This window comes from Vicugna pacos, chromosome 18 (assembly GCF_048564905.1).
Source record: "Vicugna pacos chromosome 18, VicPac4, whole genome shotgun sequence".
Taxonomy (NCBI): domain Eukaryota; kingdom Metazoa; phylum Chordata; class Mammalia; order Artiodactyla; family Camelidae; genus Vicugna; species Vicugna pacos.
Genome location: NC_133004.1, coordinates 40,979,742 through 41,206,366, shown reverse-complemented (window position 1 = coordinate 41,206,366; position 226,625 = coordinate 40,979,742). Strand labels below are relative to the sequence as shown.

The window sequence follows — 226,625 nt, the reverse complement described above, 5'->3', positions numbered from 1 at the left end:
AGTGCTCCAGGAGTAAGAGAGGGAGAGGGCTGGACTCATCTGACAAGGCTTCCTGGACAGTGAGCCTCAAAGGACAGGTAAGGTTTGGAGGAGCAGGGGTGGGAGGGAAAGTTCCCAGATCACAGTATGATTATCTGCGGGGATGGGGTCGGGGCAGCAACTGTGTTTAAATAATGCAGAGGGCAGTGAGTCAACCTTGATGAAGTTGGTTCAGAAAGATGGGCCTCAAAGCAAGATGCTGGTCCTCAGGAAGGAATCCAGGGAGGAGGATAAAAAGAGTGTCTCGGAGAATGGAAGGCAAGGGACAGTTTGCAAGATGCAGCTGAAAGAAAATATCCTCCGGATGGGGATGAAGGAGCCAAATGGGGCATCTGCGAAGCCCAAGTTTGGAGCTCATATGATTGAGGAAATGATCACCTTGACAAAGCCTGGAACTTGGGGTTGAGCAGGACTTTGAGGGAAGACTGTGGAATTTGAAGCAATGGTGAATATTCAGGTTGAAAGATTTGCGGCCAGCTAGACCAGAGATTCAAAAATGGGTGATACCAGAGATGTTTTTAAGAGGTATGAAGAACTTTTTTAAAGCTTTAATAGTTTTGTATTTATTTTCATTCATATTAGAAACATTATAATCAGCACATCAGACTATTTGTAGTTTCACAGCTGTCATTGCACAAGAGAAGGCTAAATTTATTTTTAATGAGTTGATTTAAAGAGAAATAGGAAACAAATAAATAATAGTACAGGTGGTATACAGAATATGAAAAATTATGACGTGGTATGAGAATTTTTGAAATTTAGGAAACAAGTTAGACAGAAAATGTTGATGGTTTGGGAGAGAAGACAAGACTATGTAACTTACAAGTCATCAACACAAAAATGGTACTCAAGGCCAAGACTGAGCCAAGAGAAGGCCAAGAGAAGGTGTGGACAGAGATCACACTTACTGTGGTGATCATTTCACAATATATACATATAGCAAATCATTATGTTGTACACCTACAATGTTATATGTCAGTTATATCTCAGTTACAAAAACTTACACCCCAGTAAGTTTAGTTAACATCCATCATCACAAATAGTTACAGTTTTTTTCTGGTGATGAGGACTTTTAAGATCTACTCTCTTTGCAACTTTCAAACGTACAATACAGTATTGTTAACTGTAGTCACCATGCTGTACATTATGTCCCCAGGACTTAATTATCTCATAACTGGAAGTTTGGACCTTTTCACTACCTTCATCCATTTCCCCCCCCCCCCAACCTCAGACAGCCACCAATCTGTTCTTATCTTGGAGTCTGGTTTTCTTTTTTTTCTTTTTTTTCTGATTCCACATTATTAGTCAGATCATACAGTATTTGTGTTTCTCTGACTTATTTCACTTAGCATCCATGTTGTTGAAAAGTAACAGGATTTCCAGCAGCTTTTTAATGATTAGTTAAAAAATTAATGGAAGGAAATATCTCATTTACAAGAGTGAAAAGTAAAATATCTAGGAGTAACTTTAACAATAAATGTACATGACCTATATTTGATCAGTCAATAAAACTGAAGTCCTCTGAGTGACTCAACCAAAGAAGACTTGAATAAACAGAGTAATAACTAGTTCTTTGATAAGAAGACGATAAAAGATGTAAGTTTTCCCTAAATCCATAAAATTCCATGCAGTCAGTCTCTAAATCCCAAAAGGATAATTTGGGAAACTTGACAAAATAACTCAAAAGTTCACCAAGAATGAAAATGAGAAAAACCAGAACACTCTGAAACAGATGAGTAAACAGGGAGACCTGGCTACCAAATACTGTAGGTTGAAATAAAAGCATAGTGAGCTGGGATTGGCACAGGACTGGCACAGTCCATCAGAACCAAGTCCAGAAATAGTGGCGAACGCATATGGGAATTTAGCACCTATATGATAAAAGTGGCACTTTAGTGGTGGGGAAAACATTATATTGACAATTGTTTCTTGAACAATTAGCCAGTCAAGGGAGAGTATGGGAAGCTGGATTTCTATTTCATTCACTATACCAAAAATTTAAATGTAAAAACAAAACATGAAAAGGGAAAAGTGGGTGAACATTCTTATAGACTTGAGAGGGAGGAGGCCCTTCTAAAATGACATGGATCAATTATTATAGAAAAGAACAATCCATTCAACCAATAAATAAATAAGTAAATAAAATGACATGAAAACCAGAAACAAATAAACCAAAAGACTTTTAAGTTTGATCCCTTTCACAGCTAAAACTTCTATATGGCAAAGTCAAACTACAAACATTGAACTAGGAAAATACTTCTAACACATATGAAAAAGACTGATGTAATAATCAGAAAGATTTGTGTTTATAAGAAAAAAGGAAAAACAACCCAAACAAATGTGAACAAAAGCCGTGAACAGACAAGTCACCCAAGAAACAGAAATTACTGACAAACATGTTCATCCTTAATACGTAATGCAAAACAAAGCAATAATAAAATAGTTTTCATCTATCAGACAAATCTGAAAAAAATTCAAAAATCAATCTGGCAAATATGTACAGAAAACAGGCACTCATTGTGTAAATGTAAATTAATACAGTCTCTCTGGAGGTCAGTTTTAAAATATTTATTAAAATTTTAAATGTGCATAGTTTTGACTCAGAAATTCCATTTCCAGGAATTTATCCTATGGAAACAGTCACACAAGTGTGCAGAGCTAAATGCACAAGGGCGCTAACTGCAGCACTGTTTGAAATAATGAAAAACTGGAAATAACTAATTCATCAGTATGGCACTGACTAAATAATTTATGTTAACAATGGGGAACTGAAGCTGTTAAATAGAATGCAGAAGATATAGATGTTCTAAACACAAGAAATAGTTCACAACAAATTAATAAGTGAATAAAGCAATTGCCAGAAAAGTGCATACAGAGAAAGTACATTTTTAGAAAAATTATTTATTCATAAATTTTTATATAGGTCCGGAAGGAAATGTACCAAATAGTTGATGGTAATTATTTTGAGGTCTGAGAGGGGACTTAATTTGTCTTTTAAAAAATAGGAAGTTTATATTGCTTGAATTTTTATGTGTACATCTTCATTCTGAAATCAGAAGAATAGATATATATTATTATTATTTTTAAAAAGTAGTTAAGTGTTCAAGGAGGAGGGAGACGGGACAGGGATTATGCTCAGTGACAAGAAGCAGAGGTAGGAACCAGGTGTCAGGCATTGAGGAGCCAACATGTGTGGGTTCAAATCCCAGATCCACACTGAGAGCTAAGTTTCTCACCTTCCTTATCTGTAAAATAGGAATGATTAGAGGGTTGTTGAGGAGACTGAGTAAGATAGTGCAGTGCCTCCCATGAGGCTGAAGGGAGATGGGTGGGGATAGAGACAGAGATGGGGGAGATGAGACAGAGAAACCAGACTCCAGCAAGCCTGAAGTGAGAGGTGGGAGTGGACAGAGTCAGGGTTGGAGGGGCTCAGGCAAAGGCAGGCGTTTAAGGCTGCCATGAGCCAGGGCTATGAAGCCCTTCTGCTGGATGTACAAGAATTGGAGGGCTGTGAAGAGTTAGAAGCTGAAAGGACTTAGGGTGTGCTGGCACTATGAACCTCACATGGAGGCTAGAGGGATGAGCATCCCCTGGGAAGTCGGCCTGGACCCAGCCCTGCCTGCCTGACACCCGGTAAAACTCACCTCGGATTCCACATCTCTTCCTGGGGTCACTAAGCCACCTCCAATGCTGACTTTCCACCTTTTGAAACTCCGGCAAAGCAGAGAACTCTAGGGCAGCATAGCCAGAGGTGAGAGGGAGCTGGGAGAGGAGACAAGAGCTGGGTCGGGGAGGCCTTCATGGGGGAGGGAAGGCTTTCAAACCCAAGGGGAGAAGAGAAAAAGACTTCAGAAATAATATCCTGCCTTATCTTTCCTGGCCCATTTTGCCCATGGAGATCATATTTCAGCTCTGAAGAGAGATATCTATCAAAGATCACCAGGATAATGTCAAAAAGACTCAGGAGCAAACTTGAAGAGGCTCCCATAGGCCAAAGGATAGGGTAATTCAAGCACCAAGAAGGGTAAGAACTGCAGTGGATTGAAAGACAAACATGGTTAAATTCATGAGTTCATAATGACTCCCCAAATGCTCACTTTTGGAGGATGCCAGAGAATTGATCCATTATTCTGAAAACTGCTAAGTAAAGGGGAAAATCAAGCCTCTATCTGCCTTTATCAGATAGCCGATGAAGGGAAGTTTTTTTTTTTAATAGAACTCTTCCAGCTAATAACAAAAATAGAAGTTTACAACTGGAGCATCACCCTGAAGTAATGGATCCAGGTACTGTTTCAACAGCAGCTAATATCACATATCACATTATAAGAGACAACCAGACATTATATCCTTTCTGGTGGAAGAACGCACCACCTATGAAGCATTCTTGCCCCCCAAAAATCGAACCTAGGACTATGAGCAAGCCCCTAGATGCCGCTACCAATCACAGGGAATACAGAGGAGAGGGGAATGCGCTGAACACCAGGGGATGCAACAGCAAAATCGAGATTGTGGAGAACACCTCAGGGCAAAAAACCTGGATTCTTCCACACATACATCACCAGGGAAAATAAAGAGATGGAGACAGAACCTGTAGATTAAAAGACACTAAAAAAGACATACCATCATGCATTGCGATTTATGGATCTTATTTGGATCCTGATTCAATCAAATAAACTTTAAAATAAATGGCTTCTTGCATTGATGAGACAATTGGGAATGACTACTGACTAGATATTTGATGATATTAAGGAATTATTAATTTGGGGGCATGGTAATATACTGTGGTTATGTGTTTTTAAGAGTCCTTAAAAAGATAGTACTGAAATATTAATGGGATAAATATGTGAGGTCTGGGATTCACTTCAAAATAAAAAAGAAAGGGAAAAAGTGCATGGGGGAGAGATGAAACAAGAATGGCTGAGAGTTGATCATTGTTGAAGCTGGCTGAATGTTTTGTCTGCACTTGGGTCTGTTTGAAATTTTCCACAATAAAAAGTGTTTTGTTTTTTTTTTAAAGTCAATGTGATAAGTCAAAAATTTTCCTCCTTTGGAAAAAAAATGAGGGTTGGGAGCAAACAATCTAGGAAGCCCCTCCCAGATCATGTTCTCTAATTAAAAATAACCTTTTATTTTTGCATTGTAGAAAGTTAATCAAAAACTGAAAAGATGTGACAATGAATATATGTATGTTCATGTATAAATGAACAATTGTGTTCTACACTGGAATTTGACACAACATTGTAAAATGACTATAACTCAATAAAAAATATGAAAAGAAAAAGTAAAATAGACACCATCTTTCCACCACCCAGAGGTTGCCATTTCACAGCTTACTGTATAACATTACAGGACTTTTCCTATGCAGATATGTTTTTCAACAAAATGAGATTATCCTGCACATGGTGTTTTGAATGCTGTTTTTTTCCCATTAATGGTCTCCACTTCCCTGTGTCAATAAACTTTCATCTTATCTAATATCCAGACTATATATACATTTCCCTAACTGTGCCCCAAAGTGTCCTGGAGACTTGTCAGAGTGGGCTGACCCAACAAAATGCCATAGACTGGGTGGCTTAAAGAAAAGATACTTATTTCTCACAGTTTTGTAGGCTGAGAAGTCCAAGATCAAGGTGCTGGCCAATTCGATCCCTGGTGAGAGGCTTCTTCCTGGCTTGCAGCCAGCCAGCCAGCCACCTTCTTACTGTGTCATTATGTGGTGCAGAGAGAGCCTCTGGTCCTTCTTTCTCTGAAGAGGACACTAATCTGGTTAAGGATTAGGGCCCCACCCTCATGACCTTGTGTATACTTAATCACCTCTCAAAGGTCTCACTCCCAAATGCTATCACATTGGAGGTTAGGGCTTCAACATAGGATTCTGAGACCGGGATTCTATCCAGAACCAGCCATCACATCTGGTGGTTATGTTTATTTGTCTCTTCTAATTCAACATGTTATCTTTGCTTCTTTTGTTCCCATAACTCTAACGTGTAGAATGGCCTGGGCAGGTTTCCTAGGAGAATGTCGCACTCTGTGCACTTGCTTGGCTGCTTCCTCAAGGTACCTCTACAGTTTACAGACACAGAGAGCCCCTTGGCACCTGCTATTCAGACCCAGGTGGCCCTAATAGATGTGACTTTGGAGGGGCACCTGTCCTGAGGGTGTCCACTGCTCCTCTCCTCCCCAAACTTGATGCCCACAGGATGAAGTGAGGAGCATGTTGACTCATCCAGGCCACCCACTGGCCTTTGCCACCAAAAATGGCTGGGAGCCAGAAAACACAGGCTGGAGGCACTAGAGATGGTGTCACCACCATTTTAAAAAATTTCCACTGACCAAATGGTGACCTTATGCTGATTGTGTTTGACATTCCTGCCTTAAAGCCCAGGGGTGGGTGGGTGGGATGGCAAGATATGTACACATTCCAGAAATTTCAGAGTCATGAAGGGAAACTCTAGAAAAATTAGAAACTAGAGGGAAAATTTTAAATATATATATTATTTATTTCACTGCCTATTCAGATCTGAAGTCACTTTGCTCGTTTAGTAAGGTAAAATGCATCCTTGGATTCGGGTCAAAAAACTGTCATGGTTGGTCTACTTAGAGATATGGAAATCTGAAAAATGGAGAACACTTCCCCCTCCATCTAAGGTTGGGGCTGAGTGAGTGGAACGGTCTGTGGGAAAGTTCCCCTCCTCCCCTTTGTTTTTCTTTCTTCCTTTTCCACCCAGCAGGTCCTAAGGCAAGAGAAAGAAGGCAGCCCCTAATAGGAACTTCTTAAAGAGGCAAAGACATACGCTGGGGTGGGAAGGGCCCCTGACTACAGAACAGACCTGAGGAGGGAGAGTCAGCTTCTAGAATATTCTCCTGGGCTGGGCACAGGGGTTTAGATACCTCCTTCCCAAGAAGAGAGTAGGATACTGCCCACCCAAACTTGCCACCCTCAGTTATTGCTTTTAAAGAGGCCTGTCCCCAGCCCACGCTTCCCGTGGTGGACAGAGGATTGCCCTTCCTTTCTGAAGGAGAGAGGGGGCCTCTTTGGGAGAAGAGGCATTGCCCCTGTCCACCAGACCACTACTCTTAACATCTTGGAAGGGGAGACCACTCCTGTTTTACAGTGTGTGCAGTAGGAGAGGGCACAAGAGGACAGTGGAGAGGCCAACCACACCTCTGGAGCTGCAGGTGAAGAAAGAGTATAGATCCTCCAGACCGGGCACAGGGAGAGAAGGGATGGGGTGCAGCAGTAGGCGTCCTGCCAAGGGGCAAGCAGCAGACGTCCCTCCCAGAAGGCTGAGTGGGATGAGCCAGGTGGCCAAGAGTGACCTAGGGACACTCGGCACCCTGGGTGGACCCAGTGGACAAGCGTCCCTGACCCTGGTGGTATTGCAGCCCAAGAGGACTCTACCACCCAGGTGATGTGCTAACTGGTAGCTAGAACATGGTTCCCAACTGGGCAACTTTGCCCCCCTGGGGACATCTGGCAAAATTATGGGTTGTCACAACTGAGGATGGCGTTGCTCCTGGCATCGAGTAGGTAAAGGCCAGAGGTGCTGCTAAATATCCCACAATGCACAGGACAGCCCCTCACCAGCACCTGATCTGAAAGGAGCTTCTGGTCTGAAATGTCAGTAGTATTGAGGTAGAGAAACCTTGCATCTTGAGGTTGAGAAGCCCTGAGTTAGGGGATCTTAATCCTTAGAATATGGCACCTGGTGATTCATGCGGTAAAACCTAACAGCTTTATTCCATCCACCAGTTTTCATGTTTTTGACTGTGCCAGCAAGACTTCTTATTTCTAATTCAGATTGGATGGGGGTGGGGAATTACCCAAACTTTCCTTTGGTTCTAACTTTATCACTTGCTAACCTTTTAACTTTATATTATCCCCTGTTAACAACTGATTGTTGACCTCTGATGCATGCACAATGACAGCTCTGAAATCACATTTCTATTTTTTAGATCATTTTTATCGAGGTATAATTTATATATAATAAAATATACCCATTTTGACCAATTTCCAAAATATACAAACAACTCATACAATTTAATATCATAAAAACAAGAAACTCAATCAAAAAATGGGCAGAACACCTAAATATACATCTCTCCAAAGAAGACAGATGGATGGCCAACAAGCACATGAAAAGATGCTCAACATCACTAACTGTCAGAGAAATGCAAATCAAAACTACAATAAGGTATCACCTCACACCAGCCAGAAAGGCTTAAAAAATCTACAAACGATAAATGCTGGAGAGAGTGTGGAGAATCCTCCTACACTATTGGTGGGAATGTAAATTGGTGCAGCCACTATGGAGGACAGTATGGAGGTTCCTTAAAAAACTAAAAATAGACTTACCATATGATCCAGCAATCCCACTCCTGTGCATATACCTGGAGAAAAATATAATTCAAAAAGACACATGCACCCCAATATTCAAAGCAGCACTATTTGCAAGAGCTAACACATAGAAACAACTCAAATGTCCATCAACAAATGACTGGATAAAGAAGTTGTGGTGTGTGTACACACACACACACACACACACACACACACACACACACACACACAATGGAATACTACTCAGCCATAAAAAAGAATAAAATAATGCCATTTGCAGCAACATGGATGGACATGGAGATCGTCATTCTAAGTGAAGTAAGCTAGAAAGAGAAAGAAAAATGTCATATGATATTGCTTATATGTGGAATCTGAAAAAAAGGACACAAATGAACTAATTATTTATAACTTAGATGATTAATTTCTTGAATATGTGTAAGCACATTTGACTGTCCTTTATGATTGGATTACTGCATTCTGTTGATTCTTATTTTGTGGTTGGCTTTATTTCTCTGATAACTATATAAGTTTAAAAAGCTAGAGCTCTAAACTGTTCTTAGAAACAATGAACAGTACATTTATGTAAATTTTAAAATGGTTTTATCTCTCAATGAGTTGTTCTTCCTAGAATAAACTTTTTTACTGCCCCCCAAAAAATGACCCACAAAGCTTAAAAAATTGGTTTTAAGAATGGTACAGAAACTCTTAATATATTTTAAAACCCCCAAAAATTAAAAATTAAAATAAATAAAATGTACCCATTTCAAGCATACAGTTTGATGAGCTTTGACAATTCTATATGCCTGCATCCACACGTTAAAAAAAAAAAGACTATGTTTAGATTCACGGAGTGAAGATAGAAATGTGGACTCTGAAGTCAATCAGACCTTGGTTCAAATTCCAGCTCTGTCACCTGCTAAGACTGTTTTCTCGTCAGTAAAATTGGATTAATGATATTCACCGAAGGGGTTATACCGAGGATTAAACTGACACATTTGAACTGTTTAGCTCAGAGCCTGCCTGCCTGAAGCACATGGGGAAGTGCTTTATCAGTGGTCGTAACAGTCATGATCATTAGCATTCTCACCATTTCATGACATACTTGGCTAACAGAATCCTTTTTTTCCCCTGTATCTACATGTCTTCCCAGAATGATCACAACTTTTCCGAGGTTACAATAATTGTATACACACACGGTCCCTAAACTCGTATATCCAAACTCTCTCCCAGGCTCCATAAGAACCGGTCAGCATCACGCAGGCCCACCTCAAAGATGATGTGTCCACAGCTGCACCTGTTACCCTTCCCCAACCACTGCCCAGTCAAGGGCATCACATTCAGTCTCCCGAGGCTGAAGTACCTGGTTCCTTTCTCTCTCACACACACCCTTAATTCATTAGGGTATCAATTTAACTGGTTTAACCTAAATGGGAGGTTGTTTCATGCTCATATAAGCATGTAGACATAAGCAGTCCATAGCAGATCTGCATGATCCCAGGGTGTAGCCTTTGTTTCACGAAGTCTAAGCAGCTTACTACCAGGTCCACTTTTCAGGCAGGAGGAGGCTTACAATTCAACAGGCACTGCATTTAATCTGCATACCACGTAAGAGGCAGCAGTTTTATTAGGTTGGACCATATAAAATCAGTCAAATATAGAAGAACATTGGCAATTTCACATAATTCAACCTTATAGTATCTCTACTTTATAGATTAGGACTCTAATGCACAGAGAAGTCAAGTGACTTGCCCAAAGTCACACAGTAAGTGAACGGCAGAGAAGGGATTCAAATCCAGAGCCTTCCTCGCAACTTGGCCCATCGAAAATTCTTCAGTGACTAAGTCCTTGTTCCTCGGCCTCCAGTATGCTTATAACCTAGTTAAAGGGCAACATATGAATGTTGGAAAGCTAAATAACAGTTCGAGAGAGAAACAGCAACAGCTTAATACAGCTATGTTAGAGTGTTCCAAGGCTGTCTATGAATTTTTTCCCCCAAATGAGTGGTAAAACATTCTTTCTCTAGAATTTGAGGAGACAGAGCAATGGCTCCAGGCTGGGGTGGCCTGAAAGAGGGGAGATGTCAACTAAGTCTTGAAAACAGAGTGTCAGTTTCCGGGTGGTAGTGGAGGTGCTATTCAGTGATGATGATCTAATTCTGAGCAATTTAACAAATTTTGAGATGTTATCTATGAAGACTTGTATTTCTGTCCTTAGTTGTGTTTACACATGCGAGGGTGTACACTCAGGTATCATATTTGTCAGTTCCTTTCGTCACATTTCTCATTTGGATATGTGTGTCTGGGTATTTCTTCCTGTGTCTTAGATCTTTGTCTCTTCTCCCCACCCCTTCCTTCCTTTTTAAATTTCTCTATCACACACTCTCATCACCTGTCTCTCCCCATCTTTGCTCTATAATTGGCCCCATATAAATCCTAAGTTTAGCTTTTATTATTTATTGCACATATTAAATAGTTTGATGTGATCTGCCCCTAATTTAAAATGCAAAGGGACAGGATGTTCCATGGCTTCACCTAAATCTCTCTTTCATTTTATTGCTCTCTCACATGGCCTTTTATTTGTTTTTATTTTTTTTCAAGTTAGGACATGTACATCATTTTAAAAGTCAAATACTTGAAGACTAATCCCAAAGAAAAGCAACCCTACCTCATTACACTCTTGACCCGCTTCTCAGGTTCAATCATTTTCAAGTCTTTCAGCTGTTCCTTCTGGTATGTACCTCCCTGTCTCTAAACGGCATCCATGTACAGCTATTTCTCGATTTTGTCCAGTTTTAGTTAGAGAAGGCTTCTTAAAACAGAAAATGAGAATTTAACTCTTATACCTCAGTCCACAGACACAGCCCTTCCCTGTCCCCTATTCTTCCGCCCCAAAAGTTAGATCCTACTTTTTGATCAGAGCAGAATTCAGTGTGTATAACATGATTATTATATAAATGTTATTTACAGCTGAGCCATGTGCTAGACTATGATTAAATTTTCTTTCTTGGAGTTTTCTTTCCTTGGAGTTAAGTGTCAACTTAACAAGTTTTTGTCTAGTTTTCCAGGTACCTGTGATGAAATCAACCCCCGGAGGTGGTCAATCAGCCTAAACTTGGAGACATCTGTCCTAGAACCCCTCAGCCCCCATCACATGCTAGGTGGCTTGCTGTAGACTGTGACACAGCTGTGGTCCTGGGACACTTTTCACCTCTCTCCCCCCATGCCTGTTCCTGAGTTCCATGTTTCCTTTCTTGGATTAGTCCCTCATCTTACTGGATCCTGTCCTCCAACTGCTTCCTGTGAAAGTATGCCAGGGACATCATTTGCTTGTGACTTCACATACCTGAAAATGTCCTTTACCCTAACTGGACTAATAGTTTGGCGAGGTACAGAATTCTAGGTTTGCAATCATCTTTCCTCAGAATTTTTTTTTAATCTAGTAATCAGTCTCTCTTAATAAGAGTTTTTCAACAAAACTGTAGTAAGGCTAATATAATGCTTTTCCACGAAAGGCTTACTTTTTAAAAAATTGTACTGTACCTGACATATAGCATTGTGTTAGCGTTGGGTGTACAAAGTCATGATCTGATAAAAGCATATTTCCTCAGAATTTTGAAGGCACTGCTTTATTGTTGTCTAGTTTCTAATGACATTGTTGAAGAGTCTGAAGTCATTCTGATTTCCTGTTATTTCTTTCCATAAACTTGCAGGATCTTTGCTTTGGCTTCTATATTCTGAAATTTCAGGATTATTTGTCTTCACATGGGTTTATTTTAATTCAATGTATTAAAATACACATGGGGCCTCCTCACCTAGAAATTCAGTTTGTTCAATTCTGGCAATTTTTCTAGAGGTTTGTGTTATTTTGATAATTTCTTCCCGTCTAATTTTTTTGCCTAGTTTTTTTGAAATTGGATCAATTTCCTAAATAGAGCCTTAAATTTTCTTTTTCTTTGTATGTCCTTATCATTTGTTCTACTATCCAGGAGGTTTTTTTTTTTTTTTACATTTACTTTCCAACACTTCTACTGAATTTTTTATTTTCTATGTTATATTTTTATTTTTAACAAGACACTGAAGGTTTTTAAAATTAATTTTTATATACATTAAAAATTTTTTTCTCTTTTGTGGGGGAGGCAATTAGATTTTTTTTTAAATGTATTTATTTTTTAAACAGCAATGGGGATTGAACCCAGGACCACGTGCATGCTAAGCACACACTCTACCATTGAGCTATACCCATCTTCCTCATATTTTTAATTTTTAAGAGCTTTTTTTTTCTCTGAATGTTCCTTTTATAAGGTCTTTTGCATTTGTTTCAACGATGAACTATCAATTTTATCTATCCAACAACTAATAATATTAATTTTTTCCGCTAAAGTTTCTTCTGCTCCTGCTTCTCCCGAGGTCATTTTTTCTCTTTGTTGCTTTAGTTTCTGTCTTTATGTCAAAGGCTGGTGTGGCCTTCAGCTCTCCATTTATATATCAGTATCTGAAGGTCTTTCTCTTGATACAGTCAGTTAATCCAGAGAGGACTCCACCAATCATCAACTGGGCAGGGGGTGGGGGGAAACGGAAGTCATACTCTTGGCTTCCAGCACTTAGAAAGGTGAATGAAGGGAGAGTTGCTGCTGGAGGTCTCGCTTGCCCTGTTAAGCCCCCTGCCCTCAGCTGAGCTAGCCCTCTGGTTCAGAGTTCCTCTTGTTCAACCCTTCTAGAAAGTCAGCGTCACATCTGCAGCCTGGATTGGAGGAGGGACCACCATCTTGTTCAGGATGAGGACAGGGCACTGAGAATCTGTTTCTTTATCAACTTTATCTTAATTGTGGTAAAACATAGTTACCATAAAATGTATCATCTTAATCAGCGTATCATTCAGCAGTGTCAAGTACATTCACACTGTTGTGCAACCAATCTCCAGAACACTTCATCTTACAAAACTAAAACTCCTTCCCCATTAAACTCCCCATTCCCCCTCCCCCAGCCCCCAGCAATCACCATTCCACTTTCCATCTTTATCTGAGAACTTCAGGCACCTCATACAAGTAGAATCATACAGAATTTGTCCTTTTGTGACCAGTGTATTTTACTTAGCATAATGTCCTCAAGATTTGTCCATGTTGTAGCACGTATCGGAATTTCCTTCCTTTTTAAAGCTGAAAATAATCCATTGTATATAAGTACCATATTTTGTTTATCCATTATCTGCCAATGGATATTTGGGTTGCTTCTACCCTTTGGCTATTGTGAATAATATTGCTATAGGTGTTCACATTTTTTTTTATAAACGTTTATCTGATCTCTTTGCTCAACCTCATTTCACTCCCACTTTCAGGGATAACTGGTATCTCTAACATCTGAGTCTTTCTGGGGTTCTGTGACACCAGTCAGCTTTCTACTGAGCTCCCCCATTGCTAAATTGGGTCTCAGATTTCTTTGGTCTCTTGTGAGTCAGTTGCGATGTCTCTCTGCTTTTCAGCTTCAAAAAATTTTGTTATCATTTTCTTCTTTCAGTCTTCTTTATCCATGAGGGTTTGTATCTTAAAAGAAAAATTTTAACTATCATTTCAGTGGGGTTTCAGGAAGGAGATGAGGTAAATGTGGGTGTACCTCCATATTTGCTCAGTCTCTAAACTGTATTAGTTTTAAGTAATATAATTTCTGATTATTTTCCCCTTGCAAGTGGCTTTTAATTTTAAAAAATGTTATTTCCCCAGTGGAAAAATATATGTGATTATGAAAAACAGTTTAGCAGTTCCTCGAAAAGTTAAGCAGAGTTACCATATCACCCAGTGATTCCACTCCCAGGCATATACCCAAAAGAATGATAAACATATGTCCACACAAAAATGTATACATGAGTGTTCATAGCTGCATTATTCATAATAGCCAAAAAGTGAGATCAATTCAAACGTTTATCATCAGAGGAGTGATAAACAAAATGTGGTATATCTATACAATGGAATATTATTCAGCCATGAAAATGAAGTAGTGATACACACAACCTGGATGAACCTTTAAAACATGCTAAGTGAAAGAAGCCAGATACAAAAGATTACATGTTATGTGATTCCATTTATATGAATATACTGGAAACCACTGAACAGTACACTTCAAGATGGTGAATTTTGTGGTTTATGAATTACATCTCAATTTTTTAAATGTATGTGGTTGAGACAAAGAGAAAAAAAGCTAGGACCCAAAAATAAAAGCAACATAAAAGTTTAATAGTACATAAAATTCTCTTTTTGCCATGGACTGTGGAGAGGGGGAATGTAAAGATGAGGATCTGCACTGGAGGTGAAACCATTGTAGCTCACACAATATTTAACCAACATGTGGCTGGGTTTGGTCATGATGCTGAGAAAGGAAGATACTCTGGTGGACAGCAGAGAAGTAAGGCAGCAAGACCACAAATAGAAATGAAAAGCCAGGGTTATAGTCTCAACTCTGACCCTCGTGTCTTTTGTTCTCATCTGTAAAGTGAAAGGTTTGGATTAAATCCTGAGCCCTACCCAGATAAGATTTAGTAGCTCTGGGCTGGAGCCCAGAAATCTGATTTTTTTTTAAGTTCCCACGTGATTCTGATGCTTATCTAGGTTCGGAAATCTCTTTTTAGAAATTGGAGTATTCCGATGGTTAAAAAAAAACTCATGTCAAACGTATGTGTGTGGTCTTGAACTTCAGGAATTCTTTTTATGAAAGGTCAACAGATTAAAAAGGTCAGACACCCCATCCTATGCTAAGTACATTTGAAAATAGGAAACTTGTAAGAATACAGTTATTCTAGAGCAGAACCACCCAGTTCAAGCCCATTCATTTGGAACCCTACTCAAAGGGGGTCAGTTATACATATAGCTCATTCCCATACTCTGTGCTCTTTTTAGCCTCCCTGGCCTTTACCTGTCCTATCCCCTGTGCCTCTCCAATCTTTCTGGACAATTCTTATGCATCGTCCGAGTTCAAGTTTCCTTTCCTTCAGAAAGCCTCTTCGACCTCTCTTATTGAGCTAATCACCCATTCTTTGTTCCCTTAGTGATCTGTGTCCATCTGTTGTATTAATTCATTGTGTAACAAATTGCTTCAAAATGCAGTGACTTAAAACAATTATAATTTATTATCTCCCAGTGTCTGTGGGTCAGGAATTCAGGACATAGTCTGACTCTGGTCTACAATGTCTGGGGCCTCAGCTTGAAGACTAGAAGGCTGGAGGGCTGAAGTCACCTCCAGGCTCGGTTGAGGCTGGAGAATTAGTTTCCCACTGGCTCATGCCCATGGCAGGCAAGGTGGTGCTGGCCATTGGCAGAGGTCTCAGACCCTCCCTGTATGGCTTCTCTGTAGGCTGCTTGGATGGCAGCTGGCTTCCCCAGAATGGGTGATCCAAGAGAGAGCAAGGTGGAAGCGCAGAGTCTTTTATGACCCAGCCTTAGAAGTCACACACCATCTTATCACATTTGCTGGAAGTCAGTCCCTTAGTCTAAGGGGTGGGGAATTAGATTCTACTTTTTGGAAGGAAGAGCATCATAGAATATGTGGGCATGTTTTAGGACTGCCACGACCATTTTGCATTACATAACATTTACTCATATGTTTCTCTGTGTAGCCTCTACTAGTCTGTGAGCACCCTTATAGCAGGCGTCTGACACAGGGCTTGGCACCAAGGAGGCGCTCAAAAGGTATTTAACTATTGCTTGAACATCAGAGAATTTAGTACATCTGACGACAGAGCGGTTGAACCTTCTCTGGCTTCTGAGAATGGGCTCAAGAAACTTGGATGCAGTGGTTCAAGCTGTCTGAACTCTCCTCCAAATGCCTTTGACACTCTCCTAGCAAATCCTTCAGGCTTGGTTAGGACAATTCAAGGTTTAGGGTGGGATATTAGTACAATGCTGCAGAGCTTAAAATATAACACACATGTTCTAGAGACATAGCAAACTCAACATGCCCAAACTGTGTGCCTCTCTTTCCTAAACCTGCTGCTCCCTCGGTGTCATCATTCCAGTGAAGGACATAAGACGCCTGGGCACCATTCTATAGTTCCACCTCTGCTTCCCCCTACCCCAAATCACTCGGACAGTAAGTCCTGTAATGAGGAGCATGAACCCAGGTCAAAACACCCAGTTAGTACAGGGGCATGTTTGGATCCATATGTACACTGATTATTGTCTATGGAATGGATAAGTGATATGTCTCATATATACATATAGAGTTCAAATTTATATAACATGTTAAAATACAAATTCACCTTAAAATATTCCTGAATTCAGAGCAGTCTTTGGTAATATGCATGTTTCCCATCAACAGGTAGCACAAACATCTTCATGGAGATCCATGAAACTTTTTGGTGTTACCCTAAAACTAGTGCCACAGATATACTTGTAGCTGTGAAAAATGTAAATAAACTATGGAAAGCCATACAATGGAATACTAGATAGTCATGAAAAAGAATGAAGCCGTGCTTTAGGAACAGATATGAAATGATCCCCAAGATATACCATTAACTGGAAAAAGCTATTTGCAAAAGCAGCGGGCTACATGTTGTATATATGTCAGCAACAGCACTAGAGACCCTGGTACAGACCACACAGTCCAGAAATTAGGGCTAGGAAGAGACATTTTCCACAGTATACCCTCAGTATCGTTTGTATTTAGAATGGTGTGATTGTACTGCCTATTTTTCAAAACCAAATTGAATTGAAATTTTAAGAAGGGAGAGTCCACCAAATAGGCTGGCACCTGTGTATCTAGATTCTGTCTTCTCATGGGGGATGGTATAGCTCAGTGTTAGAGTGGGTGCTTAGCATGCAGAAGGTCCTGGGTTCAATCCCCAGTACTGCCACTTAAAATAATCAATCAATCAATCAATCTAATTACCTCCCCACTGCCATGCATAAAAAAAATTATCTCCTTGACATCACTCAAATGCATCCAAGCTTCTCTCATAAAATCCTGAAGCAGTTCCTCTCTGCTTTTTGCATCAATTTCAATTCATCAACATGGCATTCACCGCCCTCATGATCTGGCCTTTTTCAGCTGTCTCTACCTTCTGTTCCAAAACCTCTGGTTCAGAACCGTGAGAAATAAATTTCTGTTGTTTGTAAGTCCCCCCCAGTCTACTGGATTCTGTTATAACAGCACAAATGGATCAGGACACCTCCCCACTCAATCCATCTTCTAAACCAACACTCAGATCTAATTGTGTCACTTTCTTTCTCAAAATCTTTCACATAATCTGAGCCCTCTGGCTCAGGGCCACTGACCTCTTTCCAACTCCCAGAGGGGGCCAGGTTTCCCATACCTCCATGCCATCGCTCATGTTTACCCTTCCCAGAGCCCCTTCCTCCCCTAACCTCCCTGGCTCATCTCTACCCACATTCCCAGAAGCAACTCCTCTTCAACTTCCTGCCTGCTCTCCAAGGTGAGTTAGACAACCCTTCTTATCCAGTCAGTCTTCTGTAAAGATATATTGTCACCACTTCTGGCTCAAACCCCTACTACGTGCTGTAGGCAGAAATTAAAAACATAGCCCCTGCTCTTAAGAAAATAGCAGATCAGTGGAAGAGTATCCATTAGGATTAAATCAGTGCCTCCTCACTGAGTTCTCAACCTTTGGACTGGGAAGTCAATTTGAGTGTGGAATTTTCAGTCTTTCCATTGGTTAAACAGTTTCTACCCTCCTCCCCTGTCCTCCTAGGTCACTGCGCACACACCCAGGGTTTTATCACTTTGTAAAACAGAACTCAATTGTCTCATTATCTCCTCTACCAGACTGTGTGCTCCAAGAGTGTGGAGTAAAATGGAAAAAAAAAAAAAAAGGTTACATGAAGGTGGTGGAATTATAATCAGGCCTTGAAGAATGAAGATAATTTCAACCCTTGCTGTAGATGTGGAGGCAGAAGGACATTCCTAGTTGAGGGAACAGGGTGAGCAAAGGAGGGATGTAGCAAGATCAAAGACACGTGGTTCCTTGCAGCTGTAACAAAAGACGTGTGCGCACGTGCCTGGCACACACAGACATGAGCTCATGCGCGGTGAGGGAGGGGAGGTTGTGGGAGAGCCATGGGAGATAAACTGGGTTCAGACTACTTGAAAGATTTGAGAAAGTAATACTGGATTAGATCTGATTAGTTTAGATCTGAGTTTTAGGAGGGAAACTATGGTGGTGGTTTAGAAGAAGGATTGAGTTGGGGGGCAGTGGTGGTGTCTTAGCCTGTTCCTGCTGTTATAACAGAATCCCATAGACTGGGGAGCTTATAAACAACAGAAATTTATTTCTCACACTTCAGGAGACTAGAAGTCCAAGATCAAGGCACCCACAGATTCTGCATCAGGCAAGGGCCTGCTTCCTGGTTCACAGACAGCTGCCTTCCCACTATTTCCTCACATGGGAGAAGGAGCAACGGGGCTCTCTGGGGTCTCTCTTACAAAGGCACTTTCATATTCATGAGGCTCTGCCAAAAGGGCCAACCTCCCAAAGGCCCTGTCTCCAAGTACTATCACACTGTGGGTTAGGATTTCAATCTATGAATTTTGTGGAGTGGGACATAACATTCAATCTACTGCAGGGGGAGAGACAGGCAACAGGAAGCTGTTTAGGAGTCAGTGGGACTTGATAACTGATTGAACAGGGAGAGTGAAAGAGGTTCTTATTGGACTGTTCCCTTTCCTCAGTCCCCATGGGCATCAATTCACCACATGATTTTGGCACGTCTATGGCCACTGCCTGAGTTCAGCCTTCCCCATCTTGGCCTCTTGTCTGGGGTGGGCTGTAAATCTTCACGATAACCTTCCAGTTACTCTGATTTTGACTAATACAGAAGAGCAGCCTTGGTCTTTTTTTTTTTTCTCTTGTGGCAGCTTTATTGAGCTGTAATTCATAGTATACTGTTCACCCACTAAAGGTATATACATTTTAGTGGTTTTTAGTGTATTCACAGAGTTGTGCAACTATCACCACAATCAATTTTAGAACATTTTTATAACCCCCAAAAGAAACCCCATGGCCTTTACCTGTCACTCCTCAGTGCCCCATCCGCTCCCAGTCCTACACAACTACTAACTTACTTTCTGTCTCTATAGACTTTTCTACCCTGACATGCCTCTCTTTCATATCCAGTTTTAGTAATTTGAGTCTTCTCTATTTTTTCTTGCTCAGTCTAACTAAAGGTTTGTCAATTTTGTTGATATTTTCAAATAATTAAATTTTGTTTGTAAACTTTTTGTCTTATCGATTTTTTTTCTATTGTTTTCCTGTTCCCTATTCTATGAATTTTCACTCTGATCTTCATCATTTCCTTCCATCTTCTTGTTCTGGGTTTAGTTTGTTCTTCTTTTACCAGTGTCTTAAGGTGGAAATTTGGTTATTGATTTGAGATTGCTCTTCTCTTTTAGTGTAGTCATTTACTACTATAAATTTCCCTCTGTAAGTACTGCTTTAGCTGCATCTCATAAGCTGTGGTATGTTGTTCATTTTCATTCATTTCAAAGTATTTCCTAACTTCGCTTGTGATTTCTTCTTCAACCCAGGCTTGTTTAGTATTGCGTTGTTTAATTTCCACATATTCATGAATTCTCCAAACTTCTACAATTGATTCCTAATTTCACTTTATTTAAATTGAAGAACATACTTTGTTTAATTTCAATGTATTGAGATTTGTTTTATGGCCTACCATATAGTCTATCCTGAAGAATGTTCCAAGTACACTTGAGAAGAATATATACTCTGCAGTTGGTGGGTAGAGTATTCTATAGACGTTTGTTAGGTCTAGTTTATACTGTTGTTCAAATCTTCTATTTCCTTGTTGATCTGCCTAGTTGTTCTCCCAATTATTTAAAAAGGGGTATTGACGTCTCCTACTATGTTACTGAATTGTCTGCTTCTCTCTTTGATTCTGTCAGTTTTCACTTCAGCTATTTTGGTCTCTGTTATTTGTTGCTTATATGTTTATAACTGTTATATCTTTCTGATGGATTCACCCTTTTATCATTATATAATATCCCTCTTTATCTCTGATGACATTTTTGTTTATTTGTTTTAAAGTCTATTTTGTCTGAACTCAGTATGGTTTCCCCATCTTTCTTACTGCTCTTTTTATGGTAACTTTTTCCACCCTTTTAGTTTCACCCTTGGGCTTTGAGTGATCCTAACTGCACCCAAACCACCGATGATTGGACTTGGGGCTGCCTAACAGACAATCTAAGTCTGAAAATGATTAGCCAAACTAGTGCAATCACCACTGCTTAGGGAGGTGACAATGAGAGAGAGAAGAAGAATGACATGAGACAGGCTTTGTGGGCCATGAGAGAAAGAAGAGATAATAGCCAGGCCCCAGCCCAACCTCAGATTCTGAGTAGATTTCCCATTCTGGCCCACCTGTATCCTTACCATATACCCACACACTTTTTTCCCTAAAAATTTCAGTGTTTGCCCTATTTCTTGTAAACAAAATACCAAACTACCCTAACAAACATAGAAGTTAAAACCAGGAATGGAGTTGCAAGCAATGGAATCTCAGAAGAGGATAGAACTTTCTGTATTAATATAGTGAAGAAAGGGGTAGAATTGATTTTTACACGCCTGAATGGGAAGTTAGAAGACAATAGATTAATAAAACACTTAATGAAGTCTGGGTATTCAGATATTACATCCATTGAAAGTAAAGCTCTGGTGGATTTTACTGCCATTCCTTTAGAGCACATTAGACGACCTAAAGTACTTTAAAAAGCATAGGTGCCTGGGTTGCATCTGCAGGTATTCTGATTTAATTGTTCTGGGTCAGGGCCAGGGCAACAAGATTTTTCAAATCTCCCTAATTGATCCTAAAGTACCTCAAAGTTTGAGAACCACTGCTTGAGATGCATTCTAAAGAAATAAAAAGTATAAAGACTGTAGGGACATTTTTCACAGCATTAGGTAATTTGAATCAAGAAGGAAAAAATTTTAGTCCCAGGGTACCTGGAGAGAATCAGATAACAATATTCAAGGCTACTCTGTGGCACTGAAATAAGAAACCATTTTACTACTAGCCAGTGGTTGGAAACCACTGAAAAATTAAACTTCAGGGAATTTTTATCATACTCTCCCTAAGGTGAATATCGGTCATATTCTATTTTTCAACTTGAGTAGTGTGTTTACTAGTGTTCTTCTATTTTTTTTAGTGTTATTCTATTTTATGCATCAAAAATGGTATGTGTAATATATATTCTTTGTATATTTTAAAATATGTTATCACAAAATTTTCCTGCCAAATATTTTATAGTAAAAAAAATATTGCAAATTGCCAAATTACAGCATTTGCTAAGTTCGCAACTGTGCTGAGTTTCTATGCTTAAAATTAAGGTCTTGATTATCACAGACTGAAATCCTGGCAGTTGGAATACCAATTTCTTGAGGGGTGGAACTCCCCAGTCTCCTGGGCCCCTCCAAATAATTTCTACTGCATTCACCACGATTGCCAAGCAAATGTGATGAGTCACCTCGTAATGAGGAACATCTGGTCATAGGAGCTTGGAAATGCTGTGAAACAAGGATGGTGTGCAAAAATCTGAGCAGGGAAAAGAGGGATTATAGGCAAAATGAATTACAGAAATTTTCTAGGGAGCTGTTGCAGGAGTGACTATGTGGACTTGAATTCCATGGGTTCATAATCAAGGAAAACAGAATAAATAAAGGAGGCTAGACTATCACTTCATTCCCTTCCTCCCTCATTCTTCCCTTTATTTCTCTCTGTCCCTGTCTGTCTCTGTTCCCTCCTCTCCACCATCCCGCCCCCATTTTCCTTCTCTTCCTGCACACAGTTTGGCTGATTGTATTTTGTCGAGCTGACGCTGAAGAGCCTGATGGTTCTTGGCACATCATCCTAGATGAAAAAATACCAAGATTAAAGGAGAAGGGAATGACAGCATGTCATCAATGACCTGCTGACAGCTACCTCTCCCCACCCAAACACTCACACCTCGTTTTCTTCAGAAAAATTCACCACCGATGAAAAACTAATTCGTAAAACCTCTTTGCTGGGCAGGGCGGGGCGCTGGAAGAGCTGTCCCAGCCAGGAACATGGGAGGGTGAAATCAAAATGAATCAAAATCACCAAAATGAGATCACTGATAACACTGGGAAAGAAGGAAACTAGGTGGTTAGACTCAAGGAGGCAGGTGTTAAAAGCAAAGTGAGTGGACCATCCAGTCTCTGTTCTTTGCTGAGTCCAAACTGACCTTCTGCTTGTGGCCATGCTAGTTGTTGAAGAACTGAAATGCTTTCCTATCAGTTGGTATTGCCTCATAGAGTCCCCTGATGCCCCACCCCCATCTACTTGCCTCCAGGCCACCAGACCTCCCTCTCATAGCGCAACTGAAGGGTTAACACTCAGCACAGCTGTCCGCCTCCTGGAATCTGACTTAGTGTTAAAGTCAGTGTCTATTCTAACTGGCTGGTGGCCATGTGGTAACCAGCTGCTAAATATTTTGAATACCATCCCTAGCTGTGGCCACAAAAAAGCAAAAGCCAAGTAGGTGTGGTACTTCGGTGCAAGAAATGGCCTAACACAGAGCTGAGGTTTTGGCTTCTGCTTGAGGTGTTGGCAGGAACAGAACAGACGGGCAGGTCTGGGTTTTGCTTGATTTGCACGGCAAAACAGTTCCTCAGTTTAATGAACAAAGACATAACTCCAGCCAGCACACTACACAGTCACATGCCCTCTGGGTGTAACCATCCCTGAGTCAGTTATTGACCTAGAGCCTGGGAACCTTGGAGGAAAGCTACTCAAGCATCATTCCATTCTCCAGGTTGGCTGGTACCAAAGACTGACAGTACTTGAAAAATAATGGAGAGTTACATCAAGCTTATTAGGTGGGTACTTGATACACGACAGAAGTATTTTTTTTAATTTTCTTATATTTATTGATCTAACGACAAAGTGTTTTTGTTTTTGTTTTCCTGTTCTCTTTACTTATACCACCAGAAGCTATTTGTTTAGCTGGCATGTGCAGCAGCATATCTTCACAGGGACCTAGTCCACTTTACCAAAGATGACCAACTATTGGGTTTACCCAGGACTGTCTGAAAGCTCTGCATCCCAGGCAACCCCTGGGTCCCTGGAAAATAAGGATGCTGGATCACACTAATTTACTCCTCCATGAATGTCACCTTAATCTGCTGCATTGATGCTGTCATGCTGATTTGCCTTGGACATTAGGAAGTAGCAAGTATCTTTGATGTCTTGTTGAGACATGAATGTAATGGAGATGTGTGGTAACATTTGCAGAAATACAAGAACCTGCCACATCACTGGAGTTCCTAGGAGGTCATGGGAATAAAGTATTATGGAATACCTCCCTCAAAATGAAGGGGAGGGGCAGAACATGAAGGACAAGTTGCTACATTTTATGCCCTTTTAACTAACAAGGAGTTCAGCACATATCTCTATTTTAGCAGGGCTTTCTTCACTGCAAGAAACAAAAGTTCACTCAACAAAGCTCAAATAAGAGAAACAGATTGATAAGAGAGACCAAATGTCCTAAATCTGAGGATATAGTAGAGTTAGGCTTCATGTAGACTGAAACCCAACGAAGTCTGGGGTACAGGAAAACTCTGGGAATAGGAATTTGGGGCTTTTCTTCTATCCCTGATTTTTTATGTGACTTAGCCACCATCTACCACTCCTGTTAGTGTTTGTCACCTACCATCTGATGCCACATTTCTCACTTGAGGAGCCCAAGAAAGAGAATCTGATTATGTTTTTTCTAAAAATGTATGAAATGCCTGTTTTGTGTTTAATACTTTGGTGTGTATATAATTTAAAGAGTTAAATACTTCCAAAGGCTTGTTAGGAAAAAAAATAGAAGACCCCTTTCAACACTTCATCTCCAGCTCCTCAAAAGCAAGCATTTTTCAGTTCTTACGGCTGATTATTTTGGTACTTGGTATTTATCTTCATATTATATTTTGAATTCTTGATTTTTCCAGTTTAAGCTGTTATCTATTGACTTAACCACTGTGGACAATGAGACCTCTTTTCTCTCTCTCTCTCTCTCTCACTCACACACACACACACACACACACACACACACACACACACACACACCCCACGTCACCATCTTCCAAATATATGCTCCTGATTTTAATTAGAAAGATATTTAGGGTTATATTTTTATAACTATGTAAATGCTATTCACAACTTAGCCATCTTTTACAATGCTATTACTCTTCCATATGTTTTCCTTGGAGTTAATAATTACCTTGTCTTTCTGTTTGCCTAGTTTTCTAGGTATTTATTCCTAATTGAACCCCTGATATATAAATGCTTCTCATCATGTTCAAACATATGCAGTAGACTGTTGCAGAAGTAAAGGTATGTTGCTGTGCCTGCCAGGTGAAGATAAATTATGAGGTCTTCTGTCAGTTTCATCTTCTTAAAGAAATCCCTCCTAGAACCTTCTGACCATCTCTACTCTGGGTTGGCTGCCATCTAGGTGTGTAGCTCAGCTGTCATCTTGAAATCTCCTTTCACTAACATCCAGAGGAGTCCTTTTATCTCTCTGATGTTGGACACCCTCGTTCATGAGTCCCAAGTCTTCCTCTTTCTTGCTTCATCCCTTATTTTGGTAGTACAGTTGGCCCTCTGTGTCTGTAGGCTGCATCCACAGAACCCAAGGACACAGAGAGACAACTGTACTATGCTGTTTAATATACAGGACTCGAGCACTGTGGGTTTTGGTAAGGGAGGGGGCCCTGAAACCAATCCCCTGCAGATACTGAGGGATGACTGTATACTCCACTGGTAGCTTCTGGGAAAAAATGCTTGGAAAATGTTCAAGACTGTAGCAGAGACTGCTTATTCCACTCATGCCTGTCTTCTATTTTTCCATAGTAATAAAATTTCTAGCTGGGCACAAGACCATCCAAAATCCATTCTTTATTTCTAATTTTCCAGCCTACCTTGCAGCTATGTGTGGCCGTGTGACCAAATTCTGACCAATGAGATGTAAGCAGAAGTGTTATTTGGCAGCTTCTGAGAAATCTCCTGAAGAGATAGCTGGCAAATGCCCCTTGCTCCTTCTTCATTATCCTTTCCTCCATCTGGTGTCTGGTACACACGTGCTGCCATCCTGGACCATGAGGATGAGGCCCACACGCTGGGCATAGCAGAGTGAGGACTGGAATGAACCTGAGTTGCTGAGAGTTTCACGGAACAGAGCCGCTCTGGGGACCTGGATTTTTATATGAGAAAGAAAGAAAACTGTAATTATTGTTTTGGGTTTTCTGTCACTTGCATCTGAACCTTGAATTAACGAAAACGCCTTTATTCTAGGGTAATTCATAATTGTAGGTTAACTGTATATGGAATTGCAGGTTAGAAATTATTTTCCTACAGAATGTTTAATGCCTTGCTCCTTTACCTTCTAGCTTCCAGAGTTGCTATTATAAAGTCTAATTTGGACCATTTGTTTGTATCTTTAGAAATATATATATATTTAATCGCCACTATTCTGAATTTCACAAGGATGTGACTTGGTGAGGTTCTTAGTTTTTCTCAAGTGTGCTGGGACACTTTATAGGTCCTTTATATCTAGAAGCTCATCCCTTCTACTCTGGAAAATGTCTTAAATTTTTTTCAGTTATACTTTTCCCTCTATTTTTTCTTTTCTCATGTTTTTTCATATTTTTACTTTCCAACATTTCTTTCTTGTTCTCTGACTGTTCCTTTTTTTAAAAGCATCCTATTTTTGTTTCATGAAAATAGTATCTTCTCTTATCTTTCTAAGAATATTAATAATGGTGGGGTTTTTATAAAAATCTTCCCTCTGCATTGTATCTGTTTCTTTTAAGTTGCTTATTTTTGATTTTGATTTTCTATTTGTTTTTGTTTCTGTGTCTATGCCTTTCATATAAGAGCTTTTCCTCAGAAATACTGTGATCCTTAGCGGGGCACTACAGTGAGTACTGAAGTTGACTGGCAGCTCTCTGTGCCTGGATGGGACTTTTTGCCTGTGGAGGTCACCGTAGGGTGATGCAGCTGAGCCAATTCCATGGAGAAATGCCAAAGTCAGTGACTTTAAGTCTGTTCTCTTGGGCTAGTCACATTTCAGGAAATATTTCTAAGCTTCTGCCTGGAGGACAGAGGCCCACTACCAGCATTCTGGGAGCTGACATCGGGGGAGGGAGGTTGGGAATCTCAACATTTGGTGCTTTCTTTACATCCTCATATTTTCAATATGGTACCCTCACCCTCAACTGGGCTTGTGTCCCACAGTCCAGAAACCCTCTGTTTTACCTTCTCCGGGAATAAACCTCCAGTGTTCTTTCCAGGTGGAGAAGGGGCAGTCACCACGTGTGGGCCATAAATAGGAAGGGAACCCAGTGGTCTAATGCCTTTTTAAAAATTGAGGTGAAGTTCACATAACATACAACTGACTATTACAAAGTATACAATCCAGTGGTACTTAGTACCTTCAGTGTCTATCTAGTTCCAAAGCATTTTCTTCACCCCCAAAGAAGGCCTCATAGCCCTTAAGCAGTCACTCCTCATTCCTCCCTCCCCCAAACCCAGGTAACCACCAATATGCTTTCTGTATCTATGGATTTACCTATTCTGGATATTTCATATAAATGGAATCAGATAAATGGAATGCCCTTCTGTTTCTGAATTCTTTTACTTAGCATAATGTTTTTGAGACTCCTCTACAGTGTAGCAGGTGTCAGCACTTCATTTTATTTTTTTCTGGCTGAACAATATTGCATTGTATGGATATACCACAATTTCTTTATCTAGTCATCCACTGATGGACATTTAGGTTGTTTCCACCTTTTGGCTATTGTGAATAGTGCTGCTATGAACACTTGAGTAAAAGTATTTGTTTGAGGACCTATTTGCAATCCTTTTGGGTATATATAGGCATCCCTGATTTTCTTGCACTTCATAGATATTGTATATATGTTTTTTTAATTGAAGGTGTTTGGTAACCTTGCATTGAGCAAGTCTGTCTGCACCATTTTCCCAACAGCATTTGCTCACTTCATGTCTTTGTGTCACATTTTAGTAATTCTTGCACTATTTCAAACTCTTTCATTATTATTATATTTGTCATGGTGATCTGTGATGAGTGATCTTTGATGTTACTTTTGCAATTGTTTTAGGGCACCATGAACTATGCCCATATAAGATAAACTTAAGCAATAGATGTTCTGTGTGTTCTGACTTCTCCATTGACTGGCCATTCCCCCATCTTTCTTCCCTCTTTTTGGGCTCCTCTATTCCCTAAGACAACAATATTGAAATTAGGCCAATTAATAACCCTACAATGGCCTCTGAGTGTTCAAGTGAAAGGAAGAGTCGCATGTCTCTCCCTTTAAGTCAAAAGCTAGAAATGATTAAGCTTAGTGAGGAAGGCATGCTGAAAGCCAAGACAAGCCAAAAGCCAGGCCTCTGGCATCAAACAGTTACCCAAGTTATGACTGCAAAGGAAAAGTTCTTGAAGGAAATTAAAAGTGCTAGTTCAGTGAACACATGAATGATAAGGAAGCAAAACAGCCTTATTGTTGATATGGAGAAAGTTTTAATGATCTGCATAAAAGATCAAACCAGTCACAACATTCCTTTAAGCCAAAGCCTAATTCAGAGCAAGGTCCCAACTCTCTTCTAATTCAGTGAAGGCTGAAAGACGTGAGGAAGACGCCAAGGGAAAAATTGAAGCTGGCAGAGGTTGATTCATGAGGCTGAAGGAAAAAAGCCACGTCTGTATAACATAAAAGTGCAAAGTGAAGCAGCAAGTACTGATGTGGAAGCTGCAGCAAGTTCTCCAGAAGATATAGCTAAGACAGTGAACAAAAAGATTTTTCAATGTAGACAAAACAGCCTTCTGTTGGAAGGAGATGCCATGTAGGCTTCCATAGCTAGAGAGAAGTCAATGCCTGGCTTCAAAGTTTCAAAAGACAGCCTGAATCCTTTCTTAGGGGCTAATGCAGCTGGTGACTTTAAGTTGAAGCCAGTGTTCATTTACCATTCCAGAAATCCTAGGGCCCTCGAGAATTGGGCTATATCTATTTTGCCCTTGCTCTTTAAATGGAACAACAAAGCCTGGATGACAGCACATCTGTTTACATGGTTTACTGAATATTTCAAGCCCACGGTTGAGATCTGCTGTTCAGAAATAAAAGATTCCTTTCAAAATATTACTGTTCATTGATAATGTACCCGGTCACCCAAGAGTTCTGATAGAGATGGACAAGATTAATGTCTCCATGCCTGCTACCACAACATCCATCTGCAGCCCATGGATCAAGGAGTTACTTTGACTTTCAAGTCTTATTATTTAAGAAATACATTTTGTAAGGCTATAGCTGCCACACATAGTGATTCCTCTGATGTATCTGGGCAAAATCAACTGAAAACCTTCTGGAAAGGATTCACCATTCTAGATGCCATGAAGAACATTCACGATTCCTGGGAAGAGTCAAAATATCAACATTGACAGGAGTTTGGAATAAGTTTATTCCAACCCTCAATGATGACTTTGAGGGGTTCAAGATGTCAGTGGAAGAAGTGACTGCAGATGTGGTGGAAACAGCAAGAAAATTCTAGTTCTGAATTAGAAGTGGAGCCTGAAGATATGACTGAATTGCTGTAATCCCATGATAAAACTTTCATGGATGAGGAGTTGCTTCTTCTGGATGAGCAAAGAAATTGGCTTCTTGAGATGGAAACTACTCCTGGTGAAGATGCTATGAAGGCTGTTGAAACGACAACAGAGGATTTAGAATATTACATAAACTTAGTTGATAAAGTACCAGCAGGGTTTGAGAGGATTGACTCCAATTCTGAAAGAAGTTCTACTCTGGGTAAAATGATATCAAACAGTGTTGCACGCTACAAAGAAATAATCTGTGAAGGGAAGAGTCCATCGATGTGGCAAACTTCATTGTCATCTTATTTTACAAAATGGCAACAGCCACCCCAACCACCCTGATCAGTCATCAGCCATCAACAGTGAGGCAAGTCTCTCCATCAGCAAAAAGATTGACTCGCTGAAGGCTAAGATGATCCTTGGCATTTTTTAGCAATAAAGTATTTTTAAACTAATGTATATACATTGTTTTTTAGACATAATGGTATTGCACACCTAGAAGACTACAGTATAGTGTAAACATAACTTTTATATGCACTGGGAAACCAAAAAACTTGTGTGACTGACTTTACTGTGATACTTGCATTATTTCAGTAGTCCAGAACACAATGCACAGTATCACCGAGGTATGCCTGTACCTAGGAGTGGAACTGCTGAGTCATGTGGTAATTCTGTATTTATCTTTTTGAGGAACTGTTAAAATGTTTTCTACAGCGGCTGCGGCATTTTACATTCTCATTGGCAATGTACAAGAGTTCCAGTTTCTCTGTATCCTCGCTGACAACTGTCACTTTTATATCTCCTTTTTTTGAAAAATTATAGCCATCCTAGTGGGTGTGAAGTGGTTTTGATTTGTATTTCCTAATAAATAATAATATTGAGCCTCTTTTCATGTGCTTATTGGCCATGTGCATATCTTCTTTGGAGAAATGTCTGTTCAAGTCCTTTGCCCATCTTTTTAATTGGGTGGTTTTTCTTTTTATTGTTGAGTCTATCACCTGTAAACTGACTTTCAATTAAATTGTCTTTATATTAACCCCACTTTCAGAGGTACCTGCTGCCACCAATTCCTGAGGGGTCCTCTTGGAGTTGTCCCATAGCTGACTGGTGTTCTGTTTGCTTGTGGGGTTTTCCCCAGTCTTTTTTCTCCCTGTATTTCATTTTTAGTAGTTTCTATTGGTATGTCTTCAAGCTTATAATCTTTTCATCTGTAGTGTCTAGTCTGTTGTTAACCCCATTCACCATATTTTTCATCTCAGACATTTTATTTTTCATTTCTAGAATTCAGATTTGGGCCTTTTTATATCTCTTTATCTCCCCTTATCATGCTCATGCTTTCATCTACCTTCTTCAACATGATATACATTTTTAATAGCTGTTTCGATGTCCTTGTCTACTAATTCTATCATCTGTGTCACTTCTGGTGCTGATTCTAGCATTTGACTTTCTTGCCTCACCATGGGTTGTTTTCCTACACCTTTGAATCTCTGATTCTTTTTTAATTGGATGCCAAACATTTTGAATTTTCCATTTGGGTGTTACAATTGTACTCCTTTAAATATTTCTGGCCTCTGTTAAGCCATTTGGAAATAGTTTCCGCTTTTTTTTCCCCAAGGCTTGCTTTTAAATTTTGGCAGTGGAGACCAAAGCAGCCTTTAGTCTAGGGCTAATCTGGCTAGAGTACTGTTTAGCAAATACCGTTGCGAGTATTCCCAATGCCTTGTTATTACAAGGTTTCTCCATTCTGGCTGTTAGGAATGTGAACTATTCCTAGATTTGTGAGATCTCCAGAAATTGTTTCACCTGTTCCTTTCTGGTGTTTCATTACCCAGCCTTAAGTAATTTCATCATCCATGTGTGATGATAAGTACTCAGCCAAAGACTCTAGGGGAACCCTCTGAAGATTTCAGGAGTTCTTTCTCTGTCTCTGTGCAGCTCTCCTTCCAATACTTTGCCCTATAAACTTAAGCTCTCTTGGTCTAAGCTCTGCCTCAACTCAGGGAACCCAGTGGGCTGTGTGTGGTTTCCCTTTCCTTATACTGCAGACTGCAGACTATCCAGGCAGCAAGCTGGGGCAGTGATAGGACTGATCTCATTCTTTTCCCTTCTTTCAGGGATCACTGTCCTGTGCTGCCCATTGCCCAATATCTGAAAACAATTTTTATACTTTATCCACTTTTAAGTTATTTAAAGTGGAAGTATGAGTGTAGTCCCTCTTATTCCATCATGGGCAGAGCTGAAGTCTCCTTGCTTGTCTTGTTACACCAGACATGGCCACAGGCGATGGTATGATTTGCCTTAGGATCAAGGGCCCTCCCACCCTCCAATCAGTTGTGACCAGTGACCCTTAGTACAAAACTCTATTGCTACAGAAGGCTGCCCACTCAGTGGGGGCCATGTGAAGACAGGCTGATTTCCTTAGAAGAATCTGTGGGCATAAAAGGGCCCATGGCCAAGTTGCATAGAGTGAGCCTGCTTAGAAGTCATTCTTTGACTCATTTACTGGCTGGCCTGAATATATGTCTGTTTGTATGAGGAAAAGATGAAAAAGGAAGTTTTGAAACTAGTCCAGGCTGCAGAGCAAAATGCCCTGAAAGCCTTGCCAACCCAGCGGTGCTGGAGGTGTCTAGCCCACCGAAACTTCGGCATGCCCAACAGAGCATCACAGTGCATGCCCCTGGGGGCCTGAAGCAAGACCACATTTCAGCAGATAACTACTCTCTTTTAAGGAAACACCTTCTATCTTCCTCCTTAAGTCTGGTGTAAAATATCTGGGATAAAAAATTACCATGAAACCAGAACTGCGTATTTTTCAATCCATCTCACCTGAAAATGGGGCAGCCCAGAGCTTTCTATTACTAAGTAGACTCCAGATTCTGAAGGCCTAAGTAAGTTACTTGAGCACATTGCTTACATCTTTGTCCCCTTCTCCCCTCCCCTGTCATGTATGCTTTCATTTGCCCCATTTCAGAGGGGAGTCCCCCTATGACTAGTTAAGCGAGGGTAAAAAGACTCTAGCCAGATTTACAGATGGTTCCATGTAGTATGTTGGCACCATCCAGAAGTGAACTGTTTCAGCATTATTATATTAAAACCCCATGGAAAGTTCTATTGTGAAGACGGTAGTGTAAAGGCAGCATTTCCTCTCTACCTTCTTGTATCCAAGAGCAATGGTGAGAATAAGAAACAAATATACAAATTTCAATTTCAGTAAAACAACGAACTAACTCAAGCTTCATGCCACAATTCAAATGGAATGGGAGCCCAAAGTAGTGGAGTTCTAGCAGAGGCGCATGTGGAAGGAAGGATCACAAAGTCACTGCTATCACAGATCTCAAAAACTGCCAGGACAAGGTATTTTTCAAGGGTGAGGGGCATACCACGAAACACAAAAGCCGTTCAGGGTCTGTCTCAGGTGTTCGAGACGGGGGAACTGAGTAGGTAGAGGGTCAGACAGGTGCTTCCTGGACCCAATTTAACACAGAGAAACAGAAGAGGTGGAGTGAATGACAATCAGACTGGCAAGTCATGGCATGAGGCCATCTCTCCCCATCTAGGGTAGCAAGGTGAAAGAGGGACTCTACATTATAAAAACTCTACAAGTAAGTAAGGCATTGGATGAGCTCAACAGCATCATTAATAAGGTACATCTGATATTATAAAACACATCTTAGTTTCAGGTCCCAGAGAAAATTCACAAAAATTTGCTATAGATTAGGCTACAAGAAAGGCTTGTTAAGTTTGAAAAAATGGAACTAATACATACATCATTCTTTGATCACTATGTAATATCACTAAACATTAATATTAAAACTAAGAGGAAGAAAAGGTCCCTATCACTTGAATATTTTTTATTATTCTCTTTAAAAAAAAACTCTTAAGTCAATAAAGAAGTATAAATCAAAATGCAGAATATTTAAAAAATAATTTTTCAAAACCCCACAACGCATCAGAATCTATGAGATACAGCTCAACCAGTGCTTACATGAAATGTTTTTGGCCTTAATTAATAAAAAATGAAAACGAAATAAGTAAGCACCCAACTCAGGAAATAAGATCTTTAAGATGTTAATGGGTGTACATGTCACCATGGGGCCATGCCTCTCCACTGCCTGCTGGACTGTGTTCTCCCTCCTCACTCCACAGCCAGCAATAAGCACGCCTTACCTCACACTCTGCCTGTGGCCCACCTCCCAGCGCCCAGCCCTTCCCAAGGTATATCAAAGGACACAGGTAATACTCTGTTAAGACCCTTTTCAACGCTTCAGATACCTTGCCCCGGTCCATGCTCATTAGAACTGCAATTAGCAAAGGAGAGTCCCAAACCACCAGAACCCAGGCAGACAATCACAGCCAGGGAAACCACAGCCTTCCTGTAGAGTTTCTTCTGATCTTTCTCTCCTTATAGAAGGAGAAAAGATATCCGCTACTATGTAACTAGTTCTAGATGTTCAAACAACCAAATTACACAAGAGAAAGTAATTAGAGATTTAAAACTCAAAAGAAGTTAACACTATCATTACTTGAATATAATGTAATCTCTACCTGGAAAATGAAGAAAATAATTGGAAAAGAGTATTATAAACGGTAAGTGAAAATAAGTAGGAGGCTGGAAACAGTCCTGAGGCCCTCACAGAGCACCAGGCTTCTTGGGAAACTGTCAGAAATCTAGTGGCAGGCCAACTCTATCATGTCCCTCTGTTATCAAGGGCGTCTCAATTTAAATATTCTGAAAGAAACACTTATCCTGTATTTGGGTTTTCTTTCCCAGCAGATCATGCCTCTGACTACTTCACCATCCCTGGAATTACTGACTTTGCATAACACAGGTGGTCCAAAATTGTCTCCAACCAAGAAATTCACTTTCCATTGCAAGAAATAGACAGTTGGCAAGCCATGGCCATTATCATATTTCCCCTCCACCGGAAGCAGCTGGCCTCATAGAACAATGAAACTGGTGTTCTGAAAACAGATCTAGCGGTATCCAGGAGACCACACCTGTGAGGCCGGGACACCTTCTTGCAGAAAGTGATACGCGATCTTATACAGTGACTGAAATGTAGTGCCAATTCTCCCTCAGCCAGTATTAGAGGTTCAGAAACCAAGGCTTCGGATGGAGGGGGTGGAAGATGGCAGCTCTTGCGATTACTTTTCTCTTGAAAAATATTTGCTTTCCATCCCCCAAGTTCACTCACGTTCTATGGACTTAACTGTCCAAGAGAACCCAATAAGGGTTCCATCTGGCTATCTGGACTCCTCCTCCTACTAGGGCAATGGCAAAAAAGGATATTCCTGTGCTAGCTGTGCTCCCTCTGATTATAAAGGAGAAATCGGGTTGTTAGTCCCTGATAGGGCCTGGGAGGGGCAGAGGTGGTTGCCTCCTTACACCACCAAACCCAGTGGCACAAATCAACTGAAAAAGATCACGATCCATATTAACATTCTAATCCCCCCCCAACAGCTGTTGTATACATCAGGGTTTGTGGTAGCTAAGTCTACCAATTTGTTTAAGTTTTCAGGATAGTGAGAAATAACCCTTGGCTAATGAGAAATATAGAACGAATAGGCAGCACTTGAAAACTGCGAACTAGAAAGCATGTTTAAAGTGGTCTGAGTAGGTGAGGTACAGCTCAAGTGGTAGAGTACATGCATGCACAAGGTCCTAGGTTCAATTCCCAGTTCCTCCTCTAATAAATGAATAAACAAATAAACCTAATTACCTTCCCCACCTCCCTGCAAAAAAGAACTAATCTTTAAAAAATAATAAATAAATACATAAACAAACAAACAAACAAATAAATAATAAAGTGGTCTGAGATGTCACAGGTGCATGTCTGGATGTGACTTGGTGTTGCCTTTTTTTTTTAGGGACGTTGAAGTGCGTTTGTGGCTGTGATAACTGGAGAGATGAAACAAAGTACACACTGGTGTGCCCAGAGCTTAGTCCTGGGCCTTCTTCTCTGTCTACATTCCATACCTAAGCAACCTCAACCAGTCTCATGGTTTAAATAGCTCTTGTACACTGATGACTCCTAAACCTACATTTCCAGCTCTAGCCTCAACTGCAAATTCAAACTACATATCCACCTGCCTACTTGATCAACTACTTGGAGGCCTCCCAAGGATCTCAGGTCAACACATCCAAAGTAAAACTACTGACTTCTGGCTATTAGCATCCCCTAACCTTCTCCTGCTGGTCTCCATTCTTTTTCAATAAATGGTGCCATAAGCCACCCAGTTGCTCAAAACAAAAATCTACAGTTGCCCAGTTCAATTTGGTAGCCACTAACCACATGTGACTATTTAAATTTTAATTTTAACTAACCAAAATAAAAGTGCAGGTTCTCAGCTTTACTAGCCACATTTCAAGTGCTCAATGGCCACATGTAGCTACCATATTGGACAGTCAGATACAGAATGTTTCCATCATCGCAGAGCGTTCTATTGGACAGTGCTTCTCCAGAGAGGTTGTCATTGATTCCTCTTTCCCTCAACTCCCACATGTAGTCCATTAACAAATCTTACGGATTTTACCTCCAAAACATTCCCTGAATCAATCCATTACTCCCTGGCCCACACCGACAACCCTGCTCTATGCCACCATCACCTTCCACCGGGACTGCTGAACTCACTTCTTAACTGCCCTAGGTCCAAACATCCCCACTATAACCATTTTCCCTATAGCAGACAGAATGATTTTTTTCAAAACTGAAAAGCAGATCACGTCTTGCCCCTGCTGCAATCCTTCCAATGGCTTCTGTGATTTTTATCCTAATACCCTTTCTCCCCTTCTACCACAGTCATAGAACCTCTGACATTTAGGTGAGCACATATAAACCTAAAATAAAGAATACCTTTTTCCACAGTCCCTCCTTGCACTTGGGTGTGGTCACATGACAGTGTTCTAACCAAGGAGACCCAGTGGGGTTGTGTGCAATCTTCAGGCATGTCCTGCTGCTGTTACAGGCATAATAACTGAAGCTGGAATAGATCCTGAGGCAAACTTGGGAGTGGAGGTAATGCACTGTGGAGCAACAAGAGAAAAGGAGTGTGGGTCCCTGACACAGTGGAGCAACCCCCCCCACCGCGCCCTGGAACGCCTACCTAGACTTTGACATGAGAGAGAGAAACTTTATCTTATTTAAGCTCTGAATATTTGAGGTATTCTGTCATAGTGGGACTTAATTCCAACTAACACAGCATCCCATCACACTTAAAAAGAGAATCCAAACTCTTTACCAAAGTCAGGAAGGTTCTACATGATCAGGTCCCACTCCAGTATGATCCCTCCCACTCTCCCCTCACTCACCGCACTCCAGCCACTCGCCCTTCTTTTTTTTTTTTCCACTTTCACACACCAAGCTTCTTCGTGCTTTAGGGCCTTTTCCACTTGCTTTTCCTTCTGCCTGTCTGACACCTTTTTTGTTACTCTGTTCTTAGCTTAAATGTCACTGCTTCAGAGATGGTTCCCTTACCAATCTGAAATACTCAATAAGTCATTCTCTTTTACAATAACTTACTTTGATTCTCTGCATACAACTTTTCACTCGCTGGTAAGTCTTTAATTTGTTTACTGTCTGCATCCCCTGCTAGAATGTAAGCTCCACGAGGAAAGGAATTTTGATTGGTTGGTTCACTGCTGTACTCCTAGTGTCTACACCAATGCCTGAAATCTATTAGACTATTCAAATAAGTGCCTGTCAAATGCATGGTCAAATACTGTTTCACAGATAGTGTGGTGGTTAAAAGCAGGGTCTCTAAACGACACAGATCAGAATCCCGGCTGAGCCACGAATAAGTTGCGTGACCTACTGCAAGCTGTATACCTAAGGCTCTCTGTAAAAAGAGATTCCTACGGCATGAGGGTAGGAGTAAATAAAGTAGCGTTTCCCACTCCCTTCCTCTGAGAGCTTCCTTCTTTCCTCGACTCCCCTTAACCCCTCATATGGCCACTTCCCTTTGGCTTTGCATTCTTCGCGGCACTATATAGCTGAAACTAGGCCTTTGAAATTTAGCGGGAATTACCGTCATCCGTCGGGAGGACCAGAGATGCGCATGCGCGGGACACCCACTCTTTCTCGCGCGCTATCTCGACAGTCTCGACAGCCAATCGGAGTTAGCGTTGGAGCCCAAGTTTCGAGGACTCACCAATCGAGTGTGGGAGGCGGGCCGCCCTGGAGGCAGTGGCGAGAGGGGGCGGGGACAAGGAGAGAGCACGCACAGTTCTCGCGGTCACGGTCTCTGCAGGCCTATCCGAGAGGCCTGAGGTCTGAAGGCAGCGGGGCGTGGCGTTGGCGGCTCCCGCAACTCGAGGCCGAGCAATGTCGGGCCAATCAGAGTAAGGAGGTGGAGAAGACTAACCAATCAGCTTGCAGTGCAGGAGAAGCAGTGGGGTTGAGGAGTCTCGCGCGGATGCCGCCGGCTCCCTAGCTTCTGTCAGGGGAGCCGGGTGTGCGGAGGTGGCTGAGGAGGCGGGAAGGCGGCAGTGGTTGAAGAGGCGATTCCGACTTGCTAGGAGGATATCCGAGGGATTGAGCAGCCATGGTGATGGCGGCGAAGAAGGGCCCAGGGCCGGGTGGCGGGGTCGGAGGAGGAAAGGCGGAGGCGGAGGCAGCCTCCGAAGTGTGGTGTCGCCGGGTGCGGGAGCTGGGAGGCTGCAGCCAGGCCGGGAACCGCCACTGCTTCGAGTGCGCCCAGCGCGGGGTCACCTACGTGGATATCACCGTGGGCAGCTTCGTCTGCACCACCTGCTCCGGCCTCCTGTGAGTGGACCGGCGCGGGGGGAGGACCGGCGGAGAGTGGGAGCTGGGGACAGCGGGACCCGGGGCGAAGGGACAGAGCTGAGGTCGGGGGCGGTGGGGAGGCCTGGGATGCGCCGGATGTGCCGAGAGGGTCGTCTGCTGCAGAAGTGTCATGGGGAAGGGAAAGGATCAGGGGAGACAAGATACGAATCGAGTCGCGTTGCAGGGGAAAAGACGGACATCGAGGGAACTGGAGAAACTCCCCAAATGAGGCGAGGCGATCCAAAAGTGGGGAGAAAGTGGGGAGAAAGTGGGGAGAATTGAAGGAAACTGTGAGGGGTGGGGTAGAGATTTAAAGGGCCAGAGGGTGACAAACACCTTGAAAGGGAATTTCACGTCGTAGGAGGGCAAACATGAAAGAGATAGGACAAACTAGGCTCAAGATGAAGGAGTACCTTTCTTCCATCTGACTTGTGTTCATCCTTGGAGCGTGAGATGGAGAAACCAATTTAAAACAAGGTAAGTTAACCCAGGCTGACAGCACAGAGATAATGGCAGGTTCCGGTGTTCAGGAGCAGATCCTAATCTTGCAGGGCTTTGGAATGCTACCCAGAGGTACCCAGAGGTGGATTTCTTACAAATCTAAGAGATAGGCGCTGCTGGGTTGCCCTGTTAGAGGGCTTAACTTTTCCAGAGGTTTGGTGATCTGGATGAGCCATCCTTAAGTGTAATAATTTACACATTTAAGCTCTTTGTTGCCATGGCTTGCTCCTGGTAGTAGCATCTGGCAACTCTTTCTAGATTTGAGGGGTTTCATTGTATAATCTGCAGTGCTACGCTTGGGTCGTGCCTGAGTTAATTTAGAGCCACAGTTCTAGCCCAGATTTCTGGTTATGTAGTAAGGTTCTTTTTCTCTCTTAGGGAGTTATCTGGTTAGATGCATGACTAACATCTGATACCAAGCCTGTATGTCTATTTTTTGTAAGTTTATCAAGGGATTTATTTTGACTTTTTTTAGTATTAATACATTGGTTTTGGTTGGTTTCATTTTTAACTAGAAGTGTTTTCCTTGTTTCTTCTTACAGCTTCAGGAGCCGAGGAGGGAGCTGCATTGTTCTTCCGTGACAGATGGGAGAACAGAAGCAAGACAGGTTTAGTTAACTTATCCAGTGCCAGATGGGGGGTGCTGTTTTCAGCATTTGTTGTTTGATATTAGTTATGATCATGGCAGACTAGAAATGAGGATCCAGGTCTCCTCATACAATTTAGGGTTATTTCTCTATTCAGTTTTTACCTCCTTTGCCAAACTTCTATGTTCCAATCAACCTCACTTGTGTGTTGTGAGGTTGGACTTGACTTTGGTCCAGGTAAAAGCATTTTGGCTCTTGGGACAATGATTTAGAACACAAGTAGGAGTGTCAAAAGTTGAGACAGAGACTCAAATGAAATAAAAGGATAGAGACTTGAGACTGGGACAAGTACTTTGAGGTGAATAGGAGCAAGTTTAGGGATATTTCTAGCATAAAGTAGAAAGAGGGCAGATTCCTGAAGACCCTGTTTATGAAAAGGCAAGTCCAAATAGAGAGACTGGAGAGAAGTAAAGGGAAGCAGTGGGATCAAACTGATGACAAATCAGAGTCTAGGTCCCAGGAAGAAAATGTCAGGAAACAGCGTTAATTCATTCCCAAGATGAGCTGTGATGGCATGAAAGATAAAACACTGAATAAGTGGCAAGGGCTGATATCATTGTTATTATTTTATAGTTCTTGGTTTAAAGGGTCCCACAGATAACATTTTGCTTCTATAATGAATATTCCTCAATCAGAACACAAGGAGGGCCAAGGGATCTGACTCACATTCAAAACCTGGTTTCTTTTGCTGGAAAAGTTAACTCCTTAAATATCAGTGCACAGTTTGCAGAACTTTATCACTTCCCCCTGTGATCATTACTGTTGACCTCATGAATGAAAAGTCAAACACCAGTGATCTGGAAAGACCTTGGGTAGAGGCAACTGTCGCCTAAGGACCAATTAATTTAATAGAGAAGGACTTCAAGAGGCCTGTCTCTGTCTGGGCTCTGTGTACTTCCAACTAGGGGCTTACCTCCTTAGGAACTTAAATTCCAATAGGGCCAAATGGTGAGAATCTATCAATCCCCATCCCCTATTTTTAAAGTTTCAAAAGATTTTAGAAAGGACATTTTTCCTTAGTATTTTGGTAAAGCATTATGAGAATCACTCAGAGTGACTCTTGATGGTAGACTTTAGGGCACACATTTTGGTAGTTGGGAAGTGAGAAGCTAGGCCAACCCTTTGTTAACAGGAAGTAAGGGTAGAGTGAAGGACCAAAAAGCTGGACCAATAAGTGAAGCTGAACTGAAGACATGTTGAGATTGTAAAGAGAGAAAGATCAGAAGAAACTCTACAGGAAAGCTGCAGTCTCCCTGGCTGTGACTGTCTGCCTAGGTTCTGGTGGTTTGGGACTCTCTTTTGCTAATTGGAGTTCTAATGAGCATGGACCGGGGCAAGGCATCCAAAGCGATGAAGGGGTCTTACCAGAGTATTACCTGTGTCCTTTGATGTACCTTGGGAAGGGCTGGGAGCTGGCATGTGGGCCAAAGGCAGAGTGTGAGGTAAGGCGTGCTTATTGCTGGCTGTGGAGTGAGGAGGGACCGCACTGTCTAGCAGGCAATGGAGAGGGATGGCCCCACAATGTCACGTTCACCACTTAACATCTTAAATCCACGTGGTTGACTGCCCATAGATGAGGATTTTGTGGTGACAGGAAGTGAAAATCATAGTAGGCCAAGAGCCTGCACATCTGTCTAGTCAGTCAACAAATGTTTGTTGAGTATCGAGCCCCAGGCACCGTTTTAGGCACTAGAGATAGGGTAATGAACACAGCTGACAGAGTCCTGTCTTCACGTAGCTTGTGAAGGCATGGACTCTAAATAAATAAATCATTATATATATAATCGCAGGTAGTGATTAGCGATATGATGTAAAATAATGCTCAGCATGGGCTAGAGAGTGATGGGAGCTCATACTGAGATGTGATGATGAAAAGAGACGAGGTGGGGAGGGTATAGCCTAGCATGCACAAGGTCCTGGGTTCAACCCCCAGCACCTCCATTAAATAATAAATAAACGAACAAACAAACCTAATTACCTCCCCCCACCAAAAAAAAGAAAGAAAAGAGTCGAAATATGCTTTCTTAAAAGAGGATGATCCTGAGGGGTGGGGGGAAATTGAAGTATCATACTTAGCACCATAACCAGAGAAAGGAGACAGCGGGACTGGCTTTCTTTTGAAAGCCAGTTGTCTGTTGAGTGTGTTACAAGTCTGTCTACCACTTAGGGGGATGGAGTGTTGTGGGGGCAGCGAGCAGAATTACCAGGTTTTCCCTCCGGCTGGACTGACTGATACAACAAAGTTGACTGTTCCAGCCAAAGTTGAATTTGCCAAGATCTGAAGGAAAATGTAGATTTTAATACTAGTGGGTGGGGATGACTATGCCTTTGTCTCATGCATGTGTGAGCTCATCCTTGCTCTCTTTTTTAATGAGAAATAGTTTCTCAGCTGTAGCAAAAACCCACAGTGCTGGTGTGAGGGCCTGAGAGAGAGGCTGCTAGTTTCTGTCGTTTCTAAATTTACATACACGCTGCCACAATTGTAGGTCCCAAATTTGACCTAGTTTCATTCATTTGGTTTTCTTCCAATACCTAATTTCCTTAACCTGGATATAGATCTTTTTAATTTCCCCAATATGTACATGCGCTTGTTTATCTTTATTTGTGACTCTTCAACAAAAAAGTGAATCTGCTATTTGAAGCGAAGGAGGGATAAAAATTGCCACTTAAAGGGATTTATTTCCAAAGCAGTGCCTCAGTGTTCTTGTTCCAGTTTGCCTGGATGCCTCAATGGATAAACCACTTTTCTTTAAAAAGAAAATAGATGATGAGGCCCGAGATCTCACTGGCATCAGGGACAGGCACTGTCTTTGACACCCAGTTTTTCAGCAAAGTACATGACACACTTCTCTGACCTGTGGGCTTGGGTCCATCCTTTAATCCATCGCCCTTCAGGTCTCAGTAGTGGATACTTGTCTCTTCTGCTTCCACACAGCTCGACTGACAATGGGATTAAGTCAGGATTAAAGTGGACAGAGCTCTGGACTGGGTGTCAAGAGTCGTGCTTGACAGCTCTTCATTTGTGACAAGTTGCTACCTTCCTGGTGCCTTAGTTTCCCCATCTGGCTTGATAGGAGCTGTTCCCAACTGAAGCACTTCTATCTCCATGGAAGGAAAGATGTAGTGGTTGTTCAATAATTCAGTAGTTTTCCATCCGTCTGGGCTGAAGAGGTAGACATACGTCTTGCCCTTATTTTAGTCCTATCCCTCTGCCTCCTCCCACCTCACCTTCATAGTCACTTCTGCTGAGCAGAGGTGGGTAGAGCCTCTAAAATGACGGATTTAGGCACTTTATCACATAGGGCCCTTGGACAACTTGAAAAGCCCCCTAAGAAAATAATAAATGACCTGAAGAAGGAGAAGAAAAAGGGAAAAATGTGAAAGGATTAAGACTTAGCCTGAAGAGGAAGGTAGCTGGTAAAATCAGGCTTCTATGTGGCTCCCTGGGAGAGGGAAGCTGTTCTTATTATCAGTGAAGAAGAAATGGGTTGAAGCAGGGGAATTTAGATTAGGAAGAAATTTCCTAGAATTAGTGAAACTGACCCTGGAGCAAGGCTATAGGGGAGGGACTATAAGGAGCCTCTAACAGGGACTGTTCTTAGTAGTATTTGGGTCCAAGGTAAGACCTAACCTCGTTTAGCTGAACCCTGCTCAGAGGCAGAGGAATGGAATCCCAGGGGCAAAGAAACATAATCTAGGCTGTATGAATTTGAACACAAATACTCAGAGGTAAGGAATTCCCAAGTCCAAACCTGGCACGAACAAAAGAACTCGGGTGCTGGGTGGAACTGTTTTTTTCCACTGTCAACCTGGCAGAACCTTCTTATCTGAGCAGCGAAGCAGGTTTGAGGCTTTTATAAAGCGCAGATAGAAGCAAAATATGGGCCAGTTTGAGGGTGATGACCACAGAGGAACAAAAGGTGTGGTATTTGCAGAAATAGTAGTATGCTGAATAGAATCAAAGGGAGGGGAGTGAGGCTGAGAGAGAGGGAACTGGGCAGACTTGCGGATCTCTGCAAGTCCCTTCGCTTGCCAAGAAATTCAGCGTCCTTCAGAGTGATTCCAAGTACTTACAATGCCATTTGGGCGCCCCGTGAAAAAGAAACTGAAGTATAAAAAGACATCATGACTGGGCTGAAGGGCTGAAGGCTTGAGTCCTAGTAATGTACTTGCTTTCAACTAGAAAAACTTGCCCTATTCTGGACAAATATGTTTATCTCTACTTCCCCAGCTCCTCCTGGTTAGAAATAACGGAATAGATTTGCTGTGATAACCAAAGGGCAGTGCCTCCTTCTAGCTCTCAGTTCTTCTTTTGGGGAGAAGCTGAGAGTTTATGTTGGGGAGACTGGGCACAGCTTGAAGAGCTGGGTCTGTTTAATTCCAGGCCAGTGATTCCCATCTGGCCCAGTGCATGACCCTGGTGTGTACCCAGTAACGCACAACACTCCTAGACCATTTGATTCTGCCTACTGGGAGGTGAGGGGCTCTTGTTTCGAAATTGCTTCTCTCAGCCAGCAATGGCCTCTGTGATTCAGAGACAAATGCTCTGAGTCATAAGCCATGTAACTAGGCCCTCTTCCTGGGCTGCAGAGTGTTATCTTGTAGACTCTCCCTGCCCCCAAACCGTGGCTCTGGTTATACATAATCCAGTCTACAGACATCAAGGTTAGAGCAGTGCTTTTTGTACTGTGCTAAGGAAACATCCTGTTCCATCAGATTCATTTGGCCCAAAGCACCTAAAACACATTTTCTCTGTCTTCCCTTTATCCTGTCTCCCCCCCCCACATACCACCCCCCAAAAAACCTCCTCCAGTCCAAGCTCAGCCATAGGAAGTTCTGTTGTTCTAAGCACCCCCTCTAGATTGATGAGTGGGTTAAGTTCCTGGCCCCCAACCCCACCCAAGGAAGCACACCTCCCTGTTTATGCTCTGCTAACAGTTCCTGGTTGTCCTTTCAGGAAATGTCAACGACCTTTTTGTGATAGGCTTAGAATCTGTTTTTCTAGTGTAAACATAATACATTCTACTTTTCCCATGACCATTTCTCTCTCCTCCCCACAGCATCCTGGTGCCACATTTCTCCCTAATCTGACTATGTGTGCCTAAATGGCACCCTGCTGCGTTGAGACCTATCCTTGCCCAGGCTCTCTGGGTCTTTCTTGTAAGCAAGTGTCTGGTGATGGAGGACTAAGTCCTGTAATTTTTGTATCCCCCCCCCAGTGCCTGCTACAATGCCTTCTATTTTAGCAAGGTAAATATTTGTGAGTGGGAGGTGAAGTGGAGGATCCAGATCATAGGAACAGAGAGGTCTGCTCTGGCTAGACTTCAGAAAGGCCTGGCGTCTCAGGGGGAAGGGCGTAGTGGTTAAGGTGAGAAAGGGCAAAGGAAAGAGTATAAAAGCAGGTCGGCTGGACTTCGGAACAAAACCAAATCAAGCCATTGGTAAGACAGACTTCAGGAGAGAAAGCCGGAATAGCTCTGCAACGCAATCAGAAGAGCGTCTTCGGGTCAAATCAAGTTTAAGAGCTATTGTCTGACGCCTGGTTACACAGCCTTGCTTTTAGTTTTCCCTGCTCTTACGTTTCCTGGGGGAGAGGGACAGGAGTCCTCCTGGATATTGTTTATCCTTTAAAGGGGTCTTTTGAGACCCATTAAAGTCTAGTAGCAGAAGTGCTCAAAACACCCCCAGTTGGAGACCCCAGGGTCCTTCCTGTCCTTTGTTAGAACCCCATCATCAGTAATTTATCACCCTAAAGAGCAGCTGCCCTTCACTGTTTACTTTGTACTCTGTCACTTGTCCCTTCTCCCAACCTGGGCTGCCTTCACTTACACTAACACACGCACTGCCAGTCCTCCAGGCGCCTGTAAGCTTAAATGTGTGCTCTCTCCACCTTTCCCTAAGATTTCCATTTGGTAAGTTTTGTTTGCTTTCCTAAAGGCATCAACCAGGATCTTGCTTTGCCCGTTTTTTCCCTGGGGAGTAAAAGCCCAAAGAGGCCTCATGACTTGAGACCATCTTTCCTACATGTGCCTGTGTGGTCGTTCACTCCTGGTCCCAAGGTCTAGTTTATCTGTTTTGGTTCAGCCAGTTTTGTTTTAATCTAATGAGGGCAGTAGGACAATACTAGAGTAAAACTGAAGGTGAGGAAAGGGGAACCTCTGAAACGCTGCCTGGCTCAGCCCCAAGTTCCTGTTAGAACGCTCCAGAGGGCGGCTGAGTGGGGGCAAGGAAGCCTTCTCTGCTGTAATCACCACAGGGCATCTGTGGGCAGAAGTGGACTCCCAGGGAGTTAACAGAACACACAGAGCTGGCACAAAAGCATCACTTCAGGGTACATGTTCCTGACTGACGCCAGTCTTGTATCTCATGGTTGAACCTGACTTCCTCCTGCTTCGTTGAAAGATCTAGAAGTGAGAAAGTGTGGAATACTTCTCCCAGAGATCGCTTCCTAAAAGAGAGGGCCCCTCTCCCTCACTGCACCCTCCCAGCCTCCTGTGTGGGCAAGAGGAGGGGCAGCCAGCCTAGGGACTCTTCTGTCTCCACGTCCGATCTTTGTTCGGACTATCAGGAATAGTCGTGGGCCTTCATTTTTGGCCTCTCTCATGCTTGAGGAATTTGTGTCTTCGTGGGCTCTGGGACCTTGAGGATGTGCTGTAGGTCTAAAACTGATAAACCAGGAAATGAAAAGTGATCACATGTCTGTGTTCCCAGAAGTCCCCCTCAGCCTGAACACTGAACTGCTGGGGGCTGAGCCAAGGTGGAGGAGGCTTCCGATGAGCAGGCTCTACCCTCCTCTCCAGAATGACTGGGCTTCCAGCATGTTCCTGACTTTCGTCCCTGTCTCTCATTAGAAGCCTCCAAAACATTTACTTCCCTTCTTTCCTTGAATTAGGAAGTAGCTTCCGTCAGTTTAATTTATGTGTTGTTTTATACTTTCTCCCTCCTTCTCCTCCCATAAACCAACCTGCAGTGTTGACTGCATTCTACTCCTCTTTCTGTTTCTCTCCCACAGAAGAGGCCTGAACCCCCCCCATCGAGTCAAGTCCATCTCCATGACAACTTTCACGGAGCCTGAGGTAGTGTTCCTGCAGTCCCGGGGAAACGAGGTGAGCGGCCACAGACGGAGCGCTTGCGTGCTGTGCTTCCTAACGGTCGGTCGGTGGACTGTTGCCTCAGGATTATAGAAAAACCCTACAGTTTTCTGTTCTGTCCCCATTTCTCTGTATTTTTCAGTATGTGAGGTATCTAATCTTATCTGATCTAATATTTATGAAATCTTAGTTATACAAATTGTGGTTTGTCCAGGCCCCTGGTTGGAGGAATCAGGGGAAGGAGCAGGATCTCTGGGGGTGGGGGGTGGCCCTGGGCACTCGAGGAGGGACATGTGCCATGCCGATGAGCACTCAGAACGGACTGGGCCACCCCTATAAGAGCTGGAGCCAGCTCTGCTGACCTGAACCTCAGCAACTGGCTTTAAGCCCATGTCGTTTACTTGACAGTGAGTTAAACCCCTTCTCCAGCTAAAACTTGCTGGTGGGGAGATGCCAGCCTTGGTGTTAGCAGTACCCCTAGCTTACAGGTGACTGACGTACTTGGAGGGTGCAAAGACCTCTACAGGATGCTCTGGAAACCTCAGCTCTAACCATCGTTCCTGCCTCACCCCCATCCAAATTAAGTTCCCCATAATTCTCATGGCTCACTGTTTTCTGTCACGATATGTAATTATAGATTTATTTTTATTTATCTAAGGCATGACCTCCCCACTAGGTGATGACCTCTGTGAGGACAGGGATTATGTCTGTGTTTGTAGGTACACCCAGATCCTCACACTGTGTCTGTGCTCAGTGCACCTTTATTGATGAATGAGCTGGAAATGGTATATTCCCATTTCGTGCTTTCTGCCCCAACTCCGTTGTTACCTGACTCCATTCCTTTAGGTTTGCAGGAAGATTTGGCTGGGTCTTTTTGATGCTCGGACATCTTTAATACCAGATTCCAGGGATCCTCAGAAGGTGAAGGAGTTTCTTCAGGAAAAATATGAGAAGAAGAGATGGTAAGGAGGAGGAAAGAGATGGCTCTGGACACGTGTGTCCCAGACATGCTTCATCTGACAGTCCAGTTTCCAGAGCTGAATTGAGGCTTCTCCCAAAGGCCAGCTGAGGGTGGAATCTATTCCACTCACATGCTAAAGTTAGGGCTAAATTCTGACTTCAAAATAATAAGGGTATAGGAAAGAGCAACTTGCTCTCGATCACTAACCTGGCCGATTTGATGTCCCTTCTTTCGGGGTGATGGCCGACTGAGGGGAGAGCTCAGCCCCCTACCAGGGAGTGTGGCTTAGTTTTATACAGCTCAGCTGATCTCATTTATGGAGCAAGGTGGCTGGGAGGGGAGCACATGTCCTATAGCTTTATACTGTTAACCCAGGATTTATAGGTACCCTGTTTTCCTGCTGAGGAATCAGCATCTCTTGCCTTTTCTCTCCCCAGGTGTCACTTCCCATTGTTTGATTTCTGGGGTGTGTGCATGTTGGGGGGTAACTGTGGGGTGGAGAAGAGAATGCAGGGAGCAAGGAGACTGGTGGGGATAAAACAGCATTTTGGAGTCCCTCTGGGGGTGTCCTCAGGACAAAGAAGGCACGTCCCAAGGAGAGACCACATCCACCGTGGAAGGGGATTCCATCCGGAGTAGCAGGAGCCGGCAGGGTAGACTGTGAGCACTTGGAAGATGAGGCGGCAGGACCTTTTTCTATGGGGCTGAGAAAAAGGAACGTGAAGACTCTCCCAGGAGATGAGAGGGGAAACTTTGGGAGGAAGTTGAAAAATAGGCCCGCCTGTCCATCAGCACCACTGCAGGTGTTATTTCTTGAAGCCCAGATGGTTTGAGTGCCAGAAAGAGGAGGGAGAGAAGAGGGGAAAACAGGCAGAAGCAAAGAGCAAAGTGAACACTGCTGTAGGGAAAGAATGAACATCTGACAATAAAGGGGGAGCTCAGGTGGTGAGGCAGAACTTTGCTAAGTTGCTAAATTCCCTTTAGTTCAAAAAAGAGAATTGGTAGGGAAAATGCGAGAGGACTTTGACTGCTGTAACCTGTGTTTTCTCGAGTACCTAAGCTGAGCAAGGCCCAAGGTTTTACCCTCTCCTTTCAGCCTAACTGTTCTTTCTTAAAGGTATGTCCCCCCAGACCAAGTCAAGGGGCCTGCTTATAGCAAAGGTAGTGCCTCCACCCCTGTCCAGGGCTCCATCCCGGAAGGGAAGCCCCTGCGGACACTTCTGGGGGATCCCGTGTCATCTCTCTCCGCTGCTGCCTCCACCTCCAGCCAGGTAACTCTCAGATCTGAAGGTTAACATTATTTTGGGATTGGGGAGATGATGTCAGGTTCCTAAGTCAGATCCCCGGGACTTAGTTAGCAGCCACCGGTTCAGGAGGTGTGAGTTGGTTCTCAGCCCTGCTGTTACCTGTCTTGTATTTCTCACCTTGGACTTGCATGTTTTGGAAGAAAGAACCCAACAAGAAGTGGTATTTAGGGAAGTCAGAGTATCAACTTCAAATCTGACCCTTCCTCTTAAGGGAAAACGGAGAGGTCAGGACACTGCTTCAAGCACCTGGGAAAGACGAGGAGGTGACAGCCGCAGGGGGACTGTTGGGCAACATCCCTGTATATCTCAGGGCCACCTGGACTAACATGCTCCAAAGCATGTGGTTTCCAGAGCTAGTGGACTGAGAAGACAAGAGTTAGGTATGAGACGGGCAAAGACAGCTTCTGCCCGAGAAACCTCTCGGTTGAGGGCAGTTTCTCCCTCTCTTCTCTCTCCACTTGCCTATCTGGGGGCAGCCCGGGGAGCCATGCAGGGGCCTGGGTCATGTCTGGGATTCCAAATGCTGTATGTACTGCCTTCTCCTCCAAGTCTGTCAGTCAGTCTCAGCCTCGGACGTCACAGCCCCGGAGCGCTCAGCCGCCTCCCCACTCCTCAGTCAAGGCCAGCACTGATCTGCTGGCTGACATCGGCGGGGACCCCTTTGCTGCGCCCCAGGTCGTACCAGCTTTTGCTGCATTCCCAGCCTTTGGGGGTAAGTGGGCCTTGGGAGGAGAACCTTCCTACAGCATAGGCACCCGTAACACAAGGAATTCACTCCCTTGGGGTGACAAAGATTCATGTGGCTGGCTCATCATGGGACTGAACGTGGCGGTAATTCTGAAGCATTGCAGCCGGAAGGGTGGGGGTTAGACGAGGACAGCAGGGAGGATGTTTGGGAGTTTGGCCATGAAGCATTACAGCTGGGGGCTCCTAGCACTTCTGTTTAGAACTCTAGAAATAGCCTTTTTGTTACTTTCCCTCTCTGTTAAGATGGGGGGAGGGGATTGTTACGTGTTCCATTTCCCCTGCCCTCTTCCCAGAGATCAGCACCAGCCAATAGAGGGTTGAACCAAGTGGTTATCTAGTTTCCCGTTTTATTTTTTTAAGCCTTTTCCCACCAACAAAAATTTTTTCACATGATTCTGCCCAGACTAGGTGCTGACAAAAATGTTAATGCCTCATGGAGTAAGGATGAAAGGGAGGAATGAACTTGGAGGCCCCTGAAATGCCCTTTCCCTCGCATGTGTCTGGCTGTCTGCTCTAGGTTTCTGCCACCTCCCTTTGAAAAGGAACCTGTGGGAAGGCAGATGTCCCACTGAGTGGCCTTTGGCCTTCGGAATTAGTCTACGTGATGTAGATTACACATACATTCTATGTAAATATAACCTGTGTATCCTCTCCACCCATAGGCCAGACGCCTTCCCATGGGGGCTTTGCCAACTTCGATGCCTTTGGCAGTAGCCCCAGCTCTTCTGCATTTGGAAGCCTTCCTCCGGCTGGCCAAGCCCCCTTCCAGGCCCCGCCGGCACCCCCAGGTAAACTCTGCCCCTCCGGCTTCTTTCTCTCTCATAACTGCGTCTGGTTGTCCACACCCGTATTCGCCCTTCATTCACATCTGCACCAACCCAAAGAACTGGACAAAGAGAGGAAGCTCCAGGGGGAGGATGAGAGGAGACTGACGAGATGCTTGTCAGAGGAAGGGGCTCTCATTCTGTTTTTTCATGTAAGGAAAATGGCTACAACCGCCGCAGGAACTGTGTAGGTTGTGTGCCGGGAGGCCGCTGACTGAGAAGTGTGGGAGACCTGAGACCTAGAAAACTTGAGGACATGACCTTTCCCCTGGAGTGCTCTGACTGTCTCTGCTGTATGCTGCTCATGGGGCGGGGTCAGCGTCCAAGGTGGTCCCCAGAAGTCCTCACGCATCCTTCTTGGAACAGAACCTGCAAACTGTGTCGTGCCATTCGTGTTATGAGACTGAAGGAGAGTCCAAAGGCCACCTTAAAGCATTCGGTTCCTCCCTAAACTCCAGACATCAGTCTTCAGAGCTTTCAGGCTGCCCCCTTCCTTTGGACATCCTGCACACCAGTGGGCAGCCCGAGCACTGTGTGTGAAGACTTGGGACAGCCAGTGACTTACACACTCTCTCTCTCCCCCTCCCCTCCCCACCTTTTCCCTCCCCCACCCTCACTACCAGCCAGTCGGATGCTAACTGGAAGTTCCAGCTTTGGTAAGTTATTCCACCCGCCCCCCGCCACAGCCTGCCCGAGGTAGAAGCCTCTATCTCAGGTCCTCTGGCCCTGGAGTTTTGAGGTTTGAAAGGAACCCCTCAAATTTAGCCTTTTTACAGAGGAGGCAGCCCAGCAGTTTCCCTAGCTATGCAGCCCACAGAGTGGCAGAGCCCGGCCCAAGCGCAGACTTCCTGACTCTGCTCTGCCCACAGCCCTCCCACCGTGAACTGGTTGGTGGTTTTTGGTTTTAATTTTTTTGAGTGGAACAAGAAAAGACATTTTATATTGATAAAAGTCAAAATTCACAGCAAAGTTCTCACATCATGAACTTAAAGTAACTGCCAGGGTAGCCTTGAAATTTGTAAAGCAAAAACCATTAGACACAGTGAAAATCTCATAAACCAACTGGAATAGATTCTCTCAGAAGATTAACAGATGGAGTAGACAGACAAGGAAGGAAGGAAGTAGACCATTTGAGTAACACTTTAGCAAGTTTGACTTAAGAAATATAAGTAGAACTTTGTAACCAAAAGACAGAATATATATATTTTTCAAACATATAGCTCTTTTAAAATTTGACCATATACTAGGAAACAAAATCTCCAGAAGTTCTGACAAAAAGAAATTACAGAGGTCACATTATTCTATATAGTAAAAGATATCCTAAACAAAGATGTCCTAATAAGTGTTCCAAAACAATGTTTCATGTCCTTAAAGGCATGAAGCAGGTAGGGAGAGGATACACACTTAAAACATGGAAAATAGACAAAAAGCTAATAGACATAATGTGCTTTTTAAAACTGCCATTAATAAGAAAGAATAATGAATAAGGGATGTAAGCAGCTAATAGCCAGAAAAAAAAACCATGAAAATATTTTCAATCTAACTGATCAGGGAAAATGCAAATTAGGGTAGGATAATAATTTTGCACATCATACTCACACAAACTTTAAAGATTAATCATGGCCGGTATTGCATGGGGAAATAGGCCCCTTTATATGCTGTTGGTAAGAATGTAAATTGGTACCTGAATAGTCGATTTAACAAGAGAGAAGTATTCCCTGGAATGAGACCTGGAAGGGAAACAGCCTATTACAAGGTGGTTATAAATTGGTCCACCCAGAAATGCATTCCTAGTGCAACTGATACCTTTAAAGAGAGAGCTTAATGGGCCAAGCCTTAAAGGAGAGAAGGGAGGCATCAGCCCTGGAGACATCCCAGGCTGAACCTGGGAGGGACCCTTTGTCCTGAGTCTAGTCACCTCCAAAGCAGAGAGCCCAGGGCCAGACCCAGCGCCCACCAGCGCTGAGGATGCTCAAGGAGCATCCTCACGGATGAGCCCCACGCGGAAAGAAAGATCTCCGTTTTGCAGTTGAGGAAACTGGCTCAACTTAGCCAGTGACTTGGCCAAAATCAAATGCCTGGCCAGCGGCAGATGCCATTCACTTCCGTGCACACCGTGATCACGAGGGTGTTTCTGTGCACGTGGCACGAAGAGCCACTGGGGAGGAGGTAGGAAGATTTGGGGGAGAGGTGGGTGTCTCTCCTGACAAGCCTGGTAGTATTTTTATATTTCTGAGTGGGAGTGTGGAGAAGGGGAGGTTTCTAAAAGTGCAGTTTCCCTTGAAGCTGTTATCGGGCAAGTCTACAAATCCAGCTGTGTGCAGTGAGGCTCTGGAAGCCGGTAAGAAGCCAACGAGAGCGCAGGTATTCCTAGCGTTGGCCTCCCTTCTGAGAACGCGGGCCCTGGGCGGGGTGCCGACCCCTGCTGAGCGAGGGCCGGCTCTGCCCTCTAGTGTCCGCCAGGAGGCTCACAGCACTGTGGCTGCCAGAGGAGAGCCCCTGCCAGCCTGGGAGGGCTGAGGACCTGGTCCTCGCCAAGGGGAGTGCCCTGACAGGAGAGCCCAGAGCAGGACTGAAGAGTCAGACCCAAAGAAGGCCAGGGAGCCATGTTTGCTTGGAAATTTCCATGTACCTTGAGCCAGTCGCGCAAAGGCAAGGCCTGGGGTCTTGAGAAGCAGAAGACCCACCACCAGCCTGCTGGCTTTCCTTGCTGGCCTGGAGGTTGCAGAGGATTGAAGACCAGCGAGCTCAGTGACACTACAGCTGAGCACAGGGCTGGGGAGGGACAGAGGCCGAGGGGAGCGGTGCCTTCCCCGTGCCGGCACTCCGGAAGCAGCACATCCCTGCAGCCTCGCGGCAGGCAGGCCCTGGGCCCCTGTCTTCCCTGCCAGGTTTCCAACTTCCCCCAGTTAGAGCCGGGTCCCCGCAGTTAGGCTCTGTGCCTGGCACAGGGAAGACACCCTTCCCAGGGGGCTTTGGAGAAACTCACCCTTCGGAAAAGAAGAGCATAGAGATTCAAATTACAGTTCTGAGGCATTCGGAAAAAAGCCCCCAACTTTACAGACAAGACATCGGTGCTGAGGTTTGAGGGGCCAGGGATTTGGGAACCACCCTGGCTCTGCCCTCTCCCTCCTTGCCTGGGGTCCTTACTTTTCCTTTCCCTCCTTGTCTCTAAGAAAGAAAAGGATCTTCCCTGGTCAAGATTACCACCTCCTGTCCCACTCTATACAGGGTTTTGTCCCCTCCACTTTCTTACCCGAACTTCACCTCCACCGTCTCCGCCTCTGCGGGCATGTTCCCCTTCCCCACAAATACGCTTCAGGTTGCCCCACAGCCATTCCTATCGAGTGTTTCCGCTGCCCTGCCCCTGCAGGTCTTGGGCCTCCCCTCCTCTCCAGGGAGGGCGGGAGAACCCTGCAGTGGGCCCTGTCCCATGAGCAGTGTGTCCCAGACCTGATCTGAGGTCATGGTGTTGGGCGGAGGGGGGCTGTCTCCCCATGATGGGAGAGGAGGCGGCTCCGATGGAGGTGGGAACAGTACTGGGGAGACCAGAGATTTCTGCTTGTCCCCTCCAGTGCCACCTCCATGCTCTGTTAGTCTCCGAGCGCCCGAGCCTTTCTACCTGTCACAGCTCCTCTCCCACCCCCTCTACCTGCCCCTTCATATGGTTTATCCATAAATGGAAATGCAGGTTTAGGGAAAGGACCAACTTTTCCATCTCTTAAGGAAAAAGTGGAAAGTGTAAGCCAGAGTAGAGCAGGAAGGATGATGACCCATGAGGAAGAACTGCTTTTCTCTCAGCAGTGGCAGTTTTGAGCGCTTAAGTGAATTGACAGGGGCTGAGTATCACGTTGCCTAGAATTCTCTGTGGGAGGTAAGCCCTCCAGACCTGGACGATTGGGGGACGAACGGGCTGGCTCAAAGGACCCAGTTGGTGCCATCACTCCCCTCCCTCCCCATTGTACTCTCGCCTCCATCTCTCCTGCCCCTTCCATCCAGCCTCACCATCTCACGCCAAGCACCCCGTTTTACTGTTTTCCTGTGCTTGCCCAGGGAGCAGCCAGGTGACTCCATTTGGTGCCTCTCTGGCACCTGCCAGTCAGCCCAACAGCCTTGCAGATGTGGGCAGCCTCCTGGGACCCAGGGCATCAGCTGGAGGCATCCCTGGCAGGTAGGTCCAGCCATTGGTGAGCTCACCTTCAGGCAGGAGAGCCGCCCAAGAAGGCCTGGCCTGGCTTTTCCCAGGCCACTCAGCGCCTTGCGTCCAGCAGGATGGGGTTTGCCATCTCCTGGTCGCCTGCCCAGCTTACCTCCTTGGTGCTGGATAATGGGCATGCCGACTTCTCTCTCCATGTTGCAGCATCTTCGGAATGGCTGGCCAGGTCCCCACGCTCCAATCGGCCACCACTGGTGGAGGCAGCAGCGCAGGGCTTGCCTTTGGAGGTGAGTCTCTTGTGTAGATACCCAGGGAGGGGATCCAAGGCTGAGAGGAAATTAGGGACTCTGGACAGGGAACGAGGTGGAGAAATGCACACCAGGACTGAGAGGAAGGATCAGTTATCACATTAACCAAATGAGAAAAAAATAACTCTCTCTTCCTCCCACCTCCACCCTATTCCACCCCGAGCAGCCTTCAACCCTTTCACCACCCCTGCTGCTCACCCCCAGCTGCCTTCCACCAACCCGTTCCAGCCCAACGGCTTGGCCACAGGTAAGCCTCCCAGACTGTCCCCTGGCCCTGACTTTCTCCAGGACACAAATGCCCCTTCACACCCTTGCCCCCACCATCAGGAGGAGCACCAGGCAGCCTCCTGTTCACCCTTCACCAGCTCAGGCCAGACCCATTTAGTTTTCAGGCCACCTAGTGGCAAAAGGTAGAGGCATCCAAATCACCCAAACAGAATTTCAGAATTAGAAAAAACAGACTGCCATTTACCTGAGCCTGTTCTGAAGGTTCACCTGTGACTGGTGGTGGCAGTGATTCTTTTTCCTTCAGGCCTCCCTCCCTTCAGTGTCCCACCAGAAACCACGGCCCTGTTCCCTGCCCTCCTCAGCCAGAGTCCTGTGGTCTCCTGTCCCTCCCCAGCCTCTGCCTTTCTCTCTCCAAACTCACACTCATGCCCCCCTCCTTTTTGCTTTTTTATTGTTCTCAAAAGCCTTGGGGCCAGGAAGAAAGAATGACATTCCCCACCATGCTGACCCACGTGGCAGGCCCAGTGCTGAGGGCTTTCCGTCCATTATTTAATTTCACAGCAGTCCAAGGAAATAGGCATGGTCCCCATTTTAGAGATGAGAGAACTGAGGCACAGAGAGCGCAAATGCTTTACTTCAGTTGAAGCGGGATAACAGGTAGTAGAAAGCTGGCCCAGTTCCCCTTTGTGCCCATGCTCATGACTGCCCTGCTGTGCAAGCCACAGGCCACGGGCAGGGGAGGGCAGGTAGGGCAGGATGTGTGGATGCTGAGGGCTCCCGGGGCTCATGCAGGGTCCTTCTACTGGGTACCTCTGGGGAGGGACAAACTATATCCCACTTCCCTGTCTTGGAGGGACCTAGGAAGAACTCTTCCCCAGCCTCCCAGGTGGAACCTCAGCTGAGCCTTGTGTCCTTCACTCCACAGGGCCCGGCTTTGGGATGAGCAGTGCTGGGCCTGGCTTCCCGCAGACAGTGCCACCCACCGCGGCCTTTGCCAGCCCCTTCCCACCGCCGCTCTTCCCCCCACAGACCCCAATGACTCAGCAGCAGAATGGTAAGGGATTCAGTGTATGTGTGTGTGTGTGTGTACATAATACAACTATGTATTAGGGAGCCATACATCTAAGCTAGTTCCCTTTTGGACCAGTAGAAGGGACCAGGGAAGCAGCAGACCTGCCTGTGTCCTCTGTGCTCCACTTTTATTCCCGACTGTAGAAAGACCCCCTCTGGCCTCCTGCCTTGGGATGTAGCTGTGCGGCCAGCAGAGAGGCAGGGTGGAGTGGCCGGCACCAGCACAGAAGGGGGTGGTGGGCAGGGCTCGTGTCTGCTGACTTTTTGCTTTTGCCTCCCAGGCTCTTCCTTTGGAGACTTGGGCTCAGCCAAGCTGGGGCAGAGGCCACTGAGCCAGCCAGCCGGGGTCTCCACCAACCCCTTCATGGTGAGTGCCCCAGGGCAGGCCAGGCCCTGGCATGGGGCATGACCTTTCACGGGGGATTGGAGGGGTGCAGGGTTGGTGGGTGGGGTTGGACAGAACCCTTCCAGAAGAAGAGGGCAATGTGGGACAGAGCTCATATCCCCTCCTTGGGAAATTCTGCTGTGTCCCAGCCAGGAACGTGGGGGCCAGTTGAGGGGCCTCAACTCTTCTGGGCTGTCGTCCTCCACACCTCCTGGGCCCTCTGCTTGCCTCCCTCACCTTCCCACTTCCCTCAGCACAGTAATTTTTAAGGAGAAGGGAATCCTGGGCTGCATTTCTTCTGTAGCCTCCAGGCTTTCCTCCCTATTCTAACAATTTGTGGTGGTTCTTGTTTCTTTCCAGACTGGATCCTCATCTAGCCCGTTTGCCTCTAAACCTCCTACCACGAACCCATTCTTGTAGCACTGTGTCCTCGGGGGCCTGTCTCTGGGGCCCCGTTACTCCCTGGAGCTCTGACGACCACTTGCCTGTGGCATTTCTGCGTGTCTGAGACGAGATGGCTCTTGCTTTGCAGGGTGGGGTCTTGGGGCTGGTGGAGGCGCTGATGCTTTGCTTGGGGCTTGCAGTGAAAAGGGCGGCTTCCTAGGTCAGCTGCCCCAAGACTCCCTCCCTGCTCCCTCCAGCCCCCACCCAGGCAGGAGGCCCAGGAGGAGAGACACAGGGCCTGGCCTAGAAGAGCGACGGTGTCGTAATGCTGAAATTATTAATGATTTTGACAGTAACCCTCCTCCTCTCCGACCATCAGCGTCCACAGGACTCCTTGACTCCCAGCCCTGTGGGCGGAGAAAGCCGTGGGCCCAGGCTGAGCAGGCTCCCCTGTGGGAACAGCTCGCCCCCATGCCCGGCTTTCCAAGGCCGCTCTCCTCGTGAACAGCAGCACAGTAAGGAAAGCAGGGAAAAGGTGGAGATGAGGCGAGCCTGGCGTTGACATGGGATGGAGACCAGACAGGCCGAGAAGGCCCCGGGAGGCCAGAGTGCCTCTGCTGCCCTGGTGTGGCCGGCACGCCCTCTCTCCATGTTTTCACTTCGCCAGCTCCCTCCCGTGTCCTGGGCACTCAGGATGCAGAGTTTCACCTACATACTTCTACATGCCCAACACCTGTCAAGCACTTTAGTTAGCCATGGTGTCCTGTTTGGATACCAGTGTTTTATATTTATACATAGAGAATTTTCTAATGTAGCCTATTATATACACACACACACACACACACACACACACACTCACTCACTCACTCACTCACACATAGAGATCCATGCAGCCATTCTCCCTCCCAGACAGCTCTCTACACGGGGAATGGGATGCAGCCCCATCTGTGCCTGGACCAGCAAAGCCGGAGCTCCAGGGGTTGGGGGGGGAGGGAGCCACAAGTCCCGACCACCCCAGAGCCTGGGCTTTTCCGAGGAAGGCTTTGTGCAATTGGCTGTTTTGTTCCTTTCTTTTTTCCACATGCCTCCCCTGCCCCCCAGCCCCCAAACCTCTGCACCAAAGCTGTTGCAAGCAATGTTGGAAAAGAACTGCATTTGAAAGAAAAAAGACTCTCGTGGTCTTGTTCTGGGTCAGCTCGAGGGGCCGCATGTCAGTCCATGTGACTGCCCAGGTTGGTGATGATGCTGCTGGTGGCTCAGGACAGAGCCAGTCCCTGTGTGAACTGGAGTCCAGTTTTAGCAACGGAGGGAGCTGGGGCGAGGGGGACAAAGGAGGAGGAGCCAGCAGGGAGGTGGGCTAGAACCACTCCAGGTCATGTGCATCCTCAGCCCTTCCCCATACCCTTTCCACCTGGGATGTTGTGTCAACAGTCATGTTGTCTGCCTGGGCTGTTTGTGTGGTGACAAGACAGACAGCTTGGGTTAAACATCTCACCTGGTGCAGGAGAGGCCCAGGGCTCAGCCCTGCTGTCAGGAGCGGCTCTCCCCCTTCCACGGTTGCCCAGAAACTCTGGCCTTCAGCTGTTCATTCTTGGGATTTCTCTGGGTCTTTCCACCCAATGACCTTTAGCAGCCTGACAACAAGGAGAGGTGGGGACTATGTTATCATTTATTTACTTTTAAGGATTTTTCTGGAAATCCCTCCAGCTGCTGCTCTTTGCACACCAGGTGTGGCCTCCCCCACCTTCCCAAGGCTCAGTCCCCATCCTGTCTTGTCTATGTTCCCTCTTTCCATCTGCCAGGGGTGCTTCCAGGTTGGACCACCATCTTTTTCCCCCCTGGTTATTTCATGTTCTGTCCCCTTCTCCCAGTATTTTTCTCTGTCACCCTTGCTTATCTCTCTGTTTCCTTCTGTTTCCCTTTCAGAAGCCAGGGAGCTCAGAGCCAGGGAGGGGAGGGAAGCTGAAGTCTGTGTGGTGTAGGAGGAGAAGACTTTTCTCCCCAGCTCCCCCACCTCTCCTTTCCTAGCCAAAAACCCTGAGGTTTGGAGGTGAGATTTAAAGGCCCAGGATCTACAGTGCCTCCTCCTGTGTGTTTCAGTCATGCGCCTGCTGTTTCCCAGGGATCTCATTAACTACTTGGTGCCCGGGCCCAGGACCTCCCTGCGGTCCCCTCTCCACGCCTCCCAGTCACTCTGTCCGACGTAGACTGCAGCCAGTTCACTGGCCAGGGCAGGACAACCAGTCAGAGAATTTATGCTGGGTCAGCCTTTGACTCCTGGGCAGAAAAACCAAGAGTTCCCCGGGCACAGGCCAAGACCAGGACTGCAGCTGCCTGTTGGCGTGGAACAGCCCTGGTGCTGCCTCCACTGGGCCCTCTCTCCAGGCAGGAAGGCAGTAAGGGTGGAAAAACCCCTGACCTGATAGAAAATGTCTAAAGTACTGGGCTGTGTCCCTCCTGCCTCACCCCCAGGGCCTCCCTGCAGTCCCTGCCTGATGGTTAGAAATCTGGACCCACACCAGGAGGCTGGAGGGACTCACCAAGGCTGCCACCAGGCTTCTGACCAAGTCCTCATGTAACCCTGGCCAGTGCTGTGACCGTGCTCTGAAGGCAACAGTCCTCGGGCTTGACCCCAGCCTTCAGCGGGTCACCGGCGCTACCTCTGTGGGTGAGGAAGCAGGAAGCCAGTCCCCAGAACCTCTGTCAAGCCCTCCATTCTCTCCACTGTGGCCTGGGAGCCACAGTGGGGGAGGGATGGAGGAAGGGGATGGCGCTGTCCCTGTATCCCCCACCACAGAGAAGTGAGAACCTGGGATGGAGGAGAGGGGCACACGGGAAGAGCCAGGCCATAGTGCCCCATCTCCTCCCTGTAGGCTGCTCTTTGGTAACAAGAGCTTCCCATAGGCACTTAGAACGTGGAGAGCCGCTCCCACGGCTGCCCTGCACCTGGCAGCCAGATGCACAGGTGGACCCCCTCAGGGTGGAGGAGGTGTTTTCACCCAGCAGAGCTGAGGTTCTACTGCCTCCTGTCCCTGGGGAGCAACTTGAGTTACCAGGGCAACAGGCTAAAATAAATCTTGTCTGGGTAGAGCCAAGGGCAGTGTTGTTGCCAGGGCAACTGATTAGGTCCGTTATTTGGCTCCAGGCTTTTCCTGGTACCCAGCAGGCTAAATCACCTGGCATTGATTACCAACCCACTCGACCACGGTTGCTTGCCTGGAATCCAGGCACTCAGATTCCTGCTGCTTCCTGCTTTATCTTTAGCTAGAGCTAGGGGTTCAATGACACGAGGCAGTCTGGAGCTGGTCCCTGTCACTGCTGCTGTGATTGCACATGGGCCAGGGGCCTGCAAGGTGGCCTGACTGGTGGGGAGCGGGAAGGAGTAGATATGAAGAGACCCTCCTGCGGGTAACTTCAAATCAAACCTGGGGAGTAAGGCTCCAGGCTGGGAGCACAGCAGGTACATGGGCCATGGGGGTGCCCTGCTCCTCGAGGCAGCACCAAGGCTAGGAAGGAGACGGGCCTGCAGATGTCTTTTGTGTCCCTGCCACTTTGCACATGGTGCATATGTCAAGCCCACACTGGAGGCTATGGCTTTGAACACTCTCTTGTTTTGGTGGCCACTTCAGGATCTATCACATACCTGCTTCTCTCTGGCAACACCCATCAGTGCACTACCTGAGCTGCCAGCACCTCTCCCAGGCTTTGGTTGACCCGGAGGCACCTGGAGCAGGCCCTGGGCGCTGCCTGCCTGTTGGCCAGATGCCCAACCTCACGATGCCAGGTGGTGCCCTGCATCACACTGTCACCATGACCCTTAAGGGATGTTCGAGGATCCTAGCCTCCTTGCACATAACACCACTAGCTTCTCCAGTACTTCAGCTTGTAGGTGGGCCCCTTCCTCCCAGGCCTGGGAAGTGGAGAATTGTGGATGGGAAGCCCAGCTCTCCCTCCTCAGGCTTTTCTGGCCCTCCGACTAGTCTGAGAAGAACCAGGTTGCTGAGCTTCAGTACTTGTTACATCTCCTTCCTCACCTGGAGACACCCGGGGCTCCTCCCTAAATACTATCTTCAACAGGGGCCACAGTTGCCCTCTTCTCCCAAACCCTCAGCTCCCCACTTCAGGTACCCTACTTGCCATGACAGTGGTATCTGAAGGTCCTGTAAGGCCCCCACCCATGTGTCAGCTGCCGGTTTGTCTTGCAGAGCGTAGATGGACCAGCTCCATCACCCTCAATGGGAGTGGGTGGTCCTTGGAAGGATCAGAAGTGGGATGTAAACATGTCTGAATCCCAACCCTATCTCAAACCTCTCAAGGTGCACGGGCAAAAGATACCTCCACCAGAAAGTCTGTTACTTCTGTGACCAGAGCCTTCAGCTGGCCTGGGCAGTGGAATTTTTGAATGGTGGTGGTGAGGAGGGGCTGAGGGCAATCGTGCAGCGAGAAGGAAGCGCTCCTGAGAAATAGTCTCTCCCTCCAAAGGATCTCCTTCAGTGGCCATCTGTCTGGGATGCTGGTGGGTAAGGTCTGTGCACAGGGAATGATCCAGAATTAACTTATCCCAAGACACCGCCTATCGCCCCAACCCCGCAAAGAAACTGAGCCTCTAGCTCCTCTGAAATCGGCATAGCCCAGCGCTTGGCCGCCCTGGCTCCTAGGATTACATGGGCAGGAACAGAACCGTTCCTCGGTGGGCAGGGGGTACACTAGAGTGGAGAGTGGCGGGAGCCGGAAGTGGGTGCTGCTGAAAGGTGGCCAGGTTTAGCGACCCCCTAATCTCCAGGACTGCGGACTCCACCGCCCCGCGCGGTCACCACAGACGTAGCTCCATTCACACTTGCCTCACATCGTTGCTTTCTCGGCAGAGACGCCCGCCACCCCTGCGAAAGCCCACTCCGAGGGCGTGGGTAGGGTGAGGTGGAGGCCTTCCTGGACTTTCTAACTCAAACTCCATTTCCACCCCTGGCGTCCAGCTCCGGGGCGCTCTAGGGTTAACCTCGCGGGGGTGGGGACTTCGGCAAGGCCCGCGTTGGGAGGGAGGGCAGAGGAGGCGACAGGAGGCGCGGTCGAGCGAGCCTGGGAGGCCGTCGGAGCCCCGGGTGTCTCAGAATCCCGAGCAGCCACTGGGGCACACGCTGCGTGCAGATTCTCTGCCCCAAACTTCACGTCGGGAGCGGGGAAGAGGCGCTGGGCATCAAGACGGGTGGCGGCGGTCAGGACGCTGCCCTCCTCCCCGGGGACCGCTACTTCTACCCCACCTCCTCTAGCCTCTTCCAGCCGTCTCAGACCCACCCCCCTCGCTTGACTGCGTTTAGCCCGGGATGAAGCCCGAAGGCAGTGGCCCCACGACGACCCCGGAGTCCCGGTTGGCCGAGCTGGCTCTGGATCCGCCGCCATCCTGGACCTGCCCGCCCGATGTGCGGCTCTGCGGCCACCTGCGGAAGCAGAAGTCCCAGCGCCGCCGCTTCTTCGTGCTCCGGACTGACCCGCCGCGCCTCGAGTGTTACGAGACAGAGAAGTTGTTCCACACGGGCCGCCGGCCGCCCAAGCTCAGCGTGAGCCTGGCGGGCGCGTGCACCATCAGCAAGCGCGTGGACGCGCGCCGGCGCCACCTGATCGTCCTGTACACCCGCGACTGCAGTCTGGGCGTGGCGGCGGCCAGCGAGGCGGAGCAACAAGCGTGGTACAGCGCCCTGCTCGAGGCGCGCGCCGCCGCCGGTGAGGCCCGAGCCCTAGACCGCCCAAGATGTGGCTGGGGCGGGAGGGTCGGATGATCGTGGATTTGGTTTATTCGTGGGCTGTCCCTGCCCCAGGTCTCCCAAACCAAGCCCAAACATGAGCCGTTTTCTTGTTTGCAGTCCCCGGGGCACAGTGACTACAACCTCCAGGCCCGGGATCCCCCATGACCTGCCCATTGTCTCTCTAGGTCCCAGCTCCCACGAAGACCCCGAGGCCGGGATCCTCGCTCCGTTTCAGGACATCTGGCCCGTGACGCTGAGGCCCAAGGGGCTGGGGCGGACACGAGGCCTGGGCAGCGGCAGCTACCGCCTGTGTCTGGGTTCCGGGGTACTGAGCCTGATGCGGAAGCCCGCGGGCAGAGGCTCCGAGGCCACCGAGGCATCTCCGCCGCTGGCCCTGTGCCTGTCCCTACTCAGTGTGCGCCGCTGCGGCCACGCAGACTCTTTCTTCTTCCTGGAACTCGGCCGCTCGGCACCCACAGGTTCTGGGGAGCTGTGGCTACAGGCTCCCGATGCCGTGGTGGCCCAAAGCATTCACGAGACAGTCCTGGCTGCCATGAAACGAATTGGGGACAGTGGTGTCGGTGGCAGGGCCGAGCCACTGCCAAGAAAGCCCCTGATGAGCGCCTCCAGACCCTCTTTTCCCCAGTCTTTTGAGACCCCCGCCTCTGCGGCCCAATCAAGTGGCCCGAACCGTTGGGGGTGCCTGGGTGCAAGAAGCCAGCAAGGAACCCTTAAGACCCTGGCGAGGCTGGGGGCAGCAGCCTCATACCCCGAGGGGTTGGAGCAGGGAGGGGGCTACATAACCATGGGAGCAGGGAGTGACTACGAGCCCATGGAGGGTGGCCAAGCCAGCGGCTATATGGTGATGGCGCCCCGGGGCCTTCTTGCCTCTTCCAGAGCCTCTCCCCACTGGCTGCTTCAGGATGTGGGAAGCACGGAATACGTGTCCATGAGCCACTGTGCACCACAGCCCTTTTCCTTAAGCCCCATTCCCCATTCCTACAGGGCCGGGGCACCTGGGCCTGGGCTCCAAGGCCCTTGTCTTGGCATCGAAGACAGCTGGGGACCAGCCGGGGCTCAGCCATGCTTGCGGCCACCGTCACAGTTAGCCGGGGAGTACGTGTGCATTGAGCACTTAGGAATGCGCACTGCCATACCCGACCTCCCTGACGGCAGCCTCAACTACGTTGACCTGGACCTGGTCCCTCCACTGGAGGCGCGAGGCGACGCCCCCGAGACCAGGCAGCACCCGCACAGCTATGCACGCATCAAGTTCCAGAACCTCAGGGAGGCCCGGGTGAGGAGACCCCAGCAACCCTGCCAGGCCTAGCTGAGCGACAGAAGGGATGGAGAGAGAAAAAATAGGGCAAAGTTAACAATGCCTTCCCGCCGCCCCTCAACCCCAGAAACCCTTCCCCAAGACGGAGAGGCTCTAAAACCCAGATGTCCCTTAGGACATGACAGGCAGAGGCATCGAGCTGCCCCTTAGGGCCCTGCCACCTACTCTGCCCCTTCCAGCTGTGGCGCCTGGGAAATCTTCGGGAGAAGATTCACCAGGAAGTTGGATTCTTTTACAGGATAAAATCCTAGAACTCTCCACCTCCCCCAACAAACCAACCTACAAATTTCTTTCTCAGTCAAAGCTCTGATTCTGTTTCCTCACAGAGTTCCTGCAACATCACTCCAGAAGCTCAGGTCAGCCTCGGCCCCCAACCTTGCCTCTAACGATGAAGACATGGATCCACTCCTCCCCACCTCCCCTGCAGTGCCTGCTTGGCATCTCCTCAGAGCCAAAGAACTAAGCCCAGCCCTGTCCCAGGGCTGAACACCTGGGCCCCAGCACAAGAGGGTTGACAGTACCAGGTATCTTATGCTGGTGCCCCCTAAAAGTGATGTGACACCCCTAACTCCCTAGTTCGCCTCTCCCAATGCCAGCTATGTGCTCACACAATCCTCCCTTCTCCCTGAGCTGGCAGAACTGACGAGAGTCCTTGCTTTCTACATGCTGAGTCAAAGGGACTAAGTACGCTCCCGCCCCATTAAAGGTTCCCTGCTCGATCAGCCTAGAAAGGTCTTAGGGCTATGGACTCCCCTGCCCCACTGTACAGAGTAGCCAATGAGTAACAAGAATTTGAGGGGAGACAGCCAAAGCCGTGGTGGAGGAAGAAACCCAATCTCTGCCTTCATGCCTCACTCTGCTGTCACAAGGAGCCGGTTTGCAAACCAACACTTTTATTGTCAACAGAACTGCCTAGGAAAGTAAGGGGGCCCATCCTGCCTCCAGAGAGGCTATGGACAATGGGTGTCTGAGGCCCCTGGGAGAGATGGGTCAGTGCAGTGAGAACAGCTCCAGCCACCACTGGTGCCTGGGTGGTCAAAGATAGGGGCTAGGGGGCCAGCAGGGGGCGTGGGAGCCTTGGATGAGCTGGGTCTCGGCTCTCCCTGGCTCATCTGCAGGAGGCCGGTGAGGGCTATCAGCTCAGGCCCACTGAGCCAGGTGGTGCAGCAGCCAGAGGATGGAGTGGGGAGGACCCAGGGGGACATGATCGGGGGTGGGAGCAGCAGCTTCAGACAGCCCATGATCTGAGGAGAGAGAAGGGGCAAGTGTCTCCTCCCAATGCCTGAGTGACGGCTGGGGTGAGGCCAGGGCAGAAAGAGCGCTCACCTGGTGAGAGGCCTCAGACAGGTACAGGGGAACACGCTGCCCACAAGGCAGCAGTGGGTCTGAAAGAAAGACATCTTCACAGCACATCACTGGGAGCCCTGTGGAGACGTGGGTACGGTGGCAAGCTCTGCACTGGTCCCTCCGCAGAGTTCATGCAGCCTCACTCCTGAGCCTGAGGGGACGGAGGGCAGTACCTGCATCCCTGGGCACCTGCTCTCCACTCTGATGTCCTGCTAGACCAGGCCTGAGGCCCCTGCTTGAAGCTGCCTCATACAGCGGCCAGAATGAAGGATGACACAGGGTCCGGCCTGAGAAGGAGGCTCCAGACGCACAGCTGGGCCCCTATGGAGGGTCAGGAAAGATTCCCGAAGTTTCAGCCCCCTCTCAAGGCATCCCTGCCCCACCAGAGGCAGGAGCCACAGGTACCCCCAACTCACCCACACTAGGTGAGGTCCTGCTTTAGCCTCATAGTTGGGGTCCCATGGTGCCAGCAGGGTCATCCTTGGTGGAGCCAACTCCCAGGTCATTTGTGGGGAGACAGGAACTGGGGGGAAAACTTTAAGTGATTAAAACAGATTCAGGAGTTGGTAATAGGGTCTTGGGGGTAAAGGTGGCAGCACTCTGTACCTACCTGTGGTTCCAGGGGGTTGCTGGGCAGCCAAGCCTGGGGGAGGCCATGACAGCAGCTGTTCTTGCTGGGTCCAGGAAGGCCTTCGGGACCTGAGCTGAGGACTGGGAGGGGGCAGTACTGATGCTCACAGCCTCCCCCAGTCACCTCCCCGCTCTGAGTCTGAATATTTCCAAGGCAGGGCCAAGGGTGCCCAGTACGGGGAGACTGATCGTACCCATTCTTCGGTAGGAACAACAGAGATTTTCTCACACTATGGGCCCCCAGTAGGATTTCCCCCAAGCGCTCCTGGTGGAGCCCCTCACCTGTTCTGTGGGGGTGTTCCCGGCTCCCCCAGGGATTCCTCTCCAGAGTCCCAGGCCTCGCCAGGGTCGCTGCCTGCCGAAAGGCCTTGTTCCTCGGGCGCCTGCTCCTCGCCCTCGCTCCACCGCCGGGGGTACCAGGGCAACATGCCGGGTCTGGGGGCAGGGCGGCACCTCCGCGCCCTGCGTCCGCACCACTCGGGCCTCCCGCGCCTCCCGCCTCGCACTCGCGGCCCGGCCTCCCCTGGCCGACCGCGCTACCCAGCGCGTCTCTGCAAGCCCAGGTCTCGGCCCACCTCGCGGGTCCTCGTGACGCCGGCGCCCAGCGCGTTTCCGGGCCACGTGGCGCGCGCTCCCGCCGGGGTCCCGCGGGCGCCCTCTGGCGGTGGGGGCGGCGGGGCCTGCGCACCAGATGGAACAGCCGCACCGCGTGGTGTATGTGGAGGCGACCGCGTCCCCGCCACTCACCGCTTTCGTTCTCAGACACACACACACCTAAGGGGCAACCTAGAGGGCTTCTGGCTTCTCTTTATTGCACTTGACACAAGATCCAGCGACCCGCTTTCCATCCCAGACCCTGGGCCGCACGCAGAGGCGGCCACGCGCCTTGCTGGGCCAGCCAGCTTCCAAGCTCTCAGGTAGTGAGGTGCCCGAGGAACAGGGCCAGGCCCGAGGCCGCCCTCACCAGTCCTCGCTAGAGAGCAGAGCCCAGGCGCGTCTGTCTTCTCTGTTCCTGGGGTCCCGACTGGGTCGGGGCCCTGCGCCCCGACCTCAACCCCTAAGGCCGTTCCAGCAGCGCATGGACGACAGCAGCGATGTATGGGAGGCCCCTGCCTGGGGCCCCCTCCTCTTCCAGTATGTGGTGGGGCTGGCACAGGGACTCCTGGGGGGAGGGGCCCAGGTTAAGTTCCCCTTGTCACCACCTCCTGTCAGCTGTAGGCTGGGAGACACCCAAAGGGAGTCTGCGCAAAGGGGGTTGATGAGATGTAGGGGGCAACGGTCAGGGGCACCCTGGACATGGCTGGGGGATAATGAGATGCAAGGAAGCTGCCAGCAGATAACAGAAGGGAGACAACACAGGGGGCCCACACTCGGGTAAGAAGAGACCTGTCATTTCCAGAGGAAAATTCTGGAGTAGGCAGGCTGGCACACGGAGTCCAAGGGACACAGCCAGGGCTGGGCCCGGGCACAGTAGGAGCAGGTGCAAACACACACACACACACACACACACAAGTGGCCACAGTCTGTACAATTTATACAAGAGACAGGGCCCCAGCCTGGGCCCCAGCATCTCCTACAAATATAGAGTTCTCTCTACAAAATATAGATAATTTAGCCCCCCATAGCAGCTGGGGGGGTGCAAGGAGGAAGGTTAAGATCCACCCTCTGGGGAAGCAGAGGGCAGGGCAGAGAGAGGGCTTGAAGGCACCATCAGCACTGAGAGGGGAGGGACAGGGGGCGGGGCTACAGGAGGGGACCAGAGGCTGGGGGCCCAGGGTCTGGGAGCACCAGAGTGGGGCCTCTGGGGTCAGTGTTTATGATGGGAGGGCATTCACTAGTGTCTTTGGTAGGGGCTGAAGGCACCACCGGGGGGGATGGGGGTTGCACAGGAGTCTTATAAATAGAAATAGGGCGAAGGGGTGGGGAGGGGGTGACTTCAGGTCCTAGGAACCCAGGAGTCGAGTGTAGACGACACAGAGCAGCAGCATGAAGACCACGTAGAAGAGGATGAAGCCGCCCAGACCAGAAGGGGGCCAGAGGGGTGGGGGGGGCCTGCCCCCCACCCGCTTCACAGCCTCCAGGGTGGTCCAGAGCCCCTGGGTGGTGCCCTGGAGGAGATCCGAGGGCGAGCACAGGTCAGCCTGGGAAGGGAGAGTAGGACAGATGGACAAGGACAAAGGAGAGACGTCAGCAGCAGCAGCAGCAGCAGCAGCAGCAGCAAGACAATCCCTCCCACCCCTTGACCTCAGGTGCCAGGGCCAGAGCCATGCCAGCATGCAGAGTGCAGGGAAGGGAGGCGTGCAGGACGGGCTGGCGGATGTGCTTCCTTCTGGGGAGCAGACACCCCCGTGAATGGAACCCTGCCATCCATGCAGAGTGCTAGGCTGAGCCCAGGACACTGCATCCCAGAGACCAGCCCCAGGCTCCTGAGAACACACCGCATACCTCAGGCACCCCCATTTTTCGACAGGCTTCTAAGAAACTCTCCACATTCTTCCTCGACTTGAGGGCACTGAGTTTTGGCTGGGGGTGGGTAAGAAAGGACAGAGAGTTAAGGGAGAGGCCACAGGAGTTCCCTGTCCCAACCCCTACTTCCTGCCCCGGGCCCCAACTGACCACAGCAGGTGAGGGCACGTGAATGAAGGGCACGGAGCGGGGCCGCAGCTGGTTGGCCAGCTGACAGAGGATGACCCCATTGGCTAGAGCCTCTGCCAGGTCCTCGGGCAGGGGCCGCTGCAGCTGTGACTCAAGGACCTGGGAGGCAGGGGAAGGATGGGGGAAGGCAGGGTCAGCAGGGAACTCCCGCCTGCCCCTTCTATCTTCAGTGGAAACACCGCGGTGGGCAAAGAGGATGCTGAGAGAGGCCAGGAAACTCAAGGCACCCAGACCCCACCTTGCGGATACCACCTCTCATACCTGGCGTAATTGAGCCATCACCTCCTTTTCATCCAAAAGCTGGGGAGATCGCCGAGGTCTCAAGACAGAGTCTGGTGAGGAAGGGCCTGGAGAAAAAGGAGAGCGTGGGGCTGTCTCCACTATCCACCATCGACTTCACAGCCGGGTTGCAGTGTCTGGCACCCACATCTCCTGCCTCTGTGTGAGATTTTCCACACAAAGGGACAATTGACCAGAGAACTCCCAGGCCAGTAGGGGTAACCGTAGCCCAGGGGTTAGTGCTGCATGAGCAGTGGGTTAGTACTGGGGAGGGGGGAAGACCCACCTGAGCCACTCTGAGAAGAAGATCGGAAGAGGAAGCTGTTTGGTCTCTGAATGGAGCCGAGCGGCCGGGGAGCAGGTGCTGTTGCTGGGGGCCAGGGGACAGGTGCAGGTAAGAGAAACATCCCCTCAGTGTCCTACTCCTCCTTCAGGCAACCAGGCACCCATCCTTTTCCCAAAGCCCCTGTCCCACCTGGTCCAGCTATGGGAGGGGGCTCCTGAGAGGCAGAGGCAGCGGTGGGGGTGGGGGCTCCCTGCACCCCTGAAGCTCCCAGCGGGGTGGCATTGGACTTAGGCGTGCTGCTGTGGAGAAACAGAAAGGGAATTTGAGGGGGAGGTCTGGGGAGGGCGTGTAGGGAGAGGACTGAGGGAGGTGGAGTCCAGGACCGCACATACTTGTAGGTGGCCTGCGTGGATGAGGCAGCAGCACCCCCACCAGAAGCCCTGACTCCCACCTTCAGAAAACTAGAAAATGAAGGAGATGTGGGTCAGCAGTGCCACGCAAGGGCCCTGCCAACCCCGAGAGGCAGAGCAGCTCAGTGCCCGGGCCCACCGCCCAGCAGGCGCCCTGTGCCCACACCTGTCCCTCCTGGGTGCCCCCCCAACTCCACTCTGCTGCTGCTGCTGCTGCTGCTGCTGTCGCCGCTCGCGCTCCTGCCACAACTGCAAGGTGTCTGGGCGCCGCCGCTCCTCCCCTGCCGGCTCCTCTCGCCTGAGGGGAAAAGGTGGGACGGGAGGTAGAGCCGGGGGCAGGGGAGAGGAGAGAGGGGCAGGGTGATGGAGTAAAGGGAGGAGTTGCCAGCCCAGGTGGCTCTGGTACCTGCTGCTCAGTGCCCTCTCCCTGTCCCCAGCCACAGGGCTTGGTTCTGGTGGCCGCTGCTCCTGAAGAAATAACAGCAGAGGGGCTGAGCAGGGGACTGCTCCCCAAGCCGGGGCAGGCCCCCTCTCTCCAGCTCTCTCCTGGAGGTTGGATGCAAGGCGGGGGCTGGCCCCTCACCTCGCCAGCACCTTGCTCCTCATCCTCCCCAGGGACATGGCTGTCAATGAAGTCGATCTGCTCAGGGTCACCATCAGCTGGAAAGAGCAGGGCACATCAGCGAGCAGATAGGATGGGGGCACTCAGGCCCTCATCCATTCCCCCCAGCCCCTGGTCTGCCACCCAGCTACTCACCAGAACCATCCTCCCTCCGCTCCCTGGGTCCCCGAGGCTCCCGGGCCAGCTCGGAGATTCGGAAGGACAACTCCGAAAATTCATCTGTTGACTGTAAATGCAGAGATGCAGAGATGGGAGACAGCCTCTCTGGAACTCATGGGGTCCAGAGCCTCAGGCTCTGCTGCTGAGCCAGCCCTTCCCTGAGATACTTGGGCAAGGGAAGGAGAGGACAGCTCTGGCCACCAGCTATCACTCTGAGATTGACAGGCAAAGGGTCCTGGCTCAAAGGCTCTCCCTGGGGCTGAGATCCACAGTGTCCCTTGGAAAGGAGGCCCTTACCTCATTTCCAGACCACCTCTTGCTGCCACTGTCAACGCTGTGGAAGCCTGAGTCCAGCCCACCATCGTACCGACGTCCTGGAAACAAGTCCTCGGCTGGACTGGGGCCAGCCAGGGAGAGCTGGTCAGTCCTATTCCGGGCATCAACCCCTTCACGCTCCCCCTGGAAACCATGGGGTCCCTGGTGCCAGGAAGTGGTTTAAGTATCTGGGGGCCTCCTTCCTTCCCACTTGGAACTTACCAGGGACTGAAACTCGGGGGACGGGATGGGGCCAGGTCCCCCAGTGTAGACCCCCCTCGCCGCCCAGCCTCTGTTGACAAATACTTGAAGATGTGAAGTTTCCCTTTCAGGCAGATCTAGGTGTGGAGGTGCATGGGGGTAATTAGTTAGGGGAAGGGAGGGGGGCTCCCTAGATCCTGCTTGACTACCAAAGGGACCCATGCCCCCAACTCTTGCCTGTCCTCAGCCATGTCCCTGCAGCCCAGCCCAGGACCACCCCTCACCTGGGCAGGTGGGCTTTGCAGGGGGTTGCTGTCCAACAGAATGACCTGCAGGTGCCTGAGGCGGCAGAAGGAGACCGGGATGCGGGAGACACGGTTACAGGAGAAATCCAGGCGGACAAGAGGAAGGTCCCCCAGCTCTGGGGGTGGGTGAGGGAAGAGTCAGGAGCATGCCAGGGGTGGGGCCTTGTACTCACTTCCTCTGCCCTCTGCTCTGACCACCCAGTCACGCCTGGGTCCACCAAGCTGTGGGCACTTCCCAGGAACCACCTCCCTGCTCCTCTTCCTGTTCAAATCGACTTCAACTGCTTCCCTCTTCCTCTCCTCTCTGCCCACTCCACACTGCAACTGCTCCTTCCTTCTCAGGTGACTGTCACAGGGCCCAGACCAAGCTGCGACACTGAGCTGCTCAAAAGCCTTCCAGGATGTGCAGCCGGGGCTGCTGCAGGTGAGCAGCTGTGCCCTGCACAAAGGCACAGGCAGGAGGGGGCTGCGACGCCACTGCACTTCACTAGCCAAGCCCTGGCCCACCCACAGGCCAGGGTGCCCCCCTCCGCTTCTTAAAGAGGCCCCATTGGATTAGTGGTGGCCCAAGACATGGAATAAGAATAAAAATCGCCATTCTCTGTTCAAGCACCACTCCCTGGTTAAGGAGGGCATGATCTGGCTCAGCCCAAGTTTCCCACCTCACCAGCAACCCTCATACCACATCAGACAACCCTCCAGCCCCTGGGCTTCTGGGCCTCTCCACACGCTGTTTGCTCAGCTGGGATAGCGCCATTTTCCTGTCCATTGCATCTTTTAAGGTTCAGCTTAAGTGTCACCTCCTCTATGAAATCTTTCCAGACACTAGGTTGGAATTCATTGCTCCTTCCTCTGTGTCCCCAGGGCTTTTTGCTGGGATCTCTTTTATGGCCTAGAGAGCCCTGATCAAATGCTTATTTGTACCCCCACTGACTTAGAAGGACACAGGGCCAGCTAGGAGTAGGGGGAGCCCAGAGAAACGGACGACCACCTGACTCCCCCTTCTCGTTCTTCAAAACCGAGGTTAGCATGGCCGGTTCTTCCCACCCAGCCCTGGCTTGCCTTTCTAACCACATCTGTGCTGGACCCTCCCACCTCCATGCTTTGCACACAGGGTTCCTTATGCCTGGGTTGCAGAAGGATGGAGAACTCTACTTCAGAGGTCAGCTCCTGCTGCGCTGCTGGGGTAAGGTCTTCCTCAGGGTCCCCAAGCACAGCCGTGTGCCGCCCTCTAGCTCCCGTGGCTCTTTAAGTATCCCATTCTAGCATCTTCCTCTGCTTGTCTCTCCCCATCAAGCCATTAAATCTTAAGGGTTGGCCCCAGATCCGAGTCACATCACTCACATCTATCTGGTCCCCACCTACAATACTGGAAACACACACATCGCTGACTGAAAGGAAGGTGTGCCTGCTTTGCAGCAGAGGCTGTCAAATGTCAGGGAGCATCACAATTAGCTCGTTAACATGGGGCTGCCTGGGCTCCAGCACACAGCCTGACTCAGAATCTCTGGGGAGGCAGCACAGGGCCTCACCTGACTCGGGTTCTGAGAGCTCCTGCTGGAGTGAGTGGTGACACTGGGTGACCTGAAGGCCCCTTCCGACTGCGAGATTCTACAGGGTGCTCTGCCCTCACCCGCTCCACTTCCTGTGCTTTTCCCCATGTTTGTCAAGTACGGCTAGTAGCCCATGCCTTGCTGGCCTCAGAGAGTTGCTGGTCAAGAGCAAGTAAAATAATCTAGAGTGTCTGACACATTGTAAAACCCTGGCAACTGAGGCATTATTTTTCCTTGAAGATTCCTTGTCTGTGACTTCTCCGAGCTAGTCACACACACACACACACACACACACACACACACACACGCCCTCTAGTTCTTCATTTCCTCACCATCAGGCAGCGTGCTAAGCTGGTTCCTCCGAACATTCAGATCCCTCAGGGAAGAGAGGCCGCACAGCTCTGCGGGTAGGGACTGCAACTCATTGCTGCTCACGTCCTGGGATGAGGAGAGAAGCAGGGAAGGAACCACAAGACCAGGAGCATCAGAAGCGGCCTCCTGAACCCAGCCACCTCTTTGGTCTCGGCCTTTCCCTGACTCCCCCACCAAAAGCTCCCTAGCACCTGGCTCATCAGTACCCGCTCCCGCCCTGCTCCTCATCCTCACAAGCTGTCGCAGGCTTCCCAGGGCGCCAATGTCAGGAGGCAGGGCTCCCAGTTTGTTGTTGCTGACAATGAGCACGCGCAGGGGCAGCTGGCAGATGTAGGGGGGCAGCGATGACAGCTGGTTTCGGCTGTGGGAAGGAGGAAGGAGGTGGGCTCACTCCCCGGGCACGGCATCCCAGTGTTGCCCTCCTTTCAGGGTCACCGGGGAGGTCACTCAGGGTACTGTGCGGGGTACTTGGGGCCCAGAAGGACAAGCCCCACCCTCCCCTGGCCCTGCCTCCCTACCTGAGGTTGAGGTAGGTGAGAGCAGTGAGATTCCCCAAGGCTGGGTTCAGGCATCTCAGACAATTGTGGTAGAGGCTCAGGCCCTCCAGGGACACCAGCTGGCACGCTGCCTCTGGCACCTCGGGGAACCGGTTCCTGGACAGGTCTAGGGGAATCAGGTGGCAGCGGAGAGCTTGCATAGGCCCAGCCCTGGACAGGAGGACCTTGAACTTCCCCAGTGCCAGCTGCCCAGCCCTCTACCTCCCCAGCAGACCTATAAACCTGGACTCCCTAGAGCAAGAAGAAAGCCTTCTGTAAACTGGAGCACATTCCAAGTATGACCAGAATGGCAAAGGGAAGGCAAAGGCCTTGGGGTCACTGGACTGGAGAATCCCAGACGTGGGGGGACGAGTCATGAACACCACCTTCAAACACACAAGTGAAGGGCTATTCTGCAAGGGAGGCTAGATTCTACAACTCTTTCTCCTGTTCTTCTGTGATGCCTGGAGAGGTGGGAGGCAAAGGTCATAGGAAAGGGTTGGCACTCCAAAGAAACCAGGAAGGTGATGGGCTGGGAGGCCCAAGGTAAAAATACGGACAACTTCTGGAGGGGACGACCGAGAAAGCCCATCCCTCCTAGGGCCCTGTCTCCCAATCTCAACCTACTTTCAACCCAGGGAGAAACCAAGGGTCATTATAGCCTGACTCTAGAGACCTGACACCGCATAGTGGTTCTTTACCAACTCCAGAGATCAGCAAGCCAGCTCCAGGGGACTGTGTAAGTTACAGATTCCCAAAGACCAGGAGGGAAAGGTAAGCTGACCACGCTGGAGGTGGGAGTGAGAGTCCTCAGGCCCCTCCCACACGGGCACTCTTCTTCAGGGCTGGTCTCCGTCCCACCCTCCTGCAGCGTGCAGCACCACCAGCCCTCCTCTACTTCCTCTCTCACTGACCCAGACTTCAGACCAGCCCCTCGGCCTGGGTCTCAGGCATGGGCGAGGAGTGGAGAGGGAGGGAAGGAGGCCAGAGTCTATCGCCATCCCTTTATCTCAAGTGGTGGCTTGCTATACCCATGCAAGGAGTCGGCCGTAGGGTTCCTGCCAGTCTGGAGGCACTGCTTAGACCTCTCCAAGCCTGGGTTTCTGTTTCCTCTGCTCAGCCTGCATTGGGAGGGGCCTGGGGGCTGCTAGGGGAAGTCCCAGGCCACAGCACTTGGGTGAGTTTCTGAGAGGGCCCCCCCAGGGAGGGGCAAGCAAAAGCTGAGGTGGGAGGACTGGGGTATATACCCCAAGGAAATGAGTCTTGTGACAGGAAATGAAGTAGAAACAATCTGTCAGGTTCTGGCTCTGGTGAGCCCTGTGTGTACCAGGGCAGGTGACTGGAGCCTGACGCCCCAAGAATCCTCCTCTCCCTCTCTGCTCCACCCCTGGTGGGCACCAACAGGAGACCTGTCACAGGAGAAGACAGTTCCGGAGGCCGTGGGAGGATCCGAGGCAGGGGCCGTCCTCCCACCCTCACCCTCCACCTGCCTGCCTTCTCTGCAGCCACAAGTGTGTGCGCACGGGCACGCGCGTGGAGGAAGAGGGTGGAGAGTAAGTTCCGATGGGGCAAGCGGGGGGCAAAAGCTAGGAGCGGAAGGGAGCCCGGGCTGGAGGAGGCAGCGCACAGGAGGCACAGGATGTGGTCTGTGAGAGAAGGAGCTGCACTTCTCTTTTGTGAGAGCAGCCCCTCCCCCCGTCAGGATTCGTCCTACTATCAGGGCCCGAGGAATAAGTCCAAGGGACATCAGGGACCTGCGCCACAGAAACCGTGCAAGGAAGGCGCTCGTTGGGAAAGAGCTGGGAAAGCAGGAGGGGAGGGTTCCAAATGACTGGGGCAGCAGAGCGTTGGAGCTTTGAGTCTGTCCGGGGGAAGGGCAAGGAGGTGTGGGGAGCAGGGTACGGGCCACACTGACTGGGTTCCTGTCACTTCCCCTTTCCACCCCAAGCTGTAAGCACCCTGCTTTGGGAGAGGGGACAGAGGAGAGCGTTCTGGGTCAGATAGACCCACCGGCCTAGAGCCTGGGCCCTGAAAGTACTGAGGACTCCTCGGTGGAGAGCAGGGCAGAGAGGGGTTCTCAGGAAGCTAGGATTGTCCTGCTTCCCCCCACAAGCTTGCTCACGGAGAACCGGCTGCACCCTGAGCCGGAATGCTGAGGGAGGAGGCGGGAGAGGGTAGGAGCTGGGAGGGGCCCTGGAGTTCTCGGTAGTTTTCCCCAGGAGTCCACTCACAGAGAAAGACAGAGCCCTAAGGAGAACAACATTTGGTCTTTGTCAAAAAACAAGCAAGGGGGAGGGGAAAGGGAACAGACGGCGAGTGTCACACAGCTGCTGAGGTCAATCTGGAGCTAGGGGGTTAGGCGGCTGGGGGAAACTAGGAGGGACAGGAGTGGCTCCTGGGGCTCACCGATTCCCTAAACTCACTGGCTATAGTGTGGGCAAGTTAGTTTACCTAGCAACCCAAGACAAGTGGAGCGGTTAACTGGTTCTCCCCAGATTAGTAGAGGAAAGAGAATGTGGCGGTGCCCACAAGGGTGTCTGCGGGTGGGCAGGCTCCTGCTAGGGGAGAAATGCAGTCCCAGGGTAATGTCATCAGGGGGACACACTCTCATCCAGCCCCAAGTCCCACCCTGGGCTTGGCGGGGTGGAGTTTTGGGAATGCAGTCCCCCGTCCCCTCCCAATCCCCACCCCTCCAGCTGCCAACCTAAGATCAGCGGTTGCCTCCTGAGCAGCTGAGGCCTGACTCACCTGTTACAGTGGAGTCCCCTACACCCTACCATCTACAGACACCAGGGTGGATAGCGCACGATTAGAGGGTGGGGGAGTGGAAGGACAGTAGGACCGCCTCTAGCTTCCCAGTGCTCCTAGCTAGGAGATAAGATTTCCTTCCTTTCAGCAACTGCCTCAGGTCCCTCCCCTTAGGGAAAGCCGAAACTGAAATGGGAATTCTAGGGTCTCTATGAGATCATAGTCTCCGAAGTGACCTCACACACGCAAGAAGGAGGAGTCTCAGATAAAGGGGTCAAGGATAATAGGAGGAAGAGCTCACGGAGAAGAGTTGGGGGAGGTGGGAGATCTGCTTCTTTCTCACGGCCTGGCTGGGTGAAGAGTGGAGAGAGCTAGCGACCTTAGGGGGCGGGACTACAAGCAAAGGAAGCAGAAACTTGGGGTTGTCAGGGGCAAATCCATGAGAAGCGGGGGCCCGGGTATCTTGGTGGAACAGGGCAATGAGTCGGAGACGAAGTGGAGAAAGAGAAAGGAGTCATTAGAGGGGTTCTTTGGGGCTGCTTTATGGACCGATCAGAACTGAGATTGAAGAGGTCACGCAAATGAGACAACCAGGTGAGGGGCGGGACCATTCTACAGGTGCGCAGACAGGCAAATTAAGAGAAGCGGCGGGAGGAGGCTTCTCACAACGCTCCGCCAGGGATGCTGGGCGTTCCGTGCAAACGAGAAATGCGCTCATTGTCTAGCAGTTCTTAAAGTGGGGAGGGGGTGGTAGCAGACTTATGCCAGTGTCGAGAACTCCGACGGCCAGGTGAAGCGGCGGGCCAGATTCTCGGGCCCCTAGAGAAACAAGTGAAGGGGCGGTACTATGCAAATAAGGGTCCTGGCCGGGCTTGGGGCCGGGTGCACTCACCAGCCTGGGTGATGTCTGACAGGTCGTAGCTCCGGGCCGCGCCCCGGGGGAAGTACTTCAAACGTCGGTTAGACAGGTTCAGGGTCCCGGTGGCCACGGCCTCTTCTAGGGCTCGCTCTGCACTGCGGCTCCCGGGCAGACCCGGAGAGCCTGGAACGGAAGTCGTGGCCGCCGCCTCCTCACCCCCGGCGGCGAGTGGGGCCGCTACTGCCGCCGCCATCCGCTCCCGGCGGCTCCCGCTGCCTGACTGACGGGGCTGGCCGTCCCTCCCTTCCCCTCCCCCTCCTCGGAGCCGCCGTAGTCGCTTCGAGGGGGAGGAAGCGGGCTCAGGGACTCGGCGGACCAATCGCGGTTTCGAGGCTCGTCGGAACTGACTAATCAGAACCTGCCGAGAGGGTGGAGACTGCGGCGCTGGAGTGAGGCGAGAGAAGGGAGGGGGAATAGACTCGCGCGATCGCCAACTGCAGACGCTCCAGGCCGGCCCGCCCCGCGCAACCGCACCCAATCACAAACCTTGGGGCTGGAGATGGAGCCAATCAGGTCCAATCAGGAGGCGGGGACGCCGGCACGCAACTAGAAGGGATAGAGAAGAAACTCAAGCCCCGGTCCTTTTCCAACGAAGGCCAATCGCAACTCAGATACAGGCGAATGACTGTCAAAAAAGCCAGTTAGATCCTCCAAAGGGAACCTGGCCTGGCCTCTTCTCTGAGGGATGGCTCTACCTACCAGTAGCATGGGCGAGAAGGCGGCCCCTTCGCTAAGAAGGAGGCGGGTGAGCTAGAACTTTGAGACTGAGGTGAAGAATGTGACCGCGGTGCGCTGGGCCGGCTGGAAGCAGTACGGCGACTGCATTAGTGTATGCGAGCTAGACTTGTTACGGAGCGAGCAAGCTTTGAAGGCGCCAGGGAGACCGTGGGGACTGGGGGAGAGGGAGGCAAGGCGACGCCTGAGGCCACTGCACGGGGGGGTCGTTGCAGCGGCAGGAACCCGCCATTCCAGCTGCGGAGGCTGAGGACCCCATGACAGTCTCTGGAGTCCGGGCGGGCGGACAGGCGGCTTCTCAGAGACTGGAGATGCCCAGCTCAACTCCTGGAGGGAGTTTTACGGGAGATGGGGAAAGCCTCGAAAATACCGCCCGAACTGTGATGATCAGACCTGGCGGGGCCGGGCGGGGGTTAGTCTAGAGGGACCACCGCATCTAGAAGAAATCCTCCGTTTTACAAATGAGGAAACTGAGGCAGAGGGAAGTTGATGAGCTGTCAAGATCAAACAGCAAGTTACCGACAGGTCGCAGTAAAAGCCAGGCTCCCCCCTGCATCAGCTTTTGCGATGGGCATTTCTCTGTTCGCCTCCCGAGGTGAAATGGGGTGGATAAGGGGACCCAGATACAAGAGGAAGCTGCCGATACTTGTTCAGTCCGCTGAGAGATCTTAACATCCTGTTAGGTGGCAAAAAGACCTCTAATATAATATAATACACTTAATTGGTTAATAGTTGCCTAGCCACAAATAGCTGAAGGTTCTTTCCCGTAAGTCACATCTCAGATGTTGATATTCCTTAAACATGTATTGAATTATTAAAATTCCGTCATATGTATCCCAAACTAGCTGTTTACTAGTCCCCCTGAGTATGGGAGTTTGATTGGACGGTTGACAGTCTGTTAGCTAGCACAGTAAACCAATGAGTCTGTCATACTGTGGAGCTGAGGGCTGATTATCCAGGCCTGGATTTGTTGGAGTTCCTGGAAGAGCCAGCTGTTCCTTGGATGGATTGGTGAAGATCCTTTGCCCCCTACGTGGACAGACACAGCCCCAACTCCTACTGTTTCTCATCCATGTCACCCCCTGTCCCCATGAGACTACGTTAATAGCTTAGACTCTGGGAGATACCCTAAGCTTTCAGAGTAAATCTATCTCTTTCTTCCACCTTAATAGGTTGCTCTTCCTACATGCAATCATGTTATTGTCCCAAGAGAGTGGTTTGTTTTTGGATGTGTTTCATGAAACTGTAGAGTTTGTGCTCAGTTGTTTTCAGTCTCATCTGGTGCATGCTTTCAGGAGATAGATGGTCTAATTAATGGAGTCACTCTTCCCCCTCACCTGTCAAACTGAGTTTATACTTTTTTTTTTTTTTTTTTGAGTTTATAGCCTCAAGCTACAACCCCCCTGGAAGCTCTGGCCTGCTGAGGTATGAAGAATTCATCTGTTTCTCTACAGAGTTGGTGCTAAAAGGGCATCAAGTGGAAAAACCTACTACTACTCCCTGAAAGTAAAGGCCTCATCTACCAAGTTGTTCACACTTTATTTCTCCTGTCATGCATATCCCACAAGCCACTGGGTGGCTAGAACTGAGGTAGAACCAAGGAGCTGAGAGAGAAAATCCGGGGCAAGGTTGGGGAAAATAGGTCACAGTGGCTGGGCAGTGAGGTCACAGAGGTTTGTCAACCCCAGACTCCATGGGGGAGGGGCCTAGGAGGCAGAGGGGCCCCAGAGGTCCCCCAAGCCCAGGCAGGGAACATGGTGTGGGAAAGGCAGCTGGGACTGGGGCCAGGGAGCTGAGTACGAGGGGCCAAGGGGCCCGGAGAGATGAGGGCTGGAGCAGGGAGGGGGCAGTCAGGATGGTGAGGAGAAGCCGGAGACGGAAGCTGCAGAAATTCACCGGGCTGTGCGGACGGGAGGAGGGGCTCAGGGTGAGGGGTGGGGACGGCAAGGCAAGGGATGGCAGCAAGAGATCAAGGGAGGGATCATTTGAAGGAGTTGGACAAAGAACAAGGCAGACAGGGAGGGGTAACCCATGGACCTAGAGAGAAAGATGGGAGGATGTGACAGCACAGAGCCAGAAGTTAGAGCTATGAGCCCCTGAGACAGTAATTAACAGAAGGGAGAAAGAGGCATGACCCTTATGGAACCCCTATGCGCCCCCTTCTTGGGTAGGTGAAGCGCAGCTGCCCTTCATGTGGCCCAGAGCCTGGGGGTGAAGAGAAGAAGGGGAGAGGAAACCCTATTTCTGTGCAGCTGTTTCCCCCAGAGCTGGTGAGTCCTTGGCAGGAGTTGGTGTTAAGAATAAAGGACTGCGGGCCAGGCCCCCATGACCCCTGCTTTCCCCCTCCTACCCCCGCAGGTGGAGCATATCATCTCATTCCTCCCGGTCAGAGATGTAGTGGCTCTCGGCCAGACCTGCCACTACTTCCACAAAGTGTGCGATGCCGAGGGCGTATGGAGACGCATCTGTCACCGGCTCAGTCCTCGCCTTCGAGAGCAGGGATCTGGGGTCCGGCCCTGGAAGAGAGCTGCCATTCTTAACTGTATACCTTCCCCAGAACCTCTCCTCTTTGCCTCTGTTCTACCTTATTCTGGGAACCATCCTGCTCCCTAAAGTTGCCCGATGACCTCAGTATTCCCAGCCAACCTTCCAGGGCCCCTTTCTCTGCAAGAAATGTGTTAGATTTAAACATACTCCATCAAGGACTTACTCCACGTCTCTAGAACCACTCTCTGATAGACATATCACCCAGAGCCCCCACACGCATCCCTGCCAAGTCTCCCTCCATATTCAAACTCTTCCAAATCTTACCTTGAGACATCCTCCTCTTTCCAAACCTGGAGTTCTCACTTTTCTAAACCAGGATTTTTCAACCTTGTCACTATTGAAACTTTGGGCCAAATAATTCTTTGGAGGGAGGGGCTGTCCTTTGCATTGTAGGATGTTTAGCAACATCCCTGGCCTCTACCCACTAGAGGCCACTAGCACCTTCTCCATTTGTGACATGTTCCCTGAGGGACAAAAATCACCTCCAGGTTGAGAAACATGCTCTAACTCCCTCCCTTCCCAGGAAGCACCTGTCCAATAACTTTACCTCACACATCGGAGATTGAGATCCAGATAGCAGGTCCAGAGCAAGGGGTGAGGAAGGGTTCCTGGCCTTTCCCTTCATTCCTTTTCACTCCTCCTTCTGCTTTTTTGTGAATTCTGATACTTCATTTGATGTCTCTTATGCAAATTTGGACCAGAGAAGTGCCCGCTTAGAAGCATGCGTATGGCCCTGGCCTGAGGTGGGGCAAACAACTAAAGTTCAGGCATGGGGTATAATTTTGGGTATTGTCTAAGCTTCCCAAATGCCCCTTGGAAGGGGTCTGTTCCCCAGGCTTGGGGAAGGAGAGGAGCTAAAGCCCATGGGATCTGAGAACTCCAGTTGGCCCAAGTTCTGATTCATCTCCCTGCACCTTCTCAACTCCTTAAACCTCCCTCTCCTTCCCTTTTCCAGACACAAAGGGCCTGTATTTCCAGGCATTTGGGGGCCGCCGCCGCTGTCTCAGCAAGAGCGTAGCCCCCCTGCTAGCCCATGGCTACCGTCGCTTCCTGCCCACCAAGGACCACGTCTTCATTCTTGACTACGCAGGGACCCTCTTCTTCCTCAAAAATGCCCTGGTCTCCTCCACCCTTGGCCAGATCCAGTGGAAGCGGGCCTGCCGCTATGTTGTGTTGTGTCGCGGAGCCAAGGATGTGAGTATCAGGACCCTGGAAGCTGAGACCCCACCTCTCCTCCGGGAACCCAGGGCCTACACCAGTCCTGAGGTGTCCCCCTCAGGACACTCGCCCTCCCATACCAGGAACCAGAAACCAAGTCCGCATTTCCGAGCCCTGGACCCAAATATATCATCCCCCACCCGACGGTCCAGTTCCCTCAGCCTCATCCCACTACAAGTCCCTAGGTCCCAGACAACTTCATCTTCTCCTACAGTTTGCCTCGGACCCAAGATGTGACACAGTTTACCGGAAATACCTCTATGTGTTGGCCACTCGGGAGCAGCCGGGAGTGACGGGGACAACCGGCAGCCGGTCCTGCGACTGTGTGGAGGTCTACCTGCAGTCCAGTGGGCAGCGGGTCTTCAAGATGACCTTCCACCACTCCATGAACTTCAAGCAGATTGTGCTGGTCGGTCAGGAGACCCAACGGGCTCTGCTGCTTCTCACAGGTAGGGCTTAGAGCGTGGTTTGCAAACTGTTTCCTGCAGATTCTTCAGAACTTGCTGTGGGAGGTGAGGAGGGAAGCCTCTCACCAAGGGTTCTACATGCCACCTTGTCCTGCTCTCAAACCAAACAGCTCTGCTTTTGTCTGTCTCCCAGCCTAGGATTCCACATAATATTTCAAAAGTCCTGCTACAAGAAATCGTTTGGAAACCATTGTTCTAGTGAACACCTGATATTTTAAATTCTAATCTCCCCAACCTTCATGCCAGGCACTTTATACCCCAAACTACCCCCTACTTTCTGTGTTCCCTGTACTCGACGACCACATGCCCAAGCCTGAGACCTTCCAGATTTCTTAATGCTAGGCAGGACCCTAAATCCCTAGACATCACCCTTCCCGGCACTCAAGTTGGATTCCGTCACATCCAACTGCTCGGCTTTCTCTCCACTCATCTCTCACACTGAAGAACCTCCCTGATTTAGTTTTGGTGGTAAGGGATGGAGTCAAGGGAACTTCCCTTTTTCACCTCTACCCTTTTTCTTCCAACCCTACTCTGGGCCAATAAATGTTTTGTCCTGTTATGTCTTAGGGAGTTTCTTGGGAAGTTAATGCAGATATTGGAGGGTCCCCTCACCTGCACAATTGTCTACCTCCCCGCCCCCTCCCCCAGAGGAAGGAAAGATCTACTCTTTGGTAGTGAATGAAACCCAGCTGGATCAGCCACGCTCCTACACAGTTCAGCTGGCCCTGAGGAAGGTGTCCCGTTGCCTCCCTCACCTGCGTGTGGCCTGCATGGCTTCCAACCAGAGCAGTACTCTCTACATCACGGGTAAGAACCACCTCCCTTCTTCTACAGATCCCAACTGTGGACAGACCTTCCAGATACAGACACCCCTCCTATCCTTGGTCCAGCTCTGTGGTGGACCCGTAGAGCATCCTAGTAAAGAGGTGTGTTTAGGTGCCCAGACATCATATCTGGTGCATAGTGGGTGTGAGGCTCCCCAGATCTTGCATCTTTTGTCCCAGGTAGGGCCTTACCCCTAGGAAATGGGTGCCCAAAGCTGCTGAGCTGAGGGTTCCCGACCCCCCAGACCAGGGGGGAGTGTATTTTGAGGTGCATACCCCAGGGGTGTATCGTGATCTCTTTGGGACCCTTCAAGCCTTTGACCCCCTGGACCAGCAGATGCCGCTTGCTCTCTCACTGCCTGCCAAGGTAGGATCCTGGAGGGGCAGGGCAGACCAGAGGGGGTGGGGCCTTTGAGACTGCAAGGTACTGAAACTCTGAAATATGATCAGGAGTCAAATAATTGATCAGGGAGGGTCAGGGGACCCAGGGAGAGGGGTGACCTAGTGGGCAAGACCAAAAGTGATCAGCTGGCGATGGTAGGTTCGCAGTTGGGAGAGTCTGGAGCTCTGAGTTCTTCTGGAGACAACTGGATGCTCACCTCCCTTTTCAACCTTACCTCCTAGATCCTATTCTGTGCTCTTGGCTACAATCACCTTGGCCTGGTGGATGAATTTGGCCGAATCTTTATGCAGGGAAATAACAGATATGGGCAGCTGGGAACAGGGGACAAAATGGACAGAGGGGAACCCACACAGGTGAGACTGCTTCCCAGCCACTCTCATCCTTAGCCCCTTCCTTCCTCTAATTCCCTAACCCCTGGATCTCTCCACTTCTCTAGTTTCCATAGAATCCACTTCCTACTCCCCAGGAAGTTAAGCCAACCAGTACGTAATGCCTGTGCTACTGTGGCATGCCTCACCCAGGGTGGGCCCCACGAGGTGGGAGCTGTAAGTGCAGTAGGAACTGAGTGGAGTAGGGAGGTGGGCAGGGAGCAAAGTAACTAGAAGAGGTGAGATGCGAGCAGGGCCCAGTGGGTTAGATAGGATTCGGGTGGGTACCAGGAAAGGCATCCTGTGTAATGGAGATGGGGAGGAAACTTGCACATCCCTGAGACAGTGGAAAGACCGGCTTGACTAGAGCAGAGTGTGTTTTGGAAACTGGTAAATATGAGGTGATATAGGTGGCTGTGAATCTATAGACGTACAGATTTGGAAAAGAGTCATGGCAAGTTCTGGAGCAGGAGACGGCAACCCCCAGATGACCGAGAATAGATCACCCGGCCAGGGGGCACAGGAGGCCACCAGTGAGAGGCCCAGCGAGGCTGCTGAGTGACTCGAGCACCTGAGACAAGGACCTGTGTCTGGTACAGCAGCAGTGAGGACAAAAAGGAATGGATTCGTGAGGTGTTTTGAAAGAAAATGAACAGGCTCTGGAAACTGATTAGATATGAGGACAGTGACCTAGGACACAGGTGGCTGTGACAATAGATGGTATCACCAGTACACCTGTGAGTTGGAAAGGAATGCTGGTTTGAGAAAATAATGTGAATTTGGACTTTTTTTTTTTTTGCAGTGAGAGTAAAACACTAAAGTAGAAATGTCTAGCTGGATTCCAAGTTGAACGAGGCTGAAACCACAAAAGCAGAGACAGAGGAGCAAACCTGGGTGGCAGCCGCCATTGTAGGCAGAGGGACTGACAGAGTTGTCTCTGAGACAGAGACACGCCCTCAAATGCCACATCCCCAAAGCCATGCGCGCAGAAAGTTTCAAAAAGGAGGGGGTGGTTAATGGTGACAGTGATGATGTAGGAATATACTCACTGACATGGAAAGATGGTCAGGCCATATTTTTAAGTGAAAAAAAAAATCATGACATGGTTTACAGAACACAGTCCATTTTTGTTTAAAAATAGACAACTTCCGTGTGTATGGTTATACAGGCAACAGTGAGGAAGAATATCCAGCCAGACAGTAATAGTGGGTGGTGGGATTTCCAGTGATTTTTTAAATTAATTTTTGCTTGCCAATAGTTTATAACTTTATTTCTATAAAGACCATCAATTACTTATGTATGTCTTCTGAATTAAAGCGCTCACAGTCTCAGGAGAAAGCGTACAGGGGAGGCCCTGGGACTTGGCAGCTGGGAGGTCAAGTGCCTTTGGAGAGAACACATCATAGTGTAGCAGGGAGAGAAGCCAAATCACAGGAGGTTCAGGAGAGGCTGGCTGTGGTGAGAACAAGAACGTGGTCCACCTCAGACTGATCACATAGCCAGTCCTGCTGCCTAAAAGACAGGTAGGAAGCAGCAGGAATCAGATGGTAATGTTTTTCCAAAACAGGGTGGCCATTTGGAAAGATAAGACAAGTTGAAAATACTAGAGAGGGAAGGAATAAGGGGAAGGCAGATCCTTACTGGGCCCTGACCTGGAATTGCACAGCGAGCGAGAGGAAGGCTCTTCCTCCCTCGAGGCTGGAAGGCAGGATGAGAGGATGGACTGGCCCAGGCCTGCGGGGGCCCAGATGAGGGGGCAGATAGCGGGCCCTGGACTCAGGCAAGAAGCCTGTGTTCCAGGGAGCCAGGAGGAGGAACCCACAGACATGCTAGAGCTCTTGTGCTCAGGCTAGGGCTGCCGGGGAACAAAGGAGGGGGAGATAGCTGCCAGTCTGCAGTCAGATCTCTTAGGGGAGGGGTAAGTATTCTGGGTCCATCTCTTCCCTCCCCTAGTTTCCCGAGATGCTGCCCTGAGCCTTTCTGTCACCCATCTCCAACCTGGGCCCCCCAGTCCCTTGGCTTTCCCTGCTCAGGGACCCCGGCCCTGTGTCCTCAGGTACATTATCTGCAACGCCCCATCGCCCTGTGGTGTGGCCTCAACCACTCCCTGGTGCTAAGCCAGGGCTCGGACTTCAGCAAGGAGCTGTTGGGCTGTGGCTGTGGGGCCGGAGGCCGCCTCCCTGGCTGGCCTAAGGGGAGCGCCTCCTTCGTCAAGCTCCATGTCAAGGTCAGAGCAGGGTCTGCTGAGCCAGCAACCAGGGAGGGCCGGGGCCACAGAGCCAGGTGGCCCCTAGGACTGTAGTTGGGACTCCCACAGGGCCTGCTTCCCCAGCACCACCCACCTCCCAGTCCTGCCACATACCATGGCACTTGGCTCTCCCTTAGCTGACCTTGCTGGTCCTCTCAGACCTCGCACAACCTTGGGGCTCAGCCAGCCAGCTCACTTGCTGGCTCAGGGCTGGTCTGAGAGGGAGGAACACAACAGCTGGGGCTTCCTGGGAACCCCTCACTAAGGCCACACTCAGCCACGCTGCGTCTCTCCTCTAAGGTCCCTCTGTGTGCCTGCTCTCTCTGCGCGACCCGAGAGTGCCTCTACATGCTGTCCAGCCACGACATCGAGCACCATCCTGCCTACCGGGACCTCCCAGCCAGCAGGGTGGTGGGGACCCCCGAGCCCAGCCTGGGGGCCGGAGTGCCCGAGGACCCCGGAGGGGAAGCCCGGGCCTGTGAGGAGTACCTCAGCCAGATCCACAGTTGCCCCACGTTGCAGGACCGCATGGAAAAGATGAAAGAGATCGTAGGCTGGATGCCCTTGATGGCTGCGCAGAAAGATTTCTTCTGGGAGGCCCTGGACATGCTGCAGAGGGCTGCTGGAGGGGTTGGCCAAGGCCCTCCAACCCCTGAAAGCTGACCTCCCTCTCCTAGTCTCACCCCTGAAGGGGGAGTCCAGCCCTGGGCCAGGGGCTAAGGAGAGATGAAGTGGTGGCAGTGAACACTGGGGGCGGGGGGGGGCGGGGACCACATGAGGGTGGGGCCTGCTAGACATGCCAGGGTGGGCAGGGAAATGTTTTGTAAAATGTTTGGGGGGCTGCCCAGGAGGGGCCCCTGACCTGACTATCATGGACAAAAGATTTGATGGATAAATACAATAAAAGGCTGAAGCAAGGCCTGGTTTGGAACCCTGGGTCCTGGGAGGAACACAGGGCAGGAGTTGGCGGACCTGATGCCTCGCTTGGTGGACGAGGGAGGGTAGGAGCGTGACCGGGTAGGCAGAGCAGCCGCAGCTCAAGCTGTCACTTGCTGCAGAGTTGACAGCACCTGGATCCTTCAGCCCATTTTCCTCTTCCAACCCCAAGACCAGGCACCCTGCCCTCCGCGATGACTCAGTCCACGTCTACTTGGTTCCCCTGCTCAGATGCTCTGTTCACCAGACGGAGGAAGACGCTTCCTTCTGACTTCAGAAACCTTCTCACCCATTTCCCTTCATCCCTGTGAAGTCAACCCCCCTTTCCCCCCATTTACCTCTCAGGTCTGATCTCACATGTCCTTTTCCCTTTCTTTCTACTCCAGCTTCCTCTTCCTCAATAAGTAAAACACTCCTTTTATCCACATACCTTGCCTCCCTACCCCACACACATACCTCCAAATATTTGGGAGAGAAGATGGGTGAGAAAATTCTTTGTGGCCAAGTCTGGCCCTGGGATGAAGAGAAGACAGTAGAAATTTGAAGTGGAAAATAAGCTGGAGCTGGGGTTGGTCAGGAAGAGGGTAAGTGATTAGGGGTTGGGAGTCCAGGGAATGACTTGTGGGTGCTGAGGAAGCGGGAATGGTGGAGGATCACGGATGGGATGTAAAGTCCTCGGGAAGGACCAGAGGCTGTGTTGGAAGGATGCTCTGGCACTGGACAGAGTAGGGTCCAGATGACATGACTGTATTGCCTGGATTATGGCTGAGAGCCTGATGCTCCCTCTGCCCTTCATTGCTCCAACCCCTACTAGGTCAGTATTTATGTGTCCTGGACCCAGAGAGGCCCCTGGACTCGCTACTGTCCCAGCTCTGCTCTCCCTGTCCCGCCTTCCCTGCCGCCCGCCCCACTGGCCAGTCCCCACGCCCACACACCCGAGGCTGCCTCATCTGGCACTGATTATCTCTGCTGCTGCTGCTGCTGCCGCTGCTGAACTCAGCTGCTGCCTCTGTCTTGAGGACCCCAGCGCCTCTCCCCCCGCCCGGCCATGCTGCCTGCTGCCACAGCCTCCCTCCTGGGGCCCCTCCTCACTGCCTGGGCTCTGCTGCCTTTCGCCCAGGGCCAGACCCCCAACTACACCAGGTAGGTCTCTTGGCACCTTCCAGATAGCTTGAAATCCCTGATTCCTTGGGAAAAGGCGGTGGGGGGGTGTTGTGCCTATGGATTTTGTGGATTCTTTTGCTAACATCTCCCCTCCAGATCGCCCAGAGCCCCTACCCTCCTCTGGCCCCCAAGTCCTCCCTCTCTGCTGCAAGATCACTGTCTCCTGCAGGTCACCACTGCCCCTCACTCCTCCACAGTCCGTCCTCTGCCCTCTAAGTCTCCCCCTCTACTCAGACCCTTGGCCCTGCCTGGAACCTGAGAGCACCAAGACTTTGAACTTGCCTGGTAGCTGGACATCTGGATTCCAGGAGGGAATTAGAGAGATGGGGGGGGGGAGGTGGGAGACTAGGGAGTCAGGCACTCAAGTAGTTAGCTGTAACTGGATCAGGGCAAAAGTTGGGAGCTCAGGGAACCCAGTCTCCAGATTCAATATAAGGGCCCAAGCCGCTGTTTCTCTCTCATCTCCCCGCCCCCACCCCTCCCAACCGCCTCGTGGCTGTGTCCACATCTGGAATTAGTTAGGCGGCTCCTGTCTCTGACTGCCAGGCAGGGCGAGGGGGGAGAATGAGGAAGGGGGGCTGAGGAGGATTCCGGGAATTCCTGTTGGGATGGGGGTGGGGCCTCCAAGGGGCTGGAAGGGCAGCCAAGTTGCTGGCCCCACTTTTTCCTGACCCTCTGCTGGAGTGTTTCCCACCCCAGTCCCGTCCTGGCTGGCTAAGGGTACCCCAGATCCCTCGGGCCTTTCTCCCTCATCCCCCTGGTTTCTCTCCTTGGCCTCCCCATCCTCTTTACCCTATCCCAGTTTCCCCGCTACTCCCCTACTCATGGCTGGCGTCTCTTCTGTTGTCCAGACCTGTGTTCCTGTGCGGAGGGTCTGTGACTGGGGAGTCCGGCTACCTGGCAAGTGAGGGTTTCCCTAACCACTACCCCCCCAATAAGGAGTGCATCTGGACAGTAACGGTGAGAAGGCCCCTCTGGCCACTACCCCCTTGTCAAAGTCTCCAAGGCCTGGGTCCAGGCAGCCAAAGGCATGACTGCTAAGGGAATCACCCCCTGCCCACCCTGAAGCACCACAGCTTCTCCCTGGGGAAGTCCAAGCCCCTCCCCTCTGGTCACTGATGGCATCAGTGCTCACAATAACACGTGGCAGGTGTCCTCACACCTTAACTCAGAGCCTGCTTTTCCTTTCCCAACTTCGTGCCCACCCACTTTAGTCTCTCCACAGACCTCAGGTCTTGTCCCCTGCACAAGTCACAAGCCCTTTGCTCTGCACCCTGACAAAGCCCCTGCCCGCTCAGGCCCAGTTTCTGTAGGAAATGCTTGGGGAAAGGGAGGTGCCCTCCACCTGGTTGTGTTTGGCCTGACTTTGCAGGTCCCCACCCCTGTCCCGCCATCAGGTCCCTGAGAGCCAGACTGTGACTCTCTCCTTCCGAGTCTTTGACCTGGAGCTGCACCCCTCCTGCCGTTACGATGCTCTGGAGGTCTTTGCTGGGACTGGAACCTCGGGCCAGCGGCTTGGACGCTTCTGTGGGACCTTCCGGCCAGCGCCCTTAGTCGCCCCTGGCAACCAGGTGACCCTGAGGATGACATCCGACGAGGGCACGGGAGGACGAGGCTTCCTGCTCTGGTACAGCGGGCGGGCCACCTCAGGCACTGGTGAGACCTCCCTCACCTCCGCCTTCTCCTTCTCCTAGCCCGCCCCTGGCGCAGGCCCCGCCCCAGCCTTAACCTCCACCCCAAGAGCCTGGGGCCCCCATTATCTCCCTTAACCCTTTTTCCTCACTAACTGCCCCTTCAGTCCCTCCTCCCCGTCTTCTCTCCCCACCTCCCGCTCCCACCCACCCCTCTTCCAGGCCCCCCCCCAGGCGCGAGGCGGAAATGGGTCACGGACCCGCGGGTGGAATGGGCGGCCTGGGGTTACTGGGACGGTGAGTAACTGCCCGCCCCCGTCCGCAATCGGGCTCCCTCAGACGGGCGCAAGGGGGCAGCCCCGGACCGGGGGACTAGATTCCCCCGACCCGGAACCTCCTACACCCAGCCCGGGGCTCCCGATTGCGGTCCCATCAACCCCCTCCTGGCGGCAGAAGTCTCCCCTTAAATGTTTAAGGCAGGGACCTCCCCAAAGGAGCCTCCCGGGCTGTGCCCCAATTTGAGGGCACCCTCACAACATGGGGACTCTCCAGCCACGATGGAGACTTCTCTGCCGGACTGGGGAGATGGGATCTCCCAGGGGAAGAGGAGTGATGTGACCTCGGGTCAGGGGGAGGGGCAAGAAGGGAGCGTGTCCAGTCAATTCCTCTTCCCCCTTCCACCGCCCGCCAGGGCGCCGGGTAGTCCAAGATAAACCCTCCGCGGTCCAAGACCTCCCTGAGCCCCGCTCCTCCGAGCCCCTTCTCTGCTAACCTACCCCCCTCCTCCCTCCCCCTCTTCTCGCCCCCTCATCCTGAGACCCAGACATCTGAGCTTTCTGCACGGGCTCCCAGCCTAGAGTTCTCCTCCAGCTGACGGAGGGTCTCCACCGCCCCCCACCCCCACTCCTCTCTCCCCTCCCCAGAGCACCAATTTTGCGGGGGGCGGCTGGAGAAGGCCCAGGGAACCCTGACCACGCCCAACTGGCCCGAGTCCGATTACCCCCCGGGCATCAGCTGTTCCTGGCACATCATCGCGCCCCCGGACCAGGTACTGACCCCCTGCCCGAGCCGCCCTCGGGGACCCAGGCGGTGTCCTCCAGCATGCAGCCAGCAAAGATTTGTTGAACATCTACTATGTCCCAAGCACTGAGCTTGCCTTGGTGGGGAGCAAAAACAGACCCAGACCTGCTTGCATCCAAACAAAAAATGTAAAATTGCAACTGACGAGCCTTACGAAAGCGAGGTACCTGATGTTGATATAAACTGATTTCTGCGTTACGTGTATGTGGTGGTGGTGGAAGTGGACTTGACCTTGCGGACTACGGCGACGGACGCCACTGCAGGGTTCCCATGGGTGTGTTTCTCCGAGCCGTGTTTTGAATGCATTAAGAGAGGGGGTTCGAGGGGATGCGGAAGGTGAGAGAGGGGGCCGCTGCGAGCGTCCCGGAGGCAACGGCGAGGTGAAGGAGGTGAGAGGTGGGGGCTCCGCGCCCTCGGCCGCCCCGGAATCCCGCCGCGCAGCCTCTGCCTGTTCCCTGCCGCTAGGTGATCTCACTGACCTTCGGAAAGTTTGACCTGGAACCTGATTCCTACTGCCGCTATGACTCGGTCAGCGTGTTCAACGGAGCTGTGAGCGACGACGCCAAGCGGCTGGGGAAGTTCTGCGGCGACACCGCCCCGGGGTGAGGGGGCGGGACCCGGGTGGGCGATGGAATCTGGGCGTCTCCACCGCCTCAGGTGCGGGAGTCAGGGACCGCGCTCTGCTGGTGGGAGGGGCGGGGCTTAGCTTAAGACGTGGGCTGCGCCCAGGTGGGTGGGCGGATCAGGTAGACCGCCTGACAGGCAGCTGGGTTTGGGGCCAAGCCTGGAGTCCGCAGATCAAGAGGCGACTGGGGCTGGCGAAATCGGAAAGCTAATGCAGCCACCGAGGGGCAGAGGTTAAAAGGCCACCGGCCCGGGTAGGGGGCAGGATGCGCTGCCCGCCTGACGCCCTCGCACCGCCACACCCCATTGCCCCGCCGCCCGCAGTCCCATCTCCTCTGAAGGGAACGAGCTCCTTGTCCAGTTCGTCTCGGACCTCAGCGTCACGGCCGACGGCTTCTCAGCCTCCTACAGGACCCTGCCGCGGGGCGCCACTGAAGAAGGGCCGGCCCGGAGCCCGGGGGAGGACTCCCGGTCGAGTCCCCCACTCCTCAGCCCAGGCCCCAAGCCTGGAGCCGGGACCAAAGTCAAGCCTGAACCCCTACCTGAGGAAAAACTGAAGGCCTTACCTAAGGCAGAGGCAGCTCCGGTGGGCCCCGGTAAGTCTGGGAAGGGAGAGGAAGTGGACTCAGACTGAAGGGAGCTGTATCAGCGGTCCTTCCTAAGCTCATTCATTTGTTCATACAACACTCACTGGTGTCGCCTCTGTGCTAAGGGCTGGTACTGGGTGCTGGGACCCAAAGCTGGATAGGGCCCTGAACATGGTCAAAGCAATGAGGCTTTGGTGGGGAAAGTGGTCCTTCCTACCTGCTGGGTAGGTTATCCTCCACAAACAGTGCCCCCCTCCCCTACCAGGTGCAGCCAGTGTCCCCTGCCCAAAGCAGTGCCGGCGGAAAGGCACCTTGCAGAGCAACTTCTGTAACAGCAACCTGGGTAAGAAGCTTCATCCCCAGCTCTGCCCTTTCAGTTCCCTAACCTCCCCTCCTGTCCCCAAAGTTCCCCTTCTTTCTAGTTCCAGCCCTGCCCTGGCCTCCTGTCTCCTCACCTCTCACCTCAACTCTCTCACAGTGGTGACCGCAACAGTGAAGTCCATGGTTCGGGGCCCAGGGGAGGGCCTCACCGTGACTGTCAGTCTCATTGGTGTTTACAAAACCGGAGGCCTGGATCTGCCATCTCCACCCACTGACACCTCCTTGAAGTTTTACGTGCCCTGCAAGCACTGCCCCCTCATGAAGAAAGGTAATGGAGATGTGGGGAAATGGAGAGGGGGACTTAGCCTCGTGAACACGATAGAGGTAGAATCTGAGAGACTGGGGTGAGGAGGTACATCTACAAGGTCTCAATAACATGAGCTCTCAATCCCTCCCTCCCCCTCCCCAGGAGCCAGTTACCTGCTGATGAGCCAGGTGGAAGAGAACAGAGGTCTCATCCTTCCTCCAGAGAACTTCGTGGTTCAATACCGGCCCAATCAGGACCAGATCCTCACCAACCTCAGCAAGAGGAGGTGCCCATCCCAGCCTGTTCAGGCTGCTGGGTCCCAGGCCTAAGCCCAGGCCAGCCTCGGACTGTGGCCCTAAGGACCCCTTTCTTATCCAAATAAATGTTTCTTGACTGAGGAAGGGGTCACATCTCCATTTCCATGGTTTTGGTGCTCATCTTGGGGATTTGTTTCCATTCATTCGTTAAACTCAATAGTTACCATACCATAAGAATAGTAAGAAGAATGTAAGTCGAATCTTGCCAACTCCTTGCTCAAAATTCTCCCATATTCTCAACACACACTCAAACACAGGCAATGGTAACTGCGTAGAGGTGACGAATATGTAAATTAGCTTAATTGTGGTGCTCTTTTCACACTGTATACATATATTAAAACATCAAGCTGTACACTTTAAGTATATACAATTGTTATGGGTCAAAAATATCTCAATAAAGCTGTTAAAAAAATAAATTAAAACAACTCTCCCATAGTTTCTCTCAGTCTCCGAATAAAATCCTAAGTCCTGCTGTGGGCTCTGAGGCTTTAGGGGATCTGCGTCCTCTCTCTCACCTCATCTCATCTCTGAGTATTGTCTCCCTTACAACCTCTGTTCCAGTCACACTGGCTCCTTGGCCATTTCTAGTACACATCTACTTCCAGGCTTTGCCTTTGCTGTTCCTTCTATCTGGAATTCTCTTCCACAGGTAAATCCTGGCTCGATTCCTAACTTCAATCAGATCTCAGCTCAAAAGTTCCTCCTACTCATTCCTTGGTTCATTCCAAATGGCAGACACTATTTTAGGTGTGGAAAATACAACAAAACAAAGTCCCTGCTCTTGTGGAAAGAACATTCTACAGGAGCAGAAATAAACTAAAATAAACAGGAGGTCAAGTAGCCCTAAGAGTGTTAGGAAGAAAACAATAGCATGATAAGAGGACAGACAAGGGGAGATTCTACGTTTGATAGGGGTGCTCAGGGAAGGCTTTCAGACAACTTTGTTTTGCTCCACAGCAAACCAAATGTGTGGGACAGGAGTGATATTCTTCACCTTGTCAAGGCTGTTTCCTAGTCTGTAAAGGGAGTTGAAGATTCGGTGGGACGATTTAAGTAGCGAGTTGAATCTTAATTCCGTCTGCAAGTGTGACTGATTTCCGAGTTCCCTGCAGGAAGGAATCAGGAGAAGAGTAGTAGGCCAACAGGGAGCAACCCCCAACTAGTACTATAAAAAGCGGCTTTCGTTGCTACAGAGGCTTCTAGGAGAGCCTGGGATTGAAGTGGAGAAAGAGGGCTCCCTTGCGAGATGTGATTCTAGTCATCTAGACTGTCTTAGAAAGGGAAGGAAGGAACATAGCCCAACATCCAGCCTCGCCAGGGTCCCCCAACTACTTATTCCAGGGTTAGCGTTCTAGCCACTGACGCTCGTAAAGTTTTACGTCACTGGAATCAAGCCAATCACTTCTTTAAGCGCACCAATCGGAGTATACTTACGGCTGAAACGAGGCCGCTCTGGCCAATGACAGAGGCCGTACGGCGAAAGAGCAGAAACGGTCTCCTGGGAAGATGGCAGCCCTGGTCCATCCACAGGTTGATTGGCAGGTGCTGTGACCAGAAGGTGAGCTTCATAGCACAAGAGGCCGTTCGGAGATGGAAGCCCGAAGGACCGTGGGCTCCAGCTCAGGGAGGCACAGATACAGTTCTCGGCGGAAAGGGCAGCTCCGGAAGAGGCCGCTGCGTCAGGCAGTAGAGTCTGGCCCGAGCGAGGGGGCGGGTTTCCCGGGACGCCCGGAAGGGGCGGGGGCCGCTGTGGGGCGGGGCTTATGGAGCTCTGGAACCGGGGCTGAAGACACGGGCCGGGGCTGCGAGCCGCGAGGGGCAGGGTTTACGGGGTGGGCGTGACCATCGAGGTACGGATTGGGGGCGGGGCCTAAAGGGACCTAGGGCAGAGCTGGAGAGAGAAAGGGTTTGGGGGGCTTGTGCCTGGTCTGCAGGGGCCTCATCTAGCGGGATTCCGAGGCGGCGGCGGCGGCATCGGTCCAGGCCCTGCCCTAAGATCTAATCCGGTTCCCTTTCGCCCTTCTCTCCCCTCAGCTCTATACTCCAGGCCCTGTCCCTTGAGCTCTGCCCTCGGATGTTCCACCGCCCAGAGCGTGCATGCGCCGTGGGGCGCCCCAGGACCAGGAGCTGGTGGGTTCGGGGGCTCCTGGGCGGGGGTCCCGGGGCGCCCCTCCTCTCTCCGGACCTGTTGTCCCGGTTCTCGTCTTTCCCCCGGATCTAGTATTCAGGGCGGACCAGCGGAGCGGACCCCGGCAGCTGCTGACCCTCTATAACCCCACGGGAGCAGCGCTTCGCTTCCGAGGTGAAGGGGATGGGCGCCTCGTGCTAGGGATCTGGGGACTGGCGACAGAACTTGGGGAGCTTGTGTGGGCTGCAGCAGTCAGATGAGTATGGTCGGATGTCCAGCCCTGGGGTAGAAGGCAAGGGGGACTTCAGGGGCGGGACTTGTGCAGGGTCTCTGAGGCAATAGTCGGTCTGTGTGTGCCTTTTCCTTTCCAGTCCTGTGCACAGCACCTGCCAAATACACAGTGTTTGACGCGGAAGGATATGTGAAGCCTCAATCCTGCATTGACATGTGAGTTGGAAGGGTGGGGAGGCTGATGGAAGCCAGGGGTCGCTGCCACCTTTCTCTGAATTACTGTGCTGTGGTCTTAAGTCTGAGACCCGGTCCTCTTCAGCCTATTTTCCCCACCCTCTGTCTGCGTCCTTAAGGGAAAATTTCCTGGGAGTGGGACCTGGATCCACTTGGATCACTGCCTCTCACTCACTGCCCCTCAATGGGCCTCTCTCCTTTCTTTGGGACCAGTGTGATTCGCCACGTGGCCCCTAATCCCAGCCATTATGACGTCCAGGACCGCTTCCGCATTGAGCTGTCTGAGGAGGGAACAGAGGGCCGTGTGGTGGGGCGCAAGGACATCACCTCGGTTCTGAGGGCCCCTGCATACCCCCTTAAGCTTCAGGGACAGCCTGACCCAACACCCCATCCAGGGCCTCCTTCCTGGACAGCACCACCCACGGCCCAACACTTCCCAGAAAGTGAGTTTGGGCATGGGAATTCTTGAGTTATGCCTGGAGGGAGGACCTAGCCTAACGGAGGGAGGACCTAGCATGATGCTAGAGATGAGCTCCACTCTAGAGTTGAAGAAATCTGGTTCAGTTCTTTGTGTTTGGACGAAAACATTCCTAGAAGTTGAGATTTTTATATCAGGTTATGGAAAAAAGCAGACTTTGCAGTTTCCTTGGTTTCTGGCTTCCACTTGAGGGAAAATTCCCCCCTTAGCTCTGACTTCATGACTTCCCTGAAGTCAGCTCAGTTCAGCCCAATAAAAAACGTGTATTGAGCCATGATGCTGTACCAAGTTGTGTGTATATATGGAAGACAGAGGTCCCTGCCTGACAGGTGGGTACACAGGAGCCAGTAATCAAGGCAGAGTGAAGAAAAAAGATGCTAAGGGACAAAAGGGAAGAGGGTTTCTTGTGGCTGTGAGGACTGAGGCTCCAAGGAGGAGAGGATACCACCTGTGTCCAATAATAAGTGGGTACACCTTCCATCCTCAGCCTCCTCCCTGGAGGACCTTGGGCTGGACAGGAGTGGGGGCTGGCTTCTAATGGGCCTTTTTTTCCCAGATCCCCACCCTCAACTAGCCACCAGCTCCTTCCTCCTCTTCTTGCTGACGGGCATAGTCTCTGTGGCCTTCCTGCTTCTCCCGCTCCAGGATGAACTCGGCAGCCAGCTGCCCCAAATCCTGCACGTCTCCCTGGGACAAAAGTTGGTGGCAGCCTACGTCTTGGGTAAGCACAGTGGTGGCAGGGGATCCAGCCCCAGAGAGAGAGGGGAGTGGTGGCTGGAAAGAAGGTGCACAGAGCTGCTGGGCTGCACATACAACCTTGCTCTTTCTCCCCATCCAGGCCTCCTGACCATGGTGTTCCTCCGGACCTGAGCTCCAAGCTTAACCTCCAGCCCCCTCCCTGGGCAGGGACATGGACCTGGACGTGAGACAGCCACTGTGATGCTCATAACCTTGCCTCAGCTCCTGCTTCCTTCTTCCTCCTTCCTGCCCTTACCCCACCCCCAAAACCCAGGGATTTGTATTCATTTTCCAAGTTGAATAAAATAAATTTGTAAAATTGAATTGAGAATTGTAGGGAAGATGTCCCTTTCTTCCTACTTCTTTTCTCCAGTTCCTCCTACTCCCAGGGGACCCAGCACCTGGGACAGTGAAGAGGCCCAGGGAGGGTTAAGAAGAACTGGGTCCTGGGCCTGGGGCTGCACTGAAAAAAACATGTGATCTTGAGGAAGTTATTTAAATTCTTCTGAGCTTCAGTTTCTACCTCTAAAAGGAGGGAATTGGGAAAGTTGATTTTTAAGATCTCCCTTAGCCCTACCCCCTAGGGATAGGGTCCTGTCGCGAAGCCAGCATACCTAAGCTAAAAAGAAACAAATACCACCTGCTCCCACCTGCTATAGAACTCAGGTCTCATGGTCTTGAGCCATCAGAGCCTCTTGCCAGGGTTGCCTGGAGGCTTCCCATCCCCAGAATCCTCTTCTGCCTTTTGTCCCTTCATCTGTTTTTATTTTGTCTCATCCTTTGACTTCAACCCCTGTGGGTCCAAAACACCAAGGCCCCTGCCAAGATGAGGGGGAAATGGCACTGCCTGACATAGCCTCAGCCTCACCAGGCAGGAGCAAATAAGGCAAAGGCAAAGAATAGGCTCCTTGAAAGGCAGGCTTCCAACTCTCCTTCACTTGCAGGGTAAACGGGAGGAAAGGAAGAAGGGCAGCCAGTGACTGGAGATTGTTGATTGGGGACAAAAATCAGCAAGATAACGTTAAGGCAGACTCTGTTATGCTGCTGGAAGGTTATCTGTCGTTCCAGCTTACTTCAGGGGACTTGGGAGCTGCCTCACTGCCCTGGAAGTCTTGTCCCTCCCACACCCTGTGCTGACCCCAGTGGGCAGAGAATGGCTCTGCAGCCTGTGTCTGGGAAGTGAGGAGGGCTCTCTCCACTGCCCAGCAAACCCCTCACCAAATTAGTGTGTCTGAGTACTAACCATTCGCACTGGGCTGGCTGTGCCCAGGATCCCAAAAAGGTACTTGAGGTATCACACATGAAAGATCTTGCTGGTATTGAAAGGGAGCAGGACCCTTTGTACTCCCGTCCCAGCCTCACCTCTTGTTTATAGAAGAGCTGAAGTCTCCCAGGCCTCCCCGAGTTACAGAAGAGCGGGCTCAAGCAGTTGATGAGGACAAGTCGGCAGGCACTAGGGGATGGCGACGACTCTGACCACCTATCTCAACGAGTAACTGAGATTATTCCTTCATTGTCCTTTAAAACTCACGGCTGGACAAAGTTTTTGGAGATGGTTTTTTGAGAGGATGCTGGGCCCACCAGATTGCAGGCATTCTGATTAAAAGCAACTTTCCTTTTTGTTACCAAGGCTGTTGTCCCCAGGATTATAGCCCTGCCCCTCCCTCAAATAGGAACTAATTAGTCTTATCTAAGTCTCTGAGATAAGCAGAGAAGAATCAAGAACTTGTTAGAACCCACCCAGTCCAAGACGGTGGAGGATTTGACTTCCAGTGGACCTTGAGCCTCATTATTCGCTCATTGTAATGTATTAGCATGCTAAGTGACACACCTACCAGCGCCATGACAGTTGACGATTGCCATGACAACCACCACCCATCTTGGCTGATGGCTCCCCTGCTTGAGCACCTCTTCCTCACTCAAGAGCTTTACTTCCCTTCTCCTGACATGAGCACTTTCCATTTCCCTTTCTGAGCAATAAAGCGGCTGTTCATTTCATCCGTCTGCCTCCACTGTGTGAATTCTTTTGCAGTTGGCAGCAAGGACCCTCACTTTGGTGGGCCTCCTAAGTTAGGGGTCCCTCCATCCGCTAACAGTATTTGCTGTGAAAAGGCCTTGTTGCCAGTGGAATCAGGAGGCTTCCTGAAACAAAGCTATGTAGGGGCAGCTACTGGCGGGGGTGGCAGGGGGCTTGGGACGCAGATTTTTTTAATAAGTAAATTTGTTAGAAAACAGTACTGAGCTTGCAGTAGTTGGATGGGTGGGTATTAGCTTCCTGTGTCTGCCATAACTGTTTATCACAGACTGGTGGCTTAAAACAACATAAATTAATCCTTTTACAGTTCTAGGGGTCTGAACTCCAAAATGAGTCTTCTGGGGATGAAATCAAGGTGTCAACAGGGCTGGTTCCTTCTGGAGGCACCTAAGGGGGAATGGTTCCTTGACTTTTCCAGCTTCTGGAGGCCATCTGCATTCCTTGGGTGGTGACCCCTTCCTCCATCTTTAAAGCCAAGCACGGAAATAACAAATGATCGTTGTGTTGAGTCACTTAAAAAAAAAAAAAAAGGCATGTAGCATCTGTAAATTTCTCTCTGACTCTGACCCTTTGCTTTTGTTGTCAAATCTCCTTTCTCTGTCTCTGATCCTCCTGCCTCCTTTAATAAGAACCCTAGTGATGACCTCCCCCACGTCTGCAATCCAGGATAATCAGCCTGTGTTAGTTTGCTAAGGCTGGCACAGACTCATTGGCTTAAAAAAACAGAAATTAATTTCCTCACAGGTCTGAAGGCCAGTGTCCAAGATCAAGGTGTCAGCAAGTTTGGTTTTTCCTGAAGGCTCTCTCCTTGGCTTGCAGATGGTCCCTTTCTCCCTATGTCCTCTCGTAGTCTTTCCCCTCTGCACACACTCCCCTGGTGTTTCTCTGTGCATCCAATCTTTCTCTTCTTGTAAGGACACCAGTCAGACTGGATTAGGCCCACTATGAGACTCATTTTAACTTAATCACTTCTTTAAAAGCCCTATCTCCAAATACAAACACATTTTGAGGTACTAGAGGTTAGGGCTTCAACATATGAATTTGAGGGGACACAGTTCAGCCCCAAATACTCCCCATCTCCAGATCCTCAACTTAATCATGTTTTCGTCATTTAAGGTAACATTCACTCAGATTTCAGGGATTGGTATGTGGATCTCTTTGTCCAGAAATTTACTCTGTATACTACAGGGAGCAAATGGACAAGGTGGAGAAGGGCTGAGAAATGACTCCAGAGAATTTGTGCTGGACAGTGTATCAGAGAAACAAAGAGCCAAGGAGGCTTCTGACCCCCAGTCCAGGCTCCTGAGAACCCACCAAATCAGACTCAAAGGGGTAAGGAGGGGGCAGTTTCATCCTGGAATGCAGCAGCATCCATAACTAAGAGGCCTTCTCTTCCCAGCATCCTGAGGAGCGGGCTAGGACCTCTCACACCGTACGAGAGGACTAAGGGACCCTAGGATTTATGCAGCTGCCAGGAAGTGAGAACCAGGGCTGCGGCCTCCTGAGACTATGATTAAAAGGAAAAGCAGTACCAGCAGCACCTGTAATTCCCTGCTTTCCTGCAGCTTCCACCTCACCGGGCAAAGACTGGCCAAAGGGTCCCTGTGGGGGAGAGAGGTTCCAGGCTGGGTCAATCTAACGACTGTGTAACGGCTTGAGAGTTAATACTCTGCAGCCTCCGTCTTGAAATTTTTAATGATTTTACCTTCATACTTACGTTTGGGCAGTATAGTCTGATGAGCATGTGCTGGGGGTCCTGCCTCACCTGGATGGGTTCTCACCTGTCAGCTCCCTGCCCCTACCCAACCACAGCTGCCATCCTCCTTCCCCAGCAGGGACCTGGGCGCAGGCACAGGGAGGATCCGGGTCTGGATCTAGGTCCGGGTTGGACACGTGCTGTCTGTACCAAGGTGTGGGGCAGAACCCTGAGTGCCTCTGGGTTATTTCCTTGTCTGAGGGTTCTGGCCCTTAAATGACAAATTAAAAACCACCAGGACAGGTTGAGAGACAGTGGAAGAAAGAAAAAAGCTTTGTTCTTGCTTTTTGAACAAGAAACCCTGCATTTTTCATGTTGTACCAGGCCTTGCAAATTATGTAGCCATCCCTGGTCTCAGGAGAAGGTACAGAGCCAGCCTCCCACCCCATGGTGGTCTTTGGAGAAGGGCCCTCCTAATTTCCTCAGGCAGTTTCCTTAGGTCTTTAGGTAACAGGAACAGCTTTTTTCCCTGTGGGGACAGCATTCTCACTTGCAACCTCTCTGGTCCCTTCTGCCCAACACTTCCCAAGGTCTTAAGGGAGGGATAACTGGGTGAGGTGAGGATGAGGAAGACACATAAAACTGCTTGTAAACAACAGGTGGCACAAGGTGGTTTATTGAGGTCCAAATCCCAGCCCTTCCCACCACAGGCCATGCGTTGATCAGGGGCTATGGTCCCAGCCATCTTTCCCACCAAGGCTAGCCAGGTCCCAGGCCCTATGAAACCTTCCAGAGTGGTCTCTAGCTGGGTATTGGGGGAACCCCCCGATCCTGAAGAGGAAGGCGCTCTGATTGAGGGAGCGGAGCTGCTCTCTGATTATCTGACAGTATGACCATCCCACTGCTCACCGACATTCCAGGGCCAGGGGTGTGTGGGTGTCTGCGCTGACATCATCGCTGGGCCCCTTGGAGAGACCACAAGGGCTAATAAGAAATCAGTCAGCAACGGGAGGTGCACGGGCACCTCCATCATCCAGAAATCACTCGAGAAGAGCAGGTACTCTCAGCAGGAGTCAGGGCCACGTGGGGGCCTCAAAAGTTGTTATCGATGTTCCAGACGTCCCCGCTCAGCGCGTTGGCTGCCCCTTGCAGCGTCCAGGTGAGCAGGGCCAGCTGGCGCCGGAAGCGGCTCTCCTGGAAGCCCAGGCCCGGAACCACCTGGGATGAGACGGCCCCGAGGGCCCCGGAGCCGCCGGAGCGCAGCAGCCGCACGTGATCGAGCAGGGCGCCCAGCGTGTGGTCTCCGCGGCCCAGGAAGATGTGGCGGAATGGGGAGTCGGCCGGCGACACGTACTGGGACAGGAAGTAGAATTCCACCTGCGCCGAGAAGGGAATCAGGTAGGAGCGAAGGCCTGAAGGGCAATTCCAAATCAAGCTTGCCACCTCGTATGCGCTTAATAAATATTGTTGAAGTCTCTTAAGTCCCACCCCACTTTGGCCATTCAATCAGGAGTGGTTATTCGATGAGGTCACCAGTAGCCGGGTAGGATGCGCCCTCCTGCAGTGTCCTGGGTTGGATCCCTTTCCTCCCATCCCTTGAGCCTCCAAGCCTGCATCTAGGTCTCCCCAATCTTCGGTCCTCACCCATTCACTCCCGCCCAAATCCTCAAAGAATGGTCTATCGTTCTGCTGTCCCTTACCTCCCACAAACCAATCATTCCTCCCAGCCTTTGCAAACGATCACAGCCTAGAATCAAAGGTCAAGGGGACAGGCCAGTCCTAATGAAGTGCGTGACTCTGGGTCTTCACCCTCTTGACTCAGAAGCTGTTCATCTTTCCTGAGATGGCCTTGCTCCTAGCCCAGTTCTCCCATCTTTCTGCCAGCCTCTCTGGTTCCTTCTGCTCCCAACTGTGGGCAGGCCCAACGTTCCACCTCCACCTTCTGCTCTCCTCATTACATACAATCCAATGGTTTTCAACCCTGGCTGCACATTAGAATCACTTGACGAAGTTTTTCAAGTTAGCATTGCATAGGTGCCACCCCAGCAGAATCAGTATCTCTGGGAGTGCTTTCACACACTCTTAACCTTTTAAGACCTCCATCTTTCATTCAAAGAGCTCACCCATGACCTTGGCTTCAACCAAGACCTTATGGGGACAGTTACCAAGTCTGCTTGACAAATCATCCCCTGGAATCCTGTCCCTGAACCTACTGGACCTCCAGCTGGAGGAGGGGGCACCCAGCCACAGCCTCACACACATGTGGGCACCAATTTCTTCCGAAACCTGACCCTTGCACTCACATTCCCTCATGAGCACCATGGTGTACCCCAGGTGCCAGGTTCTCAACCTCAAAAGTGAGTAAGAGTAGGGTGAACATAGGGTCAGAATTTGGTTTCCAATTTCTCTGTAAGATCAGACTGGCTGGTTTCTAATTCTGGCTTGACCACTTCCTGTGTGATTTTTGGATAAGTTACTTAGCCTCTCTGAGCCTCAATTTCTGTGTACAATACTAGCAAACTCACAGGATTTGGAGGAGTCCTATGGGAGAAAATTATGTAAAGCCCTAGTACACGGTAGCCCTCAGTAGATGGCAGCTGCTATTACTATTCTCCTCCTCTTCTCTCAATACCTAGTCTGTCCATTTTTCTTTCCAAATGTCTCACATCAGTCTGGTCCCTTCACCCAGAGCTCAGCCGTCACTAACTTCATTCCCTCTTCAGGCTGTTTACAGTCTGGCCAAGTCCTTCCTAAAACTCCGCTTGGCCCACATCACCTCCCTGCTTGAAAACCTTCCTAATTGCCTTGATGACCAGACCCTAAAAACATGAACTTCTTACCCTGGCATTCAAGCTCCCTGTAGTTGATCCCTTACCCACTCCCCTCTGCTCCTCCACAGGGCTTCTGTTCTGGCTCTGCTGGTCCACACCCTGCTCCCAAGGAGAACCAGGCCTATTTCTCTGCCACACCCTTATTCTTGGTCTCTCCACCCTGAAACATCCTCTTTTTGCACCAACCCCCATTCTGTCTGTTCTTCAAGACTCACATCATAGTCTAAAGCAGGGGTCAGCAAACATTTTCTGCAAAAAGCTAGCTAGTAACTATTTTAGGCTTTGCAGGCCAGACTATATTTCTGTTGCAACCACTCAACTCTGCTGCTGTAGCACAAAAGCAGCCACACACAATGGGAAAACCGATGAGCATGGCTGTGTTGCAATAAAACTTTATTTACGAAAACAGGTGGCTGGCCAAATTTGGCCTGCGGGCTATAGTTTACCAACCCCTGGTCTAGATCCACGAAGTTCCCTGTGTCTGGCCTAGTCCTGTCTTTCAGGTTCTGAAGCCCTTCATCTTTTATTCTCCAGCCCTGAGTCTGAATCATGTCCCTTACACAGAGATGCCCTTTATCCCTTGAGGGGCACATGGCAACTTCAGAGGTAGGGTGAGGGGATGTCTTTTTGTGTTTCTAGAGTCTGGCACAGCAGGGGTTAAAGTAAGATCCGTGAATGAGAATGAACCATGTCCAATTCAGGAGAAAGGAGCCAGGACAAAAGAGCAAAAGCAGTGGGTTTGTGAACAGAAAGAGAGTATGAATGATACCAAGGGAAACAGGCAGGGACACAACAGGCACAAGGAAGGGGGAGAAAGAACAAGACCTCGTAAGGGCCAGAGATATTATCCCCAAACCGTGCCCTGTAGGTTCCCTGCTCACCCCACACTCACTGAGGATGGCCTTACTTACCATTTTGCCCTATAGACTTTTTCCCACGTCCACAGTCCGTACCCACACATTTCCAGGGATCAAAAAGTTGCAGGTTTGGGCTCTTGGGGTGAGGAAATGGAAGGAAGAGGAAGCATTGGAACTGGAGATGCGGTGCAGACCGCAAAGCAGTCAAAGCTAAGCAGGAGGGATCGGCAAGGGAGTAAAATCTTGTATAACTTTCACATGACACCTCCTCCAGGCAGCCTTTCTGGATTTCATCCATCTCACCAGAAGGAACAGAGCTCTCTACTCTGAATTTCTTAAGCCTTTGCACCTCTCGGGCCATATCGCTGTGCCTTAAGACTGTGGACCACCGTGGACATGCTTTTTCTCTCCAGAGGTGTGAGGCCGCAGTGGGAAAGTGGAAGGGGTGCTGTTGTCTCAGTTCTGCCACGTGTTGGCCAGGCGACTGTTGCCAAGGGGCTAACCCTCCCTGTCTGACCACTTTGCAGGCCTGCCTCAGTAGTCACTCCAGGCCGGTGGGTCTGTGAGCAAAGCACTATGCATCCAGGACTGGGTGCGCCCCAAGACAGGGACAGTGAAAGCGAGGAGAGGGGAGGGGAGGGGAGCGCAGCGCACAGGCGCAGGGCGGGGAAGAGGGGCCCCACGCCGCCGGAAGAGGGCGGGGCGGCGCGGACTGCCGGCTGCCAGGCGGTGGCGGGGATGGGGGGTGGCGGCGGGTGGCGCGGCGGCCGGGCGGGGCCTCACCCGCATGATGCGCACGTTGTACATGCGTGTCAGCCTCTCGTCGCTCTCCTCCGAGCTGTAGATCTCCTTCCGCAGCTTCTCGGCCGCCCGGATGTAGTCCCCCCGCGCAGAGTACACCCACTGGAGGGTCAGCCCGCGGGCCTGAGGGCGGAGGCGCGGGCTGGGGCCGGCGGCAGGGCCAGGACCCCGGCCTGGTGGTGGTGGGGAGGTGGGGAGTCCAGGCGCTAGGAGACGGGGCTGGGACCTCGGGCCTGACAGAAGTGGAGAGGTATAGGGGTACAGAATACTGGGGGCAGAATGAAGGGAGAGAGACCTGTGCGGTTGGGCGGGTACGAGCTGGGTCCTAGGGGCTTAGGTGACTGGAGCAGGGGTAAAGGGGCCAGGTTGCCAGAGGGGACCAAAACAAGGGGGAGAGGGGCCAGATCCCCTAGCCCGGGCAGCACTTTAAGGGGATATAGCGCCCCCCACCGCCAGAAGCCGGGAGCGGGGTTAGCATCTTGGACCTTGAGGTCCCCAGAGAACTCGTTGAGGCTGCCGATGTGTCTGAGGACCACGTCCCCGTAGCGGCCGAAGTCGAGGGGCAGCAGGTGATCGTGGCTGAGCCGGATGAGGAGCTGCCCCGCGAGCTGGGCCACAGCTTGGGCCACGGCCGGCAGGCGGCCCCGCAGTACCCTGTGAAGGTTCTCGTAGGTGTCCTCCTTAGTGTGCAGGAATGGGTACGCCGGGCCATCCTGCTGGAACAGAGCAGGAGCTGGCTCGCAGGCACGGTGCGGACAGGCCCAGGGACTGCTGCTTTGGGGCAGGGCTCGGAAGTCTCACCTCTGTGAAGGAGAACTCAACGGCAGGGACCCCCGCAAACGCCGTGAAGGAATAGGCACTGCTGTCCATGGGCAGCGGCCGGATCCTGGGGATGGGCAGGTTGGAGTGCTGTGTGGATTCAGGCTCCCTCCATATTACACCCCCTCCCCCAGCTCTCCTCCCTCCCCTCCTTACACCTCGGCTTCCCAGCTGTGATTGTTGAACACCACCTGCTCATAGAGGGTCTGCCCACTGCGGTTAGGAGAGTCCACCTAGGGGCAGGGTGGAGGGAAGTAGTCAGGCGCTGGCGGCCGCCACCTTCCCTTCATCCCCTGCTGCTGGCCCAGCTCTTGCCTGCTTCAGGATGTTCTCAATGAGGCTAATCAGAAGGGGGCTGGTCTTGGCGTGGAACTTGTCATCCCCTGCAGAGAGGGATGCCAGGCTCAAGGCTTTGCCCAGAGGCCAGGGATGCACCTGTGGGGGCTCAGGCGGTGGCACTACCTCCACTCACCCAGCACTGCATTGTCCAGGCTCACATAGACTACGGCTTTGAGGTGCAGCACACTGAGGTAGCCCTGTGGGTGAGGGGTGTGGAGTATGAAATCCCCTTGCCTCTCCCCACTGCCTGACTCCCTGCCCAGGACCCCAGATTACCTCCAGCCACTCTGTGGACCCCACACTCCCAAAGTCACCACCATCCCAGCTGATGAAGAGAAGACTTCTGCGGGGCCGGAAGCCTGGGGGCAGCAGGGGGAGGGAGGGTGGGCTCAGCTGGGGGCCACAGACCCCCCTCTTTGTCTTCTCTGTTCAGGTCCCCTGGGGTCTGTCCTTCCCTCCCATCAAGCACCCATCCCAGCCCATCTCACCTGGGTCTGCCCTGACTCAGCTGTATCAGCGATGGGGATTGCTTACACAGGGAGGGAATCTCCTGCTTAATCTTCACTCACACGTGGATTATTAGTACTTTCGTGTTTAGATGAGGAAAAGGAGGTGAAGTGGCCATGCAGCCAGGACGTGGAAGAGCCAGGTTTGGAGTCCAGGTCCAAGAGGCCATCCTCCACCCTGTGCTCCTAACTGCCCCTCTGCCCTGTCCTGGCTTAGGCCACAGCCCCAGCTGCCCCGCCCAGGCCCAGGCCCTGACCTTACCATTGCTCACCATGGAGGAAAAGGTCCGCACCAGCTCCAGCAGTATGGCGGTCCCCACGGCAGACTTGGCTGCTCCTGGGCCCCATGCGTCCCTCTGGGCCCCGATGACAACGTAGTGATCTGGGGGAGGGGATATTGGGGACCCACTTCTTACAGGGGCAGAACCCAGAAGCTTCTCCTCCAACCCTGGGGAGGGTCCATTTCCGCAGGGCCCTCACATCTCTGCAGCCCCAACCCTGCCATCCCTGCTGTCCCTAAAGAGAGTGCCTCTTCACCCCTTGGCCTTTCCTTCATTGGTGGTCTGCTCCTTCATTGTGGTGCCTGGGGCTGGAGTGTTCTTACAGGTTTTCCCCTTTTAAATCTCTAATCTTTCCCCACTCACACTCCCATCGTCAGTACCCTCATCACAGGCCTCCCCATGCCTCACCTTCAGTGCTTATAGGTTCTTTGGCTCAAGAACCCACTTTAATTCCCCACTGTTATCCCCATCATGTTATGCTTGAAAGGCTCATCTGTCAAATCTGACCTCCCATTCATGCTATCACATCACCCACCTTATGCTCGCTCACCTCCGCTGCTAGCAAACTCACATCTGCGCAGAACTGCCCACTCTGTCTTTGGATAGCTTTGACCCTGAGGTCTCCTCACTGCCACTCCCCTCAGTCCCAGCCCAGCCCCAACTTGCCAGTCTCCCTCCGTGCTAACCCCAGTTCCCCTCCTGCAGGTTGTGGGTGATGCTGGCCAAGCAAGCACACCTGGCTCTGAGCGGCCCTCGATGCAGCCAAAGATGTTGCTGATGGGGGTGGAGGCCCTGTGGTTGTTGACCCCCAGGTGCAGGTCCGGCCCAGGGCCCAGGCGATAAGGGGAGACTGGGAGGTGCCCCTGCCATTCTTGGGGGGCCACAGGGCCTTCAAGCTTCCTGGAGAGGGGTGGGGCAGAAAGAGTTGGAAATGGTGGAAAAGTCTAGGCTATAAAAGAGCCCAAAGCCCCCTCTTCTCTCTTTCTCCCCCTCCCAGCCTCTGACTCCATCTCACTGCATCTGTACCCAGTGCAGCCAGGGTTGCTTTGGACAGTTGCTCAGGTTGTGTCCTGCTCAGGGGTGCCCAGAAGAGGTGGGTGTGATATCCAGCTGGAGCTCCACTCACCAAACAAGAGGCTGGGCCCACCCAGAAAAGCCATGTTGTTCTAGTTCACCCAAAGGCACCTTTTGGGCTAGCAGCAGCCTACCTCTCCCAGCCTGCTCCCTTCCTGGTCCCCACATGCCCCTCACCTCAGTAGGAGGGAGGCAATGTCCGCACTGATGGGCTGGGCTGGGATGCTAGGGAGGCCTGAGGACTGGACTGGAGGGAACTGGGTTTGATTGAAGGAAGGGAAGCCAGGTGTGTAGGGGTCCCCCGTTCCCAGATGCACCTGTCAGGAGAGAGGTGCCCACCACAATGAATCTGTGAGCTGGGCTCCCAGGAATAGTGTGCCAGCCTCATCCTAGGTGAGGAGGCGCAGCCCTGGGATCCCAGGAAGGCACTGCTGGCTCCCCCCGGACTCACATGTCCATACACAGCCTGGTGGCTGGACAGGCTGATCTTGTGTGGGCCCTGGGAGAAGTCTGCTGGGTCCGGGTATATGAGCACTCCTCGGGCCCCGAAGTCCTGGGCACTGGCCACCTGGGTAAGGGAGGTAGCTAAAGGAGTCCTTCTCCCAGAGAAAAATGGGTTTGCAAAGGCAGGAGGAGCAACTAAAAGTGGAATGGCACAGCCTCTAATCTGAAGTTGTGGGTCCACAGAGAGGCTGGGGGTACCCCCTGGACCTCATCTTCTACCCTCCCGCAGTGCCTTGGCAGCCCTCAAACCCCACTGTCCTCCACTTTCCCTTGTGCTTCTGTTCCCCACCACAACCTCCTGTTTTGTTCCCCGCCAGCACTTTCTTATGACCCATTTGGTTCTTTCTTTTCTCTCTCTGATGGCCTTCTAGACGCTTCCAATTTGCCCTCATCCGATCCTCGGGCTCCCCAGCCCGCACCCTCCCTGCTCCGCCCCACCCCGCATCCGGGGACCCTCACCTTCTGGGCAAAATTGATCATTCCCAAGCGCACCAGCAGGAGGCGCCCCTTTGGCTCCACGCCCCGGGCCCGCAGGTCCTGCAGGTCCTCGGACCGCCCGTAGTGGGCGTACACCAGCTCTCCCTAGGGAGGGGATGATGAGGGGGACCATGAGGCGCGATCCCCGCGTTCCTCCTCCTGCACCAAGGAAGGGGCTCGCTGCCTGGTCCTGGGGGCGGGGCAGGAGGTGCTCACCGTGGCGTTGCCAGTGGCGCTGTAGGGGCAGTAGACGTCAGGGTCCTCCAGCGGCAGCTGCTCCTCGGGCCTCCCGGAGGCATTGACCCAGTGCAGGGTATTGGGGTGAGCCCTGAGGAGCGGGCGTGGTGAGCGCCCACTGCCAGGCTACCCCCACCACCAAGTGCCGTGCCCCACCCCCAACCGTAGCACTCACGGGTCCGGGAACTGCAGCCCCACGTAGTGCGTGTCCAGCCACACGTGGTCCAGCTGCTGGCGCAAGAGCGCCTCGCGGATGTCCTGAGCCAAAGCTGCCATCCCAGCAGAACCAGCCATCCTTTGCCGAAGGCTAGTTTGCCTGCGCAGGGAGAGGTGGGATTGGGGTGCGAAAGGAGAGGGGGGCTGGGACTTCTGGGCACCTGGAGGAGATGGAGGGAGGCGGGAGGTGTGGGGTCACCCTGGCCCAGGGCGGTGAGGGGCTCCTAAGTCTCTCTTGCCATCACCGCCCATCCCATCACTACCAGGGTTGTGCCAGAGGGTCTCCGGATCCTTCTGCTTAAACCTCAGTTTCTGATAGCCGGGGTCCTACCCACCTCCCCTCAAGTTCTTCCCAGCTCAGGCCAAACTCACCCACCTATCTACTGTCTCCTCCACATGTACACACATTGGCCTGTGCTTTGCTCCAGGCATGAAAACATCTTTCTACAAAAGGGCTATCCTGGGCAGAGGTGAGGAGACCTCCATCTCTCTCATCCTCCAGCTGGGCCTCATGTAGACACCTTATATCAAGGTTCCCCGTGGAATCTGGAGTCACGGATGACTTGTCTCATTAGAGACCTCACCCTGTCTTCTTCTATAGCTACCACCTACCTAGGCAGCCTACTGTCATCTGAGCTCTCCTTGATCTTCCATTGCACCTCTGCCAGGGCAATCCCCACCCCTGGCATGGCCTCTCTGTCAACTGGCTCCACCTGTTCTCTTTCCACGGCAAGCAAACTCAACTCCTTCCTTCTCAGCACCATCACTGAAGACCCCTTCTACTTTTTGCCTAGGCAGAAACCCGGCTGTTCCTTGGGAGGCCAGGTCTCCTTCAGGACACTTGAAAAAGACAGCTCAGGTGCCCATATCACCCAGGTCTGGAGAGGAGGTGTGCTCCTGGCTCCACTGTTCACATTTCTGACTTTCTCCACAGGTGAAACTCTTTTCCTTTGAAGCCCATGCCATCCAATGGTTCCCCCCTCTGTTCCTCCTCTCTGGTATTATCTTCTAGCCAATTGGTCACTTATCCACTTTCATGGAGGACTTTGGTATCTGGTCACCCACTTTCCTGGCCATATCCTGGATCTTGTCATTACCCAGAATTCTCTCTCTGGAATATTGATCCAATTTACTGAACATCTACTAAGTGCCAGGCACTATGGTAGGTGCTGGAGACTCCTAGATTAATAGGACACAGTTTATCAGATCAATCTTAAAAGTTTTAAAATCCCACTCACTGGCTAGAGCTTTTCAGGTTCCAGCTCACTCCCTTAGCCTCACTATACCTGTTTTTCAATCCCATCAAGCAATCCAGACTGTCCAATTTCTCCATGTTTATCAGCTCCTCCCTGGTTTCCCTTGCTCCCCATCCAGCCTAGACTCTTGCATCACCTCACTGTCCGCTCCCCTCTCACTGCTTCCCTCTGGCCTCCCTGCCCTTCGATGTCATCCACAGTGCCACACCCCACCCCTAAACCTGTCAAACTGTCCACCTGCTCAGCCTATACCCAGACTACCAAGTGTGCCTCAAGAAAAGAAGAAGAAGAAAAAAAACCCTGCATGTTGTTGATGCCACAGATTTAAAGTCTTTTAGCAAAATAGATCCAGCAGTGTATCAATGAGTAATAATATACCTTGGTCAAGTTTATGTTGATCTGATGAAGACAAGGAGATCTAATAATACAAATGATTACATAAACAATTAAAGAAAAATCATCTGATCATCTCAATACATTCTGGAAAAATATTTGAAAAAATTTTTGATCCCTGTTCCTCCTTTCCCGATCATTAGAAAAAAAAAAAAAGCCCAGGTAAGCTAGGAATAGAGGGAAACGTCCTTAATTTGCTTTTAAAAAGCTATCTGGATTCTGCAGGAAAGTTCATACTCAATGACAGAGTATTATAAAAACATTCCTATGAAAGTTAAGAAATAAGCAAGGTATCTATTGTCAGCATTACCTAAATTCATGTCCTCTCCCATGCAATAAGAAATGAAAAAGAAATAAAAGGTATAAGCACTGGAAAAGAAGCTATGTATCTGTCACTATCTATAGATATGATTTTCTACTTAGGAAAATCAAGGAGAATCCACTAAAAAAATAAATTCCTCACCTCTTCTCTGGCCCTATCCCCGCAGCTCCTTCTCAGTAGGAAAAAGTGACCTCAGCAGGACAAAAGAAACTCTAGCCTGCTTGTATGGACTGGCATCCCTCATAATGTAAATGAGGGGATCCCCACAAATGCATTTGCTTCTTTTTCTAATTCCCTAAAACTCCCCCTTCTCAGAGGCCCCCAGAGCTCCCTACTGCCAAAGGTCAAAATCCAAGCTCGTTGATGTAGCATTCAAGACTTTTCTGAGTCCATCCTACCTCATATCTGGAGGCTGGACCCCTCTGTGCTTTTTTTGTCACTCCCTCAGCTCCCAGATGTGTCCTCTGCAGTCTCATCTCTGGAACTGCCCTCCCTCCTCTCTGTGCCAGATGCCTGCCATCCTTCCCAGGACCACTGGAGGGGGGCTAGGGAGGCAGGTGGAAGGGCTCAGAAGGGGCCCCGACACCCGGAGGAAGGAGTCCCAGAAAGGGCCTCAGATGAGCAGATGATGGTTTTTGAGGGCCAGGGAGGGGGCAGGCTGATCCTTACCTGATGATGTCCTCCAGATGCCCCTCCCCCAGGAGCCGCAGGAACATGGCCTGGAGGTCACTCCAGTACAATGTGCCCTGGTGGGAGTCCGCTCCCAGCTCATGGTTCAAGTCCTCACTGACCACCAACACGTCGTCCCCGCATGCCTGGCAGGACCCTCGGAAGGCCACGTAGCCCAGGAGGAAGGCTGGTGGGTGGCAAGTGGAAATTCCCCTTGTGCCCATCTCTGGACCCCAGATATCTCCCCAAGCCCAGACCCTCCACTCACCCCCAGTGAAGATCAGAAGGGCTATCAGGACCAGGTAGGGGGCGGCTCTTCGTCCTGCTACTGCCCAGAATCCGAGGTTTTGCCGAGCTGGTAGAGAGCCCAGGGGCTCGGGGCCTCTCAGCTCCATGGGGCAGAAGTGGGCTGATGGCTCCACCCCCTCCTCCCTGTCTTCCTCTTCCTCCTCCAGGCGCCCCTGCTGGGTGCCCTCCACTCGCTTGTAGATGGTCTGAGAGGGTCGTGAGGACAACCTTTGCTGTGAGGGGCGTGGTGGGCATGAGACTGGGGAAAGAGGCCTGGGGGATGGGAAGGAATCTGGCAATAACAAGGTCAGTGACTTTTGGGGTGCCATGAACCCAAGGCTGGGGAGAGGGTCCCTGAGAGGCAGGCTGGAGGGGAGAGTTGGAGGTGGAAAGGGGAGAGGCCAGCCTTAGGGTTTGGGAGGGGGCTTAGAACCTGGAGAGAAGGCTAAGTGTCTCCCAGCCGCCCTTGGTCTTTCTTACCGCTCTCCTCTGGAGTAGACCCCAAAGCCGCTCCATGCTCGTCCCCCCTCCTGAGCCCTGCAGGCTGTCTCCCCTACAGTGATAAACCGTTTGTGGGAGCCCTGAGAGGCCCCTTATCAGCCCTGGCAGGCAGCCTGAGCCCAGGCCCTTCCTCACCTCCCCCCTCTCAGGGTGGGGGCACAGTCCTGGCTTCAGTACAGCCTTCCAGACGTGGCCCCCTAGCCCAGGCTAGAGGACGAGGGACTGTGCCTCCCTGCCAATCCCTCCACGGTCCCACTCCTGCCCCCTTCCTGCAAAACAATCAATTTTTTGACCTTGGGGCAGACTTTGGCCTCTAGTTCCCGACAATGGTGGGGGAGGAGGGCTCATGGCTGATCAGGGCAGAGATATGGATGCCCCCTCCCTGCTCCTGCTCCTGCTTCCTCCCCTCCCAGGGCCTTTGGGGACCCGTTCCTAAGTACTCCACTATGAACATCTCTGCCCCTTCCTCATCTGGCTTGCAGGATCCCCAGTACCCAAGCCCTGTAAAATATTAGCTGTTCCCTCTCTGGACTCCAGGCCCTGTGCAGTTTCTAGCTGAAGGGGCCTCAGTAGTGTGGCCTGGAGTTTGGTCTGGCCATGTGGGTGTCTGTCCTATTGGAATCTGACTGAAAAGGGGGTCCAGGCTCCTGCTGGCTGCTGGGAAGGGAAGTTCATGGGTGGGAGGGAGCACATGGTCAGGCAGGGTCAATGAGTACTCCAGGAAGGGGGTCCTGCCTGGAATCGGGGATCTCTGTAGGTCAAGGCCCACCAGGCATGGGTGGAAAGAGTCCTGGCCAAGGCGTGGGCAGAGCTGGGTAACGCTGGACAAGTCATGGTCCTCTCTGAGCACCTGTGCCTCTTTGGTGACCAAAGAACTTGGACCAATGGGTTTCTACTTCTTTGGGGTCTGGGGACCTCAGAACACATCACAGGCACAAACTGCTAAGTTTTACGTACAATTTCAGGCAGGGAGCGCAGATCCCTAAGCCCCGCGGAAGACCCTAGGGCAAGTGGCTCTAGAATAGAAGGGTTCAAGGGCCGGGTGTCGGGTCTTCCTGGGAAACCTCGGTTCCTACCCAAGTTGGGAGAGAAGTTCTGAGTTGCTGGGGCACCGGTGCCCTAGTTCCCTCCCTACTTTGTCACTGCCTAGCCCTGGGAAGAGACAGCGCAGTCCCGGCTCACCTGAGCTGTGGATCCGGGGGTGCTTAGGTGCGGCCTCGCCGAAGCCTGAGGCCCCGCCCACGCCAGATCCCAACTCCAGCCCCGCGCAGGCTCCGCCTCTAAGGCTGGCCCTCAGCTCCGTCCAGTCCCAGCTGCCCCATCCTCCCTCCCGCACTCATATCCCGCCCCAACTCGGTTCCTCACAAGGGGCCTTATTGAACGGCTCTACCCCATTCGCGCTGCCTGATTCTCCCTTTGAAACCTGAGGCAACCGTGGCTCCTGCGGCTCTGTCCCAGCCCGCAGACCTTGCCCTGGCGTCCACCGGGCGATTCCGAATGGATGTAGGTGTGATCCTCCCTTCTCTTCCCTCCAGACCCCTGCCCCAACTGCCCACCCCCAAAGAGACCAAACTTTTTTTTATCTTAAAACATTTTTACTCCTTTTAACCCAGAAACATCACAATCTAAGAGGACGAGTGGGAAGGGGAAGAAAAGGGGGCGATGGGAGCGTTGGGGACTTCGACCTGCGCTTGCGGAGTACAGGCGGGGGAAACCCTCTTCAGCATTTCGCGTCCTCTCCCCCACCGCGGCAGGCAGGCAGGCAGGCCTGTGGGTGGGGAGGGGGCGCGCTCAGGGGCACTTCCGCTCCACGCACTGCTTCCCGCCCTCCTCATATTCCTGCTTGGAGATCCACATTTGCTGAAAAGTGCCCTGGGTAGGGGGAGGGACGACATCGGCGGTCAGGGAGGCCCCGGAGGGAGGGAGAAGCCCCTCCCCCTACCCCCCCACCACCCCCGTGCAGGCTCTACCCCTTGGAACACTTCTCCTGGCCTCTCTGCCTCTCAAGCCCACATCCTTCCCGCAACCACCACCATCCCGAACCCTCCTTCGTATTCAGAGGGTGAATACCCGCTTCATATAGTTCAATGCACGATTCATTCATTCAACAAGTATTTATTGAGCACCTGTCTGCCCGGGGCCAGCGCTGTTCTCGAGCTGAGAGGTGGAGCTTACAGCCCCAGGCCAGCCAACCGGTAACCCAACACTCCACATATCCCTTTTCCACTGAGTATCTTATCACTCCATCCGGCCTTACAAACATGTCAGGTTTCCCTCATTCCCAAGAAGAGCTTTCCTCCACCCTCCTCACCATTCCAGCACCACCTAACATCAGGATGGGGTTGTCTTCACACTGGTGCCTTATCCTGACCCCTCTGTTGCAACATGCCCCTTGAGGGTCTCCAACCCTGGGCCCTCTTTTTGATGGTTGCTCTCCCTCTGCCTGAAAGTTAAGTTTCCGAGTCCCTTGGCTCACAGAACATGCCTTCCTGGACCATGTCATCCTCTCCAGTGGCCTCTGCTCACGTGCCAAAGCCCCAGCCTTCCCACAATCACTGGTTTCTGGTGCAGATCTCTGTGCTGAGTTCCAGACCCAAATACTCAGCTGTCTTTTGGACACCTCCTCCTCAGTATCCCTTGGGACCTCATATTCAACAGGTCCACATCTGGGTTCATTCTCTTCCCCTGAGGCCTGTTCCAAACCTGCCTCCTTGGTCTTTCTCACCTTCTGTACCTGAACTGTCTGAACACAGTGGCCACTCGCCACATCACACACTTGAAATTGAGCTGCTGAGCACTTGAAATGTGCTAGTCCTAAAAGAGATCTTGCCCAGCTTTCCCCATGGGCCAAGTTCTTACTCTTTCACCTCAGTTTGAATGCTCCTTAGAGGCCCTTCATGACCCCTGACCTAGATCAGGTCTTCCTTTTGAAGGAACATCCCACACTTTGTGGTGACTTCCTGTCTCATGGTCTCAGCCTCCTGCCTGTCCCCACTCATGAAACAGGGGTGATGTCTGGAGTCTGAGACAATCTGTCCACTTCAGGTGCACAGGAGGCCTGAAACCACCATGTGACCGCCACAGTCCTAGCCCTGAGCTAACTTCAGATGGTCTGCCTCCTGTCTTTCTGACCCTTGTTTCTGTCTCCTTGGGGGTACCCCCTCTAGTAGATGTCCTCCTTGCCTGTAATGGCCTGCTGACACCCGCCAGGTGCAGTCTGCACTCCCAGCTCTCTGCTCAATGTCTTGCCTCTGCCCCAGCAGCTGGTCCAGACTGAACTCACCACCTGCTGCCCAGACTCAATCCACCTGCCTACTTCTGTTTGTCCCCTGCTCACCACCCCAGTCCCACTGCTCCCCATTCTGTGACACCATGAAAACAGGAAGAGCTTCCTTGCAAGGTCCCCTTGCATCCAGCTCAAATCCTGACCCCTAGAAACTCATGTCTGACGTAATTTTCCCAGACGTGCCGGTGGCTGTCACATCACCTTGCCCCAAACCTTCAGTGTCCCACCCTGGCACACCAGGCCACCACAGTCTCATCCCAGCCAACTTCACCAGCTTCCTGTCCTCTGCTCCCTGATTTATGCCCTGATGTAGCGTTCACCTTTCTGGGAGCACTGACTGCCCTTTCTCAAAAAAAATGTTTGTTGAATGAATGAATGAGGAGGCGGGCAAGTCGGTGGGGTCTCTCTGGGTCTGCCCCTTCCCTACACTCAGTGCTAAGCCAGGTCACTTCCCTCTCACCAATGAGGCCAGGATGGAGCCCCCGATCCAGGGGCTAAACTTGCGCTCCATGGTGCTGTTGCTGGCGATGAGCTTCAGTCTCATGCTCTGGGAGAAAGAGGGGCTAGGGGAAGCAGATACCTGGGTTCTAGGAAGGGACAGGGCTAGGTGTGGGGAAGGCATAGCGAAAAGGGCTCTGTTCTGGGGGCCAGAACGCTCGCTTCATGTGTGGGAAGGAGGTCAGGCTTGGTCCTGAAAGACTAAGCCAAGACTGGAGTCCAGGGCCCTGGTCGGGGATGGGCTCCTACCGGCGGAGTCTTCTGGGAAAGCTCTCGATTGAGCCTGTCCGTGAAGCCCTGGAGTAGTGTGTTCCCACCGGTGACAATGACACTGCCATACAGGCCCTGAGAGCAGGGAGAAGGCGTGAGCACACAGGGAACAGCCCCTCCCTGCCCCGCCGCCCCTTCTCCGGGGTTCCTCTACCCAAATGCTGTTTAGGCCTCACCGGGCGAATGTCAATGTCACACATGCCGATGCTGGTGGTCACCACATGGCCCACACCTAGCATGGTGTTCCCCGACAGGCCCTGTGGAGAAAGGTGACTGGGCTTTGGGCCCTCTGTCCCCTCTCCCCAGACCCTTGTGATCCCTCCCAGCTTTCCCCATACCTTGGGATCCAGAGACCCCAGCCTCCACCCCAGTGCCCTCCACTCAGCCCCACCTTGACATTGGAGGGATCAAACAGGCCCTCAGGGATGCGGAGCCGCTCAGCACCGTAGTCTGTGTTGTAGCCATTGGGCATCTCATAGTGGACTGTGGGCATCTGCGCAGCCACCCTGCACAAGAAGGAGCAAGACTCTGCTTGGGAGCGCTCCCAAAGGACCAGGGGTCCCCCAGGCCCCAGTCCCCAACCCCGGCCATGGGCCCCACTCACTGCTCATCGTAGGGAGAGTCTGAGACCTGCAGCACGGAGGCCTGGAAGTCCTGGATCACCTCCTGAGAACCCAGGGAAGTGGTGAGGGCTGGCCCTCACCCTCAGCCCCTAACCCCCCCCCCACACCTGCAGGGCTTCTGTCCTTCCCCTCTACTTATGGCAGGGGACCAGGAGCTGGGGTGGGGTTTGAGGGACCTTCTTCAGTGTCTCACGTTGCACATGTAGTTATGCCAGGACTTGGAAACCTGGGGTAACTTCTCCTTCTTCTTCCAGTTTGGGGGGGCACCCTCCCGTACAGGTTCCTGTTAGGGCACAGCCTGTGAGCATCTTTCCTCATCCCACACTGGCCCGACCCACTGTAACCACACCTGCATTCCCAACACTTGCCCACCCTGCAGCTAACCAGTACTGGGTTCTCTGCTCTGGTGCCCAGAGAAGGGGTTTCTCCCCTTTCCCTGTTAGAGGAGCATGCATGGGGGTAGCCTGTGCCCGGGGTGTCACCCGTGCTGCGGGTGCAGCTGATGTGAGGGGCCCCAGTCAGAGAACACGGAGGGCCTGGGGACTCCAGTAGGAGGCCAAACCTTAAGGAACAGCCTTTTACTGAGCCATGTTCCACGTGGGGGTCCCTTGCATGCAGAGTCTCATTTAACACTCACGACAGCCCTACATGCTGTTATCCCACTTTACAGGGGAGGAAACTGAGGCTTGGGGGGCTTCAGTCTCATATTCGAGGTCACACAGCTCTTCCAGGGCAGAAGCAGACCTTGAACCTGGGTCTGTTGAACACCAGAACCCACCACACCGGCCCTCACACACACATCCTGCTGGCAGTTGGCTGTGGGGCCACGCCACATCCCTCAGCCTGTCCAGATCTCTGATGCCTCAATTGCATATTGAGGGACTGGACCCTGGGTCCTCTTGGGGCCCAGACACTCCCTGTTCTGATATCTAATAGGCCAGTGGGTCGACAGTCAGAGGGTGAGTGCCCAGGACATCCCAGAGGCTCCACCTTGGCTGCAATCATGTAGGGCGGAATGATGTCAATGGCCATTTCCTGGAAGAGCTCTCGGCACTGCATGGAGATGAAGTCCCCTGCCAGGGGTGACTTGACAATGCCTGGAAAGGAGGGGGTGTCAGGGCCTGGTTCCCCAAGGCACCCCCAACCCCTGCTGAGGCCCCACCTTGCTGCAGGACGTAGCCATCATGCACTGGAATGGCCGTGGTGTGGGTGGCCCCACTGTCCAGCACCAGACCTGTGGAGCGTCCATTCGCAAAGCTGGTGTGGGATGAGTAGGTCAAAGAGACAGCAGCGGCAAATGAGGGGGCTGGGACCTGAGTCTGGCCTAGTCACTCTCTGCTCTCTGGGGTCCAGTCCATTCCCAGTCTGAAAATTTTTCCTTATGGTTTGAGACTCATCTTCTGGAGAGAGGTTCCTGAGATCCTTGTCACTTTTTTCTCGTCTGAACAACTTTCTTCCTCTCTTCCTTCCTTCTGAGCTCCCAGCCTCTCTCTAGTCTTTGTTCTACATCCCATGGGCTCCCTGAAATTAGGGGCCATATGGCCCCAGTGCCTAACTCAGGGTTCGATGCAAGTAAATCCTTAAAAAAAATATGCTGATTGGTTGCCTGGGGAGGGAACACCTCAGTGTCATATACCCTTCCCTACTCTCTCTAGTCCCAGCCTCTGCTGTTTACTTGTCCCAACTCTCCATGTGCAGCCTGATCCAAGGAATGGGAAAGGGCTGCTGATCTGGCCACCTCAAGGTCCAAGGCACTTAGTCCCCAGGGGCCTGCTGCACTAACGGGGCTCAAGAGGGTGTCTGCCCATCTAGGGTATTGATTGCCTTAGAATCAGGCCCAGCCTCCAGCTCCGTGCACCACACACCCTACCCTGGCCCTCCACCCTGTCAGAGCAGCTCAACCCGGAGGATACGCGGTAAGTACAGCTGTCTTGCATAAGAAGAAGGCAGGAATGTTGTACTGCTCGAACATCAGCTCTGTCAGCTTCTCCCGCTTGGCACGTGTGTTCCACTGGGGAGAAAATGCAAGAGGGGAAGATTCAGGAAGGTAAAGGCACAGATCCATCCATGTCCATACCCACTCCCCTACATACACACATCTGTCTTGCACTGGGACAGAAGTCAGGCCGCTTTACCCTCATAGATGTTTAGAATATGAGCACTATAAGGAATTTTAAAGATTAAACCCAACTGAAGAAGACAAAACTCAGAGAGGGATAGTGACTTGGCCAAGATCACAAAGAAAGCTCTTGGTAGAGCTGGGTCTCGAGTCACAGTCTCTTGACTCCCAACCCAATGCTCTTAATTGTGTAATACACACTTCGGGCCCCTCCCAGCCCCCAGTACATCCCTCTTCCCCATTCAAATCATCTCAGAGGGAAGAAAGCAGAGGAAGAGAATTTCTCCGTAAAAATGTTGGATTGAATACAAACATCTACTTTTATTTCCTCCCAAGATCCCAGGAAGACTACAATAAAGGGAGAATTAAAAAATAAATAAATAAACCCACAAAAGCCAACAAACACATAAAAAGATGCTCATCATTTTTGGTCATTAGAGAAATGAAACTCAAAAGCACAATGAGATACCACTTCACACCCATGCAGGTGGTGGTAATAATTAAAAAACAAAAGAAAACAAAAACCAGAAGATAACAAGTGTTGGAAAGGATGTGGAGAAAACAGAACCCTTGTCCATTGCTGGTGGGAAGGTTAAATGGTTCAGCCTCTGTAGAAGATAATTGGCAGTTCCTCAAAAAATTAACATAGAATCACCACATGACCCAGCAATTTCATTCCTAGCTATATACCTAAAAGAATGGAAAACAAGCACTCAAACAAATCCTTGTACACAACCGCCCACAGCAGCACTACTCACAATAGTTAAAGGTGAAAATTACTCAAATGTCCATCAATGGATGAATGGACAAATTGTGGTATATCTGTACAATTAAATATTACTCAGTCAGCTACAACATGAATGAACCTCAAAAACATTATGCTAAGTGAAATAATACATACTCAAAAAGTTGCATATTATATGATTCCAGCTATATGAACTATCCAGAATAGATATATCTATAGAGACAAAAACTGACTGATGGTTGCCAAGGGCTCCAGGCAGGAGGACTGGAGAGGAACTGCTTCATGAAATGGGCTTTCTTTGGGGGTGATGAAAATGTTTTGGAACTAGACAGAAGTGATGGTTGCACAATGTTGTGAATGTATTAAATGGTACTGAACTGTTAACTTAAAAAAGGTTAATTTTATGTTATGTGAATTTTACCTGAGAGAGAAAAAGAGAGAAACATAAACCATTAAAGGTTGAGAAAAACAAGAAAGAGAAAACAGCAACAAAATTTTGAAGGTTGAAAATCAGATAGGTGAGAGGTAACTGACTGAAGAGATTCAAGACTGCTGACCCCTAAGCTGGTAGTGGAAATAGCCAGCAACAGCCAGTGTTAAATTGCAGGCTCCTCACAGGGATCAGGAAATGGTAGTTTCAGGTACCCCTGGAAGTGGAGGGAAAGGGGAAATAAAATAAGATTTTTTAAAGCTATTCAAGTAACAGAGCCCTAAACTCTCTTCCTAATTCAATGTCACTAGGCTATTGCCTATTCCAAACTCAGCAGAAGACTGGAGGTTTATTCTCTGGAGAGAATAAAACTGAGGGTCTCTAAACTGGTGAGACACTTGACATTGTTGGGAGTGAGGACACTATACTTAGAAAAGAGAAATTCAATGATGCCATGCATATTGAACACTAATAAATTCAGCCCTATTCACTCACTTGGCTTCCAGAAAGGGGGTGGGCAGGCCTGTCTTCAGGTTCGAAGTCTTCCCTGTGCATTACATCAAAGATCTAAAGATGCCAGTTATCAGAGGCTGCCAAGTAAACATCCCAGTCCGATCGTCCTATAGCAAAGATTGCAGTCAACAAGCCCCCCTGCTCAATTAACTTCTTAGTCCTTCACTCTTAAATACATGCAGACAACCAAGAATTTGCAGAAATCTGAGAAAAGCCTAGAAAGTGAGATAGAAACTCCCAGGAAAAGGCAGGGGGTAAAAAGCAACTTGGAAGAACAATAATTATAGAGGGAGACGAAAATTTCCAAAGACAAAACTAAAAATACCCTTAGCAAGATAACTGATGATATCGCACCCATGAAACAAGAATAGCATGCTCTAAAAAGTAACATTCAAAAAAAAAAAAAGTAACATTCATGGAACAAAAAATAACTCCTGGGAAATAAAAATACAGAAGCAGAAATGAAAAACGTAATAGAATACACAAAATGTTATGATAAATCACAGAGAAAAATAATGTGACAATGAGTGTGTATATGTCCATATGACTGAAAAATTGTGCTAAACACTGGAATTTGACACAACATTGTAAAATGATTATAAATTAATAAAAAATGTAAAAAACTTAATAGAAGGGTTGAAAAATAAATTGAGGGAATATCCTGGAAATTAGAAGAAAAAGATAAAGAGATGGAAAACTTAAGAGAAAAGATAAGAACCTTAGGAGACCAGTTCAGGAGGTACAAAATCCAAAAAATAGGATTTCCCAAAAGAGAGAACAGAAAAAAATGGAAACAAATAAATCATCAAGTAAATAATTAAAAATTTTCCACTGGATTGAAAGACATAGGTTTCCAAATTAAGAGGACACATTGAGAGTCTAGAGTCATGGACAAAAATAAACCAATACAATATTGCAAAATTATGAAATACTGAGGACAAAGTGAAAATTTTTATAAACTCTCAGAAAAATAAGTTGAATCAAAGAATCAGGAAGTAAATGGTTTTGGCCTTCTTTTTGGCAACAGTAGATGCTGGGAAACAATGGAGAAGTGCCTTCAAGATTCTGAAGAAAAATGATTTCCAATCTGGAGAGTTACATCTAGCTAAACTGTCAATCCAAGGTTAGACATGAAAGGTCTCAAAAATTTTACTCCTTATGACATTTCTATGGTAGTTACTGGAAGATGTGCTTCATGAAAATAAGGGAATAAACCAAGAAAAGGTGTCATGAAATACAGGAAACAGGACTTCTAATACAGAAGAGAGGCAAAGGGAATTCTTAAGATGATGGTGAAGGGAAGTGTCAGGATGATAGTCTTTTGCGCAGAAGGCAACTAGTCCAAAACAAAGCAGGTCAGTGGGCTTCTGGAGAGATTTCTTCAAGATGGAATTGATAGAACACTTAAAGGAGTTCAGGTCTTGAGAAAAGATATAGATAACTGATTAATGATCTAGGGTCACATTATTAAGTAGATAGAAAAGTAAGAAAAACAGAAACCAAGACAATTTTCAGTTCTAGAGAAAACAAAAAGTTGTACAGGAAAGGAAAAGAAACCACAGTTTATTGCCTGGCTCAGGCCTGATTAGCATAACAATAAGAGTGTTAAAAATGAATATTGGTCTTAAAAAACAATCCCTAAACTACAACTGTGCTTAAGGTGAGAAATGTGTGTGTTGTGGGCTGGGGAGGAAAGAGAGGTGAATGCTTACTTTCTACAGGGGGAAATCCATATATAATACCTAAAGCTAAAAAGTCCACAATCAGCAATTTAAGTGTGATATTTAGAGATATGAAAGGTAGTGGCAAAAAAAAAAAAAAAAAGAAGCTAAAAGAGAAAAGCAATTGTCTCTGGAAAAGGGGAAATAGAAGGAGGAGGGTGTGAATGGCAGTTTTTTTCTTAACATACTTTAAAAGCAAATTGATTCTTTATGTACATATAAAATATTGACAAAAATTTTAAGTTAAAAGGTCAGAAAAGTTCTTGGTGTTGGGGAATGGGGCAGTATATAAAGTTGGCTAGGGGAAGGGCAAATAGATAGAGCCAGTGGAGAAAGGGAGGCATGGAGACTAAACCAGGGAGGAAGGAATGTGATTGAAGATGTTGAAGATGATGGAATTGGAAGGAAAGTTTGAAAGGTGAAGTGGAGTGATTGATGGCAGTGGTTTGAGGAGAGAGGTGAGCCCCAGGGGTATACTAGGGGCTGGAAGAGGCACTTACCGGGGCCTCAGACATGAGCACTGGGTGCAGGTTTGGCTCAGACTTGACATGTTTGCTGTAGGTGTGATCCAGGATCGCACGAAAGCACTCCCAGTCCTCGACTGGGGCCAGGAGACCAGTGGACAGATGAGGGTGGGCAGGCAGGGGTCCAGGGACACGAAGGAAAGGAAGGAGGGAGGCCAAGTCCAGGGGAGGGGAAGTGAGACAAACTCCAGCAGAAATTCCCCCTTCCCAGGATCCAGTGGCCCCTGGTTAGGAACCAGGCAGCTGTGGGAAGTAGTGAGGACATCCCTGGGACTTGGGCAGCTGCAAGGAAGACTCTGTGGGTGTGGGGTGCTGTGCCCTTGTTTGGGGGTGTGGGCTCCGGGTCTCTGTCAGGAGGCGGTGGGTGGGGGCCCCTTACTCATGCCATTCTTGAGGGGCGACATGACCTCTGCTCCATCCCGAGGCACGTGGAGGGCGTTGGTGTCGATGTGAAAGATCTTCCCTTTCTTCTCTTTCTCTCCCTCCAACTCCAGCCCGCCCCCCTCCTCTGCAGCCAGCAGCCCCACGGTGGTGGGGAAGTCAGCCTGGTCAGTGGGATGGGTATGGGCAGGAGAGAAATCAATCTCTTGTCCCCAGCCAGGACCATGGCAGGGCCCTCAGCTCGCCCCTGAGTTTACTCCCACATTCCCACTAAATAGAGCTTCTGTCTTGACTATGAGAGCCCTGGGTAGCCTGGAGGGGAGCCCTAGGATTTGGGGAGGGGTTTGGAAGGCTCACCTTGGGACAGTCCTCCCCAGCGTACCCAGCGCGGACTGAGAAGGAGCCAATGTCAAAGACCAGCGCCCCCACCTCATCTGTGCAGGGAAACAGACTTGTGAGGGGACCTCCCCAAAGTCTGTCCCCTTGGATTGCTCCGATAGGAGGTCAGGGCAGAGCCACAGTCTCGCCACCTTTAACGCCCGGACCGGGTAGGTGGGGGCTCCGCCAGGAGTTCAGGTTCCTGGGAGTGGGAGTCAAAGACTCCAAAGTCCCTTTTTGCCCAGTGACCGTGTTTAGGCCACTCTCCTTGCTGGGCTGGGGGCTAAGCGGAGGTGGGTTGAATGGTGGAGAGGTTGGGCCTGGTACGCGTGAGCGACCAGGGAGGGTCGAAGGTTGGAGTGGCGCAGGACCCAAACCTGGGGCTGGACCCGCTCGACCGCCGAGGTGACAGGCCCCAGGATGCTCAGAGCTTGGGCGCACCGATTTGGGGCGCTGGGCTTCGGGCGAGGCCGCGCCAGGCTGGGGAGCCCAAAGCCCGAGGCTCGCTCACCTCCGCCGTAGACGCCCCCGCTCATAGTGCCCTCTCAGCGCTGCTCGCGGCCCGTGGGCGGCGGCGGGATCAGCACCGGGGCGGCCGGACAGCTCCCGCGATCCCAGGCGGGGCGGGGCGCGGGACGGCCAATCGGGAGGCCGGATCCCCCGCCCCCAATGGCTCCGCCGATTGGCTGAGAGGCGAGACAATAACCTGGCCGGGGGCAGCTGCTTTAAAGGGGCAGACACCTCAACCTCAGGCGGTGGGTAGCGGATTGGCTGGAGCAAAGACCTCGAGGTCAGCTCTAAGGCATAGGCAGGCACAGAGCAGGAGTACGCAAGAGATAGAGACCTTGTCCATTCGGAGACCAGGACTCTGCAGGATGACCGATGGGGCCCCTGCTCCCTACTTTTTAGAATAGGATAGAGGAGAGGGCGCCATAGTCACGGAGAGCTGTCCCTTCTCAGGCTGCTGAGCACGGTTTAGCTATATCCAGGGCTGAATGAAATCACCGGGGAGGGAAGGAAGGGAAGAAAGAGAGGGAGAGGACCAGGATGGTGTGTGTCTCCATTTTCTCCCTGTTTGTTTCCACCTTTGTCTTTCTGATGGCCCCTCTTTTCCTTGCTCATCCCCTGGTGCCTGAGCCTTATACATATACACGTGTACACACATGTACACACGTTCACACATGGTGCTCAGCTAATCAGCCTTAGCTTCCTTTCTCTCTCCTTCTCTTTTCCTCTATTCTCACAAGTTATTTATTGAGCAAGTGGGTTTTCTACGAGTAGGCTCCTAGGTTCTTCTGGGCTCCTGGCATGAGGCCACCTTCACAACAGTTTTGATAGCAAAAAGGAAAGAGCTGCTCTGACAGCCTGGCATAGCTGAGAGACTCTTATGTGAGCATGTGTGTAGATGTGTGCCTGTATGTATGCGTTTGTGTCAGCATATGTGTGCATATGCATATATGTGCATATGAATATGTACGTGTTGGGGGCACTCCCACCTACTTGCTCGGGGGTGGGGGAGCATTAAGATCAGAGACAGCAGAGGAAGAGGGTACTCTGTGATGGCCAAATGCCCCTGAAGATTCTCTGCTCACCAGATACCCACTCTGGAAGAGACTCCACCCTTCCCTAGCCAAAGGACAGATGGTTGGAGCTGGCACATCTGTTACAACAGTGGCATTTCACATGCCCAGGGTTGGTTCTGAGTGTAGGCCCATCTCCCCAGACTGGAGGCTTCAGTGGGAGGGGAACTGTAGGAGAGAAAGCTGACTCTGGAGCTGGGAAATTGAAATATTTCAGGGTGACCCTAGATCAGTCATTGATCTCTAAAAACTGAGGTCTGGATGAATTGGATGAGCCGGTGCATGCATGTCTTCACCTCTCAAAATGCAGAGGTGAGGATTAAAGGGACGCTGTAGGTGAAAGTGATTCTCTTCCTGGCCTGCATCTTGCCTTTTGCTAACATTGAATGATGTTGCTTCACTTCCCCTGTAAGTTCACCTTCTCAGTTCCCATTGCTCTCTCCCACATGCCAGTCAGGATGTCAGATTCAGAAACTGCCCTAGTCAGGAGAAACCTTACTGATCATGGATCTAACTCCTAGAATTTATAGGGATTTCTCCAGATAGAGAGGCAGGGGGCAGAGCCAGGACTAGAACTCATATCTCTCATCAGCCAGTTGACAGATGACCTTGTTTCATAACACCTCTGTGCCCCTCTCCAAGCTTTGCTGTCCCCATCAGTAGGAGAGCTGGGGATGAGGACTCAGTCTGATGCCAGAATCAAGCTCTGGCTATAAGTTGGGCACACAGGATTATTCAGCAAACATTAGGTCCTAAGAAAATCCCTGCAGCATCTTTGAGGCTTTAATATCATTATTAATTTATGATTAATTTGTATAATTAATTTATAATTAAGAAAATGTTCATAGAAATCTGGAGTCTCTCAGGTAAAGTGATTTTTTTTCCCCACTCATGGTTGGCGGAAAAGCTACAGACAGTCAGCTAACACAGGACTAGATTTGATTTACCTCCCAGTCAACTATAGCCAGTTTTCATTTGTCATAGGATCTGTCATGATGGAAGTGGTTAAGATAAAGTTTATTAAGATATTTCACTCATCCACTTATTGATTCAACAAACATCTTTTATGAATACGGTGTGCCAGGCATTGTACAAGGTATGGGAATACTAAGGTGCATAAGATGTATCCCTGCTCTCAAGGAGAAGCAGTGCAGTGGGGAGCTCAGACATACGTGAAAGTGGGATGAAATGGAGGCTCAGGGTAGGGAGGGGCTACCTGTCTCTGAGAGTCCAGTGAAGTTTGAGCTGTATTGTGAAGGATGAATAGGGGTTTACCAGTGAGCAAGATGGGAAAGGTCTTCCACACAGAGAAGAGGGTGAGCAAAGGTCTAGAGACATGGGCATTTCTAGCAATATGAGGAAACAGGAGTTCAGTCCAGAAGGAGAGTTGGATATGAGCTGATGGCAGAGACCAGTGTCAAGGGGAGATATGATTGGAAAAATAGTCAAAGACTGACTCATTCATGCCGGAACCCTACTTTTGTTTAGCAGACACAAAGCATCTGCTATGTACCAGGCACTGATATAAATACTTTATAAATATTAAGTAATTTAGTCCTCATAATGATCCGATTATCATCCCCATTTTGCAGTGGAAACAGAGGCATGGAAAGGTTAAGTGACTTGCCCAAGGTCATTCAGCTGGTAAGGGACAGAGGGGAGATTTGAACTGTGGCATGTGAAAACGTTGATTTTCTGGGGAAAACGTTGCTTCGATTCATTTCACAGATGTTGTCTAGGTGCCTGATAGGCACTGGGGATAAAATGGCTCATATAATTTGATGGGACTCTTACTGAATTTAATGTCTATCTTGGAAGATTGAACAATAAGCCCAATAAAGTCATCTGGAGGTTCTCCCATTGGTCAAACCTTGAGCACCTGGTAATGATGTCAAAGGTGGCAGGGCCATGACCCTCAGATACCACACCTTGGATATGATTTGGCATCTTTCGAGGGTCTGTTCATTGCTTGGTGAGCTGTCACCCAGACCTCTGCCAGACAAACCAAGTGCCCTGGCTTCCCAGGGAGCCCCTAGTGCAGGTAGCAAGTGCCCAGAAAGAAACAGTCCAGTAAAGGCTGCAGCAGGAATGGAGACAGCATTGCAGTGGGGCACGAACAACAGTGTAGTCAGGGAGGCAATATTTACACTAAGACTGAGAAAATGAAAATGTTCCCAGCTGACAAGGAAGGTGCCTTGGAGTGTGGGTGGAAGGCATTCTTAGCAGAGGGGACAAGACCCAGCCTGTGTGTCTTGCAAAGAAGTTTGGCCCTTCTTATGGAATTGACAGGGGACTACTGCATGGTTTTGAACAGCAAAGTTATGAGATTCAACTTACAATTTAGAAAGATACCTCTGGCAGCTATTTGGTAGGTTGATTAGAGAGGGACTATCCTAAAAGGCCAGGTAATAGGCAATAACGAAGGTAATAGCAGTTGACAGACAGTAGAAAGGACAGATTTAAGCAATATTCGAGAAGAAGCATCAACAAGATGTATCCACCAATGACACAGACTGCTAGCCTTACATCAATAGCTATTCCCCTTCTTTCTTCATGAACAATGTTTTAGCTGGGTGTATGGCTAAAGACTACATTTCCCAGCCTTCCTTGCACCTGGCCAACTTCTAAGAAGAAGTTAGTAGTGTCCTCAAACAGGAAAGATCTTATGCTTTCCATGCCACCCTACTTCCCAAGAGATGAGAGTCAGATACAATTGTGGGAACTGCTTGGGCCACACTGGACACAGAGATGAAAGCCACATGTTGAGGATAGCTAAGATGCCCCACAGCCCTGGAGGATCTATTTTGGGGCTGTCACTTAAGCCACTGAATTTTGGGAACTCTTTGTTATAACAGCTTGGACTGTAGCTTAACCCACCGACCATCCTTTGGATATGGCGAATGAGGGAATGAAAAGCTCCTGGGTGGATGGTGGTGCTGCTAACTGGGCCAAGAGATTCAGAGCAGAGGTAGGGTTGGGCAGGATGGGGTGGGGTGGAAGAGGATTAATTTAGTTTTGATTTTGTTGAGTGTGAGACATCTGTGAACTGTGATGTAACGGTTTTAACAACCAGCTCTTTGGGGAAGGTGAACCTCGATCTGAAGGATTTGCTGGGTTCCACAGTGTAAATACTCCCACTCTGATGATTACAAGTTCCTACGATCAACATGACTTCATTGAACAAATTGTTGGGAAGAAAGGTATACCAAGGGCTCTTGTGAGCTGGTCTGGGCCAGCACGAGCTGATTCTAGCACACCATTGTCCATAAACATCCAGATGGAGATGTTCAGTCTGCAGTTGGACAGACACCAAGTCTGCACATGGAGACAGAGATTTGAGAGTCATGGGCAATTATGGGGTAATTAAAGTTCCAGTAGTGACTGAAGTCATCAGTGAATAACATGGAGAGTGAGAAGAGGAGGCTGAAGTTGGGATCCTGAGAAAATCAATGTTTACAGTGTCCTGAAGAGGAGAAGAGGCTGAGGAGAAGCCTAAGAAAGAACTGTTAGAGGAAGGAGGAAGTGTCCCTTGACCCATCAGAGCCAGCTTTTCCACATGTGCTCCAGGGCTTCTGCCTTCTCAGAAAACTGGTCACCTGCTGGTTGTCCCCTATCGGTCTGCATCCTTCATCTCTCTCTCCTTGCTGTCCTCCTCATTATTACCTAAACAAGCTTCAGTAGCTCCTATCAAAACACAAATATCTTGACTTCACATTCTCCTCCCACAGATGCCCCACTTTCCTACACCCCCTCCCAGACAAGATCCCCAAAGCCTTGGCCACCTTGGTTGTCTCCACTGCCTCATTTCTCACTTGCCCAAAGCCCACAGCAAACAAGAGTATCCACTGCAAATGCTCCAGACAAAATCACCAGTGGCCTCCCCAGAAGTCAATCCTACGCCCACTTCCCAGTCCAGCCTTGCTGCCTCTCTCTGCAGCATTCAACACAGTTTCTCATTTCTTATTGGAAACACTCTTTCTTCTTTTGGGTTTGAGTCCAGAACTTCACATTCTCCTGATTTTCTTTTTAGCTCTCTGGCTTCTTTGGCAGCTTGATCTCCTCTGTCTGACCTTTAAATGTTGGAGTTCCTCAGGGCTTGGTTTTAGGCCATCTTGTCTTTTCCCTGAACCACTTAATGACTTCATCTGCTCTAAAATGCCATTCCTTCTCAAGGCTCTGTTCCAACCCAGGCTCTTCTGCTAAGCCCCAGACCTGCTTTAACAGCCACTACTAAGTATCTCTATGCACCTCTCCTAAGCACCTCATGTCCCAACTTAAAATTCTTGAACTTCCTCCCCAAATGTCTCTCCTTCCAACTGTTCTACTCTCAGTAACAGCACTTCCAAGCCGCCAGTACTAATAGTTATTTCCAGGTCATCTACCATCTGTTTCCTCTGTAGATTGTAAGCTCCCTGCAGGCAGGGAAGGGTGCACAAGTTCAAGGTTATATCATCAGTGCCTAAGACAGTGCCTAATACATCACTGGGACTCAATAAATATTTGCTGAATGAGTTAAAACAAAGAAGCATATTAGCACAGAAGTCAAAGTGAGAGGAAGTCGTGTCAGATGCCCTAACGAGATGAACAAAATTGGGTTCTAGTCCAAGGCTGCTAGTTTTCTAAGTAACTTTTGGGAAGTCACGTTATCCATCTGTAGATGAGGAGGAAATTGAAGTAAATTATCTATAAGGTCCCTTTCAAATTCTAACTTCTAATTGACATCTAATATGTACTGCTAATATATCATTGAATGGGTTAATGCACATAAATTGAGTTTGTGCTTAACTAAGGATGTGCTTTTTTGTGGGGGGGAAGGTAATTAGGTTTACTTATTTATTTTTAGAGGAAGTACTGGAAATTGAACCCAGGACCTCATGCATGCTAAGCATGTGCTTTACTACTTGAGCTATACCCTCCCTCAGGATGTGCCTTTTAAAACATTTCTTTCTTTAAGAAATGGTGCTTTGAAAACTACTTGTAATGCTCTTAATAGAGACTAAAGGAAAAGTGTCTGTATTGATACTTTTACCTTTAAATTGCATGAGGATTCAATGAAAGCTATTCTTTGACTTGAACTTACCAAAGCACTTTCACAACCCACGGGGATCTCATAACAATCCAAGATGACTTGCAGGGCACGTAGCCACCAACACTCTCATTTTACAGATGTGGAAACTGAGGGCTATACTTACATTTTAATACATTTACAGGAATGGTCCAGAGCAGGGTTCATCAAGAGGCCAGCACTGATATCACTACACACAGTAAAGTCGATAAAGCTGCCTTCGTTCATATTGCAACTCTGCAGCCCTAGAAATCTGTTTCCACTGCTATAAAATGGGTTCAATGCCTGTACTTAACTTCAGAGCATTGTCGTGAGGATTAAATAAATAAGTGTGGACTCAATAAATATGAGTTGTAAGTACAGTGTCATGCAGCTCTGTAAAGAGTTCTACAAAAGCCCTCTGGGCAACGCGAGGTCACTGCCTGGGCAGGGCTGTTCTCACAGCATACCTGGGTTCCCAGGGGCCAGCCCAAGTTCCCACTCCTTCCTGCTCCTGCTCGAGGACCTTCGGAATCGCTGCTCTTTCCCTCCACCGCCTAGAGGCCGTCGGGCCTGCAGGGCGCGGGTCGCAATCTCTGTAACTCCACCTCCTACGGAGGGGCGTGGCCTAACCGGTCAGGGGGTGGAGCCAAATTGAGAATTTGGGCGTCGAGCTTCCCTTCTCCGTCTGGAGCCGCCCAATCCGGGTGGGCAGGTCACGTGACCAGCAAGAGGTTTCGCCCTCCTTTATGCCCGTACCACCTCTGCCGGTCCCGGGGGGGATGTCTTGCACCTTTTCGGGAAGCAAAGCATTTGTTTTGGTCCGTTTTGCGTCGAAATAGTGTGGGATAATATCTTGGTTGCGACGGGGTCACTCTCTACCCCTTAAGTGGTATTTTTCCTTCGGACCTCCCCCCACTAAGTAGTTGGTCTCGCCCAGCCGGGCCCTGGGCGCGGCGGCGCCGGCCGCGTCACTGGCGGGCGGGATCCCTCCGCTCTGGGGAGAGCAGCGCTGGACTGTTGAGTTGGGGTGACTGAGGGAATCCATCCGCGTCGCCGCCGCTGCCGCCGCCGCCGCGGAGGAAGACAGGACCTCCCGCGCTCTTCTAGCGACCTCCGCAGAGTCCCATCGCCACAGGTACCTCCGCTGATAAAAGGAGTCCTCATACCCCCCCAGCCCCAAATTCCCATGGGGGAACCTCTCTTCCGCCTGTCTCCCCGGTCTGGCCTCTCGGGAGCGGACGTAACTCCCCAGACCTCCTCTCCCTTCTTCTCGCCCCGTCGCTCGTAAACCCGGAAGGGGAACTCGGGGGACCCTCGCCCCGAGTAAACGCACACGTTCCCTGCATCGTCGGGTTTTTTTTTTTTTGCCGGACCCTAGACCCCATCCCAGCCCTACCTGCCTCTTGGTCCCGGAAAAGTTGGGGGGGCTAAATTCTGGGCTTCCTCTAGGCCCCGTCCCGCCCCCTTCCTCCCCCCCACCCTCCTGCCTGCCCCTGGGTAGCGCCCCTCGTGTCCTTCCATTTCGCACCCCCGTCGGCATTCCCCTTGCAAAACTCTAGAATCCTCAGAGGCAGGCAAGGCCGCGAGGCCACCCTTCCCTTCATCTCCACCCTCAATTTGGGTTCTGCCCGTGTTTTCTGGCCCCATTACCCTAGACTGGAGATCTCGGCGCCCTATTCCCTTTAGTAGTCCTAACCAACCCCACGCTTAGCTCCCAGGAGTCCCCACCCCCCGCCTAGTTTTCTTTTGGGCAAAATGGAGGTCGTGGGGGCCGGAGGGCCAGGCCCACTGCGCTTCGCAGCGCGGCACCGGCCCGCGCATTCCAGCTGGCAGATCCGGGGACCCTCTCTTGTGCTCTCCTCTTCGCCCTGCCAGACCTGGGGAGGCGGTGGCACCTCTATTTTTCCTTAGGGCTCCTGCTGCTGTATGCCCAGAATCCGGGGCCGCCGAGGGGGCCCTGGCGGGTGATGGGGATTGAGGGCTGGGAGCGTCGCCCCCGCCCCCAGCGGCTTCCTCCTGGCCTGTTTCCTTCTACCCAGAGCCTCTGGCGTTGTCGTCCGGCCTGGGCTGCTGGCGGCTGGAAGGAAGGGGCTTTGTCCGGAGCTGGGGCGTGGGGGCGGGGGGCTCTCCCCCTCCCTTTTTTGGAGGGTCGTCCTCTGGCTCTGGTGTAGAAAGCTGAACTGACAGGGGAAATGTCAGTGGGGAAGAGGAACGCCCAGGGCCTGGGGGAAGTGGGAGCAGGGTGGGGGACGCCTGGGTCGGCAGAGTGCAGTGTGCGTGGTCAGATCACACAGGTGTCCAAAAGGTGGGGCAGGACTCCAGGCCTTGGAGCGAAGCCAGCCAGGCCCCTGGGGCCCCGGCGCGGAGCCCACGGGCTGGGCTCTTGGGGAAACTAGGGCTCAGGTGCCGGGCCGCCTGGGGCCGCCCGCCCGCCCGCCGGCGTCTGGGAGAGAGCAGCTCCGCGCCGCGGGGCCGGGGATCTGTCTTCAGAGCCCTAATTACTGGAGAGCGGCTCCCACGGGCTTTATGCGGGCGCGTCGGGGCGAGCGGCCGCGGCACTGGAGGGAGCAACGGCTTGGGGTTGCCTTCCCCGCCACCCTCGCCTCCCCTCGCCGAGTGCGGCTAATGGGGCGCAGCCGGTCCAGGGATAATCCGGGGTGAGCCGTCCCGAACCTATTAGCGCCCAATCGGCTTTTCCCAAATCCTGTAAACAGCCACCTTGGCCCGTTCTGGGGAGGGGCGGGAGGCTGGGTCGGGCGGGGGCGATGGGGCCGGGGGTGGGGTCACCCACCCTACAGGTCTCTGCCGTGGATGCGGTTGCCTTGGCAACCGGGCTAGGGTGGGGGCACTTCACCAATGAGGTGCTCTCAGTCCGGGTGACGGTTGCCTAGGCAACCCCACGAACAGCCCAGCTTTCCCCTCTGGTCTCCCCCACCCCCAGCTGGGGGTGTGTGTGGAGGGTGTGCGGCGTGTGGGGGTGCATTTAAAGAGGCACCGCCCCTTTTAAAATTAGGCGCTAGGAGGGCGGTGCCTCTGCGGGCCCGGGAAGACGCCAGGTCTGTTTTTGAAGGGACTACCCCCCCCCCACCTCCGGCCCCCAGTTCCTGCCACGGGTGTCCCGCCCGGGCTGCTGTCCGAGGGAGGGGTTTCCCCTGCGCTTCCTCTTGCGCTTCCCGCTCCGTTTCCGGGGGGCGGGAGGAAGATTGGGGAAGTCAGCTGTTCTCGGCAACTGTCTCTCCTGTGCCAGAGACCCTGGCTCTGTCCCGGGGACCACGCCACCGCTGCCGCCGCCTCCTCCTCCCTACTCCGACCGGTGCTTACCCCTTCCGGGCAGCGCTTCAACCCCGCCTTTCCCCCTTCTACCCCCGTGGCCTTGGGCCTGACGTCAGCCCTGCATCCCCCAGGCCTCGGGCCAGCGGCGAGGAGCTGCCTCCCCCAGCCCCCGTCCCGCGGCCCCCAGCCGCCCCCAACCCCGCCCCACGGGCCCGGCGCCATGAGTGAGCTGGAGCAACTGAGACAGGAGGCCGAGCAGCTCCGGAACCAGATCCGGGTGAGGCCCTGGCCGCCGAGCTGGGGAGGCTGAGCGGGCAGGGCCGGGTGGCTTGTGTGGACTGGGCCAAGGGAGGGGTTTGGGGGACGGGTACGGTAATCTGTTAGTCTCATCCTCTCCACTCCCCTTCTGTTGTCTTCCGTCTCCTTCCCTGCCCATCTCTTCTCCTGCCTCTGTCTTACTGGCTCTGCCATCTCTTATAGGATGCCCGAAAAGCATGTGGGGATTCAACACTGACCCAGGTGAGATGAATCCAGGGCTAGACTTGGGGTTTAGGGAAGGAGCAAGGGTTTTGAGCCATCCTGCGCAGAGGGCCCTGCTGCCTGAACCTCCCTGAGCTCTTTCTGCTGCCACTTACAGATCACAGCTGGGCTGGACCCAGTGGGGAGGATCCAGATGAGAACACGGAGGACTCTCCGTGGGCACCTGGCAAAAATCTATGCCATGCACTGGGGGACAGACTCAAGGTGCGTGTGGCTGGGGCTGTGTGCTGAGCCGTCGTCTTTGCCCTGGGTTTAATTTGTAGCAGACTGGGTGGGCAGGGGCAGCCTTGCAGATCTGGTAACATGAACAGGATGCCCATGTTGCTCAGTCCGTTTGGGAAGACCAGGACTCCCAGACATCCCCAGGGGACCAGAAACAGGACCACACCGACAGGAATTTCTGGGCTGCCACTGGGAGTTGTCTCTGAAGGGCCTCCCACCAGATGGGAGAGGGAGAAGGGTGTCCTGCCTCCAGACTGGTCTTCCCACCCTGACCCCTGTGCCTCTCTTGCCACTCTCCCACAGGCTGCTGGTCAGCGCCTCCCAGGATGGGAAGCTCATCATCTGGGACAGCTACACCACCAACAAGGTAGAGGTGGTGCTTGAGGCCGGACGGGGCTGGGCTGCAGGCCCTGGCTGGCTCTGACCCTGCACACTACTTCTTGTCCATAGGTCCATGCCATCCCGCTGCGCTCCTCCTGGGTCATGACCTGTGCCTACGCGCCCTCAGGGAACTTTGTGGCCTGTGGAGGGTTGGACAACATCTGCTCCATCTATAGCCTCAAGACCCGTGAGGGCAATGTCAGGGTCAGCCGGGAGCTGCCTGGCCACACTGGTGAGAGGGGCCTGGCAGGACATGGGTGCTGTTGCGGGGGGAGGGGCTGCGCTGCCCTCCCTCAAAGGCCCGGCTGACCAGCCCCTTTCCCCAGGGTACCTGTCGTGCTGCCGCTTCCTGGATGACAACCAAATCATTACCAGCTCTGGCGACACCACCTGGTGAGGCCCTGTCAGGGCTAGGCCCCTGGGGCTCACCCACACTTCCTGCCTGGGAGGCCACTGCATGAGAGCTCAGAGTGAAGTTCATATGCTGCTCAAGCAAGGGTAGACCCCTCGTTCTGAACACCTCAGCCTCCTGTCTGGTGTGAGGAGGGAGAAGGGGAGACCTGTCCTCACCTGGGACAGAAGCAGGCTTCTGTGACCCAGTGGCTCCTGGCACCCCTTCCATGGAGGCTCTGTCAGGCCTGGGCTGCTGTGGTGGAGGGGTTGGGAAGAGGGAATCTGTCCTGCACGCCCCTCTGATCACTTCCCTCTTGTCGCCTCTCCAGTGCCCTGTGGGACATTGAGACAGGCCAGCAGACAGTGGGTTTTGCTGGACACAGTGGGGATGTGATGTCCCTGTCACTGGCCCCCGATGGCCGCACCTTTGTGTCGGGTGCCTGTGATGCCTCTATCAAGCTGTGGGACGTGCGAGACTCGATGTGCCGACAGACCTTCATTGGCCACGAATCTGACATCAATGCTGTGGCTGTAAGTTGTGGGGTGCGCTAGGCTGATTCATCTCTGCCAGGCTCCTGGCCCTGGCCTGCACCCTCATCCCACCCTGGTCTTGCATCCTGCAGTTCTTCCCCAACGGCTATGCCTTCACCACGGGCTCTGACGATGCCACGTGCCGCCTTTTCGACCTGCGGGCTGACCAGGAGCTCCTCATGTATTCCCACGACAACATCATCTGCGGCATCACCTCTGTTGCCTTCTCGCGCAGCGGCAGGCTGCTGCTCGCTGGCTACGACGACTTCAACTGCAACATCTGGGATGCCATGAAGGGCGACCGTGCAGGTGAGCCAGGAGCTGAGCAGGGGGCAGGCGGGGACAGGGAGCCCCGGCCAGGTGAGTTCTGATGTCCTCCTCCGTCACAGGTGTCCTCGCCGGCCACGACAACCGCGTGAGCTGCCTCGGGGTCACTGATGATGGCATGGCTGTGGCCACAGGCTCCTGGGACTCCTTCCTCAAGATCTGGAACTAACAGCCCCAATCCCAGCTGCACCCAGGCTAGGAGGGGCCCTGCCCGTGCCCACACTACAGGCCGGGAGCTCTGGGGCTGGGTGTATACCAAGCCTCCCTCCCCAGGCCACGGGGCCTTGGGTCCCTGCTCCCCTACCCAGGTTTGGTTCCTCCCGAGGCCCCCACTGTGGAGATTAAGATGGGGATAGAATGGGGGAAGAGGAGGGGCAGAAAGCCCTCATCCTTTTGCTGCCCTGGGGTTAGGGCCTCATCCCTCTGGAGGGCCAGAGGCAGGAGGTGGAAGCTCCAGGGGCTGGCTTTTTTAAAACTGGTTTTATTTTAATTTTTATTATATTTTCAGTTTTTCCATAAAGGAACCAATTCCAACTCTGTACCTGGTCTGTACCCTTGCTTGTGTCTTCCTTACTCTAGTTCTCTGTCCATGAAGACAGAGTGCCCGGCAGGGGCAGTGCTCACTCTTCCCTAGACTAAAGCCAAGTCACAGGCAGGAGGACCTCCTCCCCCAGCGGGTCACTGTGTCCCCACACCCCCAACCCTCCCAGTTCTAGCCTGGCCCTGTTGGGCTGACCGACCAGAACCACCTCTGCCCAAGGCTCAGTTCCCAGCTCTGAGCTTTGCCTCTCATCCCCACCATCCCCTTCCCCCAAGAAAAGACTCAGAGACAGAGAGGAGAACACACACCAAGTTTTATTGGGAGGAGGGGAGTATTTACAGGGGCGGGTAGAAGAGAGGGGAGTCACACAGGGTATGGGAGATTATGGGTACAAGGCAGACGACGGGATACAGAATGACCCCTGCACCCACCCTAACCCCAGGAAGGGCAGGAGAGCTGCTGGGGCCCAGGAAGATGGGCTAGGGAAGGACAGCAAGGGGGCTGAGTCCCTGGGCTGGGGGGCTCAGGGACTTGTAAACATTGACCACTCTCAGAAGGGGATGGGGGTGGGAGAGGGCTCCCCCTACACTTCCTTACAGGGTTAAGGCCTCTCCAGGCTCAAGGGCCCCCAAGTTCAAAGTCTCTTTAGCTGGGGGGGGAGGGGAAGGAAGAGACAGGGAAGTGTCATCCCCCCTCCCCTGCATTGGCTGCGGCAGGGGTGGGGGCAGTTACATTCAGTCACAACAGTACCCCCCCACCTCTAATGCCGCCAAATACTGGCTTGAGGAAAGGGGGAGCTGGGGGGCCAGCAGCAGCAAGACATTTCCCCCTGGCCCATCACCCCCTTATTGCTTTAGAGAGAATATTGTCTTTTCACGGACGCTAACACTGTTGAAGCCAGGGAGAAGCAGGTGGAGGGGGCCCCTCCACCCCCGAGGCCAGCTTTACCCCCCAACACTGACCCAGTTGCCACTTTGGTGCAAAAAAAAAAAATCATCTCTCTGGGGCTAGATGGGGAAAGAAAACTGGGGCCACTCCCCATTTCCCCACGGCAGGAAGGATAAATACATTCATGGAGGGGAGGCAGTGGCAGAAATCTTGCCCTAATACCGCGCTCTGAGCAATGAGGTTGATGGGAGAAGTTAGATGAGAAACCAAAAAGATACAACAAAATTTAAAAAAAAGGAAAAAAAAAACAAAAAAACAACCACGAATGGAGACAAACCCAGGTAGGTGATCGGAATAAGAAGGTGGTAAAGGGTAGCCCACCCCCTGACCCGGGAGAGACAGACACTCCCATTCTTGACCCCCCCCCCACCTTACCCAACATTAAAAACATCAGGGGAGCAGGGAGGGGAGAGGCCACCTACTCCTCTCCCATTTGGTCAATGGAGGGGCGGGGCAGAGCTGGGTGGTCCACATCCCACACAGCCAGCTGCAGGTGAGGGGCTCCCTTCTAACAGCAGGCCCGTACTGCAACCTGAAGCCCCAAGCCGCCCACTTCCGCAGCCTCCTGGGCCCCTCCTCTGCCCCCCTTCACAGGAAAAACAACAGTCATTAAGTGGTGCCTCTCTCTCCAGCTCCTGGAGGAACTGCTCCGCCCCCACCTCCTCAAGGTTGAGGCAGGGGGCGCAGCAGGGGCTCACCGCCCAGAGAATACATTCATGTGGCAAGGCAGGGAGCTGGGGCTTTCAGCTTCACACCCAGGCGGTCCCCCGAATGGCAGCAGTGGGGGAAGACCCTCACCAGGGCCAGAGTGGAAGTTCTGCCGGCCTGACAGCCAGATGAGGTTGGCACCGCTGGCCCTCTCCCATCCACCCTGTCAGCCGGCGCAGGATGGCAGCCGGGGGCGCTGAGGCGGCCCGGCCCATTTGTGCAACTTTCCCCGAAGCAGCAAAGCCAAGGGGCAACTTTGGCCCCCACCCCAGACACCTCTGCCACAGTCACAGCAACAAGGGAGCCGTTCACAGCGGGTCCGGCCGGCGGGGCTGAGGGGGCCTCGCTGTGCAAACTGCTGGCACCCCAGCTTCCAGTTACCCCAGTGGCCCACCTCGTGGGGCGGGGAGGGTAAGTGCAGCCTCGGGGGCCAGGCAGGACAGGTCTGTGGGGCCCGTGTCCCCACTGCCCCAAAATAACAGTGTGTTTTTTCTTTCAGTCTCCTAATCAATTTTTTTTCATTGTTTTTCTTTTTTTCTTAAAAAAAAAAAAATTCAAAAAAAAAAATCCAACAAAAACCCCCAAAAAACCTCTGTGGATCTTCCATTGCACTCCTACTATCCCCAAAAGGGAAAGGGGTGCTTAGAGTCTAGTTCTTAAACAATTTTTTCATCTCCTAATGTTTTCTTCAATGTTGTTTAAAATTTTTAAAAAAGAAAGAAAAAAAAAAACCCTTTCCCCCAATCTGTAAAGTGCCTCGTGGTGGGTGAGTTAAGGTGCATCGTGTGGTTTGTAACAAGTGCTGGGGACCCTGCCCCTGCTTCCTCCTATGCTCCTCGTGGGGAGCCTGCAGGCTGGGGACCCAGAGGTCCAAGCTGCTGCCGCTGCCCTCGGCCTATAACCTGGGGCGCTGGTGGGACGGGCTGGTCAGTAGTCATCCACGCTCTCGATCTCACCAGAAGGTCCATGCAGGGAGTACCCTGAAGCCAGGGGAAGCTGGGTTTGAGCTCTCCAACCCAGCTCCTGCCAGGCACTGAGGGAGGACCATTCTTCCCAGCTCCACCCCCAAACTCACCCAAGATGCTGGGGTCCGAGTGCAGCATCAGTGCCCGCCTCTTGGCCTTGCTGCCCTCCCCAGGGCCGAGTTTGGTGCTGTGGTTGGTCTGAAAGGCCGTCTGCAGGGAGCTGCTGCTCAGCCAAGCCTCCTGCAAGGCAGCAGAGAGAGCGGGCAAGTCAGGAGGGCACTGGGAGCCCTCACCCCCTCTGGCCAGGGCTCTGAAACCTCACCTGCTGCTGCTGCTGCCGTTGCTGGCTGGCCTTCTGCTTGGCCCTCCGCTCCAGGAATTGTTTGGCAAATTCTTTGGCTTCCAGCGTGTCCCCCAGGCAGGAACGGATATAGTCGTGGACATCGTAGGGGGATTCCACCTCCTTGAGGATTGCTACAGCCATGGGAACTGCGGGACAGGAGGCAGCTGTCAGGACCCACCGGACGCAGGTCTGCAACCCCTGGCCCGGCCTCCCAGGGAGCACTGCCTTACCGTCCAGGCTGCCTGTGGTACTCAGCGTGTGCAGCATCTGCTCACACCACTGGGTGAAGCCATCCTGGGGCCGAGGGATGCCCTGCAGCAGCTTCAACAGCTTCTCTTCCTCCTCTGTCTTTTTGCGCACAGGCCGACCTGACAGGTGACTGTACGAGTCACTGAGTGGGATGAGGGTGAATGAGAGGCAAGAAATTAACTCAGGTGTCCTGTATCCTTCCCCCCTGGGCCGTGGCCCGGGCCCTGCTGGCCCTGGCACCCACCTGAGAGAGGGGCTGCTGCGGCTATTCTTCAGGCCCAGGCTGCGGGCCAGGCTCCCGCTGCTCTTGAGGGTGTCCTCCCAGAGTCCCAGGCTGCTGCTGCCCCCACTCTTGTCGGGCCCGCCCCACAGCGGCCCAGCCTCAGATACCCACTGGTTCAGGGGGGCGGCACCCAGGCCCCCGAGCTGCTACAGATGGCAGAAGTCAAGGTGGCCCCAAAAAAGAACACACACACTCAAGAATGCTGAGTGGGAAGGTTCCTTCAGGCGGCAAAGGGGGGCAGGGCGAGGGCTGCACAGAAGAGAGGGCCTCCAGAGTTCCACCTGGACCAGTGCGTGCCCACCCTGGAGTCACCCTGGGAGTGGACTGGAAGGGGTTTCCCAGGGCCCCAGGGTGCTGGTCAGTGGGGACTGGGCCCGGCCTGCTCACCACACGGTGGTTGGGGGCCTGGGCCCGAGATGGCTCCCGAGGCGGGGGCTGCTTGTGCATCTGCCGCTCCCCCTCCAGCTGCAGCTCCAGCAGCGTCTTCATGGACAGTCCCTGCTTGGCCAGGCCGGCCCACAGTGGGGGCGGGGAACTGGGCGCAGGAGGCACAGGGACAGCGGCCACCGCCTGCTGCTGCTGCAGCAGCTTCAGCAGCAGCTCCTGCTGCCGCACCTGAAGCAGAGACGCGGTGAGGCCAGCGGCCGGCCCCTCGCCCCGCCTGGGCGGGCTAAGGGTTCAGCTGGGCCCTGACCTGCTTGCGCCGAAACAGCTCCTCTTCCTCCTGCTGCTGCTGCTGCTGGCGGCGCTTCTCCTCCCGGCGCTTTCGCTCCTCCTCCTCCCGCTTCGCCCTGAGCTCCACTTCTCTGCGTTCCTGGAACTAGAGCCATGGCGATCAGGGGTCATACCTTCCCAGACTGGGCCCAGCCCCCCGACACCCAAGCATTCCAGCCCAGGGCACCCACTCACTTTATGTTGCAGCTGGAGTTGTTCTAGAATTGGACCCTGAGTCGAAGAGTTAATTGGTATGTCCCAAAGACTGGCCTCACCGCCTACAGGGGGTAAAGGCAGCTGCAGGAGAGAGCTCAGATCCCCCGGCTGTAGGGGGCAAGGGGAGGCGCAGACCCCAGCTCCCCACCTACTCAAGACCCGGGGAAGGGACACTGGGACTCAGAACGGGTCAGGGCGGGGAACTGGCTGGCCACACACCTGACTGTGATGAGGCTGAGGTATGTATGTCCCAGAGAGGGCCCGAGTCTGGCACCGACAAAGACCGGTTCATCGTCGGGAGCAGATTCTGGTCCCCACCCCTGAGGAGCAGAGCACTGCCGCTCAGCCTAAAGCCCGTATCCCCACCTCCCCCTTCCCACAGCCGGCGGGCTCTCACACGTGCAGCCACGCAAAGACCGCTAAGCAAGAGGTGGAGCAGCCCACAGACCTGGGGGCTTTGAGAGCTTGGAGCTGCTGCAGGAACGCGGCGAGCTGCTGCGGCGGCGGCGGCGGCGGCACATCCCCCAGAGCTGCCTTTTCCCGGAGTGCGCACTGCGGGAGCTGGCGACTGCTGAGATGCAGGCAGGCGTGAGGGGGCAGGCCACAGGACCAGCGCTGGCCCTACTCTCGAGCCCCGCTAGGCCCCCCATACCTGCTGACCAGCTGAAGAAACTGCTGGTGTTGCAGCTGCTGGTACAAGGCGGCTGCCGCCAGCTCTTGCTGCTTCTTCAGCCGCTCCTGGTCCATGTTTCCCTGCGTGAGTGAGAGCATTCCCGCAGCTTTGACCTTGTCTTGCTCTGCACCACCCACTGCCGTCCATGAGGCTCCCGCCTCCCGTCCCTGCTCCACACTAAGGGGCAAATGCTCACCAGCAGTGGGGGTGGTGAGGGCCCTGGGGCAAAGGGCACACGACCCCACATCTTGATCACCTCACCCAGTGGCTGGAAGCCCTCATCACAGCCCCGCTTCACCAGCAGGGCCATGGAGAAGTAGCCTGCCTGGAACCACTCTGCCATCTCTTGGGTCGTGAAGGGGCCTGGATCAAGGGAAGGGGGACCATGGTCAGGAAGGTGCACCAGAGAAGCCCTCGATGAGAATGGTGCTGTCCCTTGGCCTCAGCAGCATCCCCAGTGTCCCCCATTCCCCTTGGGCACCTTGGATCTCCCCCTGCGGGTCCTTGTAGAACCACTTCCGGGCTGCGCCGTGGCTGAGGGGGAGGGCAGTGGCAGCTGCAGAGTGGCGCAGGCCCTGGGCCTGTATGGCAGCTGTGAACTGCTCCTCCTCCAGAGAGCTGTCCTGCAGGGAGGCCACGAGCTTCTCCGCCTCCTGGGAGCCCAGGGAGAGAGGGAAGTCTCAACTATCCAATCCCATCAACACTGGGACAGGGCTGGGGCTAAGGTCGGGTGGGGTCAAGAGGTCAGGTCCTGAACACAGCGGGACAGATGGGGAAAAGCTTGGAACCATGGTAAGGACAAAAGGAACCAAGGCTCTCTGTCTCCCAGATACGGGAGGGTCCCTAAAGCTGTCTCAGGCACCCCCACCTGCTGCAGGTGCTTCAAGCCTTCATCATCTTCCAGATCTCCTGGTGGGCCAGGGGGTGAGCCCACCCCAGGACTCAGCTGCATTCCCCTCATGTCATCTCCTAAACAGAGCGAAGAGAGGACGGTGACATTGGTGGAGTCCAGAGAAGGGGGAGACAGTCCCCTATGCCCCTCATACCATGGAAGTGGGCTCTAACTCTGCCCTCCCCGTGACCTCCAGTGCATTTCCTTTCCCCAGAGAAGGGCAGCATTTCCCCCATGACCCCCAGACACCAGGGAAAGGGCGGCCCCACCCCCTGGCTACCTTCAGCTGCCGGCAGGTCTCTCTCCACAGCGTCATCACCTTCCCCATGAGCTCCCCAGAGTGGGCCCAAGGTAGGCAGTGGGGATGGGGAGCTGGACTTCTCCTCTTGAGGAGGCAGTGGGGTCAGTTCCTTCCCTCCTGAAAGGAAAGGATAATTACTAGAATGCAAAACCAAACAGCTGGAAGGCCTTAAAAATGATTTAGCACAAACCCTCCATTTGTGGCCAGAAGGGCCTCTAGGTATTGAGCCCACCCATGTAACTTTGGTCAAGTCCACTAACACTTGGTGAACTAACACCACACACCCCACCGCACACACTTCCTCTTCTGCCCTGCCAGTAACGGACGTGCCTCCACATCACCATCCAGAGCTGTACCCACCACACCATTGACTTAATGCCGTGTCGTACAGATTCCTCGAGTGATTTTCAAAGGTCATTTTGATCCTGCTTTGATTTTTATCTGACACTCAGCTTTTCAAACACAGCCCTGCTGTTTCCTAGTTCCTCCCCACACCGTGTCAGCACCTGCTTTTCTCCTGTGTGTAAGCAGCCTTCTCCCAAAGGCGGGCAGAAAGCAGCACCCTCGAACCCAGCTCAAGGCCGCAGGCTCACCTGCCTCGGGCCCTTCCTCGTCCAGCCCTTCGGAAGGCTCTTCCTCCTCTTCCTCCAGACCCTGGAAGTCGAGCTCCTGCTCCTCGGGAATGGGCTCCTTGGGGCCCTTCTGCATGGGTTAGGGGATAGGATTGGGAAATGAGGAGCCAAGGATAAACGGGTGGAGTGAGAGGACCCCCTCAGGGCAGGTTCCCACCAACCTCTAAGAAAAATCTCCCCCTCGCCTCCTAGCAAATACCTTGAGAGGCAAGAAGGCCCCGGAGGCATCAAAGGTGCCCATTTCTTCATCCTCATCGTCCAGGCACCACTCTGGGAGCCCATCCTTGTCGTCATCAAAGCCGTCAGCCCCTCGGCACCTCCGGAGGTGAGAGCTGCCTCCCCCACCCCGCCCCTCCTCTTCACCACACCCTCCTCGATCCCCTCGCAAATCAAAGTCAAACTTGCGACGCCGGTCCCCATGTTCCCGCCAGCCAGCAGAGCGGGGGCCGCCATCTGGGCAGGAAAAGGTGGAGAATCGGTATCCTAGTCAAGCCAGATCTGCTCTTCTGCGACCCACCCCAGGCCCCCTCCACTGCCCAGAACCACCAGCATTTCCAGGATGGCTCTCCTACCAGCCCCACTCTGGAACTCTCTGCACCCACCCTCATGGGAGGTTCTCGCCGCCCACCACCCCACGCCCGTCCAGGCCCCAGTCTCACCAGGGCTGGCTGAGCGCCAGCGGTCGCCATCTCGTCGGGGTCCTGCCCCAAGTCTCCAGCTGCCCTCCTCCTCTTCCTCTTGCTCCTCTCGGAGAGAACGCCAGTTCTCGCTATCTGAGCGGGCATGCTCCTTCCTCGGGCCAGCCCCTCCCTCCTCAAACCCGGATCGTGCTTGGGGGTAGGGAAGACACAGTCAGCGGATGGCAGCCGCAGTCCCTGCAAGAATCTTACTATACGCACCTTGTCGGTAAAGAGAAGCCCAGCTCCGGGCCCTCCTGCCCCACCACCTCCCCCAAGAAACATCCCCCAACTGGGGTCACCCATTTCAGTCCTCCCCAACCTCTCAATGACCTCCAGGGCCTGGCCACCACCCTTGCCACTCTCCATACCTCCATCCCTCCTGGCTGACTTCTCAAACCGCCTCTCGCCTCTGCAGGACACAAAAGTGTGGGTCAGAGGACAGTTTCCTCCCCACCTGTGGGATCTCTGCTCACCTTGTCCATTTTGCCCTGGGTTGGGGGTGGGGACTGGGCTTGGGAGGGAGCCAAAGGGGGTTCACAGAATGGAAGGAAAAGGGCAGGGCCACAGGGGGTCAGAGGGCTGGAGAGAGAGCTCCCTGACCAGGGCTTTTTTGGTGGGTCTCCTGGTGCCCTCTGATGATAAAACCCAAGCCTCCCTCCATCAGACCCTGGGCCCTAACCCTGGGGCCTCTATCAGCTCTTTCTGTGCCACCTCCTTCCAGCCTGCACCTGTCATCCCAACTCTGGCTACGCTGGATCTCCCGGGGGTTTCGGCCAAAGGTCCCGTCGCTTTCTTCAATGCTTCTTTGGTAAAAGCAAGTGTCACCACGACCGCGGCCTGGAGAAGGAACAAGGTACACGTGGGAAACCAACCGGATCATCTCTCCAAATCCTCAAGACCACAGGCCCCACCTCTGCCCGCTCTGGAACACGTCATCACCCTGCTCTACCTCGGCTTCGAGTGCTGCCCCTGCCACGGGAGGTGCCACCAAGGGGGGGGCCGGCCCCCTTCCCCATCAGCCTCAGCACAGCCACACTGTTCACTGACAGGGAGAAGTTTCTCTGAGGAGGGAGCCAGGGGTGGGAGTGAGGACCCAGGCACCCGGCCCCGGCCACCACCACCCCATCCAGAACCACTACCTCCACCACCTGCCCTCCCAACTCCAGCCCCTCTTCCAAGGTGAGGACAGTGCCCAGCACTGCAGCTGCCCGTGTCTGGCTCCACCTGCTCCTCCTCCGTCAGTGGCTCCAGTGCCAGGGGCTGCAGAGGCTCCTCCTGTAGCACCGCGGCGAACTCCTTGTCCTGCAGCTCGTCGGGGACCTGTCAATCAGGCAGGAGGCACCACATGCTCCTGGGACCTCTCCACTGGCTGAGACCAAGTGGGCAACCGGGCAACCGGGCCACACTGCACCCCCTACCTTGCTCTCCTTGACATAGAGAGCCAGCATCTCCTCTCGCCCGTAGCGGTAGTCGGCCAGCTTGTATTTGGGCATGGCGGGGGATGGGGGTGGGGAGGCTACACTGCCACCACTAGAGAGGGCCCTCAGCCTGGAAGAAGGAAACGAAAAGACAGGAACCTGAGCAGCCTTATTCTTCCCTGCTTCTCCACACCACCCAAAGCATGTCAGACTCACCACTCGGGCCCAAAGTTGAGGGTCTCTGCTGCCATTGTGGAACTGGGCGTATCTGAGAGGTCAGAGGAGATGTGCAGGGGAGGGGTACCTGGCGTTCACTCTCCAAACACCTGTGGAGGCGTGGGGGACACTGGGCCTTGGAGACAGCACACCCGGAGAAGCCAAGAGGATGGGGAATAGGTCCCCACCTACACAGGCACAGTAATGGGCTCTACGAGGACTCCCCTAAGCCGGCCACGTGCCACTCACACCATGAGTTAACCAGAGTCACGTGGGAAGACCTGGGGAGGGGAGGAAACAGGCAGCTAGAGCCCCTTCCTGCTTCTGCAGGGGACTGCCCTCCCTCCGGCCCAGACTCACCTGGCAGCCTTGCCCAGGGAAGCAGGTAGGGCAAGGGCCGGGCTCTCTCCAGGCAAGGGCCTGTGCTGGAGTGAACGAGGGTCCCCAAACAACTGGACGTTAGTCTAGAGTGGTGCCCAGGGAGGGACCTTCACATCTGGGAAAGATCCTTAACGAGAGATGAAGGGAAGAAAATGGGGTTAAATTAATGGTCAGACAGACCTCCCTGCCTCCAGCCCTCCTCTACCCTGCCTAACAGGAAGACCCACAGCTGCCTAGAGGCTGCTGGTTATAGCACAGGGGACTACGGGCCCTGCTCCTCCTCACCTATGCCCTCCACATATCAGGCCTCATGAGTAGTCAGTCCACTCAGCAAAGCCTGGCTGAGGTGCTGGAGGTGTGGCAGAGAGCGCCAGGCACCTCTCCACAGCTCAGCACCCTCACCAAGTGGCCCAGCATTCAGTAGATATTTAGGACAAAGACAAAACACACACAAACAAGCAAGCAAAAAACTCACTAGGGCCACAAATACTCCAGAGCAAGAAAAGGCTAGTTATGAAGTGGATTAGAAATTGATCTAGAAGCAGAATTACCTCTCCTGAAAAAACTCAGGTTTGGCTGCTTGGTGGCTAGAACCCAGGGACTCGGTTCGGGAAGAAACCCGGTAAAGGGGAGCAAGGGGCCTATGCCAAGGCCAGAGAAGGGGCACACGCTGAAGGCTGCAGGCAGGCAAGTCCAGCCAGTGTGCCCAGGGCCCATTTATCAAACAGGAATCAACACCCAGCCCCTTTCCCTGGGATCAGGGAGAGCTCGATTATAAGTACAAAGAGCCAAAAAGGGCACAGTGTTACTACGATACAACCTAGGAAGCAGGCTCTCTCACCATAAAGTAGAAACAAGGTCAGTTACTGAGGCTGACACAAGCAGCCGCGGCGGCAGCGACCTGTCCGGCTAAGGAACAGCAGAGGAGGCTCTCAGGAGGTGGCTCATCCCTGGTGGTTCCCAGCAGAGGCTGGTGGGCAGGTTCTCAGGGAGCCGGGTGAGGGCTTCCCTCAGTGGCTGGGGGTGTGGCTGGACCGGGGTTCCTCCACAGTTCCCATCAACTCCAAGGCTCCACAACTCTGGGAAGGAAGGAGGAAGAAGGGTTTCTACCACAAGGGCCAAAGGAAAGAGGCTTTACCCTATAGCTACAGACCAGAAGACAAAGCAAACTCCATGACAGACACAGGACCCACTCCCAGGATCCCAGCATCCTAGTGGAACGCAGCTTCTGAGACCACCTAGAGCAGGGCTGACCTCCCCTGGCACAGGCATCTCTTTTACAGCAGCCCCAGCTGGACACTTCTGGAGACAGAGTGCGCCACGGCACACTCAGCCGTCGGAAGAGACAAGCCTGCTGAAAAGTTCTTTTTTTGCATTCAATTCAAGTAGGCCTCCCAGGACAACAGTTAATTCTTTCTACACTACAACCCTGACATAATCTGGCCAATGAATGAATCTCAAAAACATTAGCTAAGTAAAACACGCCAGTCACAAAAAGAACAAATACTGGATGATTCCTCGTATGTGAGATTCCCAAGGGAGTCAATTTCGGAGAGACAGAGAGAATGGTGTGTCAGGGCTGGGGGACTAGGGGAGTGGGGAGTCATCTAATATGGATAGAGTTTCAGCTTAAATGAGGCAGATGAATAAATTCTGGAGATGGGGTGGACGGTTGCACAACAAAGTGAACATATCTGACATCACAGAACTGTGCCCATAAAAATGGTTAAGATGGTGCATGTCTTATCTTACCACCATTAAATAAAAGGTTTAGGGGAAAAAAAAAACGTGGGGATAGCTATCGCATACCTATGTCTTCCCCACTCCAAGAAAAACACCCCAGTTCCTTCAAACAAACTCGGGAGAGGCTGTTCTGAGCCTCCTCTAGTTCACCCCAGAAGAGCCTCATCTTCTGGACCTACGAGACCAAGAGTCCTGTGGGCATGGAAGGCTGCTGTGGGGCGAGGGTACAGGAAGGGGACAACTCACCCTCCCACCCTTCCAGGGAGTGGCACAGAAAGGGTGCTTTCCTCTTCCAGCTGGCGCCTTTCCGTCCTGAGCAGCAAACTGAGGAAGAGTGGCTGGCTCCCGGTGTGAGAAGCAGGGAAACTGCAGAGGCGAGAGAGAGGCAGTCAGGCAAAAGGATGCACAGGAGGAGCTGGTGAGAAAGGTCAAGTGTATGGGTGGGCCCAGCCCCAGGAGGACAGGGTCACAGGAGCTGATGGGTGCCTGGCCCCTCCTCAGACTGCGAGCAGCACACCGCCCGGTTCCAGAGCTCCACACAGGTCTGTGTCTTGTCCATGTGCCTCCTCAAAGCTGGAGGTTCTCAACCCGGGGCAATCCTAACCCCCAGGGGTTGTGTGGCAACATCTGGAGGCACTTTTGGTGGAGAACTGCTACTGGCATCCAGCGTGCAGAGGCCAGGGATGCTGTTAAACATCCCACAGTGCACAGTATATGGTCTCAGGTTATCAACAGTGGCAGCCGAGAAACCCTCCCACAAACCTCGGGCAGAGGTAACACCTATTGTCTGTTTACGGGGAAGAACTGAAGACAAGAGAAACCAAATTTACTCCAGCTCATTCTCCCCTCTGAAGAGCAAGGAAAGCACCCTCTGATTACACTGTCCCATGAGAGAAACCTGAGTTCCTGCCAGGAGGGAAATCCTCAAGAAAAGAATAGATTAAAAAAAATTGTCTTAAGTTTCTCTACCACAAACTCTCAAAGCCAAGCGAATGGATCCCTTTCCAGTGAAGGAAAGAGCAGGAGGTGGCAGGCAGGGGACTGGGGACAATATCTCTTCCTGGCTACCAGGTCTCAGGGTGTCCAGCTCCCCCCCACCCTTCAGCATCTGTCTGCCTCTCTACCCAGCCCCGTCCGGCCTTCTCCTCCTCAAGCCACAGTATACCCTCAGTCCCCAGGATTCTGAATTATTGCTATTAAAAGACTGCCCCCTGCCGGAGTCGAAGGGAGAGGACACACACTGGTCCTGGGTGCTCATAACACCCAGGGAGGGAAGCTTGAGGGAACAGGAGGGGAGCGTGTTCTCTGGGGTTCAGAACTCACAGGAGAAGAAAAAGATCCAGAGACTAGACAGTCTCAGTACACACTAAGTTAAGAACATTATTTCCTCATTCCATCACCCCTAAAATTAGCCCTAATCCAGAGCAATGTGCCTTGGCACAAGAAGGCACCACTATTAACAGAAGTGGAGTCCCAAATTCTCCAACATTTGAGCAACCGCCCAGCCCCAAGCCTGGTGGTGGTGACTCCTCCCTTTCTCAGGATGGAAAGAGACTCCATGCGTGGTCTGATGAGAACTCTGAGGCTTAAAAAGAGGTACAAGCCCATGTTCTTCCTGGCTGGTCAGCCATCCCAGCTCTGCCCTCTGAGCCATCACGACAACGCCCTGTGGCATGTCTAGTAGTTAACGTTTTCAAAGCACTTTCACACTTTACCTCATTTGATCCCGTCTGCCCACTTGCCCAGTCTTGGGCTCTGGCCAAGAAAAACAAGGAAGGGAGGCTGAAGCTACCCTAATAGGAGCCCGGACGTCCCTGAGACCCTACCCCAGACTGGAGAAAGGGCACACATGCAGCAGGAACCACCCCAAACTCGCAAGCACACTTTGTGAATTTTAAACCACTTTTCATCTCGTTACAAATTTTTTGTTAGAAATTTTAAAAAATCCTTCCCAGAGCCACCTCTTCTGCTCTAAAGTGGGGCTGTTTTTTTCTATCCCAAGCTGCCAACTACAGACGTAAAACCCAGGGCAAACCGGGGTCCTTAAAGCCATCAAACTACACACAATACTGCCACATCCACTGGCCAAAAAAGCCAGGCCATGAGTGTAAGAACACAACTCACTTGACTGTAATCACCAAATGGGACCCTCGAGCCCCCTAGTCCCCAGGTTATGGCAGCAACACAAAGCCCAGATCTGCTTCAACCCTGCCCAATGACATGACAGACCTACCATCTAGGAGGTAAACTGAGGCTGGAATGAGGGCGGGTGGCCTGGGACTGCACAGGAAACAATACAGATGAAGGAGCCACAGAGCAAACTCTCACACTGTGACCAGCCTGTTAGTACTCATGGTGTTTCAGGTGCGAAGCCAAGGGGTGGGGGCCAAACTGCAACCGCACATCAGCTCTCGGGAGGAGGAGAGGTTGTGGAGGCTGATCTTTGGAAAAGCAGCAATGAGAAGAGGGAGTGAGACTGGGGTGGTGGAGGAAAGGGCCCGCCAACAAGTGCTAGTTGAGCATCTCCCAAGGCTGGGCCGTATCTTCAAACCAGACCTGGAAACTTAATACTGGTAATGACTGAGGAAGACGTGCGAGGTGAGGCTCTCTTTAAGGTTAACGGGGGGGGGGGGGCGGTGGAGGGGGAAGCAAAGAATGCGGGGTCGTGGCCAGGGAGGTGCTGCTCAGGGGAGATGGGCTGGGAAGGGTGTTTCATACGGCCGAGGAACCCGGAGGAAGGAGACCCCAATGACCAAGCACTACTGTCGCTCGCTGAAAGGAAATTGAGGCGAAGACCCAGACGAGGTGCTTTGGTTAAGGGGAAAGGCTTCCACGTTAGCCAGTCACGGAACGCTTGGGCTTTAAGACCCGCAGGGCCCAGCTAATTCCGATGAGAACCCGGAGGAACGCTGAGGGAAATCTCCGGGGAGCGCCGGGCATTAGGGTCGGGGGCCCCCGCGCGGAGGACGCGGGAGCGGGGAGGTGGGGAGCCCCGGCCGGGCTTCTGAGGGGCCGCAGGGCGGCCGTTAGGAGCAAGGCAGTGGGAAGGAGGCGGGCCGGCCGGGGAGGACAGTGTGCCCTTCAGGGAGGGGGCGCCAGGGGCGTGGGGCGTGGGACGCGCGGGCGGCCGGCCCCCTGGAAGGGGCCGGCCTCCCTCGGGGCGGCGCGGGGACCCGGCCCGCGCGGGGGGAGGACCCGGCGGGGAGGGCCGGAGGGCGGGCGCACCGAGCGGCGGGGGCGGCGGCCTCGGGAGGAGACGGGGGAGGGTCCGTGCCGGCGGCCCGCGCTCCCGCTCTGGCTCTCGCAGGCTCGGCGCGGCCGCCTCGGCGTCGGGGGCGGGCCTGGCCTGGGCCCGGCCGCGGGCCGGGGTCCGCGGGGCCGCCGGGCGCTTACCGCGGCGGGCGGGCGGCGCGAGGCTCCGGTCCCGGGGCGTTGGCGACGCGCGGCAGGCCGGGGGGCGGCGGCGGCGGGGGAGGGGGCGCTGGCGCTCCCGCGGCGGCCGCTCCTCTCTGTTTGTGTTTGTAGCAAGATGGCTGCCCGCCTCGCACCACGTGACGCGGACGCGGGGCCGCGGGGCCGCCCCCTCCGCCCCCGCCGCCGCCGCCGCCGCCGCCCCCCTCCGCGGCTCCTGCCCGCTCCGACCCGCACGGCCTGGCGCGCTCCCCGTGTGTCCCGAGGGCGCGGCCCGGACGCCCGCCGCCCCCGACACCCCCCTGGCACGTGACCCGTGAGCCCGGTTCCTCACGTGACACGGCTTACTGTGGGCTGGGGGATGGCGTGTCCCCAGGGTGCCCCTGGGCTGCCCCCGGGCACGTGACGCCCGACCATCGCGACGGAGGCCTTGGCTAGCACCGTCGCCGGCCTCCCGACAGTCGGCTTCCTCCAGGAAGCCCGTCTGGGTTGAAGGAGACCACAGATATCCAGACATGTGTTCATCCGACATCGTGGGATATATGAAATAAATGAAGGACTTAATGATTTAGAAACAGCCCAAGGCGGCACTGGCTGGTGAGATCTGGAGTTTGTTTATGGCTCCGCCACCCCTTAGCTCTCTGGACCTCGTGGGTGAAAGAGTTCACCCTTTCTGGCCTCAGTTTCTGTTTCATAGTAAGGCATTGATGCTTTCCTCCGCCGCATCCCGGGCCCCCATCCCACTCCCTTCCCAGAGTGCTGAAAGAATTGAAATAAGTGAGTGTGAAAGACTGAAAAGAGAGAAACTACTATGCAAATCTGAGAAGTAGATTGACACCTCCTTTGTTTAAAAAGGAGGTTTTCAAGAATGGTTTTTCCCATTCCTTGAACTCTTTAGGATGAAAAAGTTTTGTATGTTTTCACTATTTTCTTTGAAAGTTATTCTACCTCTCTGCTTCCTAAAGCAGCCAAACAATATAATTCTTCTCAGGACAGGGAAAGGTAAATTCAGACTTGAAGCTTGAGTCCCCTGTGTTATGCCATAAGGAAACGTGGACCTCCCGAGCTACCAGGAAGGCCCTTTGTTCTTGCACCAAGTACATCCCAGGCTTCGATGCACTTGCAGTTTTAGCGTCTGATTTTTTTCAGTTCCCTTGACTTTCTTCAGGATTCCTGCCTCAGTGTCATCAGTGGAGCTGCTTGCTCACAGGCTGGAAAATGCATTGTTTAAAGCAATGGCTTGTGTGCTGGTTCCATCCATTACTGACTGTGACCTTGGGCAACTTTATTAATCTCTGGGTCTCTGAATTTTATGGTAAAGCACTTAACACAGTGCATGGCACAGAGCAAGCAGGCACTCCACAAGTGTTAGCTAGTAGGGTCCACAATACTCAGATTGTTAACCCTGTATAAAAATGTATCAACTGAATCCAATCTTGGGTCAGAATTCTTCTAGAATAAAGTTCTTAAGTTGATGACAGTTTCTGCTTACTCAAAAGCTTTTCTTTTTTTTAACTTTTCTAGATTGTGTCCTGGGCGATTAAAGTTACCAGTAGTCTACTCTCTGAATAAGGTCTTAGCATGTTTTGATTGTCAATTAGCAAATGTCAATTAGTAAATTATGGTGGAGAAATGGGAGAAGCAGTCAGGGACAGTGGGGTCCTGTGCTGAACTGGAAGGAAGGGCAGGATTTGCGTAGATTTAAGAAAAGTGGGCATCAGCCTTAGAATAGTGTCTGACAATCCAGGCTGATGGGAGAAGAGGATCTGGATTGCTAGTTGGATGAGAACTGAAGTGAAACTTCAGGTGAGGGCTTCGAATGCTATTATAAAATGTTTCTGATAAGAGAGTAGTACCCACTCACTAGATGCACTGTGTCCAAGAGAGAACACTGGACTGCGGGGTAGAAGACTAGAGTCATGGATCACCCAGGTTCCCCGCATACCAGCTTGTGACCCTGACCAAGTAACTCCCCCACCTGTAAAGTGGGAATGCTTCTGCTGCCAATGACATGGTGGAAATGGAATCGTCTAAGCACCCTCTTTGAGAAAGGAAACAAACCAGAACTGTGAATCTCCCATACAAAATTCAAGACAAAATTATGAAGCAATCACTTGGACCTAACCTAAGCTGTTTTTTGTTTCTTTAGGTACTGTGCTGGAAAATGTCTTGGTCTGTGTTATTTTCAATTTGGGAGCTTCTAAACTAAACAAAGAGATGTGGTTAGATGATTAATCGAGTTGAAAGGGAGGTCTCAAGTAAGACTAAACTGCCACGCTCTGCCTTTTTTCCTAATGACAAATTCCCCTGTGGTGTTTGCCTTAAATGAAATGCAAAACGAAAAGGGCCATCTTAGTGTCAAATCAGTGTATTACGGGGCCTGGTTTCCCCTACCCGAATTGCTAACCTTTATATTTATCGGTATGTCAAAATCTGGAAAACGTATTTTAGATGCCATGGAAAGACATACAACCTGAATAATGAACTGATAGTTCATAAACTGTGCTTATTGTTAATTAGCAGATAAAAATCGTCCTTACAATTATTTATTGCATTCAGAATTCCTTTCTGCCATGAGCTAAGGTCTTTGGTCAGCCTAGGGTAGTTGCCTGTCAAGTCACCAATGACCTCTACATTGCTAAATCCACTGGGCCATTATCTTGTGTGGCCTGTCAGCAGCATATGATGCAGCTGGTCACTCCTTCCTTCAAGAAATGCTTTCTTCCCCTGGCTTCCAGATGGCCCTACTCCCTTGGTTTTCCTCCTATCTCATCAACCACTCCTTTGAATCCTCTGCTGGTTTCTTCTTCCTTCCCTACCTCCTGGAGCTCAGACCTTCCAGACCTCTCCATTGTAACTGGAGGGGCTGCACAGGATATGAGCCCCACTGCTGGACAGTCCTGCCTCAGCTGAGCCATTGCTTCCTTTGGAAAACATTGGATCCCCCAACATCACATTGGGGATCTACCGAACACTGCGCGTGCTCCTGGCTAAGCCCTGGTCACACTGTCTTGTTCATCTTGTTTGCCTTCCACAGTCAACTATGAGCTGCTCAGCACTGTACTGTTCTATGATATAATCAGTCTTCCAACAGCCTAACAGGTTTCCATGATCCAACTTTCATTACTGAGTAGTATTCCATGGGATAGATGGCCCACACTTTATTTAACCAGTCACCCATTGAAAGACACATGGATTGTTTCCAGTCTGGGGCTGTTACAAATAAAACTACTCTGGACACGTGTATACAAGTGCATAAATGCCCATAAGTGCGCTGGCTGATTCATATGATGAATGTATGTTTAGTTTTAGAAGAAACTGCCAGACTGTTTTCCAGAGTGGCCGGCCCATTGAACATTTCCACAGGCAGTGCATGAGAGATCCAGTTTCTCTGCATTCCCCTAAACACTTAATATTATCCAAATCTTTTATTTTAGACACTCTAATAGGTGTGTAGTGGTATCTCATCATGGTTTAAATTGCATTTCCATCATGGTGAATGATGTCAAATATCTTGGGTGCTTAATTGTCTTCCTTATACCCTCTTTGCTGAAGTGTCTGTTCAAGACTTTTGCCTGTTTTTCTAACTGAGTCATTTTCTGATGCTTGAGTTACAGTTCTTTATATATCTGGATACAAGTCCTCTGTTGGATCTGTGACTTGCAGATCTTTTCTCCCGGTCTGTGGCCAGGTGGTCTTTCACACAGTAAAAGGTTTTAATTTTGATGAAGTAGAATTTATCAATGGCTTTCTGTAGTGGATTGTGCCTTTGGAGTTGTAGCTAAGAAGTCTTTGCCTGACCCTATGTCATGAAGACTTTTTCCTATATTTTCTTCTAAAAGTTTTATAATTTTACGTTTCATGTGTGTGAATTTTTTGCATGGGGCTGAGGTCCAGTCTTTGCCAATTTATTCAGTTGTTTCAGCATCACTTGCTGAAAAAACTCATCCTTTCCCCATTTAGCTACTTTTGCACCTATGTCAAAAATCAGCTGGCTGTACTTGTGTGAATCTATTTCTGGGTTCTTGATTCCATTTTATTGATGTTTGTGTCTATCCCTTGGCAGATACCACACTGTCTTGATATTGTGTTTATATAGTATGTCTTAAAATCAGGTAGTGTGATTTCACCTTCTTATTTTTCAAAATTGCTTTGACTTCCCTTTCTGTATAAATTTTACTGTAAACTTATCTGTATCTTCAAAAATTTTTGCTAGGATTTTCATAGGAATTGCACTAAACTTGGAGAGAATTGATATCTTTACTATGTTGAATCTCCCAATACATGGACACAGTATATCTCTCCATTAATTTAGATCTTCTTTGATTTTTTATCAGCATTTTGTAGTTTTTAGCGTACAAATTTTGCACATGTTTTTTAGACTTATACCTGAATATTTTTCCCTCCCTTTCCCTTTCTCCTCCCCCTCTCCTTTTCTCTCTGGAGTGATTGTGAATGGTTTTAAGTTTTGGTTTCCAGTTGTTTATTGGCCAGTATATAGAAATACAATTGATTTCCGTATGTTAATCTTGTATCTCGCAAACTTGCTAAACTTACTTATTAGTTATATGGGTTTTTTCTTAAAATAGATTTCTTGGGATTTTTTATGTATATACAATCATGTAATCTGCAAATAGAGACAGTTTCATTTCTTCCCTTACAATCTTTTCTTTGTCTTACTGCACTGGCTGGGACTTCCAACAATGAGAGTAGTAAGCAAAGATATCCTTGCCTTGTTTCTGATTTTAAAAGAAAGGTGTCCAGTCTTATACCATTAAGTATGATGATAGCTGTAGGTTTTTTGTAGATGCTCTTCATCAGGGTGAGGAAGTTCCTTCTATTTTTTGGCTAAGAGCTTTTATCATAAATGGGTACTAAATGGTTTTTCTGCATCAATTGATATAATCGTATGTGTTTTTTCTTTAGCTTGCTAACATGGTAGATTCTGCTGGATTAATTTGCTAACATTTTGTTGAGGATTTTTGTGTTGTTCATGAGAGATACCAGTCTGTGGTATTCTTTTTTTGTATAATCTTTGTCTGGTTTTGGCCTCATAAAATTAGTTGGGAAATGTACCTTCCTCTTGTTTCCTGGAAGAGAATGTGTAGAATTTGTCCTATTTCTTTCTTTCCTTTTTTTTTTTTTTTTGGTAGAATTCACCAGTAAAACCATGTGGGCCTAGATTTTTTTAAAGTTTTTTTTAAACTGTGAATATAATTATTTTAATAGTTATGGGACTATTCAGATGATATATTTCATTTTGGAAGGGTTGGTAGTTGTGATTTTCTAGGACTTGGTCCATCTAAGTTGTGGAATGTATGTATGTAGAGTTGTTTGTGTTACTCTATGCATCTTTTAACGTATGAGGGATCTTTACTGCTATCCCCTCTTTCATTTCTGATAATAATTTGAATCTTCTTTCTGTTATTCTCTTGTCAGTCTTGCTAGAGGCTAATCAATTTTATTGATCTTTTCAAAGAACCAGCTTTTAGCTTGAGTTTATTATTTTTCTGTGTTCAGCTTCATTGATTTTTTTTTTTGATCTTTATTTCTTCCCATCTTCTCCTTTTTGCTTTATTTGGTTCTTCTTTTTCTAGCTCCCTGAGCGAGGAGCTTACATTATGCTTTCATTCTTTTAAAAATACTGTTCAGTGTTTCCAGAAACTCCTTGGTTCCCTGAAGAACTCCTGTTTATCCATCAAAACTCAGCTCACGTGTCACTTCGGAAGCAGAATAGGGTTGTAGCCAGCCTTTCCTCCTCACCCCTGAATAAGCCCCCAAACTTGTAAGAATCTGAAGCTAAAAGGAGAACTACAGGATTTAAATAGTGCTGGAAGAAAAGTTCTCAGGAGCCTGACCTCTTTCCAACCTCCAGTCAAATGGGGTTAGACTCCACCCCAGGTAACTAGAAAGAGGTCTGGGGGCATAAAAATGCCAGCTCACACATGTAGCTTACAGTTTACAATATTATATTGGGCTTCACAACTCAATGGCAAGACAGGAATTATAATCCCCATTTGAGTGATGTGGAAACCCAAGCGAAGAGTAGTCGAGGTAGCCAATGCAGGTCTAACTCATTTCTGAATGGAGCTCTCCAGAAGGCACACCAGTCTGGGCCAGAGAACCCCTCCCCACCGGCCTTGGGGAACCACCCACACCCAGACGCCTCCCGCCCTTCCCGCCAGGGGGCGCAAGCCCCTGATCCCAGGTGGCAGGGAGAGGCAGAAGAGCTGGTGAAAATGGTTGAGGGGAGCGAGTGGGCCAGGGAAGCCTTGAAGTCTGGGCCTACGGCTCATTGCTTGGGTCCCCAGAGGCTGGCCTGGGGTTCAGCCCAGTAAGAGACAGGGGAGAAGGACGGGTCCCCGTTAACTGCGGAAGGGTCCAGGGGCGCTGTCCTCCGCCAAGGGCCGGGTCTCATAACCCGCCTTTGGGCAACTGGATCTTAGGGAGGGAGGTCAGGCCTGCCAACTCTGCCACGCCAAATTGTGACCAGATGAACTGCGATGGACGCGGGAGTCCCGACTTGACTTCGGGCTCCTTCGAGATCACGTTCCCCAGAACTCGCTCCTCTCCCTGCTGTCTTTAAAGGAAGCCCCTTACCCCTAAATCCTCCAGGCCCCTAGAATAGCCTCCTCTCCTCCTTTCTTCCCTTCAGGACTCCGCGAACCGGAGACTTGGATTGGCCCAGGGAAGCTGACTCTCCCTTTTCCAGCTCCTCCCCGGCTTCGACTTGATACCTGCCCCCTGCCTCCGCGCCCCGCCTCCAAGACGTACACGTGGTAGATCCCATCACCTCCGGAAACCTCGCGTTACTTAAACACCTCGCGCGGTTTTGCGAGCACTCAGGAAAGGGTGGGGAGAACGGAGGCCGGGAAGGCGATTCGTGGATCGCGCGGGCTTGGCCCCGGGGGGCGGGCGCGCACGCGCACTCGGCAACCCTTTCAGGAGCCAGGTGCCGCTAGGGCTCCAGGGCTCTGGCGTTCCTGCGGCGCCCCCCTTTTCTTCTCTTCCCTTCTTACGGCTTCGGAGTCGCGGGCAGCAGCCTCTATTCAGGCTGGTCGGCGCTACGCTTAAGTGGCCTGGCGGGGGAGCGGGCTGCGTTCGCGTGGCGGAAGTTGTGGACCGGAGAGAGTAGGCACGGAAGAGATGGGGAAAGGGGGCGGTAGAGGAGCCTGAGGTTGCGGGCGATGTGATGAATGAACAAGAACTGGGGTTGGGGAGATGCGGGAGCTTCAGGTGAGTGGGAGGGACTGAGAGGCGGGATGGGAAGAGGAGCGTCGAGTGCGCCTTCTTCCCGGCTGCACCCTTTGGGCAGGAATCAGGGTAGGGACGGAAGCGAAGTCGCCGGTCACCTCTCGTTGATCTAGTCCCTTTCTCATGCCAGAGTACACAACATGGCCGAAAACCGAGAGCCCCGCGGGGCCGTGGAGACTGAGCTGGACCCGGTGGAGTACACCCTGCGGAAGCGGCTTCCCCACCGTCTGCCCCGGAGGCCCAATGACATTTATGTCAACATGAAGACTGACTTTAAGGCCCAGCTGACCCGCTGCCAGAAGCTGCTGGACGGAGGGGCGCGGGGTCAGAACGCATGCACTGAGATCTACATTCACGGCTTGGGCCTGGCCATCAACCGCGCCATCAACATTGCCCTCCAGCTGCAGGCTGGCAGCTTCGGGTCCTTGCAGGTGGCTGCCAATACTTCTACCGTGGAGCTTGTTGATGAGCTGGAACCAGAGACGGATACGCGAGAGCCGCTGACTCGCATCCGCAACAACTCGGCCATCCACATCCGCGTCTTCAGGGTCACACCCAAGTAATTGAAACGAGTCTGGCCCACCTTATCCACTCACCCCTCTACAGCTAGGCTCAGATGTGCCTCTTCTTGTACTGAGTACTGTCGTGGACTTCCCACCAAAGCCATATGGGAAAAAGCCTATCCCCTGCAACCCCAGAAGACTCCTAATTGAGAGGGTGAATATTGTCTTTTGTTGGGCCCAAGCAGTGGGTCTTCCCGAATCTTTGTGGTCTGTAACCATTGTCCTATACAATAAAAAGTATCAAGTTGTATAAGTGCCCAACCACGCCACTGCACTGCCTCTCCCCTGTGCAAATTCTGTGTGTACCCGGGAAGGACAGTAGGAAACTTTACAAGAATTTAGGTACAGGAGGGGAATGGGAAGTGTTTTCTGCATTCACAGAAAGAGCATAATTTGTACTATGGACACTGCAACATGAAACAAACTTTAGTACAATGCAGGAGCCTGACAATCCTGATGTTTTCTTTAAAATACTTCATTCTCTTTAAGGAAGGCAGGGTGGATAGGGTGTGTACTCTTGTCTGCTGACACACAGCTGGGGTGCAGTTGTATGCTTGGAAGGCACAGGAAAGGTGCAGGTTTAAGGATGAAGGAAGCAAACAAAGGCAGGGGCCTCCTTTGTATCAGGCTGTGGTAGTGACTGCTACACCGATTGCTTCATTTGACTCCTGGTCCTGTGGGGCCCAAATTGTTCTAAATAGCTATGGTCCAGAGCTTGTGGCTGGGCTGTTCTAAGTGTGAAAGGAAAGCCTTCCTTCTGAATTACTGGGCACACAGATCATAAATGCTTTTTTGTTTGTTTGCTTGGGTATTTGTAGGAGGATCTGACTTCTTGAATTTAACCAACTAGAGTCATCTAAAGCAATGTTTATCCAAGTGCGATGACCCATATGTCAATTTACTGGGTCACAGCCTTTTAAAAAGTAAAACAGTAAAAGTGCAACTTCAATGGTAATATTTTGTTGACACTATTTCAGATACAGACGTGTATATAGACACATATATAATAGTTATGACGTAAATTTTGCTGTTGGTCGAGGTCACAAGAGTTTGAAAGCCTTTGATCTAAAGGCTAGTAACAGAACTTGGCTTTAGTTTGCTTGAAGGCAGGTTGGTTTGGGGTTCTGAAAATCAGCCTTCTCATTTATCAAAATCTCTCCCTCTGGTTTGAGTATTCCTGTTGATGAGGGATTCCTCTGAGTATTCCTTTGATGCTGGGGAAGTGACTGCCAGCAGCTCAGGAAATAACTTGTCACGTAAGGATTAGCGCTTTATTCTAACAACTAAACAGAGTGCAGAGTGCCTACTGTGAGTCAACATCTGGGCTGGGCCCTGAGGATACAAAATGAGTCTAAAACAGCCCCTGCCTTCAAGGAGTTCACCATTTAACTGAGAAAGTGGATATACCAGCTTTTGTGAAATGCGTAAGATGTGTTATGTAAGAAGAAAGAGTACCTAGGATATAGAAATGTGGAGAAGGAAACAGTTGACTTCCTGGTGGGGTTTGAGATGGTTTCGCCTTTGACCTGGATTCTGAAGGATGAATAGGAGTTTACCAGGCAGGAAAGAGGGGAGATGGCAAATCTGGCTGAGGGGTCAATATGCACAAAGGGGATTCGTGAACAGGCAGGGTGTGTTCTGGGACTGGAGGGTCACTCAGCAGCTAGAAAGCAGGAAACACTGGGGAGACTTGAGGGAGACAAGGCTGGATATATTTCTGTCAGGTCCCCCTTATTGCCCCCAGCCCAGTTTCCCTATCAGCCTTGACTGCAAGGCTCCCTTGCCCAGGAGCCCCCCAGTAACGAAATAGGGAGCTGGAGGGAACTATGTGTCTCCCTGCACAGCTGTGCTCTTGTCTCTGTGCTCCTGGCCTGGGCCCAGCTGAGGTGGTGGCAGCAGCCCTTTTGCATTTGGTTTGTTTTGGCAGCTACGTCTCCCAGCTTATTTGTTGTTTCTACTCCATGTCCTCTCACTGCTTGCCAGTGGGGCCTCCCTCGGTGGCAGGTCTGCAGAAACAGCACCTAGTCATTGCCACCAAGGGAAGAGGGGGTGTGGGGACTCACCCTGGAGTGTGTAGGGGCAGGTAGGAGGCCTGGAGGAAGCTCCTGTATCAGCTGGAGTCCATGCATGATGGATGGGGCAGGGAGCCCTGCATCCTCTCAGTAGGGAAGTCAACGCCAGCCTCTCTGTTCCCCTCTCTGAAGTGTCTTCCATTAAAGCTGGTACAACGGGGGAGGCAGATGGGGCAGAAGGGGGGTCCAGATGCAGTTCCCCTCCCTTTTTTGCTCACCAGTGACAATGCCCACAGTGAGTGCGAAATGACCTCCTGCTTCAAAATCAGAGCCCCAGAGGCCAGATTTGAAATGCTTACCTTGAAGGTTGTAGACCTTTGCTCATCATCCACAGTGTCATTGAGCATCCGCTGGTTGTAGCGAGTCTGTGCTAGGTGCCAGGCCTGCTCAGAGAGGTATAACCCACTGGTTCTCTAAAAACAATAGGAAAAAGGACGGATAGATTTAAAAAGACAAATAATTTGCCTAGTGCTTGGAATTGTCCTGGCGTTAGTAAGGGCTCAATAAATAGTAAGAGCTACTGCTGTCAGTGTGAGCCATTTTGCTATGAAATGGTTTGGGCCACTTATTGGGGACGGGGAGAGGGGAAGGAAGGCTGGTTAGTTAGTCCATCGGCGTTTACTTTTGTGGCTTGCGAAGCAGGGAAGAAGACAGGCCCTCAGGACATGTGAACTGGTTTGGATGGGCTGATGATCCTTCTAGGAGGCTGCCTGCACTCTGTCCAGGTGAGTTCCTGGTGCTTGGTCAGCAGGTGGGGGACGAATGGCATGGTCCACAAATCCTGCAACCCTTGGAGAAGTTGGACTAGAAGTGTGTGTTGAATGTAGTTCCTTAGGGAATTGATGTCCAACTGCGCAGAGATCTGTGGTGAGGGGAAGGTTATTGCATCAAGAAAGAAGTCTGTGGAAAGGACCACTTAAGACCCCATCTTCCTAATGACATTATGGGTGCTTTTTGATTTATGTGTTTTGGTTTAGCCATATTTTCTAGTTGTTCACATATTGTTTTTGTAATAAGAAGTTACTTTTTTATGAAGCCTGTTTCTTTATTCTTTAGGTGGGGTGACCAGAGGTGTTCATTATCAAACTAATGAGATAATTTTGAGGAGAAGTGATTCCATTGCCCAGTCCAGTAGCTAATAAATATTGGATGGATGGATGGGAGGATGGATGCACAGGAGGACAGCTTGCTGGCTACCCTATAACAAATCTCTGCTCCCTTGAGAAACACCAAATTATCTTTCACTAGAAATGTGCAAGCAGAGGGTGGAACTTCACCTTCATGGGAGCTCCTAGGTCCCTTCCAACTCAGAGTCTATGAATCTGGAAATATACTTTCCTGAAAGTACTAAAATTATTTGCTTGCTCATGAAATAAGACATGAACAGAAGGGCTTGCTTATATACAGATCAGGGGAAGCCTGTGTCCAGCAATAGGTTCTTGTAATTTGTTGGTTCTCAGTGAAACATGAACATTTTATGAAAATATTTGCTAAATTTGAATGTTTAAGAGTACGTCTAAGGCTTCTATAAACCCCCTAGAGTAGACGTTGGCCTCTGTTCCTCCAAGTAGGAAGAGCCTATATGACCAGCCAATAGAGATCATGCAAAATCCTTCAGTCCCCAAGCCCCATGTTAACAAAATGAAACTGCTGTATTTATGACTCTCCCCTGCAAAGACCTACTGTGGGAGAAAAACTTTACTCCCGTTGGTATTGGCAGTAGTGTTTTGTTATGTTAGGATTTTCCAGTTTTATTTTTGCTTGGACAGGAAAGCTACCCCAGCCAGTTTAGCAGCTCTGTCTTCTGATGAAGACATGGAAAGGAACTTGGGAATCTTCAGCTACACCTGCTGAGCTAGAGATGCTAGGATGGGGCTGACGCTTTTCACAGAAACCTAACCCCGGGAAGTGGTTCTGGAGCTTGAGGTGGAGGTATTGGTGCTTTGGGAGTCCTCCTCCAAGTACACAAGCACTGGGAGGGATTCAGGAGACAAGTAACCAAGGAAGGTGGCCTTGTAATGCTTCAGGGCTTGTCTAGGGTGGGCCCGAAGGACTTGTTCAGTCCAAGGTCCTTGGGGCTTCTCCGGGGCTCCCTTGGAGGGAGACCCACATTAACAGGGCAAGAAATCCTTGGCTGGCCCTGGACTTTGAATAAACTAAGTTTGAGACTTGTCTTGATATCTGTGTCCTAATCCACCCTCAACTCCCGCAGTGATGCCATTTCAGTGGTAAGTTTCTCCAAAAAGCAGCGGAGGTACACACCCAGGGATAACTCCATCCACACCCCACTACCCCCGGGACCTTTTCCAGTGAGTTGTTTGGTGGGGCAGCTACAACACCAGAGATAAGGTGTCACCCAGGTCCAGCTCCCAAGAGGGAACAGTGGAGGATGCTGGAGTGAGGCTGAAGAATATGCTTTAGGTTTGGGCTCCAGCCTCCAAAGTGAGCACAAATAGCAGGCATAGTAGAGCAGAGTGCAGTGATAACAGCATTTATCGATTACCACGTGCCAGCATTAAGTCATCACACGACAGCCCTGGCAAGTGATACTATCATTTTCGCCATTCCCAGGCTCAGAGATAAAGTCACTTGTCCAAGTCAGGTGCCAGTAAGTGGCAGAGCTCAGGCCACCAATGCAGCTTCCCTTGTTTACCAGCAATCCCCTTTAGATGGCTGAGCCACAGAGCTGCTCGCTGAGGACAGATCCAGACATCTCGTTCTACTGGCTCCTTTGTGGCCAAGAAGGCAGCACTTGCCTCAGTTTCCTCAAATTGACCTTCACACAGGATTTTCTTTGGTTGTCAAGCAGGAATCCCTTCTCCAGAGTCCTTGCTCCCTTCCTAGTCCTCTAAGCGCCAGGAACCCCTCCCCCACAGCACCCTCTGAGGTCCCTGGCCACCTCCCTTCCCAGCACAGAAGGTCTTCTGGGCCACTGGCTGAACTCCTGAGCCCAGCCAAGAAGCTACTGCTTGGAAGGGAGGAGGGAGGAGAGGTCCAGGAGCCCCTCCTTGTCCCCAACATGACTCCAGGCAGCTGGGACTTCGTGCTGCCTGGGGGTCTGGGACAGCTCAGGGGGGCTGTAAATCTGCTTCTTGGATTTTCAGTCTGAATTGGCTGCCAGGAAGACTCCATGGAACAGAGCCTGCCTCCACCCACGCCATCCTCTGGTCACAACTTCCTCCTTCTAGGCCCCCCACTCTCTGGCTGAGGTGTCTGGAGTAGAGGGACCACATAATGCAAGTTACACATGAGTGATGACCATAAACAGGCAACATGCTGGGTGGCCGGTGGCACCAAGGTGAACAAGACCCACTGTACACTGTCCTCTGCTCTTGTCTCCGATTATCAGAGCACTTGTGCTGCCTGACTCCAGAGAGTGCCATTCTTATGAGGGTCTAGATGAACGGCACCCCCTGGAGTTGTGCAGTGCTCAGCCTTGACAGTTGTTCATAGTGGTCTGGCCAGGAGAGGTGTTAAGACATGCACATAAAGGATGGCAACGCTGAGCGAGGAGACAAATTCTTGCTGGGGTATCAGGGAAGGCTTTGTCGAGGAGGTGATACTTGTGTTTGGGCTTTGAAGAACAGGGGGAGATTGTGTGGGAGGGTGACCCAGGTGGAAGGCACAGAGTGAGCGAAGGGCAGGAAGCAGCAGAGCATCTAACTGAGCTCATGTGATGGAGGGAGTGGCGATGAGCAAAGTGGGAGAAAAGGCTGGAAAGACAGGTGGATGGTGGGGCACAGAGGGTCTTAGTTCAGAGGCACCTGGGAGCCATTGCAGGCTCCTGCTCAGAGGAGTGATGTAAACAAAGCTATTCAACGGGAAAGCGACTCTAGTGGTGGGGTTGGGGATTAACTGGAGGGGTTGGTGAGGAGACCCTCTGTAGGAGACCCTCTCTGCACGCCAGAGAAATACAAACAGGCAGATGGATGGGGCAATGGCGGTGTGGGGGTCAGCATGGGAGGGGGAGCCCCAAGTAGCTTTCTGCTTTCTTCCTGCTCCTCAGGGCCCCCTGCATCAAAGACGGACAGATGGACCCTACTGGGCAGGATCCAAGAGCACCTGGATTGAAGTTGGCCCCCATGCCAGCCTCTGCCCTCTTGGTAGGATTACTACAACCTAGGGATAGGGTATAGGGTGAACCAAGATCCTCTCCTCTGCCCTTCCTCGCAAGCTGCAATCATAGTTCTCTCTCTCCAAAAGCTCCAGAGGATGAGCCAGCACCACCCCTATCCAGCAGGCCCCAGCACCTAGGGGCAGGTGCCCAGGGTCTGTCTCCCTTCCTTTCTCAAAGGTCCCATAGCCTGAAGGGCTCCTCCTCCTTCCTCCCCCACCTCTGGCTGTGTCTACCCACCCATCTGTCCCTGGCCTCTTCTCCATGCTCAGGTCAGGGCAGTGACGCAGGAGTCAGGGAACCGGGAGAGCAGAGCCTGGGGGAATCGGGCCAGAACGCATGTGTGGACGTGTGTGGACGTGTGTGGACGTGAGTGTGCGTGAGCTTGTCCCACAGCTGGGATCTGGGAAGAGAGCAGAATCGGGCTCTGAGGGCCTCCCAAGTGGGGCTGGGAGGCTGCCTGGCTGTTTGTTGAAAGGGAAACTGGGACCAGAGAGCATAGTGGGGTGTGCAGACTGGCAGCCAGTATATCACATTCGGGGAGGCCCACAGAGCAGACTCGAGGTGAGCAGAGGGCAGAAGTGCAGGGTCTGAGCAAGTCAGGCCCTCATTATTTCCTGCAAGCCTCTGTCTCCCCACCCCCCATTAATCTTTCTGAACCACCCCCCTCTTCGATCATGCTCTTCCCCTCACCTCCATCACCTTCTCAGCAGGCATCCCTGCCTGCCTCACCTAAAACAGCCTCCTCCAACACTCCTGGGCCTTTTCTCTTTAGTTCTTTTTGCTATTCGAGATCCTCTCTTATCCATTTTTATGTTTACCATCCATCTCTCCACTAGAACGTCAGCTCCACCAGGGCAGGCATTTTTGTGTTTCATTTACTGCTGTATTCCTAGGTCCCTGACCAAGAGTAGATACTCTTACATATATTTCTTGAATGAATGAATGAATGAATGAATATTTCCCACTCTTTTCAAACAAAATCCAAATTCTTCCAAGTGGTATTCAAGGCCCTTCACAACCTGATCCCTCTCTGACCTGCACTCAAGCCTGATCTCTACCTCCCCCTCCCACACCCTCCACCCCAATACGCCTGACCCACATGCACTTGGCTGAATTGGCCTCCCCCACCACCTCACATCGCTTCCCACTGAAATCCTATCTGCCGTTCAAGGCCGGTTATCACCTCCTGCATCAAATCTTCCTCAATTCCCCCATTCCCCTAGCTAGAGGTGAGTTCCCCTTCTTCTAAGCTCTTACAGCTCAGTTCTGCGTACTCAGTCCTCATGCACAGCTCTGTTGACCCACCTTATCTCTATTGTAAGTTGCAAACTTCAGGAGGCAGGAGTTAGGCCTCAACACATCTTTTTGTCCTGAAAAGTTTGTAGTCAATTGTTTTGCACAAAGAAGGCACTGAATGCATGAATAAAACAGCTCTAATATCATGGGACTGGGGAGGGAGTGAATGAACATATATATAACTACCTGGATTTGTAGGACTTCCCTGTCTTTTATGAAAGTTACAGGAGCTGGAACTGGTGCTTTCATGACACCCATTTGACAGGCAAGGGCACTGAGGCTCAGGGACTCCAGCCACTTTCCAAGGTTTGAGAGGATGTTTGGCCTTGCACTCCTGCTCCTGGGAGCTCGCCCCTGCCTCAGGACTTCCTAGAAGCCACAGAGGTTTAGCTGCAAAGCCAAAGTGCCACCACTCTAGGGGTTAGCTCTGTTTCAGAGTTCTTAAGAATTTCGCCATGCAGACTAACCTAAAAGTTCAACTTCTGGGCTTTCAGGGTCCTAGAAAGTGCAGAATGGGGGAAGACCCCCCAAATTTCTTGCTCTGTGTGTCCCCATTAAATCTCTTAACAGGAACGACACTAGTTCCTAGAATGAGAACTGGGATTGTGAGGAGGCAACTGATTTGCCCCGCCAGCAACTTCCCAGCTTCCAGACCCAGCTGCCTCGCAAGAACCCAGGCAGTCCCAGCCCTGGGGGGACGCCGGGGTCCCCAGCCTTTCCGCGAATGGCTCTGCTCTCCCAGCGCAGCCCTCTGCCCATCCTGCGGCACGCACTCAGCCGCGCCTCCCGGAGCCCGAGGTCCGGCGGGCAGCCCGGTGCCCCGCACTCGAGCCCCCGGCTGCTCCGCTCCCGCCCCGGCGAGCCCCCGACCCAGGCATCCTGCCCCGGCTCTGACCCCTCTGGCCCCCACCTCCCGCGACCCCTCACGCACACAGCCTCCCCCCCAACCCCCCACACGCACGCACACAGCTGATAACAGCCCCGACCCCCGGCCGCCGCCGCAGTCCCCGGGCCAACCCCAGCCGGTCGCCTCGCCGCGCCGTCCTCCGGACCCTGGCCAGGGGCCCTGTGCGCTCTGCCCCGACCCCGGCGCGGCGGCCCCGGACAGCGGCCCCCTCCTTCGGGCGGCGGGGTGGCTCTGCTCCGTCGAGCTTCCCGGGATGCGGGCTCCCGGCGCCGGCACCCGCCGAGCCCCCGGTCGCTGAGGGGCCGGGCGAGGCGCTGAGATGGGGGCGCGCGGTGAGTACTCCCGACCCGGGGAGCTCCCGCCCGGCCGGCCCCTGTTTGAGGAGGAATTTACCGCTGGGGCTCTTGGCCCCGAGGTGGCTGGGTTCAAGGACCTGCGACTTACCAAGGACCCTGGAAGGGCAAGGGGGGTGGGGAAGCCTTCACCTGTCGGCTGGGCTTGGGGAGTCCCGGGGAGAGTCGGTGTCCGACCCGGAGACCCGGTGGAGGTCTGGGAATCCAGGGAGGAGAGGGGCTGCTTTGTGGGTGCCGAGGAAGCCGATACCTGGGTCTGGGAGCAAAAACTCGTATCTGCGAGAGGGAAAGCCTCTGTCACACCGGGATTGAAGTTTGGCCGGGAGAAGTGGATGCTGGTAGTTGGGGGGTGGGGTGTGCACACGGCCGCGGGATTGAATGAAGGCAAAGGAGGCAGAGCCTGAGCGCTTGGAAGGTTGGGGTCGGGAGGACTAGCTGGGGGCCCAGGAGCGGGATGGGTGAACCTGCTGGTCCAAAGCAACCCTTCCCTTGCCCTCCCTGCCTCACACTCAGCCTGCCTCTCTTTCCTAGAATGGCCTGCTCTGCTGCTTCTGGTGTCCTTGCTGCTGCTTCCTCTGGGCCTCCCGGTCCTGGGCGCCCCCCCACGCCTCATCTGTGACAGCCGAGTTTTGGAGCGGTACATCCTGGAGGCCAGGGAGGCCGAAAATGCCACGGTAAGGCCCCCTCCCCAGGACCTTCCACAGAACTCACTCTTAGGGGTCCAGGGTCTCCTCCAAGATCCAGGAACCTGGACTCCTCCCTGGCACTTGTTTCTGGGGTGGAGGCAGGAAACCAGGGCCTCCAGTACAAGTGATAAATGTGGTAGCCCCCAGTGTATATCTGGAAGCTAGGTAAGGGGCAAAGCGGAGGGAGCCCTCGGATCCCCTGACTCTGGGGTTGTGCATTTCAGATGGGCTGTGCCGAAGGCTGCAGCTTCAGTGAGAATATCACCGTCCCAGACACCAAAGTTAACTTCTATGCCTGGAAGAGGATGGAGGTGAGTTCATTTTTTCCTTCCTCTTGGGGAGACTCATTTTGGGAATGAGGGTGGGAAGGAGAACGATAGAAAGAAGAAACAGAGCAGCAAAGATGAGGGCTGAATGGAATATGTTCATTTATTCATTCATTCATTTGCTCATTCACTCAACAAAACTTGTTTGCTTGGGGCTGCTGAGAAGGAGGAGGGAGGGGCTGGCTTGGGCCAGCTGACTCTTTGAGTCTCCATTCCCTTCAGGTCGCGCAGCAGGCTGTGGAAGTCTGGCAGGGCCTGGCCCTGCTCTCTGAAGCCATCCTGCAGGGCCAGGCCCTGTTGGCCAACTCCTCCCAGCCATCTGAGGTCCTGCAGCTGCATGTGGACAAAGCTGTTAGCGGCCTGCGCAGCCTCACCTCCCTGCTTCGGGCGCTGGGAGCCCAGGTGTGTAGGACCCTCCCTGCACTTGTGTTTGCCCTTTCTGTAAAACGGGAGAAGGGCCCTGCCAAAGTACTGAGGCTCTCCTCATCCTCCCTCCAATTATATCCCGAACCCCACCTCCCTCCAGGCCCCCCGCACTGTAGTAACCTCCTGTTCTCTCCTCGTCAGAAGGAAGCCATCCCCCTTCCAGATGCAGCCTCCTCCTCCGCTGCCCCACTCCGAACATTCACTGTTGATACTTTGTGCAAACTTTTCCGAATCTACTCCAATTTCCTGCGGGGAAAGCTGACGCTGTACACAGGGGAGGCCTGCAGGAGAGGGGACAGGTGACCAGGTGCTCCCACCCCGGGCACGTCCACCACCTCGCTCACCACCACTGCCTGTGCCATGCCTTCTGCACCTCCACTCCCAACCCCTGTCCAGGGGTGATCAGCTAAGCGCCAGCCTGTTCCATGGACACTCCAGGGCTAACAGTGACATCTCACGGGCTAGAGGAACTGTCCAGAGCTCAACTCAGATCTAAGGATGTCACAGGGCCAGCCTGAGGCCCCAGAGAAGGAGGAATTCAGAGATCAACTTAAACTTGTGGATGGCACCATTCTGGGGAGACACTGAAACTCATCTCGGTGCCCTGCAGAACCATGATGCCAGGACAAGCTGGAGGGCAAGTACCTCCTTCTGCACCTACCAAGCAGGGACAGGATGGACTGGAGAATCTAGGCGGCAAGCTGGGAATTCTCCAGGTCTCATGGGGACTCCTATGACAGCAAGAGCCCACTGGACAAGGAGGGTGCTGGAAGCCGTGAAGATGGGGTGGGGGCTGGCCCCTGGCTCTCACTGGGTCCAAGTTTTGTGTAATTTTCAACTGCGCTGGCAAGAACTGAAACCCCAACCTGGCTCTTGGCTTCTCTCTTTTTCTGGGAGCCCCCGGCTTCCCTGGTTCTGCCCCATTCTGGTCCGGGAAACCAGAGGTGGAGGGGGCTGGGCCCTACGTGCTGCCTCGCATGGCCTGTCTGACCTCTTGACCCCACCGGGCCTGAGGCCACAGGTTCTGCCCACGCTGGTCAATAAAGTGGCTCCATTCAAGGCTAGTCCTCAGTAGGCAGCTGCCAACTGGCCCAGGATGAGTCTTTAGTGAACCTCAGCTGCCAGCAAGGAAACAGGGGCCAGGAGGAGGGTCCCCTATCGGGGCTGGTGGCAGCTGCCTACCCTGGCTGCTGGACCCTTATCTTCTGCCTCTTCTCTGTGGCCCCTTCTTCTAATGCCACAATCCTAGCATCAGCCTTTGCCATCACAGCACACAAACCCCCTCTAAATCCAACAGACCCTTCCTTGCCTGGGGACGGTTACCATTAATGCTCTACCCTGAAATATGCAGAAGGGGCAGTAGAAAGGGGGACAGTGGGAACCATCTTCCCAGACAGCGGTCACATTGATCAACCCCTCTGCCTGGTGCTACTCCAGAGAGCTCACTTCTAAGACCTCATTTTATTCCTCACACAGCCCTGTGAAAGTGTTACTGCTGCCATTCCCATGGTACAGATGAAGAAGTAAAATAACTTGCCCAAGGCCAAGGTGACAGGAGTCCCCAGTTCTCCCAGCACTCACCCCTTCCCTCTCCCGCTTATTCCTGCCGCATACTCTTTCCCTGCTCACCTGGGATGGGGGACACCGAGCAAACTAACTCAAAACCCACTCTTGATCCCTGCTTCTAATTTTACCCTTTCCCCTTACAATCGACATCAAATTCCTTCCAAGAAATTATTTTTCATTTGAAAAGTAGAGACCCGTGCAGACAGCAAAAGATGTTACAAAATTGTATGGGGACCCCAATCCTGGCCATTATCGTACACATGAGGATCAGTCTTTCTGCCTGTATCACAGAATTTACAGAAGTCAGCCTGCACCCCTGCAAGTATGCAAAAGGCAGGGAATGAATCTGTGGCAGGAAAAATATGGGCAGGATCAGGGGTTGAAGGGTATCTGCTGAGAATGAGTGTGAGGGTAAGGGTGAAGCTCTGGTGGGAGGAGTCAGGGAATGGAAGGACCTGGGATGTTTTCACTCAGGTCAACCCGGCTGCTGAGCTACAGTGCCCTCTTCAGGCCCTACTGGGAAATGCTAGCATAATCTACAAGCCATAGAACCCTGAGGAGACTCGCCTGGCACCTTTCCACAAAAATTTGGGTTATGGTTTCCATACATGACAAATGGGGCTTGCTCCACCACTGTGAATCAGTAAAGAAGAAATCTCTCTTTCTCGCTGGGCAAAACTAAAGTTACGAGACTTATCCTGAAGCCTAGGGAATCCTAGCTGGTAAGTCTCAGCTAGGACCTGAACTTGAGACTTAGGACTCCTAACTCCAAAAGCTTGTCCCCTTCTTGGCCTGATGTCCTGGATCTTTTTTCCTCTGACCTTATTCCTCGACTTCACTTCAGACTTCTTACCACTTTCAATATTTTTTTTAAGGACTTAACAGAACCTGAAGTATACGAGCTGGGCCAGTGTGATGGGAGAGTATGTTAAGAACATTAAAACCATAATTTACTTATTCCACACTTACGGACTGCCTGCTGTGTGCCAGCCTTTGCACTTGGTGCTAGGAAACACGAATGACAGTCTGTGCCACTCACAGCTAGAGCAGGCAGTCCCCTGGGGGCAGAGACTGGAGCTCACGAATGCAGAAATAACCAGCTTGGCATGTGACTGAGTCCTGAGGCGTCCAGGGGCCCAGATGGGAAGAACCTGGTGAGGGCTGTGGTCCCTGCGAAGAGGCAGAGACACACAAGGGAGGCTTTGCCAGGTTTCCGAGATTCTTCAAGGGCAGGCCGGGAGAGTAAACTTCTTCTGTACTATTATCGTTATGATCAACAGCATTAAACTCTGGCAGTGGCGCAATCTGCTGGGATTCTCACCACCGCTCCGTAAAACAGGAGGACAAGATGTATCATCCCCATTTGTTAGATGGGGAAACTAACGCTGAGTTCCTCCAGGTTAAGTGACCAAGCCACCTCTTCCCGCTTCCTGGTGGGACAGGAGCCAGCTCAGCTCAGTTCTGAGTCAGCAGGTTACATAACTGTTTAATGGAGACGCCTTCTGTTTGCAGCACTTTGCGATTTGCAGGCTGCTTTCCCGGGCATTCTCACAGTTGCTCTCCAACCCCCTGAGAAAGGCAGAGATGATAGAAGATGCCCATTTTGCAGAGGATGAAACCGAGATCCTGAGAGACCAAGGATGGGTCTTGCCCAGGTCATAAGACACTGAGAGGAAGCGTGAAGACCAGGAGCCAGGCTCTCTTCTTCAGGTAGAAGACTCCCAGTCCCCCAACTACTTGAAGCAAAGATCATGAGAAGAAGAGGGGGGTGAGCGGAGGGGAATAAACAGCTTTGGTCAATGAGGCATGAGTCCCATCCATTTCTCGCTACCAGCTCCCTCCCACTCCATTCCCTGCCTCTGGCTCCCACTTCCTACCTGGATAGGCAGGAGGACCCTCCCGATCGCCCAAGTCTCCCAGCACTAGGTGCCACCTCCACTGCCTCCTGCAGCCTCTTGGCTTTGGGTACCACTGGCCCAAACCCTCTTTCTGGGCCTGAGCATCAGGCTGATCAAATTCATCTGCCTGACTTTGGCCCACGGGCCACCTAGGATTTTCCTGGAACTACTCAGGCCTACTGGTCTCATCATTGCAGGTGATTGTCGTTGGAGCTGAATTACCTAAATGGGGTATCTTACACACTAGGATCTAAATTGAATGTTACCTACATTGTTTCCAGGTGGGCAAGGCTAATTCCTCTAAAATTTCATCATAAAACTGTGACATTATGAAAGATTATTTGCAACAGAAAAAGATATAGCAGTATGGTTCCCAGCCTCTGTGAGTCATGCCCAAGTGTCTATAAACTACCTCCTTGATTTTTAAAACTGAATTATAAAAAAAAATGCCACCCACCCACAATTTCTGATTTTTTTAAAAAAACCTTGGCTGTGCCAGTCTCTCCATCTTACAGATGAGGAAACCTTGGCCCAAAGCAGGTGAGCAAAGGGTCCAAGGACAGTGAAGCCAGGACAGGCTCCAGTTCTCTGGAGTTGATTTCCAGGTTCTTCCACTTCCCAGGGTCCTTCACCCTTACTCCTGCAACTGCCAGTCTTGTCATGTGACCGGCACTCTGGGGCCTTGCCCGTTCCTGACTCCCCCAGAGGCAGAGCCCAGTGGCTCCCTCCCACCCCACCACCCCTTCCTGTCCTGCCTGAGCACCCACCCCCATGCCCAGACAGGTTGGAAGCTGTGTGTGTCCAGCTCTGTGGCGCCAAAGGGAGGTCAGTGAGAACAGCGCTCAGAGGGCTGATTGCCCAACCTGGAGGGGCGGTGGATCAATTGCTCCTGGGGCTTTCCCCTGGGTTAACCGCTTCCTGACTCTGTCCCTCTCTCAGTTGCTCTCCCAGCCTGCTATGGAGGAAGGGGAGACCAGGGTTTGGGATGTGCCTCCTTTATCAGCCCCAGCTTTGACATTAATAGGGCAAAGGATCTCTCTCCCGAGGTGAGATCCCCCCAGTGTGGGCCCTGTTGGTGCTCATTTGAGCAGAAGGAGTCCCCAGGACTTCGAAGGGGGTTGAGACTTTCCTCTCTGACACCCGGGGCATGACCGTGCCAGCCCCTCCCTGACAGCTCACGGGAATGGCCAGCCCAAGTAACCCTGTCACTTGTCAAGGACCAAGGCCAGGTACCCTTAGCATAGATTTGATAGTAGGGAGGAAGGGGGGCTGTGAAGTGAAGGGAATGAAACTGACAGGTTCAAGAAACACCTGGGTGTTTCTACAGGAAACTCTGCACTCAGCATGGTTCAACTCGCTGCCGGGCCAGCACCCTCAGCCAGGATACAGTAATAAGAGTCAATGGGGTTTTTAAAAGGCTGCAAAACTGCCCTTCCAGCTGCAATCTTATGTAGAATTACCAACTGTGAAAGTGATAAAACACATCTGCTCTGGATGGGGTGGGACCCTGCCCCCATTTGGTTGGCCCCAACAGCCCCCTAGGGGCATCTTGTGGAGCTGTGGGACTCGGCAGGACACCGAGTGGGGACTGTCAGCGCTCTGCTCTTATGCTGGGCAATTGACATCATTTCTGCAGAGCTCAGTTTCCACACATGGAAAATGAGGACAATAATTCTGCAGTGATGAGAAGATGAGATTCAGTAGCTTAGGCGGCAAGAAGTGCTGTTTCCGGCTCCCGGAAAGCTCTTGAACCACTCACATCCCCATTCCCGCTGCCATGACACCAGTGTTCATTGCCTCTCCATCTCTCTCCCTCCACAGCCTCCTCTCCTGTCTCCCTAGCCCTGCCCAGCCCCTCTGATCCATATCCAGCCAGGGCTGCTGGAGGAACCTTTGGAAAAATGCAAGCAGAATCAAGTCACCCACTGCTGCTTAAAAATTTCTGGTGGCTCCTCAAAGCTGTGGCATTCAAGGTCCTCCAAGACAGGGCCTCTGCCTCCTATTGCGAATGGTGCTGCAATTACCATCTTCAAAGAATGTACAACTTTGTGAAAATACGCATGTATCTCTGTGGGAAGACTCCTAGAGAGGTAATGCTGGCTCAAAGAGAAGCACATTTGAAAGTTTAACAGTCACTGACAAATGATCTTCTAAGATGTTTTCACCAACATACAGTCTTAGCATCAATGTGTTTGAGTGTACCTATCTGCACCCTGGCCAACATCCTAATGGTATCAATCTTTTAAACTGTTGTCAAGGTGAAAGTTCTCGTTTCGATCAGTATTTCCCTTATTACTACAAAGCAAAACATCTTTTCCAATGTTTACTGGCAGTTTGTATGTCTTCCTCTGTGACTTGTCTTTTTCAGTTCTTTGCCAAGAAGCATTTTCAGTCCTCACTTTACTCGATCTTTTAGTCACCTCTGCCACTGTTGCCAGCTACAGAATTTTAGGCTTGAAATGCCTTTCTTTTGGAATTCTGCAGACAATGTTCCACTGCCTCTTAGAATCCATGGTTGCTACTGAAAAGTCCAGTGCTATGCTCTTCCTGGATCCTCAGGACGTGACCTGCTTTTGGTGTCTGATGTTTAGGATCCTCCCTTCTCCCCTGATATTCTGAAATTCCACGACACGCCTTTCACGGGTCTCTTTGCAGACCCCTTTTAATCAAGAGACTCACACTTCTGGGAAATCACCTTGTGTGGTTTTTCTTAAGTAATTTGTTTTTTGAACTCTTCTGGTTGAATGGTAGGCTTCCTGGACCCATCCAAGTCTCTCTCTTTTTTCTCTTCCTTTCCTTCGCTCTTGCTCTCATTTTATTTCTCTTGATTTTGATGTATAGCTCTTCTTTTGGATTTGACATTTCAGCCCTCGAAGTTTTCGGTTCCCAGAGCGTTCTTGTGTTCTTTGACTGTCCCGTTTTCATGGTGTCCTTGGAAGGATGCTGAGTGAGGAGGGGAAGGGTGTATAAAGTGGCCTGGGCTCCTCACTCTGCCTTCCTCTCTCCCCTGAGAGCCGCCTCTGAGGTCGCACATGGCTCCTCCAGTCTGGATTCTGGTGCTGCTGGTCGGGGCTGCCTGGGGACAGGGCCACATGCCTGCCACCGCCAGGTAAGCTGGGCTCAGGGGGTGATTGGGGATGGCTCTGAGGAAGAGCGAGGGGCAAAGCTGGAAGGGGCAAGTGGGCCAGTGATGGAGGGCACAGCCCTGGGGAGGAAGGCGGGAGCCCGATGGGTATGACAATGACAATGACAATGAGCAGGGGTGGGTGGAGCCCTGCAGCCCCAGAGCCTGGAACTGGGGTGTGAGCCGCTCAGGCGGGGCAGGACAGAGCTGAAACGTGTGGAGAGAGGGAGGAGGGGGCAGAACTGGGCAGACAGGTCTGAGGATGGCAGGGGAGGAGAGAGAGGTTGGGCCCTCAGACTTGGGACAAAACTCAGGGCAGACCGAGCAGATAGAGACTTCAAGTAGGAAGCAGCAAGAAATGATGGATGACCTGGAGCTTGTTTGAGGGGGTTTGAACAAGCAGGACTTGAACTCTTAAAACAAAGGGGGCTGTTCTATGCGGCCCACACCACCTGGGGAGGGGCAGCCAGCCTCTCTGTGGAATTTGTGAGGTGTCACTCATCTGCGTGTTCAGTTGGGACAATACCATCCCTGGCGCCCACCTGGCAACACAGGATCCACAGAGTCCCTACTCTATGAGCCCAGGGAAAACGTGGGCTCTAGCATAGGAAGACCTTGACCCGACGCAAGGAGATTCCCCAGGTGTAGACTCAGCTGTGTGAGAATTCCTGTACGCAGGAACTGGTTCTTCCTCACAAGAGACAACCACACATGACATCTAGGGTAGGGAGGGGTGGAGGGAGCCAGCGGGGCTGTGAGGCACTTGGAGAGGAGACCCTTCTTAGGAGACAGATGAGAACTGAAAGTGAGGAGACTGCGAGCGACCTTTTTGAAAATCTTCAAGTAAATACATGTTCACTGCATACACTCTGATACCATAGGGATGATGGGAAAGGAACAGTCCTTCAGGAAGCTCACAGTCATGGAGGCTTACAATTCTGGACGATGACCAGGATTACATTTTTTCTCTCTCTCCAAACCAACCCCAAGGAAAGAGAAGCCTCTGGACCAGAAGCTAGTGGCTCGCAGCTCCAGGGACAAGTGTGAGTTGGAACCCAGGACTGCTCAGCCCTCCTCTCCTCACCAGGGGTGGCCACCCCAAGTAGCCTCGGGACCAGGCAAGGACATAAACATGTAGTAAATGCGTGAAGGGCAGCCCTCAGATGATACAGGGTGGAGAACACTGGGGAGGAGTAGAGTACAAGCCCCGCCTGAAAGATTCACATGCAAATTATCAAGAACAAACGGTATGCTGCCCAGACAAGCCTGCCTGCCGGGGACCTCAGTCTGCAACAACCCCTGATTTACTCATCCTGCCCCCCACCCAGTCCCGCCCTGATTTCTCCCAAGAGGTGACTTATTGCTTGGCTTCTCTTTCTCAAATTCCTGCATTGGACCCTCAACCTTAGTGGCCACCTTCTCTAAACTTCACAACCTTGCTCGCCCCCACCCCCAGGCTGCGGCCGAGCCCCTCCCCTTGCCTTTCCTGGCCTCACAGTGGCCCCTTCTTCCCAGCCGTTCTCACCCAGTGTGATTTTGAGGATGACTCCAGACCCCTCTGTGATTGGACCCAAGGGTCCATGGATGATGGGGACTGGATTCGAGCCAGTGAGCCCTCTCCCACTGACAGCACCGGACCCCCTGGGGGGTACCCCAATGGAGGTGAGGAAACCTAGGCTTAGGGAGGCATCTGGGAGGTGGACACGGGCAGTTCCGAGTACAGGGAGGCGGCCGGAAGAGGATGCTTGGGCTCTGGGAAGGGGGTGGGGGGCAGCCCTTGGAGGTGGCAGGGCCTCACCGTCCTGGGCTCTGCCTCCCCCAGAGGGCTACTACCTGTACATGGTACCAAACCACTTCCACCCGGGCGGGGTGGCCCGCCTGCACAGCCCCCCAATATGGGAACAAGGCCCCCTCTGCGTGCACTTCGCCTACTACATGTTCGGACTGTCGTGGGGCGCCCAGCTCAGACTGCTGCGGACCACGGGCACCAAGGGCAAACGCCCCATCGTGCTCTGGAAACACACTAACACGCAGAGCCCCTCCTGGATGCCCACTGCCGTCTCGGTGCCCACTGGGCTCGTCCTGCCCAGCCGGGTGAGGCTGAGGGCAGAGGCTGGGTTCTTGGTGGGGGGAGCCCAGGAAGGGCTGGGCTGGGACAAGGAGGGGACACGGGTGGCTAGGCCATCTGAATTCGGGCGGGAAAGTGGGAGCCCGAGGCAAAGGGGCTCACAAGGTGGGTGATCCCCTCTTCCTTCCCGCAGCTGATATTTGAAGGAGTGCGGGGCAGCACCGCTTACCTGGGCATAGCTCTGGATGCCATCTCCATCCATCGGGGCTCCTGCAATCGGAGTGAGCCCCTGTCCCTCCTCCTCTTTCTCCCCACCTCTGCACATCTGCCCTAGCAGGGTAGCTCAGGGACCATGACCCTGGTTCTTTCTAGGCTACTTGCTTCCCTCTACTTCTGCACCCCAGACCTTTGACTCCTGAAGCAGTCACACCTAAAGAGAGGTTCTCTTGGAATCTCCAATTGTGGTGACACCTGTCATTCTGGATGGTCCTGGGCTGTCCATATTTTAGCACACTCAGGAAACCCTCAGTCCCAGGCACACCTGAATGTTTGGCCATCCTGCCTGTTACTCCAGATCCACCCAGAATTAGCCCTCTGAGCTGACATTAGAGATTCGAGGGGAACAAATTCAAGGGAAAGAACATTCCAGAAGCTGCATGCAAGGAGCTAACACTTAACTGAGGACAGGCCTGTGCTAGATGCTCCTGCCCGTGATGTAATTAACAACAGGCAGGTACTGTTGTTCCTAGTTCATTGATGGAGAAACTGAGGCTTAGGAAGCTTAAGTAACCTGTGCTAGGAACACAGTGGCTGAGGAGAGGGGATCTTAAATGGCTTGCAAGCCTGCCATGGCTCACAGTAGGACCCACATTGGGACTCAGAATTCTGACTCCAGACTAAGGTATACTTTTCTGAGCTGCCTCCTTCTACTTAATGCTGAGTCCTTCCTCCTTGCTTTCTTCTCAGTCTGCATGATGCAAATGTGCAGCTTTGATACCCCAAATGATCTCTGTGGCTGGAGCTGGATCCCAACGACCTCTGGGGCCAAGTGGGTCCAGAAGAACGGGTCGACGGGGGTACTGAACGTGGGGCCTGAGGATGACTTCTCTAGCCCTGGCAGTGAGTAGTGGCCACGCTTCCATCCTTTGACTTTCTTCTAGTGACCTCTGTGGGAGTTCACGATGTTTGCCTGACAAGTCGACCATAACTCTCTTGGGATGGCCTGGGGTGAATCCCAGCAACCTCAAGTCTCTATCAGCCCAAGTTATACAGCAGAAAGCAAACTCTATCACCTAGCCATCTTCCCCCGAAAGCCCTCCCTGGCCCATCCGACACGGCCAGCTCCTTACCTCTTTTCCCTGGCACCCTTCATTCTTCATTCATCCAACAAATATTTATTAAGCACTTAGGATGTGCAAGGTACTGTCCCAGGCCCTTGAGATGCATCAGCTTACAAAACAGATGGGGAGTGGTGGGAGGCAATGGAAAGATAGTTCCTGAAACAACAAAGAAGTAAATTATATAGTTATGAGGTGAGTGCTAAAAGAAAAAAAAAATTTGAACAAAGTAAGGGGATTGGGAGAGCAGAGTAGGGTAGGTTGCAAGTTTTAAACGGGGGGTCAGAGTAGGTCTCATAGAGGTCACATGTGAACACAAACTTGAAGGAGGTGAGGGAGTAAGGCATGAAGTTATCGAGGCAAAGAACATTCTAAGAAGAGGGTCCAGCCATGCAAAGACCCCAAGAGGATGAGCTCAGACCTGTCCTGGGAGGGGCTGACCACGTGGAGCCTTGAAGGCCACTGTCAGGACTATCTGTGGCTTTTATTCCACGTGGATGGGGAGTCTTTGCACGATTTGGAGCAGAGGAGTGACTAGATCTGACTTATGTTTAAAAGGCTCACCTGGTTTCTTGTGTGAGACTCCACTGAAGGGACCGGGCAAGGGCAGAGGCCATTCTTGTCCATCTTTCCCAACCCCCAACTCCACGCTCTCCTTCCTCTGATCTTTCCTTTCCTCTTCTCTCCCACTCACGCCCACTCCTTCCTCTTCAGCCGTCTCCTCCGTCTTCTCTCCCTTCCTGAAGCCCACCTTTCCCGCCCCGGAGGCGCGGGCTCAGCAGGCAAAACCCCGTGGGCGTTGGGCACGTGCACGCACGCGTGCGCGCTGTCGGCGGCAGCTTTAATCCCTCCCCCACCCCACCCCACCCCCGCTACCAGTTTCATCACGAAGCGAGGTCCAAGCTGATTGGCTGCCTGAGCTTGTGGCGGGCAAAGATGGTGGTGAGGGGATCCCCTGTTCGTCAGCATCAGGCTCACTCTCTCACCAGTTTGTGTGAATCAGCCATGTCCAGGGGGCCAAGAAAAGGAAGAGGATACGACCTTGGGGGACCTAAAAGGTCAGAATCCAAAGGACAAGGTTCTGGCTGCTGCTTCTGAGAGGATGCTGCTTTTCCTAGGCAGTACCTGCATCCTCATCCAGACCTACCAAACACTTCTGGAAGGATCCAAGGCCTTAGCCAGTCGTGAGGCAGGTGTAGGCCCACCTCAATGCTGGCTAAGCCTAGGCAGCTGTTAGGGATCCTCAGGGCCAGGCTCCTTGCCCTTGCAGCCCCTAACCCTATGCCATACAGCCCCTAATTCCAGCCACCACCACCCTCCCGACTTAACTGGCCTTTTCCTTCCCAGGTGGCTTCTACATGCTCCTGGACGCCAAGAATGCAAAACCAGGGCAGAAATCTGCCCTCCTGAGCCCTCTGAGCCAGTCCTCCGGCTGCCTGAGCCTGTCCTTTCACTACACCCTCCATAACCAGTCCCCGGGTGCAGCCCTTATGATCTACGCTTCTGTCTTGGGTAAAAGTGGCTAAGCCCCAGGATTTATAATGACTTGAGGCTCTTCTCCCAGGATTGGGTTGATAAGGAGAGGTGGGGAATCCCTCAGTGTCTACGGAAATCTGGGATATGTGCAAGATTATTCCATGGAGTGGAATCGGGGAGCTGGGAGGGCACTGGTTTCTGGAAAAAATAGATTAAAATGCTGGAAGAGTGAGCGAGACGGATGCACCTGCACTTAGGGGAGAGGAAGACCTCCAACTATTCTCTTTGCTACTCATCCTTCTGAGTGTAAGTTTGAAGTCATTTTCCTATCCCGTTAATCCCACAAGTCTCTCGGATTCCTTCCATTGTAGGCAGCATCCGGAAACACACTCTCTTCTCAGGACAACCCGGACCCAACTGGCAGCCTGTTTCTGTCAATTACACAGGCCAGGGGTGGATTCAGGTACAGGAAAGCAAGAAATTGAGCCTCCTAGAATGTGGGATACACCCCCGATACAGAAATGGATTGAGGGTCGGAGCACTGGAGGCGCCTGGGTCCCTGAACAGAATAAAATCAGATGGAGAGGGGCTGAACGTTTGGGGTGTTTTCTCACTCCAGCCCCCTCTCTTTTCAGTTCACCATGGTGGGTGTGTTTGGAAAGATCCCCGAGCCAGCTGTGGCGGTGGATGCAATCAGCATCGCTCCCTGTGGGGGTGAGAGCGGCTCTCAGAAGTGGGGGGCAGAAATAGAGAGCATGGCCCACATTTCTTAGATCTCCCATTTTGATCCCCCAGAGAGCTTTCCTCAGTGTGACTTTGAAGACGATGCCCACCCTTTTTGTGACTGGATCCAGATATCCCAGAATGGTGGACACTGGACCCAGGGAAATGAAAGTACACCCATCCAGGGTCCAGGCCCCTTCGGAGGCTCCCTCAGTGGAGGTGAGGAGATGGAGGACCCCTCAAGCCAAGCAGTTACCGAATTTGCTCTCTGCGAGGGGCCCGGCTAGTGTGATTGATGGAAGATCTTGTAGGTGGTGAGGATCAGCCAGCAGGTGCTTGTTGGGTCACTTGAAACCCCCAGAGAATCCAGGCATCTCACTTCGTTGAGCCCATGCCTTCAAAATCCACTGTGTCATTTTTCAGTCAAGACATTTACTGGTGCAGCCAACAAAGGAAGCTGGGTTGCTGGTTTGGTTTTCCCTCTCTTTCTGGTCCTGCCTTCTTCAGTTAGAAGTCTAAAATGAGCAAGAAAAAACAAAACAAACAAACAAAACTCCCCACTCTAACGTGGGGAGTTTGGGCGTTTGCATCAGATCCCCATTTGGAAAGTAAGATGTCGCTAAAGAAAACACTAGACTTGTCCTCTGGAGGTCTCTCAACTTACCTGTTCCCTTCTTTTGCCCAGAAGGTCACTATGTCTACCTGCAAACTGACAAGGTCTCCCAGGCAGGCCAGGCTTTCCGACTGGTGAGCCGGCCCTTCTGCGCCCCGGGTGCGATCTGTGTGGAGTTTGCTTACCACATGTATGGCCTCGGGGAGGAAGCGAAGCTCAGGCTTCTGCTGGCGAGTCCTGCAGGCAGTTCCCCAAGTTCTCTCTGGGAACGCGTTGGGTCTCAGAGCCCTGACTGGCTGAAAGCCTCTGTCACCATCCCTTGGGGACATCAGCGGCCCATTCAGGTGAGAGACGGAGAGGGGCCCTGCCAGCATCACCATGGGGCCTGGTGATGGGGACCTAATGCCGGGGGGTCTGAGAGCACAACCGGGGCTGAGAGGATGGGACTCCGGAAGAGAGCAGAGCAGGGGAACCCTGTGATTCCCAGAAGTTTCTCTGGCGGGCCCCCGTTGGACTGTGGCGGCCACCGCAAGGCAACATCTCGGTGGAGCCCAGAGAGTCATTGAGTTGCCAGGGGTTCCCTTTCGTTTCTCTCTTCCTCCTTTCTCCCTCATGCCTTCAGCTGACATTCGAGGCTGTCAGGGGCACCAACACTGCCTTCGTTGTTGCTGTGGGATTCACCTCGATCAACCACGGGACCTGTCGGGGTAAGACAAGACCCAAGGCCCCAGAAAGGGGGCCATGCTCTGGGGTGACCAGCTCTTGGGCTTCTCTGCCTGTGCTCCTCAGAATGCAAGTCCCCTCTTGTGCCCGAGTCCTCACACAGCTTTGGTTTCTATACTCTGCCCACTTGTACCTTCCCGGCCCCCCTCAGATGCTTGCTTGAGTGAATGTGGCTTTGATGTCACGGATTTCTGTGTTTGGATCCAGGACCCCTTACCTAGTGAAAGGTGATCCTGCAGGGAGGGCCGACATCCTGTTCGTTCCGTGTTTCCTGCGCTCAGCACGGCATCAGATATCTATGGGGAGCAGCTTGTTGAGTGTTGAGTGGAGGCTGGGGCTGGGAGTGGACGGGGAGGTGTGAATAACTTATCCCTTTGAGCCCACCCACTCCAGTTGGATGTGTCAAGAGGGTGGTGGTATGATTTTGACTAAACTCCAGGAAATTTTTTTTCTTTACAGGCCCTGAGCCAACAGTGCTTCCTTCCAAATCTCCAGTCCCCACTACAGTCCCTTCTGAAACCTCTGTCTTCACAGAAAAACCTATGGCCCCCACAGGAAAACCATCTGTCCCCAGTGAAATAGCCACTGTCACCACAGAAAAGCCCACTGTTTCCACTGAAAAACCTACAATCCCCACAGAAAGTCCTACAGTCCCCACAGAAAAACCTACCATCCCCACTGAAAAACCCACCGTCCCCACCAAAAGGACCACCACCCCCACTGAAAGGATCACCATTACCACTGAAAGGACCACTATCCCCACAGAAAGGATCACCATCCCCACAGAAAAACCCACAGTCCCCACCCCAAGGACCACCATCCCCACTGAAAGGACCACCATCCCCACAGAAAAACCCACGATCCCCACTGAAAGGACCAGAGCCCCTGCGACACCCCAGTCCAGCCCTACCCTTGTACCCACTGGGCCAACAGTCCTGGGGGTGCCTCCTGGTGCTCCAAGTACCTCCATGACCACTGTGACCCCGGCCACCACTACAGGTATGTGGTAGAGCATTGGACAAAGAGATGAAAGTAAGAGACAGTGACTGGGTGACAGGGCTGGGGAAACAGCTGCTTCTAGTTGAAAACTACAGTCTCAGAGGAGAGATGAATCAGACATGGTGACTTTAGAAGAAGTGATGAGGAATCCTGAGTGAGAGGGACAGCAGGGCGCGGGTGGGGTGGGGATGGTTGGAATGCAAGCACCAGGCTACTACTTCTTTTTTTTTATTGAAATATAATTCACTGCCATAAAAATTCATCTTTTCAAAGTATACAAGTCAGTGGTCTTAACAGAGTCACAAGATTGTGTGAACATCACCACTTACCAATTCCAGAGCCCTTTCGTCACCCCAAAGAGGAAGTCTGTGCCCATTAGCAGTTACAGCCCATTCCCCCACCTTCACATCCTTGGCAACCACTCATCTACGTTCTGTCCCTATGAATCTGCCTGTTGTGGACATTTGATACACAAGGAGTCATATACTGTGTGGTCTTTTGTGACTGGGAGAATGGGAGCAGGGCGTAGAGGGGAGACTGGAGAAAAGCTGTAGAGTGGAGGTTTGATGGAGCCTGTCTCCCCCTTAGTGAACTGCCCCCCAGATGCCCACTTTGAACCCTGCGCCTGTCCGGCATCCTGCCAGAGCCCCACACCCAACTGTGGGCGCCCCTGCAAGCCCGGCTGTGTTTGCAATTCTGGCTTTTTCTTCAATGGCTCCCGCTGCATCAACGCCTCTTCCTGCAATTGCTTCTACAATGAAAATTTCTATAAGGTGAGACCACTGGGCCGCCCAGCTCCCCTGAGGGAGAGGGTGAGCCGAAACCCTGGGGTCTGGCCCCGCCTGCTGTCCAGGTGAGATGAATTTGGATCCAAGGGATATTCCCAAGGGGTCAGCTCTCTGGCAGTGGTTACACAGTGGGGGAGTCATTCATTTAGCGTGTGGTTTTTGATTGTCATCTCTATTCACATAAGAAACATTTGTTAAGCACTTACTTTAGACCAGCATGACGCTGGGCAGTGCGGAAGTTTCCGTCGTCATCCGTGGCCCTGTCCTGAGTGCTCCCGGCAGTCCTGATGTTTCTGTATTTCTCCATCTCACATTGGCAGCCATGATACATTAGACACTAGACCAACCAGGTGGTGCAGGGCCCTCATCTCTATCCTGAGGAAAGTCAGGGGGCCCTGCATAGACAGAGAGCCCTGGGAGGGGAAGGTATAGCTCAGTGATAGAGCGCATGCCTAGCACGCACTAAAATAAATAAATAAATAAACCTAATTACCTCCCCCACCAAAAAAAAAAAAGAGAGAGAGAGAGAGAGAGCTCTGGACACTGAGCCTGATTCAGGTATTTTCAAGGCAGAATGAGGCATTCCAGAATCTTCTTCCAAAGGAACTTGCAAATTCTGATTGGAGAGGTCAATGGACAGTAGTTACTGTTCTTGTCTTCCCTGATTGATGTACCCCCCCACCCCGCCCCGGAAGGTTCTACTAGAGCAGAGGCTCTGAAGGGGCGCAGGTGCTGGGTCAGCGCCATCTGAAAGGGACAGTGTGCAAGCCTCACATGGCATGTATGTGTCCTAATAGCAGATTTTAGAAAAGCACAAGGAAACAGATTATATTAACCCAAATCATCTTCTCAGTCCCAAATATTCTCATTTCAACATGTAATCAGTGGTTATCAATCAATGAGATCATTTATATACCTTTTTTTTCCTACTGAGTCTTCAAAATCCAGTGTGTATTTCACACTTAGAGCGTATCTCAGTTTGCAGCGGCCGCATTTCACGAGCTCTCTGGCCTCACGTGGCTGGTGGCCATGGCACTGGACAGCCACCCTCCAGTCAGGCGGGTCTGAGCTTGAATCCAGGCTCTAGCACTCATTTGCTGAGTGACCTCCGGCCAGGTTCTTTACCTTTTCGAGTTCATTTGCACACCTATAAAATGTGCACAGTAAGATTATCTACCTCATAAGGTTGTTGTGAAGATGAAGCTAGATCCTGACAAGACCAATTACTTAATAAATGCTAATTATGATTATTAGCAATTTATGATCAATATATGTGACCTGTTAACTAAAAGTGCTGTGAACTATTTATGAGAGTCTAGTGCCTCTTCTCAGCTCCGGGTGTTCTTCCCCTGGGCCGTCCGAGTTCCCGCTCGTCTCTTGAGGGGCCACTTCCTCCCCAAACCCTCTTAAGCAGTCTCCTGGGTGTCCCTGTGTCAGCATTAGGATTAGCTGAAGCTGCAGCCTGGGTAGAAAGATCTGTCACAACCGTCAGCAGCAAGCATCTCTTTCCTCCGCCCTGAGAGATATGTATGCACTTATTGTATGTTCACTTATGCATTCAGCAAACATTTACGGGCTACCTTCAATCCTCTTGGCATTGGGGTCTCCATGTATAGGGCATGTCCTTGCTCTCCTCGTGCTGTCAGATTCTGGGGGACCCGTCGAGCCTTGGTTCACTTTTTCAATCAGTATTTATTAAATGAGAACTCTTTACCAGGCACTGTGCTACCTGTTGGTGCTAAGAAAGCGAGTGAAGATAGACACAGTCCCTCGCAGGGGTGCTTCTAATCAAATAGCCACAAAGATTAATATAAAAGTGCAATCGTGGCAAGTCCTGGGAAGGAAAGGCACCAGGGGCTAGTCAGGTAGGTCTGAGATGTCTTCCTGAGGAAGCGCAACCCTTGAGCCAGACTTCGCTGATCGCAGAGCAATGGTTTAGAAAGAGGCAGAGGGACGACAGGCCTTCCAGGGTGCAAGCACAGCATATGCAAAGCGCCTGGGTTGGGCAGGAATATCTGCTGGGTGGTGAGGAGAGCAGGAGTCTGAGCAAGGTGAGGTCTGCAGGCGTGGAGGAGAAGAGGGGGCTACAGTATGAAATGATGGATTCTGCCCGGGAGCTGCAGCCTCGTGACTCCAGCTCCCTTGCTCTCAGCCGGGGTCAGAGTGGTTCAGCCCCAACTGCACAGAGCGGTGCCGCTGCTGGCCTGGCAGTCGGATGGAGTGCCAGGCCTATAAGTGCGGGGGGCGCACAGTGTGCCAGCTGAAGAAGGGCCAGTACCGATGCCACCCCTATGGTGAGACCCTCTCCTCACACTGTCCCTGCCTATCCACGTGGGCATGACACCAGGGGCCCAATCCCTCCATTGACCAGAAGAGCTGGGGCAGGCCACTGGGTGGGTGAGGTGGCATGGGGCCTGGCCTGGTGAACCAGCTTCACGTGTCCCCTGCATTCCCTTGGCAGGCCCTGCCACCTGCTCCGCCTACGGAGACCCTCATTACCTCACCTTCGACGGGAGGCGTTTTAACTTCATGGGCAAGTGCACCTACATCTTGACTCAACCCTGTGGCAACCTGACAGGTAGGACCTGAGGGGTCTGAGGTCGGAGCAGCTGGGCCCTGGAGTGCTGCAGCCAGTAGGACAGGGCCAGAGCAGACAGCAGGGCAAGATGGGAGCGAGGCCAGCTGGACAGTAAGGGGTGTGACACGTCCACCCCAGAAGCAGGACTCCCAGGAAAAAGTCCTGGGGGAAACACAGGTTGAGACACTTCCCTGCATCAGTTGCTTCCCTGGCCAGCTGATTGAGGCAATAAAGGCACGAGAGAAGTAGCACAAACACCTGTCCTGGAGGATGTCCCCGTCCACTGAGGGGGGATGGATTCACAGCACATGGGCCCAGGCTGTTCTGGATGACACCCCACTCTCGTTGGGGTCCTGCCTCCCCTCTTGAACCGCAGAGCCTCTGTCTCTGTGGCCTTTATCCCCGAGGGCTGGATAGGGGTGCCACCCTCAGTGGGTGCTCAAAAATGCTTCCTGAATGAGCCCACCCTCTCCCTGCCCAGAGCCATTCTTCAGGGTGACAGTAAAGAATGAGCATCAAGGACAAGAAGGCATGTCCCACCTAAGCAAGGTCTATGTGACTCTGCCTGAAACCACCATCACCCTGCTCAAGGGCAGACGCACGCTGGTGAGTCCGTTCTCCACTCAGGCTGGCTGCGGCCCATCTGGTGGGCCACCGTGGCCTCGTCCCGCCCAGCTCCTCCAGCTTCCCAACCCTCCAGAGCATTGCACGTGGAGTGGGAGAGATCATTAGCACCACAGTGGGGATGCGGGAGTCCACTGGGGGGTCCTCCTTGACCCTCGGATCTGTCTCTCTGTCTCCTCCCTCGGCCCCACCTTCCAGGTTGGGGGTCAGCTAGTCACCCTTCCAGCCATACCTTCTAAAGGCGTCTTCCTGGCTCCAAGTGGGCGATTTGTGGAGCTGCAGACGGCGTTCGGTCTGCGGCTGAGATGGGACGGTGACCAGCAGCTGTTTGTGACTGTGCCCAGGTGAGGGCGCCACCCAGCGAGGCAGCTGCCGGGTCACCCACTCTGCCCCTCCCCCTCCAGGGACCCTCCCATCCAAGTCCTCTGACGTCCCCGTGGCACGAATTCCCAGTTGTGACGAGGAAGCAGCCAGTTCAACCCGCAGGCTTCCCTTTGGTCAAGGAAGGGGAAGAAATGGTTTCAGGGCAGCGTCAAAGTAGCAAGATATAGACACAAGGCTTTGGGAATGTGCTAGAAGGAGTCACCAGTGAGCCATGGGAGCCTTCAGGAGAGTGGTCTCTTGACCCCAGTCTTCAAGGAAGAGTAGCTCCCCAGATGGACAAACAAGGGAAAGAAAGGCTTTATAGAAATAGTGAACAACAATCTTGAGAAAGGGAAGTGGAATGTCTGAGGGCCAGCAAGAGGTTTGCTGTGGCTGGAAGATGGGATGTGAGCAGAAGGGGCTGAGGGGAGATGTAAAAGATGCCCCAAGCGTGAGGGCCACGATGAGGTCCCTGTGCACCTGGTGCCTGGCATGGAACCTCTGTTCCAAGTCCGCATCTCGCCACCCACCCCCAGCTCATGCCTGCGCGCCCTCCTCATCCCCTCTCTGCTGTGGTCCCTCGGATGACGGATGATGGAGGCCTCTTCTCTCCGCTCACACCTCCTCCTCCCCCGGCCCTTGCAGCACCTACTCTGACAAACTCTGTGGATTCTGTGGCAACTATGATGGCGACAGCAGCAACGACAACCAGAAGCCAGATGGCAGACCAGCACGAGACGAGGTGGAGCTGGGTAACAGCTGGCAGACCTCAGAGGATGAGGACCAGACGTGAGGAACTCCCCCTCCGTCTCCACCCTCCTGCTCCTGTGCACCTTCGAAGAACCAGGAACCCCGACCGGCATCACCCCTTCTCCTCTCCCCGGTTCTGCACGCCCCCACGTTGTCGCTCTTCTCCTCGCTCTAGTTCCCAGCCAAGTTCACGAACTGAATTCACGGCCACCAGCAATGCTCACCCTCCCCCCAACAATGGTCCTCAGGCGATTCTGAGCAGCCCCGCCTTTTACTTGCGGGCCTCCGAGTTTTTCCCACCTTTAGGGCTTGGTGTTTAAATGTTTTCCACTAGGGGTTGCTGAGAGCCAGGATACTGCTGGGGTCGGGCCAGGACAGAGGCCAGCCTCGGTCCTCAGGGTACTTGGGATGGGTCTCTTCCAGGTGCCAGCAGAATCAGGAGTATCCTCCCTCTTGCAGCACAGACCTGCAGAACAATATGTCGGGGCCAGAGTTCTGTGGACGGCTTGTGGCCTCTCGCGGAGCCTTTGAGTATGAAGGAGGGTGGAAAGGACCCTGCGGTGGAGGGGTGGCACTTGGCACCTGGGGTCCTGGGAGGTGGGAAGGTCTGCCCTTCATTCTCTCAGACCCCGCCTCTCTCCTCAGGGCATGCCTGCCTCACGTCATGGCTTCATCCTTCTTCGACAACTGCATGTTTGACATGTGTAACTTCCAAGGGCTGCAGCAGGAGCTGTGTGCCCACATGTCGGCCTTGACTGAGACCTGCCAGGATGCCGGCTACGTGGTGAAGCCCTGGAGAGGACCCCAGTTCTGCTGTGAGTTGTACCGAGATGCTGGGCCCCTTCCTTCAGATGCAGACGCCTGTGGAGGGCCGGCAGCCTCTGAGCACGGGCTTGGGGAGGGGGGCACCTGGTTGAACCCCTTTGCTTCCACACTAGAACATTTCCCACTAGAACAGGGAAATCTGCAGAGGCAGAAACATCCACGGAGAAAATCACATAGTCACCTGCAGACTCAGAAAGCCTTCCCAGCTACCCAAGGCTATGCATACGTGTGTGAGTGCACATCCAGGTCACTGGATGCACACGGAAAATAGACATGGCCTGGGAGGGTGCACCGTGACTGCTGGTGGTGGCCCAGCTCTCTCGATGGGGCCACACAGGTCCCTGTCCCCGCCCCTCCCAACCTGACTGCCTCACCTCGGCCCTGTCTACACAGCAGTGCCATGAGGCTCTTGGATCAGTCTGCTCCTGTTGCCTTCCTCCCAGAAGCTCCCTGCAGGCCCCCGTCCAGGCCCAGGCGGAAGCCGAGGTCCTTAGTGGTTTCTCCCTGTCACTCTTTTCTCGAGCAGAAAGCTCTAGCCGTGGGTCTTCTGAACTCTGGGCTGTGAGCTGCCTCTTTCCTCCCTTCCCCTCCCCGCCTCACCTGCGCTCCCTCGTCCCCCAGCTCTGGCCTGCCCAGCCAACAGCAAGTACACGCTGTGTGGCAGGACGTGCCCCGACACCTGCCACTCCGGGTTCTCGGGCATGTCCTGCCAGGACCGCTGTGTGGAGGGCTGCGAGTGCGACCCCGGCTTCGTCCTCAGCGGTCTCCAGTGCGTCCCCCGGTCCGAGTGCGGGTGCCTCGACCCCACAGCCGGCTACTTCAAGGTGAGCCACTGGGGCTGGGCCTCTCAGCCGTGCAGCCAGAAAGCGCCGGCCCTCCCGTTCTGAAGTCTGGGCCCGCTCGCTCGTGGGCAGGAGAGGGAAGGCCGGGCGGGGGGGGGGGGGTAGCGGTCAGGAAGCTGGGGCGGAGGGCTGGGATTAGGGAACTTCTGGCTCAGATCTGATTTGCCTCCTCTTCCTTTGACTCCCGTACTTTTCACACAGTGTGGTTATTTCCCACGCTGCCCAGCAGAGCCTGAGATCCCGGTTCTCTCCCTTCCCATTGGTCGCCTTGCCTGGCACATCCCCAAGTCATTTTCCTGGAGTTTCTCGTTCTCTGAAGTCCTGGGCACATCTGCATCTCACCTGCACTCTTTCCACACGTCTTCTCTCCCACTGAGGGTCCCTGTCTCTGCTGAAGGATTTCAGCCCCCCACCCCGGGGCCCTGTCTTCACCGTCTTCTCACAGGCAGCATGTGGTGCCAGATCCTCAACCACGATGCATCTCTCTTCCTCCTTCCCCTGTCCCCACCCAAGGCCTGCGGATGACGATGACGTCTGTCCAAGCTCTCCACCACCTACTGTCCATGTGGCTCTCCTCTCCTCGGCACTGCGTTCCAGGAGGGCCCACGGAATGCTCCTTATCCGCGCTTAATTTGCTTTCTTAATTTCACCTTCTTTGCAGCCCCTTTCCTCCTGTCCTCCCTCCCAGACACCATGCCTCTTAGCCACCTTCACCTCCTCTGAGACTCTGTTGAAATGCCACCTCCTCCTTGAAGCCATCCTGATAAGCATCTTGGTGATAAACTCTTGTAGCAAGTGCTTATTGTCTGTGTGGATGGCAGGAAACTCTCCCCAGGTGCCCTGATTGTCACCTTTGGGTACATGTCATGTTGGAGCATGTGATCTATTAGTTAATTTGTTTACTGGCCCCGCTGGACTGGGAGTTCCATCAGGGCAGGGACATCGCTCATCGTGTTCATTACTGAATCCCTAATTCCTGGCACAAAGCAGATGATGTCGTTCTGTTGAAAAAGGAACAGACAAGTGATAGAGTGACTGAATGAGCAAGCAAAGGCTGGACTTTTGCAGCTAAGCCTGGAGCTTTGAGATGACAGGAATGCCTCCACAGTGAGCAGGCCAGTGAGCTGGATTGCAGGGGCCTCATCGTCAGACCTGCGGATGACCTCTCTCCCTTACTTTCTTCTGGTTTCCAGATCGGGGAGCAGTGGTTCAAGCCGGGCTGCACACAGCTCTGTATCTGTGAGGGCAGCAACAGAATTCGCTGTGTGCTCTGGAGATGCCAGGCCCAGGAGCTCTGTGGTCGGCAGGATGGCATCTATGGTTGCCATGCTCAAGGTAAGTAGTCAGGTGCAAGGTGAGCAGGAGGACTGCCGCCTGGTCCTGTCCTGAAGCAGGCTCCCTAGAGAGCTGGAGCGTAACCAGGGACTGGAAGGCAATGGCCCCTAGCCAGAACAGCGTCTTCAGGGACCCAGAGAGTGAGGTTAGGGCAGTAGCTGACCTTGGTCTCTCCAAGTCATACAGACCAACCCCCTGAGCCACGGGTACTAACCCCACGTGGACTCGCTAGGATGGCAGCTCGGGGTCAATGTGTCTCTGAACACCATCTCCTCCTGCCCAGGGTCCGGCACCTGCACTGTCTCGGGGGACCCCCACTACCTGACGTTTGATGGAGCCCTGCACCACTTCATGGGCACCTGCACCTACATCCTGACCCGGCCTTGTTGGCTGAGGTCCCTAGAGAATAACTTCGTCGTGAGCGCCACCAACGAGTTCCGCCATGGGAACTTGGAGGCCTCCTATGTCAGAGCCGTCCACGTGCAGGTCTTCAACCTCAAAATCTCGCTGATCAAAGGCCGCAAGGTCGTGGTAAGTGCTGGTGCCCGCCTCCCCGGCCTCCCCCGCCACAAGCGTGCCCAGCATCCCTTCTCTGCCCCTCCCTTGCCTGCAAGCCCATGTGTCTGACCCGCACTGCCCCAGTTTCTGAGGCTCACCAGCCATCCCCTTCCTGCTGCCTGGTCTTGGCCCCATTGTTGTCCTTGTCCCAGGTGCCTTTCCCTATCATGTCCATCTTGCCTCTGTAGCTGGATGGTCGCCGGGTGGCCCTGCCCCTGTGGCCTGCACAAGGCCGGGTAAATGTGAGGTCCAGTGGCTCCTTTGTCCTCCTCTACACGAACTTTGGGCTTCAAGTTCGCTATGATGGGAACCACCTGGTGGAAGTGACCGTGCCCTCCTCCTACGCTGGCCGGCTCTGCGGGATGTGCGGTGAGTTCCCTGGGCACCTGCAGGCGAAACCAGGGCAGTGGGCAGGAGCCTGTCCTGGTCCTGCTCATCCTCACGTCTGAAGGCATCCTTGGTGCTTGTCGACCCATTACTTGGTTGAGGGCATTGCTCCCGAGGGTAGATATGAAGGGAAGCTGAAAATGAAGGAAGAGAAAGGGCTCATCTTGGTCGGTTGCGTGAAGAGGGAGGGGTGCTTCTTGGTCCTGGGGCTGGGTCTGCAGCCTCTGCTGACTGCTCTGTCTGTCCTCCAGGGAACTACAACAACAACAGTCTAGACGACATTCTACAGTCTGATAAAAGACCTGCAAGCAGCCCTGCACGCCTGGGGGCCTCCTGGAAGTTAAATGAGTTATCTGAACCTGGGTGAGTCAGGAATTTGGGGGAAGCAGGACCCCTGGGGGAAGCCTTGGCGGGCAGCCTGGAGGTGTCCTCTGTGCATCCCCAATCTTTCCTGAAGTTGATAAGAGGCTGCTCCGACCTCCCATGCCCCTGCCTGCTGATTTCTCCCATGCTGATCTGTCTCCTGGGAAGTCCACCCTGAGATCTAACCTTTTGCCTTCCTGCTGCATCTGCTGGCCTTCCCACTTGAGGCGCCTCTCTGTTCTCCTCTCCCATCCTTATTCCCCTTCCTGTTTCCCTCTCCACTTTTGCTTTGCCTTTTGAGAGGCTTCCTCCAATTCTAAATTCCTATCCTTTCCCCACTTCTCCCTGGTCAGCTGCTTTGCTGCAGGTGGCGATTCCCCCAAGTGCCTGGGGGATGAAGTGCCCGATACCTGGAATAAGAACTGTGAAATCTTAAGGAACCCTTTGGGTGAGCCAAATCCCCTTCAGGGGCCCCTTTTCCCTCCCCCCACTCCCAGACTGATCAGGGAGGGTAGGCAGGTAAGACAGGAAGTAGAGGGATGTCAGGAAACAGGCCAAGGGAAATGCAGAGGCAGGGTTCACCTAGAAACACTAATAGGCCGGAAGCTTTTTGCATCTCAGGCAGCAGGTTCTCAGTAATTATGGGTTTTGATCAAAATGGATGTCAAATTCGCCCCAAAGCAGCTGCGTGGTTCTGCTCCCTTCCCTTCCCAAGCTTACTCTCACCTGTGTTGTTTCATCCTCCAGGACCCTTCTCCCAGTGCCACAAGGTGGTGTCCCCGCAGTCCAGCTTCAAAAGGTGTGTGTATGGCCAGTGTGGAACCAAGGGCGATGCCCTGACCCTGTGCCGCTCCCTGCAGGCCTACGCGTCCCAGTGTGCCCGCGCCGGCCAGGTCCTCACCTGGCGGAATAGCACCTTCTGCCGTGAGTGACCTAACCTCCCCTCTCGCTGCCAGGAGGAGTCCCCCAGAGCCCTCCCCTTTCTTCCTCTCCCTAAATTCTGCTCCTCTGCTTTTCCCTTCACAGCCTGGCCCTCAGCCCCGACTTGGGACCCTCCTCTGTATCCCACTCTCTAGTCTCTCCGAGCCCAGCCCCCACCCTCTACTTGTCTCCCTGCACCAGCCGCCTCCATCTGATTCTCGCCGCACCAAAAAGTTCAGCCCTCATTGTGTTCCTGCCTCCTTCCTCTCTTCACCTGGGCCAGCTCTGTTAGCTTTCTTGCTCTTTTCCAGGAACTCTTCTTTCGTTTGTTTACTTATAGTAAAATACATATAACGGAAAATTTACCATTGTAACGATTTTTAAGTGTCCAGTTCAGTGGCATTCAGTGCATTCACCTTATTGTGCCACCATCACCACCATCACCACCATCATCTCCAGAACTTTTTCATCTTCCCAGACAGAAACTCTGTCCCCGTTAGACACGAACTCCCCATAGCGCTCACCCCAGCCCCTGGCCCCATCATTCTACTCTCCATCTCTATGAATTCAGCTACTTGAGGGACCTCATATTAGTGGAATCACACAGTATTCATCTTTTTGTGACTGCCTTATTTCACTGAGCATCATGGCCCCAAGGTTCATCTGTGTTGTAGCATGTGCCAGAATTTCCTCCTTTTTCAGGCTCCATTGTGTGGATGGACCCCATTTTGTTTATCTGTTCATCCCATGGATCTTCCCAGGGACTCTTGATGCCCCAAAGTCAGGGAGCTGGCAATCACGCTGCCCTCCTAACACTGGTTTCTTCTTAGCTCTGAAGTGCCCACTGGGCAGTAGCTACAGCACCTGTGCCAACCCCTGCCCGGCCACCTGCCCTGGCCTGAACACCCCATCTCCCTGCCCGTCCTCGCTGCCTTGTGCCGAGGGCTGCGTGTGCCAGAAAGGCCACATCCTGAGCGGAACCTCCTGTGTGCCTCTCAGCCAGTGTGGCTGCACCAGCCAGAGCGGCTCCTACCACCCGGTGAGAGGCCAGAGTGCAAGGGGTGCCCTCCCCTCCCAGCTTCACCAGTTTGGGTGCCAGAGGGCCTGGAGCCAGCAAAGGGGTGGGCCAGTGGTGGGGGCTGAGGAGCAAGTCCAGAAGCCAAGAGCCTGAGAAAGGCTCGCAATGGAGGCGGGTAGCCAAGTAAAGCAAACCTCAGGGGGTGTGCAGGGTAGGGGGCTCCGTTCATCTCCAGCTTCCAAGTTTCTGTTGGCTCTGCTGATGCCCGTGCCCCACAGGTCGGGGAGAGCTGGTACACGGACAACACCTGCTCCAGGCTCTGCACCTGCTCCACCCACAACAATATATCCTGCCTCCAAACGGCCTGCAAGCGTGACCAGATGTGCTGGCCCCAGGATGGGCTGATCCGGTGCCGGGTGGCAGGTAGGAGGCCACTGAGCACAGAGAAGGAGCTCTAGCCACCAAGACGAGTTCTCCTCAGCACCCTCTTCATCAAGAAGGGCTCCTCAGGGTTCACTCATGTTTCCCGTATGGGCCGTGAACTTGGACAGGATATCATGTCTCTCCCTGACCCGATGACACCTCCTCCACCCCCTTGTCTGGACTGTTTTCTTTGTCTCCTTCCTTTCGGGGGCTTCCTCTCCTCCATGTTCTTTCCTTGAAGGTGGGGAGAAGGCCTGCTCTTGCTGGAGGCTGGGCCACTCCTCAGCCACCTGTCTGTCCTCCAGGGATGGGAGTGTGTCGCATTCACAATGGCTCCCACTACGTAAGCTTCGATGGTAGTTACCATGCCGTCAGGGGCACCTGCACTTACATCCTGGCGAAAACATGCCACTCCACCATGGACCTGCCTTTCTTCAAGATCAGTGGCAAGAATGGGAAGCGGGAAGGCCAAGCCCCCAATTTCTACCTCCACCAGGTCCACGTGGACATCTATGGGTCCCTGGTCACTCTGCAGAAGGACCAAGTGCGGGTGAGCAGGGCGGGCAGTGGGGAGGCAGACGCTGGGGAGGGGGGCTCTTGTCCTCCTTCCTGCTCACGGGTCCTGCCCTCCTCTGTAGATCAATGGCACACGAGTCTCCCTTCCTGCGACCACCCAGGTCCGGGGGGTCAAAGTCACTTCCAGGAACGGCTATCTTGTGCTCAACATCATCATCGGGGTGCAAGTCAAGTTTGACGGCAATGGTTTCATAGAGATCGAACTCCCCAAAGCCTATTATGGAAAGGTGAGGGAAACACCCGGTCTCTTCACAGGGGAGTCAGCCTGCAGGGAGCTGGGTACCAGACCAAAGAAGTCACTCTCCAGAATGGGAAAGGGCTGCAGGGAAGAGGGACTCCTTTCTCTTTGGAGCAGAAAAGGGGGTGCCAATGAAAAATGCCCTCTGCTTTCCCTGGTGCTGAGGATCCCCTCGGTCCCTTCTGCCCACCCAGACTTGTGGCATGTGCGGGAACTTCAATGGTGAGGAAGAAGACGAACTCATGATGCCCAGTGATGAACTAGCCCAGGATGATGTCATGTTTACGGACAGTTGGCAAGATAAGGAAATCGACCCAAAGTAATTGTCCCCGAAGACTCTCTGCCTTTGTGTAGGAATCCGAGTCGGGATCCCAGACCGTGTGGCACACCTGCGGTGGGAAGTCTGGAGTGGTTCTTTCTGACCGTGACTTGAGGGGGTGGCATCTGGGTCCCAGGAACCTATTTGGGGAAAGGTGAAACTCTTCCTTTCTAGGCTTTGAAATGTGGGAGGGGACCAAGGCCACGCAGAAGGCTTGCCAGAGCTCAGGCCAGCTTCCCGGGGAACACAGGCAGGGTCTTCAGGGCAGTTTGGGATCACCAAGTCATTTTCACATGGGGGGCAGTGGCAGTCCCTGTGATGACCCCTCTCCCTTCCCAGCTGCGAAGACGACGACAAGAAGACCGAAGCTGAACCGCAGGAGAAGCCAGATACAAACTGCAGGCCAGCTGACCTGCAGAAAGCCCAGAGACAATGCCAGGCAGCCTTCGGGGCTCCCGCCTGGGCCACGTGTGCCTCCCGTGTGATCCTCAGTCCCTTCTTGCACAGCTGTACCCATAAACTCTGTGAGTTCGGAGGCCTAAACCGTGCCTTCTGTGAGTCTCTGCAAGCGTTCGGGGCTGCCTGCCAGGCCCGGGGAGTGAAGCCTCCAATCTGGAGAAATAGCAGCTTCTGCCGTGAGTGTCCCCGATGGCCACCCCCAAACCGCTCCCAGACCCCGTTTCTGGCTGGGTATCCCTGCAAGCTCCCCCATGCACCTTTTCCGTTGCTCCCGACCTCTCTCTGACCTCATTTTCTCTGACGTGGACCATTTACAATAAGCTCTTAGCCAGTGTGCAGAGACGGCCAGGACTGCGCCAGGACTGCGCGGGCTGCCTCTCGGCGGCTCCTTTCCCCAGGAAATGTGATCACGTCACTCCCCTGCATGGCTGTTGCCAGCAAGTCCAAGCTCCTCTCTGAGATGTTGGAGACCCTGCAGGCTGTCCCAGCGTCTCCTCTTTCCCCGCTCTCCATGTGCACCTGCATTGCCTGTGTATCAAACAATCCCCTTCCCTGCACAGGCCTCCCTGCCTTTAAACCGCTCCCCGCACATGGAAAGTTTTCTTCTCCCCTCCTGGCAGACTCCAAGGCATCCTTCTCTAGCTCTTTCCTTTCAAAACATTTCTTTTAAGTTATTATTCACATACCGTATCATTCTTGCCTTAAAAGTATATGATTAACTGCCTTTTAGGGTCTTCACAAAGTTGTACAACCATCACCACTATCTGATTCCAGAACCTTTTAAATTTTAAAACAGTGATCAAGTGTTTTAGTACACGATGCATTCATATGGTTCAAAAACTTTAAAAGTATTAAAAGATTCCTATTGAAAAGTCTTACCCTGACCTCTTACCCTGACCCCATGGGCGCATTTCCTAGCCTACTCCTATCAGTATCTGAGTGTTTTTCCAAAGGTCTTTTATTTTTGCACATGCAAACAAACGCAGGTTTATTTTCCATATTTTCTTACAAACAGCAGATGAGATAGTAGTTTGCACTTTATTTTTGTCACTTGACAATCTAGCTTGGAATCCTACATCAAATATGTAAAGAGCAGCATTCTCTTTTGCAGCTGCATAATATTCCATTATTATATCGTGATTCATTTATCATAATTTATTTAACTAGTCTCCTATTGACGGACGTTTTAGTTGTTTCCAATCTCTAGCTGTTGCACACGGTGCTGCAGTGGATAACCTTATGCAAATATGCTTTTCTATGTGTGTGCCTCTTATCTGTAGGATAAATTCCTAGAAGTGGAATTCTTGGCTCAAGGACTGTGTGGATTTGTGCTTTTGAGAGATGTGGCCAAATGGCCTTCCGTGAGGGTTGAAGAATTGACATTCATTACCACCAGCAACATAGGAGAATGCCCATTTCCCTACAGCATCACCAACACAGAGCATTATCATGCTTTTGGATTTTTGCCAATCTGATAAGAGAAAAATGAAGAGTCCTAATTTGCATTTTTCCCTATGATGAGTGAGGTTGTGCATTCTTCATATGTTTAGGAGCCATTTGGATTTCTCTTTCTGAGATCTCTTCATAACCCATTCACCATTTTCCCACTGGTTTATTGGTCTTTATTAAACTATTTTATAGATGTTCTTTATCTGCTACAGAGAGTAGCCCTTCATTAGTGCAATGAACTACAAAAATTCTTCCAGTTTTTTTCATCTTTGACTATTTTTTTGCCATGCAGAAATATATATAGTTGTGGGGTTGAATATGATAGTATTTTTTTTAAAAGGCGTCTGCATTTTGAGGCATAGTTACAAATGCCTTCCCTACTCGGAAGTTAAGAAAGAATTTGCCCACGTTTTGCTCTAGTATTTGTATGGTTTCATCATTTAAAAATATTTCAGTATTTCAGGGGGGAGGGTACAATTCAGTGGTAGAGTGTGTGCCTAACATGCGCAAGGTCTTGAGTTCAATCTCCAGCACTTCCACCAAAAATAAATAAATAAAAACCTAATGACATCCCTGACCCCCCCGTCCCCAATTTAAATGTTTGAGCCACAGAGATTTATCCTGGTGTGCAGGATGAAAACTGAACCAACTTCGTTTTAACTTTTTCCCGGTATTATTAAACACCAGTCTCTCCTTCTCCACTGAGATACCATGATTTCTATTAAATTCCCATACATATTTAGGTCCCTGTATAAGGCTTTCTTTTCTCTTCCACTGCTCCATTTATCTTCATTTACTAGCAACACGATGTCATAATCATTGAGAGTTTAAATAGTGTTTAAATTTCTGGTAGGGACATTCACTACATACGTACTGTTTTTTTGTTTGTTTCTGGTTTGTTTTTGTTTGTTTGTTTTTAGAGTCTTCCCAGCTTTTTCGGTTTGTTTATAGCCTTATCTCCACATTAATAGCATCTTGTCTTATTTAAAAAACAAAACAAAATCCTGTTGGTAGATTTTATTGGAATCATAGTAAATGTATAAGTTAACTTAGGGAGAACTGATGTCTTTACATTGTGGACTCTTCCTACCTGTGGACATTTCCATTTGTTCACAACTCCTTCTGCAACAAGGGCTTCATTTAACTCCTCCAGCAGAGTGAACACCTCCCTACCCTGTGCTGCTGTCACACCTCATACACACACGCCAGTCACACGCTTACTGACCAGATGCACCAGCATCGTGCTGGGGCTACTGGCTGACCTCAGAGTCCCATGCTGGATGGGGAGAACCATCCTTACTCCTTTCCTTGGAGGTGGCACATAGCCCATGCTCAGTAAATGTTTCCCCTCTCCCCCTCCAGCTCTGGACTGCTCCACCCACAGCATCTACACAAACTGCCTTCCCTCCTGCTCCCCTTCCTGCTTGAATCTGGAAGACCAGTGCCAAGGGGGCAGACTTCCCTCCACCTGCGAGGAGGGCTGCGTCTGCGAGCCCGGCTACCTGCTCAGTGGGCAGCAGTGTGTGTCTAGGAGTCAGTGCGGCTGCAAAGACACCCAGGGTGCCTACCTCCCTGTGAGTGGGGACGGGACATCGGGGAGGGGGCAACACACCTTCAGGATGGTGCTTTCTCCTCTCCTGTGCCTCTCAGCTGTGGGCGCCCGTGTCTCTAGGTCTGGCCCTGGCTGAGAAGGCTGGTGACAGGCAGGGTTTGGGGTTTGGGGTCTGAGGAATCCAAACAAGTGGGACGTGGCATGGTAGAGTGGAAGGAACACGGCTTTGGTTTGAATCCTGCTAGTACCCCTCACGAGTAAGGAGACCTCTGTGACCTCAGTTTCCTCATCTGTTAACGTGGGCCAGTAGTGCCACCTGATCAGCCTGTGTGAGACGGCAAGCACAGTGCCTTTAGAGGGCAGTGCAGGGGCCGTAAGAGCACAGATGGCTCCGGGGCTGCCTGTGACCAGGGGGCTAGGGCTGAGGTCGGGGAGGAGGGAGCGCTGCCCTGTCGCCCTCACTTCTCATTCCTCCCGCGGCTTCTGCAGGCGGGGAGGTCCTGGCTCTCCGGAGGCTGCTCGAACAGCTGTACCTGCAAAGGGGGAGCCATTCAGTGCCGGCCCTTCACCTGCCCCTCTGGTTCTCACTGCCAGCCCAGCTCCAAAGAAAAGGGCAAGGACAGCTGCACAGCTGACAGTAAGAGGCCCCGGGGAGGTGGAGGGAGGTGGCTCGGGGCCGAGGTGGAGCCAGAGGGCCCTGCTGCAGGGCTCTGGAGTCAGAGGGGTGGAGTGGGCCTGGGCACGCACTCAGGCTCTGACCAGCTTCCTGGTCGCCTGCATGATCCTCTCTGGGCTCTGCCATCTTAACAGCCAAAGGAGGGACCAGACGAGGAGAGCCTTTCAAGCTGGGAGAGGGGGAAAGTTGAAGACTAAGGACACAGGGCTAAGAGGGAAGGCAGCAGGAGACACCAGGGCAGGTGAGGGGCTGTTATATCAGGCAGGGTGCCTTCTCAGCATTGGACCTTCTTGGCAGAGTGGGAGCAATGCACAGTTTTTGGGGATCCCCACTACCGCACATTTGATGGCCTCAGCTACCGCTTTGAAGGACACATGACCTACACGCTAGTCAAGACCATGGATGTGCTCCCCGATGGGGTGGAGCCCGTAGTTGTGGAGGGACGCAACAAGGTGTACCCGTCCTTCAAGCCGGTCTTCCTGCATGAAGTCATTGTGAATGTCTACGGCTACACAGTCCAGCTCCAGGATGAACTGGAGATTGTGGTAAGAGCTGGGGCAGGCCAGGAGGGTCTGGGGAGGCAGACCTGGCCACAGAGGCCACCTGGAGCAGGTGAAGCCAGGACTTGTGTTTCCTGGGAAGTTTCTGGCAGAGGCTGCCTGGTTGTAGAAGGCACCTTCTTCACTTGGTGGGTGGTTGTGCAGAGAGGGGCAGTGGGATTACAGACAAGGTGGGAGAGAGGCAGGGGGAGACCGAAGGAAAGATCATGCAGTGGTGCAGCGTGGAGGTGGAGTCGGGATGAAGAAGTACCAGGGGCATCCTCCCTGCCAGTTTTTCAGCAAGAAAGGGGCTGGGGCTTCAAGCGGAGCGGAACTCAGGTTGGCCTCTGCCACTGGGAATAAGGGAGCTTCCTGGCGTAGCTTGTTCCCCGGGATGAAGGCAGGGAGAGGCACCGAGATGTGCAAGGGGGCAGAGGCTGAAGCGGCAGAGAGCCAGGTTGCTTCAGGACGCCCCTCGGCTCCTGTCTGCCTTCTCCAGGTCAATGGTCAGAAGATGGCCATCCCCTACAAGCCCAATGACCATCTGTCGATCTTCTTGCGGAGCCATCGTCTGTATCTGATCACAGACTTTGAGATGGTCATCAGCTTCAATGACAGGCACAACGCAGGTAGCTGAGGGTGGAGAGTAGAGGGGAGAAGGAATGGCCCTGGGATGGGGGCAGGAGAACCACATCTCATCTGGGCCTGGGGTGGTGAGAGGACCCCTGCCTGGGAGGGCGGCCCCAGCTCCAGGGGAGGACCCAGGAAGGGTGGCAAGTGATGAGGTGGGCAGTCTCACTTCCAGACGCCCCTTCCTCCTGCAGTGATCTCCCTGCCCATCACCTACCAGAGGCTGGTGCTCGGCCTGTGCGGCAACTTCGACAAAAACAAGAGGAATGACTTTGTGCTGCCTGACGGCACCCTCACCCAGAACCTCCTCCTCTTCGGCAACAGCTGGGAGGTAAAGAAGACTAAGGGAGGAGGCCTCGCCCGCTTCTCAAGGTGAGAGGGTGGGGGCTCTGAGCAGGGAGGCCCGGGCCCTAGGGAGAGGAGACACTGCCCACTGTCTGTCCACACCCCGCTCACCCTGTATCCTCAGCAGGAGGAGGAACCCCGAGGGCCAGGCCCTGGACAGACTCACCTGATTCATCTAATTCCATCATGTCTTTCCTCCCCCGCTGAAGGCGCGGCCCCTGCCTCGTGGGTCCCAGTCCCTGCCCATGCCCTCCCCTTCAGCCCCTCCCCAGTTCTTCCTAAGTTTGCAGGCCTCCCGGGCCTTACCTGGCCCTTCACGCTCTCTGCCCCAGGGCCATAGGAGAGGAGGAAGAGGAAAAAGAGTCAGGCTTTCATGTGTCTGAATGCAGCCCGGAGCAGCTGGAGCTCATCAACAACACCCAGGCGTGCGGGGTGCTGGTGGACCCCCAGGGCCCCTTTGCTGCCTGTCACCAGATGGTGGCCCCAGGGCCCTTCCATGAGTGAGTTGGGGACCCAGGACATGAGGGATGGCCTTTCTCCAGGTCCTGCAGCCTGTTCTCTGATCGGCTCTTTCTCTGTTTGGCTCAAGTCTTTCTCCGTGGCTTGGGTACCTTGTCTCTCTCTCTCTCTCTCACACACACACACACACACACACACACACACACAACCGGCTGGAGTTTCCAAGACTGGATTTCCTTGCTGACAGCCCCCTACTGTCCCTGCCATCCCCCCAGGCATTGTGTGTCTGATCTGTGTGCCGCCTGGGACCCCAAAGAGCAAGAGGAGCTGCGCTGCCAGGTCCTCAGTGGCTACGCCATCATCTGCCAGGAGGCGGGTGCCTCCCTGGCCGGCTGGCGGGACCACACCCACTGTGGTGAGGCCCTGACCTTCCCCCACAGCTGGCTGCTCACCTTCTGGGCTATTTCCACCCTCTGCTCAGCTCTGAGCCCCCACCGTTGACCCCTCCTCCGCATCCTGTCTTCGTTCCCCCAGCCCTCAGCTCTCCCCACGTCAGTGTCCTGGCCCCTTCTCTGCCCTCACCTGGAAGCCTCACCCTGACTCCCGCCACCCTCTCCCGCTCCTTCGCCCACTTCCCGTAGTGGCTACTCCCCCCCGCATTAATGTCACAGACAAAAAGCCACGCAAAACCAGCCCACTCCTCTGCTTCCCTGCGGATACCAGGCTCTGGGCTCTGTGGGGTGGCCGCCTTCCCCATCCCTGCGGGGCCAGCCCCAGCCCACCACCTTCTGACTGCGACTCTGTCCCCTCAGCCTTGCAGTGTCCGGCCAATACTGTCTATCAGAGCTGCATGAGCCCCTGCCCAGCCTCCTGTGCCAGCCTGGTGGTCCCTGGGGACTGCGATGGCCCCTGTGTGGAGGGATGTGCCAGCCTCCCGGGCTACGCCTACAGTGGTGCCCGGAGCCTTCCCCTGTCCCGCTGTGGCTGCACCGACAAGGGCATCTACTATCAGGTCTGGGCCGGCAGTGCGAGGCCCTGGGGGTGGAGGTGCGAAAGGACAGTCAGATGCGGGAGGGAAACCAGACCTCCCCCACCCGGCCCTTCTCCCTCTCCAGCAGGGTGACAGCTTCGTGACCGAGGACTGCTCTCAGCGCTGCACCTGCACCAGCTCGGGGGTCCTTCTGTGTGAGCCTCTCAGCTGCAGCACTGGGGAGATCTGCACCCTGGGGAACCTCACTCGTGGCTGCTTTCGAGGTGAGCCTGGACCACCCCTTGGCTTCAAGCTGTCCTCTTACCCTGGGCAGGGGGCAGGGGTCCCTGGACTGAGGACCATCCCTCCCAGTCCTATGCCTGGGACTCCACCCCATCAACATCAGGAAGTTCATGCCATTTCATCCCTCTTTCGCTCTCTCTTTTTCGGAAGGTGTAGAGAGAATGGACCTGCCTTCCCTGAGCATCTGCTCTCTGCCGGGCACTGTGCTGGGCCCTTTCCCAGCATTAGCTTCCCAGGATCCCCTTTAGTCCTTACTCAGCACTTGGGGGTTAGCGTAGCCTCCCCATTTTATCAGTAATGAAAACAGAGCTCAGAGAGGGCAAGCGACTTCCCTAGAGCCCAGGGCTCCTGAATGTATAGCCAGGATTGGAAGCCTGGCCAGAGGACCCCGACCAGCCTCCGTCAGCCCCTGCTTTCTCCTCTGACTATGGGTGTCCTCGCAGAACTCCCTCCCACCGCCCTCCATCCTTGCAGACAGCCCATGTCTACAGAACCCCTGCCAGAATGACGGGCGGTGCCAGGAGCAGGGAACCCACTTCATCTGTGAGTGTGAATTTGGTTACGGGGGAGACCTCTGCTCAGAGCCTCGGGACGTGCTGCCCCGCAAAAAACCAGGCAAGAACTTCATCCGAGGCCCTGTATCCTCACCGCTCCTTCCCCACCCACGACAGCTGCAGAATTATTCCATGTATATAATAGTGACCTAACAGATAGCTATTACATATGTGCAGTAGATAACATATTTTCAGTGTCATCTATTACTATGTAAAATATAATAATACATTATTGATCAACATACATGATCCCTAAAGATTAGCAGGACCGGGGCCCTACCCACACACTCTGGAATCTTCCCTCTGAACCTGATTTCTCCACTTCTGTGATCCCAATGCATCACCCTACTGTTATTCCCCACTCTTGTGTCCCTCTAAGCCTCTCCAGTACCTTCTGTTGTTTTTTTTCCACAAGCCTAATTCCCATGAGCCTCTGGGCCAGTGGTTCTCCAACTTTATCCTTATCTCGCGCCTAAGATCGGGGTAGGCCGGGGGTGTCTTGTTTAACATGCTCATTCCGGGACCCACCCCAAGGATTTGGATTCGGTAGGTCTGGAAGGAGCCCAGATATCTATGTTTTTCATAAGCTCCCAGGTGACCGTTGGAAGTGATTCCAGAAGCCCTGGCCAACATAATACCCTCGTCTCTAGGGGACTGGCTGGATGAACGTCCCCCTGAGAGGTTTATGGGAGTTGCGTGTCCAGCAACAGGAGGACAGCGCCAGGGCCTTGAGACCCTTGGGAGCGGCAGCCTCCTAGAAGGAGAACCAGCCACCCAGGGATTTAGGGGGTGGGGTCCCTTCAGGGAGGCAGCCGAGGACTGAAAGGGAGTGTCTCTCCCCTGCCTCTTCCTATCCCATGTCCCTGTTTCTGTTTCCTGCACCCAGAAGCATCCAACTTTGTGGCCATCCTATTGGGAATGCTGGTGCCCGTGGTGGTCATAGTGCCCGCAGTGACCAGGGAGTGCATTTCCAGGAAGCGGCAGAAGAGGAGGTGAGTTGCTGGGGGGCTGGTGGGAGAGAGTAAGCATGGGGAGTGGGTGCCAACCTTCCACCCTTGTGTCTGTTCCCCATGCCCTCAGGAATAAAAGGCAGAGCCAGAACCGAGACAAGCTGGCGGGTCCAGGTGAGCCTTGACCCTGAGACCTCGAGAAAGTTCTTCTCGCTTTCTCCTCAGACTTTGCTCCAGAGCACGCCTTCACCATCGCTGAGTTTTGAGTTGTCCACAAAAAAAAAGAAATAAAATTGTTAATTTTTGAGATGTGAATTTCCACATGATTCTGGTAGAGGAGGGGTCTGTGAGGTGGGTCTTGAGGGGAGAAATAGGGAGACTGGTGTTTGGAGGCTGAGGGCTGGGTGCCTCCCACAATGTCCAAAGGGGTGGGGAACTGAGGTCTGAGGAGGTAAGGGGCTGTCTGTCCCTTAGACAAAGCCACGTGAGGGTGGGCCATCTACCTTCTGGTTTCGGGGATACAGGAGAAAGGACTTGACCCCAGGAATCCTAGTTCTTAAAGGACCTGGCCTCAGAGCTCCCCACCAGGGGTAGTGAAGGGTGACCCTGAGGAGAGGATTTACATTTCTAACAATGAGATTAATCTCTGGGCAGAGGCTAAGGATGGAGAATGTGGCTTTGTCCAAAAGGTGAACGGGCCTGTGACCCTCTGGGGAGGTCCCCACCTTTTGCACGTGTCCATTTCCCAAAAGGGCCTTGGAGTTACTATGGTAACAGAGGAGGGGGGTCTGAGGGCCAGCTTGTGAGGAGTTTTGAGCCCCATCCTATTAAGAGTGACCAGCTCACCTCAGCCAAAGGCCACAGTGCAAACATTCCCACCCTGAGCCCCGTGCCTCGTGCCTCCCACCAGGCAGGTCCTTGCTTGGGGAGGGGCTGGGCCATCCTGCTTGAGCTCTAAGAAGAAAAGGAAGGCTACCAACTGGGGGGTCAGGATGTGGGACCCCACGGGACAGGGGACGCCAAAGTAGGCCAGACACTGTGTTCTAGAAAGGAATCCTTATTCTGTGCTAGCCTCCAAGAAAACCCCGGCAGCCGCCTTCACGCAAAGAAGGGAGACCCCAGGTGGTTGGGGAAAAGGCCCCAAGAAGGGAGGGGTGCCCCTTGGCGGGGGGAGCAGCTCACAATCTGGAACTGGGCATCCCGGGGCTCCCAGCTGCATGCCTGCCCACCCCCCCAGCTCCCTTCACCTGATCCTTGACCCTTTGCCTCTCTATTCTTTTGTGCCCTGCGCCCTCCATTTCTGCTCCTCCCCTCACCCAGCTAAGGTCACCTTATCTAGCCTGGATGTCTGGTTGGCAGGGGAAGGGGTTGGCCTAGACCAGCATTCTCCGGATAGACCTCCTCCTTCCAGAAGGGAACCCATACTCCCTCCGCCCTCGGCAGGACCAAGTCCTTCTCATCCCCTTTTGGGGGTACAAAACATGGGTCGTATGTATTTGAAGGAGGGGACAGAGGATTCCAGAGTATTAGAGACTCCAGAAGATGGTTGTAGAGGCCGGAAATCGGGACAGGATCACTGCTGGAGGCTCCCTGGGCTGGGAGGGGCAGAGATTATGACTTGAGGTCCTGTAGTGACCCCAACACGACAACAGGGGGCAACTGAGATGTAGAAATGGCAAGGCTGCGCCAGCTTGACAAAGCTGACCTGGTCCAGGCCTGCCCCTGCAGGTGTACCGGAGGGTGGGCAGACTGGGAGCAAAGAAGGAAACCAAAGACGGTGAGAAAGACAACAGGCGAACTGACCCCATCCTCATCTTCCTGTTTGGAAAGAAGTTAGGGGAAGACATTCAGGTGGTTTCCCCTCCCTTCCCAAGAGGCTGGGAGAACCTGCCTGGGCAGCATCTTGAAAGGGGGAATTGTCCTCCCACCCAGCCCAGCGTGCACACGTGTGTGTGTGTGTGTGTGTGTGTGTGTGTGTGTGTGTACACATGGGGGGTCCACATCTTCCCCTCCAGCCTCTGCCCTTCCCCTACAGCCAGTGCAGACACTCCCGCCCATTGCCTCTAAACCAACCCCAACATCTGGCCCACATCTGCCTTCTTCATCGACTGGACCTCCGCCCCAGCCAGTGCCCCCCTCCCCCCTCAGGGGGCTATAGGGCAGGGCTCTGAGCTCAAGACCTCCTTGCCTTACCGAGCCCCCTGCCAGGGCTAGGGAACCAGGGCAGGGGAGGGAGAGGGCAGCCCCACCCCGGAGGTGCCCCAGGCTCTTGGCAGAGCCATCTGGAGCCTTTAGAAGCAGCTGCCAATGACTCATCTCCCACTGCCCCTACCCCACCACCTCAAACACACCCTGGAGCTGGGAACCAAGCACCCAGCCTTCCCACAGCCCCGTCACCAGACCTCGGACCCCTTTCAGTCATTCTGGCTCAAAAGCTCCTCCACACTAGACCCCACCGTCCTCAGAAGGCTAGTCCATCCTCCACCACCCCACTCCCAGTCACCCCAGAGCCAGGACACTTCCCATTTTCTTTTATTTATACAAAACAATTGTTTTAAATATAACTTAAGAACCCCTCCAAGCACCGGTGTCTTGTCTCTAGTTTCCACCACCGCTTGCCCCCCACAACCCCCTCATGGACACAGCCAGGGTGGGGGTTTGGGAGGAGGCAGGGAAATGTCTGGGGCTGTGGCCTGACCAAGGCGCTGTTTTGGAAACAGACACAACGATGGGTCCCTGTTTCAACTTGGGCAAAGGAGGCGATAATGAAACAGGTCCCCTCTAACACAGAAAGGTATGACAAGGACGGTACGAAAACGAAAAAAAAAGGGAGGGGGAAGGAAAAATAAGACCAAAAACAAAAAATAAAACTCAAAAACCTTCAATATGAAGGCAGCAGATGGGGGAGGGGCATTTACAAGGGAAAACTGAGTTCAGTGGAGACAGCAGCAAGGTCGGGACATCCAAGCCCAATGTTGTCACTGGGCCCGGACGCCCCTTCCCGCCTGCGCTGCAGAGCTGCACTCCCGAGCTCGCAGGCTAGTCGCCCTCTTCTCTTTGGTCTGCAGGGCCTCAGCCCTTCAAGGTGAGGAGGGGCACCCGGGGCTCCTAACTGGGGATGGAGAGAGGCTGCGGGGGTGGGGCCCAACCACCCCTGGGCTGCTGGCAGATACAGAGCATCACTTCTCCTCTGGTCACACCCAATCCTGAGGGAAGTGCTCTCCCGCACCCTCGGTTTGGGGTTCCCTACCTGGGGGCATGTGATTTCCACACTCCCATATGGCAGAATCCCCAAATCCTGTCTCTCCAAATTGCCAGCTCCTCACCCCCGTGGGTTCAAAGTGCAATCCTGTGGGGCGCAGGAATGGGGGCCTCTTGGGTCCCCACCAGACTCTGTCCCAGGAAGAAGGGGAGCTGTATTCCCAGCATGGGAATTCCTGCTGCTCCAGAGCTGTGGGGCCAGGAGAGGAGGTGCAGGTCAGTACTGGGGGGCTGGTGCCGCTGACCCGCCTGGGGCTCCAGGCTTGGCCTGGGACTTCATGTGCTGGACACTGGCCAGGATTTTCTTCTGGTGTCCCGCCAGGGTGACTCCGATTCGGAGCAGGTCCCTGGGGAAGAATGGAAAGCTAGGTGAGGCCATGGGGCTCCCAGGGGGTGTGTCTTCCACAGAAACCCTGTCAAAATTTTGGGATTGTCAACCAGTCCTGTGGGGAAGTGGGGCAGACATCAATAGTTGCCGGATAGTTTCCGGAGAATTTAGGAGCCCTGCCACAGTCCCGAGCAGATGCAGTAGTGGGTGGAGCTAGGTACGGGCAGGGGCCAGGCGGCAGGAGGTAAAGGGCTGCAGTATGGATGGATTAAGAAAAAAGAAAAGGCGGGGGATCAGGGGAGGAATGAAAGGGAGAGAAAAGCCCATAAAATGAGGTTGGGGGAAGGGGCTGCACTGACTGTTCTAGCAGAGAAAGACGTCAGAAGGAAAAGGCCAGAAAGAGGAAGAACTGGGTGGGTGGAGAGGAAGGGGAGGGAGGGGACAAAAACAAACTGCCCCCACCTCCCATCCTGATGCCGGGAGACTGAGATAAGGGAAAAAGATGAGGTGAGAGATGGAGGGCAAGAACCCTTGTGTCAGAGAACCCGTGTCAAGGAGAGGCTGGAGGCAGTCAGGGAGGGGGCGCCCAGACCCAGTGAGGCACACTGGCCCGCGACCTGCCTGCCAGAGAGAGGGCCTCCTGGACCCTCTGGGTCTGGATTTCATTCCTTCTACTTCTGTTACTCAAACCTGGGGCAAGAAGAATCCTTGGGAGAGAAACGGGAAGGCAGAAGGTAGGACCAGGGAGAGGCCAACTAGGGAAAAACAGTATTTGTGAGGCGCTGGTATCATAAAACCATTTAACATTAAAGCTGGAAAGGATCTCCAAAACCCAGTCCAACCTTCTCCTTTTATGGGTGGGAAAACATCCAGAGTTGACACATTGTTAATGTGAGAGCAGGGCCTGGAATGCAGATAGATGCACAAAGATAGATACAGATTCTGAGGCGGAGTGAGATGGCCCAGGGCTGAGATGGTACACATCTCGGCGGGGTGAGGCGGGCACAGCTGGCCTGGAAGATTCCCCGGGGCTCTCAGCCCCAGCAGCTGTTACTGCTTTGGGTGGGAGGAGCTCCAGAAAATAGAGTTGGCACCGGGAGTTGACCCCAAAGCCCCCTGCTGAAATTGTGGGCCTGATTCTGGTCCCCAGGCACCCCCTACCCTCTACCTCCAGCTCCTGCCACAACTTACTCAGTGGAGATCTGGCTGACTAGCTCAAAGGAGCCAAACCCAGCGGCTGCAAAACTTTCTTCGTATCTTCCCATCTTGATGGCTCGAAGCCACTCACCCACAGAGCCAAAAGCTGAGTAGTGAGGCTGCCGCTGATCCAGGAGGGGGTGCGAGGCCCTGGGAGGCAGGGATGGGGAGGGAGCACTGAGAACCAGTCTCAGTGGTTCTCAGTGTGTGGACGGATATAGACCCCAGGATTGGAGAGCTGGACAGGGGCCATCCCACATACCACCAAAGGGATGGATCCTTCTGTGGGGGAGGGAGGGTCTCAGGGGGTGACAGAGTGCAGGAAACAGGGCCTGCTCTCTGGGGTCCTCACCCTCCATTCTCCCTGGCCACGATTTTGAGGCTGGCAGGGTTCCGGATCATCTTGTCCAGGGCGCTGACCACCTGGGGGAAGCGGGGCCGCGCATTCCGGTCTTTCTGCCAACAGTCCAGCATGAGCTGATGCAGGGAGGTGGGGCAGTCTGGGGGCGGGGGCAGCCGGTAGTCCTGTTCAATGGCGTTGATCACCTGGAATGACAGGTGGAAGCACTGGGTGAGGACGTCTGGGGAAAATGAAGCTGCCAAAGGACCCCAAGGAAATGGCAACTTGACAGATGCTGGGATGGGTGCTACAGCCCCCCAGAATGGCAAATCTGGGGGTCATTCTGGCCAGGGCCGAGGCTGGCTGTGGTTCTACATCTCAGAAGCTCTTGAGCTATAATCCAGACAGGTAACTTCCCAACCCTGCCCTCCATGTCTGTGCCCTGTGACCAGATATGCTGTATCAGACTCTCAGGTACAGAGAGGACCCCTGGAGGACCCCGCAGTGATGAGCTCTGTGGGAACCCCACCCCACCCCGTATCTCAGGTGAGAGGACATTCCAGGAAAGCTTGGTGGAACCAGGGGACACTTACATCCTGATTGCTCATATCCCAGTATGGCCGTTCCCCAAAAGACATGACCTCCCACATCACGATCCCGTAGCTCCAGGCATCACTGGCAGATGTGAACTTCCGGAAGGCAATGGCCTCAGGGGCTGTCCATCGGATGGGAATCTTTCCTCCCTAAAGATGGGGGGAGGAAGAGGTGAGCTGAGGGACTCACAGGACCCAGGCATTCTGCCCCCTACCTCTGCCTTTCCCCCTAGCTCAGGCTTGCTTCCTTTCTGGGACCTAAACACCCACCTTCCCAACTCTGTTCTTTTTCTAAGTTCCTTCCGTGGTCTTCTCCTATCTCCTGTCCTGGGCCAGCACTGTCAATCCCTCAGCCTCCCACCTTTCCAACCTGCCCTGCCCACCTGGCCCTAAGTACCTCGTTCCTAGGCCTGTCCCCCAGCCTCACCAGAGAGCTTGTGTAAGTGGGATCAGAAGAGTTTTCCTCCAGGAATCGGGAGAGGCCAAAGTCTGAAACCTTGCAGACAAGGTTGCTGTTGACCAGAATGTTGCGGGCGGCCAGGTCTCGGTGGACATAGCTCATCTCAGCCAGGTACCGCATGCCCGAGGCGATGCCCCGTAACATGCCCACGAGCTGGATAACGGTGAACTGCCCATCGTTCAGCTGGAGAAGGACAAGGGGAAGGGCCGTGGCTAGGGCAGCTCACCCACCATCCCAGGTAAGCCCCCCTCCTTTCTTTTACCCTGAGTTCTCTCAGCTCTTGCTAAATATCATGACACAAAGCTTACAACTGTTACTATTTCAAATATAGGCATTCAGTCTCTCTTAGTTAGATTATAAGGAGATATTTTAAGATTTTCTTCCTTTTAACCTGTACAAGGCAATATTCAACAAATGCTTTTTTGGGGGGGTAATTAAGTTTACTTACTAGTTCTATTTTTAGAGGAGATGCTGGGGATCGTACCCAGGACCTTGTGTATGCTAAGCATGTGCTCTACCATTTGAGCCATATCGTCCCCCCTTCAACAAATGCTTTTGATCTAATATGTTCTTTTTATTTGACAGCAGCAGAGTGCTGACGGTTACGAGTGTGCTCTGAAGCTATCTGTCTACAGGTGGAGATGCCTGCGTTTGTGCTAATTCAGCTGTAATCTCGCTTGGTCCAAACCTCTTGGACCGACCGCATGTAGGATGCAAGAGAATAGTGAGGAATCAGCTGTGATCAGTGACCACAGCACCAACACAAAGATAAAGCCTGACCTTGACCTTTACAGAGTTTGCTCTCACCAGGTAGGCCAACCAGCCATGAACGGTTCACTAAGCCCATCTTTTGGGCTCAGCTAGCAGGCAGGGGACCCTTGACAGCCCTGCAGGGCCAGCGACACAGAGTCCAGACACGAATTCTGAATCCATCCTCCAAGCCTGCACCTGCCCCAGGCCTCACATCTCAATGGAAACACCACTTACAGATGCTCAGGGCACAGATCTCAGAGTCTCCGTGATTCCCCTATGGCTCACAGTCCGTCAGCAAGTTCTGCCGGCCGTGCCTCCCAAACATATCCCCAGTCCAACCACTTCTCCACTCCCACTGCAGCGCCCCCGCCTGGATGACTGCAGGTCTCCTCAGGGGCTCCGGGCTTCTGCTTCTGCCCCCCAGCCCCCATCACAGGGATCTCCTTAAATCATCTCTCTCTCCTGATGCAATCCTCCCAAAGGCTTGCCTTCAAACTTCTACTCAAATCCAAATTTCTAAGGCCACAAGGCCCAGCCACCTCCATCGTGAGCCACTATCACTTCTCTGCTGACCTGGTTCAGCTCCACCGGCCTTTCACCTTCTGGAACATGCTGGGTTCCTGCCCACTCTGGGTCTCTACTCTCTGCCCCAAACACCCCACCCCCTCCCCGCCCCGCATCTTCTATGGCTGGCTCTTTCTTATCTACCCAGATGTCATCTCTTCTAAAACAGACCCTCCTCCCCTTTCTGGCAACTGAAATGGGTACTCCTGTATCCACAAGGCAGGGTCAGGCTGTCACGGCACGACTTTGGGGTCTGCTGCAGCATCCCTCATGCTGGGAGCCAGGTAGCTTGCGTCTCCTGATGCGGGGCCGTGTGAAGTACACAGCACCCTGACGTAGGCATTTCATTTTGAACTTATCACGGTATCAGATACAGTTTCTCTTACAGGAAATAGAGAAACAAGCTCAATGACCCCACAGGGAGAATCCGATAAATCCAGAAGACAAGACACTCAAGTGGACAAGTGGCTCAGCCCTTCAGCAAATCAGTACCACGACAAGGGGCCGTTCTGGAGGTAGAAGAGGCTCAAAACGATAGGTGCAGGGGGAGGAGATATCTCAGTAGTAGACAACATGCTTTGTGCGCACGAGGCCCTGGGTTCAATCCCCAGTTACTAAAAATAAATAAATAAACCTAATTACCCTCCCCCAAATCAAAAAATAAAAAACTGTACCAAAAAACCCAAAAAACAGCCACCAGCTGCAATGCTTGATCCTGAGTTGGATCCTGGTTCAGGTAAACCTGCAGGAAGGGACACTTTGGGGACAACTAGAGAAACAGAGTATCAAGTGGGCGTGAGGTGACCCCAAGGAACTGTTGTAATTCTGTTAAATGCAGTGTTATTTTGCCATGAAGAAAAAGTTTCGGTTTTTCATAAAAGACGTATAATAAAGTTTAACGTCGTTAAAGTCGCAAAAATAAGCTCTTCCCACCTCATCCCCAAACACTTCTATGATCCTGTTTGATTTTTCTCACATCTAAAATTTTGCTTACGTTTTATAAAAGCTCCTTCGGCCTTGTTAATTTTCCATCTCCCCCATCATACCATCAGCTCACCAAAAGCAGAGACGGTCACGCTCTGTTCCCGAGGCCCAGGGCAGTGGCTGATGCACAGTCACAAGGAGGCACTGAGCAAATATTTGTCACAAGGACAAATGAGGTCAGCCGGCTCCACAGAGAGGCCAGTACCAGGACTCAACCGTCTGCCCCGGGTTCGGAGCTCCGTGGCTCGCTGGGGGCCGGGGGCGCTCACCCGCAGGAAGGAGTCCAGGGCGCCGTTCTCCATGAACTCCGTGAGGATCATGACTGGCACGCTGTTGGTAACCACGCCCTCCAGGCGGATGATGTTGGGGTGCTCGAACTGGCCCATGATGGAGGCCTCGCTCAGGAACTCCCGCCGCTGCCGCTCCGTGTAGCCGCCCTTCAGCGTCTTGATGGCCACACAGCTCTCCTTCTTCCCGGGGGCCTTGAGCCGCCCCCGGCACACCTCCCCAAACTCGCCTTCAGGAAGGGGGGCTGAGGGTTAGCTCTGCTGCCCCCGGGTCTGGCCCCAACATCCCTCCCACCCCCCTCCCCCTCCCAGGCACCCAGGCACTTTCCTCTCACCTGCACCAATCACCTCTTCAATCTTGACATAGGAGACATCGATCTCTTTTGCAAATTCCCTCACAGCCTCGTTAGGGTCTTCATAAGTGAACGGGTCAATGTAGACCTTAGTACCTGAGGAACCACACAAGGCCCATTAGCCAATAAGTAATTCCCACTGCACTCAGATGCCCTGGTTCTGGGTGCATACTCTCGCCCCAGCCCCGTGGCTTTCAGGATGGGCCTACTCACCGTGCCCGATGAGATACTGTCCGTGTTTGTCCGAGTATTCAGCTTCTCTCCCGTTGCTCTGCTTCCTGCAGCCGATGGGAAAAAAAGGTCCACTGAGTCCCACATCTCCGTGTCCCCAAAGAGAAAGGATGGGAAGGGAGGAGCGGGAATTGGAGATGATTGATTCCAAGTGAAAATGGGCTCCAGGGGCATGGAAGGAGCCTTGCCCTGGACCAAGAGAGTGGGTGGCCAGCGACACAGGGATCACAAGGGCTTCCAGGTGCCCAGAGCCCTCACCTGAGGCAGAGAACAGCAATGACAACGACCACAAGGACCAGCACCACGCCCACCACTGCCGTGCCTGCAATCAGGGCCAGCTGCTCCCGCCAGCTCTCATTCTCTGTGGGAGAAAAACTGGTGATCAGGAGACCCCCATGGGCCTGTGAGCTCAGCTCAGGCCCCTCAGGGCAAGGGAAGAAGCTTCCCAGCCTTATGACTGCCAGAGCAGGTTGGATTTTGTCCTGTTCTAAATACTGGTCACCACAAAAAGTCCCATTTGAACAAAAGGTCCTAAAGACTACAAAAAAAGGTTCAGAGCCAAAAAGTGGAAACTACCCAAATGTCCATCAATGGATGAATGGATAAATAAGATGTGCTATAAGCCATCCGATAGGGTATTTCTCGGCTGTGGGAAGGAACGAAGTCCTGATACGTTCTACAACATGGGTGAACCTTGGAAACATTATGCCGTGTGAAAGGAGCAGCCAGTCACAATGCGTGACTGCATTTCTATGAAATGTCCAGAACAGGCAAACCTATAGAGACAGAAAGTAGACAAGTGTCTGCCAGGGGCTGGGGGGCCGATGGAAAGGATATAAGCATCTCTTTTCAGGGTGCTGAAATGTTCCAAAGTTAATTCTTGTGATGGCTGCACAACTCTGTAAATATATTCAAAGCCAATGAATTATACATTTTAAATGGTAAATCATAGGGTATATGAATTATATCTCAATAAGACTCTTAAAAAAAGTAAAAGGTTTAGAAAACCATTGGGCCAGCATATAAAAACTAACAGGGTGTCACTTCATTTAATCCTTGGAACCCGGTGGGAGAGGCCTCATCTTCCATCTTTTGCATGAGAAATCTTGGACTCAGGGGTCAAGGTTTTGCTGAAGGTCACGCAGCTGGAAAGTGGCTGAGCAGCTCTTCACAGCCAGCTGTTGGCTTTGGTTTCCACATCCTCACACCAGGCCATAAGTGTCTCGTGGTTGACAGTCATGGGGATGTGACTCTGGGGGTCCTGAGGGTAGACGCAAGGCCCAGTGCAGGGCAGCACTCCTGCCCGCGTTCTGCCCCTAGGCTCACCGTCCAGCTGGGTCTGGCTGTGGTGCTCCTGGCCGAAGGGCCCGTAGCCGGCCTCGGAGCGGGCCCGCACCTGGACCAGGTAGCTGGCTCCCCGCTTCAGTCCCCGCAGTTCTGCCCGGTTCTCCGACGTCTTCAGGAACCTCACACTGCTGGGGCCCTCTGCACCCTGTTCGGGAAGGGAAGGGGCTGGCTATAAGCCAGGGCCCCCAGATTCCACTGCTCTTCCCATTTTCCCCCTGCCCCGGGCCTCCATCACTAGCATCTCAGTCCTGAGTGGCAGGTGAGACCTTTGGGCTCACTTACATATACACCGTGCTATGTGTTCTGTACTTGTTATATCGTTTAATCCTTGCAGCAATTCTGTGGGGTAGGTTCCCTTACCTTAACTATTTTACGATGGGGACAGTGAGCTCAGAGAGGCCGAGGGGTTGAAACAAGGTCACATAGCTAGTATGTAGCTGATGCCTGCCACTTGGGTGTCGCGCGGCCCCTAGAATAGGTCCCACTGCCCATCCCCACCCCCAAGGCAGGGCCTGGTCTCACCTTCTCATGGTACTTGACCTCGTAGTCCAGCACTGCCCCGCTCGGTGCCCGGGGAACAGCCCATGCCAGGCTCAAGCTGCTGGGTGATGACCGAGTCACCCGGATGTCAGACACTGGGGGTGGCACTGCAAGACATACACGTTGGGGCCCTTGAGTGTGGTGGGTCCCTTGTCTTTCCCAGCTCTTCCTCCACTGGCCACACTTGTCTTCTAATGGTTTCAGGAATTCCTCCCAGCTCTCTCTGCCCTGTCCTCAACTCTCCAGCTCACCTTTGCATCTTTTCAATTCTCTTTCTGACTCTTGCCCCAAAGGCTTTGACCTGCTATATTTCCTGGGGAGCCTACTCCCTAGCCACTACTTTTCCTCCTTCAGGCCTTTACACTGCCCCCATCCCTCGCTGGCCCTTCCCACCACCATCTGTCCCACCCCACCATGGGCTGTCCCCAGCCACCAGTCTCACCCTCACGGTCAGTGGTGACGTTCACGGCCTCAAACGGGACTGGTCCACTGGCTAAGGAGGACACCCCATTCAAGGCGGTGACCTCAAAGGTATAGGTGAAGTCAGGACGCAGCCCACGAATCGCCACCCAGGGCTCCACCAGGTCCCGGGGGCCAGGATCGAAGGTCAGGTCTCCTCCGCAGGGCGTGCAGGAGCCCCCGGGGCGGCACTCCCGGCAACGGAGAGCGTAGGTGAGGTCCTCCCGGCCACCTGACTCGAGGGGGGCACTCCACTCCAGGCGCAGGGAGGAGCCGTTCAGGCGGGGAACCACGCTTCTCGGAGCAGATGGAGGGGCTGTGGGAGACCAGGGCGTCAGGCAGAGGTGGACCAAATGGCCAGTGGAGAGGCAGTGGGACAGACAGGCAGCCACACTGACCCCTTGTCTTGGCGGGGCACCAGGCCAGGGTCAAGAGGAGGAAGGCATGGGAGGATGGGGGCTGGGATTGGGGTCCACGCCAGGGGTCATCGGTCACTTACTGGTACAGGGTGCACCCCGGGGGTCTGTGCGGGCCCGAAAGTACCCGATGCGGCACTGGCAGATCGGTGAGCCAATGGTGTTGGAGTGGCTGTTGGCTGGGCATGGCTGGCAAGACCCCTCCCCGGACAGGGGCTTGAAGGTACCCTGAGCACAGGCTGAGAGAAAGAAAGCATCTATCAAAAACTTGCATCAGAGACACTCAACGGCTATTAAAGTTGCATGTGGTGCACGGGGGGAGCAGAGGGAGATCAGAAATGTCACCTCTGAGAGGATAAGACCTCCCTCCAGAGAAAGGTCTGTCCCCCATCCCCAGAGCAGCCTGGTGAAACCCAGACCCCCACTCAGAATAATGATCTTAAATGCACATCCCAAAAAACACAGATTACCAAGAAAACCAAGTAAGTGAAAATACAAGGATCAAAACAAAGAAAAGTTTACAGTATCGCAATGTTTGTGTTTCTCTATCAAGGAGATACAGCAGTAGGGCTAATGGCCAATGAAATACTGAAGCCACGATGAGCAAAAAACACATTTTGACATTCTTGCATCAGCTCTAACAGGCTATGAAGACACCCAGGATTTGAATGGGGCCCAAGTCTCAGGTCTGGCTCAGGACCGCTGGGGCTGTGACTCCTCTGTAGAAGGCATGGCGAGTTCCAGGTGGAGATGAGTGAAAAGAAAAAGCCATGTTTTCCTCCGTTGAAGTTCACAGATCCCCTATACTCCACCTACAACACCCAGGTTAAGAGTCTCTGTTCTGAGGGAGGAGGGTATAGCTCAGTGGTAGAGTGCATTAACATTCAGGAGGTCCTGGGTTCAATACCCATTACCTCCCTTGAAGTATATAAATAAATCAGCCTAAAAAAAAAGAAAAAAAATCTCTGTTCTGAGAAACAGCTAAGTGAGAATTCAGCATCAGTAAATTAGAGGAAATCATGAATCAGAATAGAGACCGGGATGCCCTCGTCCTCTGAGCCCAACAAGGTCCCCCAACCCTGAGGACAGTCCCACATGCCAGGACAGCCTCCCATGTCCAGAAAGGAATAGGACATGGTTAGGAGGATGCCCATGGATATGAGGGAGAGCTCAGAACTGTGCTGGGGGGGCCTGAAAACACACCTTCCAGTAACTGAGGGCCTGGGAGAGCCAAGAATGTCTAAAACGGAAATTTAAGAAGTGGGTCCAAGGGCAGAGCACTGGATCCCCCCCGCATAGGGATGGGCAAATTTGTGGGGGAGGTGCCAGCCCTCACCTCGGCATCTAGTATTCCCCTCAGCGGCTTCAAACCCCTGAGCACAGCTGCAGCCTGTGACCGGCTGCTCGGCCCACTGGCCATCCTCCCGGCAGTAGAGGCTGGGGCTGGGGCCCCGGCCGGGCACAGCATCGGCCACGCAGCTCCCCGCCACGGGCACCACAAGCTCGCGGGGCACGGTCTCCGGGAAGCGGGTGAGGTTCACGGTCAGCTGGGCACACTTCTTGTAGAAGAGGTGCAGGGACAGCAGGGCCATGCAGGCACCCTGGTCCTGGAAGGCCAGGTAGAAGCCGGCCTTGGTGAGCGGGCCTAGACGCAGCGTCTTGATGTTCACCTTGCCGGTCGCCTCGGCCCCGGGCCGCTTCCGGGTCAGGTGCTCAGCGGCCACGGTGTCCACCTGTCAAGAACGGGGAAGAGAGTCACTGATGCTGTCCTCGACTCCCTAAGGACCCTACTGGACTGTATTTTCCCCAGCTCACCCCCTCTTGGACCTGCTCAGTTCCTGTTCCAGAACCTTCTCTCCACCTCTCCCGACATGCACTTTCCTGCCGGCCTCAACACTGTCCATTAACACTCACTGAGCTCCTACGATGTATCTGGCCTCTGTCCTGCACCCCCTTTCCGTGCACTCATTCATCCTACAGACACTTATCAACACCTACTCTATGCCAGGCCCTGGACTCAGTGCCGAGGAAACAGAAATGAAGGAAACAGTGATAAGTTAAAAGTATGCTGAGTGCTGCGGCAGGCGGGAGCCCAGGGCAGGGCGCATCAGGGTAGACCTCAGAGCTAGAACTTAGAAGACAAGTAGGAGCTGAGTAGGAGAAGCAGAGAAAAGGCATTTCAGGGCGAGGCATCAGCTGATGCAAATGTGGGAGGGGGCTATAAAGGGGCGAGGCTTAGAGAATGGGGAAGTGAAGGGTGGCCCCAGCACACCGGAGGAGAGTGGCTGGTCCATCTAACATTACCCTCTTCCCTCCTCAGACCTGGGCCTCCTGCTTCCAGCACCCGGGCTCCTCCCCGCCATTTCCTCTAGACCACAGGCCGGGCCCGTGGCCCAGCCCCGGGGCGCCTGGGTACCTTGATGTAGGGATTCTCCATCCAGGCTGGCGTGTGGGCCGTGGCCGTGTCTGCATCGCTCTCGAAGTAGAAGACGGTGAAGGTCTCCTTGCAGGAGCGGCCGGCCTGCGGCAGGGAGAGGCACTCGAGCATGGTGAAGCGCAGCGTGGCGTACACGTGGACAGCGCCCCGACGGGGGACCCAGCCCGTGCGCAGCCAGTGGGCCACGCCCGGGGCCCGCTGCATGTCACACACCTCGTAGGTCCGAACGCTGTGCTGCTCCTCATCCAGGCCACTCAGCTCCTCCCACTGTGGGCAGAAGGGCATCAGCCTGGGAGCTGCTGGGTAGGTGAAGGTCAGCGGGGGGGTATTTGCCATAAAGCGACGGTGGCGCAGGGGCTTGAAGAGCAAGGGCTCCGAGGACACCCGCTCCGGCTGCCCTGATGACTGTGGGTGTGGCACAGGGAGCAGGAGCACAGGGGGCCCCCCTCCCTCAGTTTCCCTCCTGAGCCCCAGCTCTCACCTGCCCCTCCTCCTGAGGGAATGTCACCCACTTCAGATCCGCAGTTTCCAATTTTGTGTTCAGTAGGGTTTCTAAGAGACAGACAGACAGGCAGAGTCAGCAAGCATCTGAGGGGAGACACAGATCCCTGGGAGCTGAGACAGACAGGACGGGGAGGGGAAAAAGCCCTGCCCTCTGGGTTGTCCCCACCCCCAGGTTTGAAGCCTCTTTTCTGAGTGCCAGCCCCGCCCCTAACAGCTGGCCGGTCCAGGGCTGACCCTCAGGACTCCCAGATCTCCTCCCAGTGCCCCAAGAAGGGGAGACACAAATGCTGAAAAGGGAAAAGGGCAAATTGCTCAGAAAGGGTTCCACTAGAGCCTAGCCTTGACCCTGACTCCTCAGTGGGCCAAGGGCCACTGGCATGGGGACACCCCTGCTGCCAGGGCCTGCCTTGGCCTCTACAGTCCCTTCCCCAAATCCAAAGTTGCTGCCTCCATTCCCCCCAACTCGACTCTCCTCTTCCAAGTCCCCAACTTCCTTCAGACCAAACACTCCAGCCCTTCAGATCCTTGAAGGTGGTGCTGAGCTCCTGAGGCCCAGCCCTGATCCCCCACCCCTCCCCACCAGCTAGCTGCCCTCAGAGAAGGAAGTGCTGGAAGCCAGGACGCTTGGGTTCCCGCCCTTGGCCCCGGCCTGCAGAGGCCTCACATCTGGATTTGGTTATGGGAAGGAAAAGGGGAGGAGATTTTAGGGGTGTGTGTATGGCGGGGTGAGCACACCTGGCTCAGCTCTGGCCTCAGGGGAGGGGCCTTGGGGGAGGGGCGGGGTCTGGCGGAAGGGGGGATTAGGAGAAACTGCACAGCCCCCTGGTGGAGGAGGGTGGAGGGAGAGTAGGGGAATCCCCTCGGAGGCCAGGACAATGTGGGGGGCGGTAGGGCTGTCCTGGGAGGAGCGGGGAGAGGGTTCCCGGCGGGGGGGGGCAGCAGCACACCTGGGACCAGGTGTCCCCACTTCTGTGAGGGCTGCATAAGAGAAGACAAGGCAGGCAGGTGAGGCAGCCTCCTCCCAGGGACCAGGTGATGTCCACGGAGGGCAAGGGGTGAGGTCTGGGCCTCCATGGGTGGCACGAGACAGCCCAGCATGCTGGGGACAGGATGCCGGGGTTCTGGGAAGGGGTGGATAGAGGCTGCCGTCTCCACCCTCCATTGTTCCAGACTGGATAGTTGTTTTCCTGTCTCCAATTTACACACTGTCTGTTTCGGGCTGTCCTGGGCACTCTGAGCGGTTCACTTTCTCTTATCCTATCTCGGTCTTGCCTGCCTCCTGTTCTCTGATCTGTCACTTCTCTCTCCTCTCTCTCCTGTTCCCTGTCCACCTCCATTTCTCTATCTGTTTCTCCTCTGTTTTCTATCTCCCACCCTTCACCTTCACTGGGGCATAGGGCCTTGGATAAACAACTGAACTCTTGTAAGCCTCAGTCTCCTCATCTGTAAAATGGGTGTAGCGTTGGAACCGTGAAAATATAAAGCACTTAGCATGGGCCTCTGGCTCAGAAAGCATTCAGGTAATAGGAATTAGAAGTGATCCCTGTTCCTCTTTGCATCTTTCTTTCTCTCTGACCACACATCATCCCAGCTGGTTGTCTCCTGGCTCTGCCTTCTTCTCTCCCACAGTTCTTTCCCCTTCTATCTCTGAGCCCATTAAGTCTCCCCTCTTCCCCTATACCCAGCCTTTGATCCCCAGCCCAGAGCAGCACTGCCCAGCCTGGGGAAAAGGGGTTTCTAAATGCCTTTGATTCCTCCTCCTCAGCAGCCCCCCAGCCAACTTCCAAGAGATCCCTTTGATTCCAGGCAGCGAAGTGGGGGGGGGCTCACTGAAAGGAGATTAGGGCCATGGGAGGAGGGTTTATAGGGCTCTTGGCTCCCCCTCTAGGGACTGAGGGAAGGGCAGAGACTCATTGATAAAGTAACATTTGGGGGACGGATGCAGATAAAATAGAAATTGGAGAGAGCAGGAGGTGGTAGTTAGGTTGAGTTTGGGCGACACAAGTGATGTGTAGCTCAGTTTTTGCCCGCCTGTAGGGTTCCAGGAAAGGACACAGGCGGGACTGAGGCAGAGCTGGGGTCTAGACAGCATTTAAAGGGCTGGGGTGCAGCCTGGGGAAACAAGGGAGAGGGCCTCCCTGCAGCAGGGGCCACAGCTTTGGGAGAGATTTGGAGGTTCGAGTGAGCACGGAAAGTGGCCATCCTGACGGTGGTGTGTGGAATTGTAGGATCGAGGTGTGAGTGCTGGGGAACAGGGGGCAGGAGTGGTTTTATGGCCTAGCACAAAGTTCTGCCTTGTCTTCAGTTGTTCCTCCAGAAACGTTTCCTCGTGTTTGGCGGAGGTGGGAAGAGGGACAGAAACTTTGGAGAGAGTTTTGAAGACTGGAGTAGAGAGAAAAGGAAAGGCTGCCAAGGGCGTTTGGAGTCCGGCGTTAAAGAGTTTGGGGAGCCCGGAAAGGGGCATGTCCCGGGACGGAGCTCGACTCCATCTCTTTCCCAAACAAAAGAAAACTCCACTCCCCGCTGGGCCGCCTCCTCCCCGCCCCCCGCCCAGGCTAGCACTATTGGTCCGGAGTCTTCGGGATTGGGGTGCGGGTTACCGGGAGTCAGAGATCGGCCCCTCCGCTCCGAGGCCCATCTTCGGGGGCCCCAGAAGTGGCGAAGTGTCCCCAAGGATACTCACCTTCTAAAGCGGCTGCAAGCGAAGCCCAGCAGAGCAGAGCCCGGAGCTCCATGGCGCCGCCTCACTCTGGTTGGATCCGATCCGAGTTTGGGGGGCGCTAGCCCCCCCAGGTCTGAAGCCCCCCTGAGCGGGTGTATGCCGACTCCCCGCGCGGGACTCTTTTGGGGCCCTCAGCGCGGGCCCATGAAGGCGCGCCTGGCACCCGGTGGCGGAGCCCAGGTGTGGCCCCGCGTCCCCGCCGCGCGCGCAGACGGGCAGGCGGAGGGCGTCCTGGCAGCAGCCTCGCCGGGTGAACGCAGAGCGAGACGTGGCTGGAGTTGGGGTTCCTCCGGGGCCTCGGGGTCCCGCCCCGGCTGGCTGGGGATGGGCCGGCCGCTCGCGGTCTTCCCCCCTCCCTGGAGCGGTGCTACTCGCGCCGCCGGGCGAGTGCGCTCCGCGCGGGCGGGGAGGGTGGGAGCCGGAGCGGGGACGGGAGCGGGAGGGAGGGAGACTGCGGCGCGGGGCCGGGCGGGCTGGGGCTGGGCTGGGACTGGGCCGGGCGGCGCCTCGCCGGGGAGGGAGGGGCACTCGGGGGGCGGGGGGAGTGCCCCACTAGCCCGGGCTCCGCAAGGGGGCCGGGGCGCGCCGATTGGAGCACGCGCTGCTGAATAATTCATGAGGGAAGAGGAGAGGGCCACCGAGCGGAGCTGGTCGGGAAGTTGGGAGAAAGTTTGGAGAAGGGGGAGGGGCGGCGGGCGCGGAGCCCGGGGACCGCCCAGACCTGCACCGTGGCCGTGCGCCCTGGCCCGGACCGCGCGTGTCGGGGCCTGGGCCCAGGGACCCCCTGGGCAGGTCCGAGCCAGGGAGACACCAGGGAGCAGAGGAACACACCCAGCAGCATGGAGGGCCGCACGGACGTGCGCGTAAATGTGCGCCACACACTCGAAGCCCTATCGGATCATACTGCGAACTTCGGATTCTACTCCTCCATGCTTCCACCTCGTTGGCGCAGGGGACCGTATTTGGGGAAAGTTTTTAAGGATGGGGGTGTCCCAGCGGGCCTGGATGCAGCGATCTCAGGTTAGATAACCCTGGAGCGAACGTTCACACAATCATTCAACAAACATTATGTATTGGGAACCTACTGTGTGCGCAACCTAGCGCTGAAAAATGTGCAGAGGAAGCGGGTCACCTGGAGTCCAAAAACCCATGGAAGCAAGAGTAAAAAAAAAGTAGCTGGGTCCGAGAGAATGAGGGGTCCGGATGGATTCCCAAATCATGGTCCTCACTCTCACTGTCGCGTTTAGGAGGGTGCCGCGACACCCGTTGCCCTGACCCCTGGGGCTCGCGCCGGGGCCACTGCTGTCTGTCTTTCCTGAGGCTGTTTCCTGTCTGGCTCCTGGGGGCCCTCGGCATGACTGGGAGGGCCCTTCCGTTTGTCGCCATCTCCCCCTCGCATCTCATCAGTTAGAGGGGAGGGTCCAGGAAAGCAGTGCTCCTCCCACCAACCCGGTTCTCCGTCAGGGCACCTATATTGTGGGTCGTGAGGGGGATGGAGAGGGTGCTCCCAGAGTTGGCCAGTGGAAGAGCTGGAAGGAAAGAGCTTAGACTCACAAAGTACTGAAGAGGGGGACAGGCTACAGGAGACAAGAGAGAGGGAAAGTGGAGTCCTGGAAGCTTGGGGTGCTGCCAAGCCCCTGATCCCCAGTGAGGACAGCCAGACCTGCAGTGACCTCTTGTCCCAGCCCACTTATCTTGCTGCCACAAGTGGTGCTCCCCACACCCCTGCCCTTCCTCGTAGCCCTGCCTGGGTCCTGCTCCGGGGTGGGGGGTCACGGAGGGCAGGAAACAGCCGGCTTGGCTGGAGCCAGGCAGACCAGGCCAGGGCTGGGAATTCCCTCCTCCCTCCCGGATCCAAGCCCAGACTCCCTTCTTATTCAGCTTCTCCTCCAGGTTATCCATCTCCTCCCAGCACACCTTTCCCTGCTCTCTCTCTGCCCTCATTCTCCAGCCTCAAAAGTTATGTCTTTGCCTCCTCCTGGGCCCTGCCTTCACCCCCTCACCCCAGACCCTTGATTGCTTGAGTTGTCTCTTTTGGTGGGGGATGCAGTTCATCATTATGGGGGAGGGGTGTGTGCATGGCCTGAATGGAAGAGAAATCCAGATGCACAAAGAAATGACAAAGGGTGGAGTGAGGGGCTGCTGAGACAGAGGGGTGAAGAGATGCAACAGCTCACCGAAGAGTCCAGTGCTGTGCCACTGACCCCTGACACCAGGACTCCCTCAGCTAGAGGGAGCAGAGTACCATAGGTAAGAAAAAATCTAGTCAACCCCCCATCACGGGTCCTCAGCCCCCATCCCGCAGCATGTAATCCAGTTCCTAATGCCCAGTGTATATCAGTGAAGGAATGAATAAAATGAAACCTTTCTTGAGCATCTACTATGTGCCAGATGATCGCTGAACTAGTTTGCAAGATTTGTAAAACAGGGCTCCTGACCTCAAAGATCTTATAATCTGGTGGAAATCCCATGATTTCCCCCCTCCATGGAGATGATACCTTGAGATTTTTCACTCCAGTGCTCAAAAATCACCCTCAGCCTCTCCTATGGGTGTGAGGTCGTTTCCTCCACCCTCTGACCACCCAGGACCACTTCGCAGGCAAACTAATTCAGTATTCACTGAGTTACGTTACACAGCATACATGTCACTACCTGGTTCCCTGCTCGCTCCACAGACCCAAACCAGTCTTGAGCCCTCCTTTCTCCATTATTAGGGCACTTAGAGTGCTTGCACTGTCCTCCCACCCCAAATATTAGGCTGTCACCCATGTTCCCTGTCCACAGGCAATATGCCGCTATCATTGCCATGGGAGTATCTGCGTGGAGCATGCATCCCTACCTCAACAGCTGGTAGGGTTTCTTTTCGCTATTCAAATACAGTTGTCTGGAGTGGGCTTGGAGTTAGGACCTTTTTTATATATAACAAACAACAAACA

General features: G+C 52.3%; 15 protein-coding genes and 2 long non-coding RNA genes across 40 annotated transcripts; 9 read left to right on the top strand and 8 right to left on the bottom strand.

The window, feature by feature from the left end:
- Positions 1-25,269: 25,269 nt before the first annotated feature.
- LOC116280033 (uncharacterized) lies at positions 25,270-37,079 on the bottom strand. Its single transcript, XR_004189354.2, has 3 exons — positions 37,024-37,079; positions 35,853-36,022; positions 25,270-25,584 (listed from the first exon to the last, which is right to left on the bottom strand). It is a non-coding gene; the product is annotated as an uncharacterized lncRNA (long non-coding RNA).
- A 282-nt stretch (positions 37,080-37,361) lies between these two features.
- On the top strand, positions 37,362-57,553 carry AGFG2 (ArfGAP with FG repeats 2). 3 transcript variants are annotated; one of them, XM_072943205.1, is made up of 14 exons: positions 38,194-38,258; positions 38,825-38,890; positions 45,942-46,035; positions 46,867-46,982; positions 48,099-48,252; positions 48,838-49,000; positions 49,698-49,823; positions 50,483-50,515; positions 53,913-54,030; positions 54,220-54,302; positions 54,490-54,570; positions 55,477-55,605; positions 55,904-55,989; positions 56,368-57,553. In XM_072943205.1, the coding sequence occupies exons 2-14, from the start codon at positions 38,868-38,870 to the stop codon at positions 56,425-56,427; spliced, it is 1,266 nt and encodes a 421-aa protein (XP_072799306.1). In that variant the 5' UTR covers positions 38,194-38,258; positions 38,825-38,867; the 3' UTR covers positions 56,428-57,553. The 3 variants fall into 3 exon arrangements, with proteins under 3 accessions (XP_006219189.1, XP_006219190.1, XP_072799306.1); XM_006219127.4 differs by lacking the exons at positions 38,194-38,258; positions 38,825-38,890 and adding an exon at positions 37,362-37,760; XM_006219128.4 differs by lacking the exons at positions 38,194-38,258; positions 38,825-38,890; positions 50,483-50,515 and adding an exon at positions 37,362-37,760.
- Positions 57,554-61,518: 3,965 nt separating this feature from the next.
- On the top strand, positions 61,519-64,156 carry LOC102538912 (uncharacterized). The gene is made up of 3 exons (XM_072942111.1): positions 61,519-62,127; positions 62,312-63,429; positions 63,798-64,156. The coding sequence occupies exons 1-3, from the start codon at positions 61,713-61,715 to the stop codon at positions 63,855-63,857; spliced, it is 1,593 nt and encodes a 530-aa protein (XP_072798212.1). The 5' UTR covers positions 61,519-61,712; the 3' UTR covers positions 63,858-64,156.
- Positions 64,157-64,342: 186 nt separating this feature from the next.
- Positions 64,343-66,201, bottom strand: SAP25 (Sin3A associated protein 25). The gene is made up of 6 exons (XM_015251958.3): positions 65,731-66,201; positions 65,429-65,529; positions 65,235-65,341; positions 64,992-65,139; positions 64,798-64,895; positions 64,343-64,715 (listed from the first exon to the last, which is right to left on the bottom strand). The coding sequence occupies exons 1-6, from the start codon at positions 65,874-65,876 to the stop codon at positions 64,422-64,424; spliced, it is 894 nt and encodes a 297-aa protein (XP_015107444.2). The 5' UTR covers positions 65,877-66,201; the 3' UTR covers positions 64,343-64,421.
- A 24-nt stretch (positions 66,202-66,225) lies between these two features.
- On the bottom strand, positions 66,226-77,354 carry LRCH4 (leucine rich repeats and calponin homology domain containing 4). Of its 3 annotated transcripts, none has more exons than XM_072943200.1 (19): positions 77,295-77,354; positions 76,782-77,192; positions 73,124-73,268; positions 72,840-72,966; positions 72,566-72,671; positions 70,660-70,796; positions 70,397-70,512; positions 70,157-70,256; positions 69,836-69,926; positions 69,662-69,738; positions 69,485-69,546; positions 69,245-69,376; positions 69,061-69,129; positions 68,858-68,967; positions 68,669-68,752; positions 68,365-68,450; positions 68,065-68,202; positions 67,894-67,971; positions 66,226-66,610 (listed from the first exon to the last, which is right to left on the bottom strand). In XM_072943200.1, exons 2-19 carry the CDS (start codon positions 76,999-77,001, stop codon positions 66,506-66,508), a joined length of 1,983 nt encoding a protein of 660 aa, XP_072799301.1. In that variant the 5' UTR covers positions 77,002-77,192; positions 77,295-77,354; the 3' UTR covers positions 66,226-66,505. The 3 variants fall into 3 exon arrangements, with proteins under 3 accessions (XP_072799301.1, XP_072799299.1, XP_072799300.1); XM_072943198.1 differs by lacking the exon at positions 66,226-66,610 and adding an exon at positions 66,966-67,589 and having other exon boundaries at positions 68,858-68,964; XM_072943199.1 differs by lacking the exon at positions 66,226-66,610 and adding an exon at positions 66,966-67,589 and having other exon boundaries at positions 77,295-77,352.
- On the top strand, positions 76,088-86,536 carry FBXO24 (F-box protein 24). 4 transcript variants are annotated; one of them, XM_072943204.1, is made up of 11 exons: positions 76,088-76,483; positions 78,922-78,968; positions 79,715-79,813; positions 79,902-80,085; positions 81,046-81,284; positions 81,523-81,757; positions 82,424-82,582; positions 82,845-82,966; positions 83,224-83,355; positions 85,427-85,597; positions 85,919-86,536. In XM_072943204.1, exons 1-11 carry the CDS (start codon positions 76,471-76,473, stop codon positions 86,279-86,281), a joined length of 1,764 nt encoding a protein of 587 aa, XP_072799305.1. In that variant the 5' UTR covers positions 76,088-76,470; the 3' UTR covers positions 86,282-86,536. The 4 variants fall into 4 exon arrangements, with proteins under 4 accessions (XP_072799305.1, XP_072799303.1, XP_072799302.1 ...); XM_072943202.1 differs by lacking the exons at positions 76,088-76,483; positions 78,922-78,968 and adding an exon at positions 79,166-79,401; XM_072943201.1 differs by lacking the exons at positions 76,088-76,483; positions 78,922-78,968 and adding an exon at positions 79,166-79,470.
- An 845-nt stretch (positions 86,537-87,381) lies between these two features.
- On the top strand, positions 87,382-92,673 carry PCOLCE (procollagen C-endopeptidase enhancer). The gene is made up of 9 exons (XM_006219133.4): positions 87,382-87,697; positions 88,570-88,678; positions 89,116-89,374; positions 90,273-90,397; positions 90,895-91,031; positions 91,378-91,649; positions 91,906-91,983; positions 92,119-92,289; positions 92,431-92,673. Exons 1-9 carry the CDS (start codon positions 87,603-87,605, stop codon positions 92,595-92,597), a joined length of 1,413 nt encoding a protein of 470 aa, XP_006219195.1. The 5' UTR covers positions 87,382-87,602; the 3' UTR covers positions 92,598-92,673.
- A 184-nt stretch (positions 92,674-92,857) lies between these two features.
- Positions 92,858-94,340, bottom strand: LOC116280032 (uncharacterized). The gene is made up of 2 exons (XR_004189353.2): positions 94,020-94,340; positions 92,858-93,691 (listed from the first exon to the last, which is right to left on the bottom strand). It is a non-coding gene; the product is annotated as an uncharacterized lncRNA (long non-coding RNA).
- MOSPD3 (motile sperm domain containing 3) lies at positions 94,014-96,718 on the top strand. Of its 3 annotated transcripts, none has more exons than XM_006219134.3 (6): positions 94,014-94,143; positions 94,620-94,887; positions 95,085-95,160; positions 95,392-95,621; positions 96,213-96,377; positions 96,495-96,718. In XM_006219134.3, the coding sequence occupies exons 2-6, from the start codon at positions 94,683-94,685 to the stop codon at positions 96,524-96,526; spliced, it is 708 nt and encodes a 235-aa protein (XP_006219196.1). In that variant the 5' UTR covers positions 94,014-94,143; positions 94,620-94,682; the 3' UTR covers positions 96,527-96,718. The 3 variants fall into 3 exon arrangements, with proteins under 3 accessions (XP_006219196.1, XP_031532683.1, XP_015107445.1); XM_031676823.2 differs by lacking the exon at positions 94,014-94,143 and adding an exon at positions 94,340-94,435; XM_015251959.3 differs by lacking the exon at positions 94,014-94,143 and having other exon boundaries at positions 94,449-94,887.
- Positions 96,719-100,816: 4,098 nt separating this feature from the next.
- On the bottom strand, positions 100,817-113,752 carry TFR2 (transferrin receptor 2). The gene is made up of 19 exons (XM_072942110.1): positions 113,679-113,752; positions 112,476-112,548; positions 111,976-112,228; positions 111,708-111,894; positions 109,027-109,167; positions 108,831-108,942; positions 108,597-108,719; positions 108,085-108,201; positions 107,811-107,950; positions 107,296-107,459; positions 106,541-106,660; positions 106,049-106,131; positions 105,906-105,969; positions 105,749-105,816; positions 105,590-105,666; positions 105,416-105,500; positions 105,100-105,327; positions 104,597-104,737; positions 100,817-101,502 (listed from the first exon to the last, which is right to left on the bottom strand). Exons 2-19 carry the CDS (start codon positions 112,509-112,511, stop codon positions 101,218-101,220), a joined length of 2,424 nt encoding a protein of 807 aa, XP_072798211.1. The 5' UTR covers positions 112,512-112,548; positions 113,679-113,752; the 3' UTR covers positions 100,817-101,217.
- Positions 113,753-114,076: 324 nt separating this feature from the next.
- On the bottom strand, positions 114,077-131,656 carry ACTL6B (actin like 6B). The gene is made up of 17 exons (XM_072942155.1): positions 131,518-131,656; positions 131,079-131,219; positions 124,496-124,781; positions 124,152-124,267; positions 123,964-124,040; positions 123,605-123,770; positions 123,202-123,302; positions 119,087-119,184; positions 118,336-118,430; positions 118,164-118,270; positions 117,367-117,456; positions 117,155-117,216; positions 116,942-117,056; positions 116,727-116,807; positions 116,530-116,625; positions 116,243-116,329; positions 114,077-114,368 (listed from the first exon to the last, which is right to left on the bottom strand). Exons 1-17 carry the CDS (start codon positions 131,654-131,656, stop codon positions 114,288-114,290), a joined length of 1,938 nt encoding a protein of 645 aa, XP_072798256.1. The 3' UTR covers positions 114,077-114,287.
- On the top strand, positions 131,581-136,819 carry GNB2 (G protein subunit beta 2). The gene is made up of 10 exons (XM_006219138.4): positions 131,581-131,746; positions 134,016-134,161; positions 134,365-134,403; positions 134,522-134,628; positions 134,950-135,013; positions 135,097-135,259; positions 135,354-135,420; positions 135,750-135,951; positions 136,044-136,260; positions 136,341-136,819. The coding sequence occupies exons 2-10, from the start codon at positions 134,105-134,107 to the stop codon at positions 136,445-136,447; spliced, it is 1,023 nt and encodes a 340-aa protein (XP_006219200.1). The 5' UTR covers positions 131,581-131,746; positions 134,016-134,104; the 3' UTR covers positions 136,448-136,819.
- Positions 136,820-137,114: 295 nt separating this feature from the next.
- GIGYF1 (GRB10 interacting GYF protein 1) lies at positions 137,115-151,799 on the bottom strand. 8 transcript variants are annotated; one of them, XM_072943189.1, is made up of 28 exons: positions 151,575-151,799; positions 148,428-148,547; positions 147,280-147,517; positions 146,418-146,565; positions 146,058-146,338; positions 145,842-145,971; positions 145,648-145,743; positions 145,373-145,484; positions 145,152-145,260; positions 144,792-144,832; positions 144,403-144,573; positions 143,943-144,196; positions 143,705-143,813; positions 143,091-143,228; positions 142,787-142,887; positions 142,400-142,571; positions 142,115-142,281; positions 141,898-141,998; positions 141,694-141,816; positions 141,465-141,565; positions 141,225-141,307; positions 141,010-141,135; positions 140,703-140,930; positions 140,277-140,461; positions 140,014-140,174; positions 139,763-139,929; positions 139,551-139,680; positions 137,115-139,455 (listed from the first exon to the last, which is right to left on the bottom strand). In XM_072943189.1, the coding sequence occupies exons 5-28, from the start codon at positions 146,090-146,092 to the stop codon at positions 139,403-139,405; spliced, it is 3,093 nt and encodes a 1,030-aa protein (XP_072799290.1). In that variant the 5' UTR covers positions 146,093-146,338; positions 146,418-146,565; positions 147,280-147,517; positions 148,428-148,547; positions 151,575-151,799; the 3' UTR covers positions 137,115-139,402. The 8 variants fall into 8 exon arrangements, with proteins under 8 accessions (XP_072799290.1, XP_072799294.1, XP_072799293.1 ...); XM_072943193.1 differs by having other exon boundaries at positions 140,277-140,458; XM_072943192.1 differs by having other exon boundaries at positions 141,694-141,813.
- A 6,705-nt stretch (positions 151,800-158,504) lies between these two features.
- On the top strand, positions 158,505-159,662 carry POP7 (POP7 homolog, ribonuclease P/MRP subunit). Of its 4 annotated transcripts, none has more exons than XM_015251949.3 (2): positions 158,505-158,723; positions 158,977-159,662. In XM_015251949.3, exon 2 carries the CDS (start codon positions 158,987-158,989, stop codon positions 159,407-159,409), a length of 423 nt encoding a protein of 140 aa, XP_015107435.2. In that variant the 5' UTR covers positions 158,505-158,723; positions 158,977-158,986; the 3' UTR covers positions 159,410-159,662. The 4 variants fall into 4 exon arrangements, with proteins under 4 accessions (XP_015107435.2, XP_015107434.2, XP_006219202.3 ...); XM_015251948.3 differs by having other exon boundaries at positions 158,505-158,727; XM_006219140.4 differs by having other exon boundaries at positions 158,505-158,828.
- A 7,956-nt stretch (positions 159,663-167,618) lies between these two features.
- On the top strand, positions 167,619-169,898 carry EPO (erythropoietin). The gene is made up of 6 exons (XM_072942154.1): positions 167,619-167,692; positions 167,899-168,137; positions 168,686-168,828; positions 169,065-169,151; positions 169,389-169,568; positions 169,734-169,898. The coding sequence occupies exons 1-6, from the start codon at positions 167,619-167,621 to the stop codon at positions 169,893-169,895; spliced, it is 885 nt and encodes a 294-aa protein (XP_072798255.1). The 3' UTR covers positions 169,896-169,898.
- Positions 169,899-175,583: 5,685 nt separating this feature from the next.
- Positions 175,584-206,220, top strand: ZAN (zonadhesin). Of its 4 annotated transcripts, none has more exons than XM_072943187.1 (47): positions 175,584-175,770; positions 176,069-176,165; positions 177,171-177,223; positions 177,696-177,842; positions 178,003-178,274; positions 178,442-178,529; positions 179,215-179,367; positions 180,933-181,097; positions 181,433-181,524; positions 181,697-181,775; positions 181,857-182,003; positions 182,470-182,741; positions 183,020-183,104; positions 183,580-184,119; positions 184,708-184,892; positions 187,060-187,201; positions 187,369-187,485; positions 187,967-188,091; positions 188,308-188,453; positions 189,118-189,261; positions 189,646-189,753; positions 189,868-190,037; positions 190,669-190,871; positions 192,083-192,224; positions 192,508-192,755; positions 192,971-193,151; positions 193,421-193,532; positions 193,886-193,980; positions 194,280-194,456; positions 195,284-195,492; positions 195,750-195,894; positions 196,200-196,444; positions 196,533-196,697; positions 196,903-197,027; positions 197,367-197,662; positions 200,298-200,509; positions 200,977-201,124; positions 201,461-201,708; positions 202,202-202,331; positions 202,527-202,704; positions 203,010-203,177; positions 203,412-203,551; positions 203,949-204,148; positions 204,252-204,390; positions 204,884-205,024; positions 205,850-205,955; positions 206,044-206,220. In XM_072943187.1, the coding sequence occupies exons 2-47, from the start codon at positions 176,089-176,091 to the stop codon at positions 206,096-206,098; spliced, it is 7,515 nt and encodes a 2,504-aa protein (XP_072799288.1). In that variant the 5' UTR covers positions 175,584-175,770; positions 176,069-176,088; the 3' UTR covers positions 206,099-206,220. The 4 variants fall into 4 exon arrangements, with proteins under 4 accessions (XP_072799288.1, XP_072799286.1, XP_072799287.1 ...); XM_072943185.1 differs by having other exon boundaries at positions 175,584-175,803; positions 176,071-176,165; positions 182,473-182,741; XM_072943186.1 differs by having other exon boundaries at positions 175,584-175,803.
- A 2,209-nt stretch (positions 206,221-208,429) lies between these two features.
- On the bottom strand, positions 208,430-224,140 carry EPHB4 (EPH receptor B4). Of its 2 annotated transcripts, none has more exons than XM_015251968.3 (17): positions 223,651-224,140; positions 220,945-221,015; positions 220,443-220,730; positions 219,363-219,759; positions 218,110-218,265; positions 217,594-217,926; positions 217,134-217,258; positions 216,591-216,780; positions 215,523-215,625; positions 215,247-215,311; positions 215,016-215,129; positions 214,663-214,910; positions 212,060-212,275; positions 211,633-211,782; positions 211,052-211,245; positions 210,694-210,849; positions 208,430-209,521 (listed from the first exon to the last, which is right to left on the bottom strand). In XM_015251968.3, the coding sequence occupies exons 1-17, from the start codon at positions 223,700-223,702 to the stop codon at positions 209,392-209,394; spliced, it is 2,988 nt and encodes a 995-aa protein (XP_015107454.1). In that variant the 5' UTR covers positions 223,703-224,140; the 3' UTR covers positions 208,430-209,391. The 2 variants fall into 2 exon arrangements, with proteins under 2 accessions (XP_015107454.1, XP_006219206.1); XM_006219144.4 differs by having other exon boundaries at positions 216,591-216,756.
- Between the last annotated feature and the right edge of the window lie 2,485 nt (positions 224,141-226,625).

Coding starts and splice junctions, on each gene's coding strand:
- AGFG2 (XM_006219127.4), top strand. CDS start 37,540: ATGGTGATGGCGGCGAAGAAGGGCCCAGGGCCGGGTGGCGGGGTCGGA. Junction 46,036..46,866: donor TGCAGTCCCGGGGAAACGAG/GTGAGCGGCCAC, acceptor CCATTCCTTTAG/GTTTGCAGGAAGATTTGGCT. Junction 48,253..48,837: donor CTGCCTCCACCTCCAGCCAG/GTAACTCTCAGA, acceptor TTCTCCTCCAAG/TCTGTCAGTCAGTCTCAGCC.
- LOC102538912 (XM_072942111.1), top strand. CDS start 61,713: ATGAAGCCCGAAGGCAGTGGCCCCACGACGACCCCGGAGTCCCGGTTG. Junction 62,128..62,311: donor CGGTGAGGCCCGAGCCCTAG/ACCGCCCAAGAT, acceptor TGCCCATTGTCT/CTCTAGGTCCCAGCTCCCAC. Junction 63,430..63,797: donor AGAACCTCAGGGAGGCCCGG/GTGAGGAGACCC, acceptor GTTTCCTCACAG/AGTTCCTGCAACATCACTCC.
- SAP25 (XM_015251958.3), bottom strand. CDS start 65,876: ATGTTGCCCTGGTACCCCCGGCGGTGGAGCGAGGGCGAGGAGCAGGCG. Junction 65,342..65,428: donor GCAACCCCCTGGAACCACAG/GTAGGTACAGAG, acceptor TTTTCCCCCCAG/TTCCTGTCTCCCCACAAATG. Junction 65,140..65,234: donor CAGGACCTCACCTAGTGTGG/GTGAGTTGGGGG, acceptor GACCCTCCATAG/GGGCCCAGCTGTGCGTCTGG.
- LRCH4 (XM_072943199.1), bottom strand. CDS start 77,001: ATGGCGGCGGCAGTAGCGGCCCCACTCGCCGCCGGGGGTGAGGAGGCG. Junction 70,797..72,565: donor GCTTAGCACGCTGCCTGATG/GTGAGGAAATGA, acceptor ACCCACCCCCAG/AGCTGGGGGACCTTCCTCTT. Junction 68,203..68,364: donor TGATGGCTCAATTACGCCAG/GTATGAGAGGTG, acceptor CCTGCCTCCCAG/GTCCTTGAGTCACAGCTGCA.
- FBXO24 (XM_072943201.1), top strand. CDS start 79,237: ATGGGGGAGGGGCCTAGGAGGCAGAGGGGCCCCAGAGGTCCCCCAAGC. Junction 81,285..81,522: donor TGTGTCGCGGAGCCAAGGAT/GTGAGTATCAGG, acceptor CTTCTCCTACAG/TTTGCCTCGGACCCAAGATG. Junction 81,758..82,423: donor GGCTCTGCTGCTTCTCACAG/GTAGGGCTTAGA, acceptor CCCCTCCCCCAG/AGGAAGGAAAGATCTACTCT.
- PCOLCE (XM_006219133.4), top strand. CDS start 87,603: ATGCTGCCTGCTGCCACAGCCTCCCTCCTGGGGCCCCTCCTCACTGCC. Junction 88,679..89,115: donor AGTGCATCTGGACAGTAACG/GTGAGAAGGCCC, acceptor TCCCGCCATCAG/GTCCCTGAGAGCCAGACTGT. Junction 91,984..92,118: donor CTTCTGTAACAGCAACCTGG/GTAAGAAGCTTC, acceptor ACTCTCTCACAG/TGGTGACCGCAACAGTGAAG.
- MOSPD3 (XM_006219134.3), top strand. CDS start 94,683: ATGCGCCGTGGGGCGCCCCAGGACCAGGAGCTGGTGGGTTCGGGGGCT. Junction 95,622..96,212: donor GGCCCAACACTTCCCAGAAA/GTGAGTTTGGGC, acceptor TTTTTTTCCCAG/ATCCCCACCCTCAACTAGCC. Junction 96,378..96,494: donor GGTGGCAGCCTACGTCTTGG/GTAAGCACAGTG, acceptor CTCCCCATCCAG/GCCTCCTGACCATGGTGTTC.
- TFR2 (XM_072942110.1), bottom strand. CDS start 112,511: ATGGAGCGGCTTTGGGGTCTACTCCAGAGGAGAGCG. Junction 107,460..107,810: donor ATTGCCTCCCTCCTACTGAG/GTGAGGGGCATG, acceptor ACCCCTCTCCAG/GAAGCTTGAAGGCCCTGTGG. Junction 101,503..104,596: donor ACAACGTGCGCATCATGCGG/GTGAGGCCCCGC, acceptor TTCTCGGCGCAG/GTGGAATTCTACTTCCTGTC.
- ACTL6B (XM_072942155.1), bottom strand. CDS start 131,656: ATGGATTCCCTCAGTCACCCCAACTCAACAGTCCAGCGCTGCTCTCCC. Junction 124,782..131,078: donor GCTGGCCCCTGGGAACCCAG/GTATGCTGTGAG, acceptor CCTATGCCTTAG/AGCTGACCTCGAGGTCTTTG. Junction 117,057..117,154: donor GACTCTCCCTACGATGAGCA/GTGAGTGGGGCC, acceptor CTTCTTGTGCAG/GGTGGCTGCGCAGATGCCCA.
- GNB2 (XM_006219138.4), top strand. CDS start 134,105: ATGAGTGAGCTGGAGCAACTGAGACAGGAGGCCGAGCAGCTCCGGAAC. Junction 134,629..134,949: donor CACTGGGGGACAGACTCAAG/GTGCGTGTGGCT, acceptor ACTCTCCCACAG/GCTGCTGGTCAGCGCCTCCC. Junction 135,952..136,043: donor CTGACATCAATGCTGTGGCT/GTAAGTTGTGGG, acceptor TGCATCCTGCAG/TTCTTCCCCAACGGCTATGC.
- GIGYF1 (XM_072943189.1), bottom strand. CDS start 146,092: ATGGCAGCAGAGACCCTCAACTTTGGGCCCGAGTG. Junction 145,972..146,057: donor CTCAACTTTGGGCCCGAGTG/GTGAGTCTGACA, acceptor TCCTTCTTCCAG/GCTGAGGGCCCTCTCTAGTG. Junction 141,308..141,464: donor CTCAGCCTCATCACAGTCAG/GTGTGTGGCCAG, acceptor TACCCCCTGTAG/GCGGTGAGGCCAGTCTTTGG.
- POP7 (XM_006219140.4), top strand. CDS start 158,785: ATGAATGAACAAGAACTGGGGTTGGGGAGATGCGGGAGCTTCAG. Junction 158,829..158,976: donor GGGAGATGCGGGAGCTTCAG/GTGAGTGGGAGG, acceptor TTCTCATGCCAG/AGTACACAACATGGCCGAAA.
- EPO (XM_072942154.1), top strand. CDS start 167,619: ATGGCTCTGCTCTCCCAGCGCAGCCCTCTGCCCATCCTGCGGCACGCA. Junction 168,829..169,064: donor GGGAGGCCGAAAATGCCACG/GTAAGGCCCCCT, acceptor TGTGCATTTCAG/ATGGGCTGTGCCGAAGGCTG. Junction 169,569..169,733: donor TTCGGGCGCTGGGAGCCCAG/GTGTGTAGGACC, acceptor TCTCCTCGTCAG/AAGGAAGCCATCCCCCTTCC.
- ZAN (XM_072943185.1), top strand. Junction 187,486..187,966: donor ACCCTGTGGCAACCTGACAG/GTAGGACCTGAG, acceptor CTCCCTGCCCAG/AGCCATTCTTCAGGGTGACA. Junction 204,391..204,883: donor CACTCGTGGCTGCTTTCGAG/GTGAGCCTGGAC, acceptor CCATCCTTGCAG/ACAGCCCATGTCTACAGAAC.
- EPHB4 (XM_015251968.3), bottom strand. CDS start 223,702: ATGGAGCTCCGGGCTCTGCTCTGCTGGGCTTCGCTTGCAGCCGCTTTA. Junction 219,760..220,442: donor TGGAGAATCCCTACATCAAG/GTACCCAGGCGC, acceptor CGTTCTTGACAG/GTGGACACCGTGGCCGCTGA. Junction 209,522..210,693: donor GTCAGCCAGATCTCCACTGA/GTAAGTTGTGGC, acceptor ATTCTTCCCCAG/GGACCTGCTCCGAATCGGAG.